This window comes from Camelus bactrianus, chromosome X (assembly GCF_048773025.1).
Source record: "Camelus bactrianus isolate YW-2024 breed Bactrian camel chromosome X, ASM4877302v1, whole genome shotgun sequence".
In the NCBI taxonomy this organism is placed as follows: Eukaryota; Metazoa; Chordata; class Mammalia; order Artiodactyla; family Camelidae; genus Camelus; species Camelus bactrianus.
This window is the reverse complement of record NC_133575.1, coordinates 30,153,832-30,442,189: the sequence shown is the minus strand read 5'-3', so window position 1 is coordinate 30,442,189 and position 288,358 is coordinate 30,153,832. Positions and strand designations below refer to the sequence as shown.

The following is a 288,358-nucleotide window of genomic DNA, read 5'->3' as shown; positions in this document are numbered from 1 at the left end:
TAGCTCCTAGAATTCCAGGACCTTCTTGCACCATCAGCATAGAAGCCATGATGAAAGTGTTCTTCCTTCACTCTCTTCTGTTTAAGTGTATCAATTTGGTTAGTTTCAATTCTGAAACTAGATTCAAAGTTTACAAATTATGGTACTAAATTAACATTGGGAGAGAAGATTTTCAGTATTTCATAGGTTCAAGTCCTAACCTGAGTCATATATGTCTATGGGTATATAAGTCACATCTTATTGTTTTATATATAACATCTATATATGTGTTTATATATATACAACCCATTTAATTGACACTACAATGTCGTAAATACAATATTATCTGATAGAAAAGGTCTATAGTTCCATGCCATAATTTACTCTTTTAACGCTGATAGTAATGGAAATTGGACTAAGACAAGATGCACTGGAGTTGAGAATCCAGCTACATTAGGTCTGGATAGAACATACAGGCTATTCTCATAATCATGAGCAAGAAGAAAAGAATAGTATGGCGAACTGAAGCAAAAAAAAAAAAATAGTATGCAAAAGATACAAGTCTGGAAGCGAGTACAACCCATAAACCCTTCCAGCTATAGAAGACCTTAGTGAGAATAGGAAAAACAATAAACTATTAGGGAGATTTTTAAAAAGGAAATTAAAGAGCAAAGGAAACAAAAGTTGAACACCCTCCCTCCTCCAAAAGTCCAAACCCCAAACACACAAACCCCTAGAGAGTTAATAAATGGGCTATAGACAAAACAGTCATGACAGAAAGTTTAATTGCTGGCACAGGGAGAAGGGTTCAGATAATCACAGAGAAGAGACACAAAGAGTTAAAGAAAATGGAGCAGAAATGTTGGAGATAGAAACAAAGGCAACATACTATAAACATAATTGATGTCACTGAATAAAGATCTCAACAAACGAAATTAAAAAAATTCAGATGTAATACAGAAAATTTTCCAAACATGTTCCTCTGCAGATTTCATAGGCACACTGTATACCAAGTAAAATTATTCAGAAAAGTTGACATTGAAAAACAAGCTAGTTATATTTTTCAACTTCAGGGAAGAAAAAAGTCTTCAAGTATCCAAGCAGCAATAGAAGTCATCAAAAAGATGGTGGTTCCAGGGGAGGGTAGGATCAAGCCGGCTTTACAGAAACATTCAATGACAGGAGACAGTAGAATAAGTCAGACTATGTGACTCAAAATAATTTATTACTCGGGTGAAAAACAATACTCAGACATTCTCAAATAGGAACTCAGAACTTTAAAAAAAAATACTCAGTGACAAAATTCTGCCAACAGAAAAAGGAATTAAAATAAAGAACTCAGGAATGCAGGAGCCCTGATGAAGAGGTCTGCAGTTGAGTTTGAATCCATTTAAATATAAGAATAAGTTTAAGCAGTGTAAGTTCTATGGTTGCAGAATGAAATATTTTCAACACTGACAATGTAAAAATGATGCAAACAACAAAATTGGTAGATGAGGGACTGAAGAGGAGCAGAGCGAATCAGCTTGCATTGTAGCAGGACAATGATGTCTAAAACCAAACTGTGCCATTTAAAGAATGAAGACACTAACCTCTTCATAATTCTCAAAATATTTTTTTCTTGACTTATAGGAACTAATATATTCTGTAGCAAAGAATTTCTTTTCTTAAGTCCAACATTTCTTTCAGTGTCACCCCCAGTACTCAAAATTCAAGTAATGAATTTTAACATTTCATTTAAAGTAGCACGCATAATAATGTTCTATTGCTTCATCTGAGTGCTAGGTGCTGGTAATTGAGGTGTGGTCACTTTGTGAAAATTTGTTAAGCTGACACATATATTTGGACATTTTTCTTCAAATATGTTATACTTGAATACATTTTTTGAAATTCCATTAATATAAAATTCTCTGGGAGAAAGAGGGAGGGAGAGAGAGAGACACACACAGAGAGAGGACAGTCTGATCTGGTGATCTGGTGATCTGGTTTGGAATTAAATGCTCTCAGTATTGTTTTGGTAAAAACATTTGTGAACCCAAATATTAAATGGAAGTAAAAAAGCAATAAGCCCTCTGAACTTTGGACCCTCAGGGTAGAAACTACTGTTCTTCCTCTCTGCTCCTGTCAACCTGCAGTTTAAGAAATCCAATGTTGGGTGTTTCCAGGCCTTGGTCTTAGAGAGATGATATTCTCTGAGCAGTTCCATTAAAACAGTATTTTTTCTATAAACCCCCTAAATACTGTTTCTAAAAGTACATTTGCACAGCACATTTACGAATGGGCATCTGCCTCTGTTATACTGTTCTCTGTTTTTCATCTATTACAGATGATTCAAAATATCTGGAAACCTGATATCTACTATTCTTTCTGTGAAGTCTGTATTTCTTTCACCCTAAAAAGAGAAAAATTCATGTTAGTGGAGTTCTAAGAGTCTTCTACCCACTCACCTACATCCTGAACCTGACCAGAAGGATATAATATTCACCTATAGTATATACAGTCATCCCTAGGTATCTGCGGGGATTGCTTCTAAGAGCCCCCGCATGTACCAAAATCCTCGGATGCTCAGGTCCCATAGCGGACCCTCGCTATCTCAGGTTCTTCATTCTTGGATTCAACCAACTGCACATTGTGTAGTACTGTGGTATTTACTATTGAAAACAATCCACGTATAAATGGACCTTTGCAGTTCAAAACCATGTTGCTCAAGGGTCAACTGTATACTGTTTACCATGCTGCTGTGCAGAGAGTATCCTTGCCAATTTGGCCTGCAAAGATTGGATTTTAGATCAGCTTTGGTCCTGGGCAGTCCAAAATCCAACTGGGGCATATAATCAATTTCCTTTTTTCCTAAATGTTTTCACAATTAGGAGAAATTTGGAAATAAATTCGTGTGTACATCATTAATAAGCAACTTTGTTATAATTATCGTTGTTGTAATTGTTATTTTGTTCCCGGAAGAGTATTAGGCAGGGAAACGTTTTCCATCTTTAAGGCGCAGAATGTCTTGTGTAATTTCATTTTGTGCCAAGTGAGTGATTACCTTGGCTGGAAGTAGAAAGTGTTGTTTTGTGGCCCAGAGTTCAGTCAACAATATTTATCAAAAATGTTTATTTTGGGCTACACGGTGTCTATAGAAACGACTTCCTTGGTTTCTATTGGAAAGACTCCGATATCATTCCAATCAGATTTAAACTCTAAGTCGGAAATATAAGTGGAAATGCTGAGGCGATTCACGTAGTAATTAGATTTGGAGTTTTAGAAAGAACAACCTTGATTTATTTAACAAAAAAATCTGTAAGAGAAAAAATGAGCAACATGGCTTTGTACTAAAACTTACCTCTCTCATTTAGTCTCCTTCACTAGCAGATTATCTAAATCATTGGGCTTTGGATTCAGAATCCAGAATATTCCAAATTGAAGATTCTCAGGAATCTATGAAATATTAAATTAAGAAATTTTAATGTGGATTTAGGGTTTGTTCATTTCATCCTATTTTTTCATTTAATTTCAAACACCGCGTCCCACTTTGTTAGATCCAGATTGAAGCAAATGGATGCTGTTAAGAATGGCCAGTTCAGCTGCTTTTATAAATGTCTTTCTTGACCTACTATAGGGACCAGGCCTTTTATACATTCACCCAACTGGTTCAAGTACTTCCTGTTTCTTTGTACCATTTGTATAATTCCTCCATGGCTGGAAAATTGAGTGCTTGGGTTATTAATACCTAATATCACGTTTACTCAAAATTCTATTTTTTTCTATTTATTCAAGCATAAGGTATTAATTTGCCTTCCTTCTAGAACACAACCCTTGACCTATCTTCCAGACAGAAACATTTCCTTGTCTTTCTCCTCTCCTGTCTCTCTCCCTACCACAAGGGCCAGAAATTGAAATGAGAGGAATGCTGACTAGGAGTATGATGCACTCTCAAGTCCCAAACTATTTTGGAATCCTTCTGTAATCCATTCAAAAAAGTGAGATGTGCAAGGAGGTCAAGTTCACCTACAAGATACTGTATAAGGTGGTCTAATAAATTAACAAAATAGAAAAAACTAAGCCCACCACTCATTGCCAAATAAGTGATTAATTCTAAAGTTACGATTGCATTCTTATTAAGGCCATAGAAATGCCCAAGTAAATTTGTATTGTAAAACCAAAATAAGGTAGAAAAAAGTTTTCTCTAACAAACATTCTATTTACTTGAGAGGGTGGGAGTGGCAGATCCCATAGTGTAATGAAAAGAGCTGAGTTTCTGGAGTCAGAACCTTCCCCATCTCCTACCTCCCAACTTCGGTGTAAATTACTCTCTGCCGCTTCCTAGTTTGTGGGCTCAGAGAGGACACATACCCTCTGTAAACCTCAGTTTCCTCACTTTGCAGAGTTAATGGAAGGATTAAAGATGAAGTACGCACCTTAGAGAATATCAAGCATATGGTAGGCAGTAATTAGGTCAGCTGGCTATGATATGTTTTCACTGTGTATTATGTTAGTCTGTATCATAATGCTGTTTTTTAGAGTTGTGAATGACAATAAGTACCTGTATTTTCTTGTAGCTCTTCTATCTTTTGTAATGTGAAGCATTGTTTGGGGCCTTGGACCTTTTCCACTTTCAAGTTTTGGGGATACATGATGTCATTTTTTTGTTTGTTTTTGTCTTTTCTCCTTCCTTCCTTCCTTCCTCCTTCCTTCCTTCCTTCCTTCCTTCTTTTCTTTCTTTCTTTCTTTCTTTCTTTCTTTCTTTCTTTCTTTCTTTCTTTCTTTCTTTTCTTTCTTTTCTTTTCTTTTCTTTTCTTTCTTTCTTTCTTTCTCTCTCTCTCTTTCTCTCTCTTTCTTTCTTGTAAACTCTCTCACTAGGCTTTCTCTCAGCACACATTCTTAAAACAATTCACAAATTCCTAATCATATATAATGTGAACCTTTACAACACTCATGGTTTAAATCTCTCAAACTTATTTAGCCGAGAAAGGTAGTATTTGAAGAACCAGTAATGGTTCTTAAAATAAAATTACTTAAACCAGTAATTTAAAGAGAACTCTTAAATGAAAGGAAGAGAGGAAATTACCCGTGCAGATAGCTGGGGAAAAGCAGGTCAGACAGGGGAAATAGCCAGTGCAAAGGCCTTGAGGCAGAGGCGTGCTTGAAATATTCAAGGAATGGCAAATAGGTCAGTGTGGCAGTAGCAGATAGAGTAAAGGAGTGTTAGATGATGAAATCACGAAGGCAATGGGGTCAGATCACGTAGGGATTTGTAAGCTATTTTAAAGACTTTAGCTCTTACTGGAGGAAGAAGTGTCATTGGAGTGTTTTGAGCAAAAGCCTGACGATTTGATTTACGTATGAAAGGAACCCTTTATAATCATGGGGGTTGAGAGTAGTCTCTAGAGGAGCAAGGGTGGAAGCTAGATGAGTAGTTGGAAGGCCATTGAAATAATCCCAGAGAGAGATGAAAGTGGCACAAAGGTGGCCGTGGCGAGAGGTGGTTGTGTTCTAGGTACATTTTAAAGGCTGAGCCAGTAAGATCTGCTGATGGGTTACATTTAGGTGTGAGAGAAAGAAGATAATCTAGAATGACAAGTTGTTGATCCAAGCAACCAAAAAGAGCTAACACTGAGATGGGAAAGACTGCTGGCATAGCATGTTTGAATGAGAAGATCAAGAATTCAATTTTAAAAATGTTAATCTTATGATATCTATTAGACATCAAGTAGGGACACTGCATAGGTGGTCAGATATAAGAGTTGAGTCATAGTATTTTTTAAGTGCTGTCCCAAATTCTAGTTTTCATGAGTGCAGTGAATATAAAGGTTTTGATTATAAAAAAAAATCCACCACCAACAGTAAATATCCCCAAGCCCTCACCAGCCACACCATCTCTCCAGTCCCCTTCAAAGATTACCTTCCCCAGAGTTGTCTAAGCATCTCTGTCACCTCCTGCTCACTCCTCAACCCACTCCACTCTGGCTTCCAGTACCATCACTCCACAGAAATTGCTTTTGCTGATGCTACTGTCACTTCCCATGTGCAAATCAACTTTTCAGTCTTCCTGATACTTGATGTTGTCAACACTTGACACTGCCCACCACATCCTCATTGGAATGTGCTCTTTCCTCAGCTTCCATGTTTTCTCCTTTCTCTCTTGCTCAGTCCCTATTGTTAGTTTATCCTTCTCTACCCAATCTTTAAATGTTGGGGTTCATAAGGACTTTCTTAGACCCTGTTCTTTTCTCACCTTATTCTTTTGCCGTGGGCAGTATCATCCATTCCTGGTGTCAAATATCATACATGGTTGACTCGAAAATATGTGTCTCTAGCTGAGACCCCTCTTCTTAGCCTCTGATCTGTCTATTTACCCCATTTCTCCATACTGATGCCTCCCAGGCATCTCAAACTCCACATGTCCAGAACCATACTTTCACCCCTGCCAAACCTGCTTTGCTTAGGTATCACCTTTCTCATGAAATGGCACCGTCATCCAGCCAGTTAGTTACATATGCTAGAAACTTGGAAGTCATCCTGAACATCTTTCTGTCCTTCATCCTTCACATCCAATTAGTCACACAGTCCTAAACATATCTCAGATCTGTCACCTTCAACTCCCTCAATTTGCGTTTGGCTGGCTCATTTTTGTCTTACAGATCTAGACTCAGAGGGGTCTTCTCTAGTCACCCTGAGACAAATCTCTCTCAGCTACTCCATACCCCAGCCCCGTGGAGCTGCACCTCTGAGCACTGGGACACCAGCAGCAACTGGCGGGACACCTCGACAGAGGTCTGAGCAGCAACTTCTAGGAGCCAGATTTCAGATATGTTTAGGACTTTGTCACTAATTGGATGTGAAGGATGAAGGAGAGAGAGATTTCAGATGACTTCTAAGTTTCTGGCTTATGTAACTGACTTGTTAGATTTGAGTAATGCCAACCTCTTCTTTCGTGTTCCCCCAACCCAGGGAGTGGTAGCTGCTTCTTGCAGCTGCTATCTCTGCATTTCCTCAGTTTTGCCTTTTTGTCCTTTCAGCCCTTCACCACCTATGTGATTAAATCCCCAAATTAAAACCTCTCTATTAAAATACCTAGGGTGGTTTCTATTTTCTCAGCTGGGCCTTTGCTGACACAACAACTTTGGTTATGAGTCCATTTAGGTTTTTAAAATCTTTCCTTAAGTTATTTTTAATAATCTTCCTGGAAAATTACCCATTTCCTCCACAGATTTGTACCAGGCATTTTCTTCTAGTTCTTTCAAGATCCTCTGTTTCTATAATAATCCTAGTCTCATTCATAGATTTTTGTATTTGTTCTCATAGTTGTCCTTTTTTTTCTCATTTAGGCTATGTGGTTTTTTATCCCCTTTCTGAAGAAACAACTGCTTTTGAATTTATTTATGAATTCTGTAATTTTTTGCTAATTTACTGTATTTTCATTTGTCTTATGAATTTCTTCCGACTTCCTTGGTTGTTTTTTCTGTTTTTTTAAAACTTATTAGGTTGACTATTTAATTCCTTTGTTTTCACCTTTCCTATTTAGTAATGAAACTGTTTAAGGGTGTGGATTTTTCTTTGATTGCTGCTTTAGTTCTTTTAATTATTCTTCTTTTGATAAACTCTATTTTTCACTTTGACATCTTTTTTGGTGCAAAAGTTGAGATTTTTAATTAATGAAAATTAAATTTATGGATTATTCCTTTAATCAATTATTAATTAAATTAATTTTAATTAGTTAAAAATAATTAGGTTAGTTTGTGTGCTTGTTAGTAACTTAAGTTTCATTATTTGGGGTCAACAAATACAATCTACATGATTTGTACTTTGGGGGATTTATTAAAGTTTTCTTTGCTTATGCCTTATTCCTTCCATGCTAATATATATTTTAATTTTATTGCCCTTTATATTGGTTCCTAAGACACATTTTAATGTCTATGAAATGAAGCATCTTATCAACAATTAATGGTATCTTGCAGTTATATAATTGGCAGCATTTTTACTTTCTTAGTGGAACATAAATTAATATTAGATTTTGCAGTCTGAAGACATTTTAAATTTGATGAATGTGTTTTGTTTAAATCACTCTAAAATTGTGACATACCTCAAAATTGCTATTAAAAGAAATTTGACAACTGTTAGGTTTTTTTCCCTATAGCTATTATGAAATCATTGGTGTATCTTATTGTTGATGAAATCTTAGAATTAAAGACCTAGTCATGCTAATAGTTCTATGGATACATGAGAAAAAGGAAATATTATCTGTTTTTAGGGTAGAAAGTTCAATATATATATTTATTCAATCAATGATCTTAATTATATTATTTAAATCCTCAATAAAACCTTAGATTTTGACGATGGTGGTAGGTAAAGAGTTGGTATACTTGATCTGTCTTACTGCATAGTAAGTCAAAGTCTACAACTTTTGAACATGTTATTGATTTCTCATTGTAGTTCCTTTAGGCTTTTAATATATGCATCTTGAATACGTATTATTCATTGCACAAATAAGTATTAGTTCATTATTTGAATTATATCTCTTATCATTGAAAAGTGATTCTCTTTGCCATTTTAATGTGTTTTTAAAAATTCAACCTTGCAGGATATTAATTTTGGTGACTAATTTTTCACTTTGTTTCGGTTGCCTGATGTTTTTGCCCATTGTTTTAATTTAAATCTCTATATATTGAACTGGTTTTGTGGTAATTGGATTTTATCGGCTTCCCCATTCCTTGGTTTTTTTATTTCAATTCATCTCTTGGTTGGCTGGATTTTGTCATCAGGTGATTTTTTTTTTTCCAAGTAGAGCTTGTGGGTACAATACTCTCTGAGTTTGTTTTTGTTTTTTATGTTTTAAAATATCTTTCTTTTTTTAATGTCCGGACAAAGTTAGACTGATGATAACATTGGGTCACACTCCCCGCCCCAGAACTCTGAATATGCTCTTCTATCTTCCATGGCTGAGTGTTGCTGTGGTGAAGTCTGAAGTCTCCCTGATTTATTCCAGCTTTTTTAAATGAATAGCCATAAGATTCGATGTATTTATTGAGGTTCAGTAATTTCACCTGTATATGTCTCACTATTTACTATAAATCACTTTTTCCATTGAATTTAGTATACACTCAGTTCACAGATTTGTGTCTTCTTTAATTTCAAGTAAGTTTCCTTTAATTTTATCATTGAATATTTTTTTCTCCCCTAGGTTTTCTATTCTTTTCTTCTGGAGTTTATTAGTATTCTTTTGTCTCCCTTTCATAACTGTCACTTTTTTCCTATTTAGTTTCATTGATTTCCCTTTTCCCAATTCATACTGAATAATTTTTTCAAGCCTGTCTCCATATTATTCTCTTCTGATATCAGTAATATCTATTCTACTTTTAGTCTTTCAAGTGTGGTGGAGTTTTTTTCCCCCCAGCAATCTGAAATACTTCATTTAAAAAAGATTTTTAAAAATTATGGTGAATATGCCACTATTTAGTAAAATTGGGTTGCTTATTAATGTCTGTATTTTTCTGTATGCTTGCTTTTTTTTTAAATGGACTTTTTAAAGAGCAGTTTTAGGTTCACAGCAAAATTGAGAGGAAAGTAGAGAGATTTCTCATATACCCCCTACCCCCACATACCCACAGCCTCCCCCACTATCAGCATCCTCCAGCAGAGTGGTACATTTGTTACAGTCAGTGAACCTACACTGATACATCATTATCACCCAAAGTCCATAGTTTACGTTACAAATGTAGTTGTTATTTCTGTAACTGTTTTGTTATTATCCATATTTCCTAAGTCCTGCCTGAACATTTTATATCTCTTACTCAGCATCTTGTCATCTCTTACTGTCTATTCCTTGAGCCCTTTTCCTCTTTAAAAACGTGTAACTTATTTATAATTGTACATTTCTTCTTAATTAAAAGCAGTTGCGTTTTTCCAGTTTTGTATTTTTTACTTCTTTACCTCTCTCCTAACTTCACATCGAACCCATCAATAAATCACACTGGCTCCAACTGCAAAATATCTCCAGGATATGATTGCATTTTATGCCCCCTTGCAGCTAGGAGAGGTCAGGTCTGGCCAATAACGTGAAATAGGGAATTTCTCAGTGGCTCTCAGGAAAAAACTTTTTAAAAAGAGGACAGACCGCACTGGCATGTGCCTTTTGCCTTTTTCTATTTGCCCTTCCTCCCTTCTTAGCGCTGGAAAGCAGCTTGGTTCCTCCAATGCAGTATCCATTTAGGAAGATAACCATATATCTCTATAATAAAGAATGAAATCTATAAGAAACTGGATGTGGTCAGTTTTACGGCACAGGCAGCTGAACACCATCCTGACTGATGAACACCATTGATACAGTATGTATTAGTTTCCTGTGGCTGCCATAACAAAGTACCACAAACTTGGTATTTTAAAACAGAAATGTATTCTTTCACTGTCCTTGAGGCCAGAAGTCCAAAATCAAGGTGTCAGCAGGGTTGCTTCCTTCTGGAGTCTCTGAGAGCGAATCTGTTCCGTGCTTCTCTCGTGGTGTCTACTGGCTGCCGGCAGTCTTTGGCTTGTCTGTGCATTACTCTAATCTCTGCTTCTGTCTTCACGTGGCCTTCCTGTCTGTTTCTATGACTTGTGCTTTGCTGTCTCTTGTAAGGACACCAGTCATTGGATTTAGGGTCCACCCTAATCCAGGGTGACATCATCTACAGATCCTTACCTTAATTAGACCTGCAAAGACCCTTATCCAAATAAAGCCACATCCTAAGATACTACAGAGTGGACAAAACTCTGGGGAGGGGCACTATCTAACCCACTACCCAGTACGTGTGTGTGTATAGATAAATGGAATAATATACATGTATTTTTGTGTTAGAGTAATCCTTTTATTTATGCATATATTTCTTTATATTTTACTTTTTGCTTGAGTCTTCTCTCTTCCTCTCTTTCGATATCAACCTACATCCTACTACTCCCATAATCCAGGTTAGCCTATTACAGATACTTTTATTTTATACACAGACATCTAATCCTATGCAGACAGAATGTATATACACAGATAAACGCACACACACGCACACACACACAGCATTGATTAGCTACTCTGTATAACGAACTACCCCAAAACTCAGTAATTTAATATGGCAATTACATAATATTATAGTTCATAAATCACGAGATTGGGATTTGGTCACTCTTGACTGGGTTTGCTCATACATCTCAGGATCAGCTAGGGGCTCTGCTCCAGATTGGGTTTATCTGGAGTAGCTTTTATCTTTGCTAGAGTTACTCAGTTTCAAGTATCCCTCATCCTCCTCCTGGGATCAGGAGGAGGCTCGCCCAAGAATATCCTTCCGTGGAGACAGTAGAAACACAGGCAGGCAAGTCTAATCACCCAAACACTTTTTCAAGTGTCTGCTTGTGTCACATCAGCTAACATCCCATTGGCTAAAGTCATAATCAATGGGCAGGGAAATCTATTTCATCTCTTGGGGAAGAAACTATGAGGTTACACGGAAAGTGCATGGGTACAGGAAGAAGCACAAAATTGGGCACAAAATAATGTGATCTATTTCATAGACAAGTATGATAAACAAGCATATGCCTTCATCTGGTGAGTATGTGCTTTACAAAACTTGGATCATATTACGAAATTTGTTTGCATCTTCCTTTATTCATTGACACCTTATGGAAATACCTCTAGCTCATCTTACTTATCTCTGATTCAGTTTTTAAATGCAGCATATTGTTCCATCTTGGAAATCTACTAAAGTTATTTATCCATTTCTCTCCTGATGAGTATTGTTTGTTTCCTTTTTTATTTATTTACTTTTTTTTTGTCACTCATTTTGAACAGTACAGAAAAAAATCTCTTTGGGATAGTTTCCCAGGAATGGATTTCCTGGGTCAAAAGATATTTATATTGTTAATTTTAATATAAATTTCCAGATTACTTTTTCAGTTAGGCTGCAGTGCTTCAACAATTTATGTCATTCTTCCCTATATTGCCACTAAGAAGTGGTGGCATTGTTCTTTATTAACCTTCGCCACTTTTTTGTGTATAAAGTGGCCATTGCTTCATTTTTCATTTCTTTAACTGCTCATGAATTTGAGCATTTTTTCATATGACTTTGTCATTTGAGTTGGCACTTCTGATACTAGTCTGTTTATACCCTTTCCTCAGTTTTCTATTGAGTTGTTTTTCATTTTATTGTCAATTTATAAGAGCTTTGTTTATTATAGAAAGTATGCCTTTGATTATCTTACATGTTACAATATCTTTCCAGGTCTTTGTTTATTCACTTTGTTTATGGTATCCTTTGTCATGCAAAAGTTTTGTTTGAGGCTGTTTTTACTGTTTAAATATTTATTGAATTAAATGGTTCTAGAGATACTGCTATGCTAGCTAAGCCCGTGTGATCATGAGGAAGCTGAGCGGGGAGGTGGATCATCTCTTGACACTGCCTGGAGCTTCCCCCAAACTCTCAGTGCATGCAAAAGAGAAATGAAATAGGGCATTTCAATTATACCTCTACAAAATTGAAAAAGGAGAGAGATAAATGAGAAGTCACAGGTAAAGGACATGTGACTGGAGCCCCAACAACTGTTATTTAATAGAAGAAAACCCACTTGAGTTAACTAGAACTGAAGGAGGGGCTCAGCTGGAGCACTGCATTCATTTCCTAGGGCTGCTGGAACAAGGTACCACAAACTTGATGGTTTCAAGCAACAGAAATTTACTAACAATTCTAAGCATCTGAAATCAAGGTATTAGCAAGGCTGTTTGTTTTTTTTTCTGGAGACTCTGAGGGAGAAGTGGTCTCCTGCCTCTCTCCTAGCTTCTGGTGGTCGCTGGCAATCCTTGGCTTTCCTCAGCTTGGAGACACATGACTTCAGTCTCTGCCTCCATCATCACCTGGCCTTCTTCCCTGTGTATCTTCCCATGGCCTTCTTTTAAGGACACCAGTCACTGGATTTAAGGCCCACTATAAATCCGTTATGATCTCATATTAACTTAACTAATTACATCTGCAAAGACCATATTTCTTCAGTAAAGTCGCATTCCGAGGTTCTGGGTGGACATGAATTTTTCAGGGACACTATTCAATCCAGTACAGTCTGCCCTCTGGCTGCACCTACCTCTCCCCAAAATCACATCAATCTCATGTGCAGATTACATCCCCCAAAGTCTTAACTCATTCCAGCATTGACTCTGAATCCAAAAATCTCATATAAATATCACCAACTCAAAAGTTCAAAGTCTCATCATGTAAATCATCAAAATCAGGTATGGGTGAGGATTTGGATATGATCCATCCCAGGTCTGACTTCTTCTACATCTGTGGACTGGTAAAACTAGAAAGTAAGTTATCTGCTTCTCAAAATACAGTGATGAGATGGACATAGGATAGACATTCCCATTCCAAAAGAGAGAGATGATCATGGAATCCAGTAGCCCCTCAGTGGAGAGCCTGATTCTGCAGTAACCCTCCTCAGGACACAAAAGAAACTAACCATTAAAAATTATAAACTGGGCTTCATCAAAAGTAAAAAGTTCTACTTGTCCAAAGTCAGTTAAGAAAATGAAAAGGCAAGCTTTGGTCTAGAAGAAAATATTCATAATGCAGATGTCTCACAAGGGGTTTATATCCAGAATTCAGAAAGAATGCCTTCAATAATAAAGTAATAAGCAGTCCAGTTTTAAAATGCATAAAATACTTGCAAAGACACTTTACCAAAGAAAATATATGAAGGCCAATAAGCATATGAAAAGGTATTCAATGTCTCAGTCATCAGAGAAATGCAAATTAAAACCACAATATGATACTTCACACTCACTAAAGTAGCTCAAATTTAGAAGTCTGATAACACTAAATTTTGGTGATGTGGAGTAACTGAAATTCAGCACTGCAGCTAGAGTACAAAATAGTACAACCACTTTGGAAAACTGTCCATTTCTTGTAATGTGAAGCATACGCCTGTACTATGACCATTAATTCTACTCCAGTTCATTCAAAGAAATAAAAACTTATGTTTATGTACAAAAAGACTTGTACAAGAATGTTTATAGCACTTTTATTCATAATAACCCCAAACTGGAAATCATACAAATATCTGTTAACAGAAGATTGGATAAATAAATGTGGTATAATTGTACAGTGGAATACTAGTCAGCAATAAAAAATAAATGACTTGCTTATACGTGGAACAATGTGGATGAATCTTAAAGGCATTATGTTAAACAAAAGAAGCTAAACACAAAGGAGTACATACTCTATGACTACACTGACAACGAAGTTCAACGATAGACAAAACTAATCTATGGTGATAGAAATCACAACAGTGATTGTTTATGGTCAGGGGAGGAGAGAAGAGGAGTTAGATTGACTGCAAGGGGGCACCAGAGCTTTCTTGGGTGATGGAAATGTTCTATTTTGTCCTTGATCAGGATGGTAATTACAGAGGTGTATACATTTGCCGGAACTCAGTGAATTGTGAACTTAAGATTTGTGCCTTTTATTGTAGGTAAATTTGACTTCCAACAAACAAACAGAAGGAACCCTGGTGAGGAAGATGATAGTATGCTGTGGCAGCCTGCAGCTGTAAATCAGGTATGATGGCTTAGAAAACTGCGTCCAAATCTGTATCTCTTCCGTGGGGTGACCTGTCTTCATCAGCCCTTCGCACACCCCTTCAGGGGAAGGTATTGTTTACTGGGGATATTAGTTGGTTTAACGTTTCAGCTCATTGCAGTTTTCTTCTTTCATGGACTTACATTTTTTGTCTTGCTTTGATTTGGTTTGGCTTGGGTTGGTTTGGCTTTTCTTTGCTGTCCAACTCTGGCTACCAGCTGCCTTCTGGCAAGCTAGCGTTATCCCTGCCTCATCTAGAGAAAGTCTATCTGTGCTGGGGAAAACAAAAATGGCATATCCACAGTGTCTTGTCTTCCCCTGTAGTTCTTCAGGGTGGAAATAAGTCTACACAGTGATGGTCTCCGTTCCGCCATGGTACACTAACTCCCACAGCCCATTCTCAACAGCACATCTAAAAGTTTGCCTGTCACGGCCTCAACACCCTCTCACCTATGTGCAGGGATGTTCACACCCTGCTGGAGATCTGGAGAGTTATTTGTTAGCTTCTCCCCGAATTGGCCCATAACTTTGCCCACGTTTCACTGTGCTTGGTAAACATCCTTCAGTGCTTGGGGCATAGTTGCCATTTCTTAGTTTCAGTGTGGATGGAATTTTATTTTGTTTTCCTTCATTCAGATCTGTGAACTTGGAGCAAAAGAGTGTAACAAATATACCTTTACACTTCACCATCTTTTGTTGGAAACTCTGAATCTAGTGTGAGCTGTTAGAAAGCCAGACTTGGCCCTACCCCTCCCATGGTTAGAGCCTTTGACTGGCCTCTCAACTGCCATTCAAAGGAAGAGTCTCAAAGCCCTGAGCTTACAAAGCCCTATGTCGCCTGCCTTCTACTTAGTTCTCCAGTGTCATCTCACTTCTGGCTCCCCAAATCTAGGATGCCTCAGTCATTCTCACCTCTTTTTTTTATCCTTTTAAGATAACATCTATTGTTCTTTTTCAAATTATTAAAGTAACTGCATTCAGTGGTAGAGAATTGGAAAATATAGAGAAGTATAAAAAAGAAAAGAAAAACACCTGTCATCATGCTTCCTAACAGGTACCACTGATAACATTTTGTCTTATTTTATTGCAGTATTATTTCTATGCATAATAGTGTAACATTATCTTTATATATTATATTACAGATATACTTCTGTAAGTATATATACATATATATGTAATTTTAAGGCAATTAGAGTCTTTTAGACTTCTTCTCCTCCTCCACATTTTCTTATAAGCATGTTCCCGTGCTATCAGTTCCCATCATCATTATATTTGATGTTATAGTGAATATTAATAAGCACTTACTATGTACCCAAGTTTCACTGTGCTTGGTAAACATCCTACTACTTGGCTAAGCACTTTACATGTATTTTCTCGTTTAATCCTCGCAACCATCTGAGAGGTACTGTGATATTCCCATTTCACAGATAAGGAAATCAAGGCTTTAGAGAGGTTAAGTAACTTGCTCAAAGTCACACAGTTGGTAAGTGTTGGAGCTGTGACCTGAATCCAGGGGAAGAAAACCTCAAAACTCTCCTGAGTTATCAATAGAATGTTCTTTTAAACGCTGATTGATAACAAGGTCCTACTATATAGCACAGGGGACTATATTCAATATCTTATAATAACATATAATGAAAAAGAATATGAAAAGGAATATATATGTATAACTGAATCACTATGCTGTACATTAGAAACTAACACAACATTGTAAATTGACTATACTTCAATAAAAAAGTGAAAAAATTGATTAAATATTGAATAGATACAAAGGAATAATTATAAGCTATATGTAAACTACAAAGAATCATGATACAATGAATAAAAATATTTCCCACCACCCAGTTTAAGGCAAATACACTTGATTTTGACAGTTCCTCAAAGTGGCCTCATTGAAATTACCGCAATTGGAATTAGCTAACATATGGGCCCCAAGATTAAAACTCCTCAGTGTAAAGAAGACAGGGCTCCCCCAGTCCCTCGGAGTCCAGCAGGCCCTTTGCCTCTGCAGATAGTCAAGATCAGTTGGTGGTTATAAACCCAGGTCTGGGGGATGCTTCTCAGGTGTTCCCTTCCCCAGCCTCAGGACACTTCTGCACTGAAAGAGGCTGGAGGCATCAGAACAAGACCACCTCAGTGGGGTCAACAGAGCAGCCTTGGGAGCAGTGGCATCAAAGTGGGTAGTGACCAGGGTCCATGCCAGTGGCAGGATCGGCTCATGATGAGTGCTCTAGGTGGACAAAACAAAGACCCAGCATGACCAGTGACAGCACCTGTGATGGCAGCAGGAAAACTTGAGCAGCTAAGGTGAGGGGATAACTTTCATTGCTACCTAATTGAGTGACTTGGAATCATTCTAGGAGAAGTGAAAGGCCATTGAGGTTTTAGGAAGCCTATGAAGTTCAGGGGGCTCAGCACAAAAGGTATCTTTGTCACCACGGTCATTTTACCCACACCCTCATCCGTCCACCTTCCTGGCTAGTGTGGGCTGAGCAAGTAAGGATTAATCAATATTACTAAGATGCAAATTTCACTTTCTAGACTACTTCCTACACGCAATGGTGGTGGCTCTCCCATCACTCTCTCTTGTCCCCAGGGGTAAACTCTAAAGTTGCATGAATTGTCCTCAATCAGACAGACACTTCCAATAGACATGGAGAAGCAGCATTCAGAGGTGATGCCTTTGCCACCACCAGTGTCTGTGCCTCTTCCCCACCTCCCGCCGCCCCCAGTGATGTAGCTCAGGACCCTCATCGTATCTTGACTGAATTCTTGCAATATCCTCTTAAGTGGCATCCGTGCTTCCAGACTCTGCTAAATTTGCTGCCAACTTGTCTCCTTTTTAAATTGTTTTTAATTATCTAAAAGATATCTCCATTTCCAAAGTCAAAATAATACAACAAGTTATGTTCAGAAAGTTTCACTTGAATTACGGTCTCCTCCACCCTGCTTCTTCCCTCTTCTTTATAGGTAAATACTTTTGCTAGCTTCTCATTTGTCTTTCCAATGATTTCTTTTTTGGCAAGTACAACAAAAATGTGTCTTTGTAGATGTGTTTAGTCATATTTTCTCCCTTTTTAAAATATAAGATAGCATGCTAAATATACTGCTTGATCTCTTTATTCCTTCATGACAAATTCTGGAGATGTATTATGTATAGAAATCGTCCTCATTCCTTTTTATGGTGTCTTAATATTCCATTGTGGGGATGAACTATCCTTTTTCCAATCATTCTCTGTATTGAACATTTGGGTTACTTCAATCGTTTTATTGACAACATATTTAATACAAATACATTTGGTAGTCATGTCACTCCCTGCTCAAAAACCTCTGTGGCTTTCCATTGCCTGCAAAATGCCCTAGGAGGTCTCCTAAAGCCCACCACTATCTACTTTTCCAAACTTATTTCCCCCCCATCCACCTTGTGCCCTGAGTAGCAGCCACAGTGGAACCTGCCCTTTCCGTTCCCCAGAGGTACCACACTGCATGATGTTCATGCAGTTCCCTCAACTGAAATTACTCTTCCCTCTTTGCCCTCCCCTTCCACCTCTTCCCTCCAAGTTGGTGGGAATTTTTCCTCAATCCCTAGAAGAAAAGCAATCTCTCCAGAACTCCTTTACTGATTCCTACCCCCATCCACACCTTCCCCCAAGTGAAATTAATCACTTCACCATGGTATTTCCAAAGCATTGTGCTTGTATTTCTATATTTCACTTTTGCAATTTATATCACGCAGTGTTTTCTGGTTATTTATGTATGTTTCTCCCCCTCTTCCCAGTAGACTATGGAAAAACCAATTCTTGCACAGAGCTTCTACATGGTTAAGTGCTCAATACATACTCATTGAATTGTTTGTTTTTATTAAATGTCTGTAAATATAAGGCACACATAATAACTAGGGCCAACATTGCTTATGGCTTTGAAAAGCAAATGAATATCACTCATCCTTTTACTTGCTTTTACTCCACTGGGTGGTGGGTGAGGGCCCAAAGCAATTCCTGAAGAAATAAGAATTCTCGGAACAAGTGAAGGTAGTTATTTTTGTTTGTACAGCATATTTATGTAGTTTTAAAATTGCCATGCTTTGACACGTCAAACTTTCTCTTAATAGCTTTTTGCCAACTACACTAAATTTCAAATTAAGTTAGTTAAGTTCTACCCAGAATGACTGCCAAGCGCTTGTAGAGTTCAAATGGTTTATTGATAGCTGAAAATCAAGGCTTCAATTTAAGGACATGAATTATCACTTCCCAGTGAAACTGATGTGGCAGATTCAAACCACTTATAGGGCCCCTTTAAAAGCTATACAGATCTGATCTCTTGAAATCCACTAGAAAATCCTTGGGAATATCTGATACTTCTTTCTGTTGTAAGAAAAAACCCCCACAAATTTCATTAAGCGCCATCAGTTATAATGAGCTCTTTCAAGGGAACTTTATCAAAATTAAGACAATACAGTACAAAGTTTCTGATTCTGGAGAGAAAAGTCTTTTCAGACTTTTTGGAAGACCTCAGATGTCACATCAACACTGAACGGGATTCTGTCAACTTCTGATTGACAGGAATATTCCTTGTGGGTTAACAGATTTTACTTGGGGTGTGTCACCTATTCAGTCCATGCAGAGAACATAAAGTCTATCCTTTAAAAGACTTACAGTCTCATTAGATACATAAAACGTCTCAATGGGAGAACTGGCAAGGAATGAGTGGCCATCTTTTATCCATCACAGACTTGGTCCAGGATAATGACTATGAAAATAAGTAGATCCCAGGCCCAGCTCTAACACAGAACCCCCATTTGTAGCATTGTTCCTGTCACTTAATACATATCTAGTGAATTAACTGATAGATATTAGAGATATTGTGCAGGAAAGAAAACAAAAAACTGGGCTTTGTAGTAAATCGTACATGGGAAGCAGAGGGGAGGAGGGAAACAAGGGGCTGAAGTTCTGAAGTGGGGAAGCTGATGGGCCCTTGGATGGTAATACTGATAAGAACTTCAAGAAAGGAATATTATCTCATTCATCGCTGTGATGGGTGAACTTTCAAAACCCACCAAGACCATCCCCAGAAATTGTAAATTTAAAATAATAAAAATAATCATGTTAGATCATGTCTTAAGGGTAGGGAGCATAGGGGAAATCATAGAATTCCAAGCAATGGTTAAAAATAAAACAAATTATTTCATTCATGGGAGAGATTGTAGCAGGAGCGATTTTAAACAGTCATTGAGCAGCGCTGTTAGTGAACACTATTACAAGAACATTTTTGTTGACCTTATTAGGGTTGTTCTCCCATTAGTGTTAGTAGGTGCTCCATAGAGATCGGTAGTAAAGATACCTCAATTCTGAGAAAGAGCCATTTTCATGCCAGAATTTCAGAGGCTTCCCCAGCTGTCTGTTAAATTTGTGATCAGGTGAAATATGGGCGACTCAGATTCTGTTCCATGTTTCACGTTTACATTTTTCCATGAATGTTGATCTGGCTGTCGCGAAGGCAGAGGAAGCAGAAACTTCTTGTGAGTTAGGGCTGATCTGGCTGAGGTTTATGGAGGGGCCCTTCCAGTCTGGCATTTAAATCCCTCCCTGCCTTCCTGTAGCTCAAGTTGTAAAGCGTTCTGTAACCCTGTGACCAGCAGAAATGAGAGGCTCAGCGGAGACTGTGATCTGGCTCTAAACAAGTCTCTGGCGAGGGCTGGTGAGTGGTGCTACATCACGCTGCTCTCTCCTCCAAAGGTGCCCGGTGTCACCTCCACAATGCTCCCTGCTCCGGCTGGAAGATAGGAGAGCTTCCAGGGAGCGTCAGACTGAGGTCTGCCCTGTGCAGCAGACACAGTGCATTAGCTGCTGAGCAAGAGACCTGGCCCACAGCCTAATTATTAACATTTGAAAGTCGGCTGCTGGGCAACTGCAGGAATAGCTTCTATGACATTTAAAAATATGGATTTTCTCCTCCTTTTTACTGGACAGGCCTATTGCATATTAGTTTCTGGATATACTGTCAGTGTGATTAAAGAAGCCATCTTCACCATGACTTCTGTGACTACTGATCCCAGCAAGGACCAGGGACAGTCTTCTAGGGTCAATAAACCCTAAACACATATTGGAAAATACATAAAGGAACTATCTATATTACTATCATTATTTAATACTAATATTATATTTGTTTAAGCATTGAGGCTCTAGGTTCTATAAAAAGCAAAACACTCCCCAAACCCTATCACTTTAGGTAGTATTCCTGCCCAAAGAACATCTTATTTTCTGTTTAGATAAGGCAGATGGATGTATTAGAGCCATACCTCACACATTCAATCAATACTCCATGATTCATAGAGAGAGAGAGAGAGTTCATTTAAAATTATGACCCCCCTAGACTCTGAAAAAGCCTTTGGAGTTCTAAGGATTTGCAAATATGCATTTAAGAGAGTATTTTAGGCTGGATATATCACTGAATGCTAGAGAATATGGGTTACCTTTCAGAAAAGGAATTTCCTCCACACCCTGTCCGATAAACGAACCTAGATTGAATGTGGCTCTGGGGAGAGACAAGGGGTGACTTCCACTAGATCTGACCTTCTCCTGCAGTCACTGACAGATTCTGAGATAAGTCACATTCTGAGTACGGTTAGCGCTGTTGTGTTGCTCCTTTCTCCAGGGAAGCCAAGGACCAGTGCATCCACTGAGCACTCGGCAGATGATGGGAAAGAAGCATCCGTTACACAGATGCGCCCAGTGAGATGGTTTGGAACCTCTCTCCTTAACCCTAGATCACCCTCTCATTAAGAATTGGTGCTTGCCTGATCTCCAGCTCATTGATCTGAGAGTCATTTTTCACTGTGGCTGCAAGGGGAAAAAAGACATGTTCAAAGTTATTCACTTCATTATCCTATGTCTCAGCTGTTTCATCTAAAAAGCTGAAAGAATAAGAGGAAGAATACCAAGCACAAAGTGGCCGTAAAAAAGTAACGAACACAAATAGTTCTTTAAAAAAGCACTTTTAAGTAAATAATAATAAAAATCATTTACATCTATAGAATAATTTATACTAGGTTATGATTTGTAAATCACCTTGGATACATTATATAGGACATTTAAATCTCAAAACCAACCTACGTAGTGTGCAGATAACTAATACCAAGAGCAACTTAGCTTAAAAATTAACTTTACAGAAATTAACTTTACAGATGACATTATTTTAAATGAATAGAAAATCATTCTTTTAGTAATTTAGCATTGGCACCGATACCCCAGAAAGATAGACGATTTGACCTTAGCTTTAAAGTTGTCTTCGTTGTTGATTTCCATAAAAACCTTAACATTTGTCTAATTATAGGGTTCTGCATTCATTGATCTCACTAATTCAACTGTTTTATCTGAGTGCCTCTCCTGAATTGATAAATCTAAATTGCACATTTTCTAAACTGCTAAGCTCAGGAGAAATCTTGAAGGTGGCCCCAAATGGCTGTTGGATCTTTTGCACCCATCTAGCACCATCTACTGTAACTTTGTAATACTGGATTTATCGTTCTTTTCTCAAAACGGTGATGTTCAGATTCCTTTACTCTGTCCTGGCATTCCTCAGTCCACCAGAGGTGTATATTCATGGTTAAACTGAAAACCAAGCAATTTGGTGGCAAAACATATAAAACAGAATTTAAACTTCATGGCATTGTTCAGTTGTATCATCAAGGAATAGGTTTCTCAGATCTGACTTATCTGTAAGTCTGTTGTGCCATAAGCTGTATTTCTGCTAGAAACCTTTCTAAAAGGAGTGAGTAGTTACATATGAAAAAAAAAATACTGCGGAGCCCTTGCAATTGCTTTGTCCTGAAAGAACGTGTGTTCACATGATTCACACAACTTATTGTTTTATCATTTATCTATCTCCCTGGAAATAGCAGGACATAAAGAGAAGGAAATCAATATTCTTTTCTACTTGCCTAGCACAAATGGACACTTACTTGGGGTCAATAGTTCTTTTTGAGACTTTTACGTAATGTTCAAAAATACCTCTACTCTAAGTAGGGAGAAGCCAAAGGATGGAATGATGGGGGAAACACAGAGTTAGCTGTCGTTATCACCAAGGTCTTGGCTTTTGTTTGGGGCTGTGGATTTGCAAGTGATTATTACATTTTTTCAAACTAACAAAATAAACAATAAAAAAATTAATTGAAGTAGACCATGAATGGACCAATAATAGAATCCTTTGTGGACCAAGGATTACAATAAATCCAATTTCTTGCTCCTACAATCCAATGTGAAAAGAAAAGAAAATATTCCTCCTTTGGCTTGAATATGGGAAACCAAAGACTTTCTGCCTGGTGAGTTTTTGACAAGGGAGACATCATCCCGAGTCAGATCCTCGAGACGAGTTAGGAGTTGCCTAACTAGTTTCCTGTTTTTCAAAGAAGTTTCCTTGTCACTAGTCTCTATGTGGGCTGTTTCATCTTTACGTGTTGTTGTGATGCTGCAAACATTATGAGATGGTATGTGCATCAAGAGACAGGTACAGGAAGGTTCCTAGTGGCACTATTCATGATAGCCCCAAACTAGAAACCTTCCAAATGTCAATCAACAGTAGGATGGATAAATATGACATATTCACACAAACGCGTACTCTAGAGTAATGAAAATGAATGAACCTCACAAACGCAACCCTGAATGTAAGAAGCCAGACACACAGAAGAATATATACTACATTATTGCGTTTATATCAGGTTCACAGAACAAGCAAAATTAAACTATGTTTAAGAAGTGCATGCCTAGGTGGTAAAATTATTTTAAAAAGCAGTGGTATTAGTATCATAAAAGCCAAATTAGTGGTTACCCTTAAGGGTGTGATATAGTGACTAGAAGGACACATGAGGCGAGGCCTCTGAGGCAACATTCTATTTCCTGACCTGGGTGATGGTTTGACAGGTGTTTGCCTTATAATAATTCCCTTAGCTATTCTGATGATTTATACACTTCTCTGAATTTGTTATATTTCACAATTTACAAAAAGAGTTTAAAGACAAATAATGAGAACCCTTCTACATGTCTCCATTGCCCACCCAATTCCCCATCTTATTAGTTAGAGCTCCCCAAATCTGCTCCCAGCTCCTGGTCTTGTCTGGTCCCCTCTTCTCGTCCCCTCTTCTCCTCACCATGTACATCCTGTTCCGATCATATTACACTCGTCAGTGACTTTGTGCCTTTTCCACTTCTGTGCCTAAATGCATCCCTTTTCCCAATCTCATTCCCACCCATTGAATTCACATCCATCTTTCAAGGCATAGCCAAACCAAGACTTCCTTTATGGAGTCATCCCTGAACTCCTTGGTCAAAGTAATATGTTCTGCCCCTGAGCTCTCATTTCCGTTTGAGCCTCTCTTATAGCAACTACTATACTCTTCTTGGTCTGATAGTGTGTATATGTGTGTGTGTGTGTCCTCTTTGTTCATAAGCAGAACAGTTTTGAGCATAGTAGGTGCTCAATAGATGTAGAATAAATTCATTCTTCAACAGATGAATGAGAATGATTAGACCTAAAATACCTTTGCAGAAGCTTAGCCACAGAAAAGGGGTCATTGTTATGGGCACACTGAAGAATAACTCAATCCATGCAGTAGAGTTTACTGGCTATTATGAGAGTTGGGTTTTGCCATTCTGGGAAGTAGCCTGTAGCCACCAACTAGGTTACATAGGTCATTCTATGCTGCTGGTCCTGGGGTAGTGACCCAAATCAGATTTGTGGAACACATCTGGAAGGCTCTAGAAGCTGCTGGGTAATTCATAATGCATATATCAAGACACCTTGTCTGCATGTGAGTGAACATTTATAGAGGTCACACACATAGCTACCACTTTGTGAGCACATGTATGAGTGCGTGTGTGTTGGGGGTGGGGGCATGGCATGTGTAATCACTTTGTAAATCCACAGCTTCCCAATGTGTATGTTACTTGATGGAGTTGAGAAAACCTCACACCTTCCTCCCCTCCCCAAAATCTGTGAATCAGTCTGAGGAGAGAATGAAACTGGGCAACAGAGAAGACTCTAAAGGCTGCTTACAAAGCAGTTGAGGCCATCCGTGGTTAGCTGTTTGTATGTATAGGAAGTTCATAAGTTAGGTATTTCTGAGTCAAGAAATACCTACAGCGTGAGTGTGTATGTTTATGTGTATGTGTTATGGCCTATATTTGGGAACCTGTTCATTAGCAAATCAGCATCTCTATAGTGGTTGCTTCACAGAATCATGCAAAAATAACATGTCACCAGATTCTGAAGGAGGGCTTATAGTAATACACATGTTGACGTCAGAAGAACTTAAAACTAAACAGAAAAAAACAAAACAATGAACCGTTTAGAGAAGATTCTGGAGGGCTTTGCTTGGGTGACTTTGAAAGGCATGAAAAGTATCTTTGGATAATGAGTCCTGTTAATCTGTGTAGCTCAAGTCAGAACCAATTGTTCAGATTTGGGTAGGAGGGAGGGTTGACTTTAGTGGTTACTGGGCAGGGCCCTTACTAGAGCTATAGGATCACAGATAAGCTAATTTTGCATATAGACTCTAAAATGCATTATACACATATGAAGTATTAGATGCAAAGTGTACTTAATGGCTAACAAATGTTTGAAATTCAAAGCTATTCCAGGAAAGGAGGAATGAAATGAGTCCATGTTATATTCATTAGGCAAATGGCCTCAAACATTGGTATGTTTCCCAAACATTCTGTGGATTGCTGGCTTTAACGTGTTGCAATTTTGTTGGTTAAAAAAATCAAGAAAATTCAGTAGATGTCATCGTAATGATACATCACACAATGATCTGTGAAGAAGTACGTTTAACTTAGAAATGGTAGAACACTCCCTGCACTTTTTCTCAGGTCCTAGATGAAATATAATTCAGGAAATGAAGTCATGTGATTAGAAAATATCGTAAACTTTCTTTGTTATTATGTCATAAAAATTTTTTTTTGTGGTTTGTATGGTTTCTTTACAAGTCCCTTACGCAAACTGTAAACCAAATAATTATTTCTGTTTTGGAACATTTTGCAACTGCCAGTGAATTGTATCTACTTGTCCATAAGGAAACACAGCAAAAAATGGGTGGCTGTTTGATTTTACCTTGAATTTGTTAGTTTAAAAGTATTTCAGCTGCATTTTTCATTGGGGTTCTCTAAAGAAATGGGGAATTTTGATTTTGAATTTCAAGGCTTTCTTTCTTTCTTTCTTTCTTATCATTGTCATTGGCTGTTTACAAGTGTTTTTCAGTTGTGGATGCTGGAGAAAATGAAATAAACCATAGTAAAAATAATTTTGTCCAGGTGGTACATAAATCAGTTGAGGAAATACAGTTCTTTGTGGCAAATAAAAAACATGTGTGTTACCTAGTGCACTGAAATGTTATTATTCATCATATGAACGTTATAGATGTGTTAGGATTTAGTGATGTAAGAAAGAAGAATATTAGGGTAGAACATAGCAATATCGCGTATTTTTGCCTAATGTGGTATAATTGGAAACAAATACATGAGGAATTTTACATAAATTTGGCAGAGCCGAAGTTCATTTCAGGGGTATATGGGGATTTCCCCATTAGGAAGATTATCTGTTATTTCCTCTTAATTTACGATTTGTTGAATATGGCTGAATTACTATCAAACTCCAACTAGAGAATTCAAAAATAGAAACTACAGAGGATACAGTGTTAGCTAGAAAAATACCTGATTATCAGTGTAATCTGGAAGCAACAGGAATGTCTAATTATATATGTGTGTGTGTGTGTGTGTGTGTGTGTGTGTGTGTGTGTGTGTGTATTTACAGTGTATGTATATATAATACATCCTTTTTTATTTGGCTAATTACTAGAGTTCGTGAATTCTTTTTTAACCTGAAATCAGATATTTCCGTCTATGTTCTTTCTGCATTTATGTATGCAGATTATACCACATTATTTTACATTTCCTTATTAATGTATTATTTCATAATTTTCTGATTGTTTTATGTGTATTATTTCCCAGTTTAATTACAACTTAGAAATGATTTGAAACTTCTTTTGTAACCCTCACCCTCCTTCAACTATTCCTATAAAGTGCTTAATATGCAAGACATGTAGGTACTTAAAACAGCTCTTAAATAAATGAATGAATTTATTTTTCTGCTATTATTTACCACTGAGTTATCTCAGTAGATTATATAGAGAGCTCAAGGAATTGATGCAGGAATATTTAAACAAAACTTTAGAATGTATTAATTTGTTAGCTTTAGTTATAGTAGTCATTTTCGTATTTTAATATTTTTCTTCCTTTTTTCTTACTTTTTATGCCAATTTTTCACAAAAGCTAGATGTTTCAGACTTCACTGAAAGTAAATAAAAATATAATTTTGCTCATTTTCCATGACATTTACTAAGCAGGGAGGTGCCATTTTAGTTTTAATTTTTAAGATAATTTTCATGCATCATCTTTGTACTCAAAATATTCCTTGATTTAACCAGAATCATTACTGTGTATCACAAAGTCCAGCATCTCATAGCAACTTCTTTTTTAATGGGAATTTTTTAGTTATTTTTCTCTTAAACCCAAATCTATAAATTATTTTGATGAATTTAATATTGATTAAATGAATACTACCCTCATGTACTTTTTTAATTAACTTGATATATTTATCACTTAAAACGGAGGTTTGACCTGTCATTTGTTGATTGAATGCACATTTGTTATTCACAAATCATTTCTTCTTTTTTTTGAGGGCTTAAGTAATCATTTCTTCTTTGATAATAAATTTCATCTCTTTAAATTTCACCCTCTTCCTCCTCCTCCTCTTCCTTCTTGACGTGCAAATCATAAAGGGGGCAGAAGTAATAGAAAGAAATTCTCAGAGGGTTATGACCATTTTGAAAAATAATATGAGTTAGAAAAGATCTGTGTGAACAAAGATCTAAAATAAAACCAGAATATTCTTTCTCCTGTAGGAATATTTTACACTGACATATGTTTATTCATCTCAGCACATAGGTCAGACTATGGCTAAAAAAATATTCCATGATTTAGTAAATCAATTAAGACAAGTTAAAATTATCACATGCACAAAATTATAGCATCAAAATTTTTGATGTAAACCTGTCATGATGTGACAGTTCAGATTTGAGGAACGCATGTCGTCCCTGTGGTTGTCCCTAAGTGTGTGGACATGTCACATGGTCAGATATCAAATGAGGACTTGATTGAGACGAATAGTCTCACTTGACTTCTCACATAGTCAAACTTCATGTAACACTGGGTTTAAAAGTGAAACCAACTGGTGATTAGGCTATGTTGGCAGGAGTACTGATCCTGATTCTATTTTTGTGCTTAGAACATGGTCAAATGTGCTAAATTAATGAACTAATGTTTGGATGAGGTGTGGATCATTTTTTAAAGAATTAAGATTGGCCTATTGTCCTTCACAATTCTGGGTCCTCATTTACAAGGAGAGGAGAGTATCAACTTTGGAAGGGCCCTAGGATGTTCACAGTTGCTGTGTATTGTGTCAGGTGTGTGGGAAGGGTAATCTGGACCTGGCACCTTCCCCACTCCATTCACTTTCAGGACCAGAAAAGGAACAGCAGGTGCTTCAAGGAACTTGGGAGATCAAAGAGCTGATAGCTTCTTGGTAGTTCAGGGCACTCAGATTTTATGACATTTTCAACGTCCTCTAGTTAACATAAGAAATGTCACAATATGTCAGATCAGTGGTCCACCAATCTTGTGTTCTCTATCTGAAGGTGATGCCTCTCCTTTGTAAGAATGTGGCAATTTGCATCCATGACATCAACCTCAAAGACCAAGGATGTAACTTGAACCTGCCTAATTTCCCCTTAGTGAACTGTTAAGCTTCTGTTATCCATGAATTGATCCAAATTCTCCTTGACCACGTTTACCTTCTCATACTGCTCAGTTTTGCAGATATGATGAGTTCCATGTGTTTACTTGTCACTGCACAAACAAATTCCTCATGTCTGTTCTAAAACCATGTTCCATAAGTTTTAGGGCACGTTGTACATTCTAGACTTTCACCAGTAAGCTCATGTTCATCCCAAGACACTTTTCTTGGTGTCTTACATGTTGATCCTATTCCCTCTATTTTAGGGGAGAATCATTGTACAAGGGAACTAAGATGTTCTAATACAGCCCTTCACAACTAAGCCCAAATAAAATACATCTTTGTTTTTAAAGCTCTGAAAAAATTCTGTCAGAATGAATGTTTTTCAGTGTTAGATTTTGGAAATTCCCAGTATGTGTACAATAGATTGGTTCTGTAACAAAGAAGAAGATTTGGTATGCAAACACTCCTAGCCAGAGCACATACAGACTTCCATAATTCACTCAGATATACCAGTCTAACCCTCAATATGTGATAAAAATTGATTATCCATTTAAAGTTGTTTCATGGTCCATGCATGTGTTTCCACTGGTGTTTTAAGTGGCTTTACACAGAGTGAAATAGCATTACTTAAACAGTAAAGTATAAACATAATATGGCTCGTTTATTAAGGTCCCAATGCTGCAGCTGGAAGGCATCCCAGGCAGTCCTGATGCATAGAAAATGTCAGCATCCTTGGCTTCATAGCTGCTGAGACAACTGACACACTTCGATATGGACTATGACCCTTCTCTCCTTCCTCCTCAGTAGTAGATGAGGCGCTGCTTTTATGTTTCCTTCTAACCCAAGCCATTTCTTGTCAGTCGTGCATTATTCACCTGAGTTGTTTGGTAATAAGTGTTTTCGTTAAAATTTCAGAGTGGATTGAAATCCATTTCAATGTAAAGGTTGGAGTTGTCATCTTTGTTGATGACTGTTGTCAAAGGATAGTGTGTGGTCAGCAAGATCATGGGGAAAAATGGTATAAACTATTGAGGTTTTACATCGAATCCTAGTGAGATCCAAATCTGGTCTCTTGTGAGCCTTGGCTATATCCAAAAAACCAGGATGCTTTTGCCACTGACACTGTTAGTGCCCACCTGTATACCCCGGCCAGTCACCATCCCTGTGCAAGGCAACCAAATGGCCTCCAGCTGATCACGTCTGCAACTCTTTGCCTTTGGGCTTTCTCTGGTTGCCAGAGCCCCCTTGGTTCACCTGTAAGTCAGGTTGGCAGTGCCAGGGAGTCAATGACAGATATTGACTAATACCCCAACTTATACCTACTTTGGGTGGAATATTTCTAAGATGTGATCTTTACTGTCCCCATGAGTTCCTTGTGGGATTGAGCTGTGGTTTCCCACAGTGGTAACCTGCTCAACAGCACATGCCTTGGACTTCTCCCCTTCCCTCACTTCCCTGTCATTACCTCCTGGAATTACCTCTCAGATAAACTCCTGGCTTTCACATTTTTGTCTCAAGGTCTGATTTTGAGAGAATCCAACCTGAGACAATTTTTTAAAACAATAAATGTTCTCTGGCTCAACCTCAGATCCACTGAATCAGTATCTCAGGGAAGTGAGTCCCAGGAAATCCGTATTTTTAACACATGTAAGTGATCCTCATGTGTAGTCCAGTTTGGGAAATGCTACATCCTTTCACTACAATCCCTGTCTTCCAGCAGATCTCAACAGTGAGAAGGGGAGCTAGGAGTGGCTTCCAGACCATGGCAGCCATCAGTGAAGTGGTACTCCCAGTGTTAAAATACGGCTTCCGCCACCTTCTTCCTGCTTAGGAATCCCACAACCCTAGGAAATCGTAGGTTAAGTTTGGATTAGGGCAAACTGCCCTCATATTTTTGGACTTTCAGGAGGTCATTGTTTGTTTTATTTCCGACCTGGATGCCATAGGATAAACAGAAGGTTCTGAGTTGCCTATAGACCAAAATCACTGGGATGTACTTAACACTGAACCACATAATTAGAATTTACTCTGGTTGCTCTCAAGAAAAGGATGGTCTTCTACTCTGCCTTTCAAGACAAAAGCCCTTACTGCTTAAACAATGAAGAGTAATGCTAACTGAATTTAGGGGCAAGAACCTCATGGTGCCTGTTAATATCTTTTAGTAACCAGAAGAAAATGCCATCTAAAGCCAACCCCGAGCCTGTGCCAACCCAGAAGTCATGGCGCATTGATGGTTCAGAACTCACTGAGGCCTTTTCTGGCTCACACTAAAGATTTTAGAACAATTTCGAGAAGACTAAACAAAATCGCTTTGAAACCTGAAGAATGAAAATACATTTTCTGAGGAAAAGAGTAGAAGGAATTATGTTTATTTAATCTGGAGCAGATACTACTGATGGGGGATGAGAATAGATTGTCGTCAGACCAGGTCTTGAAGGATCAGGAGGATTGTTTCAAGCATATATTTTAAATAGAGATTCATTCATTTAGTTCAACCTATGCCTTTGTGTTTCTAATATGGGCCACGTGCTATATTAGACCCAGGGTTATAGAGGTGAGTCAGGTATGACCCTGGGTTTTGATAAAGCCACTGTCTAGTAGACAAAGTGAAGGTTTTTTTGGGCATACGAACTGGTAAAATGTTTTGTTCCTGTAACGAACAGAGTGCTATATACCTACAGAGGAGAGAGTAGTTAATTAAGAGATTATGTAAGAAAAGGTATGTGTAATTGCGTTTAAGCTGTAGAGCACTCCATAAACGTTATTATTGAGAACAGCTGTGCCTAGGGACAGGCAACCAAGGAAGATTTCAGGGAGACAGTGACTTTTGTCCTGGGACTTGAAAAAGAGAAGGCTTCCAACAGGAAGGGAAGAAGCTGAGGAAATAGAGGCAGAGGGCCCCGTATGGACGAAGCTGGGAAGCTTGTGTCTAGGACCTCTTGCTGACCGCTGGTCAAATTGTGCATGTTCCAAACATTTTTCCATTCTCCCAAAGACCACCCACTCCTTTCTGCTTCCATTTTCCTCTCCCCAACATCACAGACATCTCTGTGAACTGGCTGACTTGTCTTTCTCACCACATCAACATCTCTGTATCTTTTTCCACCTTCTCCTCACCAACCTCAGAGATGACAGGCTCAGAAGACATCAGTTCAGCCCACCTGCTGACATCTTGGAGCCAAATCCTCTGCTCCCAGACCAGCCCCTTCCTCTGTGTCCACAATCTCATCTACCCTGCTCTTTGTGATTTTTGAGCACTCCTTCAACTCTCTCTGTCGTCTTAAATCTTTCCTATGACACTGATATTTTTTTTTTTTTTTTTTTTGCTTTTTCTTGAATTACACATTCAAGTTGCCCCTACCTTTTAAAACAAGATCCCCCGGCACACCCTTCCCTTTCCCTTCCTTCTCCTATGAAATGCTAGCCCATCTCCCTTTCTTGATTCCCCAGTCTTCTAGAAAGCTTAGTCTATACCTGCTGCCTTGGCTTCCGTACACATCCCTCTGTAATTTCCTGTAACTTAATTCCATTTCCTCATAACCAGTCTTTCCCTCATACCACCCAGCTTGCACATGCTGAAGGGCTTACCAGGCACCCTCCATGGGTTTGCAGTCCCCTCACCAATTGGCATTACATGCATCTCTCTGCTGTTCTCTGGTCTGTCTTTTCCCTCAGCTTTAAGGGGGTGGAATTCACTCATTTGTTCACTAAAAATCCTAGGTCTCCCCTAGTCAGCTTCTCTGCTGGGTGCCAGTTTGATACAGATGCAAATGAGGCCTATTTTTCCCTTAAGGTGCTCACCCTCAGACACTAACACTCATGTCAATGTGTTGGAATAAAAGTATGTGCCAAGGACTCCCGAAACTCTGAATAGGCTGCGATTAAATGAGTCTGGGGTTGAAGAAGCTTTGGGAAGGACCCCAAGGGCAGCTGTTGCCTAAATGGCAGCACAGTCACATCATTAACAGAAATCAAGAAGGTGGGCGTGGAAGCTCTAGTTTGTGGATGGTGAGTTCAGATTTGGCTGTGCTGAGTGTGAGATGGCAGCTGGACATCCAAGAAGTCGAGCCAGTCTGCCCAGCACAAGATAAAAGACTAAAAAGGTAGGTTTGCTCCTCACCTGCCAAGGCGGTGGCTAATACCTGGAGAGTGGGTGAGATCACCAGGAGACGAGGCTATAGAAAAAGCCAAAAGGGCTGGGGTGGAGCTGTGTGGTGAAGGCAGAAGAGAAGCTAAGGATGCTCTGAGGGTGCATCTCCCCTCCTTCTTCACCCTCCTCCATGCCGTCCTGAGAGTGATGGATTGGAAGCACAGATCTGTTCTGACCACATCCTTCCTTATGAACCCCCAGTGGCTCCCATATTGCCTACAAGATAAAACAAACGGAAAAAAGCAAACTCCTCAGCACAAGGCCCTTCAAGGTCTAACCCCTGTGTAGCTTCCCTTGTCTGTCAACCCTCCCTGGCAGGGGCCATAGCTTAACCCAGTGGCTCTGGACCTTACGCATGCATCATAATCACGTGGGGGGGCTTGTTAACACACAGACAGCTAGGCCCCACCCCCAAAGTTTCTCAGTAGATCTGGGGTGGAACCTGAGAATTTGCATTTCTAACAATTTCCTAGGGATGCTCAGGCTGCTGCCCAAAACCACACTTTTAAGGACCATTGCCTTAACCCCTGCGGGCTCCCCTGACTGAGACAGAGTTCTCTGCCTCTGAGTGGATAATCTTCTGTGCCTGTAATTCCACCTCCTCTTCACTGCCCATGGCATTGTTCTAGGAAACTTCCTGGACCAGTTCTCCTCAATGGCTGTACACCATGATTCCTCCCTCCCTCCTACTAATAGTTATTTGGCACTTACGATAAGGCAGGGACTCTGCTAAATTTGATTGGCCCATGCAAATCAGAGAGCAGTGCAAACTCAGCCCCAGCCCCTGCTGGATAGGGCTGATCTTGATATGCTGATGTACTGCTGCCCCGGTCAGGACCCTGGGTGGTCCGAAGGCTTGCAGGGTCGGGGGAGGAAGGGGGCACCAGCAGCCCTAACTATGAGGCTCCAGAGAAAGAATGATTCAGGGGCCGATGGTTGACAGTAGTGGTGCATTTGTCTTTTGTCCCCCTCTAGAGTACAGATTTCTTAAATGCCAGAATAGAATTCTCTTTGTATTCTGTGCTGCCTACAACTGCCTTGTACATAAGAGGTGCTTATTCTTGAATGAATGAAATGAGAAACAGCAGTGTGTCCAATTTGTTATTTGCTTCTATGTTTATTTAAACAGAAGAGGCCATGACAGATGACATCTGTGCCATATACATTTGTCACATTTATGTCACATTTATGTTAACATGCAGCTTTTGAAAGTACATTTCATACTATCTCCATTATCTTCTGTTATCCTCCTGTTTTTATCTGATCAATTAGGAGGTAGCTTTTGACCAGCTGGCCATTAGGCAAAGAGACATATATTTACCTACTTGATAGAGCCTAGGAGACTGAGACCATTCAAAATAGGGCATTTCTAAACAATGATTTTAAAAAATTAAGATATTAACTCCACATAGAACTTTATTTTCCAAAAATAAACTTTTTTTTTTTTTTTTTTAAAAGGACAATGCAGCGGATTTGGATTTTAGGGGAAGACTTTTCTACCAGGCTTTTTCCGGATACCAACACAGTAACATAGCACCATTTTGCCATCTAGTGTTGCAGGTCAGTATTACCTGTAACGGAAACACCACGCAGTTTTCTTCAGCCTTTATTAAAGCTCGCAAAGACATCTAAGTCTGTGGGAGTTAAATATATCTTAGACTCCCAAGGATCCTGATCTCCCAAAAGTCAGCCTTCTTTCTCATCCTTCTCTGCTCAAAGCCTTTGGTAAACAACCAAGCTGAGCTAACTTCAGACCAGACTGCAGCTGTGTCCTGAGAAATCCCCCACATGCAGCTGCTGGGAGATGGCCCGCTTGGTGGGAGTGCTGGTGGAGAGGCTAGTGCAAACGGAAGTGGGTCTAGTCGCTCAGCTGTAGCAGCCGTGGGAACTGAGCAGGGCTTTAGAAAGTCAACCTCGGTTGACAAGGAATCCCGGAGTTCAGGTTTACACAGTTTGCTTCTCTGCAGTACTACCAGAGTTCAAATCCTTGTTCTGCCATTTACTAGCTCTGGGACCTTGGGCAAGTCATTTGGCCTCTTTGCACTTCAATTCCCTCATCTGTCAAGTACCCACTCATATGGCTGTGCTTAGTATAAAGTGAGCTCATAAATTACTGTAAAGGATACATGCTGTCTGTCGACTGTACAATATTGTTTGAATCCTTGGTCTCTGACTTGCTGCTTTTGTGAATTTAAGCAAATTTCTTAACCTCTTTGAGCCTCAGTTTCCTTATTCGTGGGCAGGATACTTTTTGGTTATATGCACTAGCATACCTATCGTATTTGACATCCAGAGCAGATGAGTTTTAAAGCTCCCTTCTATATGACAAAATCTTTTTCAGTAATAGTCATCAAATAAAACAAATGATTATAACGGCCAACCAAGAAACACAGAGAGGGAAAATTTTTCTTTTATTGAATTTTCATGCTAGTTAAAATAGAAAATCAAATAAAAATAAACAATAAATATTTAAAATAAATGACTATACAAATAATATAAAAATAAATGAAAATAAATAGCTCCAAAGAGGAAAGAGAAATTGGATTAATATTTATTTATGTTAATGTATTTTTTAAGGAGGAGGCAACCACATGGAAAAACATGTCCAATAGAATGACCACCACATGGTTCACAGTCATCGCACCTAGAATGACAGATCAAAGAATCTCAAGTTCTGTTTCTTCGCCTTCACAGTTCCTGTGCTATCGTTGTGTGTCCGAATCTAATCATTCGTTTAAATGCAGGAATATATAGTACCACCAGGACTGAAGACACAAACTGCACCCAAAGTGAGCTCAAATGACTCTGAACCAATACGAACTTTGTCTAGAATCGAATGCATGTTGCTGACTGCTGTGTCTGTGGCCTTCTATATAACTGGGGTTCCCTGCATCATCTTCCATGCAGAAAACAATGTTTCTTTCCAGGTAAGTGATGGAAATATATTCATTTGAAGCTTACATATATATTATTTAAAACTCAGCAATTATAGAACTTAAACCAGTAAGGTATTTGGGCTGTGAAGGGAGGACCCTCACTGACATTGTTTAGAATTACTTGGACATGTTGCCAATAAAAGATAACAACTTTCAGTGGGTTTTATAATTGTTTTTAATTTCTCCCCAAAAAATGCATCATCTTACTCCTTGCACCCAGGGATGCCTGCATCTGGGGCTGACTGTGCCCGCAGCCCTGCCCTTGGTACCCATTGCCTGCAAGAGTTAAATGGGAAAAGCTGCCAGGACAGCACATCCAACACTAAATATTTAGCGTACCCAGTCTTCTTCCGTGAGTTATCTCCTTGTTTCCTTCCTCCTAGCCGCCCAAAGCCTGCTCTCCATCCTCCCGTATATATACATGCACGAATAAGTGATTTTGAGCCTTCAGGTGACCAGACAATAAATGACAAGCTAACCCACAAATCCAGTGTTCTATATTGTCTGATGATAAATAATCAACAGCTTAGATCTTCATATGGAAACATGCACACCTTCTATGGATTTCCTCTCAAGACAGCTCTCAAGGCCAAAAGGTCGAGTCTTTCCCAGTTGTTTTGGCACTAGGGTGTGGAGGTAGCCCTGCAGGATGGGGCCCACTAGCCTGTCATTTGCCTCTTTGCGCTCAGACCTCCTCCCAGCCCTTCTCTGTATCACAAAGCACTCCATTTACCAGGCTCCTGGGCGGGTTAGGGCAATAGGAGGCCCAGACAGAAGACTGGAGGGAGCAGGGAGGGGAGAAGCCTGGCGATTGCCTCATCCCCTCACTGCCTCAGGCTGTATCTCTGCAATACCTCTATCTCCTGCACAGAGACAGATTTTCTGAAGTTAATGAGGCCTAAGCTCCAGGGCCTCCCACTTGCACAGGCCCCTTCCAATGCCCTGTGTGTATATTTTTTAACAGCTTTATTGAAATATAATTTACAAACCATAAAAAAATCACCCATCGTAAGTATATGGTCCAATGGTTTTTAGTAAATTTATTGAGTTGTGCAACAATCACCACAATCCTCTTTTAGAACATTTCTATCACCCCAGATTTCCCTCATGTCTCTTCAGTCAATCCTGGCTCTCAAGCCCAGGCCCTGGTAACCACTAACCTACTTTCTATCTCTATGGATTTGCCTATTCTGGACATTTTCATCTAAATGGAATCATATAATATGTGATTTTCTGTGACTTGTTTCCTTCACTGAGCATCATGTTTTTGAGGTTCATCCATGTTGTAGCATGAATCAACTCTTCATTCCCTTTCATTGACAAGTAGTGTTCCATTGTGTGGCTCTTGCCCATTTTGTTTGCATATCCACTAGTTACTGGACCTGACTGTGAATTTATATTTGTAATTTTGCATGTCTTAAAAGGGTTCCCCAGATTGTATAAGCTCTGGGCCCCCAAACCTACAGCTGCCTCTGCCTCTGTGGCTACAGTCGTATGGCAGCAGCCTCTAAGATCCTGCCTCCTGCTATTCATGCCCTTCGTAATCCCTTCTTCTTGAGTGTGGGCTGTACCAAGGGACTCCCTTCTAACACATGGAACATGGCTAAAGTGTTGGGATGTCACGTCCAAGATTGGGTCACAAAAAGACTGGCTTCCATCTTGCTCTCCCTTTTCACGTGCGCTCTCTCTCTCTCTGAGCCTTTGCTTTATAGGAAGAAGGCCACCATATTGTGATTAGCCCTACAGAGAGGCCCACATGGCTAAGGACTGACGTCTTCAACCAACAGCCAGTGAAGACTTGAGGCCTGTCAATATCCATATGGGAAGGGGATCCTTCCCAGTTGAGCCTTGAGATAACTGTAGCCCCAAGCGACACCTTGATCACAGCCTCGTGAGAGATCTGATCCCAAACCACCCAGCTAAGCTGGTGGTTTCTGACCTGCAGAAACTGTAAGGTAATACATTTATTGTTTACAGCTGCTAAGTTTGGGGATCATTTGTTACACACCAATAGGCAAATACAAGCTCTCACCTGGTAGCCCCTCTTTCCATGGTCCCAGCACCTGCCTGACAGCCTTCACCATGTTCCTAGCTCCTGCCATATGACCCTAGCTTCTGGTCTTCTGGGGACCCCAGCTCTTCCTGTGTCCCCTCCAGTCATAAGGGAGTAGCACCGTTCTGCTGTGGGTAATCTCTGTGTTGCTTTAGGGACCCTTCTTTGGCTTCTGACTCTTCTCTGACCTATGTAACCAGCTGCTGGTATTAACCCCCCTCTGTTTGACATACCGAGGGTGGTTTCTGTTTCTAGCATTGCAGGAGAAAACATTTCATCTTCTGTGACATGTAGGCTCACTTGAGCCTTCACATGTCTGTTTAGAGAAAGAAAAAAATTAGTGTGGGACCAAGAGTCTCATAGATCCCAGAATCAGTCTTCGTGAATAAAATAGGTTAAGACAGAAAGCCACCCGCTGAGCCACCAGATAGCGCAGCAACAGTTCTGAAAGGTGATGACAGAGTGACTGAGCAGCCCTGCTCACCATTCCCATGTACTGCCGGCATTCCTGGGTGGGCGGGGAGAGAGGGTGTGTGAGCAAGAGTGTGTATTCCCCCGTGGCAGCGGCCATCCTTGGGACTCCTCTCTGCAGAGTCTCCCTGGAGCTGCAGCAAGGCGAGGGGAGGTCTAAGGCCTGCAGACATAATCATGATCACAGAGGGCTAAGCCCCCCCCCTTCCTCTGGGCCCGGGGTGGCTTCACTGAGGGCTCCATACTCTCTGTGTCATGGGCTGGCTGCTCTGGGAACGGAGTCAGCCGGCATCATGGGAAAGCAGTTTCTACAGACTGCTGGCGGGCTGGTGCACCCGCAGAGGCGATGCCGTCTTTACCCCTCCTGGACAAAGAGGCTACTACTCTTTCCTAGACCAACCTGGGAAAACAGAAAAGCCTTGGGCTTGCTTCCTCATCTCTCAGTCCCTGGCTTGGTCCAGAGCAGGGGCTCTTGGCTGGGGAACTGTTTTCCCGGAAAATTCTTTCTGCTTCCAGCCCCTAGCACTGTTATTGCCCCTTCTGGGTGGGGGCCCAAGAGTAAACGGAGCCACAGATACAGCCCCTGGCATCCTTTGGCCCCTTAGGGGCTTAGTGTCCTGCACAACCAGCTGTCATTCTCCCTCACAGCCTGTAGCCCGGGATTCTCTCTCCCTTGCCTCTGGAGGCTCCCCTCTCTCTCCTGTGTGTCATGGACCAGCACCTTCAGACCCACCCCCAGCTCTGACTTAGGAACTGGTAGTTTCTTCCCACACAAGCGGGCTCAGCCACTCTCCCAATCCGCAGAGGTGATGAATTGCCTTGGAGTCATCATGCCCCTCCCCTCGCGGCAGTGCAGACATCCAGCTGACAGAGGGACAGACAGAATGCTGGCAATAGGCAAGTCTAATGTCAGAAACCCTATGTGGGGTTTGTTTCTGAGTGCACAGTCTGAACAGAGAGAAAGGATGGACAAAGAGGGAAGTGAGGAATAAAATGGCTAGGAGGATTATAAGATTGATTTCACTCTAGCTGCAACTGTCAGCTGTTTGGGGAATCTGAGCCAAGGCCTCAGCTAGAGCTGGAGAGAAGTTAAAGAACAATGGCTCACAAGCAAGACAGTTCCCTGCCTCTACAGACCACTGCTGCTTTCTCTTGCTGGAATAGATTTCACCGAGCAATTCAGTATTGCCTCTAATCATTTACATCTTCATTAAATATTAATTTGATATGCTGTAATTGTTCATTACTTTTCAATCTGGGCTGGATTCTGTGAGGCACTGTGCTGATTTCTTCAGAATGTCATCACCAAAGGCTGTTGGGCATGGGGCTTGGATCCAATGCAGGATACGAGCTCAGAAGCAAGGGAGTCCCTCACTGCCCACCAGTGTGTTTGATGGTTATTACTCGTGTGATGATGGGGAGGAACGTACATTATGCAGCCTCTCAGGGCTCTGCCAGTGAATTACAGATCACTTTGTCCTTTCGCCTGTTAGCACGTCCATAAATTACAGCATAGCCTGGGCAGAGCTCATATGGAAAACTACCATTTAAGAAAATCTTTTCTAGGGCCTTTAATTTGGGGACCACAAATCAATTAGGTTACCAGTCATCATAAACACTTAATGAGTTGAGAAACAGGAACCATCTCCATTTTGTGGATGAAGAAGATTTGAGGACATGCAGTGGTGAATGTGTAAATGGATGGGGGTTTGGGAAGGACCCATTCCCTTCAGTGATAACTTAGGCACATTTTGTCAGACACATTAAAGGAAAATGAGGTTTAGGGGCTATTGAGATAGTTGAAAAGGAGAGAACACCTTCAGTGTATGAGTTATGGTTTTGGCTATGTAAAACCATATACTAAACTAAAATTTCTTCAACACTAGGTCACTTCTTATTTAATATACAAAAAACCCCAGAGGTGGGCGGGGTCAGGGTTGGTTCAGTGGCTCTACAATGGCACAAGGGACCCAGACTCCCTCCATCTTTCTGCTCTGCCCTCCTCAGGTTATTAGCTAGGTACCTACGCTTCTCCCTTCATGATTGCAAAGTGGCTGTCATGGTCCCGAGCATTAATGCAAATACAACAATGTCCAGCTGAAGAAAAGAGGCGTTTTTACTCATGAGGTATTTCTTATTAGGGAGGAAGCCTTCCCCAGAAGCCTGCTTCCTCAGTTATCATTGGCCAGAATTGAGTCCCATGTCAGTGCCTTTGCTGCGGGGAGGCTGGAAAGTGAGAAGCTGGCATTTTCAGTCTCCGGGATGGGAGGTTCTCTGCCATCAGAACGGAGGAGATGGCCTTTGTGCTCATAATCAGCAGGTCTTCCCTACTTAGATTCAACTTCTGAGCTCTTAGCACGTGCATGGCACGCTGTTAGGCACCTTCATGTGCATTACATTATTTAACTAATTAAGCTGTAATAGTCAGAATGGGCAATAAATTACCTGTTGAGGTCTTGGAAGCCACTTGTTCATCTGTTTGTCTCTGAAGCCCTAGAGCTGTTCATTGGCAAATAAGAATACTCCCCAGCTGACTCTGATAACCAAGTGAACGGAAAATCAGCATTAAAAAGCAAGACTGAAAAATTCCATCAGCATGGGTTCAATCTGGATTGTTGAGACCTAGATTTTCTTTATTTCTAGCAGAGAGTTAACCAAAGAAGGAGACTGAACAGGCCATTCCTAACATCCAGAGTAAAATTCGTAAGCTAAAAGATCTTAATTCTTACGCTTTCAAGTTGGGTAAGAACCAGAATTGGCCACAGATCTAGATCCACTACAAAGAATGGCTCCGAAATAAAGATCCTAAATACTGCTGTGTTCCAGTTTATTAGTTTAGGTCAACCCCATTGGCTGGGCTTATTCAATTGAGCCCAGTGAGAATATATTGCCGTTCACCTATGGTTTGCGTTGGAGTTTCTGTCAACAAGTAATCAAGTCTCTCCAGATGTTTCACTTGCTGTAACAAAGCTACTGTCACAAACAATAACGCACAGATGTTCCCTTTGAAAAGCAGATTAAAAATGTTTTTGTTAATGTTTTCAAATTGTCAAATGAATTGCAAAGGATATGGATGCAAAACTGGTTGCCAGACTATCTCCTTGAAACTGGATTTTTAAAAAATTAATTAGCTATAACCTCTTTGGGTAAGATTAATCAAATTTCAACAAATAAAGTAGAAAAATAAACCTAGTGTTTTTTTCTTAAGTGGGATTCAAGTGGTTAAAGATTATGAAATTTGCTTTTCACAGAAGGATTTTATTTCTGTTTCATTTTCTTTTCCTATCCCTATTTCCTTTACTGTGCTTCACATGGAGTCTATTCACTCTTGTGTTACTTTGTCTTTGTTCCTGAAATGTTTTTTTTTTCCCTTTATTTACGAATTCTCTGCCAAGTCCTTTTCAGACCTTCCTGTTGGTTAGCTATAGCATTTCAGAGCTTTGCCATTTCTGATTCGTGCTGTTTTTGTAGCCAAGTTGGAACCTATGGAGCCTTCCTAGGACAGACCCCTCCCGGTATCCTCTGCTGTAACTCCTCTCTCAAGTACCAGATAACAGTATCTGATACATATTCCCTGAGTTTTTCGGATGCTAAAACCACCACCAAGTGGAAGAAATTAACTACTTATGATCATGAGCACGAGTGTAGCCCCCAGACCTTCTGGTGCCTAAGGATTGATCACCATCAACCAATCAGAATTGTGCACCAGCTGATCACAGACCCTGGGACGCCCCTCCCTCACCTAGCCTTTAAAAAGGCTCAGCTGAAGCCCTTCCGGGAGTTTGAGGGTTTGTTTGTTTTTTTTTTTAAGCAGGAGCTATCTATTCGTCATCCTTGCTTGGCCCTGTGGTAAACCTTTCTTTGCCCCAAACTTAGATATTTCCATTTATTTGGCCTCACGGTGTGTCAGGCACATGAACTTGCATTTGGTAACAATTTTGGAGAAGCCAGTCTAGGAGTCTGCCCATGGCAGGTCCACCCTGGCCCGGGGCAGCCCCTTCCCCGGGTTCCCAGCAGCTGCCAGAGCTCACTTCGCCCTGAGGAACTAGGAGGGACTGTCTCTGACTGCTGTCGGCTGCCCTGGGTGCAATGCTCTTTGGACACATTCAGTGTCACCTAGGGGTGAGTGGCTCCAGCTTGTGCGGTTTGGGACTTATCTCCACTGCACCTGGGCTCATTTCCACTGGGAAGTGAGCTGCTCAGGGATCATTGTGAGCCGCTCTGAGTCTGTTCTCTTGAGAGCTGGACCCATCTGTTTGGAGGCCTCCGTCTGGGAGTGGGAGTGGAATTTTGAGACTACACCTCATCTGATTTTTCTGTCTGTGCGACTGTACCTTATTTGTTGTGTGTGTTTTTGTGTGTATGGTTTTGGGGTGTGCCACTCTGGCTTGCACAGGTTACAAAAACTACCTGCTTCATCTGGGCTCATTCCCTTTCAGAGAGTGAGCCATTCTGAGCTCATTGGGAGCCAGGCCCCTCTGGAAGACTCCATCTGGGAGTGGAAGTGGAATTTTTGGGCTACGCGTTGTTTGATCCTTTGCTTATGGGACTATGTTGTTTGTGTATCAGTACTTGCATTGGCCGGTTGAGACATCTTTGATGAGTAATGGGGCTCACGTGTGGCGATACCACGGTATCCTTCCCTATTGTGCAGGCTCCTGTGGCGGAGTGTTGGTTGGGATTTTCCCTTTTTAGCCTTGGTCTTTCATTCAGCTTCATCTCTGATGGGGTATTGGTTGGGGTTCTCCCTTTTTGGACTGACAGGGTGTTGATGGGGAGTCTCCCTTTCTGGGGCTGGGGAACTGTTGAGACAGGAAGGGGGCAGGGCACAGCCATTCAAGGAGTGGCACAGCCATTCAAGGAGTGCCACAGCAATTAACATCAAAATGGTGAAAGATTCAACCCCCAGTAGGCCTTGAGGCTCAAGATGATGAGAGATTTAACTTCTAGCAGATCTTGAACTTCATTATACGCCCATTGTAATATATTAACATGGTGAATAACACGCCCACAGGCACCAAGGCAGTCCCAAGGCTAGCCACAAAAGGACAAAGAGAGGGAAATGGCCAACTTCCTGGGAATCCCAGCCCCTTCCCCAGGCTACTTAGATTGGTCCTTCCACTTATTAACATATGAAGCCACCAAGCCCATAAAAACTAGCAACACGGCGCCTCGTGGCTGCTGCCCCTCTCTCTCCCTCTTCGGAGATGGCCTGTGTTCTGTCTATGGAATGTGTACCTACTTTTAATCTGAGCACCCAACCCCCACACCTCGTGGCCTTTCTTTTGCCTTTCAATATATCTCTGTGAGTAAGTCTACTTTTACTCAGCTGTGGCTCGCTCTTGAATTCTTTCCTGCGCGAAGTGAAGGACCCACACTTGGTGGGGCACATCCCAGGGGCTCAACCGAGGCCTGGGACACAGCCCTCCTCATGCCCATCTGTTTTCCTGCACCACTGTGGCACTAAGAGACTGTTTTTGTATTGTATCAGTCTGTTTGTTTGCTTGATATTTGATAATGCTGGCTGTGGATAATTAATTGTGGGTAATCAGAGCTCTGTTCCATCTTATAGTCCTTCTAGGGTGTATTTTGCAAAACTGGGAGATCTTCATCTATGCTCCCATAAATGAAAGAAAATGATATTTTTATTGAAACATTGTGTGGCCTCAGTAATCCCTAAGATCTAGAGAACAATGGCCCCTAAATGGCTCTGCTGTTGTATCAAAGTGGGCCTTTTTCAATTGCTTTGGCGTTTATTGTGTGTGCGTGTGTGTATGTATGTGTGTTTGTTTTGGTACCTGAGTTCAGATCTTTTTCTCTCTTCCTGGTTTTGCCGAAAATGAGGCATGTGACTATGAGCGAATCATATGTATTGTCTTTTACTGTTATTTAAACTGGAGTGGATATTTGGGAACTAGGGAAAAAAAGCTTGAAAATAACCAAAATGCTTGGGTTTTGTATAAGCAGAGGGGGAATTTGCGTTTCTCTTCCTGTGCTTTTGAGATATAAATGATCTATCTGGGCTCTCAAGGGAGGGGGAAAAAAAAAGGCATTTTCAAACCCCAGCAGAAAAACTGAGGTCTCTGGTTCTGTCTATGTAAAAGTTAACTTGAAATGAGCTCTAGTTAATTAAAAGTAAGCGCTTATGAATTCTTAGTATAAAAAGCTAGACAGAACAAATTTCAGGTTCATGTGATCTAGGAAATACTCTATTAAGTTAATATCTGATATTAAAGCCAGCTTAAGTTTGTTGGTATGAACAAAAAATACTGCAAACCATATCAGTAAACAAAGAATGCTGAAGCCATTGAGTCATCAGGGGCTGCCGCCACCCCCCAGGGAAGACAAACCTGCAGCCCAGCCTCTGCAGCCACTCACTGTGGTGCACCCTGAGGGGACTCAGAATAAGAAAGGCCAGGATACTGGCCCTAGATAGCTAGGTGCTTGTCAGAGGAATGAATTCAATGAGCCCAAATGTTTGCTCCCTCCCATACATAGAAAAGCACTAAATTCTTTAACTTGAGATGCCTGGTTTTCTTCAGTTAACAAGTAATCTTTCAATGTTCCAACAACCTGATCTTTGCTGTAAACTTTCTATATATCCTAGCCCCTCCCCTACCTCTTTGGAGCAGTCCCTCAGAGCCATCTGAGAGGCTGTCATCCCAGGTTCGGAGGGGTTCGAGTCCTCAGAAATGTCTGCCAAATAAAACATAACTCTCAACTTTTAGGCTGTGCATTTATTTCAGTTGACATTAGTATAATCAGAACAGATATGCCTCTTTTGTACCTAGGTTTACTGAAGGTCAATAAATTTGTTACTTCTTTTGCAGAGTCTGTCAGAAAAAAATTAACTTGGTATGATGAAAATTTTGTAAGTAAGTTAAATGCAAATGAGATAAGAGCTTTTGGGTGGATGCTTTAGAAATATGTTTTAGAAACGTCTACTTAAAAATGATCTCTCCAGGTATTTGGTAACTTGAAATTTTAGTTGTGCTAAATTAAGTTAAATGATGGAAGTTTATTGAATAGCTAGGCCATTCTCAAACAGAATCAGAAACATTAAGTACTGAACATTGGGCTTCCCTTTACAGAGAAACTAAAGATATTTAGGATTATTCATGAATGTTTTGTGCCACCCTGAGATAGTTTCTATAAAAAGTACGTGTTTTTAGAAGTTATTGATATTTGTTTGCCAATCTACAGAATACTAATGTAAAAGATATAGTTCATAATTGTTTATTTCTTGGTTTTCACTAGAAATTAAGGTTTTTAAGAGTTGAGGATTCTAATTTAAATACGTAATTAAAGCTACTAAGAATAATAAAGGAAACATTTCAGTACACAGTAGGAAAGTAGGACATGTTTTGAGTGAAAAAAAAAAAAGGTAGGAATGCAGTTACATTTTGTTAAGAGAAAAAAAATTTTGTCCTAAAGCTGGTTTTTTTCTAGATGAAAAAATAAGGGGCAAACTAATATGGATATAGAAAGTTGTGAAAGGTTTGTAGAAAGGGAGCCCTGAAAAAGTTTTGTGCATGGTTGGGCTGAGATTAAACTTAATTAGGTAAATGGATAAATGCTATTAATATAGATATTCTAGAAAGTATATAAAGTTTGTAAAATTTAGATGTGCCCTGGTATAATGTCATCAGTCATAATTCTAGTTATCTTAAAATGTACGTCACAGCAATTTGATTAAGCTTCTTTGTTAAAAAACATTGTAATCAGATCTTTAACCTTGCCTTTCTAAGTATTTTGTCATTCATAGACAGTTAAGCTGATGCTTTGCTAAACTGCTTCATCTTTAGACGATTCATTAAAAGGGCTTTTTGACAAGCACAGGTTTAAGTCATACCGCTGAATTGGGTAAGATATTTAAAAAGTCGAATGAAAACTCTGATTTCATAAAACTTAGTAAAAAGGATTGAGTTAAACTGAAGAATATGGGTATAATTTTTTGGCTTTGTCTGAAATATTACTGGCTTTTCATCTATTTTCTAACTGAGCTGCTTATTAAATGTTTGCCTCCCTATCAATACTGAACGTTATTGTTTGACTTCTAACCATACTGTTGCCCCTAATGTTTAGGATAGGAAGAGAATTCCCTAATGAAGTTGTCAGTATAACTACTCATGATGTATAAAAATGCTTGCTTTAAGTTTATTGCTAAAAATGCATGTACAGTGTTTGTGTAACAATTGGGTGTGAGTGATAAAATGTATGGTTTATAAAGTGTTTCCCCAGTAATATACTTCTGAACCTGTTGACATTATCTGATTACTTTTGCCCCAGCGTATAAAGGAGACTTAGCACCGAGGGACATGATCTGAACCTGGGGCAGGAGCCATCACCCCAGCATCGAGGGACAGGTATTTTGATCATCAGTGCTTTTTATCAAAAGATTTGCAATCCAAAGGGGAAATGATGGAAAAATCCTCACATGTTGAGGTATGGGGAAATCATACTGGCTTATACATGGTATAACTTAGACTTTACTGACAAAAGCAGCCTGTTTTATGGCCTTTTGGACATGCATCATACATCTGCTTTGGCCTTGAGGAGGGAAATGCATTTGAAAATCAAAATGGAGTAACTGTGGTTCAGATACCCAAGATAAAGCTAGTTGGCCATTGTGGACATGATTTAAATTGTTAAGAACTCTAGTATTCTGAGCTGTTTCATACTCGGTATGCCACCAGCCATTCTCAAAGCAGTGTCTGCTGGCAGATGGCAGCTGTACCCTTATGACCTCAAGGTCTCCTCTTGTAACTATTAAATTTTTAGATAATAAATTGCTTTGGATCAGCTCTTAGAAAAAAGGAGATGTGTGTAGTGGCCAACAGCTCCTATTATGTATATGTTAATACCACATCAGAACTTAAAAGCTATTTAGATAAAAGTAGACAACTGATGATCTGGCTACAAGTCTCCCCTAAAGTGTCAGGTCCATGTTACCAAATGCAAGTTTATGTGCCCAACACACAGATGAGGCACTGTGTGAAATGTCAGAGTTTGGAGCAGAAAAAGGTTTTTGGAGCAGAGAAAGGTTTATTTCAGGGCCGAGCAAGGAGAATGGGTGGGGGTGGTTCATGTTCAATAACCCCAAACTCAGAGGGTTTCAGCAAAGCATTTTTAAAAGCCAGGTGTGTGTGTGTGTGGGGGGGTGGGTTTGCAGGGTATGTGATCAGCTCATACACAGATCTGATTGGTTGATGGTGATCAAGCCTTAGGCACCAGAAGGTCTGGGGGCTTTGTGCTCGTGGTTGTCAAGTGAATTTCTTCCATTTTGGTGGTGATTTTAGCATCTGAAAAACTGAGGGCATATGCATCAGACACTAATACCTAGGTAGGTACTTGAGAGAGGAGCTACAGCAGAGGCTATGGGGAGGGATCTGTCCTGGGAAGGCCCCATAGGGTCCTGCACGGTTACAGTCCCCCCTTTTCTTTGATATGCCTCAATTTTGAGGAGAACAGGTATTGGACAAGAAAGGCAATAATGTTTTGGACAGAGAGATTAATCATAAACTCGGCAGAGGAACTAGGTTTTAGAGGGGCTCCAACTTGGTTTCAATCTCCAATCCTGTTTCATCCTTCCCCAAAGCCTCCAGGGAATGGGGTGATGACCACTCTGGCTACTTCCTGCTGAAATGGAGCAGAGTGCTGCCTCAACTTGGCGAATGAACACCAAGTGGAAATATTCCTGCGTTTCAAATCCTGGATAATTCAAATCTTGTATGATTAAGATCTCAGTCCCTTAATCTACCGTTTTGGTGCCAGCAGAACCAATTACAATTAGTTAGAGGAGTGACAACGGGGACTTCAATAGACAAGATAGATCTCATCCCCTGAGGAATTCAGGAAAATAAGCCTGAAAATCAGTCTGGATGTAACCTATCAGGGCCCTCTGGGGCCTTCCCAGGACAGACCCCTCTCCCATATTCTGCTGTAGCTCCTCTCTTAAGTACCAGATAACAGTATCTGATGCATATTCCCTGAGTTTCTCAGATGCTAAAACCACCACCAAGTGGAAGAAATTAACTACTTATGATCATGAGCACGAGTGTAGCCCCCAGACCTTCTGGCGCCTAAAGATTGGTCACTAGCAACCAATCAGAATTGGGCATGAGCTTTTCACGTATCCTGGGACACCCCTCCCTCACCTGGCCTTTAAATAGGCTCAGCTGAAGCCCTTCCAGGAGTTCGAGTTTTTTGAGTATGAGCCACTCATTTGTTCTCCTTGCTCGTCCCTGCAAGAAAGCTTTGTCTTCAAACTTGGACATTTCTTGGTTGGTTTGGGGTCACCTGTGTGCATGAGGCACACAAACTTGAGTTTGGTAACACTTTTTCATAGCATTATAATTTTCTTAGTTTCTTTCAACCTTATTTTGTGTTGCATAACAGGTTTTGCATCATAATTTTCTGCTGTGCCTTCATCTGTTGGTTTTTTACATGATTCATTCCTCTTTTTCCTTAGAATATCATTGTGATCATTGATCATAATCTGTTTCTACTGCTCATGTTTAAATGAGGTGAGTTTTCCTGTGCTTTTAGGAGAAGGCTCCTGAATGGGGAGGGGACACACCAGAGCTGCTGCTTTAGCTTCCCTGTTCCAGGCTGTTGCCAAAAGTTCGGCCCCCATCCCTGACAAGCCAAATAACTCAGAGACAGGGTCTTGGAGCTTAGAAGAAAAGAGGCAGCTTTATTGCTTTGCTGGGCAAAGGGGATGCACAACAGACTAGTGCCTTCAAAATTGTGAACCCATCTTGGGGATGGGGTAGGGTGGTTATGTAACCATAGCTCAGACAATAAACAATCAACAGAATCATTTTCTCATCATAAGACTTAGAGTGGCATCATGATGTCTCCAGGCGACCAATTCTATAGAGGCTAGCGGTTTTGAGCGTAAGCGCCCAACATGAGGTGGTCTTGGTATCTAGCCTATTTTGTAAGTTTTGTGACCTTCTCCCTGGAGAGCAACTCAGAAACCAAGTATGATTATTACTTTTAATTAGTGGAATAAAGCATAAATAGTAAAGTTAATAGTTTTATTTTAACAATGGGCCTGGAGCTGTGAGTAGCAACTGATCAGTCAGGTCAGTTGACCGCTTTAAGAGCAAGCATAAGAATAAGCAATCTGGTAGCCTAAGTGCAGCCATTTTATTAATTCTCCTTCAAGGGCTCCCTTCCTGCTTTGACTCACAAGGAGGGCTGGCTTCACGGGCATGTGGGCTGTGCATTTGCATAGGGTCCTGCTCTGGGTTTCATGGTCTGCTGTTACCATCTTGAAATTTTTGATCATTTGTAAGCAGGGGACTCTGGATTTCCATTTTGCACTGTGCTCTGCAGATAACATAACTGGTCCTGCCCAGGAGTATTAAAAAAAAAAAAAAGTCTCTCTGTAGCCACTTGCACAGTTCTGAACTTCTGGCCAATATGTCAAACTTCTGTCCCCACCAGTTCTGACTTCTCCTGCTTGGGTTTCACTCCCAGCAAGATTGTTTTTCAGGGATGGGAGATGTTATTGTGTACTTCTGAGGTTCTTGTGGGCTTAATTCACCTTAGTACCCTGTGACAGCCTGTTAGTGGATTCTCGTGGTCCTTTCTGGACTTACTTGCAAATGGAAATTCTGAGGATCTCTCTCAGGTTGTTCTTATATCTGCCTCCTGAGCATTCCACTCGAAGTGGAATTACTCTTTTGGAAATATTTGTTGGCAATTTCTATGTCCTGGGTCTCCTAAGATGATCAGAACACCCCCTTGATCCTCCCTCTCTTAACCTTGCACAGCTATTAAACCCACTGGGTCCTGCTGCTCTCAGGGTTTGGACCCACTCATCTATGTTCTGGAGTTTATGGGCATACCAGTCCCTTGCTTTTGTTGAAGATGTTGCCTATGGGCTGCTGCTTCTGCCGTCTTAGTTATGAAGGGATTTGGAGAGATTAAAAAACCATATTGCCATCATGATCTTGCCCCAACTAGAAGCTATTGTAAGAATATTTAGGTCTGATGCATTTATTACAGAATCCTTAACCATTAGCTAAGTACTCTACCAGATTTCCAAAGACTGCTTTCTAAGACATCTTTATCCAGGCATATATTATCTAAGAGGCGGAAGTATACAATAAATAGGAAAAGAAGTGTAAATGTCAGTGGCAGGGCACTTGTGCTCTCATTTAAGCACTGAACAGTAAAATACTTACTCAATTTGGTTTAAAAGTAAAAACCTTTACAAAAATGAGTAAAATTCTATTTACAAGTCTTGTTAGCTGGGAACATAAATATGTCCATTATGTTCTCCAAATCTGGCAAAGCAGTAAACCCTGGGATAACTAAAGCAGATGAGAGCTACCCAGTCAACACCTAGAAAATGATGCACCATTTTTTAAAAATCTATATCATAAATAAAATGAGGCAGTACAATATGTAATTTTCACCCAGGGTATGCAGCAGTATTTATTTTGGCAGAATAGGCACCTGTCAAGAGTATATAAAATCATACTACATCCCAACAGAGTCCTTCAACCAAAATTCACCTGCCATTCATTCATTCACCAGATACACGTGAAATCTACCATGTGTCAGAGATGCTTAGATGAGAAGACAGAGCCCCTGCTTATTGGAAACTAGGCCGGCAGCCTGGTAAGTTCTCAGGGACCAAAAGAGGGAAACCTGTGTCAGCTGAGCAGATCAGAGAGGGTTCCTGCTATTTTTTAAAGCCAAGCTGCCCTCCAAGCTGAACTAAATTACACTCTTCAAGTCTTCATGATTCTACTTATCAGTTAAGCCTTCCCTCAATACCATTTTTTAGTGACGTTTCCCTTTCTTTGAATTCTAAAGTGTGTCTCATATTTATCTATATACGATCATAGAACCAGTCTACAGTTTTGTTTTCAAGTGTCTATTTGTATATTGCTTTTCTCCAGCTGAGTTATAAGTTTTTACATGATAAAAGGCAATTGAAGGTGTAACTTCTATCTTCTCTAACATTGATGGGATACTGGGCACACAACAGACATCTAATAAATGTTAAAGAAAGGAACAAATAAGTGAGTAAATGAAGTTAGAGAGCTCAGCTGCTGCAAACTGAAATGTAAGATTTGTTTATGGTTGGTTACATTTGCTTTGCTACATGAAATTTGATAAATCTAGTTATGCATTCTTCAAAATGTGGGAAAATGGAGCTGCTTCTGAGACTTAAATGATACAACGATTGGCTTTCTTTTGCAAGGTAAATAAGGATTCTGGTACTGATACAAAACGTACCTTCAAGTGAATTAAATTCTTAGCTCAAAATATACAGCTTGTACAGCATAAAGCAGTATCATGTGGTGGGAAGAACATAAGCCTTGGAATAAGTCAAATGCTGAAATGTCACTCACCAGCTAGGTGGCCCTGGAGAAATTAATGAGCATCACCTAATCTGCCTCATGTCTGTATGTGTATTTTGTGTATAATTATTGGTCTGCATTCTTGATCTACTCTCAACTCAGCCCAGTATAATAGGTTTACAAGTCTCAACACTGCACACCAATTGATGCTATAAGCTTTGCACTGAGGTTCTAAAATTGTGTCAGTGCCCCCAAAGTTTCTATAGTTACGGGACAGATTTACGGAGTAAGTCTTTGGCTTCCTGACACATAGGTAAGATCTTCATCCCAAGCCCCAGTCATGTACCATTAGAATATTGTTTGGAAATTGTAACATCTGAAACTTTTTTAAAAAGCCAGTCCTAATTCTTAAACTTGTCATACATATAAGGCGGTAATTATAGGCTTCAGAACTACAGAAGTTTGTACTGAGCTTGATGTATAAAGGAACAAAAACAAAGACATCTTTCTACCATATCAGTGTGGCAGCTCATCCTGTGATAGAGAAAGAGGTCAGACTCAATTCATTATTTGTCATAATTCTGCCAATGCAGATTCTCTTATGCTGTCAAGCTAGCAGGCTTAAGATCAGGGAAATGTTTAATAAAGCAACAAGTCTCTCTCTATTTCAGCTATTTTCTTGTAAGATTACAGTGCTAATGAGAATGTTTAAATATGTTGACAAGAAAGAAAAAAATATTTTTAAGAACTCTTTGTCTTATTTTGTCTACCTCCATTTCATCCTTGCTACCAAAACTTTCAGTTGAGGTCAAACTGAGAGCTCACAAATTTTATTCATAGATATGTAGAACAAATGTTGCCAATACCACCCTTCAGCTGCACAGCTCAAAAACACAATGAAAATAGCAACACGTGGATGGTGAAATCATAGGGGATAGTATCTCAAGCAAACAGGAAAAAATAACCTTTATTTCTTAGAAAATTTCCACTCTCCATCTCTTCTCCAAAGATCTGTGTATTTGGTATGTGCACACACACACGTGTGAGCAAACACTAAGTCAAATGATAGATGATGGAAAGTAGTGTAATGATTTCTATATCATTTTTTTCCTGGTTGTAAGATGCTATTTGATAGTGAGGCTTTTTATAATTAAGTACGTAGTCAATTTTTGTAAGCCGTTTCAGGTGTTGAGAAAAATACCTATTCACAGGTTGTTGGCTTTAGTTGTGCACTTTTCATTAGATCACGCTTGTTGTGTTGTTTGACTCTTCTATACACTTAAGCTTACCTCTTGATCTATGTCCTGAATGAGATGTTTTAAAATTCCCCACTAATTGTAGAGTTTTAAAATTTTCTATACAATATTGTTGATTTTTTTGCTTTATATATTTGGAAGATCTGTTGTTGGATGCATTCCAATTCATGACTGCTATATGCCTGTTACACTTTTCCTTTTATTACATAATGAGTTACTTAATCTCAAATTAATGCCTTTTTGACTCAAAGATTATTTCATTTGGTATACATGTTGCTATGTCTGATTTCTTTTTGTTATTTGGTTGGCATATATATCTTCTTCATCCCTTTACTTTCAGCCCTTTTCTGTCATTGTGTTTGAGTTTTCCTGGATTAAAAAAAAACCTGAGGTGAGAAATAAGTGAGTTAAATTCATACATATTTTTGTGGTTGCTAATATATTTTTATTTCTAATGGCATCTTTTACATTTTCTTTGTACCATGCCTTCACTTGGTTTCTATTTTTCAGTTGATCTTTCTAAAAAAATTGCTTCCTCTTTTTTCATCTTCTCATTTGGAAGTTATCATTCCATTTCTGTTCTTCTAGTGGGAACCATTAAGTGCTTAACATGCATACTTGACCTAAAAAAGTTAGTATCTCCACCTTCCTGAACAAGATAACACCTGGGAACACAAACCCCAAGCATAATCCTCCCACCTTCCATGTTTTTGTTGTCTAGTATTTAGTTGCCCCTTATTTTTAACCTCCCATCACTCACTGCCATTGTTACTGTTTTTATAGTTAATATTTATTTAGATTTGGACTCCATGTTGAGCAATGACAACTTGCATTGCCTTTTACATCCCATTTTTTCCTTCTAGGTTCCATTTCCTTCTTATTGAAGTATATCCTTTAGAGTTTTTTTCAGCAAAGATATATGAGTGTCAATTCTCTCATTCTTTTTCTAAAAATGTCTTAGTTTTGACTCAATCTTGAATGAACTCAATCTAGCTGAGAATAGAATTGAGGTTAACAGTTGAAGATCTTCTGACTTTGTTGTTAAGTCTGTTTTCAGTCTAATTTTTGTCCTTTGGACTTTTTTCCCTGATTACAATTTTTTCTTTGTTTTTGGTATTTTGCAGCTTCACTGTTTTGATCTCTACCCCATTCTCTCTAGTCTCTACCTCTGGAACTCTTATTAGATGTATGTTGCACTTTCTTGTCCTTGCCTCCATGTTTCTTAATGTTTTGGTCATATTTTCCACCTCTTCATTTCTCTTGGTTGAATAAGTAATTTTCACGGGTTTGTTTTCAGCTGTGTCTAATAGACATTGGATTTTAATTTAAAGTCTCATTTATATAGCTTAAAAATCAAAACACATTCCTCCCTCAGTAACTTCATTTAGCAGTTTCCTATATATCTTCCCAGTGTTTCTTTGTATATTCAGAAATCCTTATATTTGTATATTCTGATTTTTCTCCCTTTATTACCATAAGGCAGCATCATACACTATATTAACAGTGGCTTGTTTTATTTTTTGCACATAAAAACATGACCGCATTCCTTCGCCATTACATAGCATTCCATTGTGTGGCTTTATCATGGTTTGTTTAACCAGTACCCTGCACTTGGATAGTTTCCAGCTTTTTATTCTTAAAAATAACATTATAGTGTCATGTCATTTTACAAGCACTGGGGTATACCTATGGGATAGAGTCACAGAATGGGATTGCTGGGTCAAACAGTAACTACATTTGTAATTTTGATATAATCCAATTGTTCTTCATAGAGGATAGAGGATTAGAACATTTTGTGCCCCACCAACAATGCATGAAAGTGCCTTATTCTCCACAATGTCACTAACAGACCATGTGTCAAACTTCTTTGTTTTGAACGTACCTCACATATAGTTTCTTTTAGATTATTACGTTGTTCCCAGTTCTCATTATCTTCCTGCATATTGTCTGTGGACTTCTCCTTCATTGGAGATCCTTTCTTCGCATATTCATAATTTGTGTTAGCATCTCTTTACCAGAGATTTTCTTCCCCTTATTTCTGGTTATCTCTTGCTACAAACAAATTACTCCAAACCATAGTGGTTTAAAATGACTGTGTTGCTCATGATTTTGTGGGTCAGAAATTCAGGAAGGGCTTGACTAGGTAGTTCTTGCTTGAGTTCTTTCATGTTGTTGCAGTCAGAGGCCAACTGGGCCTTGAGTCATCTGAAGGCTTTACTGGGGATGACATCCAAGATCGCTCACATACAGGGCTGGCAGTTGGTTTTGGCTGTTAGCCAACAGCTCAGCTGACATGTAGGTGGGAACACCTACATGTGATTGCTCCTGTACAGCAGCCGCAGGATGGTGATACTTCTTTACACAGAGGCTTAGGACTCCAACATGAATGATTCAGCAAAAAGGTGGTAGGCTCAAGACCTCTTAAAGTCTAGCTCAGAAATCATGTAGCATCTCTTCAGCTGTACTCTGTTGGTCAAAGTCACAAGCTTGCCTGGAATTAAGTGAAGGGACATAGCATGGACCCCACCTCTCAGTGGAATATCAGGAATATTTTGGCCAATATTTTTTAAACCACCACATTTCTGAAGTTCTGTGTGTCCTGGATTGTAGAGTGATCCCTACAGAATGTGTTTTCATTTCCCTTAGCCAGGTGACTCAGGTTTGTTCTAGAATCAGTTTTTATATTGATTTCTCAGCTTGGGGGTTCTCATACCATATAGGTAGTGAAAATTCATATTCCACATCGACTTACAGCAGAAACCTTTGGCTTCATTTTCTTTCTTTCTTTTTTTTTTTTTTTTTAACATTTTTTATTGATTTATAATCATTTTACAATGTTGTGTCAAATTCCAGTGTTCAGCACAATTTTTCAGTTATTCATGGACATATACACACTCATTGTCACATTTTTTTCTCTGTGAGTTATCATAACATTTTGTGTATATTTCCCTGTGCTATACAGTGTAGTCTATTCTACAATTTTGAAATCCCAGTCTATCCCTTCCCACCGTCCACCCCCCTGGTAACCACAAGTCTGTATTCTCTGTCTGGAGTCTATTTCTGTCCTTTATTTATGCTTTGTTTTTGTTTGTTTGTTTGTTTTTGTTTTTGTTTTTTAGATTCCACATATGAGCGATCTCATATGGTGTTTTTCTTTCTCTTTCTGGCTTACTTCACTTAGAATGACATTCTCCAGGAGCATCCATGTTGCTGCAAATGGCATTATGTTGTCGGTTTTTATGGCTGAGTAGTATTCCATTGCATAAATATACCACCACTTCTTTATCCAGTCACCTGTTGATGGACATTTAGACTGTTTCCATGTTTTGGCTATTGTAAATAGTGCTGCTATGAACATTGGGGTGCAGGTGTCATCCTGAAGTAGATTTCCTTCTGGATACAAGCCCAGGAGTGGGATTCCTGGGTCATAGGGTAAGTCGATTCCTAGTCTTTTGAGGAATCTCCACACTGTTTTCCATAGTGGCTGCACCAAACTGCATTCCCACCAGCAGTGTAGGAGGGTTTCCCTTTCTCCACAGCCTCTCCAGCATTTGTCATTTGTGGATTTTTGAATGACGGCCATTCTGACTGGTGTGAGGTGAAACCTCATTGTAGTTTTGATTTGCATTTCTCTGATAATTAGTGATATTGAGCATTTTTCATGTGCTTTTTGATCATTTGTATGTCTTCCTTGGAGAATTGCTTGTTTAGGTCTTCTGCCCATTTTTGGATTGGGTTGTTTATTTTTTTCTTACTGAGTCGTATGAGCTGCTTATATATTCTGGAGATCAAGCCTTTGTCGGTTTCACTTGCAAAAATTTTCTCCCATTCCGTAGGTTTTCTTCTTGTTTTATTTCTGGTTTCCTTTGCTGTGCAGAAGCTTGTAAGTTTCATTAGGTCCCATTTGTTTATTCTTGCTTTTATTTCTTCTAGGAGAAAATTTTTGAGATGTATGTCAGATAATGTTTTGCCTATGTTTTCTTCTAGGAGGTTTATTGTATCTTGTCTTATGTTTAAGTCTTTAATCCATTTTGAGTTGATTTTTGTATATGGTGTAAGGGAGTGTTCTAGCTTCATTGTTTTACATGCTGCTGTCCAGTTTTCCCAACACCATTTGCTGAAGAGACTGTCTTTATTCCATTGTATATTCTTGCCTCCTTTGTCGAAGATGAGTTGACCAAAAGTTTGTGGGTTCATTTCTGGGCTCTCTATTCTGTTCCATTGGTCTATATGTCTGTTTTGGTACCAATACCATGCTGTCTTGATGACTGTAGCTCTATAGTATTGTCTGAAGTCTGGGAGAGTTATTCCTCCAGCCTCTTTCTTTCTCTTCAGAAATGCTTTGGCAATTCTAGGTCTTTGATGGTTCCATATGAATTTTATTATGATTTTTTCTAGTTCTGTGAAATATGTCCTGGGCAATTGGATAGGGATTGCATTAAATCTGTAGATTGCCTTGGGCAGTGTGACCATTTTAACAATATTGATTCTTCCAATCCAAGAGCATGGAATATCTTTCCATTTTTTAAAGTCTTCTTTAATTTCCTTCATCAATGGTTTATAGTTTTCTGTGTATAATTCTTTCACCTCCTTGGTTAGATTTATTCCCAGATATTTTATTACTTTGGGTGTTATTTTAAAGGGGATTGTTTCTTTACTTTCTTCTTCTGTTGATTTATCGTTAGTGTAAAGAAATGCAACTGATTTTTGAACGTTAATTTTGTAACCTGCTACCTTGCTGAATTCTTCAATCAGCTCTAGTAGCTTTTGTGTGGACCTTTTAGGGTTTTCTATATATAGTAACATGTCATCAGCATATAATGACACTTTTACCTCTTCTTTTCCAATTTGGATTCCTTTTATTTCTTTCTCTTGCCTGACTGCTGTGGCTAGGACTTCCAGGACTATGTTGAATAGGAGTGGTGATAGTGGGCATCCTTGTCTTGTCCCAGATTTTAGTGGGAAGCTTTTGAGTTTTTCACCGTTGAGTACTATGCTGGCTGTAGGTTTGTCATATATAGCTTTTATTATGTTGAGATATGTTCCCTCTATACCCACTTTGGCGAGAGTTTTTATCATAAATGGGTGTTGAATTTTATCAAATGCTTTTTCTGCATCGATTGAGATGATCATGTGGTTTTTGTCCTTTCTCTTGTTGATGTGATGTATTACACTGATTTGCGTATGTTGAACCAGCCTTGTGTCCCTGGGATGAACCCCACTTGGTCATGATGTATAATCTTTTTTATGTGTTGTTGGATTCTATTTGCTAAAATTTTGGTGAGGATTTTGGCGTCTATGTTCATCAGTGATATTGGCCTATAATTCTCTTTTTTTGTAGTGTCTTTGCCTGGTTTTGGTATCAGGGTGATGGTGGCTTCATAGAATGAGTTTGGGAGTATTCCCTCCTTTTCAATCGTCTGGAAGAGTTTGAGAAGGACTGGTATGAGTTCTTCTTTGTATGTTTGGTAGAATTCCCCGGTGAAGCCGTCCGGTCCTGGACTTTTATTTGTAGGGAGGTTTTTAATTGCTATCTCTATTTCCTTTCTAGTGATCAGATTGTTCAAGTGTTCAGATTCTTCTTGATTCAGTCTTGGTGGACAGTATGTTTCCAGAAACTTGTCCATCTCCTCTAGGTTATCCAGTTTGGTTCCATATAGTTTTTCCTAATATTCTTGTATGATATTCTGTATTTCTATTTTGTTTGTTGTAATTTCTCCATTTTCCTTTCTTATTTTGCTAATTTGTGCTCTCTCTTTTTTCTTCTTTGTGAGTTTGGCCAGAGGTTTGTCGATTTTATTTACTTTTTCAAAAAACCAGCTTTTGGTTTGGTTGATTTTTTCTATGGTCTTGTTAATCTCTATTGTATTTAATTCCTCTCTGATCTTTATTATTTCCTTCCTTCTGCTGCTTTTTGGGGCTTTTTGTTCTTCTTTTTCTAATTCATTCAGGTGGTGGGTTAAATTGTTTATTTGAGATTGTTCTTCTTTTTTGAGGAAGGCCTGTATCGCTATAAACTTCCCTCTTAGCACTGCCTTTGCTGTGTCCCATAGGTTTTGAGTGATTGTGCTTTCATTATCATTTGTCTCAAGGTATTTTTTAATTTCAGCTTTGATTTCCTCATTGATCCATTGTTTTTTCAATAACATATTGTTTAATCTCCATGCTTTCCTTTTTTTCTCCTTTGTTTCTCTGTTGTTGATTTCCAGTTTCATGGCATTGTGGTCAGTAAAGATGCTTGAGATAATTTCTATCTTCTTAAAATTGTTGAGGTTTCTTTTGTGCCCAAGTACATGATCGATCCTGGAAAATGTTCCATGTGCACTTGAAAAGAATGTATATCCTATTTTTTGGGGGGTGTAATGCTCTGAAAATATCCACCAAATCTAGTTTTCTATTGTAGTATTTAATTTCTCTGTTGCCTTGTTTATTTTCTGTCTGGAAGATCTGTCTAGTGATGTTAATGCAGTGTTAAAATCTCCAACTATGATTGTATTCCCATCAATATCCCCCTTTATCTCTGTTAGTAATTCTTGTATGTACTTAGGTGCTCCTATATTCGGTGCATATATATTAACGAGTGTAATATCCTCATCTTGTATCACTCCTTTAATCATTATAAAATGTCCTTTATCTTTCTTTATGGCCTTTGTTTTAAAGTCTATTTTGTCTGAAATCAGTACTGCAACACCTGTTTTTTTGGCTTTTCCATTTGCATGGAATATCCTTTTCCATCCTTTCACTCTCAATCTATATGTGTCCTTCTCCCTAAAGTGGGTCTCTTGTATGCAGCATATTGAAGGTTCTTTATTATCCAGTCTGCCACTCTGTGTCTTTTGACTGGAGCATTTAGTCCATTAACATTTACAGTAATTAATGATAGATGTGTGTTTATTGCCATTTTGAACTTATCTTTGCAGTTGAATTGGTATATCCTCTTTGTTCCTTTCTTCTTCCTTTTGTGGTTTGGTAATTTTCCTTTGTATTATCATGGATTTTATTTAATTTTTGTGACTCCTTTGTAAATTTTTGGCTTGTGGTTACCTTTTTTTGTAAATCTATCAACCCATTACTATAACTGTTTTTATTAAACTGATAGTAACATGATCTCAAACCCATCCTACTGTTAAAAAAAATTTTAAAAAGAAAGAAAAAAATATTCTATATTTCCCTGCCTCCCTCTCCCACTCTCAGTGATTTGTATGTCTTCTTTTATAATTTCATGTTTACTTTATTTGTAATTCATGAGTTATCGCCTTTCCAGTTGTGTGTTTCTCATTTCTGTATCATCCTGCTGCTTTTCTATTTAGAATAGCCCTTTCAATATTTCTTTTAGCATGGGTTTAGTGTTGCTAAACTCCTGCAGCTTTTTTTTTTGTCTGTGAAACTCTTCATTTCTCCTTCTATCCTCAAGGATAGCCTTGCTGGATAAAGGATCCTAGGCTACATCTTTTTTTCATTCAGGGCTTTGAATATATCTTGCCACTCCCTTATGGCCTGTAGTGTTTGTGTAGAGAAATCAGCTGAGAGTCTTATGGGGGTTCCCTTGTAACTTACTCTTTGCTTTTCTCTTGCTGCCTTTAGAATCATTTCTTTATCCTTGACTCTGGCCATCTTGATTATGATATGTCTTGTTGTGGGTCTATTTGGGTTCTTTCTGTTTGGGACCTTCTGAGCTTCCTGTACTTGGATATCTGATTCCTTCTTTAAGTTTGGGAAGTTTTCAGTCATGATTTCTTCAAAAACCTTTTCAATCCCCTTTGATCTTTCTTCTCCTTCTGGGACCCCTATTATGCGAAGATTGGGACGCTTTATATTATCCCATAGGTCCCTTATGCTATTTTCATTATTTTTTATTTGCTTCTCTTGTAGTTCTTCTGAATGGGTGCTTTCTATTGCCCTGTCTTCTAGATCACTAATTCGTTCCTCTGCATTGTCTAGTCGGCTTTGCACAGCTATTAGATCATTCCTCATCTCTGTCAATGAGTTTACCCATTCCACTTGGCTCTTCTTTATAGCTTCAATTTCATTTTTGACATATTTTATATCTCTAAACACTATCTCTTTTAATTCCTTCAGCAATTCGATCACTCCTTTTTTGAAATCTTGATCTAGTAGGCTATCGATGTCTATTTCGTTGGTCTTTCTTTCAGGGGATTTCTCTTGTTCTTTTAATTGGGAAAGGTTTTTCTGCTTCTTCATCTTGCTCATACCTCTTTGGCACTTGGTTTATGGAGTATCAGTTGTTTATTTTGGTCCTTAAGGATTTTATCTATCTGATGCCTATTTAGGAATAGAACTTAGGAAAAAAAGAAAAAAAAAGTAAGAGAGAGAGAGAAAGAATTTTAAAAGAAGGGAGAAAGAGGGTTTGAAAACAGTGTATAATGAATAATAGAAGAGTGAGTTGAAGCAGAGTATTAATCGGGTTGAGACGTCCTTTTGAAACCTTTACAAAAAAGGGGGGGGGGAGATGAATAGATGTATTTGAAACGTGTGTCTAATCAATAGCAGGACATCAAAACCCAAGAGAAATAGAAATGAATTAAGAAGTAAAGATTAAGAGAGTAATAGAAAATAGAACAGGTAAAAACAGATTTAAAAAAAAGGGGGGGGGTGTTTGTCGGTGTTCTCCTGGAGTCTGTGTGCTTTTAATGTGAAGTCTTTCTGTCTTCGTCCTGTTTTGGAAGCTCAGCTTGCTGTTTTCAGAGGCCCTCCGTTGGCGCCCTCTTCTGTGCTGCTCCCAGCACCTGTCGGCAAGCAGATCGCGCCTCCTCCTAACACTGGGTCAGGTGCAGCTCTCTGCTGTGGGCGAGTGGGTCGCTGCCCCTCCAGATGCCGCAGTCAGATGTTGCAGACTGGCCAGGTAGGAGGGCGGGTCGTGCCCCCTCCCAGCACCTCGGTCAGGGGCTGTGTTCCTGCCCGAAAGGCTGCGGGGGGGTCTGCTCTCCCTCTACCTGCACCGCCGGTAGTTCCGCTCTCTGTGCGGCTGTGCGCTCCGCCCTGGTCGGCGCTCCGCAGGTGGGCTCGGGGAAGACTGAGGGACAGCCCTGTCCCTGCTCCGAGCCAAAAACCCAGCTCCTTGTTTGTCTTTGTGGAGCAAGTTCTCTGAGGGACCAGGATGGAAGGATCCTATCTGCCCCGGGCTGCAGGCCAGTCTCAGTCTGGCCTTTGAGGCTGCTAAGCCCTTCGGTGTGGATGGGGGTTTCGGTTTTGCCCTCGCCCCCGCCCCCACCTGAGTGCTCAGTGCGGAGGATATGGCGGCTGTGCCTGAGCCCCGCCTCTCTTCCCCCGAAAACTTTCCGCGGGTTTTCAGAGATGGGGGTGTGCACCCTTCCCCCGAGAGCACATCAACCTTGCTGTTTTATGGAGGGCCCAGGTTGTTCTGCCCTGTGCCCCCACAGCCACAGCGCGCAGCCCCTTGCGTTCCCCCGGGGCTGCCTCCAGTGCAGCCACTCCCGTCCTCCGCCCGGCTTGTGCAGCCTGGCCCTGCCCGCCGCTGCCGGCCAGCGTCTCAGGCTGGGTGTCGGGGGGATGCTCTGTGCCCGTTTAACTTAGTTCTGTTAGTGAAGGGCTGCTCTGTACAGATCTGAGCCTCGGAGGCTCCCCCGCCATCCCGCTGGCCTCTCAGTGGGAGAGGGGAGACCCAGCGAGCGAGCACCAGTCCTCTATTGCCGCTCCCTACCTGTGGGACCCGTCCCGCGCTGCTTTGCCTTTTGGTCTTTCTTTTTTCCTTTTCTCCTACCAGATTTTTGGCGTCTTTATCTTTTGAAGAGGGTGATGTTCTGTCGGAGTTCCACAGGTGCTCTGGTTGGCTGAGTGGGTCTGTAGATGTGGGTCTTGGTGTATTTGTGGGAGAGGGTGACCTGCGAGTGTCCTTCTACTCCGCCATCTTCTCCGTCTCTGGCTTCGTTTTCTTAAAAGAAACTTTTAATCCATTTAAAGTTGTGGGCAGAGACTACCTCCTTGTTAACTCCTTGGGCCAAGCAGGAGAGTTTTTCTAGTCTGCCTTCAATGAGGGGACAGCTCTTCTGGAAGTCTGGTTTTACAAAATGAAATACATCCCAACTCATTGTCTTGCATTGACCCAAGGCCACATTTTTCTACCCTGTAAAGCCATTAAATCCCAATACTTGGCCATGAGGACCTACATCTGGGCCTGATGCTCTACCCTATCCCCACCCCAAACGCATGGAGCCTTGCCTTTGATTCCCTCTTAGTTTTGCACTTGTAAGGATTTGCTTTCCTTTATTTTGAACTAAGCTATATATTTACAAGTTACTGTTAATATATTCTATCCAGCATCTCTGTGTTTGTAGTGAGAGGGTCATCTATAGTGACTTTGTCCAAGATGGTCCCGGAAGTCCTCAGTTCTCAAATTTTGAGGTTAAAAAAGGAGCATTATTGAATGACTATCCTTGAAGGTAAGTTTAAGAGGCCATCGTTAGTGGACAAGAATAAATGTTTTCCCTCTGCTGGCCTGCTTTTCTGTAAGGGCGTTTCTTTTTTATTTTCTGATCTAGATCAATGGGGCAGATGCTATTTTAGCCAGCCTCAAATGGCAGCCGGAGCATGTGGAGTCACTGCCTTTTTGCCATCCAGCACAGCTATTCTTCTTGTCGTAGATTTGGCAGGATAATCAATAGGACCCAAATGGCAATCAATTTTATGTGATTGCACTTGGTTTCCCATCGATTTCAATGCTGACTCTATGGCAGAGTAATGAGGGAAATCTGACGCCAATCATCGCGTGTGAATGCCACTGCACATCTTTCTAGGTGACTGAACAGCGTCAAAGAGATGGAGAGAGAGGGAGACGTGCTGGCAAAAAGACAGAGTGAGGACAGAGCAAGCCCCGATGCTGAAGGTGAAGAAAAAGATGTTAATAGAGACGTGAAAAGGAAAGCTTGAATTATGACGCTCCTCTGATCCAGAACACCATTGCAAAACCTGGGTTGGTACAGTGGAGGATAAAATCAGCCTCAGGGCCACATAGCCTGAGCAAGATTCCAAGGTATGTTTCCCTCACAATCATTATGTTTAATGGCTTACTCTTAGGAGATCTTGGTTGTAAGTTCACACTTGGAAATGATTGCTTTTTGGTCATCAAATGGCACTTTCTTGAAGCCAAGAATCACGTTTTTATTTACCCACACAGTACTCAACCATCCTCCATCGTATAGATTCTCAATGAATTATTGATGGAAATATGTTATACTTTTTTGGATCTCTATTTCTAATCTATGGACCTAATAATATTCTCCAGACTTACCCAGACAATATTGACATCCTAGTTTGACAAACGACAGAGCCATCACACCAAGCTAAGGATTGCCTAATAAGGAGGCAAAGTTAAAAATACAACAAAACACATTTAACTTAATTTTTTCCAAAGCACAAGCTCTGCTCCACCCTTGTATTATTTAGCTCTGACTTTGGCAAAAGTTTTCTGTAGAGGATGTTTTACAGTGTTATTTATAGTTTTGAAAAGGAAATGCATTCACAGTAGCCAAAAGTTAAAATAGTATGGAAAGACATATCCCTTCCACCACTGTCTCCATCCACTCCTTCCTCTGTCCCTTTTAGGTACTCAGTCATACTACTTAACTGTGTTCCTGTGCTTCCTTATGCAATTACAAGCAAATATGAGTAATTATTCTTAGAGTCTCCATTTCTTATACAAAAGGAAAAATACTATATGTGATGTTCTGACTCTTTCACAATATGACCTAGAGACTTTCCATATTGGTACATAAAGGAGGAATACCTTCATTGCATTTGAGCAACTGCATAGTATTCCATTGTGTGGATGTGACAAAGTGTATTTAACCAATACCCTACTAATGGCGATTGGGTTGTGTCCAGTCTTTTATAATTAGAAACAGGGCTGCAGTGAATAATTATGAACATATGTCATTTCTTACATGTGCAAGTGCATCTATGCAATAGGTCCAAAAAGGTAAACACGTTTGTAATTCTGAAAGTGTGTTTGCCCTCAATATGGGTTAGAACGTTTGCATTTCCACATGTAATGTGTGAGAATGCTGCTGCCCCACAAGTGTACCAATAGAATGTGTTGTTAAGCATTTTATATTTTTGCCAGTCTGAGAGGTGAGAAATAATACCTCAGTGTAATTTGCATTTCTATAATTATGACTGAGGCTGGGTATGTTTTTACATATTTTAGGGGTCGTTTATATTGGGATTTTTTTGTGTGTGAGCTGTCTGTGTATATTATTTGTCTGTTTATCCATGTTTCTTGAAATGCTTTTATGGTTTCTTCTTTTCTTGTTTCTTTTTTACATTTAAATCTCCAGTTCATTTGGAACTTGTTCTAGTGTCCAGCTGTACGGTTTGAGGTATAGATCCAACTTTGTATTTTTTTCTTCTTAGATTACAACCCGGTAGTCTAAAGACCTCATGAGTCTACCAGCTAGAAATGACATCTTTATCATATACTAACATCATGTACCTGGTTTAATTTCTGGACTTCATAATTCTCTTCCATTGGAATCATTCTTCATTCAAGCACTTTTTCAATTGCTGAGAAATCCCAGTGTATTTTAATGTCTGATAGGGTCAGTGTCCTTGTATTTTTCTTTTTTAGAATTTCACTGGCTACTCTTGCTTGTTATGTAGTGAATGTTTCTTATAGTTTTGAGATCATTTAACCTTGGGTGTGAGGACATGAAGGATGAAGCAGACTTCTGCATATGTCATAGGAACATCTTTTTATAGATTATTTTTCTCTCCTTGTTTAGAAAAATAAACTGAGGCTGAATGTTTTGATGGAGAGTATTCTTAGGAATCTAAGGTTAACTTTGCATTGGCCAGCATAACCCAAGGGAAGCTTGCTCTGAAGAATTAACTTATCAGGTAAAATAAAGTAGGTGAGCCCACAGTAGTTAGAGCCCCATCTTCCTGGTCCCAGGAAGAACTAAGCCAATAAGACACAAGCCCCTGGCTTCTGGTCTAACAGCTTTAAGGGAAAGGGTCCAGGAAGCAGTTATTTGTCTCTGATGAGTGAAAGCTGGGAGAATGTGCCTTGACATGTAGGAGTGAACTCTGGACCCAGACTGGAGCAGGTGTTGCATGCATCCTATACCCTACTTTAAGCCATCCCTTCCTCAGATTGGAAAATGGTAACCCATGCAGCTGGGCATGGCCCAGGAGGAGCCGCTCATAGTACATGAGCTGAATCACGGGCATTCATCCCAGGGAAAGCACATCTGGGCATTCCTGCCTGGGGAGGTCAGAAAAGACATCAAATAGGAAGGTGCACTTAAACTAGATCTTGAAGGATGAGAGGGAGTTTTCTGATACATGGATTTGAAAAGGGCATTCCAGAGAGATGAAACAACACAAAAGCACAGCAGTTCAGGGATGCATAGCGCATCCTGGGAGTGGCAAATGGTTTGGTGGGGCCATAATGAGGCACACAGGGGCATGGGTGATGCCTGTGTGCACAGATAGATCCTTCAGGGTTCTCTGACTCCTGACTCGAATCTGTGGGAAATCACTGAAGGAGTCTTTCTTTTGCCTGTTTTTTATTAAAAAATCTTACATGGCTATTTAAATTTTTACTCTGTGAAAATAAGTCTTTGTTGTGCCCACCCCCTCCCAAAGACCACTGCTGTGATTTCTTGTCTACACTTTCAGAATTTTCTCTCCGGAAACATGGAGGTATTATGGGTATGTGTCCTTTTAAAAGCAGGCTGTACCGTGTTCTGCAGCTTGCTTGTTTTCTTCTTCACTGAATTACTAATCTTTTCCATAACTGCTCTTGAAAAGCCACGCCATTTTGGGAGACAGTACCGTTTTCAAATCAGTATAATGACTTTTCCTCCACAAAACATGCTAAAATAAATGCACTATGATGAGAATTGACACTATGGTTTCAGATAAAGACACACTCGCCACTTTACTTGAATAACAACTGTTTCTAGTTGGAGATTATTGTATTGAACTGATTTGAACTGTGCATCATGTTGGATGAAGCCAAAACATTGTGTTTTATGTATGCAGACCAAGCAAGAGGGGCGAAGACCAGGCTCCTCCCACACGTCTTCGGTCTGTAGTTCATGTGTCTCTTTCCACGTGATCAAAACACCCTGTGTTTAGCCTTTACTTTGCGTCTGCAATGTTTTTCTACACTCCAACTTTAAGAACCATCTCAGGGCAAGATAACTATGAGCCACAGAAAAGTGAAGAAAATGGCGCAGAAAGCAGAATTCACCTTCCAAGGAAAGGCTCCCTTGCGCCCCACTCCACCGCCCACTATGGACTATTAAGTCTCGTCCCCCTATGGGTAAGAACAATGGACCTTTATTATGTGCAGACTTACAAACTGATGTTTACTGCTTACACAGACGTGTTTTCATAGTTCAATTGATTTATTTTTCTATCTGCAAAGCATTTTTTGGGTATTTGAGGTTGGATTAGAGTACAACACGATTTACCCAGTAAGATTAATATAGGTACTTTTTCATGAAACAGCCCTTTGCTTAGTGCCCAGGTTTCCAGGACCAAATCAGTCTATGAGGGAGGATGTAGTGGGTCTCCAAGGGTATAGATCATGGCCAAGGCCACAACAGCACACCCTGATCTATACCATTTGGTTTATGACTTTACAGTGTCCAGCATCTGCAGATAGCACAGTGACTCTAACCACTCCCCTCTTACTAGATGATCTAGATTTTATTTTAGAAAATACAAAGAAAAAACTCAACAAAAAATGCTGCAGTGGAGATCCTTTTACACAGAAAAAGAAAACTCGAACAACAAAAAATGCTACAGTGGAGATTGTTTTACACACATCTTGAAACTCTTGAGCAAGAATATCTGTAGGAGACGTTTAGGAGTAGAATGGCTGGGTCGGGGACTGTACGCATTTATAATGTGAAAGCAAATGCCAAGTTGTCCTTCTGGGAAGATGCACCAATTTACACTGCCATTAACACTGGACAAGAATCCTTACACCCTCACCAATGGAGGATGGTAGCAAATATTTTCAGGTGTGAAAAGTGGTGATGGGTCTGTTCTTATATGCATTTCTTTAAATGTTAGTGAAGTATATGAGTGAATGGGAAACATTTTTCACATACTTATGGCTATTTGCAGTTCTTTGAACTGACTTTTCATGCCCCTCGTCCATTTTTCCATTTACTGGTTAACCTTTCTTTTAATGAGTTGTAAGACTTAAGGATCTTAAATCAGGGCAAAATATAATCGTTTCAGAAAGTTCATTTGCTATCTAGCACCATGTTGGTATCACAGTTTATCATTCACTTGACTAATGTACCCATATTTAGTGCTTTCTGAAGAATTGGGGCAGATTTCTGAGGCTCTCAGAAGGAGGAAAAACTATCAAAGTATAAAGGATAGAATCTCATAGACTAACTCTCACTGGAAGTAGAATTTTATTTTTTTGAAGTTTGAGGGCTACACAGAAAATAACAGTAACCAAGAAACTTGACGACCAAAAGAGCAGAGGAATTATACATTCTGAAAATAAAAAAAAATTTGATTTATCAGAATGTTTCAAAAGTAGAAACTAAAAGCTATGCCAGTATTGTACAAATTTCTCTAACACACTGCTTTCATTTCTCTCTGAAGGTTGGAAACATTTCTTCTCTTTGGAGAGTACACACTGGGTAACTGCTTGTTAAGGAAGGCAATCCTTCTCCTGCACTGAACTGTCCACTTCCCCTTAGACACAACCCAGACTTCGCAGGCGGGCATTTGCTTCCCTTCAGTCCTGGCTTTGAGCTATCTTTCCGGTAGGATCTGTTTCTGTTCTTGAACGTGAAGTGGCTGCTGGATCCCCAGTGGACATTACATTGTCCTCCTCTTGGGCTTTGTTGTCGTGTTCCCTTTCTTAGGTGCGAATCCTCCACCCATGGCCCACCCAGCCCCCAGGTCAGCCAGGTCCTGCTTCTCTTTGAAATCTTGGTTCCCTCACTACCCTAGAGCCCTCTAGGCCTTGCCCTCCCCAGCTGTTTGGCTCTTCCTTGGGCTTTCATTTAACTTAACCTCTTATGAGTGAGTTTTGTTTCCCTAACTAGGTGATAAGGCTCTTGTGGTCAAGGGCCCTGCGGTCGATTTCAGCGGCCCCTCCCACGCGGCGTCCAGCACAGTGCTACACATTCAGGTATTTACTAACTGCATGTTACGAGTAAGACCTTGGATGCTTCTGACCCGTAACCTGAGGGCCTTGTCAGAACTTTCTACCCCAGGATGCTTGTTTCTGACCATTCCTTCTCTGCTCCAGCCTGGGGACCCACGTCCTCCGCGTATCCCTTCAACCTTGGGGTTCCCCGAACTGCTTGGGTCTTGCTCTTCTGCTCTCCTCATCCCCTGGAGAAATTTCATCCACTCCATATTTTCTTCCACCAGTGACAAGAGTGAAGCCTAACCATCCTCTGGAGTTAAACTTCCTCTCCTTGGCTGGTACTCACATGTCAGTCAGTCACCCGTACTTGGATATCTCTGAGGTACGTCCAGCTCAGCCTGTCGAAAGCCAGAACCATTGCTGTTCCTCAACCCTGCTCCCGTTCCTGTGTTCTCTCTCTGCTGGTAGCCCCACTGCCCTCCTAGTTGTCCAAGCTGGAAACCCAAGAGCCATCCTTGATTCCTCCTCAGATACCAAACCCTGCCAACTTGAATCCCCAAATGTAACCCTTTTCCATTCCAACTATCAGTGCTTTAGCCAAGGCCTGCTGATATCATCTCTGGATATTATAGTCTCTTCTTAGCCAGTCTGACTTTAATCTCATGCTTCTCAATTTCTCCCGGAATGATCAGTTTCCCCTGTTCAAAACAGTTCCCCAGCTCTTTGTTGCCTACACTGCGAAGTCCCCAGTTCTCAACCTGTTGTATAAGGCCCACAGGGCTCTGTTCCTGGCTGCTATTCCTCCTGCTTTGTCTCGAACAACTGCCACTGAACACAGCATCAACATGGAACTGTTTACAGTACCTGCCCACCCACCCGCCACTACACCCATCTTATTACCTTGTCTCTTTCTCCAAATATCTGCCTTGGCTCCACTGCTATTCCACTTTCTCTTGAGCTGGCCAGCTCTGCTCATCCTTTACAATTGGACTCAGGGTGCCCTTCTCCAGGAAGCGAAACATTTGTTTGTATCTGATCCCTCCCATTTCAGTCCCCTACTCCAACCTAAGCAATACCCCATCCAAATCATTGATTTCATATAGAACACAGTATTCTATTTATTTATGCTACTTTTCCTTTTCTGTATCTGGCTTCCCACTTGATTGTGAGCTCCATGAGGACAGGGTTCATATTTTATGTATCTTCAGTCTGACACATACTAAGCACCCAGTTTGCTGAATGAAAAAAACAAATGTTTATTTCTCCTCAGCATATAAACAATTGCAGTGACAGACAGAGGAAACTTCTTCAGGTACCAGCTTTTACAGCTGTGTAGAACGTGTGTGGGTTTATGTGGGATAAAGGTATCAGAATTGGTGTCAATGCTGTGATTGATTATGTATATTTGGTACTTGTTTCTTTGTTCCCTTTGCAACTTTTCCTGGCTAAGCTTCAATACAGCATCACAGTGGGAGACGTGAACTCTGCCTGTTATGAAATGACTGTGTTATAGGTTAAGTGTGTGTGGCAATGGGCTGCTTATATAATCAGATTTGCCTGGATATTGCTTCTGGGCTGAGGCCACAAGTTGCCAAGTAATGAGGGGTTAACCACAAGCATAAGCCAGAATAAACCGAGTGCTGTCAGGATAAAGAGGACTGTAAAACTGGAGTTGGAGAGGAACAGAAAATAAAACAGTATTGCCTTGTATTCGTAGAGCTGTTGTCATGGCTTCTGGGGCAGTATTTGATGACTCAAGTATCAGGCCATTTTATCTTGGTTTTTGGTGGTTAGTAAGGAAAAATGATAAAGCTTCAAATTCAACTTAAATAGGAGGCAATTATCTGCAGTCTCTCAATCACTCCAAGTGTGAAAGGTAATCTGTTGGTCAGCTCTGTCGGCTTCTGCCCCCTACTGATTCACTTGGAGTTGCTAAAACTCTTAACCTTGAACAGTTTTTGGTCTCTGTAAGAAAAGGGAAGATGATTTGCCTAGAAATTAAGAAAAGTGTATCTTTGTGTATAGACACTTGCATTTTTGAAATTAGAATTCGAGTATATTTTACTTTTTTGGTTACTATCCAGTCATTACCCACTCCTGAAAGCCTAATTTAACCTGGAGAGAACTGTATTAACTCTTACTTTATGTAAGCCTGGCCATGCCCTCGATAAATATTGTGGCTTCTTGATTCTGGTAGAATGGTTGACACATTGATTTTATAACTTCATCCTGCCTAGAATTATTAATAGTTCATTTTTCTGCTTGATCTTTCTTCCCTGTTAATCTTTGTGAGATTTGTGGTTTGTAATTGTTTTGTAGCCAGCATTCTCAAATAATGTAGTTTTCATTTTACGTTAATCAGAAGTGGAATGTTATTGGGTAAAATACTCCTTAGGAGCATAATGAAAAGGACCCATTAATTTTCAGGGCAAGAGGGCTAATTACTCCCCACCCCCTTCATTCTGTATTAATTGCTAATAACTTTTTATAGAATTGAGTACATGAAGCTAATTTTGATTACTTCTTTTCAATGTATGACATATCTGAAACGCTTGGTCAGAACAAGAAAAGAAGCTTTAGAAGGTCGAGTGCTTAATAAATATGCTTTATGATATTAAAGTAAATGAGTCAAAATTGAAAGAAATTTGAGACTCCAAGAGGGAATACTCACGTTTTTAATTAAGAGGGTCTGTAATTGGGAGACCTGAACATTTTACGAGCACACACGTGGGCAAAACTTCCTAAGAGATACTTTACAGTATCATTATAGAAAATACTAACTAATAAATATAAAATAAACAACTAATTTATACTGTGTAGCACAGGGAACTGTATTCAATATCTTGTAACTTATGGTGTAAAAGAATACGAAAACGAATATATGTATGTTCATGTATAACTGAAGCATTATGTTGCACACCAGAAATTGGCACAACATTGTAAACTGACTATATATCAATAAAAAAAAAATATATATATATATATATACACCAAAAAAAAAAAAAAAAAAAAGAGGCAGCATAGTATGGTGGTTAAGCATGGGGCACTGGTGCCAGTCTGATTCAGTGAGAATCCCAACTCCACTGCTGTGTACTCAGGAAAGTTGCTTAACCTTATTGCTCAGTTTATTAATCTGTAAAATGGGGTCAATGAGAGTGCTTCCTAATTCATATTATTGTTGTGAAAATTAAATGGGATAAAGCCTTTAGAATAGTTCCTGATATTAATATTATCAATGTTAGATATTTTTAGTATTAAAAAGCATTCTCATATTTGCAACCCAAATGTCCATCAGCTGAATGGATAGACAAAATATGGTCTGTCCATACAATGGAATATTATTAGCCTTAAAAAGGGAAGGAAATCCAGTCACATGCTACAACATGGATGAACCTTGAGGACATTATGCTAAGTGAAATAAGACAGTCACAAAAAGAAAAATACTGTATGATTCCAGTTATATGAAGTATCTAAACTAATCAAATTTATAGCAACAGAAAGTAGAGTGGTGGTTATCAGGGGATAGGGGAAGTGAGAAATGGAGAGTTGTTTAATGGGTATAGCATTTCGGATTTGCAAGATGAAAAATTTCTGGAGATTAATTAATTGCACTACAGTGTGAACATACTTAGCACTACTGAACTGTGCACTTAATAGTTAAGACGATAATTTTTATGTTTGGTGGTTTTTTTTTTTTTTTACCACAGTCAAAAAAAAAATTCTCTTTTGAACACAAGAGCATTTCTGGGAAGCTGGGAATGTTCTATATCTTGATCTTGGTGCTAGTGATACGAGTGTGTTTAGCTTGTGAAAATTCGTGAAATACATGATTATGAGTAATTTCTGTTTGCCTCTTACACATCAAAAGTTTAAAAACAAAGATACTCCCTTCCTTGAATGACATAAGCTTGCAATCTCATAGCCAGGAAAAGCATACGATTGTCTATGGAAACAAAATTTTAAAATATTAACATACACAGAAATGAGTATTCAGTCAAATAGAAATTACTATTTAGCAAGCAGATGTGCTAAGAATTCAAGAAATTCAAACACCCTTTGTATAATGTTACAACCTGAATTAACTTAAGAAAATGACACAATGCAATGCAGACGGAATTGCTAACCTGCACAAGGATTCCATTTTTTCAATCAACCACACTGAGAGGAAAACTCAGAAGAATTCAGTGACACAAACCATACCTTTTAAAAATAATAAACAATAATTGACAAACTTTTGTAACAGCTTTATTTAGATTTAATTCACTTAGCATATAATTCACCTATTTTAAGTGTAAAATTCAGTGATTTTAGTACATCCAGAGGTGTGTAACCATCACCATAATCAACTGTAGAACATTTTCATTGTCTCAGAAAGAAACCCTGGATCCTTTAACACTCCCCATTTCTCCCCATCATCCATGCCCCTACCTGTCTACCCATAGGCAACCACTAATCTACTTTGTCTCTATAAATATGCTTATTATTTATATTCATATAAATAGAAGCATACAATATGATCTCTGACTGGTTTCTTTCACTCAGCATAATGACTGAGAGTCCTCCATGTTGTAGATGCATTTTATTTCTTGTGTGATTATCCTGGCTAGAACTTTCAGATCAGAGTAGAAGAGAAGGGACAATTCTTGTGATAAACCCTCTGTATTAAAACATTATTGTTTTTATATATTGTTGGATTTGATTTGTTGCAATTTTGTTTAGAATTTTTTTAATCCATGTTCATTGGGGTATTGGTCTGTAGTTTTCTTTAATGTCTTTTTCAGGTTTTGGTATAAGAATAATGCTGTCCTTATAGAATGATTTGAGAATTTTCCCCCACCCCTTTTTCTTCAGTTTTCAGAAATACTTCATCTCACATAACTGAAACTTTTAATCCTTTGACTAATACTTCCCTATTTCCTCCTCCCCCAGCCCCTGGCAACCACCGTTCTACAATATGCTTCTGTGAATTTGACTATTTTAAATTCATAATATCAGTGGTATCATGTAGTATTTGTCTATCTGTGTCTGGCTTATTTCACTTAGCATAATGTTAATATTGATTCTAGGTTCATCCATGTTGTTGCAAAAGGCAGGATTTCCTTTTTTTTTTTTAAATTGAAGTATAGTTGATAAACAATGTTCTCTTAATTTCAGGTGTACAGTATAGTGATTATATATATATATATATATATATATACACACATACATACACACACACACACACATTTTCCATTATACATTATTACAAGATAATGAATATAGTTCCCTGTGCTATACAGTAGGTCCTTGTTGTTTATTTTATATGTAGTGTGTTTCTGTTAATCCCAAACTGTTAATTATGCCTCCCCATCACTCTCTTCTCCTTTAGTAACCATAGTTTGTTTTCTATGTGAGTCTATTTCTGGTTTGTAGATAAGTTCATTTGTATCCTTTTTTTTTTAGATTCCACAATAAGTGATATCATATGGTATTTGTCTTTCTCTGTCTGACTGACTTCACTTCGTATGATAATCTAGACCCATCCATGTTGCTGCAAATGGCACTATCTCATTCTTTTTTATGGCTAAGTAGTATTCCATTGTATATGTATATCACAACTTCTTTATCCATTCATCTGTCAGTGGACATTTAGGTTGCTTCCAAGTCTTGGCTGTTGTACATAGCCAAGCAGCCATAGTGCTGCTTTGAACATTGGGGTGCATGGATCTTTTTGGGTTAGAGTTTCTCTGGATATATGCCCGGAACTGGGATTGTTGGATCATATTGTTAAGTCTATTCCTAGTTTTTAAGGAACCTCTATACTGTTTTCCATAATGGCTGCACCAATTTACATTCACATGAACAGTGTAGCAGGGTTCCCTTTTCTCCATACCCTCTCCAACATTATTTGTAGACTTTTTAATGATGGCCATTCTGACTGGTGTGAGGTGATACCTCACTGAAGTTTTCATTGGCATTTCTCTAACAATTAGTGATATTGAGCATCTTTTCATGTGTTTGTTGGTTGTATGCCTTCTTTGGAGCAATGTCTGTTTAGGTCTTCTGCCCATTTTTTGATTGTTTTTTGATATTAAGCTGTATGAGCTGTTTTTATATTTGGGAAATTAATCTATCAGTTACATCATTTGTAAATATTTTCTCCCATTCTGTAGGTTGTCTCTTCATTTTGTTTATGGTTTCCTTTGCTGTGCAAAAGCTTTTAAGTTTAATTAGGTCCCATTTGCTTATTTTTGCTTTTATTTCCATTACTCTAGGAGACAAATGAAAAATATTGCTGCAGTTTATGTTAAAGAGTGTTCTGCCTATGTTTCCTCTAGGAGTTTTAGAGTATCTGGTCTTACTTTTAGGTCTTTAATCCATTTTGAGTCTATTTTTGAATATAGTGTTAGAGAATGTTTTAATTTCATTCTTTTACATGTAACTGTCCAGTTTTCCCAACACTGCTTATTGAAGAGACTATCTTTTCTCCATTGTATATTCTTATCTCCTTTGTTATAGATTAATTGACCATAAGTGCATATGTTTATTTCTGGGCTTTCTGTCCTGTTCCATTGATCTATGTGGCTGTTTTTCATGCCAGTACCATACTGTTTTGATTACTGTAGCTTTGTAATATAGTCTGAAATCACGGGGTGTGATTCCTGTAGCTCCAATCTTCTTTCTCAGGATTGTTTTGGCTATTCAGGGTCTTTTGTGTTTCCACACAAATTTTAAAATTTCTGTTCCAGTTCTGTGGAAAATGCAGTTGGTAATTTAGTAGGGATTGCATTGAATCAGTATAATGCCTTGGCTAGTATGGCCATTTTAACAATATTGATTCTTCCAATTCAAGAACACAGTATATTTTTCCATCTGTTTGTGTCATCTTGAATTTTCTTCATCAGCATCTTACAGTTTTCAAAGTATAGCTCTTTTGCCACCTTAGGTAGGTTTAATTCATAGGTATTTTATTCTTTTTGATGTGATGGTAAATGGGATTGTTAATTTTTTTCCTGATATTATGTTGTTAGTGTATAGAAATGCAACAGATTTCTCTATACTAATTTTGTATCCTGCAACTTTAGTAAAATTGATGAGCTCTAGTAGTTTTCTGGTAGCATCTTTAGGATTTTCTATGCACAGTACCATGTCATCTGCAAACAGTGATTCTTCTTTTCCAATTTGAATTCCTTTTCTTTATTTTTCTCCTCTGGTTGCTGTGGCTAGGACTTTCAAAACTATGTTGAATGAAAGTGATGAGAATGGATATCCTTGTCTTGTTCCTGATCTTAGAGGAAATGCTTTCAGCTTTTCACCACTGAGTATGATGTTAGCTGTGGGTTTGTCATATATGGCCTTTATTTTATTGAGGTATGTTCCCTCTATGCCCATTTTATGAAGAGTTTTTATCATAAATGATTTTTATGAATTGAATTGAATTTTATCGAAAGCTTTTTCTGCATCTATTGAGATGATATATGGTTTTTATTCTTCAGTTTGTTAATGTGGTGTCTCACATTGATTGACTAGCCAATATTGAAAAATCCTTGCATCTCTGGAATAAATTCCACTTGATCATGATGTATGATCCTTTTAATGTATTGTTGGAGTCTGTTTGCTAGTATTTTGTTGAGGATTTTTGCATCTGTGCTCATCAGTTATTTTTTATTTTTTTGTGACATCTTTGTCTGGTTTTGATATTGGGGTGATGCTAGCCTCATAGAATGAGTTTGGAAGTGTTCCTTCCTCTGGAATTTTTTGGAATAGTTTAAGGAGAATAGGCGTTAACTCTTCTCTAAATGTTTGGTAGAATTCACCTGTGAAGCCATCTGGTCCTGGACTTTGGTTTGTTGAGAGTTTTTAAATTACTGACTCAATTTCGGTTCTGGTAATTGGTCTATTCATATTTTCTATTTCTTCCTGATTCAGTCTTGGGAGATTGTACTTTTCTAAGAATCTGTCCATTTCTTCTAGGTTGTCCATTTTATTGGTGTATTATTGCTTGTAGTAGCCTCTTATGATTCTTTTTATTTCTATGGTGCCAACTGTAACTCCTCCACTGTGATTTCTGATTTTATTGATTTGGGCCCTCTCCCTTTTCTTCTTGATGAGTCTGACTAAAGGTTTATCAATTTCGTTTATCTTTTCAAAGAACCATCTTTTAGTTTCATTGATCTTTTCTGTTTGGGTTTTTTTTGTTTCTTTCATTTATTTCTGCTCTGATCTTTATGATTTCTTTCCTTCTGCTAACTTTGGGTTTTGTTTTTTCTCTAGTTGCTTTAGGTGTAAGGTTAGGTTGTTTATTTGAAATTTTTCTTGTTTCCTGAGGTTAGCTTCTATCACTGTAAACTTCCCTCTTAGAACTGCTTTTGCTTCATCCCATTGTCATGTTTTCATTTTGATTTGTCTCTAGGTTTTTTTTTTGGTGGGGGGAGGTTAATTAGGTTTATTTGTTTATATACTTTTTTAAATGGAGGTACTGGGGATTGAACCCAGGACCTCGTGCATGCTTAGCATGCACTCTCTCAGAGCTATACCCTCCTCCCTAGGTATTTTTAATTTTTTAAAATGTTCTTCCATGATCCATTGGTTTAGTAGCATATTGCATAACCTCCACGTGTTTGTGTTTTATTGCAGTTTTTTTCTTGTTGATTTCTCATCTCATAGTGTTGTGGCTGGGAAAGATGCTTGATGTGATTTCAGTTTTCTTAAATTTACCCAGGCATGCTCTGTGGACCAGCATATATCTATCCTGGAGAATGTTCCATGTGCACTTGGAAAGAATGTATATTCTGCTGCTTTTGGATGGAATGCTCTATAAATATCGATTACATCTATCTGGTCTACTGTGTCATTTAAGGCCTGTGTTGATTTTCTGTCTGGGTGATCTCTCCATTGATGTGAGTGGGGTGTTAAAGTCCCGCACTATTACTGTCGATTTCTCCTTTTATTTCTGTTAACGTTTACCTTATATATTGAGGTGCTCCTATATTAGGTGCATATATAGTTACAATTATATCTTCTTGGATTGATCCCTTGATTATTAGGTAGTGTCCTTCTTTGTCTCTTGTAGCAATCTTTATTTCAAAGTCTGTTTTGTCTAATGTAAGTATTGCTGTGGCATTCTTTTAATTTTCATTTGCATAGAATACCTTTTTCCATCCCCTCACTTTGTATGTGTGTCTATCTGAAGTGAGTCTCTTGTAGACAGCAAATATATGGATTTTGTTTTTGTATCCATTCCACCAGCCTATGTCTTTTGGTTGGAGCATTTAGTCCTTTCACATTTAATTATCGAAATATATGCTTTTATTGCCATCTTGTTAATTATTTTGGATTTGTTTTTGTAGGTCTTTTTTTTTTTCCATTTCATCTTTTGTTCTCTTGTGATTTGGTCACTGTCTTTAGTATTATGTTTAGATTCATTTTTCTTTTTTGTATTTATATCTATTACTGATTTTTGGTTTATGGTTACCATGAGGTTTCAGTATAACAGTCTATATATCTATATACACATACACACACACATATATAAAATTGCTTCAAGTCACTGATATTTTAATTTCAAATGTATTTTAAATACCCTGAATTTGAGCTCTCCTCCCCTCACAATTACTGTTTTTGACATCATATTATACATGTAATTGTTCTGTGTGTCCCTTAACTGCTTATTGTGGATACAGATGACTTTACTACTTTTGTCTTTTAACCTTCCTACTAGTTTGTAGATGACTTCCTGACTTTGCTGTATGTTTGCCTTTACTGGTGAGCTTTTCCATTTCATAATTTTCTTGTTTCTAGTTGTGGCCTTTTTCACCTAGAGAAATTCCTTTAGCATTTGTTGTAAAGCTAGTTTGGTGGTGCTGAATTCTTTAGCATTGTTTGTAAAGCTTTTGGTTCCTCCATCAAATTTGATGTATGAGAGCTTTGCTGGGCAGAATATTCTCGGTTGTAGGTTTTCCCCTTTCATCACTTTAAATATATTGTGCCGCTCCTTTCTGGCCTGAAGTTTCTGCTGAAAAAGCAGCTGATAGTCTTATGGTAGTTCCCTTGTATGTTATTTGTTGCTTTCCCCTTGTTACTTTTAATATTCTCTCTATCTTTAATTTTTCATTTTAATTACAATATGTCTAGGTGTGTTCCTCTTAGGGTTAATCTTGTATAGAACTCTCTGTGCTTCCCAGACTTGGGTGACTGTTGTTTCCTTTCCCAGATTAGGGAAGTTTTCAGCTATTATCTGTTGAAATATTTTCTCAGACCCTTTCTCTCTTCTCCTTCTGGGACCCTTATAATGAGAATATTAGTACACTTGATGTTGTCCCAGAGGTCTCTTAAATTGTCCTCATTTCTTTTCATTCTTTGTTCTGCAGTAGTAGTTTTCACTACTCTGTCTTCTAGCTCAGTGATCCATTCTTCTGCTTCATTTAGCCTATTATTGGTTCCTTCTAGTGTATTTTTCATTTCAGTTATTGTGTTCTTCATCTGTTTGGTTTTTCTTTATATTTTCTCTTTAAAAACTTCTAACTTATCGCTCTGTGCATCCATTGTCCTCCTGAGTTCTGTGATCATCTTTACAATCATTACTCTGAATTCTTTCGCAGGTAGATTGCCTGTCTCCACATCACTTAGTCCTTCTTCTAGGATTTTATCTTGTTCCTTTGTCTGAAACATTCCCCTACCGCCTCATTTTGTCTAAATTGCTATTTGTATTTTTATGTATGGGGTAGATTAGTTACATTTCTCAACCTTGGAGAAGTGGCCCTTTGTAGGAGACTTTCTATGCATTCTAGCAGTGCACTCCCCTCTTGTTACCCAAGGGCCAGGGGCCAGCTGCTCCCAGGGTAGTCTGGCCTGAGTTTGGGAACTTGTTCCATAGGCTGTGGGATCATAGTTTTCTTGCTTCTGGTGTCTGCCACCTGGTGGGTGAGGCTGGTCTAGAGCCTAGTGCAGGTTTCCTGGTGGGAGGGGCCACTGCCTGCCTGCTGGTGGATGGAGGTGGGTCTTGGCACTCTGGTGGGCAGGGCCGTTTCTAGGGGCATGTCTAGAGGTGTTTGTGGCTCAGGAGGTCTTTAGGTTGTTTCCATATCTTGGCTATTGTGAATAATGCTGCAGTGAACATGAGAGTGCAGATATCTCTTTGATATCCTGAGTTCAATTCCTTTGGACATATACCCAGAAGTAGGATTGCTGGATCATATGGTAGTTCTATTTTTATATTTTTTAGGAACCTTTGTACTTTTTTCCATAGTGGCTGCATCACTCTACATTGATTCCAAGAGTGTATGAGAGTTCACTTCTCTCCATACCCCTACCAAAACTTTTTATAATAGCCATACTAACAGCTGTGAGATGATATCATTGTGCTTTTGATTTGCATTTCTCTGGTGATTAGTGATGTTGAGCACCTTTTCATATACCTGTTGGCCATGTGTATGTCTTCATTGGAAAAATGTCTATTTCTTTGTCAATTTTTAAATCAGGTTATTTGATTTTTTTTTTTTTTTTTTTTTTTTTTTTTTGCTTTTGAGTTGTAGGTGTTCGTTATGTATTTTGGATATTAACCCTTTATCAGATATATGGTTTGCAAATATCTTCTCCCATTTCATAGATTGCCTTTTCATTTTGTTGACTGTTTCCTTTGCTGTGCAGAAGCTTTTTAGCTCAATGCAATCCCGATTGTCTATTTCTGCTTTTGTTGCCTGTGCTATTGGTATCATATCCAGGAAATCACTGCCTAGGCCAGTGTCAAGAAGCTTTTTTCCATATGTTTTCTTCTAGGAGTTTTATAGTTTCAGGTCTTATGTGTAAGTCTTTAATCCATTTTTAATTTGATTTTTAAGTAAAGTTTAAGATAGGAATCCACTTATTAAAGAGACTATCATTTCCCCAATGTGTATTCTTGGCATCTCTGTCAAATATTAGTTGATCTTAAGGATGTGAGTTTATTTCTTGGCTCTCAATTTTGTTCCATTGGTCTGTGTCTCTTTTTAGGTCAGTATCATACTGTTTTGATTACTGTAGCTTTGTAATATATTTTGAAATCAGGAAGTTTGATGCCTCCAGCTTTGTCTTTCTTGCTCAAAATTGCTTTGGCTATTTGGGGTCTTTTGTGCTTCCATATGAATTTTAGGATAGTTATTTCTTTCTCTAAAGAATGTCATTGGTGTTGATAGAGATTGCATTAAATCTGCATATCACTTTGGGTAGTATGGGTATTTCAAGAATATTCATCCTTCCAATCCAAGAACATGGATATTTTTCCATTTATCTGTGTCTGCTTTAATTTATTTCATCAGCATTTTATAGTTTTCAGTGTACAAGTCTTTCGTATCTTTGGTTAAGTTTATTCCTAGATTTTTTTTTGTGTTATTGTAAATGGGATTTTTTTAAATTTCCTTTTTGGACAGTTCATTGTTAGTGTATAGAAACAACTGTTTTGTATGTTGGTTTTGTATCCTGCAACTTTGCTGAATTTTTTATTAATTATAATAGGTTTTTTTTTTTTTTTTGCAAAGTCTTTAGGGTTTTCTTACATATAAGATCATGTCATCTGCAAACAGAGCTACTTTTACTTTTTTCTTTCTGATTTGGATACCTTTTATTTCTCTTTCTTGCCTAATTACTCTGGCTAGGACTTCTAGTTCTATGCTGAATAGTAGTGGCAAGAGTGGGCATCCTTGCCTTGCTCCAGGTCTCAGAGGAAAAGCTTTCAGTTTTCCACCATTGAGTATGATGTTAGCTGTGGGCTTTTCTCACAGGGCCTTTACTGTGGTGAGGTATGTTCCTTCTATACCTAATTTGTTGAGAGTCTTTGTGGGGGAATATTTTAAACTATTATTTTAATGTCTGTAATAGATAGAAGGGCTATTCCTGTTAAACTTATCTTCTTGAGTGAAGTTTGGTATTTTCTGCCTTTCAAGAAATTTTTAGCCATCTGAATTTTCAGGTGTAATTATATAAAATAGTTCATAATATACTATTACCCCTTTAATATCTGAAGACTTTGTATTAGTGTCACTCCACTCATTTCTGATAATGGTGATTTGTGTTTATCCTTTCCCTGATAATTCTCACTGTAGGTTTATCAATTATATCGATCTTTTCAAAGAACCAGCTATTGGTTTAAATGATTTTGTCTATTGTTATTTTGTTTTCTTTTTCATTGATTTCCACTGTTTTTTATTATGTCCTTTCTTCTGCTTATTCTGGGTTTAATTTCTTCTTTCTCTAGTTTCTTCAGGTGGAAGTTGTAGTCATTCATTTAACATTGAAATGTGATTATTTTCTAATTTTTAGTGCTTTAAATGTCCTACTAAATACTGCTTTTGCAGTTTTCCATAAATTTTAATGTGATGACTTTATTTTCTTTATGTTCAAAACACTTTTTTCTTTGAACCACAGATTATTTAGAACTATGTATAGTTTTAAAATATTTGAGGAATTTCCAGAGGTCTTTTTGTTATTGATTCCTATTTAAACTCCACTATGGTCAGAAAATATATTTTTTTAAAAAAATTAAAGTACAGTCAGTTACAATGTGTCAGTTTCTGGTGTACAGCACAATGCCCCAGTCATGCATATACATACATATATTTTAATATTCTTAGAAAATATACTTTTTATAAGTTTTAATCTTTAAATTTATGGAAACTTATTTTATGGCCCATAATATGTTCTATCTTGGTAAATATTCTGTATAAAGTTGGTTGATTTTGTTCAAGTCTACTATATCCTTTATGATTTATTTTTTGCTTTTAAAAACATTATTGTTGAGAAAGGGGCATTGAAATCTCCAACTATAATTGTAGATTAGATTTGTTTATTTCTTTGTAGTTATATCATGTTTGCATGATTTATTAGGTGCTTAAATTTTCACAATTGTTATTTCTGATGATCCCTTTATCATTAATTACCTTCTTTACACTGGTCGTATTCTTTACTCTATAATCTAATTTGTTTAACAGTGATATAGTCACTCCAGCTTTCTGTCAATTAGTGTTAGCATAGCATATCTTTTTCCATCTCTTTACTTTTTAACTTACTTACGTCTTTATAGTTATAAAGTGTGTTCTCATAGGTTCCATATAGTTGGGTCTTGCTTTTTTAATACAATCTGACAGTCTCTACCTTTTAATTGGGGCCTTTAGTCCACTTACATTTAATATGATTATTGATATAGTTAGGTTTAAACTTTTATCTTGCTACATGTTTTTTGTCATACCTGTGCTTTGTTCTTTTTTCCTATCTCCTTTTAAATTGAATACTTTTAAAATCCTATTTTATTCCACTGGTTGACTTCTTAATTATGACTTTTAGGTTTATTGGTTGCTTTAGGATTTATAGTATATATCTTTAATCACAATCTAACCTTCAAGTGATGCTATGCTACTTCACATATATTGAAAGAGCCTTACAATAGCATTCTTCCATTTTTCCCCTCCCGAGCTTTGTGCTATTATATTTTGTTTTTACATGTACAACTCATGCCACAATGCTATTATTCTTGTTTAAACAGTCAATTATCTTTTAAATAAAAGTAAAAGAAAAAAGTCATATATTTACTCAAGTAGTTACTGTTTCTGATGCTCTTTATTGTGTAGATACGTATTTCCAGCTAGTATCATTTTTCTTCTGCCTAAAGGACCTCTTTTAACATTTTTTATAGCATGGGTCTATTGGTGGTGAATTCTTTCAGATTTTTTTATGTCTGTAAAGTCGTTATTTCCTTGTGGCTTGAAAGATAACTTCTGCTGAGTAAAAAATTCTAGGTTAATTGTTTTTTTTTTGTTTCCTTTCAGTTTTTAAAAGATGCTATTCAATTGTTGGCTTAGTCTGCTCCAGCTGCTATAATAAAAATATCATATACTGGGTGGCTTAAACAACAAACACTTAATTTCTTACAATTCTGGAGGCCAGGATGTCCAAGATGAAGGTACCATCTGATTTGGTGTCTGGTGAGGTATCTGGCCCACTTCCTGGTTCGTAGACAGCCATGCTTTCACTGCAACTTCACATGGTTAAAGGGACTAGGGAGCTCTCTGGGGTCTTTTTTTTTTTTTTTATAAGGGCACAATGCCATTCATGAGGGCTTCATCCTTATGATCTAATCACCTCCTAAAGACCCCCCACCTCCTAATACCATCACCTTGGGGAACAGGATTTCAACATAAGAATTTTGCAGAGATCTAAACATTTGATCATTTGCAACTGTCATCTTTCTTACATTTTTCTTTCCCAACAGAAGTTTATTATCATCCTTACCTTTGTTTCTCTGGACGTCACCTCTTTTTACTCTGGTGAATTAAAAGTTTTTCCTTTTATCACTGATTTTGTACAATTTGCTTATGATACGTGCCTTAAAGTAGTTCTCTTCGTCTTTTTGTATTCAGGCTTTGTTAAGCTTCTTGGATATCTGGGTTTATAGGTTTCAACAAGTTTGGGGAATTTACTTACAGGAATACAAAAATATCCAGTACTTGCCTCAGCAGTGGGGAATAATTAGCCTTAGGATAAACGTGGCTCTGGTTCCCCTAACAAATATTTTTTTAAAAAGGCTTGAAGGTATTAAATGGTTTTGAAGTAATTGAACTATGTTTTAGACCCTTTTGAATACTCTGCCCAATGCCCTGGGAATTGTTTTTCTGGACTTGCTGATGAGGATAGGAACTATCCCTGCACCTGTGTGAGCCTCAAGCACTGTTTCATCCACCAGTCTGGGGTAGTTTTCCCACACACGAGCACAAATCCCTATTCTCCCGAATACTTAAGGGTGCTCCTCTGTGACCTCTGGAGTTCTCTCTCTGTGCAGCTCTGTCCTCTCCAGCACTCTGTCCTGCGAACTCTAGCTGCTTTGGTCTCCCTGGACTCTCTGCTTTCTATGTTCAACTCAGGGATGGTGCCTCAGGAGGTTTCCTCTCCCTCCATCACAAGTCAGTGAGCTGAGGGAATCAGACTGCTCACTTCCTCTTTGTTTCCGTCTCTTGGGGATTACTATTCTTCTGTGTCTGATTTCAGTGTCTTCACATCTGTCGTTTCATACATTTTGCCTAGGTGTTGGTTGTTTCAGGCAGGAGGGTAAATCTGGCCCCTTGTACTCCAATTTTGCTAAAATTGATAGTTCCTTATCTGAACCTATTTTAAAACCAAAATAACTTCCCTGTTAATTCTTCTCTGGTAGAGGACTTTTTTTTAATATTGTATTTTATTTATTTCTGTTATTCCTAATTCTACAGATTTATAAGTCACATAGTCTTCATTTTGATTCATGCATTTAAAATTGCATGAGTTTCTCCCTTAGGCAGTAACTCCTGTAAAAAGGTAAAAATATTGAAATCTAAGAGTAGAAATGTGATCTTCCACAAATCTTGCCCACAACGGTGTGTATGTGTGGCATCGCATAGACACTGTGTGGATGTTGGTGGTGGCTGGAGGGGCTGGAGGCTGGCTCTCCATTGGTGGAACTGCCCTTTGGTTGGCGAGGTCTGGCTTAATTCCCAATTGTCTTAGTTACAAAGAATCCTCAAAGGACTAGGGTGGTCACTGGACCGACCAGTCTTTGAGCTATAAGATATCAAAGGGATCTTGAGAGTCTTTGGAAACATCTAGTCCCATCCTGATTTTGTAGATGAGGAAAATGAAGTGGTAGGCATCTAAGAGACTTATACAAGTCTCCTAGGAAATTCTGAGGCCTAAGCTGGTAAGTCTCTGGACTCCCATCCTGTCAGTGCTTCTACACGGCACTGCTCACTAGCTATGGCTCTGCTTGCAAAATACGTCTGTGTAGTGCAGTGGTAACGCTAGCATTCATCGGACATTTCTGAGACACCATTATTCTTGATTGGCATTTAATTTACCCTATTTTCTAATATCATCCTACTTCTTGCTTATGAGCAATTTACACTTCAGGGACTGGGACAGGTATGTCCAATCTGAAAGTGGAAGAATGAGGCACTTTCTGATGCCAAAGCAGAGTAGTTTCAAACTAGTAATTGGTGAAAAATGAGTTAGAAATATTCCATAGGCATTTAATTTGGGAACTAGAAGCTCTCAGGGTAGGTTTTCTTTTTACCTTTCCTTTTAAAAGTTCTATTGAGATTTAAAGTACACCAGTAAAGTGTAAAAAAATTTAAGGCAATTTGAATTTTTACTATTTATATATCTTTTGAAATGAAACGCTATTATCCCAAATGAACTGGGTAGATAGAGAATCACCTGTAATAATTTATCTCCAGGTGGATCCCGCTACTCCACATTTACCCATTGATCATGTGCGCACTGGTAGACGGGCAATGGGTATTTGCACGATGGATTTATGTGAAATGGTACTTATATCTGGAGTAGAAATTCTAGCTTTGCAATGTAAGCATATCCTGGCATTTCAGCTGTTACGGATACTGGGTTTGGAAGATATGACTCTTGGGAGTTTTACTACCTTCAGCTGTTAAGTGAAAAGAATGCCAAGCTTCTGCAGGTACCGGCTTAGATTTCTTGCTTGTTATCACGGACAGGCCTGCATGTCCTACAACAGAAAGCTCAGTGTAGGCCGCTCCTTGAGCAAGAAAAACAGAACTTCCCACTTCAACTAACTCAGCTCCACTCGTTCTGTTAAGGCAACTTTGGGGCCACAGAGAATTTAATATATTGGAATTTTAAAAATAGAGTCTGTGCTTGCCCAGTTCCATGGATCCGTCTTCCTTTTTAAAAAATCAGAAATACCTAGTGCAGATTGAATTTGTCAAACTATATTTCTGAGGGGCAGAGCGGGTAAAAGAAGGAAGCAGTCCCCCCAAAGCTGTCCTCTTCTGAGTGTTCAGGCACCGGCTCCCCTCTTAACGAATGCATAAGCTTTCCATTTACTGCTTTCAGTGGTTTTGAGTGATCCATGTGGCTTCCTGCCCTGGAGGAATTTCACAGCTAAATTGTTGCATACAATTACATAAAATAAATTTAAACTGGGTAGGGTGAGTAGCAGGCTGGCTAGTCTGAGTGTTTCTACTGAGTTATTAATCCTTGGTAAAGCGGGAGAAATCACTGCATAAAAATGAGGTCTTGCTGCTTTCTAAACCAGCTGATAAATGATACCATCTGCTGGAAAGGAATTCTCATTGCCCTCACCACTCCCCCCACCCACTTACAAGAATAGGCATTCTCCATTTATTACGTACTGGCTTCCATGTGCAAGAAGGGCGGTGGGCTGCGGGGCTGTCACCTCCCCCCAGTGGCAGAGGATTCTAGCTGACTGGCCACCTGGAGAACCAGGCTTATAGTGTAAGCCAAACAGCCTGCAGTTTTAGGACACCGATCATTCTTTGGGCTCAGTGACCTAAATCGGTGTTCTCAAACCTGACTGCACCTCCAAGTCCTCTAGGGAGCCTTCACTCCCAGGTGATTCCAAAGAACAGTCAAGATTGGAAACCAGCGGCCTTTGTCAGTACTTCTCAAATGTTTGTGTCTATGAATCTCCTGGAGATCTTGTTACAGTGCAGATTCCGATTCGGATTTTGGGTAGGGCCTGAGATTCTGCATGTGTAACAAGCTCCCCAGCAAAGCCCACATTTTGTGTAGCTCTGATTTCTCTCAGTAGCGTCATAATCCAGTGGTACTCAAACTTTTTTTCTTAAAGCTATGAAACCCTTTCTTCAAACCTGTCACAGGAAAGCCCCATATACATCACGTAGAACTGGTGCGGCCTGATGGTGCAGGGACGGAGCTGGTGTACGAAGCTCATGAACCGTGAGGACAGTGTGCACATTCCGTGTTAATGGATGCACTGTGAACACCATTATGCCCTTCTGCATGGCGTTAACTCTTCTTTGCAAGGAAATAGCTATAATTAGAGAGGAACTGAATTTCTGGAAGCGTCTTCAGGATCCTTATTTGGGGGAGGTCTTTAGCCTTGTTGACTAAACCACATATGGCTGGTTTCCATAATAAATACGCACACCTGTGGCCACAGTGCCCAACCCAAAGCTTCAGGTCGATGTTTGCCCACCTTTTAAATTAAGTTGAGATGATGTCAGCCTGTCTGCCTGGGCTCAGAAAAGAATTCAACCATGTAGTGAAAGTTGGACTGTTTTCATTTTCTTTCTGAAACATCTAATTTTACTCATTCATACGTTTGTCATCTGTCTGCTTCCATAAAATCGTAAGTTCCATGAGGGAAAGGGTCTGCTCTGTCTTGTCACAACTGCAGCCCCACTTTCAGAGCAGTGTCTAGCACATAGTAGGTGTTTAATAAATATCAATGGAATGACTGTATTGAGCTCTTAAAAACTCAATATTTGGGTCCTTTTCTTCTTGATGAGCCTAGCTAGGGGATTGTTGATTTTATTTACCCTTTCAAAGAACCAGCTCTTGGTTTTACCGATTTTTTTTTCTATTAATTTTTGGATTTTGGGGGGGCGGGGGGTAATAGGTTTATTTATTTTAATGGAGGGACTGGGGATTGAACCCAGGACCTCGTGCATGCTGAGCACACACTCTATCACTGAACTCTACCTTTTTCTATTGATTTTTAATCTCTATTTCCTCTCTGATCTTTGTTTCCTTCCTCCTTCTGACTTTAGGTTTTATTTGTCCTTTTAAAAATTCTTTTCGGTGGGAGGTTAGGTTATTTGATGTTTTTCTTGTTTTCTGAGGAAGGCCTGTGAAATTCGAAGAACTGCTCTGGCTGCAGCCCATAGATTTTGTATGCTTTCCCGTCATTCCCATTTGCATGCAGTCTTTTTCCATCCTCTCACTTTCTATGTGTGTCCTTCACCCTAAGGTGGGTCTCCTGGAGGCAGCATATTGTAGACTCTTGTTTTTTATCTAGTCTGCCACTCTTGTCTTCTGATTGGAGCATTTAGTCCCTTGTCATTTAAGGTAATTATTGACAAGGTTTAAAATGGTAACAGATGCATTGTTTTCCAGTTGATTTTGTATTTCTTTTTGGCTTTTGTTTCTTTGGTTTCCTTTTGTATTATGCTTGTGTTCTCTTTTTGGTTTTTGTGAATCTTTTGTACTCCCCTGAACACAAACCTGCACAACCAGACTATCAGAAATTCCTTCAATCGTGCTTTCTAGACACTTACTGTTCTGGAGAGGACTTTAGACATATTCATTTATCAGTTTATCAGTATCCTCTTAGAGAATCCTAGAAGATTACAGTTTTATCTGCAGTTTTTCTTATTGCTGAATTTCCCTTAACCCAGTAATTATTCCTTTTTTTTTTCTTTTTTTTAAATTGAAATGTGGTCGGTTTACAGTGTTGTGTCGATTTCTGGTGTACAGCATAATATTAAAGTTGACCTAAGAATATCTGAAATATGGGGGGGAAAGATATTTGAATTGTTCATGCTTATTTGAAGCTAATACGCAACATTCATTCGAAAAAACAATGTAATCTTTTTGCTCCCAAATTACAAATAACTCCACTGCTCTATTTTTTAAATTGCAGCAACCATCATTTCACATAATTAATCCTCATGAAGTAAAGGTAGTGGAGGAAAGGGTAACAGTTGAATACCAAGTTATTAATTTTAAATGATTTCTTTTCAGTGTTTTTCTACCAAGAGGTGTGTAGTAGTACAGAAATGACATAATTACTAGATTTTTTCAAGAGAGTAGACATACAGGATTTAGAAACTCTTCCAAGATAATGAAAAAATAGCTGATATATTTGAAAACTTGCAGCATTTGATTTTTGCTGACCATCAGGAATTCTAACTCCTAAAGAGAAATGTTTGAGGAGGTGGGGCCAAAAAAAGCCTTGGCTTAGTCATGAAAGCAATGGGAACCCCGAGATCAGTGAGCGCAGAGGACAGACCGACTTGTAAAGCAGTGCTCTTCCTGAGTTTGGTTGCTTAGCTGAGTTAACCTTGTGTGAGTCATTCAGTGCATCCCCGAGGGAAGCAAATCCCATGTAGCTGTGGCAGGCAGTGTCCAGGACGCCCCGAACAGTCCAGCCTCCTGGCTGCACAGCTTTGCATGACCCCCCACCTCTGCATGACAGGACTTACTCACTGACTTCAGTGTGTTGGAAGTGATGGCATGTCACTTCTGAGGTTAGATTATCAAAAAGTGGCTTCTGTCTTGAACATTCTTTCTTTCCCTCTCTCCCTCTGTATTTCAATAAAAATATAGAATCACTTTTTTTTTTAGATTTTTAAAATATATCTACCCAGTTCTTTTGAGATAAGGGTTTCGTTTGAAAAGACATATAAACTGCCTTAATTTTTTACACTTTACTGTATGTGTATTTTAAATCTCAATAGAACTTTTAAAATGAAAGGTAAAAAGCAAACCTACCTTGAGAACTTCTAGTTCCCAAATTAAATGCCTATGGAATATTCTTTCTCTCCCCCTCTCCCCCTCACTCCTCTCTCCCCCTCCCTCCTTCTCTACTCCACCCCCTCTCTACCCACCCATCTCTCCCCTCCCCCTCCTCTCCCCCTCCCCCATCCAGCCCCCTTAGCCCCCCTCCCCCCACTTCTCTCACTCTCCTCTCTCCCTCCACCCCCTTTCTCCCTGTCTCTCCCATTCTCTCTCCTCTCTCCATCTCTCTCCCCCTCCTCTTTCTCTCTACCCCCTTTCTCTCTCCTCTTCTCTCTCCCTCTCCACCCCCCTCTCTACCCCTCCCTCTCTCCCCCATCTCTCTCATTCTCCCTCCCCCCTGTCTCTCCCCATCTCTCCCACTCTCTACCTCTCCCCCCCCCCACCTCAGCAAGTCATCTGCCAAGCACCCCTGTGGCGGCATAGGGTAGCAATATAGAGAGGCCTCTGTGACGAGGGACCAAGGCCTGTCAACAGTCACCTGAATGAGCCCAGAAGCTGATTTCCATCCCCCACGTTGAACCCTTAGAGATCACAGCCCACCACAGTTGGTTAATTTCAACTTCCTGAGAGACCTTGAGAGCCAGAAGCTCCCAGCTAACTCACAACTGGATTCCCGATCCACAGAAACTGTGATAATAAATGTTCATTTTAAACTGGTAAGTAAGTGATGGAGCAATTTGTTATAAAACTACAGATAACTAATATAGCTGTATTTATAGAATATACTGTATTGGCCTTTTTACAATTAACTGTACAAACCTGAATTATTCTAGTAGGAAGATGAGTAGCTTGCACAGTCTGCTATATACATAGACATTAATCAGCACTGCTTGAAGACAGACATCATCATCTTCTTCACATGCCCCAAGATATAAATCCAGTAGGTTTTCAGTTAATTCTTTGAATTAGATTACTCCATGGAAAATCACACAATAGGTCAAGAGGATCCAAGAATAGATAAATTAACTCCCCTACCCTGGGAGCTCTCCCACAAACCTCTGTGGGCATGCAGTGCCCACTGCTGTTTGTTGCAGAGAGTTGCTGGGTCTAGAAGTTTATTTGTTCTTGGATCCTTCTGGTGTTTGTTTGCCTATTTGTATAAGTTATATTGGAGGTTCTGTTAGGAAACAGAAGTCACCACTTTTCCTCCTCAAAGAAACAAAAATCTGGGGCTTTTGTCCATAGGTCTAAAACGAGAATACAAGCTGGATCATTGAAGTACTCCTCAAGGTAGGTAGAGTTAGTTATTTTGAGGACAGTGGGAGATACTGTGATATATCCATTAGATAAAAATAGTGATACAGTAAGTGGAAAACAAGATGTGAAGCAAAAATAGAATGCCACAGAATTCTAGAGATAAAACAACTAGGATTTGTGGAACAACTCAAATAAACTAAGAAAATATATATACATGAGATCAGTTAAGCTTCTGGCACATAGCTGAAAGATCTGGAGTTCATTCATTACTCATAGGAGAACCTAAAACATTCTTAGGTTATGCCAGTCACTGTGAGGGTATAAAGGCAGTACTGACAGTGTCCTTGCCCTCAAGAACACTATTAAAAGAGCCTAACCAATTATGAGTAAAGTGACTTACACAGGGAACAATTAGAGAACAAGAAAGCAACATGTAATGCACTGCAAATCACAGAATCCAGGTCCTGCAACATGGCAGACAGACAAACAAGCAAGCAAGCAAACAGCCACACCTACTAGGCAGAACCCCAGATACCGGATAAAAATGTTTAAGAATTAAATATACATCTAAAAACAGATGAATCTCCAAGAGAACAGAAACGAATTTAAAACTAGAAGAAAAGGCTCATGAGTTATGTTCCATCAATGACCAGGGTACAGGGTGTGGTAGAACATTGGACTGAATGTACTCCTCAATGCCTTGAGGGTTTAATGCCCACAAGGGGTCAAGAGACATATTCCTGAGCTCACACTGAATGATCTGTATCTTCATGACCCTGCATAAATCCAGTGAAACCCTACAGAAATAACAAGGTTTTCAGCTGTGGAGTCTAAATTAATACTCCCTATGTTGTATGATTCCTCAAGCTGAGAAGCTAAAAATCTGGTTCTGGTTCTGGATCAGCTAAAACTCCTTGGGTGCCTGTCTGAAGAAATGCCAAACTTCTCTGGGGGGACATGGTACTACCACAGAAAAACCAATCCACTCGCTCAACGTAATATCCTGGATTGGATCCTGGAACAGAAAAAATGGAGGAAAACCTGGTGAAATTGGAATAAAGTCCAAAGTTTAGTTAATAGTAATGTATTGGTGTTGGTTTGTTAGTTTTGACAAATGAACAAGACTTATGTAATGTGTTAATATTAGGGAGACAGACAGGAAATCTTTGCAACTTTTTGATAAATCTAAAATTATTCCAAAATAAAAAGTTTCTTTAAAAGAATCCTTACTGAAGAGAAGTTTACTTATAAAATTTAAAAATACAAGAAAACAATATACCACGAGTGACAGCAAACACACATCCAGGAGGATTAGCATTCAGAAAATTTAGATATTAGAGTATCTTAGGGAAGGATAAAAAATAGTTGAGGACTGTTAGAGACGGGCCACTATATAAAAGGAACAGAAGATTTAAAAATAATTTACTATTAAAAATAGACAAATTTGAGAAGAAAACTAGAAGACATAACTGAGGAAATTATCCAGGATGATCTGCAAGAAATAAAGATGTGGAAAAAATGAGACTCTAAGAGACATAGAAAATTAGTCCGTCATAAATGGAAGAGGGGCATCATAGACAGAGAGAAAGTCTTAAAGGCAACTAGGGAGAAATGATGTTATTAGGAAGAAATGATAGGTTACCCAGAAATGAATAATTAGTCTTATTATTAATAGTAAAAGGCCAGAAATACTTTCAACTACCAATCTAGAATTTTATCCCCATTTAAACTTAAATTCAAGAGTGAGGATGACATGAACGTTTTTCAAGACTGAGATAATTTAACATGTACAGACCCCTTGAAAACAAAACATTGCACAGCTGACTCTTGAACAACACAGGTTTGAACTATACAGGTCCACTTATATGCGGATTTATTCCAGTAAATACCACAGTACTACATGATCTGTGCAGTTGGTTGAATCCACAGATGTGGAACTGTGGACACAGAGGGCTAATTATAAAGTTGTGCAGATTTTCAACTGCACGGAGGGTCAGTGCCCCTAACTTCAATAAAAACAAACGAGCCCAGAAGAATTGAGACACAAGATGCAATAGTCAAAACAAAGCAAAAAAAAAAAACTGGTACACATGTAATTAAGTCTAAATAAGCTCTAAAAACTATAATAGTTATGATTCACTTGAGGACATGGTAGAATCAAAACATCAGGCAACAAAAACGTGGAAGTGAGAGATGACAGAATTAAAATACTCCAAGGTCTCTTATTTTGAAGGAAGATGGAGATTCTGATTAACTTTACATTTCAAGTATGCACATTAAGAAATTAAGATTAACCACTGAAAGAATAAACACATACTGTATAATTTCAAAAATATATAAAAATAATTCAAGAGAAGACAGGAAGAAAACACAAATGAATACTAGACAAAAAATATGGTAGAAATAAAACCAAATATATCAGTAATACATAACTGGATTAAGCTTTTCAGTTGACTTTCTCAGGTGAGCTAAAAGAGAAAGCAAAATGCAGTTATATGCTGTTTAAGAAGATACATCTAAAATATTACACAGAAAGGCTGAAAACAGGGCTATAGAATAATACCTTTAGCAATGTTCATCAGAAGAAATTATAAAAACTATTATCAGACAAAATGAATTTTAAATGAAAAATCAATTAGAAATACAGAGGGTCAGTCCACAGTGATAATTTTTCAATGAGACATAATATGGAACTTGCATGTCCTTAAAGACATAGCTTTTAAACACAAAGGAAAAAGTGACAGGTCACACAGGGGATTTTAATGTATCATTCTCAGAACCGGATATGTCAGAGAAAACATTCATAAGAACAAAGACATGTTGAATAATCACAAAATTTACTATTTGGATAGATTTACAAGCGTGTTACCCCACACCCCATAATTAGAGAAGACAGACATTTTAAGCAGAGACAGAGCAAACACTGGCCACATAGGTGGGTACAAAGTAGGTCTTAACAACTAGCCTTTATCTTACAAACCAATTTCTTTTAAACAAAAGTCAGTCCGAAGCTCTACACATTTGGAAACTTTAAAAAAACAATTCCAAATTTATTATTCAATGAATAAATCTTAATGGAACTGGCAAATGTCTAGAACTGAAAAACAAAAATTGCAAATGAAAACAAATGTGGCTAAAGTAGCACTTAGAATTTACAGTCTTCTATAAACATGTTAGAAAAGATCACTTAAAATATTAATGAGCTAAGAACGCAACACAAAAAGAAAAAACATGGAAACCCAAAGAATGTAGAAGGCAGAAGGCAGCAGAAATTAATGAAATCAAAAACAACAGAGAGGATCAAACCAAAAGACTAGTTCCTTAGAAAGACATAAAATAGACAAATTTCTGGCATGACTGAAAAACAAACATTAGGAATAAAGGTAACAAATCTAGAGGCCATTAAGAGAAAGACAAATATCATATGATATCACTTCTGTGTGGAATCTGAAAAAAAAAATGACACATATGAACTTACTAACAAAATAAACTTATGGTTACCAAAGGGGAAAGGGGTGGGGAGGGAAATATTAGGAGTTTGGGATTATCAGATACACACTACTATATATAAAACAGATAAACAACAAGGTCCTACTATATAGCACAAGGGACTATATTCACTATCTTGTAATAATGTATAATGAAAAAATATGAAATGCATATATATATGTGTAACCTAATCACTATGCTGTACACCAGAAACTAACACAACATTGTAAATCAACTATAATTTTTAGAAAGATATCAAAAATAAGACAGTACTAGCACAGGGAGCTATAGTCAATATCTTGTAATAACCTTTAATGAAAAAGAATATGAAAATGAAACATATATGTATATGCATGACTGGGGCATTGTGCTGTACACCAGAAACTGACACACTGTAACTGATGGTACTTCAGTAAAATTTAAAAATATTAAAAAATACAAGAATTGGAGACATCAGTAAAAAAATTTTTTTAATTAAAAAAACACTGAAAAAAAGACATTACTATAACTTCATAAATTTGAAAGAAGAAATGGACAATGTTCTAGAAAATAATTGATCTAAAATGTGAGGCACAGAGAGAAATTGTTGTAGTCAATTAGGATTGGAGTTATCAGGAAGTATATCACAGAAGAGATGGTCTTTGAAGATGGGTGGCCTTGGGAGAGGGCATGCCACACAGGGAAAATGAGAGGAAAAGCAGGGGCTGGGAGCAAGTATGTGTTAAGCAGAGTAAGATAATCTCAAGTAAACAGGATAGAAGGGGCATAAGGTGAAAACGGTAAGCTAGAGTCAGCTTCTAGTACAGTGGTACCCTATCCTGGCTGCACACTGAATTCACCTGAGGAGACTTCAAAAAAAAAAAATCTCAATAGCCAGGCCAGACCCTAAGAAATCAATCCCTGGGGTGGTCTCTGACTACAATCTCAAATATCTATTCAACCTAAGCTTTGTCCAGAGGCTTTTAAAAAATATATATATTTTAAGAATATATATATGTTTACATATATATATATTCTTTTTCATTATAGGTTATTACAAAATATTGAGTATCATTCTCTGTGCTATACAGTGTGTACAGAGGCTTTTAATACTGATAAATGTGTGCAAACAATAAGGATAAAATTTTTGTTTTGTGTATTTTCTATTACTTTAATCCTACTAAATTCCTTAGACTGTTCCAACATTTTTAAATGACATGATTCAATTATTTCCTCCTCCCAGCCTCAACTCTTTATATATTTAGGAAATGTAAACTAATTGTATTAGAATGAGTACAACACAAATAAAAAGCAAAGCTCTTTCTAAAATCAATCCACAAATAATGGAGGGACTGTGGAATCAAACTTGCTCTTGCTAAGAAAGGACTTCTGATATTTCAGATTATCTGTGTCACTGCTTTCATCTCTTCCCACAAATGTGCTTAATCAGGAACTGACTGGATCAGAAGAATTACTGTTGTTAAAATGTCCATACTACACAAAGCCATCTATAGATTCAACTGGCAGAACCCACAGTCACAGTGGAGGATTCAGTCCCACTAGGAACAGCAACCCCTATCAAAATTCCAATGACCTTTTTCACAGAACTACAAAAAGCAATCCTAAAATTCCTATGGAACCACAAGACTCAAAACAGCCAAAGAAATGCTGAGAAAGAACAACAAAGCTGAAGACACCACACTTCCTGATTTCAAATTATATTACAAAGCTATTTTAATCAAAACAGTGTGGTTTCAGCATAAAAACAGATGCAGAGATCATGGAATAGAATCAACCAATATTTGACAAAGAAGCCAAGAATACTCAATGAGGAAAGGACAGTCTCTTCAATAAATGGTGTTGGGAAAAGTGGATAACCACATGTAGAAGAATGGAATTGGACGTCTATTACACCACTCACAAAATCTGACTTAAAATGGATTAAAGACTTAACTATAAGACCTGAAACCATAAAACTCCTAGAAGAAAACAGGAAAAGTTCCTTCACATTGGTTTTAGCAATGAATTTTTGGATATGAAACCAAAAGCACAAAAAACAAAAGCAAAAATAAACAAGTGGGACTACATTAAAATAAAAAGCTTCTGCACACCAACAAATACAGTCATGAAAATGAAAAGGCAACCTACAAGTGGGAGAAGATATGTGCAAACTGCATATAAGAAGTTAATATCCAAAATACATAAGGAACTCCTACAACTCAATAGCAAAAAAAATCCAATTGAAAAATGGGCAGAGGATCTGAATAGACATTTCTGCATTTTGCAATGAAGATGTACAAATGGCTAACAGGTACTTGAAAAAGTGTTCACTGTCACTATCAAAGAAATGCATATCCCACAATGAATTATCACCTCGCACTTGTTACAATAGCTATCATCAAAAAATGAGAGAGAACACATGCTGAAAAGGATGTGGAGTTTGAATAAGGGAACTCCTGTGCACTGTTGGTGGGAATGTGAATTGGTGCAGCTGCCATAGAAAACAGTATGGCGGTTCCTCAAAAAATTAAAAATAGAACAACCATATGATACAGCAATTTCACTCCTGGGTATATATCCCCCCCAAAACAAAAACACTAATTCAAAAAGATACATGCACTCCAATGTTCACAGCAGCATTACTTACAATTGCCAAGATATGGAAGCAACCTAAGTGTCCATCAACAGATGAATGGATAAAGATGTATATATATGTGTGTGTATATACACACACACACACACACACACACACACACACACACACACACAAATGGAATATTCTTCAGCCATGAGAAAAAAGGAAATCCTGCCATTTGTAATGACATGGATAGATCTGAGGGCATTATGCTATGTAAAATAAGTCAGAGAAAGACAAATACTATATTATCTCAACATACATGGAATAGAAAAAAAGCTGAACTCAGAGAAAGAGTAGAATGATTGGTTACCAGTGGCTGGGAGGTGGCAGAAATGGGGAGATATCAGTCAAAGGGTACAAACTTGTAGTTAAAAGATGCACAAGTTGGGGAGGGGTATAGCTGAGTGGTGGAGTGCATGCTTAGCATGCATAAGGTCCTTGGTTCAATCCCCAGTACCTGAAAGCAACCTGTCTTAATAAACAAACAAACCTAATTACATCCCCTGAAAAGGACAAAAAAAATTGTAAAAGATGCACAAGTTCTAAGGATCAGAACTATAGCACAGCATGACAACTATAGTTAACAATACTGTATTATATGCTTGCAAGTTGCTAAGAGTAGATTTTAAATGCTCTTACCACAGAAAAGAAATGGTAATTGTTAATTAATCCTACCATGGTAATCATTTTGCAATGTATCAGTGGATCAAATTATCACCTTGTACACCTCAAGGCTACACAACATTATATCAATTATATCTCAATAAAGCTGGGAAAAAATAATTGACTATATTGTGAAAAGTTAAATGACAGGCTGAGAGAAAATAAATACATCCAAACAAGGATTTGCATCCAGAATACATAAAGAATTCCTACAAATCAATTTATGATAACTGAATTTTTAAAAACACAAAGACTTGAACACCTCATAAAAAAGGATATCAAAGTTCAATGACAAACTGAGTATTCAATATCACTAATCATAATGTGAAGACAAACTGAGATACTGCCACACACAGAATGGCTAAAACCTAAGTCTGAGAATAGCAAGTGTTGATGAGGATGTGGAACAACTAGAACTTTGCTACACTGGTGCGAGTGTGAATTAGTATAATGACTTTGGAATAATGTTAAGCAATACCTTCTAAAGCTAAATATCTTATTTCTGAGCAATTCCACTGATGTTTACATCCACCAAAAAGCATATACCATAAAGCTCATTGTGGTTGTATTCACAGTAGCCCAAACCTGAAAGCAACCCAAATGTGTGCAGCAGAATGGATCAGTTGTGCTATATTCATACAGTGGACTCTTACACAACAATGAAGACAAAACTATGTTTATATGTACCACATAACTCTTGCAGACAACGCTGAGTGAAAGAAGGTATGTGAAACAGTCTGTACTGTATGATTTCATTTACATGAAGTCCAAGAACAGACAAAACTAATCTATGGTAATGGACTTCAGAGTAGCGGTTACTCTTGCGGGGATGGGGGCAGTGGTTACTGACTGAGAAGGGGCAGGAGGGAACCTTCGGGGGTTCTAAAAAAAATTCTGTATCTTACCTGGGTGATTGTTATACTGGTTTATATATGTAAAAATTCAAGCTGTCCACTTACATTTTGTGCAGTTTACCACACGTAAATGTTATACCTCAGGAAAAAAAAAAAAGAAAAAAGGTATTTCAACTTGTGTCTTTTTCATTTCATTTGAAGGAGGAATGTGCATTATACACAAGTCCTTCGAGGTTGAAAACATGAATGCTTTACAGTTTTAAAGTCAAATCAACCTTAGTCCAAATGTTTCACGTTGAAATTATGTAACGATGAGCTCTGACTTTAATTTAGAAATGTAGAGCTTTCTTGCTTACCAAAGCAGAACGATGTTAGTGTTAGCATACCAGTAAACGCATAGTTTGCAAAAGGTGAACCACGGGTGGTTCTATTTAGGATTTTACAGAGAAGTCTCATTTCCGTATGTAATAAAATGGAAATTTAAATGAAACTTTAAAGTTCTGTGATACATATGGTTCCACAGAAGAGATCTTAATTCTCTAAAAATGCTGGCCTTTGGAAGAGAGACTATCTGAAGGTATGGGTCAGTACCCTTTGTAAGCCTTTTAGGATTTACCTGATGCAGAGTTTGGGCTAATAAATGCATCCAGTTAAAACACTATCTCCCATCCTAATTACAGAGAAGAGGGAGCTTTTTAGATCCACTTATTTGGAAACAGATCAATAAATGCTTTTACTAGTTCTTAAAGATGATTCATTAAGAAGGAAAAAATAGATCACAGATAATATACACTGCACATATTGCTAAAATGCTCTTTAAAACATCAACTGTAAGGACTCCATACTTGAGTGCAAACCAGGCCACTGGGACAACTGAATGGTATGATGTCATCTCTTTTTTAGACAGTTACTCAGAGAAGAAGGGAGGAAGGGAAGAATACATGCTCATTAGAAACAATAAAGGGAAAAACAGATGCATATTTCCTTTTTTAAAAAATGACATCCAGACTTTAAAAAAAAAAAAACACTCACATCTTTCTGCCTCCAGCCTGAAATAACATGAAGATTCTGTTTTCGCAGCCAACAGTATCTCCTGCTCGTGATAAATGAAATGATTCAAATTTCTGGAATGTCCATAAAAAATCTAACCCTTCGATTTTTCCACTGCCTGATGGTATTTTGGTGGAGTGGGAGCTGCTGGTGTAGGGGGATGTGCCAGTGTGTAAGGTGGTCCACTTCCAATTCTCTGTGGAACAAGATGGACTAGAAATGTGTTTAAAAACTTAACCAACCAAAGAACAAAACCAGAACACAGCAATTTGTAATGACTCTATTTATTAATACGTGTATCACAAATGTTCACAATATCAATGCATTCTTGTTGGCATGCGAGACAGAGGCATTATTTTTTAAGATCTTTTAAAAATATTTTGACTTTTGTTCCCCCTTCACACTCATTTTTAAATTGATTTGATGAGGTCCTCAATGTCTGTAATGTCAATGCAAAGAAAAAAGTAGAGAGAAAGTAAAATAACACAATAGCGGTTAATTGGGGAAAAACAGAAGTCATATTATTTCCTTCACGGGAAGCAACAATACAGCTTTGTAAGAGGATTATACAGGTTTCAACTGAGAGGCCTAGCTGCACTACACTGCACGTTCCCAGGCATGTAACAAGGAGCAAGGATGCCACCCAGAGCGCAACAATTTCCTTCGTGCCTGTTTCTCCTCACGGACAATTACCAATGTCTCTCTTTGCATGTCCTAAGCAGCCTGAAGAAGGTAGGAAAGAGCCTTAGTAAAAGGGAAAACCCAACCAAAGGAGATGAAGCCAAAAGAACAGATAGCTATCTGCTTGTCTACATCTGGGGGAGGGGGGGGCATTTATCAGTCAAGATCAAGGGCTAACAGGAGCCTCCCACACTACATGCAGGGCCCAGCAGGGCCAGTGATGGTGCGGATAACCAGTCACCTACGATGAGCTGCAGCTGGACCAGGTACAGATGGAGGAGCCGGCACGCACATGGCCTCGGGTGGGGTCCCCTAGGACTAGATGCAGGGAACCTGGCTACACTCTGGCACGATGGGGCTTCACAAAATGGAACGCTACACATGATGCAGGCTGAAAGGTGGAGCAGAGGCTGTGTGGGAGTGTCAGTTGCACGCAGGGTGGGGGGTTAGGGGAGGTGTGTTATGTACTGTGCTCTAACATTCTTTGGAAGTCTTTCAAAGATTGCTGCCATTCCTTTTGAAAACAGGTCTCTTATTCCGTCGTTCTTGAAAGACTAAGAGAGAAACGAAAACATGTGAGTGGCTCACCATTAACAAGGACTTCAAATAAGGTGACAAGCTGAAGAGAGCATGTATATGTTTTCCACAACAGCAGTGATCACAGCTATGAGGCTTTGGCACGTGGACAAGTGCCACCAAGATCAAAGAATGAAGTGGCCAGGCAGCACCCTTGTCCCTTTGAAGGGTTGTATGTGCCCCAAAGGGAGCACCCTGCAATTCACACTCCCCACCGCCACTCACCTCCTTACACCATCTCATACTGGTTGGCCGTGATGAACCGGGACAGACAGCAGGCCAGCAGCATGCCAATCAGCTGTTGGCAGAAGAAAAGTGAGAAGGAGGATCTCAAGTCACTGAGCTGAACAATTCTTTGACCCCCCACCCCAATGTAATTTTTAACAGTGGAGGGCTTTCGTATGTGAATGGAGGGAAGCGCACGAGGGAAAACGATCAAACCTGATTTTGGCTGTAGGGAGTCTAAGTGCTGGTGGAAGACAGCTCGAGGTTCTCGAACTGGCCATTGAAAAGCAGCTTTTGACATGTAAGTAGTATTGAAATGTGTTCACGTGTTCTCAGAGTAATGAAAAACTGAAGCACCACAGAATTAGCAAGGTATTAACAAAAATGCCAAAATCAAATTCAAAACCAGCTAAGTGCATGCATTGGGGAAGCTATCTCAACACAGGATGATACTCCAGCCATACCCAGCTGACAGAATGACAGTTCTTTCCTTGAGATGATGAGATGCTGTACTTGGTGAGTTTGCCAGTGAAGTAAGAAAAGTCATGGCTTGGGGGGGCCAGGGGTTGGGGAGGGGAGTGGGACTTTAATTTCTTTTTGTCTCTAAACCTTGTAGATATTTTAGGCCTAAATGGGCCCATCTACACCCAAGGTCTACTGGTTTTTCAGGGGCCCCAGGACAACTGCTATCAGGGTACCTCTACCTCCTCAGAAGACCTCACTCTTCTACCCATCTTTGGGCCTTGACTTAACTATAGCACAGTGGAGCTGATAAAAGCTGTTGTAACACTATTGAGATATCTTTAAACACATCTTGCACATTCTGCTCGTTGGAAACCAAAATTCTCATTCCTGACTCTAGAGGATCAGCACTCTTCAGACAGGAGCGTGACTGCACCCGTGTCTAGAGGCCTGCAGTATCTCTTGGCTAAACGGAGTCCCTTCTCCTTGCCTTAAGCAATGGGCCATGTTTGCTTGGCTCAGAGGTGGCAATGACCTTTTGACCTCATCTAGTACAGTGTCAAGTGTGGCCCCTGGACCAGGAGAATTAGCATCACCCGGGACCTTGTTAGACACACATTCTCAGGGCCCACCCGAGACCTGCTGAATCAGACACTCTTGCGGATGGGGCCCAGCAACTGGTGTTTTAACAAGTCTTACAGGCGAGAGAACCACTCATCCAGTCCATCTGGTCACCCCTCTCTTACAGGTGACACACCTACAGTCACACTGGGTCCCAGTGTTGGTCAAGGCAACACCTGAACTCTATTCTGCTAGCTCTCTGCCCAACTCCGCAGGTTCCAGTCCACCTGCCTCCCTTTTTTGGTGCCATCCCAGATTCTTATCTTTCTTTTTAAAATTGCAATTGTGCTGTGAAATATGCAAACTATAACTTCTATCGGGTAAGGAAGATCGCCACCTTACTGGACTTCCCTTATCTCCTACTAAGTCTCTGGCCAACATCATTTTTTGCCACAAAATCCATAGTATCATGCACCTACCACCAAGTGGCCAAAGGCGCCATGGCTGTAACCTCCAGAATACTGTGCCAAATGAGAAACTAAAATCCCTCACATGAGTGCAAGGACTTTGAACCTTATAGCTTGTCCCTGTTCATTAGAACTGCCATTTTTCAGGACCAACACACACCAGGATCACACATGATACTGTCAAAAATCAGATGCCAGCCAAACCCCAAATAAGCATTAGAGGCACATAGCACATTCAGAGATATCAAGCTATTTAACCCTTACGACATCCCTGTGCAGTATTACCGTCCCAATTTTCCAGGTAAGATAATGGGTTCAGGGAGGTTCAATAATTTCCCCCAAACCATCTAGGTAACCCACACAAAGTTTAAGGTTCCGCTCTTTTCTTCTAGCCAAGAATAGCCCCTTTGCCCCTTTTCCAGCCTCCACCCCCACCCTGGGGACCAGACCCCCGTCCTCTCCGGAGTCAGCCCTCCGCCTCACACCCCCAGGGGCTCCTTCCTGCCTCACACTGCACACGTCAGGGAGAGGGCTCGCAGTGGGCATCTCTTTATTTCAAGTTCCTAGACGCTCCTTTCTTTTTAAAGCTTAGTATTTCAGGTTCTTCTCGTTGACCTCATGTGTTTAAGCACATCCAGTGGTCACCCTTTCACTTCACAGTTGGCAGTGCTCCTGGCCCCCGCCAGCAATTCATAAGCCACACAGCCAGACAACCCTTCAGTATGCTTTCATAGTTCTTTTATCTAAAACGCCTGCTTTCAAGGGAATATAGCTTGTCTGTCCACCTTTTTTTGTTCCCCAAACAGAAACAGCATCATTGCTAAGCACTGGACATACTAACTCTCTCACAGAAACCATAACTTTAAAAAATACAGGTAGAAAGAAAAGCTGTTTGCTTTTAAAATAATTATATTTTGTATTTCTGGGGCAAGAACATACCTTCTTCGGTTTGCCCATGGCAGAAGACACATTTGTTTTTAAATCACTTTTTTAACATCCACTAAGATATTTTTTTCCAAAAAAAAAAAAAAAAAGGTCTCAAGCTGAGGTACGTATGAGCCTTGTGGAAACAGCAGTTTACACGTATTGGCTTTTAGTTACTTCTAGTGCAAGAGAATCCAGGCTTCGGGATATGGTAGGTGTTCTGAATTATTCACGGGGTTACTGATTTCAAATCTGCTATCGTGTTTCATCATGTTTGGGAGAAAACTTTGCTCTCTCATTTCCATAAGTACAAGTCAAGGGAAGGTGGGGAACGGGGAAGCATCCTGTACTTAATGCCAATTATTACTGGGTTATTTCCAGGTACATAACTGAAAGCCTGTTAACGGTAAAGACACAGCCTCTTTCACAGTCTGAGCCAGGACAAAAGGCCCGCTTGCCACTAGACCCAATTAATCTGTAGGTAGAGAAATCCATCCTTATTTAGATGAAACCCTTTTTTACGTTAAGTATGTATAAAAAGGGCCTCAAAGAACAGAGGTCGACTCTGTGGGAGTCCGGGCTGCTGATATGTATTAAGGCTGGAGTCTGTGGGCAGAACAAACTTCGCTTTAATCCCGGAGGGAGACAGAAGGAGCGCCTGCCTCGGATGCCGAAAAGCCCTTGTGACGGAGACCCCAGGACCAGCCCTCACTCCCCCCGTGCCTGGGGAAATGCCAATCCCGTACAGCCTAGGCAGTTTGAGATCACATTATTTATATTTGGTTGACTAAGGCTTTGTAATTAGCCTTTGTCCAATTTGTGGAAGCCACGTTTTATTTTTACCACCATCGGCCTTGTCGATACGTTCTGCGTTCTTTTGGGTCACAAAACCCTCTGGGAGGCCCTGCTGCTTCACGAACGGAGAAGCCAGAGAGGGAGGAAGAGAAGAAAGGCTCTCTACTTACAAAAGGCCGACTCTAGGCTTTCTCGAAGCGCCTCCTCCCCAGAGAGCTTGGAGAGGGCTGGGCATCACTGGGGCTCTGTGAGTCACAGCACCGGGGCAGACTCCAAGAGGTGGGAGACAGGGGATGAGAGAGAGGTGGGGTCCAGGTCGGCAAAGATAAGGGATGTAAAAGGCGATGGGGCCAGGGTGTCTTCCCCTGCGATCCCCACGGGAGCCCACCGTGGCCCCATCTCTGGTACTGAGGGGCAGAGAGAGGCCAGCAAACACAGCTGTAAAAGCAGCTTTCTTAACAAGAAAGTGGCAAGCAGTAGGTCAAAAATTCAGATCCTTCTAACGCCTATGGAGATCTTATGTTGGTGACTTAACTGGGAAAGTAAATAAAACTTCCACGCCTTTGGGAACGTGCCAAGGAATCTGGTATGAATAAAACTGTATAAATGCTTTTAGGGACCGTTCCAGGGCCTGAAAATACTAGGAGAATAAGTTAAATGTTCCGTTAGCCTTATGCGGCCATGCCTCATGGAGGCTACTGACATCTGTATCCTGCCCTCCATACGGAAAAGGTAAACAGGTCCCAGAAAAGAACCCTTGGCCCATGATGCATCACCCCAGCAGCCCCTGGGCCCGGGGGAGGCCCTGCAGGGGTGAGGGTCAGGGGATGGATGGGTAGGAAAAGGATCTGTAGCTTCCTTTTTCCTTACAATTTCACAGACTCAAACCCTCTCTGTATAAAGGCACAAAATAAGTTCCATTTAGGTGCTATGTGGGGCAATGCTGAGGGGTGTCTTTGGCCTCAGTGTCTATAGAGCAGAGCAGGCGAGATTGTCACCTGGCATCTACAGTGGCCGCCTAACCTCAAGCACATCGCTCAGCTCTCCCCTCTTGTAGAAGAGCTCTAGCGTCCCTACCCAGGGATGTCACATTCTGTGCTGTGGGGGATTCATCCAGCCTAACAGCTTCCAAGTCTAGCGAAGCTATTTACGTTGGGTACAAAGTGCTAAATATGGAGACCCACAGCAGGAGGCCAAGCAAGGCGGGAGGCAGTGCCACAAACTGAGCGATGCGAGTGTCCGGACTTGGACTCTTGGCTTCCAGGTCACTTTAGGGATGAGGAAGGCGATGATCTTTGTGTGTGTGTGTGTGTGTGTGTGTGTGTGTGTGTGTGTGTGTGTGTGTCCCCTCCCCCAAGCCCTCTCAAATAAAAGAGTAGCTGCCAAAGCTGTCAAAACACACTCAACCACCTGCTATAAAATTATAGGGGAGCCTGCCCATCAAGTCCAGACAAATGGGCTTTTCCTTGAGACAGCAAAGGCAACAGGACTTGGTGGAGAGAAGTGTTAAACGCCTGCCCAGACCCTTCCATCCAAAAACAGAACTCAAGAGCTTTAAGTTACTAAGTTGGGTAACGGGACAAAGTTCTTGCACAGGTGGTTGAAAGGCTAGGCTCAGCCTAGTTCTCCTTGTACCTCATACCACCTTTACTTTCTAAGACAACGGATGAGCAAGCCCAGTTTTTTCCAACAGAGGAGCGCGTGGACATCACAGAGCAGGAGAGGAAAAGGGAAGAGAGAAGGTGGGGGGCAGGTGAGGAGGGGGGAGAGTGAGCTCTGTTCTTTCCTACCCACTTTGGCCTCCCTGTGGCCTCTGCTCAGCAGAGGCTGCTTTATTATAAGAAGGCCGAGACACAGGCCAACATGATGGATTTCTCAATATCAGGCAACCGTTGCTGTGTTTTGCTATGATACTTGTCCAAAGGTGTTTGAACACACGTGGCTAAAGCTTGGGTTCCTGGTCCAGCGGGGCTGGTTCTTCTTGAACAGGCATCTGGTAAGTGGCCACCATGGTCCCGGAGAGGCCCTGGATCTACTGGCTTCTGGAAGCCAGCTTCAGCTTCCAGGTCCTCGGAGGTCGCCGGCACTAGGAACTGCTACTAACAGCCAGCCGTGGCCCTTCCTCTCCCTGCCCCAAGCCAAGCACGCCAGAACTCAAGTCCCTGCCCCACGGCACTGGACTGGCCACGGGGGTGAATGGGACTGACTCTGCAATGCTGTTGAGCTTTGGGTTTTGTTTTTTTATCCCGACAACTGCTTCACCTTGGTGAGACATAAACTCTGCAGAGAGGGTCTGTCTGGGGCTTCCCTGAGTAGGGGGATCAAAGCCCCTCTCACTGCCCCAGAGGGCCATGGAGCAAATGCAGCAAGCCCCGCTTTCTTCAAGGGACTTCTTCAAGGCAGCACAGAGATGAACACCCATTGGGCCAGATAACCATCGGTCTACCCCAAAGTCCCTTTGTAGGGATGCGAGAGAGAAGTGGGAGAGGTATTAATGAGATTCTTGACGACTTGGTTCATCCCATTCATGAGAGTAGGACTGTCTTCTCAAGCCCTCGCGGCCACATGGAAATATTCTTGGATGATAACATGTTTCATCTATGAGATTCTAGGCTCTTTGAGGCTCTCTTCTCCCCAGGGAGAGTAGAGCAGCAGGTCCCTTTATGGTTCCCAGGCAGCTATTAGGGGAGACTTCGGCGATAGTCCCTCCTCCAAGAAGACAGTCGTCCTCAAACACCAAGCGCAAGCCTGGCTGCACATAAATGTGTAAACTCAACTCTGTGTGCAGCCACCAAGTGCCTCCTGCACAGGTCCAGAATCCTCTAGAATGTCCCCTGGCCACTGCAGATACGTCACTGAAGTGCTATTACTGAGATATGATAGCAACCGGGAGAACATGCAGGGCTGCAACTTCTTTTGACAGGTCTTGGAGACTGAGTTAATTGGCACTATTTGTGGTACCTACTCTGGTTTGTGGAAGGGTGGGGTTTTATTCACTTCATGAGCTACAAAAAACAAAGCATGGTAAAAGGACTTGGAAATTGCCACAGGAAATACACCCTCGTGCTGCCTGAGTCCACATGGCCTTGTGAGATGAACCGTCACACAGGTTTTTGTAACTGCTTGGGAAGAAAAGTTTTTCGACTTATCTAAGGCCAAGCCTTCTGTTTGCAAAAACTACCAGGCTAACGTGCTCTTCCTTGATCTCAGAGATGGTTAGGACACAGGTATGTTCGTTTTGTGTATAATTTAATAAGTATACATACAATGCATGCCCTTTTCTGTATATGCATTATTTCAATAAAAACGTTTCAGGAACAAACCTGAATTAAATTCAACTGCATCTGCAGTGCTCGGTAAGAAGGAAAGAGGCACAGAATAGGGGACGACGGGGGAGTCATTATAGTCTGGGAGGGCCAGTACACACTTCAGGCAGGTAAAATCAGAGCCACTGAAACATTACAGGGATAATGGTAATTGGGCTTTGCTGGAAAAGTAATCTTTTGGTCTGAAAAAAAATCTGAGTTAGAGACAAATCAGGTTTTTATTTGGTTGGTCAATATCTATGCAGATCCTTCTACCCACAGCAATATTACAGCAAGGCCGCATCGTTTGGCTGGGAGGTCAGAAGCCTGTGGGGCGATACATGGCCTGGTGGAGGGGGGCAAATTTTTAGCTTTAGCTTTATCATGTTCCACCCTAGAGTATGTGTGGCTTGCTTAGTTTGCATAATTACTTCTTCCATTCTTTTTTAGAGGCTGGGTGGAGATAAAGGGATAGAAAGTCTGATATGTACAAATTCAGTTTCCTCTTAAGAAACAATAATTAAACCTAGAGGCTAAAATAATGATCATAAGATGAAATTTGCTAAATTTAGGCTTTCTTTAAAGGGAGCGATCTCATGCATAATCCACAGGAACTAAGAACACAAAAAGGGACAGATCAACCAGGAAAAATGCCTCCCCGCGCCCCACAAATCCAAATCAGCCATTTGATGCGTGGCATTGTTTATGCTCCAATTAAGGCAGCACTCTGAGCAGCTAACCTCCATTTGACCTACAGAAGAAGCAAGTTGTTTTTCTGGAGCTAGTCATTAGTTGAACTGTAACCGATATTCCCTTGATGGCAAAACTTCATTTAAGTTGAAAAAGGAAAATCAATAAACAGATGACCTGAGGACTAATGAGCAAGGAGTTCTGACCCCATCTATCAGCCTTTCCCTGGGGCCTCCAGGGACTCTGGAGACCAGGGAGAGAAATGAGAGCAAGAGACAGAGGAAAGGCTGGACCCGGTCGCAAACTTACCTGGGAGAATGCGATTCCAAAAGCCACTCCAGCGATGATTCCCATGTTGGTCTCCATGAAACTGGTCACCAGATCATAACAACCCTGAAAACAGAGAGAGATGGTCTCAGAGACATGTTTTGCCCAAGCCAGATGGGGCTGTGTTACCCTGTAACACTCCCACACACACCCCAGCCTTCATTCCACGAGTAGAATGAAAAATCTCAAAGATACAAAAGGTGTAGAGAGTAGTACAATGAACCCCCAACTGACCCTTCCTCTAACATCACAATTAACATGTGGCCAATCTTGTTTTGTCGAAATCTCTTCAACACTCACCCCCCCAGGCTGGATTATTTTAAAGCAAGTCTCAGATATACACTTTCATCCGCAAATGTTTCCATAGTGGGATTAAATTTAGCAAGAAGTCTGTAAGATCTATGCAGCGAACACAGTAGGGATACAGAAGTAGACTTGGACAGATGAAAAGGCATTCCACATCCTCGAACAGGAAAACCCAGCATCATAAACACAGCTACTAGCCTTTTGACAACAAACTACAAAATCTTAGATAAATAAAGTGAAATCATCTGGTTAGAAAGAGGTGTTTGAATACCTGCCAACTTTATGGCATTTTAGGCTTCTTCCTATGGAGACCATCAAGTTTTTTGTGTTTTTGCTTTTTTTTTTTTAAGCAGGGAAAAAACCTATGTTCTGGAGTCATCTTTTCCACAAACTTACTATATGACCTTGAACAAGTCACTTCCTCTCTCTCTAGATGTCAATAACCTCATTCATAAAAAGAAGTGAGTTTCCCTTTAACATACTATGAAACTCCAAATGTTGTGACTAAAACCAATACCAATTTTACCAATTTCAATATTAGTTTAAAATTGATATAGCTCAGTGGTAGAGCACATGCTTAGCATGCACAAGATCCTGAGTTCAATCCCCAGTACCTCCATTAAAAAAAAAAAAAAGGTCCCTATGGATACTGGTAAAAGTTAATTTATGTACCAGGACTCATAAAACAGAGGCCACCCTAGTGGCTTGGCCCACATCACAAATCCTCGACACCCATCAAAGAATCCCAAGATATGTCAACTACAATCTTCTAACTCAGCTGGAACTAGCTTACCTTACGCTAGAGTTCGGTTTCTTTAAAATAAATGGTCTGGTTGGAGTTCAGCAATGCTGCCAAGTAAGTTTTGTTGTTGTTACTCTGGATTACATGTTGTCAACCTGGCCCAGGTAGGACACCAAATGTCGTACGTTACTCATAACACAAAGGCAAAAGCCGACACTTCCTTGTCTGACAGCTCAAACAGTGGGAATTAGTGAGTGTGTATGTGTGCGTGTGCGCTCGCACACATGCGTGAGGGTTTTATAGTATACTTATTTGGAACTGGGCCAAATCAACCTACACTTCTGAAGTGTCATATTCAGCCTTGAAAGACGTAGTTTTTTTCCAGTTTTCTGGAAAAGGGCTTCAGCTCGAATGTATAAAGTCTGTGAAAAATCAAGACGTTGACTGCATTAACAGGGTAAAGGAAATTGTTGTTTATCAAGAAAGGCCCACTAAATTGTAATAACATCTGAAGAATGAGAACAAAGAACATCTTCCATTTTTAAATTCAAACTTTAACAATTTAACATGTCTCATAGAGCTTCTGAAAATGCTGCCAATGCTTTTAATAAGCGATGTTTTATGCATTCAGTCTGTTGGCAAATTAAAAGAGATGCATTAACTTAGCAGCAGTGCTTTGACACATGTTTTCAATGCAATGGACAGACTATGCTCCTTGGTTATGTGACGCAAATGTGAAGGCCAGGGCAGGGGTGGGAAAGGAAATACGTTATTGCTCATGGGAAGTTTTGAAATTCGATTCTCTCTTTTAGGAGAAGCTGGCAAGCTGACTTCATTTTAATAGTGAAACTATATATCACACGATTTTCCAAAAGGTAGTAGAAAGGAGGTCAGTTTGGGTTAGGAAGAAGTCAAAGCAAGAAGAGAGGTGGACATTCCAGCACTTTCCCAAATGGTAGTGGCTAAGATAGCTTCTCTCTGTGCTGGTCATCTTTCATTGGGGTGTCTCCTCCCTGCAGTGACAACTGGGCAGGGGAATGCAGTTGAGATCACCAGCGGTGTTAGGTCCGCTCAAAATATGGAAACACAAACCCAGTAATAAAAACCCAAGAGAAGTGAAGTGGGCTGTTCTCTTCCTCTGCGAAATAGTTTGCAATAGGTGTTTTTGTTTGTTTGTTTCTGCTGTGAACTTTAATTCTACCCATAAAGTAAGTATGTTTTTCTAAGGTATGACTTCCACTCCACTGTGGGAGATTTCAGAGTCAGTCACATTATTTTTGATCAGCCCACTCCAACCAGGAAGGGGAATCAGTAAAATGAAGTAAGGGCCTGGCATGAGTACAACTGTGGCCAAACCATTCTCTCTACACCTTGTTCTTCAAAGCGGGTGGTTTTGTTGTTGTTGTTTTTGTTGTTTGTTTGTTTTTAATGAGCAGAAATAGCATCACGGGGGATTTGGTTAGCAATGCAGAATCTGAGGCCTCACTCCAGACCCACCGCATCAGAATCTGCCAAATTCTGGGGTTATTCATTTTTAATGAGTTTTAATGAACGTTAACAATAGCTCGAGAAGCTTCATGTGTGCGTTAAAGTCTGAGAAGCACACTCCTGGATAACAACAGTTCCCCCACTATTTTTCACTGTAAACAGAAAGCAAATTAATGAATTGCATCAGTCAGAGAGTTACTTAAGATGAGAAGATGAACTGATTTCACTTCGTGGTTGTTCCAACGATCGAAGACCAAGGTTGAAATAAACATCTTCCATCTCTAGCCTTTTCTCTGTTATTCACTCCAGGGGCCCACAAGCCCATTTTCCAGGTCTCAGCCTGGCTCCGCAGACTACCAGAACTACTTTGATCCTACAAACCCAGTCCATGTTTGCATTCCACCCGAAATTCTCCCTGAAACCACAATCTTATCTGCCCGCAACAATCTCTTTTAATTTCCTAAAATGAAAGCCTGGTTGTCAGGTGTGAGATAAATCTACAGAGAGAACTGCTAAGTGTCCTAGGAAACACCCAGAAACAGAACAGGTAATTTGCTCGCCCTCTCAGCAAGTCTAAATCAACACAGCCTCCAATGGAAAACACCTGGAAGTGGCAGACTTGCGATAGCAGGAGCAGACGGCTAGTCCCAGACAGGTTCTGGGAAGAGGTAGCTCAGGATCTGCCAAGTAGAATAACTCCCTCTCTTCCTCTTGCCCTTGATCTTAAAAAAAAAAAAAAAAGTCAAGGAATTCCTAGGGAGTACGGGCTCAGCTATGAGTTAACTGAACCTGCAGGCATTTCAGCATCCTGCTTAGCAAAACCAAAATCAGAGGTGTCCCCCAAACAGCAAATATCCTGCTTAACCGTTCTCGCCTCCTTCCTCTTTTCTCCCAGTTATCTGTACAAGGTAGGTTTCTCAGGCTGCCAGGTAAGAGCCAAGAGTCCCCTTTCTGTGAACCCTATGGTGTTCAAGACACCAAGAGATCTACAGAGATTTAGAATCTACTTATTCTATGTAACAGGATCCCGCGTAACTAGAATGAGGCAGTCGTTAAGCCCCCTGGGGGAGGCTAACCTTCACGAGCACCTGCTATTACAACGTCCACCCCATCCGCATCTCCTACCTTTTAAAGATGAGAGGTGTGTCTGAGACTCAGGCCTGGGAAGTGATTCGTCTGAGAAGTTCAGGTGGGCATTAACTGAGAATACCTAATGAAACTTAGTAGACAGATTTGTTTTCATTCACTTTTTCTCCACTGAGGGAGCCAGGGTGGAGTGTCTAAGGGAAGTGAGAGAGAAGTTACGTACCTCTTTGAGGTATATGAGGTACCCAGGAAGATATAAAGTAGGATTCGGTGGTGGGGGGTATGTGTGTGGGGAGGGAGACCAGTTTGTAGGTTACTAGTGAGATGAAAAAATGCTACCCTATCTTTCTTTCTGGAAATCACTGTAAGGATGATAGAAATGAAAACAAAGAAAAGATCCTCCCTACAAGGACCTGCTGCATCATTTCTAACAAAAGACTGAGTGTGGGGCAGTGGGAGACAGTTACACTACAGCTAACATTGAACATCATAGTTAACATGCATCTTGTCCCTACTCTGTGCTGTGCCCTGTGCTTTAGATATTTTATCTCATTCAATCCTCGTATCTATCCTAAGGGGCAAGATTATTACCTCTATTTTACAGATGAGAAACACAAGGCTGAGAAAGGTTAAGTAACTTGATCACACAACCAGCAAGTGGCTGAGCCAAAATTTAAACTGGAGTCTGTGGTCCTGACTTCTAGGCCCTCAAATTTCACAAAAGAAGAGGAAGTCTGGGTGAAATTAAAAAAAAAGAAAAAAGTATCCAGGTTCATGATTGCTGCTTCTACAAAGGACCTCCGGAGGCTGAGCTGTGCCCATATCTCACTGCTGTAAAGCACGCCTTGCCTTCTATACATCAGAGCATCCACCGAGTGCTACGTCTGCTCAGCACTTCATCAAGTGGCGGCAGAATGACACGCATGGGTGCTCAGCAGGGAGGCCCATGAAGAAACCAGAAGTCACCTTACTGATGAGAAGCGAAGGAGGCCTCGCACTTTGAGTTCACAGGAAAATGCCAGTCGGAACAGATGGCCTCTTAGCTAAGAAGCTGTCAGCACTGAACATCCTGTCTTACCACGCCCATAGCCAACTAACACGCCCCAAAGTGACAAAACGAGCTCCTAGACTGGTGACAGTGCCTCGCAGCAGTTCTGCCACCGACACCAAAATTAAATGGGTAAAATATAGAAACTATCTCTTAACATTCTAATCTTGAAAAGATGTTATCTTCTCTGAATTAGTCAGTTGTTGGCTGAGATCCTATAGGATTTTAAAGACCTTAGAAAACTAGAACTTTACCTTAGTGAGAAAGTAAAATTAATCTGATGGCTGCATAACCACGGGTAAACTCAACAGTAGGCTTTTCCCTGTTCCTTTTGTTTCACCAAAACATATTTTCTACCTGGCATTTCTCTACGTGTCTAAGAGCATAGATAGCCTTTGTGCACAGCTGGGCCATGTCTTCACCATGTTCTCTGCAGAGCAGATTACAGAATTGATTTTCCTTTTCTCTGACTACTTAAATTTCATTTCCCACATGTCTACCATGTACTAACTTTCCAATTTCTTTTAGCCAGTTTTTTTTTTCCCCTCTAATTTCTCTGGGAGTCAGGATGTTCACAGTGTGTTGAGCTGAAGTTGTTGATTTTCTTTTCCTACAGCACTGAACTCTCCAAGATAAAGACCACCCTCTTCGCAGGAGCAGATGCCGCCTGCCAACTCAACTCCCTCTTCCCGCTGAGGACTGGCACCCAGCTGGGAACAATTTCATGTTTCAAAGGTATATTAAGCGGAAGAAGGACGTCCAGAAAGAAGAACGGCACCATTCCCTGACATCAGCATCAGAGCTAACAGGAACCACTTGCTAAACCTTCCGAACTATGCCTCGTAGGGTCTGGCTGAGGGAGAGGGACGCGAGGCCGAGCTGAGTCACGGCTCTCTCTTCCAGGCGTGCGCGGCCTTGAGCGCCTCTGCTCGGCAATCAAGAACCACAAAGGAAGATTCTTGACTCTCTCCAAGGCTCCCATTTCTAACCTATTCGTCATAATTTCACAGAGGCCAAAAAGCCCTCCCCAAACATTCACTACTGATCCCATCAGGGCTGGGGGGGGGGGGGAAGCAAGTACCTTCTGGTTAACTTTAGTGGCGGCCACGGTCAGGTTGTGCAGATCCTGGGGGTTACAGTCGGTGTCGTTCATGCAGCAGCTTGGGGGGATGCCGTGTTCCAGGAAGTAGGGGCTGGTGCTCCAGTTGGTGTAGTTCTGCACGCCACAGCAGCTCAGCTGTTAGCAAGGAAAGGAAAAGACTCAAGTGCGGCAGAGCGGAGGCATGGTGCTCTGCCCACTCACCGCCCAGCGACTTCTAAAAGGAAAGCACGGACCAAGCCCCTAAGCCAACAGGCGCAGCCCTGGTGCGTCAAGATGAGCTGAAGCTCCACTAACAGTTCTGCGCGCTGGAAAGCCCGCTTGAACTCAGCGGAGGAAGTGAGTTCTAGATTACAACGCTCATTGGTTCCCTTCCCACCGCCGCAAAGCAAAGCAGGTGTGCTTGGCCCGGCTACGCAGCAAAATCACCTGTGTGATTGGATGCCGTTAAAGAGGCAGGTGCAGCTCAACCAAACCGGGGCTGTCGATGGGGAACCGAGGCAAAATGGTTTTAAAAAGCTCACTATGGAATCTATCCTAATTCGTACATAAATGGTTTAGGGGGGAACAAAAGGCGCATACGGAGTAAGAGAGCTGGGGCTGGTAAGCTAGCTGATCTTGTAAATCAAGTTTCATAGGGACACAGCCATGCCTATGCGTTCCGTGTCACCTAGGGTGGCTTTTGTGCCACAACAGCAGAGCTGGGTAGCTGGGACAGAGAATGCCTGGCCTTCACAGCCTAAAAGAGCTGCTGTTTGACCCTTTACAGCAAAGATGTGCCAACTGCTGACATAGAGGGTGTTAAAGCCAATGAGGCAAAACATAATTATTTGGCAAATCTGGGTAAAAGGTGTACAGCTCCTTGGACTCTTGCAATTTTTCTGTGTAAGTTGGAAATTTTATCAACATAAGTTACAAAAAAAACCCTCATAAAAATCAGAATACTGCTTCTGAAGTAAAACCAAAACCAAAACCAAAACTAAAACCATATAAGACAGCCCTCAACCCAAAACCTCTCTAGTTGATCCTGATGGGCCGCTGGGCTCGAGTACCTCCAGGCAGGAAACATCGACTTTCCTCATACCCTCTGCGAAGCACGAGGCAGCCCAGCCATTCACATACCTGAAACATCCTCAGTCGCTCCTAGATCCGCTCTTCACGCCCACTGCCCTGCCCAAGCCCGTGGAAGCAGCTCAGCTGGGCTCTCCACCCAGCCTAAAGACACCATCTCCAGAATGCCGGCCTTAGGGAGCCAACTCAAAGTAGGGTTGTCCTACACTCACTGCCTACCTCCTTGTCAAGGTTTTGGATTTTAAGGGCAAACTAGCTCTCCCTGGGATGCTCACATCCTTACCAAGGAAAAGCAAACCAGAGGGAGTTGTCCTCTTTGACATTAATTACCTGGATCATTAGACCCTGAATAAGTACTGGATGTCTACTCTTGGTAAGGGATCTGGATCAAGAGGTGGAGAATGGGGATCAAGAGCTAATGCTGCTGGTCCAATGTCACGGGCAGCCCACAAGTCCAAGGCCAGACCCCGTGGGCAGCCGGCAGCCCCATCTCCTTCCCCGGGACTTACGCTGCGCTGCACGTGGTCCACCGCCCGGCTCCTCTCGTCGTTGCCCTTGTAATTCTGCATGGCGTCCGTGTAGGTCCTCAGGAAGGTGTCCTTGATCTAGGGAAGACAAGGAGGAACGTGGCTCTGGTCCACTGTGGCCCAGATGGACTCAGATTCATCCCAACTTCCGCCCCAAAATAGCCTCTCCTGAAAGTCTCTGAATAAATGTAGGCCAGGGAGGAAATGCCCTGTTTCTGGAGACAAAAGAGCTCAGGAAATTAACCAAGGGATTTATCAGCTCAGGAGCTTAAAAGAATTCTTTCCCCCTACCCCCAATCCAGAGGAACCCTGCCTAATGACCCACAGAGTGGCTGGTCATTTTCAGAAGGGGCCGTCATGGTAGAATGCTCACCCTCAGGCCTGGGTTTTCTAGTTATTTGCTTTCAATTGGTTAACCGGGGATAACCCAAACATGGGGCCCAGTCCCAGCAGCACACACAGGGGGAAGGTGGGAGCGAGCCGGGCTGGGCCTGGGCTTCACACAGGCACTGAGGGCACCTCTAGGGCTGTCGAGGCCATGGCTTCATCAGGTGTCACCTCAGCTGAGAATCAGAATTGGGGGGTCTACTTGCAGATGCAGAGCTCACATCAAATGGGTTCTAGAAGTCAGCCTTGGCATGTGAGGGGCCATGTCTGGTAAAGCGGAAAAGCAGGGTGATGGGGAGAGGGGGGAAGGAAGCACAGAAGGCAGGCTCACTGGGAACTTCAGCCGGCCAAGCACAAAAGCAGAGCCCAAGTACAGGTGAGGCCAGACTTTCCAGGGCCGCACAGACACTCAACCTCACCATCCTTCCCACCTCCATCTCCTGATTCTTCCCATTCCAACACCCATGTAGCTGCTTCGATCTTTACTGTTATTTACAGGGAATAATAATGAATTTTGGAGGGGGAAGGGGAGTTAAAACCAGAACTTTATTGTAGCATATACACCTTCTGACCTATCATCAATGTGCACATCTGAAAAGTGATACCGCAGCGGCTACAGGCGGCCCAGGAATGTCTCAGCTCCGTGCTAGCATCTATATGTTGTCTAAATAGATCAGCCTGGGGTACCATACATGGAAGGATGGCCACACAGGACAGCAGTGGTGTCCCTGAAACTAGCAGGAGCACAAAAGATTCAAAACTATTTTCCCCCAGCTGTAGAAATCTATAAAATGTTACATGTCAGATGAAAACAAAGCGCAGCTGTAGGGGTTTTAGATTGTGAAGTCTTCTCTCCTTTTCCCTCCCCACCAAGCAAAGCAGCTGGGCTCCTGACCACTGGGGTGTGGATCTTACCCCAGGCGGCAGGGGGCGCCCGGCAGGGCTCTGGGGAGGAGAGCACAGGCTGCTTTGGGGAAATTGAGCACTTTGCCTTTGGCGAACGACTAGTTGGGCTTGCCCTTGCCGTCTGAGAAACCCTGTTATATGGACACACACTCGTGCCTTGCAGAAGCAGCTGTTTTAAAAGTATTTCATCTATATGGAAGGTCACTTTTAAAACAAGGTGGAGAACCCTTTTATGCCACAGCTATGTAAAGAAATAGAGATAACGATTAACAAGCAAGTTTTCAGGTTTGGCGAAATTCGTGCGTTTAGAATTGTATTGGAATTTCCGCTCCCAGTACATGGCATCTGGAAACTAGCGACACTACTGGAGATGTCAGCGAGCCTCTACGCACCCCTTACACATTCCCTGAGGTTTCCAAAATCCATCTCCCAAAGACCCTTAATTGAGTTCTCCACTTGGCTGATACTCACCTCATGACGAAACACAAACCCTGAAATGCCAGCAACGAGCTCAGCCAGGAACACGAGGGACAGGAACATGGCATACTGCAAAGTCAAGTGCACGGGGACAGAGTCAGATACGGCGGCAGGAAGACGCGTGCTGGCGCCGTGCCTGTCAGCCCGGCTCCACGGGGACAAACCTGGGCGGGCTCTTTACAACCAAGTATCCCCTCTTCTGAACGTTAGGCTCCCTAAGCTAGAAAGGACTCTGTGTCATGGGACACAGCTCCACCCCGTCTGGGGGTCCTTCGGACCCTCTTCCTCACAAGGGTCACCTGGCGTCTGCAAGCCGAGTCCCCTCCCTCCACCCACCCACCCCTGGCAGCTCATTCAGTTTTTAAACTGTTCCCACAGCTAGAAGGGCCTCCTTCCCCTTGGCCACAGTCTGCCCACTTATAACTTCCACTTGCTGGTGTGGGATCGGCTTCTGGGAGACCCCAGGACCAGCCCGACCTCTCTTCCGTGCCACGGCCCTTCCTCGGTGCCAACACAGTCGTCGTGTGAATCTGCTGCTTCTCTTCCTCGGGGCCACCCTCCCGTTTCCTTAAGCACATCTCCTAGGAAATGGCTTCCAACCCCCTTCCTTTGGAGCCGTATCCCCCCCCCCCTCCGTCCCTCCCATCCTAACAGAACAGCCGGGGGGTGCAAAGGCCTGCCTCACCGTCTCCCTCACAGTGGCCTGAATGCGGCACCCGCGGTGGTGCCCTGGGACCCCTTACCTCTCGTACTCTGCACACAGTGTAGTGTTAATGGCCTTTTGAAAAGCAAATAGGCTACCCTACTGCTGAACAATGTTTGCAGGCACCTAAAAGTGCTTACTCAGCTCACGCTTCCTGTGCTTTCCGAGCTGATTGTGTGTGTGCGCACACATGCCTCAGTTCAGGGCGATTACACGGTACTTATGAGACATTAAGGGTTTCCATTTTTGTGACTTTGAAAAGCAGATAAAAGGAAAGAGAATTGATTCCTTTCCTACAAGGCATATGTCTTACAATCTGCCTCTTCTCAGCTCAAAATGAAATAACGACAGTCCTGAGTGTTCGGAATGGCCCTCGATGATGCCCTGGAATGTGCGTACACTGCACATGGCTGCGTTACTTACTTGTAAAGCATACATATGTGCGTAGGGTCATAAATTATTTTTTCTTAGCTAGGGGCACATATATTAAATAGAGGAAATGCCAGTTTCATTCAAAATATTAATAAAAGTTTCTACACACACTTAAAGCACAGGCACTAAAATATCAAGCACACAGTTACTAACAGAACGCTCCATGTTCGTGACTTCTCTCTCTCAACTTGGTACAAAATGCAACGAGAAGCACATTTTACCGGAGGGAGTCTTGCCCCAGGCCTAGACGCCACCAGAAAGTCCTGTGAGATGGTAAACCGTCAACAGGCAGGTGGGAGAAATAACACTGGCTTTCGGTCCTAGCCTTGTTGTGGAATATCTCTTAGGAAAGAGGTCGCCTCTCTGGGCCTCCATAAAGTGAAAACAGTTATTTCCAGTTGTTTTGCAATGAATGAGGTTAAATGAGGGCCGTACAATTCTAGACAGACAGTTAATCAAGTGACTTCTGCTCTCTTCAGCTACATCAGCAGTTTCCTGTCTCTGGGAAGTTCTCTGCTTCCAGGAGCTTCCAGGGGAGAACTGCCGCGCCTTCAGAAGGCCTTGGCCAAGAGCCTACTGGGAAGAGCTCGTGCTAAACCCAGGTGGGAGGGTTCGAGTTTTCTCCAAATGAGAATACTGTAGTACAGGCAGTGCTGGCTTTGGAAAGAAACATATCTTGGTTCCAATCCCGGCTCTCTGCACGTTAGCTGTGTGAACCTGGACAAGTTATTTCACCTCCAGGTCTTTATCACCTAACAGGAGCATCCAACGTGCACTTCACGGAGGTGGTGAGGAATAAACAGAACACGGTCTGCACCCAGGACAACATCGAGCAGGCGAAAGGAACAAAATGATAGTTTCTAAAAGACCAAAAACAAACCCAAAATGAAACCCCTAAAACTTCTCTACTCCCCAAAAGGCTCACTTGCTGGCGAGCTCACAAGTGTCAGGAGAAAATGGCCACGTGGTGTGAAGCCACTTTCACAAGAGGCCAGGGGTCACCGCTGCAGCCTTGCATGACCTCTTCAGCCCGCCGCAGTCATGGTGTTTGGGCTGGAAGAAAACTTGGTGATTTAGTCCAATACTGTTCTTTCATAAATGGGGACAAGGGCCCAAAGAGGTTACATCCTTGCCCCTGAGACTTAAGCCAGCAAGCGTCAGGGTCAGGCAGGTCTCCAGACCAAGTCCCTTCCCTTCTTGTTTGGACAGATGGATTTTTTGCAATCTTCCTTTTCTATGCCTCTGGAGTTAATTCTCCCCTTGTTACTCACTGTACTAAAGAAGGGGTTCTCAGCACTGGCTGTGCAATAGAACCCCCCAAAGAGCTTTTGGAAAAATGTGAGGCCAGAGCCTCACCACCACAGATTCTGGTTCCATTGGCTGGAGATGGGGCCCTGGCAAAGGTGCTCTTCAAAAGCTGCCCGCGTGACTTAGGCATGCATCAAAGCTGAGGACCACAGCACTAGACCGAAGCAGACCCTAGGCTTGTAAGAAGGACTAGAAGGTAGACACAGGGCGCTGGTGGAGGTGACAGCAGCAGAAGTGCCTCATTATGGCCTCACTACAGCTTCTCCACCAACCTGAAAGGATCAGGGGCGGCCAGGGTATCCACCTCCCGCATGGGCTGCAGGACAGAAAGTGGCCAAATCACGCACAGCCTCCGTGGGGTTGCCAACAAAGAGACTGAGGGGTGCCCGCTTGGAAGGTGGTTCTTTGCAGTGACTCGCACCCATATCCATCACTGGCTGGTATCAAGGGTAACAACAATCTAGGGCTAAACAAGAAAGTCCAGGCAAGCCCGCACTGATGGAACCTCTACTCCCCTCTTTCACAGATCAAGACATCCGAACGAAATCCTCTTAAACAAAATTTTCTTTTGAGGAGAGGCCCTTGCTACCTTTTACCAAGAAAAAAACTTCCATATTAACTCTTTTAATAAAAAGCATGGATGAATGACTGGAGAATCAGGCAACTCGTCTACCAACAAGTTCCAAAGCCTGCCCCTACCCTTTGGGAAGCATGGGTGCTGTGTGTGTTCTATTAAAGGCTACCTAGCACTGGTCCTGGTAGCCGATACCTGGCACTGCATCAACCCTCTGCTGGGTGGGGAAGCCCTGGCTTAGCTCAGCTCCCACCGCCTCGCACCAGGGTGTGCGGGTGTAGAGAAGACAGTGCCCGTGCGTCTGAGCCCTGCCAAGGTCAAGGACGAAGAACGCCTTTCTCCAAAGGCAACTTGGACACGAAAGGCTGCTTATGGTCGGGACGCTGCCTTGTCCACCCAGGCTGCACATCACCTGCCTGAAGAGATTTTTTAAGACAGAATTCAAAACTGGAACAGGGCATCTTGCCATGAGGATACAAATGGCTTATTGGAACCGCTGGCCACTGCCTTGTCATCATCTACCTCAAGGGACCAGGACTAGTTTTGCGATGGGCGGTGTTTGGGCTGTTTCTCCCTCTAGGGGATTAAAGGGTGGATTAGGTAAGAGCCTGAACTAAAATTAGAGTCAGCGAATATTAAGGTCTCGTCTGTGGCTTTAAGAAGGGCCACTTCACTTTCATGTGATTTCTATTTTTACAGAGCGGAGTTGCAAAGCAGAATTATATTGTGCCACACTCACCAGTTTCAGCATCCATGGGCTACCACGGCATGTAGCAAAGCATCCGAACAGGCCAAAGACGACGATAGTGGTGCCAGTTCCGATGAGCACGTAGGGAGCATTTGTGGAGTTCTCGGCGATAAGGGAGATATAGGTGCCCAGAGTGAGCTTGCCCCAGACTCCGACGGCCAGCAGGATCACCCCGGTGATCTGAAAAGGGGGAGGAGGGAGACGGGAGCATGAAACTCCTGCTGGAAAAGGTGAGGATCAACACAGAGCAACGTGGCCGGAGTGTGAAGACTCGAGTTTCCATGGGCAAGACGGCACTTGCTGTGGGATTCCCTGAAGTGGTGGGAAATGTCAGAGACCATTAACTAAAGCCATCATGGAATAAAGACCCTTTGATTTTGGACAAGTAAATCTGTTCCTTACACAATCCCATATGCAGGTACTATGTTCATCGGAAGTCAAGCCAACAATCAAGAACTTTAAAAAAAAAATCTGCATAAAAATGTACATCCTAAAAAAAAAAGTACATTCTAATACAGGTCTGAGCACTTTCTCAGGTCTGGTCTGAGAGCTGCTGCCCAACACTGAGCTGGGTGCGACGAGTGAGGACGTCAGCCTCCCTCTTCAATGGCATGTGTGTATATAGCATGTTTTAAGGATATCCTATGTGATGTTTTAAAGAACACAGTGGTTTTCTTTGACAGCAATCACAAACATCTCTACAAAAGCAAAATACTCAACAAAATACTTTTGAATCCCTACTGACGCGCTGCCATATTTACAATACTCTATTCACTATAAAACAACAGAAGAATCTGAACAGTTCCTGGAATTAGACTGTAATACGATTTGTCTAATTCTGCTGATCTGTCGGAAGGAAATCCCCATGGCATGTCTAAACCGTAGAACCCTGCATGGGTCAGGCCCTTCGTTCGGGGGATGGACCTGGGGCCGCACACCAAGCCGTACACTTCATCCCCTGCAGGCCACACACCCACCAGCTTCAGCTGCTGAAGCCAGTGGTTGACTTTGTGTCTCTTATCTCCCCGGTCTGTCCCTCCTTCAGTTTACCAATAGCTCAGCAACTCACCTGAACTGACACCCCTCCAATGGCCACCACTTCTGACATCTTAAGAGGCTTGAGAGAAGCCAGGGTGTCCAAGGAAGCCCTTTCCCAGTTTTGTCCCACCCTGTCACCCAACGTCCCATACCAAATGCCTCCGCTCCCTGTCCAGCCTGCCCATTCAAGTGAGGAGGCAAGATGAGAAACTGGAGAACACCTGTATGACACAAATCAACGCCCACCTCTCCAAGGTTTCCCCTGTCAATCAACACACTGGTCCGTCATGTCTATAAGTGAACACCACCAAATAGATGCTACACGAGGAAACATCTGGCCGGGCCAGCAAAGATGCCTAGGACTTTCTCTTTTTACACTTCCTTCTGCAGTTTGGAGCCATCAAGCTCCACCATCAGATAGTTCCTCTGCGCAGAAAAAAGAACAGACCCTCCTCCAACTTCCCCCACATCAGCTGAGAGTGGGCTCCACCTGTCTGGGGGATGGGATCAGTGGAAACAAGAGTTTGGTGAAACTTTTCTACCCCCACCCCGACAGCCTCTGTACGTTGTAGAACCATCACCGTGAAAAACAGAAGTAAAAGCTTTAAATCGATGGAGGAACTTGTGCTACTTTTATAAGGCAAAGGTGAAGGAATGAGATGCAATCTTGAGGAGAAAGCATTTGACATTAATATTTGGGAGAAAGTAGCTCGGTGGAGGTCTACCGTCTTTGAAAAGTCAAAATGGGGATGGCCTTCGTGACTAAAAAACCAAGAACTCATTTGTTGCCAAGAGTTCCAAGTCCTCTACTGACACCTGGTGGTCGCTATAGAAAGTACCTCCCTTGAACACCTTTTCTGGCATACTCTTCCAAATGGAAACAAAATACTTTTCACCCACTAGAATAAAAATTTAAGATTCAACTCTCCACTTGTTTGGGGTAAGAATGCGGCGAACATAAGTTAGGTAGAAAGGACAGCGCCTGAGCTATCTTTTACTACTTGACGCTTAGCGCGGTGCCACGCACAGAGTAAATGCTTAATATTCATTTCATTTCATTTCTCTGGGTCTTAGAACCTCTATTTAATAAAACAGTCTTTCAAATGCCAAATACTCAGAAAACTTCTCCATCAGGTAAATGCTGAGAGGTCACTTAAAATGAAACCAAAGAGAATCTTTCTCCCCTATGTCCCTCTCTGGCATTATCTGCCTAGAACTGTAAGTATTACAATGTAAGTGTAGTGAACAAAACCCCAAAAATCAGTTAAACTAGTCATTGTTTAGGGTGAATATAAGTCTCATCCAGACACCTGGGGTTTCATGCGATTGCCTCCAAAGATTCAGTAACCCTCCGGACATTCACCGAGTAGCGGCATTCTATACACCAGTATTGCCAATCATTTTTGGAATGCGATTGCTTTAATGAAAGTGTATGCTGCTCACCAAGTATAAGAGTCTGATATTATATTTCTGTGGCCAATGATTTCATGAAGTTCACTTACTACCTTAACAAATATTACATGCAGTATGTCAAAGTTGACACAAATCAGGATTAAGGCAAATAGTATTAGCATTTTTATTCCTTTTCTTTCAAAAAAATCATTTCTCCAAATTGAGCTATTGGTTTGAGTTTGAAACTTCTCCTCATAAAGCACAGAGCCTATACTATAAACTTGTTAAAATTTTCATATCATGTAAATTACACTTTTTTTTTTTTTTTTTTTTTTTTTTTGCAGAAAGACAATTTTTACAGACCTCAAGGATGCCTCTTAAAGATTGCCAATGGGCGCAAACCAGGACAACACCGTGGGCACCATATTGCATGGGAGAAAAGCCATCCAACATTTTGACCTTGACCACGTCAGTCATCCTCTAAGGAACTCCACCTCTGAAATGAGGTGGAAACTGGGATAGACAGGCCCCTTCCAGCACCTGTGTTCTAGGAATATAAAAACCACTCAGAGAGGAACGCCCTTCTCCAGCGTTGCTTCTCTCGTACTTGAACATTCCTGATGGACCAGCTGTGTGTTTGGAAGCCCGAACCCCACATGTGCAGGTTCTCCTGCGCACACCAAACCCACCCCTTCAGCCTCATCCCCCTCACTAGTCTTCGTGGACTCTATGGACTTCCAGGAGAACCGAGCTGCTCTTTGGGAGCTTCCCATACTTTCCTGCTTCTCCACCTTTGCTCATGATGGTCCTCTTACCCAGAATTCTTACCCTTCCTATCCCTACCCGTCTATACCCTAAATACTCCGGGTATACTGTATGCGCTCCCCCCAGCCTCCTTCAACAGAACTTGCTCCGCAGGGTGCCACCATCGTGCACCCTATCCCCCGCCCATGCGCATCCAGGACTGTGATCCCCTTGAGGGCAGGAGCTGGGGGCCTTGCATACAGTCAATGTGCAGTACCTGTCTGCCGAGTGAACAAATCAGCATCTGGCTGCGGAGTTAAGGGGGAAGGTGTTTCCTGTTAGCCATCCGCCTGCTCTACCGTCTGAACATCTCTGAGCAACTATTAGAAATGGTGGAATGCCAGTGTGAGCACGCGTTGTCATCTGGGGAAATAACAATGTTAAGGAGAAAGAGGAAATGAATAAATAGACAAAGAGGAAAAGGTTGGGCTGTGGAGCAGCCTGAAGCGAGTAAAACTGCAAACCGTATTTGGTGATGGTAGTGGTGGTGGACTTGCGGTGAGTCTTGGAAGAAACTGCCAGGCAGTTGAAGGAAAAAGCTCTAAGCAAAGGGCTAAAGATCATAAAACACAATAAACTAGTGCTCACTCACATTTTTCCTACTATAATAATGCTTCTTATTAAGGGTAAGAAACATACAAAGGCGAGCCAAAGACAAAAGTCGTGGTCTATAGGACTTTTTTCCTTGGTTTCCCCCCCCTTTTTTTGAAAGAATTTTATGTTTTTAGAGCAGTTAGGTTTATAACAAAATTGAAAAGGAGGTACAGAGATTTCCCAACATTTCCTGCCCCTCCACACATATAGCCTCCCCATTATCAACATCACTCCTCAGAATGGCACATTTTTTATCTTGGTTCCTGTTTACACGCACAGAAACACTCACCCATCCACGTGCCTTTACCAGCACCCACAAAGTGAAAAGCAAAAGACGAGTTCTCTTGACATCTGCCTTCTGCTCTGGGGTGCGGTGAGTGGGTTCAGAGCTCACCAAAATAATTTTGTGTCTGAGCTCTTCAGCGACCTCAAATTCCGAAATCAATCAGTGTGTCACTGATTTGGCTTTCTCATGCAAGTTTTGCTTCTTTCTCAGAAGAATCAATTAGCCAGCAGCCAAGAGCGTGGCTGAGGAGGGGACAGATCGGAGAATATAGATAAACCATGTGAGGTGGCCCGGTGAAGGCCCCACCACCTTACTGCCCCCATATCAACCACAGGCCAGGAGGGCAGGCTCGGTGCCCACCAGCACTAACCAGGCTGAGGCTCTCAGTCTCTCTTTGCTCCCAGCATCTCATGATGGCTCGACATTTTCTGCACGCTTACAGCGCAGCTCACAGTGTGTGTGGGGGGGGGCGCGGGGGGCACATTACCTCCAGCTACTACTAATTTAGACTTGGTGAGGAGGCTGAAGAAATGATAACGGTTGCATCAGAAAAGGCAGATCAGAACTAAAAAAGCTTTAGTGTGATAGCTCACATTACTTGAAAATTGCACTAAAAGAAAACTACAGGTAGGTTTGCCACTGTACCAAGGGGTGTCTGAGGTGCTATGGAAGAGACTGACCGAGGTTTACATTCATCCTGAAGTGGATGCTGGGGGAGCAGGTGGCAGAGATAAACGAGTCCCCTGCTCCTGCCAGGTCAGCGCCGCTAATGCTGGGAAGTCGCCCTACTGTCCCTACAGCGTCCTGATCCTCAGAGAAGGGGGGTGTATAGCATTTCCATCTTTCTCACACACCCAGAGACATTTCCTTGAGCCACTCCCTTTTCTGCACACAGACCATACCCCCTCAGATTAAACTGCAGCAGCTCCTCTGGGGCCCATGACAGGCTGTGCCAGGTTTGGGTCTGATAGAGTACAGTACACATACTCTTTTTTTTTTTTCCCCTTTAACTGCGTCATACACTAAATAGGAACTTGTGGCATCATTAGAATAACGTGCAGACATTCATGTAGAAAGTGGGGCTCATGAGCCATGTGTTATGCAATTAAGGGAAAAAAGATAACAGAAAATGGAATTATAGAAGCACAAGCTATTGAGAAGATGTCCCCTTCTCTAAGAAGCCATCTGAGAGAGAAAGCACAGGCTCTAAAACCAGCTGAAAGGAACACGCAGAAGAGACTGGAGGCAGAAATCACAGTTAGATAGCCATTTTAGGTGGAAGCCGCAATTCAATTATCCCAGAGGTCTACAGGTTAATTCACTCTCAGCCACTACACAGAGATAGTGGGAAATATCCTTCCCCCATTCCAGATGGCTCTATAACTCAGAAAAAAATGCCTGCCACAGAAACTCCATACACATCATCAATAATTAAAACACAGGTCCTTAGAAGTTCGATTTTAAGAGAAAAGGCAGTCAACAAGCTATGCTTTCAGCTCGTCCGTACGGGGAGCGTGTATTTGGAGGGGACGGCAAGGGAGGGTATGTCTGTGCACAGTGCTCTGACCTGATTTTATAAAGACGGATAAAGCAACCAGAAAGGCATAGAAACCAGCAGCTTCCAGAATCTCATGGTCTTCTCTTTAAACTTGAAGAAGTAACAGTGTGAATCTGTCATATTTACAACTTAAGATTTTATTACGAATTATTTGTGTAAATAGTTAATGCTTTAAAATAGACTAAGAACCTTCAGTTGCAGTTTTGTCGCTAGTAAGCTGTGTGACTTTGGGAAGATCGCCTAACCTTTCTGGGCCTCGGTTCCCCCTTCAGTAAGATCAGGAGGTGGGAAATCCTGACTTCCAGCGCTTCCTGCAGTAACAGCGTTTTGATACAACAAATCTTAATTTCAAACTTGACCTCCGTATTCCCTCTGAAATACTTATAGACGTACCAAAGTTTATTCGGTCCTCCCTGTGACTGACAAACTGTCACCAGCGGGAACAGGAAAGTCGGCTCATTTTGGGACTTGAAGCCAGCTTTCCAAGGTGACAAGTGGTTGCTGGGGAAGAGAAAGGGGGTCACGTGCTGTAGTTTTACACAGACATCCAAAAATGCATAAGTTCGCTGGCACAACAGCAAGCTTTACTTTCTCTATGAAGATGACACTGTCATCTTAAGAGCAACAAGACATATGCTTTGCACTGTTTCTTTCTAGGCAAGTATGTTAGCCAGTTTGATCCTTTTGCCCTGTCACTCTTCTGTCTATGTGTGTGGGTATGTGTGTATGTGCGTGGAAGGGGACACATATTACACAGCATGGTGGGGAGGCTAGCGGTATCAGTAAGAAAGAGGTGGGGAAGTTGAGAAGAGGAAGAGAATTGAGATGCTCTTAAAAGCTGACTTGTTAAAATGGAGTTGGAGAACCGACAGGAAACCCAGAGGCCATCTGGTCCAGGCCCTGTTTTCTTCTGGGCTGGGGCTGACCAAACACCCCAGAGGCAGCACGTTCAGAAGGCAGTTGTGGAGGTGGGACTGGAGTTCCGGAGCGAGTCAGAGCTGCAGGTGAGGACTGAGGCCAGAGGTGACAGCGAGGGAGGAACGTGTCTCAGGAAGCAGAAGCAGGAACAGCGGGAAGGACAAGGGCTAAGGCTTGAGGAAGACAGTCACTCCGATGCGGGAGGACAATGCTAGGAGACGAGGAGCAGCGAGGAGACGCAGAGCAGAGTGGACACGTCTGTGAAGGTAGCCGCCCAGAGAAGAAGTAGGAAACACGGAAGAAAGACACATTTTTCTCCTCTAAAGACTCATGGGAAACAAAATCCCAGCACAGTTCACTGACCCCAGGTGCGCCCATGAGCAGACAGGACAGTCTTTATATATACACCCAGTAAAGCCCACTGAGATTATATTTTGTATTTAAATATTATTTCATCCTGTAGCCAATTCATGGAATTTCAATTCCAGGAGCGAGGTCATGAGCCTAGAGTGATGGGGCACAAACTCGAGGTTCTATTTGGATTTCATCAGTGACCATACAGCTAGGGTCAGAAGTGCAGATTGTCTATCGGATCATAGATGCTTTTGAAATATGAAAAGGGCTTTGAACAGCACCGTGAGAAGTCCGGAATTCCAGCTCTGGCTGTGGACCCCTCACAGGCGCTCCTTCACTTGTGTGGTGAAGCAGCTGATCACTTCATAGGAAACGGCTGCAGGGATGTTTTCAGTCCAGCAAACAATGCTTCCTTCTCCCAGATGGCTTATATTTGCATCCACCCTCTCGGACCAGTCAAGTCGTATATCTGCGCTTTAGTTCTTCATCTGCGAAATGACAGGACGGACCCCGGTGATGTCTACAGGAGTCCTTCCCAGCTAAAGTTGTATGTGTTACTTTGAATTGCCCAGAGGTCCTCAGAGGGGCCAAGATCAAGCCCAACTGTTAGCTAGGATGCAGACCACACTGGTCAATGGCTTTTACCAAGGGCCGGTGCTGGCTGGATTCCATGCTCAGCCTGGGGGAGTCCAGCTGGGCTTGGCCGGAGACTGAATAATCTCTAATGTCCTAGGGGCCCAGGAAGTGGTAGAAACTGATCAATATGGCGACAGCACTTTTCTGAATCAAAAACTGGGTCTGAAAATAGTAGAGACGTTTGAAAGAGGCCTATTGCAGAAAATCAGGGCTGTGCAGCTGCTAAAGTCATAATAAAGACCACTTTATCAAAATAGCCTTTTACTACTTGAATAATGAAACCGCTTCGAATGCGGCCCAAGCAGTTCCACCTTATACTTAATTCCATTATTCAACAAAGGGTCACAGGAAATTTCCAAACATGTTATTAGGGACTCTGTGAATCCCATCAGGAAATGAGAAAGAATGGGCAGCCCTGAATTGGTTTCACATTTCCTGTGTATTATTCTAAAAGATTCTGGACTTTAGGTCTCCTCCCTCTTAAACAAATCCCTAAAGTAAGGCCCCAGAATTAAAAAAAAATTCACTCCATGTTTATTAGCACATTGAGAAATGTTCCATTATATCAGGGAGAAATTTTAAGACGGCAGCTTTTTCTGAGCCTGTTGGCATTACTTGTTATTTCTAAGTATTGTTGAGTTCTCCTTGAAAATGTTTAAAACAGGACTTAGTTTTTGATTTACACTAAAAGGGAAAAGTGAGCACACCGGAGGGGCTAAGACTGTCTCGATGTAGTTCACACCTCTGGTTTCACCAATGACCCAGATATATAAATAGATGGCATATAGACGAATGCCTGTTAGGAATTGGGGCCAGCAAAGCCACTTATGAGGAGATTTATGTACTTAGAAATCAGGACCAGCTGCAGTGGCTAAAGTGACAGAAGCTTAATGTTTGGGGGAGTCCCTGTATGCCACACCTCCTCTGTGGAAGCCCCAAGTTGATCTCACTCGTATTTAAAATCCGTCGGCCCAGTTAACACACACAAAGGCGGGTGAGTGGCAGGAGCACCAAGCCTTAGCACCCTCAGCAGGGGCCAAACGACTGAAGGCAGAGCTGTGGGGAGAAACCACTTCCCTTCCTTCCATTCCTCACGTGACGGAGGACTGGATCCGCACTCTGAAAAGATGAATCCAATTCCACGCTAATAAGAAAAGATATTTTTAAAGAAGTTTGTGTCTGGGTCAGCTTATAAACAAGAGCTCCAAGTCTATTACTGATGCGTGTTGACAGACAGTTTGTGCCGACCACACATTTCTCCTGCCCTGTATTGTTAACTGTGTGTATCAAGATTTGAAGAGCCTTGTGGGAGGAAAAAAGGTCTTTAACCTCCTTTGTCTCCACCAGAGCCTCACCCACATCCTGTGCCTGATTTTCCCAGACAACATGTCATTCAGACGTTCTGTCCTGATACCCATGTAAGCAGAATCACTGCTTGTCTGGCTATGAATCTCAATATTTAACTGGAAAGCCAGTCACTGTGCCTGTAATGAACACACAGGGGAGCTCAGTAAATGCAGAACGGACCTTAGTGGTGCTCTCTTCTCCAAATTCAGCTCCCTTACAGTGGCCGTGTCCTTGGGAATCACTGGACGGGAGTGAGTGTGGATAAACTAGTCCTAACAATGACTCCACAAATGGGACCCGGAACGCCCGTCTGTGACTGAGCCATACACGTCTCGCTTGGGATTATGCTGTTGAACAGATTTAGCTCTCTAGGAGTTCCATTCTTTTCAAAAGGGAAAATGTTCTTTGCCTAATGCCTACATAGGATTATCATCTTCAAAATACGAAAACCAAAACCCTAGTTCTCCATATATACCTATATATACCTTATACACACATGTGTAAAGTAAACAAGGAGCTAGAACTCAGACGGTGAAGAAATCCCTGAAGGCCTGTGCTCTGTCTGGCTGTGTGTTGATCAGGGTGAGGAGGTAGGGTGTCTGGGGGAACTTACGCTTCTCTGCAGGTGAAACTGGGGCTGGTAAGACATAATGAGAGAGAGGATCTATTAATGAGTAAAAAAAAAAAATGAGTAAAAAAATGAGTAAAATGAGTGAAAAAATTAAATGAGTAAAATGAGTTTAAATGAGTGGAAAAAAATTATTAAATTAGTAAAAAAAAAAATCTGTGGCAGAAACATGCCCTCAATATTCAATGAGATTCTTACATGAACAGTGAGGCGGTGCTCTCCCTTCAGTGGTCATAACTTTCTCCTGAGATGATTTACGGGAGGGAAAAAACAACATTTCTATTAGGGATGGAATTAGCATTCCTCTCAACCTTCAGATATCCACACTGCACACATGTGTGATAGTGCCACCCAAAAAGACGCACAGAGAAAAGTCAGAAGTCTAATACTATCAGGGTGTTGTGGAGGGGGGAGTGACTTTAGGTAACACAAGTTCTTGACAAAAAAAAAAAATCAGCTATTACAGAAAAGCACTGTGAAGACACTTCCACCATCACCTGGGCAAAGCAGCCATCTCTGCCTTCTCTCCCTGCCTCCATCTTTGCTCATTACAGATCTCAGTTTTTCAACATATTCCACATGTCAGTTTTAGAAAACAAACCGAAATACACCCCAGTGAGTAGCATTACTTTTAACCCAGGCAGGGTGATCCTTTCAAACCTAAGTCCAACAACATGACTCCTTTGCTCAAGTGTCTTCCACACATTCCCACTCTCAGAGTGAAAGCCAATGTTCTCACCCTGGCCGGCAAGGCTCTACTTGACCTGCACTGCTCAAGAGTTCTCTGATGTGACCTCCCCTGGCTCCACCCCCCCCCCCCCCCCCCCCCGTGCTTACTAGGCTCCAGGAGCATGCAAAAGGAAGAAGTGAGCACGCCGGAGGGGTTAAGACTGTCTCGATGTAGTTCACACCTCCGGTTTCACTGATGACCTAGTCTTTGGCCAATTCACTTCTTATCCAGCATATTGCTTCATAAATATCTCCTTCTGACCACAATGGGGACTAAATGAGAATGTGTGGAATAGTTCCGTCTAATCCATCACCACTAATGGAAACATAATTCAAAGCTCTAACATCCTGTAACTCCATGAGGTCTCTAATTGATGGTTAGGAGTCAAGAATGAGCAGTGCTTATACCAGCAAGATTTCTCTTTTAAAAAATGTACTACGGCAGGGGGCCGGAGGGGGGCAGCACTTACTATGTGCTGGGCACTGGGCTAAGTGCTTTAATGCTTTATCTAGCTCAATCCTCCTAATAACCCTACGAAACTTGCTCGAGGTCATCACCACTAAGTGGCAGAGTAGGTACTCAAAGCCCCAGTCCTCAACCACTGCCTTCCTCTCGCATCCTCTTAAGTAACCAGCCCTGGAGAAGGTTCTTTCTCTCCAACCCTCTACTCCTAATTCTTCTACAAGAAAGCTCAGAAGCCAGTGTCATCCATCCTGGCACCAATGCCAGGTGGATTCTCAACCCTGAGAATCTGGATGCCACAACTAAAAAATAAAATCTGCAGGCGTGGTCACCGATTTATTTATTTTAAAATGCTATCCATTATTTCTCCCCTTTCAAGCAGGAAAATCTACAGAAACGGAAACATGTTCTGCTCTAAGCTACAGCTTAATACTTTAAAAACCAGGGATGGAGAATAAATATCCTAATGTATATATTGTGATGAATTAGAAAGGTTAAATATCACAAATCCCAGACACAAATCTAACACAAGGACCAATCTCAAGAATGAGTAAAGCTTGACATACAAACAGGAAATTGTAGCATGTTCTAGGGAAAGTTTAGAGGTACTCTGGGTTTGGTCTTGAGAAGAGAAACAAGAAGGCGTGGCTGAAATATATATGAGGAGAACCCACTCTGAAGCTGTGGAATGATCGGACTTTCAAAGTAGCTCTGACCCAAAGCGCTGGGCTGAGTCACCAGCTAAAGGCAGCGGCATCCTGCCTGCCTGCCCCGCAGCCCGGAAAGGGGATGCGATCGATCAGTCCTTCACGAACTCCGGGCGCAGACCGGCAACACAGTTAACTGTGTGTGTATGTGCCTATGATAAACGGCATTTATTGAGCAGTACTGGGCTCTCTTTATGCTTCGTCACATTTCTTCTTCATCTCTTTTGCAGATGAAAAACAGGCTTTGAAAACTGAGGTTTTTGAAAGGTCAGGCAACGTGCTCAAAGTCACAAAGCTAGTAAGTGGTACAGCCCAGGGTTAAATTCATCTCCATCTGCCTCCAAGGCAGTTTCCCCAGCCATCGTGATCTCTGCCTCCTGTGGCAGTGTGAGCCAAGCGGGCCAGCTTCCAGGGCCGTGGTCCCCTTGGCCCAAAATTATCCAGTCCCTGGCCCTCCCCTCCAGGTGGCTGAGTGATGGGATGAGAAGCCTGGTTTTTCTTATACCACCTCAGTGCTTGTTAAGAGTGAGTTATGAGAAAATCAGCCCTCTGAACCAATTTCCACGAGTTTTTAAGGCAGTTTCTAGTGTTCAACATGCAGGAAACATGTGTGGAACTCAGAATGCATTTTCTTTCAGAAACAGTGTTAGATACGATGCCTGTGTTCCTAGGCCAGTCCTCAAAGGTCTATATTTAAGCCACTAACGGGGAAAGTTACAGGAAAACAGATTCTTGTCTCAGTCCAAGGAAGAACCTTCTAATAGTACGCATTGCCTCAGATGGAGTGGGTTGCCTTAGGACGTGTGACAACAGAAGGTAAACAGCTTTCTGGGTATTTCCACAGGGTCTCCAGAGGCCACCATGAGACAGAAGTGCCAAGGAAGGGGAGCCAGCAGGAAAGGCAGAATTGCCAGAAAAAAGTCATTCTGATCCTGACTGTTGCCCTGGAAGCCGTGTGCTTTTCCGGCCAATCATCTCCCTGGATTTTCACACATGAATCAATAGGACCTTCAGCAACGCAGGAACCAGGCAAACCGTTTTTCCTAGACTCCAAGCAACGTTTCCTTTGACCTCCAAGAGGAACTGGTAGGCCACATAATTTTGTCACATGAAGAGCAATAGAAATACCTGCTCAGTGAAATGACGTCGCAACTAAAATGAGCTGTGTTCTTTAAGCGGGGAGATGGCACCTGGAGGAACGTCTTGCTCTGTCATTATAATCCCTGCCCCTTCCCCAGGCAAATACGTCCCCTCTCCGCCATGTCACGCCGGAGTCAGAAATCCTGGCTGACTTTCAGAATCAAAGAAGCTGGTTAAAGATAAATTTACAAAAGCTATAGAGGCAACCTGCATGCTTTTCACATATAGACAAAGATTCTTTCAAAAAACCTGACATATATTGGAGGTAAAAAAAAAGAGTCTAATAAGGTCCTATTAGTAACAGTATACTGCGCCAGAAATCGCTTCTCTGTAAAACAATTACTGAGCTCCTCAGAAGGGCTGTGCAATTAGCACTTGGTCATGGCTATGGGGACAGCTACAGCTCCACTTTTTACCACTGAGGTGAAGTAGCCGCCATGGCCAAGCTCCCTCCCGTGTGGAGCGCACTGCTTGTGTCTGCTCGACCCTCCGGCCCCATCGCTGCCCAGCCAGGTCCCACGGGCCCTTCAAAGCACAACTACAATGCCCTCTCCACCAAGAGGCCTTTCCTGACACTCCAAGACAGTCACCATTTCATCTTCCTCTTAACGTGCATAGGATTTGTCAGATCTCTCTTATGAACAGCACTATGCCTCGCGTCCTAAGCCTTTGTGAACACCTTACTGCATCCCCTGTGATCCCCTCCCACCGGAGGAGAGGGACTGCCGGCAGTCTACCTGGTCAGCTTCATTCTCAACACTCTGTGACTGTGCAGCACCAGAAAATTTTTCTGGCAGAGCAAGTCACTGCCTCTTGAAGGAGCCCCGTATCCAGCACAACCACAGGTGAGACTGTGTTCTTAACCATACATACCCTGTGGCATCAAGCGCTTGTTTCTGATAACTAAACGTGATCATAGAGGGTGCCTGGATAGCAAATGTCTCATCTAGGGCACACTGATGGACACTCAACTTTGGCCCCAGAGGATGCTGGGAGGGCACGGCATGGGCAAAGTGGGTTGGGGGGACCTGACAAGTAAGAAGAACCGGAGACGCACCGACAGTCGGGCGTGGCACCAGCATTAAGGGTTGTTGCGTTGCTTCCACACTGTCCTTAGAAACAAATGTGACTGCTGTGGTCTTTGGCAAATCGGAAGTTCAGAAAAATACAAGTTGGTCATCAGGCGTCCCCAACTCAGAGACCACTAATATAAGTCCCTTCCTTTCCTGATAGTCACCATCAACAACTTATTTTAAAAAACAGGCTTCCCAGCAAAAAGCAGAAATCCTTCCCCACTGACAGGCAGTATTGGCTAAAAGTGACTGAAAGGGGCACATAAGGGGCTAGAACAGCAGAGCTCCCCTGTATTCCACACAAGCTAATGTGACCAAGGACACTCTTTCCTGGGCACAGGGGAAGCTACCAGACCTTACCATTTGTTCATACTAAAAGTCCAGAGCCATCTGAAGTCCCGGCACACACTGTGAGTGACTGGCTGGCAGGGTGGTCCAGCCAGCACCACGGGTATATTCTGAACTCTGAAATCAGTGGCTATTCTTAGTTTTGCTAAACTGCTCTTCCAACTCATTTGGCCTTGTGTTGTTCGACCAGAAAGTATTGCAACTGTGGACTGTGTGGCTGCAGAGAAAAGCCATACAGGCCACCTTGAGCAAAAGCGGGGGAGTTTCCTAAGGGCAACTCCAGGACAGGTGCCCGGCGAGGTGCCCTTTCCCTCCCCTACAGCGAGGGCCCTGGGATGGTCTTCTCCCGCAAATCTGCCACATTCTTCTCCATTTGTGAGGACTGGGTCTCTCTACATGATGACAAAAGCCTCCCACGAGGGCACCTTCCAATTCAAACATCCAACAGAGCCTGACGGACAGCCTTGGACACTGATTTCAAACTCATGGAGGAGAGAGTCTGAGGGGCCCATCTCAGGTCAGGGGACCTCTCTGACACAACCGGCTGTGATGGGGGCAGGACCATGTCCCCCGCCTCATCTTATCAGCAAGAGCTCGGAGAACAGCTCTGAAAAAGTCGTAAGCAGAGCAAACCGCTGGTTACCGTCCCTGCCACTGAGAGACTTGGCCAGTCCTTTCCTCTTGGAACCGAGGAGAGGGGTTGTGAGGCAGTCTACCTGCTCGGCCTCACTTTAAACACTCTGTATTCTGTGCAGCACCAGAAAAGTCTCGGGGAAGACCAAGTCACTACCTCTTGAGCAAATGCCATCACCAGCCCAAGTCTTTGCCCAGAAGAGGCCCTGGGAGAACCCCACGTGGGTATCCAGAACCAGCTCACACGAGCGCAAGTCCTGGCCTCCTGACTGGGCTGACTGGGGGGAGGGGGCAGTGCTGACAACTTCCGGGAGGCCAGACTCTTCCCTCAGCTCCTCCCCAAAACGAGACAGATTCGGTGGCAAGTGCCCTCAAATAAATAAAGACACTACCCTAACGGTGGGTATAGCTCAATGGTAGAGCGCATGCTCAGCATGCACAAGGTCCTGGGTTCAATCCCCAGTACCTCCATTAAAAATAAGTAAGTAAATAAACCTAATTACCTCCCCTACTAAGAAAAACAACAACCCCCCCCCACCGAAAAGAAATTACAAAAAAAATAAAGACATTACCCTAAGGTGACCTGTACATTGCAGAATACACTCCGCTCTACAGCTCATTCAAAGTAGTTCTCTCTTAAATCACCCAATGGGGTTGGCGGGATCCTTTGACCACCCTCACGCCCACTCGGCGCCTTTTGCCACATCGGGTTAAATGCCACCACCCCTCTCCTGACTCGCCAGCTCAGCCGACAGTGGCTTCCACTACTGCAGCAGGGACTCCACCGACACAAGAACCAGGGCTTGGCTGTTGGGAGAGAGATGGGTAAATATGGACGATACAGTATAGGAAGAGGCGGCCCCCTGTGTCACAATGTGTTAATACAATCACTTGGGGAGAGGCAAGAGCCTGCGGCTCAAGTACATATGAAACAAACACCTTCCAAAATGCCAGAGGGTGTTAATTTTTTTTTTAATTTAAGTAAATGATATAGTAAAAAAAAAAAAAAAAAGCAAGCAAGTTTGAGATGGCACCAGGGGCCCTCATTACACCACGGGAATAACATAATACTGTTGATTCTTAAGTCATTTAAATTGCAAGAGCCTAAACTAATATGCAGTGACAGAAATCAGAAGAGTGACTATCCCTGGAGGGGATGACAGGCGGGGCACAAGGGGTAATGGAGATGATCTTTATCTTGACTGAGGTGTGTTTTGAGGGATGACCGCAAAACACAAGCAGAAAAAGGATGAGTGAAGACATATTATTATATAATCATTAGAGACTGCAGGAGGAAGAAAATGGCTTGTGGATTTTATGTAACAAGTAACATTAACATCTTGTCTCACGTCTGTAATGTGCTTTACAGTTTGTAAAGTATTTTCATTCAGAAAATTCCATTTGATGCTCATCATAACCCCATGAGGCCCACATAATCAACATGCCCATCTGCAATATGAAGAAGCAGGTTCAGAGACAATTAAGCGTTAACCGAAGTCCTGCGTTCTGTAAGTGACCAAGACAGAACTAAAACCCGATGCCCTGCCTCACAGGCCAAGTCCTTTTGATTATACCACATCAGGGACTTTGAAAAACTAGCTTTCTTGATACATAGTTTAATTCATTTTTTCTTGTGTATCCGATTTGTGCCTGACCTGGTTCTCCAAACTTTAAGTTCCCTTGAAAAACAAGTTTATTTAAACAACATCATCCTAACGTAAAGGAATCAGGGTTGACAATCTGCTACCAACCCCAGGACTCCATCTGTGCAGAATACCCTCCAGCTCTTCAGTTATCAACCCCTGAGAATAAAGGCTCAAAAGCAAAAGGTTAAAATAAAACCTATGCAATGAACACTGCTACAATTATGTCAAGTGGCAGATTGTAGTTTTGATCTGTCTTGAAACTTTTTAAGTGTCCAGCTTGCCGTCTGAATAGCACACACACAGTTGAGGTTAGGGACTGAGCCATCGTGCTTTATATTTCCAGTAGTAACCAGTAGGGTGCCCTACTTCGAGCACCGGCTCAGGAAATGCTTCTTTTCTCTATTGGTGCAGCCACTATGGAGGACACATGGAAGTTCCTTAAAAAGCTGAAAATAGACTTACCATGTGATCTAGCAATCCCACTCCTGGGCATATATCCAGAGAAAAACAAAATTCAAATAGACACATGCAACCCAATGTTCACAGCAGCACTATTTACGATAGCTAAGAAATGGAAGCAACCTAAATGTCCATCAACAGATGACTGGATAAAGAAGATGTGGTACATATATACAGTGGAACACTACTCAGCCATAAAAAAGAATAAAATAATGCCATTTGCAGCAATATAGATGGGCCTGAAGATTGTCATTCTAAGTGAAGTGGGCCGGAAAGAGAAAGAAAAATGTCTTATGACAGCATTTATATGAGGAATCTAAAAAATAATAACAATAATAATAAGGACACAAATGAACTAATTATTATTTTGATTTCTTGAATATGTGTAAGCACATTTGACTGTCCTTTATGATTGGATTACTGCATTCTGTTGATTCTTATTTTGTAGTTGGCTTTATTCCTTTGATAACTATGTAAGTTTAAAAAGCTAAAGACCTAATCTGTTCTTAGAAACAATAATCAGTACATATATATAAACTAAAAAAAGTGCAGTCTACTGTATATATGTATTTATATGCAATATAATGTGTGTGTGCAGTCGAACTGTAATAATTCTACCTAATAAAACTGAAAAAGGGAAAAGAAAAAGAAACGCTTCTTTTCTCAATAGATTTGGTATCTTCTGGGAATTAATAGGGTTAAAAACAGAATCCCGTGACACAAAATTCTGTATTACAAAAATGCGCTTCAGGAAAACTCAGGACAAATTTACTGTGATGGTTTGTGTATTAACTGCACGCGCTCTCTCCCTTTAATCCAAGCGGGAGAATCATTTACAGAGCGTAACCAAAGGACTCGAGCTAGCAAAACCAACCTGGAGAAACTTCTGCGTTAGAACAGCAGTGAGGATAATTTTTTTTTTAATGTCTGTATTTCCAGCTGAGTGTAATGAGAAGAAAATCTCTAGTCAGGACAGCCCTTTCCAAACTTCGATGCCTGCCTTCTCGCCCAGAGCACCTGTAACTCTCCCCGAAGGTCAGATGGCTTTCAGGTTGAGTTATCTTTAAGATGCACAACAGTTCTTTCTAAGTGGAGCACAGGGGACTGTAAGTGCTGACCTCCACCAAGGACGATGAGCTGGGACAACCTGCTCTCTCATGACAACCTGAAGATACGAATATCCCCGAAGTAAAGATGAAAGCAATGGTGACTGTGAACTCAGTTTCTCCAGCTACACCGGTCTCTCCCATCTGGTTGCTGACATCTCATGTTAAGAACCCCCATTTTACACGCACCCGTCCCTCCTAATCCTTCTACTGTATTCCACGGCCACCTCAGGGAAAGAGTACAAACAAATGCCATCTTCACAAAATCCCACAGCTCTACATGGTAATTTGTATGAGCTGAACGGCCAAATAAAATTGACTGATGAAAGCCACAGCCACAGCCCATTGGCCACACAATCCTGCAGTTTTTTTTTTCTTTTTTTTTTTTGCAGAAAGACTTTTCCCCAAGTGGTAATAACTTTCCAGGCTTCATTCAAAAATGCACCAACCCTTGCCAGATTGAAAACCAAAGTGTTAAGACTGTTTGACCAATAAAAGTCTGGAACTTGTCAGGCTGGTAACCGGCTGGCAGATGATGGACCAGTAAGCACTCTGACTTAAGTGTAAACTAGGCAGACACCAAAAAAATCAACCCTCCACTTCCGAGTTCTTCCCGTATAAAATGACTTTACTTCATTATTTCATAGGGTTAATGAGTGGTTTTAATAGATAATATGTCTAATGTACTCAGCAGCCAGTCAGGCTTGATAAGCAGGAAATGTTACACAAAAATTGTGGGGATCCATTGTTACTTTATTGGTAATATTGATACTACTCAGCTCGTCCAGATTATTTCCACAGCCACGATGCTACCAAGAAGCTGCACTGCCTAGAATCCTTTTATGTCCTGAATCGCTTCTTGGAGGAGTCTTTCATTCTGAGACACATCTAGACAGGAATCCAGAGGTCTGCTCCGGCTTTTAGGAAGAATAAACCATATTGTTTTGCAGCTAGACAACACCCTTCTCCTTACTTTGCACAGCTATTTCCGCCTTCTCAAGAAAAAGCTTGCTTTCATTCATTTTCAAATTTGTGCTAACAAGTTGTTTTGAATTGAGCTCTTGGAAGAGGCAGGGAGTCTGTCAGCTCCTTCACCTGTAGGTCGGCCTTGGGATGACTCTGTGGGGACCCTGGTCAAGGAGGTGAGACCCAGCCAGGCAACAATGGGCTTGTCAGACTAAAAGCCATCCGAGCAGGTTCAACCTGGTATTATCAGAGTCTGAGTGCAGATTAAGTTGGAGGGGGGCTTCACTAGAAACACTGACTGGATACCACATTAGAAGTCACCTACTGTCAGCAGGGAAAGAGTGAGAGGCAGGAGGCAGCAGTGGCCATGTGAACAGGCTTGCAGCAATCTACCTGGGTTAGAATAATCTTGTCTATATCACTTACCATCTGAGAGATCTTCTGCAAGTTACCCATGTGTGTGGCAAGTTACCAAGTTACCTGTAGGGTCAGGAATGATAGTACCTCCTTGACAGGGCTGATGGGAGTAGTGAGTGAGTTAAGATGGATAAAGTACTTGGACTATGACCTGGTGCATCAGGAGCGTTCAATCGATGTTAGCCATTATCTTCATCAACATCATCACTTAGTCCAACCCCCACAATTTTACAAATGAGAAGACTGAGGCCCAGAGAAGCAAAATATTTGCCCAAGACCTAAAAGAGTTTCTGGGGAAGGTGGGTAGATTTATCAGGACTATTTATAGTGATAATATTTAATTTATTCTGAAATGCAAAAATCATTAAGAAAATACAAATGACCAAAAAGGACACTTGTTAAATTATTGAAAAACCAAGCTCCGGCATACTGTATGGTTTACTTTGATGTTGGTGTGATTTCTCCCCATTCCTAATCACTGTCATGCAGCCACAAAAGGTTGGAAAAAAAGAGACGAAATATCACAGAACGCCACCAGAACAATAGTGCTGCTGCTTCTTAAATTCAAGGTCAGAAGCATCAGCACTTCCCAGCAAAACGACCCCCAAAACAGGTGACTCAGAATAATTTTAACCTATACATCACCTTGTAGAATCAAAATCTCTCTCCTGGGCATAGTTTACTGAGGTCAGTGCAGTTTGGGAAGAAGTGGGGGAATTCGGGCTCCACTAATTTTATCACACTCACTGGAGCCATCCATCCTAGACTGAGAGCAAAATTCATCCCATTGGAGTGAGAGGAGCACAGAGCATTCACGGGGTGCTATGAACTCTGGCCAGTTACCTTGTTGGTCTTTTACAGCAAAGATACCAGCCTTTCTGCCCTAACTTCTAATCTTTCACTCATTACCAACAAAGCAAAACTGGTTTAACTTCTCAATTTTCCCTCCTTAATCTATGCTTTGTCCCCTTGTCACCAAGTTCTTTCCTCTCACACCCAGCTTCCATCCCGACACATTTGCCTTCCTTAGTAAAACTGGGGAAACTCTAGTTTATTATAGGCTAAACCTTGATTCCATGTTTTGGTATGAAGTCCTTTCTCCTAAGTCTTAGCAATCTACCACATTGCTGGAAATATCCCCTCTTGTGACCTTTTTTGCATATTCTTTTATATTCGTCTGAATAAACAGCCTTGATTCTCTACCTTTGCTCATACGTTCTCTCCAACCTGAAAAGCACTCCTTCCCACTGATCAGTATTCTCTTCATCCTTAAGAGCCCAACTTGGGCCACATTTTCTCCTTGGATTTAAATCCCCTACATTTAAATCTGATGCTTAAATAATATCCAACCAACTGCAGCTCCCTGCAACCCATCAGACCATTTTGTGTCTTTGCTCATTTTCTGCCTAGACATCCCCGGACATTTTAAAGACCCTGTGGTAAGGATCCACTGTACATCTTTCCCTGACCTCCACTCTACCATTTTCTAGCAGAGGTCCCTTCCCCTTCTGTACTGCTCTTCACCATCACTTACACAGCATCGCCACATACCAGGAACTCTTATAAGAGTGTGTGTATCAACTTAGTCCTTATAACAATCCCACCTCCCATGAGGTAGATACTATTACTACTCCCCATTTTACAGATGAGGAAATGGAGGCACAGAGTGGTTAAATAAGCCACCCAAGATCACATAGCCAGTAAGTGGCAGAGTTAGGATTTGAACCCAAGCAGTAATAGTCCAGACTAAGCTTTCATCACTATCCCCCAGCTGCCTACTCGTGTATCTTTCCATCACATGATTAGCCTACATTTTAATCATTTACATGTGCACCTTCTCAGTAGGGGGAGTCTTCCTCAGGTTAAAGGTGCCATATTATTGAACCATTTATACTTTCAATGTCACAGCACTGAAGCCAACACCCTAGATTACAAAGCCACCCTATTTGCACTCATAGTGAGACGCTTCTTCCTCTGTTTCGTGTTTTAGGCCTTAGCTCTCCAAATAGATGATAGCTGGAAAATACAGACAACCTCCCAGCCATTTCTGAGTCTACCACAGTACTCAACACAGTGATGAGCAAAGGGTAATTATCCTGTAAATATCCACAGAGACTGGGTGGCTGTTTCCCCCCATGATGGTATTGTCCACTTGCCCTTACTCAGCAGCATTCTGCTGACTTCTTCAATGAGTCACCCTGAATCCTCAGTCTAGCCTTGAGACATCCTTGCCACAGCTGCCCAATTTAATGGTACCTAAACCTTGAGATGCATTCCCTTTAATCCCCAGGCATCACTGTAGACAAGGCTGAAGACAAGTTACAGATTCACTCTTGCAAAACAAATGCACACACCAGAGCATGTCAGAGACACAACAAAAGAAACTGCTAATGGCTTTGAGGGGAAAAAAAAATGTGACAAATATCGACTATAATAGGAGGAGGGCTCTTCATACCTAATAGAAATCAGTATTTTACACCTTGCAAGGAAAATTAAGGGACAGGAGCAGGATGAGGTGGCAGCTAGTTGAGAAAGACCTCACAAATCCCAAGATAAAATGCTAAGAGGGAGAAGGCATTTTTTCTGTTCTGTTCCCTTTTTAACCTCTCCTTCTACATCCCACCTCTGCCATTTTTGGTCTAAGCCGCAACCTCCAGTGTATAAAATGGAAATAATTTCCGCTCCACAGGGACACAATGGGAAATGCTCTGAAACAAAATGGGAAAGCACTGTGGACAGTACACCAAGGAAACGGCATCCCAGAGACATCCCTGCTGTGGGGCAGTGCTGGCCAGAGGATGGCTGCCTCCTTCAGAAAGGGTTTTTGGACTCCTTTCCTCATAATTAACTCTGTCAACATCACCCTGAAGGTAAAAATAAGCCAGAACTTAGGTTCAGCAAGTTAAGAAGGAAGTACACGCTTTCATGAGGGCAGTTGCCTTATTAGGTTCTTAGACTTTTCTTTCTTCTTCAGCTCCAAACAAACATCTGGAAGGAACAAACCTTCACCTGAGAAAGTCCAAAGCCTCTCTTTAGAATTGCAGACAGAAGAAGTCCTTGGAGAGGGCGCTGCACTCTGAGCATCAATTGTGCTGTGAACATATCTGAGACCTCTCGCTGGGAGGGCGTGCACTAGTCTCCAAGGCTGAGAATTGGTGCGCAAATCCTGGAGCATGAAGACTGAGCGAAGGCTTTGCCTTGTATCTGGCCAGACACAAAGCCCAGCTCCCATGACTAGCTAACGTGTGACCTTGGGCAAAGCCTCCCTCATCTCCTGTGTCAAATGGGGATCACACACTTCTCTCATGGACGCCTAGTTAGGAGTCCGTGAAATACAGCTCAAGTGCTTAGGGCCGCGCCTAAAACCTAGAAAGGGCTCAATAAATGTCCTGCTCACTGCTGTAACTTAACTTCCAAAGCAGAATCAGCCTCAACTCACGGGCAGGTGTCTCCTACTTAATGTAATTCAAGAAGCGTGAGGTGGGCTTCTGCTCTCATTGCTCCTTCCCATATAAAGGTCAACAGTTCCTGAAATGTCACTTTAAAAGGCATATTTCATAGTTAAAATTTTAGCAGGAGGAGAGAAAAATACCCTTAACCGGCAATAAAATAGCAATTCATCTCAAAGTGTAAGTGCTTTAATCAAGTCAGCCTTGGCAAAGGGGTGGGGAGAGCCTGTTCAGGAAGACACTAACTGAAAGCCTCTCTCTTATCCTACAAGGAAAATTCCAGGGCTTCTCCCTGAACAGCAAATGCTGTGGACAAAGAGCTTTGGGGTAAGGTGGGCCTGAGTTCAATTCCAGCAGCTTCGTCAGATAGGGATCGTTGTCACCTTGAGCACCACCTTGCTAAGCCCGTTTCCATATCTATAAAAGCAGAGATAAGATGCAATCTTGGGAATTGCCCATTTGTTCCCAGAGTTTGCTGTTATGCTATTTATGAGTTTTCAGAGGGGGTAGGGAGGAAGCCAGGAAGAGTAGAAACATGTTGAATGTGGAACCTGGCACAATCCAGGGGCTCAAGAAATGTTAGTTTCCCTTCCCCTACAAGGGAAGCTGTCTAGACATCCAATTCTGGTAAATCAAGTTTCAATTATCCTGTAAAATGCAAAGAAAATCCAATTTTGATACTAGCCCATTTTGGAGGGGGTAGGTAATTAGGTTTATTTATTTTAATGGAGCTGCCGGGGATTGAACCCAGGACCTTGTGCATGCTAAGAACATACTCTACCACTGAGCCTCCCCTCTGATACTAGCCCATTTTAAACCTACTTCTCTTTTTCCTGGCTTCCTCCTCATCCCCTTTCAAAACTCATGAGGGCATCTAACAGCAAAAAAAAAAAAAAAAAAAGGAACAGATCTGTTGTAGCTTAAAACTGTGCGTACACTTTCAAAAAGCCTATCCCATTGTGGCTGAAGTTCTGAAAAGAATCGCTCTGACAAATACAGTCACAATCAGAAAACAAATGACTGTCATATAAAATTACCTCATAATGATTACTGTGCAGGTGAAGGAAAATATTCTCATCCCTCAATAACAAGAATCATTGCTCAGAGACGAAGGAAAGGCGGGGCCTGAACTTGAAATTGCCAAAGCAGACCCCACCGATGAAGACAGTGGGTACTTCCTCACCAAATCCAAAGCAGCAGCAATACAACCATCCACTGAGAACTGCAATCTAAGGACAGATAATACTCACATCTGACAACAATAAGCCAATACGCAGCAGAATGTGACATGTCACAAGAGGGACAACCATGTGCCACGTGGGTACAGCAAACAGGAAATCACTTCGTGAAACTTAACATTCAGACTAGAGCCAGCCAGATGGAAGAGATCCTGCCGGCTGGGGATGGCCAGGGGAGAACATTCCAGGCAGAAGGGAGCATACCCTCAGCATAAAGAGGCCACCCCCTCCCCATGCTGGGTTCTGGGTACACATGCTGGACTCACTGGTATCCCTTGTCTTCCACTTAGGTATACAACCTTGGGTAAGTTCTTTTAATTTCCCAGAGACCCAGTTTTCCTTCTCCTCAAAGGGGATGATGATAGCCACCCGCGAGAGGGCTGGTAAGTGGATCAGATGAGCTGATGTAAACTAAACCACTTAGGCCCAGGCCTAACCATCAATGCCCAATAAACTGTGGCTGCTGCTCTCCTCATTCTTCTAAAGACTAAATAAATGTCTTTGCAGATGCTTTCTCGATGTGGCTCAGAGGAGCCTGCGAGAACAATTCCTTACCTATGCGGTGGGTCAGAGGCAAAGAGTGTTGTACAGATAGCTGAGTGCATTCTCCACTCACACTAGGAAGGCCCCACCTATTACAGCACGAAAACCAAAGGTACCAAAGCCCGCCCTTTCCCCAGAGAAGGTCCCCGCCTGCTGCCCGCTTTAACCTCCTGCATTCTAGGGAGAGGTGCCAATTAACCAGAGTGTACAGTGTCAGTCATACTAGGGTTCAGTGAGTTTTCTTATTAACTGAGAATTAATAGAAAGCCAATTTGTTTTAACTCTTAAAAATATCTTAAATCCGTGAGTCTATCCTTTGCCTCAGAGAGTGCATTGTGGCCATAATTTAATCTGTCTTTGATGATTTAAGACCTAGCAGGGCCCCAGGTCCATATAATTAAGGATGGTTCCACCCAACGGAGGCTTTGCAGAGCAGAAGCTGGGCCGACTGCAAAAGCAAGTTGATGGGAGTCGGAGACAATTTGAGACTAGTGTCAAAGTCAAGGGTTTCAGACTTGACCATGATCAATCTACATAAGAATTAAGATTTATACTGAAACCCTGTATACACAACTTAAATGAGGGTTTCTTAGAGCAGTACTCACCTGCACTCCCAGCATGCATTCTGATATTTTCTACTCTATTGAAAAATCATTCTCTAGGTAGCACTCAGGTTGTGCCCTAGACGGCCTCTTGCTCTGTGTTTTTGGACAGACGCCACATAGAGATAAGGAGATAAGTCAATACGATTTCAATTAAAAAAACAGAAGGGATAAATTGGGAGTTCGAGATTTGCAGATACTACTAACTACTATATATAAAATAGATAAACAACAAGTTTCTACTGTACAGCACAGGGGACTATAGTCAATACCTTGTAGTAACCTATAATGAGAAAGAATATGAAAAGGAATATATGTAGTACATGTATGAATGAAACATTATGCTGTACGCCAGAAATTGACACAACATTGTAAACTGACTATACTTCAATAAAAATAATTTCAAAGACAAAAAAACCCTCAGAAGATCAAAGGCTGCAGCATTTTGCTGGAGCTGGGGACTTAGAGGGGAGGGAGGTATAGCTCCCTAATGTGTAGTCCTAAGGAGCTGCCCTATCTTTGCTCTCGCAAAGTCAGCTAGGGCCTGTGCCATGCCCTACAATGTCATAGTACGTGGTGGGGAATCCTTAATACTTCAACAGGTCAATGGAGAGTGGGGGTGGTTCCTGGCTTGGGGGGGGGAGCGCCAGGTCTGATGTAACAGCCACCTGGTCCACCTGGGGCCAGGGCAAGCCATTACCTCTGGAGGGGCCACAGCACACCTGCATCTTAACACATCCTCCGCTTCACAGTAAGCTCCGAATCACTGCAACATGAAAACTTTTTTTTTTTTTTTTTGCATCGCTCAGCTGTCACAAATGTCTGTGGGAATCCCAAGCACACCAGAGGCACTTCTCCACAAAGAAGCTTCTATCAATGAAGAGCCTACTGTGCCGCGGGCCACCTGTGTGGCCCAGCATGGCCATCCAGGAAAATAAACTCCTTGCAGCTAGAGAAAACCACTGGCAGCCATCCACGCTGGCAAACTGCCGTGTGCGTGCGTGCACGGAAAGATTTCCTATCAGCAGGGGCTTGCTCTCCTGCAAGGAAAGATGGCTGTGTTTCAAGAGGCAACTGGGAAGGAAAAACTGAGTTCAGCATCCCCAGCGATAACTTAGCAGCACAGGAAGGAAAACAAACTCGACTGAACCGGGCCACCCTAGGGACCCAGTATGGAACCGAAGCAATGACTGCCATGACATTTCTAAGTCTAGGACCAAAGACACAAGATTATATATCTCTTAGATATGGACATGGCCTTGAGCATGTAAGCGGAAACCAATGGGGGAAGGAGTCTTAGAGGAAGCAAATTAAAGCAACAGCAGAATAACTGTATTCATGGGGACTCATCCGTCATATGAATTAAAAACACCACTTTTGGATTTTGTTTTAATTGACATGTAATTGACTTTCAAGCACTTTTGGAATTTTACAGGAAGGAAATCTGCCAGTTAAGAATACCCAAAGGCCAATTTGCAGGATACCAAAAGCAGCAGTAAGCTGAAATCCTAACCAAGACACAGGAACTTCCAATGTGGCCAGCTAAGGAAAAACTTCCCAGAAAGTTAGTATGCAACAATGAACTTGAATTACGAAGGGGTAATTTCTTACAACCACATGCTTTGTGACATCTTGGCAATTTGCCCTGTGATGTTTCTTCAATAGGACCACAGTCTTATTAGAAAAGGTATGGAAAAAAAAAATCTTGCCTGGCCCTCATACTGACTTAAGTCACCAGGCCCACAGGCCTGCGGGTGCCTGGCCTGGCCCCTCCCAGCAGGTGCCTCAACTGTTAGTGTCATCTTTCACTTCTGCTCAACACGATGGCCTTGGGGCTGGAGTTGCACCTTTTTCCATGATGTTCTACTCTTTGTGTTAATTCTCATCCAAAAATTACCTTGGAGATTTGCTTGGTGGCCTCCCTGTTCCTGAGTGTAAGACATTTGATTGTGAACAGAGACAGCTATTTGGAACAGAGAGTAATCTGCAACTTTAAATGTTTCTCTATGAGGAAAGGGTGAATACCATTTACTCAAAGTCTGAGGAATGGTTATGAAATGATTGGAGCAAGGGAAAAGAAAATCGCAGAAGAAACAGCTTCTGTCTTGCTGCTCAGTGGTTTGACTTATGAATGAGTGAAGAGGGCAGACACACTTAGCTATGCTTATCATCAACACCAGGAGGGCTTGGCACTATTTGACTCAAATGTGGCTTGTCTGAGGCTGGAGTACAACCCATGCAAGTTTTGCAAAAGAAATCCTCCCTCATTAGCAAGTACATATACATTAGTGGGGCTGCCAGTAAGGAATTTAAAAAATTTTGTCTGAAAAACGAGTAATTGAATCCTTTGACAGAAATGGGAAGCTTGCAATGAGTTTTGTGGGGTATTAGTCACAAACTAAGGCCTGCACGCCCCCCCCCCCGGAGTTGGCCATGGGGTAGCCACGCAGCCCCACAGCCCCCCTCACCTGCAAGGGCTCACACAGGTAGTAGAACAGTGGTTTGGAAAATGGCTTAGAGTCCCACTCTGTAATTTACTGCTGTGGGACTTTGGGCAACTTACTTATCTTCTCCCTCAGTTTCCTTAACTGTTAAATGAAGACAATTTTACTACCTAAAAAGATAGTACACAAATAAAATAAAAGAAAAAGATAATATAACACAAGGTTGTACTAAGGACTAAATGAGGTGCCACAATATGGGGCATATAGTAAGTGTTCAGTAAACATTAGCTATCAGCATCACGTTTTTAGATTTTTCCAAAGCTTGCTTTATTTTTCTTCTCTTTCTGACAGTGACATTTCTAAAAGTGAACTATCATTCATCCTCATCAACAAAAGAAGGGAAATGGTGTCTATTTCATAAGCAATTTAACCAGAGAGACTTACATCATCTTCTTTAGGAAACGGAAATAGTTTTGAAGCAAGATCCTTTTATGACATTGCCTCTGCCCCCAAACACCTTGCCAAAATGGAACAGAAGAGACATCCCATAATGGTTTTCTTCCTTCAGAGGCATCTCCATCTCTGTGAGAAAACTCCTCCGTTCAAGTTAAAGGACAAAATTCAAACTAGGTCTTGGGGTCTGTTTCCTTTAAAACTAATTTAAACTTGATTTCATTGGCTGGATTAATTAGCTCTTTTCTCCTCCAACCTTCAGAGTTCAGGATAAAGATGTCATTTATTTTTGCAGTGGGAAGTCACAAGTCACGGACGTACCACCAAAGATACATCTGTGTCAGGCTGCTCTCAGGCAAGGAGAGGAAGGAGAGTCTGAGATGGCAGTAACAGAGGGTGCATAGAATCCACTCAGCCAATACCAAAGTTCCAGGACCAGGCAGGGTTCACTGCCTGGAAGTTCACCGTGGAGTCAGATCCAGGGCTACGGCCCTGCCTGCTGGGCCATATCCTGCTTCTCTCATGGCCTTCGGCCTAGATAAGCATCCTTCACATTTGTTCATGGTGGAAGGGCTCACATCCCAGACCCCTCCTGCCCACGGCTTCTTATCGGCCCATGCAGACAGGGACAGAGGTTGAGTGATATCAGACAGCTGAGGTTCAAGTGCTACTTCTTGCACCTCTGAGTCACAAATTTTTCATGTCTCTGGCCTATCTCACAAAGCACTGAGAGGCTGGAAAGAAGTTTTACGAGGACCCTCAGGATGCTGCCAAGAGCTGTGTCAATAAATGTGAGGTTCCTCATGAAGGAAAGAGGACAGGAAGGAAAATAATCTGGATGATGAGACTAAAGTCCTTAAGCAGACAGAGGAATTGGGAATGCTGCTACCATGGTGACTCTCTCCTGCCCACTTCTAAAACCCAGCCAGAGAGAGATGGGGTACAGCCGGGGGCCAGATCAGATTCACCTGCCAGGTAAAACACAGACCACCGGAGTCACAGCCCTAACAGCGGAACAAGGCAAGTGCCAAGTCCCAGAAACGTTAGTTCCATTTTAAATCATCTTTAAAATGATCTGGACAAAACTTTGACCAAACCCTACAATTATTCACATACAAATATGAGTTGTGGAATGACAGAGGAGCGTTTGATGGGGTTTATTTTCTAAAGCCTTATGCAGGTCTGTCGGAGATTTTAGGTGCTAAGAACACAAGCCAGTTTGCCTTTTCTCTCCCTTAAATCTTCAGATACCCAAGTAGCCTTGGCTATCAGCTACCTGATTCAAGGACCTTTCTGTCACTTCTTTGCATAAGAACATCTATATACATATTTAATAGGCAAATCAATCTGAAATAAAAGTGAGAATGACTGATCTAAATATTTTGATTTGTACACTTTTAAGTATTAACCACTACAAACTAGGATAATAGTGCTATCTGTTATCAACCTTTTACTAATATAAATGAACTAGTTCTGACGTAGGCATCTAGCAGTCATCTCAAATATAACCAAAGTTGAGGGCTGGAGTTAGTTAACAACATTTTAAAGAAAATGAAATTAGCAAAGTGGTGGATATCACTGAAAACCCTAGTATAAAAGATCATTGCAATGATAAACATTTTTAAAAGAGAACAGCAATACAATCTATAGGTATTGAAAATACTAGTCTTTCTATGGTCCACTTTATTCAAATTGAGAAAGAATTTGGAAATGTAAAAGGAAAATAAAAACTAAGAGACCAAAAGGCACGAACCTATAAATAAGAAATGCTCAGTTGGCTGATAACCCAATAATTAGCTCACATTGACATGAAAACATCAAAGTTTTAAATTCTGTAACAAATGGATAAAAAGAGACAGTAAAACAAAGTCAGAGAAAGTACTTTCTTTATGAATGTGGATGTTAAAGAAAATTCTCATGATTAATCTAACCAGTTAGATTTACTTGGAGAAGTAGCTGTCTCTACCTCAGTCAACACTAAATACTAATCAGTTAACACAGTTTCCTGATGTAAGTTATTTTGCCAAAAAAAAAAAACCAAAAAAACAGAAGTACCTTTAAATTTTAAATTTATTACCATCTATAAGAGTACTGGTTTTGTGGTCCCCTTTGTAACTATCATTTGTGTACATAGCTTCTATCATTTGACTATTTCTCTTAAGGCTAAATTCAGGCAGTACCTAACTTTGGATAAGTAAAGCCTTATCCAAAGTATGTACACAATAGCTATCTGATGGTTGAATGAATGAGGGGGGACTGGCTTCTTAGAAAAACTAAAATAAATCTTTTCTCTGATGAACAGTTTAAATGGGGTTGACTTCAGCAACAGGAAAGCATTAAGGAGATTTTTAAAAGTCTTAAGGTTTATCACGTGCAAGTACAAGTGGACTTAGCCTGCTTTGCTCCACAAAGTAAACCCAAGACCAAAAGGATAGATGTTTTAAGAAGGCATAGTTAAGAAAACATCTTTGTACATAAACATATACCACATGCTCTTAGACTACTTGGTGGGGTTGTATGTGCTCCATCTCTGGAAGCTGGATATTCCTTGATCCAGGAACCAGAAGAAGACACTTCTGCAGTTAAAAAGCAAATCTAGACCACATGACCGCTAGGCTTCTCTCCTTGGATGGCTGCATATCACCCTAAGGTTTACCCTCCTACAGATGATCTTTCTTCTTCTTTATTGATTAATGATCTGGTTTATATTCTTAAATAGTAGAGCAAAATTCTTCTCATTAACAGTGATGGCAAAAATGAAATCATCACTCAACATTCAAGTCTTTAAAGTGTTCCTTCCTTGATAAGAGCCATTTTGGAGATATTCACATGTATAACTCTTGGTAGAGATACCTTCCTGACAAGTGTAACACTGACAAACAACAGCCAACAAATATTACAGCATTAAGTCATGAAATCAAACTGGACTTCAGCTTTTTCCAAGACTAATTAAATGCCACAAGGCCAACCATTTCAAACCTTTCTTTCTGGCAGCCAGCGGGCCAATGGAAGTGAACTCTTGAAAGTACAGTAGTTTAACAGTTAGTAGCTGAAATTAACTCTGGTTCTGCTTGTTAACACAATTTTATTTTGTCCCCAGCTCAAACTTAGTATTTTAAAGATTCAATGTTTTAGATTATCTCACAACCGGGTTGCTCGGAAATAAAATGGCCTAAAAAGGGTTAATAGCCACCAATTTGGAAGCTGTTGGGTATAGAAGGAGAGTTTTATGCAAACCAAACAAATAAATGCTAACTTGGAGACCTACAACTCCGTGCAGTGGAATTTTACCAATTAGCATCGTCACTGCTACAGGAACAAAATGAAGATCAACAGTCTGGGGCGACTTCAGAATGCCAGACTGTTGAAAGCTTAATGGCATTAGCACAATTAGAAGGCGAGCAGTTTACACCAATTAAGGCAGGTGTAATTTTAGAGCCAATTCACTGGAGAACGTTCTCTAAATGATTGTCTTCTCCATAGTTTAACACAGTCATAAGACCTCCAGATATAACTGCATAGGATATATCAAAGATGTACCGGAGCTGAAAAAGCCTTTGGAAGCCTTACACCTATTAAAAGCATTGTCCTGGTGAAGTCATGACACAACATGAAAGGTAAGTATTCAACCAAGACACAGCAGATCGTAAAGGCAAGAAGCAACTGCTCGCTCTTCAATCCACATCTCCCAAATTAGGGCAGCAACAGAGGAAATGTCTTAAACTAGAGCAATTTCTCCGTTTCAAACCTGGGATTCAGGAAAAACAACAAAACAAAGAGTGAGGCAAGGCTTATTCAAATGGTCTCTTTGCAAATAGGTGGGGGACATGAAATTCCCAAATGGACTGAGGCAATTCAAAGACACATCCATGCTGATCCTTACCAGTTCTCTTTTAAGTTGTCCCCAAACTTCCTGCCATAAAATGCACTGAGAACAGCACCATTAGGATGCCAGAATAAAAAATAAATTCAAAACAAATGTTTAAAGATTCCAGTGGAAGATATTTACTTTCAAGGTTGGTGGATTTAAAAAACAAAAAGAAAATTTAAAGCAGTTCCTGTTCAAAAAATTACTATACCTATGAATACTGACGAATTCCAGCAAACTGATCACTTATTCTCTAATTTACAGGGGAAAAAAATCTTAAAATTCAGAAGCAAAAAAAAAAAAAAAAAAAAAAAAAAAAAGAGGCGGGTGGAACCTACCCGTCCCACTTTGCCCCAAAGGAACATGTTAACTGGGCAGCAGCACAGGCTAAGAGGCCAGTACTCCAGGCTTATTCAGTCCTTGGTACTCTCCCTCGGCTCTTGCCCTGCGCGGATGTGGACAGGAGCGGCGCTCACTTCTCTTCACAGATGGAGGAGCATTTCTGCGTGACTGCGGGGCCACGTTGCAGGGGTCTTCGCCAGATGATTTGGGAATAAAAAGAGATCATCTGAACTATCCTAGACCACACCAAAAAGAAAACTATAGAAGTAGAAGGGAAGAATAAGAGGGATTACAAAGGACAGAAATGCTGGACCCCTAAATGGCCTCAAGGTATATAATAAACATAACATAATCGTTACAGCAGAATAGTCAAGAGATGTACAAAAATTGCCCTACATATACTGGGTCCCCACTTGGAGTCATGCTTGGACCATTTTTTTTCCATTTAAAATATATCTTTTTTAAAGAATTAAAGTCTAGTTGATTTACAATGTTGTGTTAGTTTCTGGTGTACAGCACAGTGATTCAGTTATATATATATATTCCTTTTCATATTCTTTTTCATTATATGTGGATTTTAAATCATGGTATACTAAGGATATTGCTATATCCATAAACAGTCTTTACCTGGGTATACCACTGGGGCATAATCCTCACCAGTGGGCCCAACTCTGAGTCTAGATGGGCGTAAATCTAGTCCTACTACAGGAAAGGAAACAAACTAAAACAAACAAAAAGCCTCAAACCCATGTAGAATAACATTTGTTAGGTGAGGCCTGTGTATTTACCACCCTTTAAACCCATGGTTTGTTGATTTTCAAAAATCATGAATACAAAGACAGCTACAGACCAGAGAGGTACACCCATTCCCTATTTTCTCTTAGAAACAAGTACGCGTTTGCAACAAATCAAAATCACAGACGTAACAGTGCACGGCAGCACCTTCCCCACTGCATGAAGAACACAAGCATGTTCTAAACTGACGTGGACATTTTGCATTGTAAGTAGGCATAAAATAAATTAAAATGATCACTTTTTGTTCTTTTCTCCTCTGTATTCCAAATTTTGAAAATGCCTCACTCTCCTCCTCAAGCACCACCAAAAGGATCCTAAACCTTCTACAGCACAAAATACAGACTCATTCGGCCATAACTCGATGATCAGGCCAATTCCAGAGTCCCTTTGCCCCTTCCCTGTGCAAAGAAAAAAAAAAAAAGCCAATGCCATTTAGATGAGAATGGCCTGGTTCCCAGCTATTAAGGCGCTCTATCCTTGTGAACCACAAATAGTAAATTGAGCTGAGACCTAAAGATGAAACAAGGCTGGGGGAATAAAGACCATGAGAAGGCCAGATTTCTAAAAGTCCTACCTACACATGTGATGCTAACTTCAGGGCATTGCAGGCCCCCAGGTCAGAGCAGCGTTAAGCTGCAACAAGCTCTAATGCTCTTAGATATTTTTGTGTTGAGTATCACACCTCCAGTCCAGTTTCCTAAGAAGAGTGACTGTGGCCCTGAGTCTTTAATCATGTGTCTGCAGCCACAGGAACACTGTCCTGCAGCACAGTCAGGCTGAATCACTTCCACTCAGCTTTGCCATTCCAAGGCTCTTTCTGCAACATCAGTAGTTCTCCACAAGGTCTCCTCCAAGCCTACTCAAAAAGCAACAAGGAGCTGGAGGTTAATCAAGTGAATGGTGTGATAATTCTGGATGCAGTTTAGGTACTTCAAATGCACTGCCCCAAGTTTAATCAAAATGATGCTGCCAACAACTACAAAAAAATGTGAGAACTGGGGTGAAAAATTCTCGACACCACATCACATCACCGTCTTAAGGCTGTAAGTTTTGTGCTGTCCATTCTAGTAACCATTAGCCACAAAGGCCGCTGGGCACTTGAAATGTGGCTGGTGCAAACTGAGATGTGCTGTAAGTGTAAACCACACACCCGATTTCAAGGACTGAGCCTGAAAAATCAAGCACGAAAAATATGTCATGCATTTTTACCTAGTCCTTTTTACTTTTTAATGTGGGCACTAGAAAATTTTAAATTACGTCCAAGGCTCACGCTCTATTTCTTTTGAACAAAACTGTTGCAAACTTTCTTTAATAAGAAAAGAATATCAAAGAGCAAAGGCACTTGAAATACATGGCATAGTTCTTATCTCTATTTATGCTCCTTGGCCCAAGCCAAAGACTATCTCAGACCTAAAACTCATTCATTGGCCATTAAAAATAGCTATTAAAATGCAAAACATCCTGCATTTCACAAATTTCCTTAGGTCAGAGGTTTTCGTGTTTTACTCAACAACATGCCAGAGGTGCTCCAGATCCCTCTCATTAGAGCTATTATAACTCCCCTCTCCCTGCAGCTAGCTCTGTCTCCCAAGAAGGCCACTTAGGCAAGTGGTCTAGAAAGGCAGGCAGGGGCAACGATGGGGTGCATGATGTAGGAAGAAAAAAACTTGGGCCCAAGTCAGGAGGGGACAGAGGCATCAATCTCAGCAGAGGATGGTGGCGGAGGGAGAGACAAGGACTGACTCCACATTTCGAGCTATAAAAGCCCCAACCAGAGGAGCCATGGACAAGGCTTCAGTGTCTCACCAGAGCTGTGACCATTGTCCCCAAGCCCTTGGAGCACTGGAATGACAGTCTCCACCCGGATTCTGATCAATCCTGCTCCAGGCACCAATGCTCAGTGGCAGAGGCATTTCCTTAAGCAGGCAGAGAACAGGCTGGTTATAATTTTTGAGCTTCGAAAAGTGTGCTGTGTGCCCAGTTTTCGTACTAGATCTGTGCTCAAGTAAATTTGTAAACAAGTTGGCCTCTGGTCAGAATTTAAAATCTCATGGTAAGAATCCACATTGTCAACCCTGGGCCAATACTAAGCTACATTACTGACTTCTAAAATCAATGGGCAGTCATTTCCCATTACAGATCTCGGGTTTTCGACATATCCCACTCGTCAGTTTTAGGAAACAAACCTAAATACACCCCAGTGAGTGGCGTTACTTTTCTTGATGATGTCATCAAATACAAAGACCAAAAACCAAGTACTCAGTACTTGTGAAATGAGAATCAAGTCAATAAACTGATAAATACAAATGCTTGGAACAGCCCAGCTGTCCAAATTCACCAAGGAATGGTCAAGAGAGCAGAGGGGTTAAAAACAAGAATACTTAGCTGACAGCTGAATATAAAACAAGAAGCTTTGACATTCAGCTCTAGTACTGGATGAAACAGAGAGTAATCAGACAGATTATGAAACCGTGCATGCAGAGATTTTTATTGTGCTACTTAAATCAAGATGTGTGACATTCATCTGGAAGCCTCCACAGATGAGCACTACGTACCTGGCCACACCACACACACATAAGGGCTGTTTCCCTGTTCAGTAAAAGAGGACTACAGATTTTTTTAAAAATGCCATTGCAAGTGCTCCCAGGATGAAAAGGACAAGTCTGATGCGGTCCCTTCTGGAGCCATGTTCAGAGTCACAAATGGGCCCTCGCAGATGTGATCTAATCACTTCAGGAGTCATTTGCATACCTGGCTTAGGACCCACGGGTCACTCCTGAGAGTCCATTTACCCACCAGGCAAAAGTACTTGGGATTAATGCCAGTGGACCTCTGTTTCTGGACACCACCCAAGAGAAGGCAATAGGGTCTAGACCCCTGCATCTGAGAAGTCTTCCCTAATAAGTAGGGAACCCCACCTTTAACCAAGGGAGGTCAGAGAGCCAGCCTGGAGGAAGCCAGTCTGGGAGTCAAGCAGGTTTGTTTCCCAGATTCCAGGCTGGAGGGCTCTGAGCAGTTTCTCTCAAAGAGCTATAAACTGCTACTGTGGCCACCAGAGGACTTAGCAGGGGCGGGGTAGAGAACACTGCCCTCTAGAGGAGCCATGCATTATTACTGATAGAGGGCCTATATTCTTCTGATAACTGAGTCAACCATGCCATCCACCCAGGGGGCAAAAGTTACTCAGCTTGATAGTCTTCTAATGATAAAAGAAAAAGACTTTTTTTTTTCAGGAGACATGAAGTTGGAATCACTGAAGCACTGGTAGGGGTTTCAGACCTCTATACAGACGTTATATGATAATCTGGCCCTGACATTCCTCAGTATGTCTCTGATGATCTTGGCTGGGTTTACTCAGATGCAGGGGTTTAGCTAGCAGTTGGCTGATCTATGCACATCTATTCTCATATGTTAAGTTCATCATTCACAAGATGTTTTCAACTGTATCACCTCATTGTGATTTTAACAATCTGAAAAATGTCATCTCCATTTATACATGAGAAAACTAAGGCCAAGAGGGTAAGTGGATCATATTTTTCCTAGGAGGGCTCAGACTGCCCACCCCTCATCCATCAGAGGTCTACTGGAACTAATGCTTCTCGCAGCCATACACCACACCTGCTTCTCCTGCAAGTCATCTTTGCTTACCCCTAGACATAAACCCTTCTAGTCATGACCTCTTCAATTCCTCTCCTTACCCACTTTCCCAACGTGTGGCAGATTGCAAAAATGGCCCCCAATTTTTTTAATCCCTCCTTACATCCATACCCTTTGCCATATAATTTTATGGCTTACTCTGAGCTCAGCTATGTGACTTTTTTGGACCAACAGGATGTTAGGAAATATGACCCAAGTAGAGACTTGAGAAGTCTCTTTGATGAGGCCATGCCCAGGATGGTCTACTGGTCGCAGGAAGAAGATGAGAGATACATGGGACAGCCAAGTTACCCCAGCATAGGTCAGCTGGCAGATAGCTAACCTCCAGACATAAACCCAACCAAGATCATTAGAGCCACTTAGGCGACCCCCATCTGACTCTAGAAACATGTGCAGAAAGTACTTGTTATATGCCCCCCAAGGTTTTGTTGTTGATTATTAAGCAGCATTAACATGGCAAAGATAACTGAAACACATGGCAAAGTCCTTCCAAAGCCTTTCCATCAAAACTCAGTTACTTTGCTGAGGAATAAGCTCCTCTCTTTGGAATGTCCCTTGCAACTCCTGGCCCTCTGCAGAATCCATCTCTCCTCTCAGCATACCACATCTTCTGTGGCCTTTTCTCCTATACCCAAGACACTCATAACCATGAACCTTGTTAGAATTTTTCTTATGACCCAATGCCACTTCCAGACCACTGCCCTTCCACTCGTCAACAGCTATCCCTTCTCCACTGATGCTCAGAACATCTGGCTATACCATATACCACATTCTACCCCTTCCTAGGAAAGTACGATTCCCTTATATTTTTAAAGATTGACAGATGGTTGATGGTTTTACCCTCTATTCTACACCCTATCATCCAGGGTGATTTCTGGCATCTGTTGCCATCTACTCCCATGGCCACAACACGGTATCTGTCAGGACCTGGAACACTCTACCTCCAGAAGAGTAAATTCAAATCTCACTCTGTGCCCACACCCTCTTTCCAGCTTTGTCACTTCTTTAGTGTTACTCTATTTATTCTTCAATAAGTCAACCATTTATTCAAAACCTGCCATGCCCCAGGCACAATGCTTAGCACTGAAAAAAAAATAGCAGAGAACAAGAAATAAAGTCTTTGAAGTGACAAATTCATATGATTTCCATCCTTCATAAATTCCTGACACTGACTGCTACCATCTTCCTGGTATCTTGCCCACTCTCCACAAGGGCTTTTTCAAACATTATCCTCTCAAACCACCTACCTTGCCTCATGAAGGTCCCATAGGTTATTTCTTAACACATCACAAAGAAAATGGAAACCATCAGAAAAAAACTCACCTTAACTTGCTGCCCTACCTCTGTACCTGTATCCACACATGCTTCTTCCTCCCTAGTTGTTGAAATCAAAGATGTGTCCTTTGACCTGTTCAAGACTAATACTTCCACCTGTGCTCTGGACCCTACGTCCAAGGATCTCTACTCCATTATTTTCCCCTCCCCACTTAATATTCAGCCTTTCACTTTCCACTGAGTTATTACTGCAGAGTAATCTTCAGGCAGGCCTAGCTGCTCAAACAGGTAACATCCCAAATCTCTCCTTTAATATTATTTTTCTTGTTCATATAGAACTATACTGTAGGGATTTGGCAGGTGGCATCCAAAGATGGTCCTCCCTGTAGCCAGGAGATAGGAAAAGAATGGAGGATGATGTGGGATCAGGGTTCAAATCTTAGGCCTGCAACTTACTGGCTAGGTGATGGTGAGCTGGTCTCACGGTTTAGACACATTAAGGGAGACACTTACAGAATCTCCTACACTGAATGGGGCGGGAAATGTATCTGCACCTTGTCCTGGTAACAGGCTATGGACATGTAGCTAGTGTTCCCGATTCTGTAAAAGTATAATGTTTCTAGGCAAAGGGGAACTGTTTTTCATTTTCCTATCTCCCACAAATAAATACAAGATATGGAAAATTCCCAGGAGGTTCTTGTCTCTTCCAGAAAACAAAAAATTAGGACAGATGCCTGTGAAGTATTTTCAAGGCCCTATTACGAGAATTCTCAGCCCTTGGTTGCACATTAGAACCACGTGGGGAGACTTCAAAAATGCTGACGACTGGGCCCCACCCAAAACCAGTTGAATTAGACTCTCTGGGGGGTGGGGGGGGGTGGTAGAACGTAGGCATCAGTGTTCCTTAAGCACCTAGGTGACACCAATGTACAGTCAAGATTGAGAACCACTGCCTTTGAAGAATGAACACTCAATACTATATTTTTGCTTTTTAATTAGAGTGAGCAAGATATAGAAAGATTAAATATACTACTTATAATCAAGTAAGATAATTCTGCCTTGGTCATTTGTTTCTTCTTGCCTTAATCTTTTAGGCTCTAGGAACTATTTCTAGGCGATGTTTCTTAGTTTCAAGACCATTAATACTCAAACCGATTTCTAAGGACCTGTGAGCTTACTCAGCCCTATTAAGACCCTACTAAGAGAAGTCGACATTTATTAGCCAAAAAGCAGAGAAGCTCCTCCACGGCTAGCATAAATAATTTAGTAACCGGAACATAGATACAATAATTTGCCGTGCCAAAGCACCTTTCATCATGAATCTGGTTTTAAGGGTCTCAAGAGATGTGCATGGTCAGAAACAATCTGGCAGCAACATTTCCTCTAGCTGGTAGGCTTGATACAGCTTTATGAGTCAAAGTTTTAAATAACAGCACTCTTGAGGGCTGAGGGTTGTGGCTTACTGAGTAGAAAACAGAGATGCTGAATGGAAAAGTATGGCTAATATATTATTTGGTTGTACCTCTTGCCTGGAGCCAGCCTGAGCTATTCCAACTTTATAAGCGAGTCCACTGGATGGCTCTGAAGAAACCACCCAAAAGCACACACAGCTGTTTGCCAAGAAAACAAGAATCCATGAAACCTGGCTGGGGGGACCCGGGGCCTGTGTCCTCAGCCTTAAAATAAATGGATGACAGTGTGCTTCAGTTCAAACACTGCAATACTTATCTCCCCTTCGTGTGATTCTACCTCAGGCACTGGTGAGGAGGGGGAAGAGCACGGAGAAGGCTAGAATATAATTTGGGAAGAGAAAGAAGTGGGGGCTTAAGGAAAGGTGCAGCTGCAGTTAGAACTGGGGTGTGTGTGTGTGTTTGCGGAAAGAAGATCAGTTCAGACTGGGGACACCCTGAGTTGGAAATATCAAAGTAGAGAAGGCTGCGGGATATGGGTTTGGGATCAGGGGAAAGACTGGGAGTGTTCAGGATTTAGTTGGCATTTAAAAAGTCGTGACATGGAATGAGGGCACGGAGGGAGCTGGTATAGAGAAAAGACGCCCAGACTGAGACCTGGGGCCCGCCTACATTAAGAGATTGAGAAGACCAAGTAAAGGTGGCTCAGAAAGCCGGTGAGTTATAAGCAAAACCAAGAGAGTGGGGTGCTTTGGAAGCCTAGTGAAGAGTGTAGTGGTGAGACGGTGGTGAGGCAAAGAAAAATCAGCACATTTCTTCCACCCATGCTTAATTTCGGTTTCAGTAACTCATTCAGTTCACACTTGGATCTTTTCTTTCTTTCCCTGATGATGACCATGTGATGGAGTGATCCACAAAACAGTATGCATGTCTGGTGAGCTTTAATATTCCCAGCGATTGAAGTTCAATCCTCTTCTCGCCTAATTGGAGGAACGGAAGCCGAGCTCCAGGAAGGCCTCTGATCTGACCTACCTCGGGGCATTAGCCTCAGTAGCTTGTCTCCTCATTCCAATGAAAGCCAAGCTTCTCGGAAATCACAGGGTCTTCCGGTCACACTTACGAAGGGGAATAAACACAACTGCCTGACTCTACAGCCTCCTGTGACACGAGGAGGGGTTGTCCCCAGATGTGCAGATTGAAATAAAAAAAAAAAAACCTGTAACTCAATTGAGACTTCTTCAAAGCCAGCCATCTAAGATGGCTCTTTGCAAATTTGGCTCTTCTGACCTCAGATCTTTAATTCCATCTCCCACACCACATTGCTTGTTATGTAAACGAGGGAAAAACAAGCTGCTTCTTATCCTCAGCAGGCCCAGCGATCCCCAACATGGAGAAATAAGTGCACAACTAACATTTGCATAGTGTTTTGTGGATCACATTTTCACACGGTCATCATCAGGGAAAGAAAGAAAAGAATCAAATCTGAACTGAATGAGTGACTGAAACCAAAATTAAACACGGATGGAAGAAATGCGCTGAGTTTTCTTTGCCTCACCACCATCTCACCACTACACTCTACTGAAGGTGAATTGCCAACATGATGATCAATTCCTCACTCTTCCAAGTAGGACTCAATTCTGATCTAATGCAAGGTATCACATGCCCGTGAGAGTCTTAACCAAAGTTACAGCTATTTATTTAGTGCCAAAGAAATTCACTTACCTTGGAGCCTTTCAGTCCCAGGCAAATCAAAGAAAGCTTAGATCGTAGAACCAAGCATGAAAATTTTTTAATTCTTTTAAAGAACTGATTTCAAGACCAATAATCAATATACTGTGGTCTGGCCAAGGTCTGGTAGCCTGAAAACTTTTGGACTCTCTTCAGGGATCCAGAAGTAGAGGACTACATTAAAATCTGTTCTTTTTGGTTTTATAAATTAGATGTTTATGGACTATTGGCTATAAAAAGCCAAATGGTTGATTATAAATGCTGAAGTCACTCATCTGTACAGCATATCCTGGATTAAAATTCTGCACCTGCATTTATTTGTAAAATAAGCCTAGCTGGAAAGGAATTACATCAGCAAAATCAAGAGGGATGGGTCAAAACAGTCCCCAACAGAGTTTGGGATGCTATGTTTCTGAAAGATGAGTGACAAAGCACTTGCTCCCTCTTTCTCATCAGGAAGCTGTGTTTTTGTTTTTAACTGATTAATTTCAGAATGATATAAATGAATGTAATAAAAAATTTAAAAGACACAAAGGAATTCAATGGTGAAGAGAATCTTCTTTCCACCTGGAACACCTAACTTCCCAGTTCCCTTTCCTGGAGTCAACCACCATCACCAGTTTGTGTTCAGGGGACTGTTTAAAATCTTTTGATGAGAATTCCTCCATTCTTCTACTCTTTTCCTTACAGGCTTAGATCTTATTACTTTACTTTTTGTCCTTTGGCTGCCTGGGGTTTTGTTGTGCTGTTCATTTAAGATGTGTCATGCAAAAAACACCACGAAAAGCCAGGTTCTACCAACTCTTCTTATATAGTGACAATGGCAGACAATATCTTATTCAGAGGCTCAGGTTTGGTTCACTAGAATTATTTCCTAAAAGTTAAAAAGACTGCCAGTGACAGAATAACCAGGTATACTGGCCCAGGACTTTTTAAACTACTGTGTCAAATGGAGGATGAAAAAAAAAGTACTGACTTGAAAATAAAATAAAATAAAATTCAATACGACAGGCTGATCTTGCTTTAAAACCAGTGAAGTCGTATGTTCTAAAGGTTAAATTAAAATATTGAAATGTCTTTCCCACCTATGCTCTCCTTGCTGATATCTAGTCTTAAGCCTTCTCACATCTGATTTGTCTTAGAATATAGACAGTAGTTGTTTGGTAATTAACTGCCACATTGTCCAACACCCTCGGTTGCCTGTATCATGCCTCCTGGATCCATAGACTGTCCCACTCTATCCAGAAGGGAGAGCATCTCTCACTCTGGCAGGTTCTAAGTTCACATCTCCTGGGCTTCTAGGTGCCAGGCATCATGCTAAATGCCAGGAATAGAGCAAAGAAAAAAATCCCACATGCCTTGCCCTCCGCGAGGGAGCAATTTCAGGACACCAAGGGCAGAGGCCAGTCACAGATTTTCCCCCAACTCTACTTCTGACTAAAGGTCATGCCAAGACATGCTCAGACCCCACCTGCCCTACGTCTAGTGCTCTGCCAGGCGGTGGTTCTCTTCAATGCCCTGAGAGGTTGTGGATTCCCAAGCTGGGGTTGGCCCCTGGAAGGCTGACAGTGAACACCAAGAGGAACGGTCCACAACTCACAGCCAAATCTCTACAGGCCAGACCAGGCCCCTGCTGGAGCTGGGGAGGGAGGCTTCTGACTGCTTTCATGAATTTTCTCGAGAAAGACACTGTAGGTCCATAGTGACAACTCCTTTGCTTCCCTTGGGACACAGAATTAAGAAAAATCTGGCTGTCAATCTCAAACAGAAAAGGTAAGCGATTTCCAAACCAAGGACAGGAAGGGGAATTTCAATTGCCACAAGTTCTCCTGTGTGCAGATTCAGGGCCTGTCTCCCAGGAAAGGAGTCAAAGATCAAGGCAGGGCCTTGCTTGACAACCAGAGGCAAGGGTTAGGTCTGGCCATCCATCTGCTTCCATGAGAAAGGGACTTCTGTACTTGGTGGCAGTCAGGATACTGAGACCTAGGAAGGGGATTTTCCTGATGGCCTGTCATCACTGACGGGTTAGAGCTGCCACTGGAAGGCAAGGTGCATGCCGGAACTGTGTTCTTGCAGAAGTCAGCCTACCCTTCTCACGGCTCCCTCTCTACCTGCTTTTCCTCCATGTCTCATCATTTCTGTCCTAAAACACAGCCTCCACCTTGCTACACAGGCAGACAAGTTCATCCACCCTCACCACGGCCCCCAGAACTTCCAAATGGGTCTGCATAACAGTAAATACATCACACTCCTATCCCTGACCCAGAAGACACTCTTGTCTTACAGAAAAGTATGGGAAGATACATTATTGTTAAATTAGGAAAATCTGAGTAGCTTCATTTTTGGTTGGGATAGCCCACTGCTTCAGTTCTTTTTCTTCTTCATTTTATCTCCCAATGTAGGTTTTTTTTAAGCCTCTGTATTTATGGCTATCTACAACCCCCAAATAAAAAGATGATGTGTACAATGCACGAAAGCCCCAAATAATCCTAAAATTCCATTCTTCAACTATATCAAATTTTGCAGTTTTGTCTCAGTATGCCATGCTGGCCATCCATGAATACAAAACAAAGAATGCCAATATGGCAGAAGTCACAGAGCTGCTCAGAGCTCCTGTGTAAATTAGGAACTAAAGGTTATGAACCTCAAATGACCGTATGTCCTGCCTGAAAACAGGCTCCTGCCTTTCACACAGCTCTTAGCTCCCTTAAGGCTTCTGTGGTTAACTCTAAAATTAAGCAGCAAAGGATTATTTCAGAAACAGCACAAAGACCCTTTGGGGAGCTCTCCGAAAGGGACTTAAGGCTGAGGCCATGCCTTACTTAGCTACTTCCCACTGATAACCTTCCCCATTCCAGGTGCCCTTTGGAGTGTAAACAAGGTGAGGGCAGGAAGAATATCTCCTTCAAAAAGAGGACAGCCCACTTGCTGTGTTCTTTCAGGAGGCACTGAGTACTCTGAGCAGAGCGAACAGAGCAGGGGCTGGATGGCAGCCTGAGGTGCACACTTGGGCATCCCCGATCCCAGCAGGGCAGGAGCTGGGGCTGTGCTCCTGGTAAAAGTGGGGCCCAAACAGCTGCCATGGCTGCTGTCACCTCTGTTTCCTGCTCAAGCAGGAGGCCTGGGATATCCCATGGGCAGCAGCGCCTACCACCTGGGCCATTCTTATCACTTAGGCAGACTTCAGAATGAGTGGAGACTTGACATTGCCAGCAAAACAAGCAGGGTCTGAGATATCCTCTCAAGCAAAAGATAAGAGAGGGATGGAATCCTTGGTAAGATGCAGGTGTCAAAGGAGTACAACACTCTCCAGCCAGCATTTCAATGCCAGAAAGCAAAGCCATCGAGCTTTCAGTATAGCCAACTACCCGCCCATCATCTGTGCCACCAGGCATGCCTCCCACCTCCCACCACCCACTCCTGACTCCACACAGCCATTCTCCCTTGTTGTCTCCTTGTGTCCCTGTGTCCATTTTCCCTTAAAGCATCTTAAATGGCATCAGAGACCTAGGTGACAAAAAAGACGCCTGGCCTTTAAACTGCTGCACTCACTGAGCTAGGGAATTCACATGAAGGCTCTCCCACTAGCATGAAATGGTACCGTTTTCAAGGCAGCTCTGCGAGCAGGGGTATAGTCTGAGATGCTGGAACTGTTTGAGTCAAAGGCTTGTGGGGGACTGAACTCTCCTCACTCTCCCACCCTCACTCTCAGACACAAAGGACTGCTCCCACTGGAAAGCAAATCAGAGGGAAATTATGTCTCAACTACCCTGACTTGCAGATAATTTCCAGATACCCTGTATCAAGGACACCCACCCATCCGTCCCTTTTTCAGACAGGAAATCTAGTAAAAAGGAAGTCAGCTTGCTGACAGTCTGGGGTTTTTCTGAACTTCCCCATCCTCTAGAAACGCACAAGACAGGTTTGCTGTTCTGCCCAAGGAGCAACAGCATTTGATGGACCAGGACAGAGGCTACCAGTTAAAGATGTGCAGGAAAGTAAATGTATAATGGGCTGCCAACTTAATGAGTTTTGAGTCCCCCAATGTGCTTATTGAAGTCTCTGTACTCCTGATTGTTTAAAATTCATGCTTCCTGCTTTCCCAGTCCTTGTCCCCTCTACAGTCCCTCCCAGTGCTGGCCTAATTCTCCCAGTCTCCCCTCCTCCACCTTCTTACAAGTGCACCAAGAGCTTTCAAGGTTCACATGACCTTTCTTGAAAACATCCTTTTCTTAGTGCCCTAAATTATTTTTATCATCAACTCGTGTTAAGTCTCTGCTCCATCCATTTGGTCCTTCTCCCTGACATGAGCAAACAAATAGTAAAGACATTAGAGGAGGATGAGTTCTTCCTAATATCCAGTCTTCCCCTGTCCCCACCATACCCTACAGCAAAGATACTATTTGTCCCCTCATCTGGTCAAATGTATGGGTGAATGTCACAAGATGAGGGTTGATTTCCCTAAATCAGAGGAGAGGAGCACTCCAGGAAAAGGGAGGGCAGACAGACAATGGTCCTTCACACGGTGTTCCTTGAAGTGTGGTATGAAGCCTTTCTGCTGGACCAAAGCTTTGCAGATCTGTTCAAAATGCAGATTTCTGAGTATAACATCAGACCTCTGGTTCCAGTCTCTCAGGGGTGTATAAAGTAAGTGTTTCGAAGGAAAGCTCTGCATTGTCTACATATAGCACATCCCCCCAGGCTGCAAGCTTTCATTGCCTTTGAGCTCTTTTGTCAGTCTTTATAGGTGACTGGTAGACATCACAACTGTCATTGTCCAGTTTTCATTGACTTCCCTTCCCCCACTGCAGGAAAAAAATGGCTCTGCCTCCATTTGCAATTCAATCCCTTCGCTCAGTATACATTTATGCTTTTTGACTTTTTCCCTTTGAACTGCTTATAGCATCTGCTGGGTTTTCTGAGTAAAATAGGATCATTAATAAGTGTTCATTTTTATAACTGCATGAAAGAAGTCAATTTACTTTTTCTGAATATTTCCATTACCAGGGGTAGCACCCAGGAAAACTGGCACTGTGCAGCAGGGTTGACAAAAGACAGATCTCCTGCCAAACGTGGCCAGCCAGCTTCTTTCTGCAGAGTTTTCTTGGAACACAGCCACACCTATCCATTTATTTATTGTCTGCAGCTGCTTTAAAGCCATGATGGAGAAGTGGCGACAGAGACCCTTCAGCTTGCAAAGTTTAAAATATTTACTATCTGGCCCTTTATAGAAACACTGGGCCAACTCCTGCTCTAGGGGAATAGCTTTCAAAGATCTGTATTTACCAAGCAAAGCTTTCCGAGTCACTCCGAGGCAATTTGGGCCAGGTTGGCTATGAGGATCAGCCAGGCTATTGAAAGCTCAGAAGCAATACTAACATAGGGTGTGGCACCAGCCCTCTAAGGTGAATGGAGGCGCACCGGGGCTCAGGGCAACCGAGTAGGGTGGCTCTGAAGAAGAACAGGCTTTGTGGAGGACGAGCGGCCCTCCACAAAAACTTCCCATCTCAGTAAGTGATGGATATCCCTTCACATACTCATTCAAAGCACTTATGGAGCACCTATTACTACACATAGCATGCACCGCGGGCCGTGCAGGTGAAAGGCAGGAACGCTACCCTACAGATGGCCACAATCCAACACAGCACTATCGGCCACCACTGTGCAGTAGTAAGACATCGCGGTTAAGATGAAAGCCCTGGAGTCAGACTGTCTGGGTTTAAAGTCTGGCTCTACCACTTATTAGCTATATAACCCAGAGCACACTAACCTCTCAGTGCCTCAGTTTTCTCATCTGTAAAGTGGGGATATTAATATAGTACCTACCTTAAAAGGTTCTCATGAGGCTTCAATGAGTTACACATAAAACCCTTAGAACAGAGGCTAAGAGGCAGCAAACGCTGGCAATTAGAGCTATATTACGATTAGTCCCCCCAGTTACACACCAGTTACTATAGTAGACTCCCCCAACCATGTGCATCCTCTCTAACCCTTACAATAACCATGTAGGTTGGGAATCAGTCCCATTTCATTGCTGTAGAAACAAGCCCAGAGAGGTCAAGTGACTTTTCCCAGAATGCAAGTTGTGGACAGAACTGGAGCCTGCATCCAATTTCAAAGTCTCGGCTTTTTCCAGTTTAAACCCCCATGTGCAAGTTCTAAAGGGATGGTGACCTCAGGACTGCAGATTTGTGCTGACAAGGTCTTACAAATTTCTCTGATTCAAAATCTGGCTTTGGTACAGCAGATTTTTCTGATATGAGACACCTATATATTTACATTTGGGATAATAAGAATGGAAGAGATGATAGTCCCATGATGAAAAATGTTTAAAAAATAAAATATAAGGTAAACTATTTAATTACTCCCAAATAAAATACTCAAGGCATATGTTATCCATCGTTTTCTCTCCTAGGTAAAGATCTACTTAAATTTGAAAGCCAATACTGTAAAGCAGTTTACAGAGTGCCCTTATAATGTTCTTTTCTTCAAAACTTGAGGGAACATAAAAGGCCCCAAATGTGCATTTTAAAGCAGCTGAAATTGGTCCAGCACTCTTCTAATCCCTCTAAATGAAAAGGGTTCTCTCCATAGAGAATAAAAATAATTTGGCCCAAAACACTGTACTAAAATGGAACCCCAGCTAATTTCAAGGGTTCATAAGCAGAGGCAGGTTAATATTACTCTGTAATTTAAAAAAAAACACCTTATTTCCAACTATTTGTAAGTGTTTTATACTATATTCTTCTAGGCAAAGGACTAGCTATACTTATGGGAAAGCATGCCAACGGAATCTTATTCTTAACAAGCAAGCAGCCATGCTTAGAAAGCTCACTGAAGCTGAAACTTGTTATAAGAATGATAATATTCTCTCAGCATTCGGAAAAAAAGGTCTCATTGTTTACCAATATTTCTAATACTCAAACCTATCTAGTCTACACTTAAAGCTATAGGCAGTATTTTAACTCTGAAATATCTATATAGATATATACAGATATGTAATTTGGCCTGAAAATTTTGGTTGAAAAAAGGTTTGCAGAAAACCATAATAAATAATTAAATCTGTAAACACTCTAAAGCTCCCATTTCTGGCTGTATTTATTTTGCAAATCAATGGCTTCGTACTGTTGCAGAGCAGAAGCAAAACTGTCAAGAGGGAAATAAGATGGCACTCGTGACACCGCATGGGTGATGAGTTACCTAACCTTGTGGCCATACAGAAAATAAGCCCTTCATTACAGCACAGTCTCACCCGCAGGACACACATTCTACTGGGTGGGCCAGGAAACCGTGCATGCTTTGTTCTACAGACAGACGGCACAACAGTGCGGATGAATGACCTTCAGCCACACATCAAGCTAGCGGGGAGGCGCGAGGCGCGGCAGCTGGGGCAAGCAGGTGCTTCTCACGCTTTGTGGATGCCCCATTCACTTTTCAAAAGCCCAGGCAAGGTTACTCAACCCAATACATGTCAGAATATTTTTCTCCTTCAGAGTCCAATTAACTCAGAGAGCCTCATACGCTTCATAGGCAACAGTTCAAATCAGCTCCCGGGATAAGGAAAGCACTGGGTTTGTTTAAAAAAAACAAAACAAAACTTCCACAGGGTTTCAAAACGCAGATCTTGGACTGGATTCAGATCCCAGCACTGCCACTTTTTAGGAGTGACCTTGGGTGCACTGCTTAATTTGAGTGTCAATTTTGTCTTTTGTAAATTAAGGATGACGACCGTTCCTACCTGCATGTCTACAGATGGCAAGGTGTTCGATACATGAACAGAAATGTTGCGAATGGACTTGGCTTTTGGCTTCAAACAGTAAAATGTGTTCTGGATCCAAAGATGTAAAAAAGAAAACAAATTCCAGCTTCCAGGTTAAGTCAGTAGGTTGGTAATCTCATGCATCTAATTTCACATTCTTATAAGCCCACTAAGACCACATAAAGGAACTGGTTTTTTAAAAGACAAACCGAGGAGCAAAGAAGAGGGGGCAATAGCAACCAAGTTTTGGAAGCTGCAAAGCAGACAGATGAGTGGTAACCAATTCAGCAGGCAAGGGAAAAAAATGATCTCAAACCATCAGGGAGGAAAGCTAAAAACTGGCACCAGGCTCCTCTGGAACTGGGGATACAGAGGATGGCAAAAGTGCAAAAGGATGGAAAGAAAGCTGTTTCACAAGATATTACTTCTAGCTTCTCACTCCATTCCACTGAGTGACTGACTGCCCTTTCCCCAACCCGGCAAATGTCCAGAGGATTATTTCTTGAAGAGGGTAAAATACAGGGCATCTGGCCTGGGAGGCATCATTGGGCCATCAGTACTCTGGTGAAAACGGGGGCATTAAGTGACCAGACAGATGAACGCTGAACCCTGAATACAGAGACAGCCTCCACCCCAGGCTTCTTCCCCTGGGAGCTGCCAGGCTGAACTCCAGACCCACCCCTCCCATCAGGAGACTGGAAGGCTTCTCTAGGACATCTAAACAACCCAAGGGAAAAGACCTAAAGATACCAAGTTTGGGGTTTTGCATCAAATATCCAATCTGGATCACCCTATGGTAAAATGAATTTGACAAGATTCCTCGACCTGATCAAAACTTCACAGCAGCTTTCTAGTCTCCAAGCAACCAAGGATTACTAGACACCTGTGAATAGCCTCTTCAAAGATAACAGAGATCACAACAAGCAACCGAAAGAGAGCAACCGAAAGGAGGGAACAGAGACTACTGAGCTTGGAGAAAACTTCAGCAAATATATGTCAATCATACCCTTGGAGAGATAAGACATTATATCCATGAAATACAAAAAAAAAAAAAAAAAGATCAACAACAAAACTCAGAAAATTAAGAAGCCCAAACATTCGCAGAATTAAAAAACATTATGAGAAATTCAAAAATAGAAGTGTTAGAAGATATCTTCCCAAAATTCAAATATGAAGAAGTTAAAAATAGGAGAAAATGAAAAATCAAGTAACTTCTATGGAGAGTCCAGCTCCTGAATGTTAGCTGCAGAATGAAAAAAGAAAAATGAAGAACCAAAAGAATGTTCAAGAAAAATTTCCAAAACTGAAGGAATGGAAGTGTCAGAGTGGAATGGCACATGGTATGTTACAGACCATCTAGCACAGTGGGTGAAAGCAAATCCAGGCCGTGGCCCATTCATGTGACATTTCAGATCCTTGGGGACAAAAAGACGTGATAAGCTTCCAAAGAGAAAAAAAATCAGGTCACAAGTAGCCTATCAGGAATCAGAATGGCTTCACACTTCGCAACAGCAACAGTAGAAAGAGAGGACAATGGGCCAACGTGCCAAGTTCCCTTCACAACTTTGGTTTCTAACTTGGAATTCTAGTTCCAAACTGCCAAGCAGGTGTGATGGAAGAATAGACATTTTCAGACAAGCCAAGGCTTCGACAAATTTACTTCCCACGTACCTTTCCTCACAAAGTTACTGGAGGACATGCATTAGCAAAACAAGCAATGAGGAAGACAAGATGGGAGGAAAAGCAGTTCTAACACAGGAGAGGTCAAGGGAAGCCCGGCTGAGAGTGAAGGAGGGCCCCAGGATGACAGCTGGGCACCAAAAAAGAGGGCAACCAGTGCGGATGGGAGCAAGGTGACTCCGGAGATGGGCACATTGAGGACTGTCATGACAGGACATTTGCTGCCATTAAACCTGAGGACAGAATGACCAGGTGGCCAGGGCCTGGATCCTTCTCGTGTTGCTTTTCCTGACCGCGGGCTGACAGCAGCTCTGCCACCCACATCGGCAGAGGACTCTCATCTCGCTGCCTGGCCACCGCATTCTGCTTTGTCCTACTCCTGAGCACTGCGGGCAGGCCCCGGTGAGCTAAGAAGAGGGAAATGCCGGGCATGCTGTATCTGGCTCTACACTACAGCACCATCAGATGTCTTGATGGGGGGAGCCCTGTTTTTCCTTCGATTCGCTTGTGGCCTTGCCCATCAACTTCCCCAGAATAACTTTATGGAACGTGAAGCCAGATTTCTCCCAGAGACGTAGTGCAATTGATCTTCCCTTGGGACTTTCATCCTTTTCCTTACACAGCTAGGTTTGTGCTTGCCACTTGCTTTTCAAAACCAAAGAATATAGTGTGTAGGAATATGTACATACAAGGGGGCACTGAAAAGAGTGAGAAAATGAGGAACACAAAGCAGGGCAGTGGTTATATCTGGAGGCAAGGAGTATCGTGCAGCTAGGGGAGGGCAGTGGGGAAAGGTCTTTAGGGAGCTGCTACTGTCCCATTTCTTAAACTGGGGATGGGCACATGGGTGGTTGTAATTCTCTACACTCTATTGTAGCTACTCAACTTTCTTCTGTATTTAGGATACACTTTGCTATTTATTTTTTAATTAAAATTTTTTAAAAATTTTTTGGGGGGGATTATGCTTATTTATTTATTTAAATGAAGTTACTGGGGATTGAACCCAGGACCTTGTGCATGCTAAGTGCACACTCTACCAGTGAGCTATACCCTCTCCCCCACATTTTGCCATTTAAAAAATGATTTGGATCACAGATTATATTGCAAATCCCACAGAAATCTTTACCGTTTGTCTCTGGTGTCCCCCTGAACAGCAGTAGACAGAGTCTGTTCCAGTCATCACAGTCCCTTTTATGCGCCCCAAGACAGCAGTCACAGAAATGCAATTCTAGAAGACACTTTACAACAGGAACAAACAGAAACAGGACCCTCCGTAATTAGCTTTCATGTACAGCCATAATGAGAAATGCCCTCATGCTCCCCTCACAGTGGGATTCCCGCGAGCCCGACAGGCTTCTGAGACAAATTCAAGTGCCAAGCAGAAGTGACTGTGCTCACGGTCTCCCCGACATGTATTAGTCTTGTTTGAACAGGCTGGCAATTCCAAAATAAATACCCCAACAACAGGTTCACTTTCCCAGCGTGATTCAGATGCAACAGCAGAAACGTTTACCATTAACCACTGACCCAGGTTTGGTAGACTTCCTTAAGTGCTACGGATGCTGCACTCACACCACCATGACCAAAAGTCATTATCCTTTAAAGGCATTTTGCTGTTCAATTTCACAATGCAACTCCATCAGAAAAACTGCTTCCAAATTCTCACATTCCCTTCTATGTCCAGTCAGAGAGGAAAAGAAAGAGACAGAGTACTCCAGCTCAAAGAGGACTGAAGATGCCACAGTCCAGGCCTCTCGCTGTGCGGCCAGCTGGCCGAGATGTGGCCTTCCTTCTCTACTGCCGCTCATCTTGTTCCTCCTTGTGAGATTCACCCAGAGGTACAGATGTAGAGGATCAAAACCAACTGGGCTCTGATTTGAGTAAGGGCATCGATTCCATGGGCCAAAGTAATAAAGCGAAAACAGCTGGCTAAATCATAGGACTATAGGAGTCACACTTCCAACATTTCCAAAATATTGTCAGAACCAGTCTTCAGAAGCAATCATTTTTCCCCCCACATTGAAACCGCCTCTGCTTGAAACAAGACTGCTCCTTTCTGTATAAGCTCACCTCTGAAGTGAAGCAAGTCATGGCCACAGTGCTCCTTTTCATCAGATGTTTCCAGTAAAGTCATGGCCATCAGTAATCTCTCTTCTAGATCCGAGCTTCTGAACCTTGGCTGCACACTGGAGTCGCCTAAGGAGCTTTAAAAACTACTGGGCCTGGGTCTTGCTGATTTACCAGGTCTGGAGAGTGGCCATGGCTACTTGACTTTGACAAGCTCCCCAGGTGATTGTAACTTGCAGCCAAGGGTGAGAACCACTGGTCTACTGGAGAATAATGGTGACTAGTTTCTTCCCGTCAAAAATATAAGCTACCATTTCCTAAAATCCATCACTGCTGTAATAAAGTGTGTCTGCTTTTACCTGCCAGGCAGCACAGCTAAGTGACTAGGAGTCAGACTGCCTGGGTTTGACTACTGGCTTTGTCACTCACTAGCTGAGAATTCCTGAGCAATTTACATAACTGCCGCTGCCTCAGTTTTCTCATTTGAGAAATGGGCTGATATGAGCATCCATACCTCCCAGGATAGCGGGTATTAAACTAGTGCTATTTATAGAATGCTTACACCAATGGCTATGACACAGAACATGCCTTAGAAATGTTTGTTAAATAAAATATCCAGCCAGTTTCTGTCCAGCCCCAAAGAGAAACTAAAAAAGAAATTGGCAATTGTGTTAACCGAAATAATTCGGAATCAGATAAAACTTTCCTCGGGATGCCAAGTGCACATTTTGGGGACAAAAATCCCTCAAATTTTCTGCACTATCTCCTACTTTTATAATGGAACTTTATCCAACTCTGGTGAAAGGGGCGTTTTTGAGGTCCAAGAGGGAATTTTAACATAACATAGCAACATTCTTTCTTACTGTGTCCACCCTTCATCATTTCAGACACCCATGTCTTTGTTAACAAACTGGTGTGAAATCTGAGCGCTGTGTTTGTAGGAATTGCCAAGAACGGCTTTAGAATTCCAAGTTTTTCTTTTCAAAGGACTACGTCCCTGCCTCACTCAGAAGATAAAGGAATATTTTTTCAAAGGGTTTTCTGCACTGTTGTAGGAAACAGAGGTCCCTGAATTGTTCCAACTTTATTTAAAAAAAAAAAAAAGCTGTATGCCAAGCACCATGCACAGAAATCCATTAATTCTAAAAGATATTTAAAACAGAAGATCAAAACTGAATATAGTCTTGAAACGTATGTGTGAACAGATATTTGGCTGCGTGAGCTTTTCGACTACAAGAATAAATATAAAATAGTATTTGAGGAGAGATATTTTCATACATGCAGCTCCTCAATACAGAGGAAGCCTGATGGTAAACATTTCAGAGTCTCACCCACTGTCTTCCACTAATAATAGGACTGGTTCATCAAGGCAGCACACACACACACACACACAAAAAGCTACAGAAAGGCTGTGTGAAGAGAAAGCTCTAAATAATATTCACCAGCAACACTTCAAACACGTTCAGCTCGCTAATGCTTGCATTCAAGAACCAACACTTAAGTTCTCTAATGCTGTGAAGTAGCTTCTTAAAAATAATAAAAACTCATTTTGAAACATGCAGATTACTAATTAGACACCACTGAGGGAATGTGTAAACAGGGCCAACATTTCTACAGGGTAATTTGGCGCCGAGAAGCAAAAGCATTCACAGGGTGTATGTTCTTTGACTCAGGATTCAACTTCTAAGGATTTATCCTTGGGAATTAACTGGACACACATGTAAAAATGCACATGCAAAGAGAGGTTATCACATTGCTTAATTGCAAAAAAGGGAGTAAAAGTATCGCAGAGCGTTGGTTATCTAGAGGATGCTAAGTTCATACAATGGGGTCCTAGGGCAGAGAAGTGTTTGAGCTAAATGCAAAAATATCTGCAATAAAGTTAGCAAGAACAAAAGGTGGTTAAATTATTTGAGTAGCAGGACTCCGTTTTTGTAGAAAATAAGGAAACAGATCATAGGAAATAAGTATGAAAGGCTATACACCAAAATGTTAAAGGAAGTTACCTCTAATGGGATTGTGGGAATTTTTCTTTGGGGGAGTCATTCCTAATTATTTCATTATGTATGGCTGGTACAATTAAATAAATAAATAACACATGAAAAACATTGAAAATAACATGTAATAAAGATATACTGAATAAAATATATAGAATAAAGAAGAGAGCAGACCGCTCTTTAACCTTCTTCCCATTTCACAAGAGCTCTATGTGACAAGTTTCAGGAATAACACCTAGGAAAGGAAGATACCACGTGGCTCTTATCCACTAAGAAATATTCAGAAAAAAAAGGCGGTTGGATTGAACATTTAAAACCAAACACTATCTTCTAAAGTGAGGACTGCCCACATTGGGTTCTACTATTGCGGTGGTCAGCAATCAAGTTTTTCCGGAATTTTAGGGTCTCAAGATCCTAACAGTGGTAAATGCTAACAGTTCAGTTCCCCTCACTTTGTTCTCTTTAAATGGCATCTCAAGAACTCTTCTGGGAGTGTGAATTGCCTATAAGAAACAAATGTTTTAAGGAACTAAAAGCTTAGTGTCCTCAACTTACTTTGACTTGTTTCTTACAACTCTCTGCCCTCTTGATCTCTTCCCCCCGCCCCTTGCTTTGTTTTATTTCTCCAGTTGGCCCATATTTTCTTAAAGGCTGGGGTCCTTCCTCCCCAGGGACCAGGCTAAGGTCAGGGAAGATTTAGGTGATGCCAGATTTTGAGGATGCCCGGGAAGCAGAAAGTAGAGCTTTGAAGCCATTCAAACCTCATGTGGTAATCCTAATTCCAAGTCAGAACTGGCTTCTCCTCTTTCTCTTTTTCTCTCAAGGCTAAAATTAGACCGGAAACCAGTCTGTCTTTAGACACTAAGCATGGCCATGATTTGGTTCCTGCAGGGTCAGCAGGCGAGTCCTAAAGATCGTTGAGCAACTCAGTGATCAGCGCTCTGGCTCGTCCCAAGCACATGGCTCAAATGTCAGAACACGAACTCACAGAACTGTAGACCACTAGAGTTAAACGTGGCCTTCTAAATTTGATAGCTGGGATGCTACTGAAAGTGTGATTGCTCAGCAGCATTGCTTGAGTAAAAATTCTCGGGCCCCATCATGGACCTTCTGAACCAGAAGCTTTGGGGTGGGGTCCAGGTATCCTCATGTTTACAAACTCTCCACGTGCTTAAGGCTAACCTAAGTGAAAACTACTATTATAGAGCAGGAAACTGAAGCACAGTGAGGGTATAATTGTCTTCACAAAACTGGAGGTGAAAAAAAGCTGTTGTTCTAAGTGAGACATCTAAATAAAGCTACTTTTCCTTGTTTCAAGATCTATAATATTGTACCTACAGGTCTCTGGATTATCTTTCATTTCTAGATATCTTTTCCTTTGTACATCACTACACTTGGAGAAACGGTGGCAACCAATACAGAGCCGCCCAATGCTGTCTCTGGAGCATGAAGAAGCATTTAATTCAAACTCTTTTTACAAATCACTGGATTAATGAAATTCACCATACACAGGAGTTCGAGGATGTCGACTGCATGCAAATCACGTTGAACAAGCTAAAGAGCCGACTTCGACAGGAGCTCCCAGAACATCGGAGCAGCAAACACCAGAATAGGAATTTGACTATGCAAGAATCTACGACAAGAACTGCCGCTTCTTATCTTACTTTCTCAGGCTGTCCTCCTCTATGTCCACACCAAGACTCAGACAGGAGCTCTAAACTGTAGATGGTTCTATCTCACAAAAAAAGCTGGGTTCCCAAAAGATCATTTCTAAATCATTTATTTGAAACCTGGACACATTTCCTCATACAATGTTATAAATGGTCTTAGATGTCTCATAACAATAGATTTTCAATAAAACTGATACTGTAAAAAAAAATCTAATCATTTAAAAATGCCTCCACTAGGGAAAAAAAAAATGTTCCAAGCTCCAATTTTGATTCATCTTCACAAAGAGAGCTGCTCTGGTGACAGTGGCTCCCCTGGGTGTGCGTTGGTGGTGGGGGTCATAGCAGTAGCTTCTGGTAATGCAGAAATGTTGGGGGGCAGGTATCTTTTACTGCATTCATCACCTCTAGGTTACAGACTACTAATATTATGAACTTCTGATTCAGAATCCGAGGACCAAAATATCTCGCTTAACACATTAGCCTCCATACTAGAAAACTCTGAATTAATACCCTGAAAGGAGGCTGTAGCTCTGGCTCTGTAGGTACCAAGACCAATGTCAACTGCTGCTTTCTCTCACCCATTTTTCTACTATCCCTCCTCCTCCTCCTCAGTTGGGCTAGGTGCTGCCTCTTTGTAATTAAATTTTCCATTTATCACCAATTTGTCTAAATCATTTCTACCTTTCCTTTTTAATAAGATTAATTAAACACATAAGATATTGGTATTTTTAAAGTAACATTACAGAAACCCCAGACCCCTTAGCTGTTGCTCCCAAGTCCCCACATTCCCTCCAACTCTAAGCAAATGCGAACCTACTTTCTGTCTTTATAGATTTGCTTATTCTGGACATTTTATATCAGCGGAATAATACAACATATGGTCCTTTATTACTGGCTTCTTCAGCTTAGCATAATGTTTTCAAGGTTCATCCATGCTGTAGCTTAAATCAGTACTTTATTCCTTCTAATTGCCAAATAATATTAAACTGTGCATGTGTGAGTATATATATATATATTTTGTATATATGTATTATGTATAAAATATTTTATTTTTGCATCCATCACTTGATGGACATTTGGGTTGTTTCCACTCTTTGGCTATTATGAATAATGCTGCTATGAACATTTGTGTACAAGCTTTTGTGTGGAAGTACATTTCCCTTACTCTTGGGTCTAGGTATATGAGTGAAATTGCCTGAAAGCATGGCAGCTCTATGTTTAGGTGTTTAAGGAACTGCCAGACTGTTCTCTAAAGCGGCTGTATCATTTTACATTCCCACCAGCAATGTATAAGGGTTCCAATTTTTCCACATCCTTGCCAACACTTAGTATTTTTTTTATTATAGACATTCTAGTGGGTGTTAAGTGGTATCTCAGTTTAATTTTGATTTGCATTTCCCTAATGATTAATGACATCAAGCCCTTTCCATGTACTTACTGGCCTATTTGATATCTGCTTTGGAGAAATGTCTATTCAGACCCTTTGCCCATTTTAAAAACCATATTATTTGCCTTTTTAAATATTAACTTGTAAGAGTTATTCATATATTCTTTTTTTTATTTTTTACTTTTATTTATTTTGGGGGGAGGTCATTAGGTTTATTTGTTTATTTATTTTAATGCAGGTACTGGGGATAGAGCCCAGGACCTTGTGTACGCTAGGCACTGAGCTGTACCCTCCCCCTATTCATATATTCTTGATGCAAGTCCCTTTTCAGATATATGATTGGCAAAAATTTCTCCCATTCGGTGGGCTCTGACATCTGCTTTGTTACTGACCACACTGACTGTGTCTGCTCACAGCATTAGATACATATATCAACCTATTCTCAACACACTCCAGCTGGCTTTCCCGTTGCTGGATCCTGACTCAGCACCTTACCATTGCTCTTACCTCGGCCTGAAATGCTTCCTGAGCACACGGCCTGTGCCGCCACTTCACTCAGGCCTCTGCTCCAATGTCTGCACCTCAGAGAGGCCTTTCCTAAAACGGCAACTCCCCCACCCACCTCTCCATTCCCTTACCCCTCTTTTATGTAAGTGCTATGAAAATACATCAGGAATTGATATTTGTTTGTCAGAAATTTGTATTTGTTTGCCTTTCTTTGATTACTGGTAAACACGAATATTTCTTAAATATTTATTGGCAGCCATGTGTGTATTTATATTTCTTCTTTTGTAAACATCCTATTCATGACTTTTGCTGATTTTTCTATTGACAGATTTGTCTTTCTTTTTAATTTTTAGGAGTATTACCCCTTTGTCTATTATCTATAATTTTCCCAGCTGTATTTTCCTTATTTATTCAGTGTTTGCCAGATAAGAGCTCTTCATTTTTATCTAGACAGTCTGCCAGTCTTCACATTTATTTACTGCCTTTGGTGCTTTATTTCTCAGGAATAAGCAAAAGTTAGTGGGTTTTATACTTAAGATACTTTTCTTATAAATCCCTTTGCCAGACTGTCCTATCATTTCTCATTCAGAAAGCACATTCATCACACCACCGAAGAAACTTGGTTTTCCTCCATCCTCAGCTCTTATCCCTCATCCCAGCAACCAGAAGATCTGCTTTCATTTCACTGAAAGCATTTGGCTCAAAATGCTTTCAAAAGTCCGCTGTGGGAGACAATTACATTCACACCCCCAACAAGTCACACCTCCTCGTATCCAAGCCCTTGTGTAGTGTCACCTTCCACAGTGACTCTGGGCTTGGGGAGGTGATTTGCTTTGGCTAGTGGGACTCTGGCAGACTTTACTTAGAGGCATGAACTCTTCCGCTAAGATGCGAAAAAGCTCAGGCTGGCCTCTAAGAGGATGAGACAGAAATACGGAGATAATGCTTATGGTTAGCAGAAAGAACACAAGGCAGCTTTTCTGCTAATTACAAGCAAGGAACATCCCTTTTAGTTAGAAATTACCCAAGCTCAATCAGGCGATAAGTCTGACACTTGCTAGCTGCAGAGACAAGAGAAATGGGGCTTAGAAAACACACGAACATTGCTAAATTATACTCTTTCAGGCCTCTTATTTATAGGTCGTCAAATAGTAAGATTCCACTCTTAGCTGGGCTGGACAGACACGACAGAAACAGCATAATATCTCTGGAAGTGACAAACAGCTGGCAGAGCTTAAGAGCTTCCCTTGCAGAGGGAAGGAACAGAACAAAGAGCCAAAGAAGAGAATGGCAGCCAGTAAGCCTTAAATGAGGTGCTTTCCACAAGTGGGACTTCCATTTGTGTGTTTTACACACAAAAAAAAAAAAAAGAAGAAGAAGAAGAAGAAAAAAGAAAGCAGGAGGTTGGGGAGAAAAACAAGATCAAGGGAAACTTAAGACCCTTTGTCTGCTTAGGCTTCCCAGCTGGGTACACAGCTCACCCAAATATCTAGCCTCTCCTGCTGTTACTAAAAATACATAGAATAGCTCTTCCAGGAGGAAAATGGTCACGTATCACCAAGGAGACGGGAAGACACTCATGATATAGTTTTTAAAATGACTTCGGAATCCAAACAACGCTCAATTCCTCTCTCTGGACTCTGCCAAGCGGGTAATGAAAGCTCCTGCCGAAAGAGAGAATTCAGATAGAATTTTGTCTGTTCGCATCCGATACTGGGAATCAGCTGAAATCTAAAGTGCCTTAAAACGGGCTCATTGTGCAGGCAGACATTCTGGCATGAAAACTGGAAAAGGCTGCCACCGAAAGAAATGCACATTGTCTTGCACCAACTGCTACTAGAAAGAGATTTCAAGGATTCTAGCAGAAAAGGGAGTGTAGGATTGACAAGAAATTGAGCATGACAGCGAGTGCTGGTGGGAGAAATGTACAACCAAATCATTCTCAAATGCAGGGTATTTCTCATAAAACCGGGAGACAAGGCTCTTTGTCTGTGGTATGCAGCACGGAAAAGATAGGATGCGTGTTTTTCTTACAACCTCACACAGTTGCTTTTCTTTGAACAGTGCCCTTTGCTTGCTTCCTGCTGCCAAGAAAATGTAGGACAAGCTAATACGAGCACCACAAAATGACGGACACCATTAAAGCTAATTGCAATTCGTCTCCACATCTCCAGTACTTGATTGACTCATATAAGACAGGCTATTGGTGCCTTGTTCTCATTATTTTCTCATTTTCATAATGCTTATTGTCTTCAAATTCACCATTAATATTATACTTTATATTTGGTCCTTTTATTTACTTTCTTCTCCATATGCAATACTTAAAATTCTTACATATGTGCTTGATTCCCCTTCAAGTCAAAGTGGAGGTTCCCCTAACATTTCCAAACAGAGATTTTTTTTTTTCAGTGTAAAACTCAGGTAAAGAGAATTGGGTAAGTCATATTAATCAAAATCCTCAGTCCATGACCACTCATCATGGCCTTCTTGTTCATTTGTGTTTATTATATTCACACACACACACACACACACACACACAAACTCACTATTTAACACAGAAACTAGAACATGGACAATAACTTATATCTTTCTATGTGGTCATCCCTGTCCCCTCCCTGTGCCTTCCTCCTCCCAAGGTAACCACTATCTGGAATCTCATGTTGGACGTCGATATATTCTTATCATGCAATCTTGAAGGACTTACTTTCATTTATTATATTAATAAGATTCATCCATAGTGTTCTATGTTGCAACAGTTCATTCATTTTGACTGCTGTATGTTACTCACTGTGTCAATTAGGGAAAGGAAGAATTAAAATCCTTGATTGATACTGATAGGGTATCAGTGTTTTGTTGCATTAAATCACTCTATGTTCTTTACTTGAACAAACGCTACACTAACATCACATGTTTTAAAACAACTGACTAAATAAAAACAAGTTGCTACTGTTTTAATTGGACTGCACAGTTAATGTCTTCACCCTCATTTTTTTGTTTTATTTTCCAGGATTGAATGCTCATTATATATTTATTCTACCCTGGGTTTCCTTGAAGATCAGGGCTATCAGAACTGGTGCAGATCAGGGCTGTTGATACAAAGATACTCTTATAAAAGGGAGAGTGACACCAAGTTGAAGACTCCTTTCGTTCAGGGATCAACAGGGGAAATTTTTTGTTTAATTAATCCCAATACGAGAGGTACTTTTCAGCATCTTAGACCTGGAGGTGACTGCCTGGTAGATGAAGAAAAAAGGGAAGCAGAGGGACAGACCATACAAAGGCACAGAGGAGGGAGAGTATCAAGTGGTCAGGGAGCTTCAAGCGTGGTGACAAGGAAGTCAGAGGTCAAATTTCACGTAATTTTGAAACTTATCCCAAGGTAACTGGGAGCCACTGAGAGATTTCACACAGAGGAAGGATGGGATCAGATTTACCAGAGTAGAAAGTGGGCTGCACTGGAGAGTGGGCTCTAGATAAGAGCACTGGGAAATTTGTCTAGGATCCAGGCAATCAATGTTGTGGACCTGGACTGAGGCAGCAACATAGATCATGGATGCAGAAGGGGAAGACACAAATTTTGAGAAGGACAACACAGACCCAAAAGAAAATGAGCTTAACACACAAATTGGCAGTCCAAAAGCAACTGTAGTGCAATTGTTTCACATGCCATGCCTAAAAGAATGCAATCACATTCATAGCAAGACAAAAGCCTCCTTACCATATTGCTTCGATCCCAAGAAAGCCTCCAAGTATTGGTGAAGTGTGTTTTTGTAAATTACCAGCTATCTTCATTGGGAATTGTGCTTACAGAATACAACTAAAAATTTCTTACAAGTTAGTCTTGCCACCACCCATAAAAGAGAAAATGGTGCCCAGTTGGAATCCTAGCCTAAATGATTTGTAAATATACAGTTGATTCTCATTATTTGCAGCAGTTATGTTCTGTTAAGTTGCCACAAATACTAAATTAAACAAATAGTGACCTGTTGCTCCTAGTGGAAATACAGAGTTAGGTTCCTGAGAACTTTGGGTCATAACAATTTTGATAACCAAAAAGACACATAATTTTGTTTTATGTGTTTCTGTTTAACCTATTTAATATGTATTGTTGGTTCATTAACATTAAGTCACAAACAAAATCACGGTAGCTCTTGCGTGAAGGAAGCCTATTTAACACACACACTTTCTCTGTAAGGCACATCACAGCCTTCTTATACTTAGCAACACTAGTCAGCCTTTCAGCACTACACTTTGGGGACATTTTTAAACAGTAAAATCACCAACAAAAAGCACAAAATTGGGGGCAACGTGGCAATAAACAGACTATGAAAAGGACCCTTGTTTATAATATGAGAGCTGAAACAGGCAGAGCATTGCCTACTTCAGCCTCCAGTGGGAATGTGTGTGTCAGGTGACTCAAATTTTTGCAACTCTGTGCATGTCTGTGAATAACTAACTGCAGAAGCTGTGTGAGTACTGATTTGGGGGTTACAAATGGATTTTGAGCAAGCAGGCAAATTCGAAAATACAGAATCCATGAAAAATGAGGACTGACTGTATCTCCAAGAAATCAATCTCTGCCTTAAAGCATCAACAGGTGCTTTAGTAGGTAGGCAGAAGGAGTCAGTGACAATGCCAAATCCTTCGTTATGTGCTTTCCCCCAGTAAGTTCCAGAGTGTCTCCTTAGACATCATATCAAAATGACCCCTGTGTGCATCTCCTATGAGCCTGGAAAACCCAGTTATAAATCAGTCTTTAAATGTTAGACAATCAAAGCTTTGAAGAATTGAGAAAGATGTTGTTTTAGAAAAAGAAAAATGGAAAGAACCAAGAATAAATTCTAGATGCCCAGATTCCTCAACAAATTGTACATCTTCTGTGTTAGTGCTTCTCAAACTTTAATGTGCTCAAGAATCCCCTGGGAATTTTGTGACTAAGGCAAATTTTGATTCAGGAGGTCTGAATTCTTCATTTCCCCCAACTCCCAGACGTTGCTGCACATCATTGAGCAGCAAAATTTCTTTCTACTCAAAAAATTCATCAGCCCCAACGTGGACCTACATCCAATAGATGACAATTATTTAGATAAAAAAAAAAAACCAAGCAGTTCAGTTAAAGACTATGTATTAGACCCTAAAAAGTAACTAAACTTTCAGAATATCAGCAGTTCCACATGTAAAATGGTCTAAACAATGCCATTCAATTTCCTCCCAAAGTCTATCAGTGTTGCATTCTTTACTGATCTTTCCAGGCCACTGATTCCAACTGGAAAGGTTGTTTTTTTAACAATTTAAAAATTCAGTTCCATTTGAGACCAAGCATAGGGTTCTCTACCACTTAAGCAAATCTTTATTAGAGTATGCTATGACCTCAATATTGCTTTCTAAATAAAACCTCAGATTTAGTGGTATTTTTCTTTTCTTCCAATGGACCACTGACAGCATCAAGGAAGTAAAGGAACAATCATCTGAAAGGTGCAGAATGCTTCATCTGCTGGCAGCTGACATACAAGTGGGCAAAGCATCATTTTAACATGCAGAGAAACACTAGGATTATTAGGATGCTGTTATCTGCAGATAAAGGCATTTGCTTCTCGTTGCCTTTGTGCTTTTACCCCCAGATACACAGTATAAATCAAAGATGGCTTTATGAAATAAAGGGCAGTACAAGTGTGTATCCGGTGACCTGTCATCGTGGAAGGAAATCTGGCACCAAAGAGCCTGAGAGGAGAGCAGTTTGATGCAAAACCCCCAACAGAAATTTGGCTTCCAAGATATAATTCAGAGGAACATTAGTCTCCCACAAAGACTTGCAGAGCTACAAAAGTAACAACAAAGCAGATAAAAAGAAGAGTGTGTTCCCTGGTGCTTCAGAGGGGCAGACATTTGTGGAAGGCAGAGAGTAAGAAATGCCTCTGGGATGCTCAAGACTGATCTTTCCAGGCCACTGATTCCAACTTGAAAGTTTGTTTTTTAACAATTTAAAAATTCAAAGTTCCATTTGAGACCAAGCATAGGGTTCTCCACCACTTAAGCAAGTCTGATTTCCCATGCCACTTGAAAACTGTCCAGTTGTCTATTTTCTTTAAACCAGGTTTCTTTCAGCACACATGGTACTAGTTGCAGCTAAGAAGAAAAAATTACTGTCTTCCACATGAATGGCCAATAGGCACATGAGAAAATGCTAAATATCCCTAATTATCAGAGAAATGCAAATCAAAACTACAGTGAAGTATCACCTCACACCAATCAGAATGGCCACCATTAAAAAGTCCGCAAATGATAAATGCTGGAGAGGGTGTGGAGAAAAGGGAACCCTCCCACGCTATTGGAGGGAATGTAGTTTGGTGCAGCCATTATGGAAAACAGTATGGAGATTCCTCAAAAAACTAAAAATAGACTTACCATATGATCCAGCAATCCTACTTCTGGATACATATCCTGAGGGAACTCTAATTTGAAAAGATACATGCACCCCAATGTTCATAGCAGCACTATTTACAATAGCCAAGACATGGAAACAACCTAAATGTCCACTGATAGATGACTGGATAAAGAAGCTGTGGTGTATATATATACAGTGGACTACTACTCAGCCATAAAAAAGAATGAAATAATGCCATTTGCAGCAACATGGGTGGACCTGGAGATTGTAAGCCAGAAAGAGAAAGAAAAATACCATATGATATCACTTACATGTGGACTCTAAAAAAAAGAAAAAGACACAAATGAACTTATTTACAAAACAGAAACAGACTCACAGGTATAGAAAACAAACTTATGGTTACTGGGGGGAAAGGAGGTGGGAAGGGATAAATTGGGAGTTTGAGATTTGCAGATACTAATTACTATATACAAAATAGATAAACAACAAGGTTCTACTGTACAGCACAGGGAACTATATTCAATACCTTGTAGTAACCTATAATGAGAAAGAATATGAAAAGGAATATATGTATGTACATGTATGACTGAAACATTATACTGTATACCAGAAATTGACACAACATTGTAAACTGACTATACTTCAATAAAAAAATGGAAAAAATTACTGTCTTCAACTGACTATGTATCACTAATATGACATCGATTTTGTGGTATTTTTAAATTTGACAGGACAAAGATAAAATGCAGATGATTTTATTTCAATGAGCAAATCTCAGCTCAAGCTACAAATTAAGGACATTTCAGAACATTCATAAGAGAGTTCTATGAAAAATGATAGTTAAAGAAAGGGGGGAATAACTATAGGAATCTAATGTTCAAGGGATGAAGATTAGGTATTAGGAGGAGTGTATTTGGAATACCAGACACATCAGAAAAAGTCCTCACTTACATTGCTATACAAATTTATCTTTGCCCCACTCAAAACCATAGGAGGAAGGAAATGCAAAGAAAGGCTACCATTTTCTGATATAAATCAGAAATTCTTCAAGCAAACAGAGGGACAAAAAGGAATCCCACTTCTAGGAATCTACACTAAGGAACACCTCCCATACAAAAATACTTATGCACAAGATTATTTACTGCAAAATTGTTTGCAATTACAAAATATTGGAAACAGACTAAATATCAATATACAGGTGAGTAGTTAAATAAACTATGATACGGCTACACAGCAGAGAATTATGCTACCATAAAAAAGAACAAGGAAGAGCTCTATGAATTGATATGGAATGGTTCGCAGGATAAATTACTAAGTGAAAAAGGCAAAATGCAAAAAATGTATCTATAGTATGCTACTCTTCACGTAAGAAAAAGAGGAGATATAAGAAAACATTCATGTAGCTTCTCATTTGTGCAAAAGAAATGCAGTAAGGGTAAACAGAAACTAAAGAAACTGGTTACCTAATGGGGTGGATGATAAGGGATTGAAAAGGGGGCAATGGGAAGGGACAGTTGGGATGAGGAGGGAGTGACACTTGTGAGTGCACCCTTTTGTATAGCCCTGACTTTGAGAACCATGGTAATGTTTAACATACCAAAAATATAGAGAATTAAAATCAACCAGGATGTGTGTGTTTTAGGGGAAGAGAGCAAAATGGAATACAAACACTAACAATAGAATCCAATGGTATCACAAGTGAATAATATAACCACACTGAAGAGGATGAGGAAAAAAAAAAAGAATTAGCCTTAGTAACCGGAAAACAGTATTCTAACTTGAAACTGCAAATTAAGACAAAAAAGAACTGTACCTAGAATTGTACTCTAGCTAGTAAACGTGTTTCCCACAAAGGTCTGGGTTAGAAATTCTCAAACTACTTTTGTGTATACTAGGATTAAGGAAGTCAGTAAATATATTTACATATATTATAGACAATGAGAGCCAGGCTTCTCATCAACAGAGAAAGAAGGCTAGAATGAAACATGGATTAGAATCAGAGGTGTCAAGGAATCAGTATGAGTCCATGATTTTGATTGATTGATAGATAGAACAGATAGAAAAAAGTGAAGGAAGACTGATAGAGACACATGTGTTTGCATGGTTAGTATATTTATAAATATCTTCTAACTCCTGGGAGGGCTGAGAAGCAATAAAATTCCAGTACCAAATCAGTACACCTAGGGCCCAGGCCCTAGCTCGTAAATACTATTCTGTAATAAAAGTTAACAAGAAAGGGTGGGGACAGAAAAAAGACTTACAGAAATATTGGCCAGAATTTCCCAAATTTTGTGCCAACAATAAGCCTACATATTCAATAACTTCAACAAACTCCGAGCAAACCGTGAAGAAAAGTACACCAAGGCATAGATCATCATCAAATTGCTAAAAACTAACAATAAAGAAAATAATCTTAAAAGCTGCCAGAGAAAACAGAAATATTACATACAGAGGAACAAAGATAAGAGTGACGTGTTTCTCATTAGAAATAATACAAGCAGGACAACAGATAAACAACATCTTTAAAATACAGAAATTTTAAAACTATCAACATAGAATTCTATACCAGTGAAGATATCTTTCAAAAACAAAGGTTAAATGCATAATTTTTCAGACATACAAAAGCTGAAAGAATTAATCACCAGCAAATCTGTACCATGAAAAACATTGGAATAAGTACTTCAGAAAGAAAGAAAATGATACCAGATGGAAACATGGATCTACATTAAGGAATGAAAGGTAATAGAAATAAACACTTAGGTAATGATTAGATTTTCTCTTCTTATTTAAATATCTTTAAAAGAAGACTATTTAAACAAAAATAATAATGTAGAATAGTGTTTAAAACATACATAAAATAAAATGTATAATATAACAGAAGACAGGCTAGGAATGTTGAAATGGAAGTATTGTATACTATTGCAAAGTTCTTGTAAGTGAGGTGGTATACTGTCACTTGATGTCACCTTGATAAGTTAAGGATGTATACTATAGTCCTAAAGCAACCAATAAAATCATAAAACTAATAAGCCAATAGATGAATAAAATAGAATCATAAGAAATAATCAAAAATAAGGCAGAAGAGGAAAATAAAGAAGAGGTAGGACAAATAGGAAACACTGCAATATAGTAGATTTAAACCTAACCATATGAATAATCGTATTAAATTTAAGTGGTCTAAACACCCCAATAAAAAGGCAGAGATTGTCAATTTGGATAAAAAAGACCGATACACACTTTACATATAAAGGCACAACTAGGTTAAAAGTAAAAGGATAGAAAAAGATATTTTAACACTAGTCAAAAGAAAACTGGAGTAGCTATATTAATATTAGACAAAGCATATTTCAGAGCAAAGAGTATTACTAGAGATATAAAAGTCCATTTCATAATGAAAAAGGCTTAATTTATCACAAGGACACTTAAGAACAGAGCTTCAAAATACATGAAGCAAAACTGACAGAATTTCAAGGAGAATTAGACAAATCCAGGAATATAGTTGGAGATTTCAAAAAGAATATTTCAATCGACACAACAAGTATTGAGAAAACTAGTTAAGGATAAATTTGACCATTAACAATGTTGACATACATAGAACAGTCCACAAACAAGAGAAAAATACATAATATTTTCTAGTACACATGGAACACTTGCCAAAACCACATTCTGACCTATTAAACAAGTCTCAGTAGATTTAAAATGGAATGGATTCAAGTCATACCAAATATGTTCTTCCCACAAAGAAATTAATTTAGAAATTAATAAGAGAAAGATCTCTGGAAAATCCCCACCTATTTGGAAATAAAATACACTTCTAAATCACCCGTGAGTTAAAGAAAAAATCAAAAGAGAAGTTAGAAAGAATTTTGAACCAAATGAAGATGAAAAGACAACATATTAAAAATTTGGGAATGCAGCTACAACAGTATTCAGAGGACAAGTAAAAGCATTCATTAGAAGGGAAGAACAATCTCAGATCCATGACTTCATCTTCTACTTTAAGAAACTGGAGGAAAAATGAAACCCAAAGTCAGCAGAAGAAAAGATACAAGATCAGGGCCAAAATCAATAAAATAAGGAAATTCTAAAAAGCAATAGAGAAAAATCAGTAAAACTCAAAACTTGCTCTTTGAGAAGATCAATAAAGTTGATAAACCTCTAGCAGACTGATCTAGAAAAAGAGAGAAGACACAAATTACAAAATGGAGATTGGAAAAGGAAATATCATTATACATTCTACAAATATTGAAAGCATGATCAGGGAATATTATTAAAAACTTTATGCTAATAAATTGGATAACCTAGATGAAATGGACTAATTCCTTGAAAGATACAAACCACCAGTCACTCAAGAAAAATTAGATAACCTGAATAGATCTCTACCTATTAAAGAAATTGAATTTATAGCTAAAATCTTCCCATAAAGAAAACTCCAGGCCTAGAAGGCTTCGCTAGTGAAATCAAATATTTAAGGAGGAACTAATACCAATTCTATACAATCACTTCCATAAAAATGGAATACAAAGGAAGAAAACTAGAAGGACTAACACTGATTAATTTCAAGAATTAAATTAAATCAGAATTTACGAAGATCAAAGACTTAAGTTCTTGCAAAGACAGTGTTAAGAGAATGAAAAGCAAGCCACAGACTGGGAGAAAATATTTGTAATTCACATTATCTAATAAAGGACTTGTATCCAAAAAATATAAAGAACTCTCAATACTCAACTGTAAGAAAATAACCCTCTAAAAAATAATGGGACAAATATTTGAACAGACACTTCACCAAAGAGTATATACATAGATGCAAATAAGCACATGAAAAATGTTCATCATCACTAATCATTAGGAAAATACAAATTAAAACTGCAATGAGATACCACTACACATCTATTAAAATACATAAAAATTTTAAAACTTACCATGCCTAGTGTTGATGAGGATATAGAGAGACTGGAACTGTAGGTGTGAATGTAAAACAGTACAACCATTTTGTAGGCCAGTTTGGCAGTTTCTAGAAAAATTAAACAAATACCTACCATATGATCCAGCCATTTCACTCCTAGGTATTTACCCAAGAAAAATGAAGGCATATGTCCACAGAAACACTTGAACACAAATATACATAACAGCTTTATTGCTAACAGCCAGAAATTGGAAACAACACAAATGTCCATCAACAAACAAATGGGTAAACAAACCGAGATATAACCATTTAATGAAAAACAACTCAGGAATAAAACTGAATAAATTTGAAATGAAATATGAAGTGAAATTGAAATAAAAAATGTAATGAAATAAATACACATTACAACATGGATGAATCGCCAAATAATTTTGCTGAGTGAAAAAAGCCAGACAGAAAAATACACACTGTATGATTCCAAGTACATAAAACGCTGGAAAATGCAAATTATAGTAATGGAAAGCAGACCAGCAATTGCCTGGGAAAGAGGAATGGGAAGTGGCCTGATAAGTATGCTCACTTTCTTCATTGTGGTGATAGTTTCTCAGGTATATACACGTGTCAAAATTTAAATTGTACACTTTAAATATGTTCAGTTAATTGTATGTCAATTATACCTCAGTAAAATTGTTAAAAACAATCAATCAAGCAAACAAAAGCCTACCTTTTATTTCCATGTATATTTCATGCCACCTACCATTGGAATATAAACTCCTTTAAAAGCAAGGAGTATGTTAGGGCATTCATGCCCAGGCTAACAGATATGAACCATTCCCAATGCCCATGACATTGAAAAACTAAAGAGAAATTTTCTTAGAAATTAGAAGACAGTATTTATTAGGAAACTTTGATCAACGACTAAAGTAGCAAAGACTAACAATTTTATGCAATTAGCAGTCATGACTTTAACACAATAAAGGAATATTTTATTCCAGCTCACAAACCGAAAGTTCTCAGCCACAATGCCTTAGGACTATGACCACTTGGGTCATGGAAAAGTAAGTGGACATTTATGCCAACATACACTATAGCATTATAGCTATACACGAATTTTTCATTTTATCAAATTCATAATTTATATGGTCCTACCTCATAAATTGTAGAGGAATGACAAATTAGGTAATCTGCAACAACAACAAAAAATGGATCGATAGCTTTAGTCTATAAACACTCTTATAAAAAAATAAAACACCACTGACAGAAAAATGGCCAGATTAAAGAACAGATAATTCATAAAATACAAATAGATTTTTACAGTTTTACCTTACATATATATAATTTACCAATTTTTAAAAATTTATAAATTTTCAGTTTTTAGAAATCTTTATCAATGGCAAGAGTGTGCTATAACTGACACTTTCTTACACAATTAGCAGGGGGATGTTGGCAAACATCCTTTCTGAAAGCTCTTCTAGCAAAATTTTTTAATATTTGAAAACATTCATATTTAATTCTACCATAAAGACAGATTAAGCAAGTAATAACATGTAAAGCCAAAGATTTAAATGCAAAACTACTAATCACCATCTTCTATTAGTGAAAAACTAGAAACAGCATATAAACCCAATAGCAGGGAAACTGCTAAACAAATAAATCACAGGATGGAAAAATGCATGGCCATTTAATGTTATTTTTAAAGAATTTTTTAAAACATGGGAAAATTCTGAATCAATGAATGAAAAATATCAGGACACAAATCTGTTTAGTACAGCATGATTCCAAATCTGTCTTACGCCTCTAGATTTTGAAAGTTTTGCACTATTGTATAAGTACTTTCACCAAATTGTGATCTCTTAGTGGCTCATTGCTAATCATACGGCTAACCAACTAAAGGCTTGAGCATTATCAAACAAAAATTCTGAACTCAGAAAACCCAATCCATCCTTCCAGTGCTAACCTGGCATCAGCCTAGGGGTTAAATAACCACAAACCCATTAGCAAAACACTTTCAGTGTCAAGAGGGACGGTAAAAATATTGAAGAAAAGAGAAAAGTAGGGGCAAATGGGGAATTTAAAGGCCTGAGATTTTTGCCCACACTGTAGTCCATCAAGAATAATCTGGGATCATTCTATTATGCCTTCTTTCAAACAACGATAAAGCCATTCCAAAATATCACTTCTTTTGGACAAGACACTCTTGGAACTCAATTGCCAGTGGTAAGATGGCACCCCGGGCTAAGAGGCCAAGGAAGAAGGGACTAAGGACAAACATTCCCACAGAAAAAGCTTCTTTTCTTAGCATTTGAAATGTCGTTCCTAAAGAGTCCCGATTTTCTAAAGTTGGAAGACAGTTTTCATCATGAGAGTTCTGAAATACCAAGGTTACCATAAGGGATGACAAATGATCCCAAGATTACATGGTGGAATTGGCAGAATTATTCAACATGACTTCTTTCTCCAGCAATTCTTGATTGGCACGTAAGACCAAGAAAGGAAAACCAGCAAGCACAGCATTTTCAATTTGTGGGTACATTTTTTTTTCCTTTTCACAGAGTATCATTTCAGTACTGTTGATAGTTTGCCTAAAACAAACCCACAAATAAAACCAGCAAGAGTCCTATGGTTTTTCTGAGCCATAGCCTATAGTATTAAAATGTAGTTACAAATACCCCCTAAATGTTACAATGCTCTAATCCTTACCTCATTTTTTTGCTATTATACAAGAACTGTTATAGTCTCATTACAGCACAATTGTATGAATATAAATCAAGAGTAACTGATCACCACCTTTCCACGGCTCTGAGACACATGAACAAACTCCCCATGAAACCTGGAATGTGAATACCACCTTGACTGGAAAGGGAACTAAAGAGGAAAAGAGAAAACACCAGCCAAGCACTCAGACTCACTTATCACTCCAAGTCGCATCTCAAATCATCTCCCAAACTCCAATTACAGCAATTAGTGGTCAAGGCAGAGCTCCCCCTCTAAGAATGTGGTTCAGCAAAGTAAGCAAGGGTTTCCATTCACTTTACCACAGACAACAGCTACTACTTACTGAGGTTAAATTCAACCACCAAAGTAGCCAACATTCTGGAAATTATCCTTTAAGAGAGAACTATATATTCTTTGTCTGCTTTCAAACAGCTAGTTTTATTTATTTATTTTTAAATAATCAAACATCTAGTTTTATTTTAACGTGGATGAACAACAAAAAAAAAAAAACCCTAGAAAATGCAAAGGGAATCCAGAAATTTATAGACAATAAAGCTCAGTACTTTATGATAGAGGCTAATACAAGTTTCCTATTTTACAACACAGGAACTATCCTCTAAGTCAGTCTTTCAGAGGTCTACACGGACCCTCCAAGTAAAAATAAAGCACTCACTAGATTCATATTAAAACAGGGTAAAATTGAGACCTCAGTCCAAGGGCATTATCCTTTATGAATGACCATATACATTCCACCTACTAGTCACAAGCTACTCATTAGTACTTGAGTTAAGTGTCCTTCTGCCGTGGAATATATCATCATTTAATAAATGTATATTTGAAGCTACATATTAAACATGATTATAGTGGTGGTTGTACACTGTACATATTTGTCAAAATTCACCAAATCTTACACTTAACATTGGTGAATTTTATTGCATGTGTGTGTATATATAAAATATGTGTATATAAAATATAAACTATGCATATATTTTATAAATGTATTTTATATGTAATGTATATATGTATGTATTTAATTTATAAAAGATATGTATATAAAATATATATGTGTATGTGTGTGTGTATGTGTATCTATCTATCTATATAAAATCTCTCCAACTAAGCTGATTAAACAATATCAATCTTATTAGAGCCCCATGGAACATGAATGTGAACTGATAATTCACTCCTAAAACACGGAAATAACAGTGACTAGGGAGGAAAAAGAGGGAAAGAAAAAAAAGCTCATTTATACTACAGCAGGGTTTCTCAGCCTTGGCACTACTGACATTTTGGGCCAGATGCTTCTTTGCTGTGGGGGACTATCTCGGGCATGTTGTAGGATGTTTAGCAGGACTGCTGGCCTCCACCCATCAGATGCCAGTCACATCTTCCTCCTTCGGCTGTGACGATGGGAAATGTTTCCAGACATTGCCAAATGTACCCTGCAGGCAAAACCACCCCGCAGTTGAGAATCTCTGCATTAGATCCTTATAACAAGATCTATTATGCAAATTCAGCTAAAGCTAGTGGTGAAAGATAACAATCCCAGAGAAAGAAAAAAAATGAGAATGTTGATGACTTAACAGGACACTTTCAAATACAGGAAATCAATACAATCAACGCCTTCCTCCACAGCTAATGAGCATAAGAAAATCTGGAAACATTGCAAGTACATTCTTCCAGGAGTTGTCATTAAACTTATGTGATAGGTTTCATAGCTATAAATAATCACTATTGACCAACTCTCTTTTAATAACTTCATAAATTGGTCATTTGTTTTAGTGCAACATAAAGGAATTAAAGAACTGATCATATACTCTTTGGAGAGAATGCAAATATGTCCCAGAGTTTCAATAAACTGACTTTTTAAAGCTCAAGTCCCTAAATCCAATATTTAGTCAAACTAAAAGAAAAATTGATACCACTTCTGCCTACAAATTAAACTAACAAAAGACATTAAATAAGGCCATATGTGAGACAGAGTGTGAGTAAATGGTTTGATCTGTTCATCTCCTAACATAAGATACCAGGTTAAAAGAAATAAACTGTTTAATAATTTCACGTTTGGAAATATATTCCAAGGAAATAACCCCCAAAAGAAATTAGATGCAAAATATTCAAAGCATTTCTGATATTAATTAGTGCACAACTCCCAATTCTGCAAACTAAGGCAAAGTAACAAACATAATGCTTTGTCAGACACATAGATGATGGTTGAAAGAAACCTGAGTTTCTAGTCCGATGCCCGGTCTCCAAATCACCGAGGGGACCCGAAGGTAATAAAGAGGGCTCACTGAGCATTCTCAGAAACTTTTTTTTTTTTTAAGTGCCTAGGTCAAGGCTCTAGGTAGTTCAGAAAAACAAAGAAACAAGCACAGTCAGATGGATAAATGACCTGGTTAACAGTTACATATTTTTGTGTTGTATACAAATTATTCATATGCAAATACTATATACAAATATACTGTATATAAACACAAGCAATTACATTTATAAAAAATTCTTAAAAGTATAATTTATTAGTCAAAAACTCTCTCAGACCACAGGATTTAGGGGGAAAATATGATGCCTTTTGTGGGGAAATGAAATATGATCCCAGAATTTATATGAGTGGGCAACAAATGAAAATATACACTCCCTCATTATTAACCAGGGGAACACAAATTAAAAGCATGGTGATACTATTAAACATGCACCAGATTGGAAAAATACTGAGAAGTTTAACAAGGTCAGGTGCTGGAGAAGATGCAAAATAATTAGAATTCTCACCAACTTACAACTACTTTTCAAAACAGTTTATTTTGCTAGGTTTGATTTATTTTTTAATATACTCCATATATGAGTGAAAACCAGAGGGGAAGGGGGGTGGTAGGAGGGTGAAATGGGAGAGGGTCAACTGTATGGTAACAGATGGACACTAAGCTTTTAGTGGTAAGTACACTGTAGTACATTCAGAAGTCAAAATATAAGTTTATATACATGAACCTTATATAATGTTATAAACCAATATTACCTCAATTTTTAACAAGTTAGCCGTATCTTTTAAGTTAAAGATGCACCTGCATCTTCACAAATGTTCAACAGGAAGCAAAAGAATGTTCATAGTAGCATTATTCATAAAAGCAAAGTGGGGACCACCCAAATGTCCAATAAGAGAATGGAGAGTTTGTGGTACAATCATACAGTAAAATACTATACAGCAATGAAAAAGAGCAAATACAATCGCAAGCAGCAACGTGGATGGGTCTCATACAACATTAAGTGAAAGAAGTCACAGAATACACTATTATTCAATTTATATAATGGTCAAAAATAGGCAAAAACAAAAGAGAGAGAAGATAGGTGGTACAACTATTAAGAAAAGCAAGGGGGTGGTAAATATGTCTGTAGATGTTTTCCCTACAGAGGGGAGGGGGCGGAGGAAGACATAATAAAGAGGGTCACTCAGAAGGCTTCTGGGGGTGCTGCCAATATTCTATTTCTTAACCTGGGAGGTTAACTACAATAAGCATTTGCTTTTTAATTACTCTTTAAACTGTACAAAAGTATTTTCATAGTCCTTTATGTTTCTTTCACAACGCAAAGGCTTAATTTTTCAAATACAAAGCAATATACACAACAATTTTGACATTTGCAAGTCCAAATCTGAGTAACATTAACTGGAAAAAGCAGAACTCAGTGTGTTTAAGATGATTACAAGTACATAGATATAAAGATACAATAACAAAGACCACAGGCTAATTGGAAGTGATATGATAAAGTCATGCTCATCGGGGCTTTTCTGGGAGGAGTGCTTAGGTTCATAATTTCAAACCTATCTGATATCACACAACAGATTAAATCTAGAGCTGATGGTGTCAAAAAATCAATATGCAAAAAGAGGGTCAATTGACAATGGGTTTAGAATAACCACAAGTCTCTGAACTGATGTTTAATAGGCACTATCAGAAGGCAAACACACAAGGTGGATTTGAGAGACTTAAGATTGTATACTCAAGACTAGATGTCAGCTGATTCTACAACTGATATTTATCAGCCACAGAAAATTTTTTGGTTGACAATTATATTTCATGGCAAAAATTTTTATTGTCATTATAAAGCAGAGTACTGTATTTTTTAAATTAGTGGTGATATAATCATAAAAGTAAAAATAGTGATTATATGTGTGAATAAGCCATGAAGCCACATCAGTTTGGATAAAGCAAATGAGTGGAGAAATTTTCAAGGTTAGGTGTAAGGAAAATGAGAGAGAAATAAAGGATCATGCAAATTTCAGGAAATGGCGGAATGGCCCACCCTAATTTCATTTGCTCATTCCAATCACAATTATATTTAACACCAGAGTGCTTTATATCATGGCCATCTCTTATTCACTCATGTGTAAACTAACCAAGACAGTCCTTTTCCATTTCTATTGCACGGTTTATATATCTCCCTTAAAAATAAATTTTTAAAAAATCAGGTTCATGTTTTTTTCATGCTAAAAGAATAATAAGGAAGGCAAATCTGAAACAGTCGATTGGCTTCTAAGTTATCTACTTCAACACAGATAACTGGAATGATCAGATTAACAATGGTCAGCAAACAGCAAAAAACACACTGAATTCTGCATCATCCAAATTCAAAATTATGGATCCTCCTTATTCTTCAGGTCTCAGCTCAAGTGTCACCTGCTCAGGGAGGTTTTCTGGGATCACTCTAACAAGTAAGCCCCCACACCACCATCCCATGAACTCTTTCTTGTAGAGAACTTATCACAATTTGAAAGTGTCATATTTGTTTTCTTTTTATTGTCTATTTTCCTCCCTAACCGAGCAGCTTGTTCATTCTGTTCGCTGCTAAATCCCAGAAACTGACACAGAACAGGCACTCAGTATTCCTAGAAAATTCCTTGAGCAAATGCAATGAATAAATATGGAAAGCTGACAGGTAAGCAGGTAAGTGATTATTATGTGAGTCCGATCAGCACACACCCACAAATTTAACTTAGTTTTGTAGGTGACATGAAAGAACTACCAGTTTTTATCAGATTGTTTTGTTTTAGAACAATTACTTCTACGGAATAGATAGGATGAAATGAGGAGGCTGGAGGTAGGGGACATAGGAAAACAGTGTAATGGTAAGAGAGGTGAGAGAGAAGACAGAGTCAGTGAGATGGGCAGAAGAAAAGTGATGTGTGAGCTACTTGAGAATTAGAATCAACGGAGCGTAGTGATTCATAGGATAAGAGTGAAGGTAAGGCCAAGAGAAAGTCCAGCACTTATAACTTAGGAAAGTGGATATAACAGATACATATATAAAGAAAGGAGATTTGGAGGAGGTAGAAATGAGAGGGGAAAAAAAGACAAACTCCATTCATTAGCTGCTGGAGAGGGGATATTGAGGGGGGCTGCCTTAACATACAAAAGACAATGTAACTTGGCACTTTCTGTTCAACTGAGACTTAACCTGAATGCAGCTTTTTTTCTCTCTCTGACCAGTGGCCCCATCTACAAATAGAGTCTTTAAAAAAAAACAAATCCTCCAAAATCCTTATTAGTTAAACTTTACAATTGTAGGGACCTGATGCAGAGGGCACTCAGCAGCCCCAGAAAAATATTGCCATGGTTACACAGGAACACTAGGTTTAGACAGGTCTGTTGAAGCTAGGCCCCGAGTCAACAGGCCCCAAGGTTCAAAGCACTTCCTTCTGCCACCTGACTGATCTGGGACAGGACAGTATCCCAGTTTGAATGATGGTACAACTAGAACACATGTGTATTAACTAATATAGTTTAAGGAATACTTTATGTTAATGATCTCTGTATTTGTAATGTATGATTTATTATTATCACTGCTGTTTGTGTATGATTGGTCCAAGGAGGCTCATCTATAGGATGGGATTTTAGCAGCCTGGGAGGGCATTCCTTTTTATAACTAGACCTTCTCCAGTGCCCTCCAATGTCTTAAATTCTTAACATCATCGCTAAGATAGTTAATTACCCTGATACAAACAAGAATTCCTTTTGCCATTCATAGGGAGTATGAATGACTGGTCAGATTATTGCCTGCAAACAAGTACAAGGGAGGAAGCAAGATCACTCCAGCTGACACTTTTACTTGGCAATTGTGCCAGTGAGCTTTATCTGTGTGTCCATTTGTGGATTAGATAACTATTTAAGCTAGTGTCAGCTCCATAGGAAAATGCCTGATGATTCCCGCTGCTTTCAGCTTTGTTTCTTTAAAGCAAAGAAAAAACTGCATCCCCAGCAGTTTTTAATGCCTTGGTTTCTGTCTTGTTCTAAGTGGTTGGGAACTTATAGCCATAAGAGACGAGTTCGTATCCTGACCATATTTAACAGCAGCTGGAGAAATAATACCCATGCAGTTTGGGGCAGTAATTTGCAGACTTTTAGGCATATGATTTTTTTTTTTTAATGAGAGTGGAAAGACTCGGGATTCTGATGTCTTGCCCACACCAGCCACAAACTGTAAAGGGAAAAAAGACACTTACAGATTCAGACCTTTGGAAGTGAATGGGCAGTTGCCCAGATGTTCAGGACGAACCCTAAGCCTGACATTAGGATCCTTTAGATAGTCTTCAGTGTCCACTATCTGTGAAGCACTGTAACTCTCACTTGAGAAACTGGAGTTTTGAGGTGGGAGGACAGGAAAAAATGTGAAAAGATGGCCCTGGCCTCAGTTTTCTACAAAAGAGCCATGTGGGATAACTATTCCCACTGAAGTTGTCAACTTTGACCTTTCTGGAAAAACAAGAATTCTCTGTGTATGAAGCCTTGACCAGCTTATAGAAGCCAAGGCTGGAACCAATAAGAACTTGTGCTTCAGGGCAGTGTGAATTCTCAAAGAGTACCCTCTAGCCCATCTACAAAGGTCTACCATGGAGAACTGTGCCCCTGACACTGAGCACTGGGCCAGCGCAGGTGGAGAGGTCCATTTTGAAGCCTCACTTACACATGACCTTGGACTAAATTCTGGATCTCAGCTGCCTCTTCTCAAAATGAGGAGCAGTAATTACTACCTCAACAGGTCGTTATGAAGATGAAACAAGATAATGCATGTGAAGTGTTTAATACTATCCTTGTCCTTTAGTAAATGCTCAATAATCATGTAGCAGCTATTAATAGTAAGAAGACAACAACATCACCATGACCTAAATACAGTGAGCTGCATACAGTCGGTACTCCCTTGTTGCTGCCAGGATCATTTGTAAGTCTTACTTTGCTCCATGTGGATCACTCAGCACTTTTCTCTCTTCTAGCAATAAAAATCCACTTTGAGAAAAACCATTTAAATCAAGAATAAAAATATCTTCTCTAACTCAGACCACTAAATAACACACCTATCAGCTATCAAAGCCTTGTCTGCCTTAGGTTTTTTTATTTTTTGACTAAGTATGAAAAACACACCAAAATATATTAAAAGCTTAACTGTTTCATGATCAGTGCTACACTAGAAACCCTCTCAACTCACATGATCAGGAAATACATATATATATATACACACACCAATGTTCACCAAAGCATCACTTCTTACAAATAAACAGGAAATGAGTGTCCATGGGTAGGAAAATGGATAAATAATGATATATGCATTCAAAAAATGGACTAGATGAGAGGTCAGCAAACTTTCTTTGTAAAGGGCCAGACAGTAATTATTGCTTTGCAAGCCGTACAGTCTCTCTCACAACTACTCAATTCTGCTGCTTATTTACAAAAAGAGGTGGCTGGCGAGATTTGGCCCATGGGCCATCGTTCGTTTACCCCTGAACCCTTGATCCACAGCTATTAACATCGAAACATGTCAAACGTCAGAACAATATGCACAACATGATTCATTTACACAACGTTTAAAAATCTTAAGGCAATACTTTATAGTAATTGTGGATGTGTACATATTAGTAAATGTGTAAAAATAGGCTCAACTGATAAACTCTGAACTCATGACAGAAGATGTACGAGAATCAACCATAATTTTTTGTATATTTCCTTAAAATCCAAATATCCAAGCCCAAAACAACTGAGGCTTAATGCCAAGACCTGATAAAGCTGGGTGGCAGACACGTGGATAATTATCATATTATTCCCTTAGTATTTTATTTGAAATGCAGCCCCCAAATTTCTTTTTAAATATTCAATAGGAACAGGCATTTCCCTTTATTTTGAGGAGACAAGACTTAAAAATCAAGTTGAATGTGTTTTTGCTCTGCATTAATTTAATCCAATTGCTAAAATAGACCGGGCTGAGGAGCTGCCATGTTATAAATGAGACGAGGTGGTAAATACAGGCATCCCGTCTTTGACAAACCAAAGAGAACTATATAAACATGCCCAGGAAAAAAAATTGTTTTTGAAACAGTATTCACTGTTTTCTTAATTAGGAAAGTAATTCATGCTATGTGTAAGGGGAGAAGAAAAACCCTGAAAAATAATGGCAAGCACAAAGGAAAATGTAAACCGTGAATCACCTACCGCCCAACCATGACTATTAACATTCTGATGTGGGTCCCCATCTAGGACTTGTTATGTGCATTTTTTAACTTAGAAAAAAATGGTATACCGTATATACATATTGTTTTGTAGACAGTTTATTTGAACAGATTTTATTAGAATATTCATTTATGCATCTTTTTCCTGTATTTTTACCTCAAAATGGTTCGCACGCTTCACACAAAGAGTTCACTATTGATATCTTAGCTCAAAAGACTTCGATCCCAGTTGCCAACCACGTGGAGAAGTGCATTTCACCTCCATTTGTCGTCTAGACCAAATCAAAGCCCCCCAAAGCCCTCATTGAGCCACGACTCAGAGCTGCCTGTTCTAAGTTGTTTGTAAAAATTGTCTGGCTAGCTACCACCTCTGTAGACCAGGACCATTTGATGAAAAATACAACATACAAAGCAGTTACCTGTTTGTCCTCAAAACATCTCTGAAGGATATAAACTAAAACAACTGCCAACCTTACTTTGTAAACAGAGCAGCTGCTGTTAAGGAGATTAATAAGTAACTTGCTCCTACCCTATAGCAGAACCTTCATCCCTTAAACAAGACTTACTGGAAACTCAGGCTTCCATCAGTGCTGCGGGCTGAGTGCTTTGCTACACCTGTTACACCTATTATCAGCAAGCAATTTAGCATCAACTGCATTTATAACTTTGGGCTTCCTGTGCAGCTGAAAAGAATACTGTTTACAAATTCATGCCACTTACATGAACAAATTGGGCTTTTCTCAACTTTGCATCTTCACATCAACCTCCTCTTTTAACGCCAAATCTGCCTTTCTGATAACTTCATCCACCTAATCACCCTTCTTGGTTAGCCATGGAGCTTTACTATTAGGAAGGAGGAGGAAACAAGGAGAAAAGGAATCATGCCCCTGTGGTCATAGCTCACCGGAACCATGAAAAGTCACTCTTCCAGGCCAGAAGGGAAAAACAAGCATGGGCTGCTGTAGATCTGTCCAGGAACCTACATAGTCTAGTGGCCAGGAGTTCACTGGTCCCACTCAGCTCTCCACCACTCCCATTGACTTAGATTTCCCCTTTCCCTGCCATTTCTCCCCATGTTTCTTTCTCCTGTCCCTACACCAGCTGTCTCTCTTACATCTCAAGTTCAAATGCCTAAAAAAGAACTGCTCCATTCAGATCTTACAAGCCTGATCATCTCAAGTTCTACTGACCAGCCAACAAGCAAATATCCAAGGGTCAGATCCTTTCCCCTGATCAATTAACTGTGACCATGGTGGATGGAGGGATGGGCCAGGAAGTATAGAGATGGCCAAAACTAAAGAATTGCCCAGGACCACTTCTGCCAGCAGAAGACTAAAATGAACCAGCTTCTGAGAGCTGGCCTGGCTTTTAAATCTACTGGTGTCTCAAACTAAACACATCATATTAGTCTCAAACCAACTTCTTCTAAAGTCTGCAATTCCATGAGGGCATCACCATTATCCAGGTTCTTCAAGCAAATAACACTGAGGTTCTCACTCATTCACAATTGTCCTTCCCACATTACAAAGTAGCTTACCACTGTCCTCTACTCTTCATTCCCGTTGTCACCCTGTATTATATCTTTGTTCTTTCCTAGTTGACCTGGTTTCACCACTTGTTGCCTTCCTTATTCCAACTCAGTCAACTTCAGAGTTGTCCACACTGCTTTCACAGGACAATGGCAGAGTCGAGTAGATGCAACAGAGACCACATGGCCCACAAAGCCTAAAATATTTACTATCTGGCCCCTTACAGAAACAGCGTACTGGCTCCTTCCCCAGAGCAGTAGTTCACAAAGTGTGGTCAGTAGGACAGAGCTGGTCAGCAAACTGTTATCAATCTAAAATGAAAAGGAGCTTGCATCAGAATATAAATAGATTTTTTTTTCTAACAAGATTTTCTTAATGAAGAAAGCAGTATGTTAGTTAACAGTCTGGTACTGGCTCTGCACCTCACCATAACTGTTTACTTGACTTTATTGTACTTATGCCATATAATTGTAAACATTTTATAAGCAAATACATTGATTTTTTAATTTAATTGCTTCTGAGTCCCCAGCTTGGTTAAAGTCTCTCTGAATCCCTATATTGTACACACAATCTCTATACTTTCTTACAGAATTTGGTTTTGTGTTTATATCTAAGCATTTAAACCAACTAGAAGTTTTAATATAATTCAAGTAAGGGCTCCATTTTTTTCCCACGTGTGCAGTAGCACCAGCATCATTTAAACGTGGCTTTCTGTCACTAAAATCAATATCCCTTTTCATATATTAAATCATATATACTAGAATTTATTTCTGGATTTGTTATCATTTCATGGTCCTATTTGTCTCTCTGTAAGTCAACGTCATATTGAATCAATTAGTGACTTAATAGTTGTATTAGTTACGCATAGCTACACGATACTATTACCATAAATTTAGAGACCTAAAACATCACACAATTATTATCTCAGAGTTTATGTAGGGTCAGGAGTCTGGGTACCGCTCAACTATGTCTTCTGTTTCAGGGTCTTCCAAAGCTTCAATTAAGGTGTTAGGTGGCTACGGTCTCATCTGAAGCTTAAATGGGGACAGATCTGCTTCCAAGATCACTTGATTGTTGATATCATTTTGCAGGCTGCCAAACTGAAGGCCTCAGTTGCTTTCGGTCAGCAGGAGACTGCCCTCAGTTCCTTGCCATGTGGTCCTCTCCACAGGGTAGATCACAGCATAGAAGCTTGCTTCTTCAAAGCCAGCCAGGGACAGAGTCTCTCAGGAAGATAGACACCACAATCTTATCTAATATGATCATGTACATACATTCAAACACCTTTGCTGTATTCTATTGGTCAGAAACACAGGTCCTGCCCACACCCAAGTGAAGGACGTTATACAAGAATATCATAAATGGGATCATGGTGGCCATTTTATATAAAATAGCATATTCTGATAACACTGGTAAGGCACACACTTCCTTTTCCCCTCATATTTCTCTTGATTTCAGAGGCATTCACTCTTCTACCTAAATATTATTTTATCAAATGCCACCCCCCCTAAAAAATCCTTTTGGGACTCTACTTGGAATTGCTTTGAACACATTTTTTTTAAACTGATGTTTTTATAATATTAAATCTCCCCAATCAAGAACACAATGTCCTTTAATCTGTTCGGATCTTATGACCCTCAGTAAGATTTTAGTTTTCTTCATACAAGAGCTTTGTCTTTCTTGTTAACTTTATTATGAAATAGTTATGATTTCTGTTGCTACCGAGACTGAAATTTTCCCTCCTCTCCTTTTCTAAGGCTTATGATAAAATGAAATGCAATTAATTTTTAAATTTTTATTTTGCTCCTAGTCACTTCACCAAATTCTCATAGTAGTTTTTTATCTTTAAACTAGACTCTATTAGGTTTCTTAGAATACAACAATTGAATCTGTGAAGAGGTAATTTTATCTCTTCTTTTTCCAACACTGAATTATTTTTTGTCTTACTACATTTGTAGATAAACCAAAATCACAAATAATAATGGTAACCAAGAATCTCCGTCTAGTTCCCAACTGATTCAAATGTTTCTAGTATTACACTACTTGAACAAATATTTACTGTTGGTTTTAACAACTGTTGAATGGAAATCATCTCAACTAATAAAAAAAAATAATAGTGGATACTCCACCCTCAAGGAAGTAGAGCATAACTCCCCACTCCTTAAGTGTGAGCTAGGCATTGTGGTTTTCTTCCAAAGGGTACAGTGTGGCAAGGGGGAAAAAGAGTAACTTTACAGTGAGAAATCTGACAAACTATCTCAGCCAGGTAACCAAGGTCAATATCAACAGTGATAAGTCATGCTGATAGCATGTACTGTTCAGACGATGGGAGGAAAATGTCACTTAACCCCTTTGATCTTCCTCCCCAAACACATAACCCTTGTCTAATCATGAGAAAAATATCATACAAATCACAGTTGAGGGACATTTGTACAAAGTACATGACTCTTCAAAACTGTCAAAGTCATCAAAACAAGGGAAGTCTGAGGAACGGTCATAGCCAAATGAAGTCTAAGGAGAAATGACTACCAAACATAATACGGTAGCCTGAATGGGATATTAGGTACAAACTCAGAAAATCTGAATGAAGTATGGACTTCAATTAATAGTGAATCAATCTTGGTTCATTAACTGCAACATATAAATGTACCATACTGTTGTAGGATGTGAATAATAGGACAAACTGTGTGGTATATGGGAACTCTATGTACTATCTCCATAATTTGTCTGTTCTAAAATTAAGTTTATTTTAAAAAAGAATAAGGAGTCATCAATTTCTCATTTGATTTTTTAGCTGAAATATAGCTGATGTACAATATTATATAAGTTACAGTTGTACAGCATAGTGAGTCACAATTTTTAAAGGTCATACTCCATTTATAGTTATTATAAAATATTGGCTATATTCTCTATGTTGTACAATATATCCTTGCAGCTTATTTATTTTATACATTTTATACAAGTTTATATTCATTTACTCTAAATAGGACTACCCTTATCCCAGTGACAGGGCTAAATTCAGCGACCTAAACTCATTATGTTTTTGGTTTCAACTCAAACCCTTCTGGAATCCCAGCTCTCTTTGGTAGCAAACTATAAAACCTGAAAAGTTAATCACCCTTAATTTCCAGGATAGGGAGTGTTCTGATCAATTTATTCATTTAACAAATATTAACACAATACCTCCCATATGCATATGCAAGAAATTAAGAAGCAACACTCTACACTATAAGAAATAATGCTGCCAAAATATATGTGTCACACTACAAAGCACTTGAATGTCATTTAACCTTCACTACTTGACTGAGGCAGATATCTTCTATTCTGAAGAGGAAACTGAGGCCCAGAGAGAGCATGTGACTTGCCTAAGTTCACACAGCAAATGTCCAAGCCAAGACTACACACAGGACTAGTTTTAAATCCCCTGCAATAGAAGGCAATAGCTAAAAGAACACCAAGAGAGTGATACAGTTTAGAATATGAAGCAGAAATTGGAAGAAGAAAGAAATCTTGAAAAGCTCCATCAGAAATAGAAATTGAACACAAGTAGAGATGAGGATGTGGAAGGGATGTTTAGGAACATTTACCACCCAGCTGCATTATCAAGCTTTGGGTTCCTTTTCAACCTAAGGTCTTTGAGAAGTCCTAACACATTCCCTAGAAATCATAAACTCTCAAATACTGTCTGTGGAACGGTGAGAACAAGGAACTGACCCAGGAATTCTATACATCATTATGATTATGTTTGAAGAATGGGAATTGAGGTGCAGAGGCAATGTCAATTCACTAAGAAACAAGCATTGGTAGTCTGAGGCAAAAATAAAAGTCCCTACATTGGTGGGGGAAGAAGATTGATTACTCAATAGTCATGGTAACTAGTAACCACCGCCACCCACTTCTTAACCTATTTAATCAGTGGCAATTCACCTCTAATCATCAACAACTCAACTAGTTTCAGGAAACATACTTCTGGCTAATTACAATGACAGCCTCACACAATTCAAGGTCAACCAATCAGCAGCAGATGCACTGCGGTGACTGCTTCTCAGAGGCAAACAAGTCTCACCCAAATAGCCATGGTTCTAGGGCCAGGGTCAGCCACTCCTGCCTCTGTAACCAAAGCAACCATCAAACACCACCACACTTGCCCAAAAGATCAGAAATTCACTCATAAACCGTGCTTGGCTAGTACAGTTCTCCCTGTGGTAAGTAAAGAATTCCAGATTTTTGTTTTACATATTGGATGACGGTCTAATCTTTTGACAGAGGGCAAACCAAGCCTCTTCCCCACTTTTCAGTACAACCATAAACAAATACATTCCCCCTAAAGAATGGAAACGACTGTAAACTCTAAGAATTCAATTGCAGACACTTGGCAGAGACTAGTTCATTGGGTGATAAAAATACTGGATTGCCTATATATTGCTTGTAGAACCTTCTCCTCAAACTAGCTTTATGGTACTACAGATCACTACAGGAAAGCATATGGTAAGTATTTATAACAAACTGCATCGCAGGCCAGAGTCACATCCGAGGAATGAGAATCATCTTGGGAATGGTTTAAAAAAATACATACCCAGGCCCCTCTCCAGATCAATTAAAATTGAAACTTCATGAGCTAGGACCAAACATTTGTGTTTTTAAAAGCCCCTTAGTGATTCTAACGAGCACTCCTCTAGTTAATGACTAGCAAGTTCTCCTAGGAATGACAAGGCCGTTTTGGTTCACTAAGAGACCCTGGAGACCTAGCCTCAGACTTTTCAGCAAAGCAGATGCAATCAATAGGCCAATGCTAGATTACTCAATGGCTAGATATTCCCTAGCTATCTCCAGATCCAAGAGACACAAGATGGACCGGGCCTGCTCCTGCTGTCGTATACTGAGTTCTCTGAATCAGTGGTTCGCAATCCTACCTGCACAGCTGAATCACCTGGGAGATTATTCTAAAACTATGAATGCTGGCACCCTCCTCCAGGCCAACTGAATCAGAATCTCTCTCAGAGTGCCTTAGCACTCCTTAGGCAATCCTGATGGGCAAACAGGGTGGAGAATCATGGATCTAGATTTTTCACCTAGTACCTGCAACTGACCCACTCCATCCTCTAGTACAAGGCAACTGCAAGCTCTCCTAAAATAAATGATGATGAAAAAGCCTATCATACCTTAAAAAGAAAGCACAAAGAAAATCTTCCACAGTAGAATTGTGATCCTTAATTCTCACCGAATTATTTCACAGGCTTACATGTTCACGTGATCGAGAAACCAAAGGGAAAACAAGACAAAGAAAAACCCTCTGTCTCCCCTCGCCCCTGTGTCTTTTTCTTGATGAATATGGGGGCTCTATATAAAAGGGGACAAAAGTGTTCAGCCAAGAATGAAAAGCATTCTGTCAAGGCAAGTGGGATAACAGCCAAAAAAAGACATTTAAAAGCAGCAATCCACTGATCTGCTTGTCATGAGGAGATAACCCAAATTGGAAGCTGCTAAAATGGGTCCAAAGGAGAAAAAGACATAAGAACATATTTTTAAAGTGCACTTCAAATTGCTTTAGCAGTGCATTAGTCACCTATGTCAAAGGTTTTACATGTTTAAACAAAGAAACACTGTCACCTTCTGAGGTGCTTGCTTAAAACTACGTAACGCTGAACAGTCAATGAATCATAAGTAATGTAGCTCACGGTAGGGTCAAATCAAGAACTCTAGCTATAATTAAAATTGAGAAAAGTATTTCATTCTATCTGGGTAAAAATTCAGCTAGTTTCTAAGCAACTATTGAGTGGAAAAGACTTAATGTTCCCCAAATGCTATAAAAGGTAGTGCACATATCCTAATTGCATATTGCACAGAAGAAGTAAAGTTGATTAAATAAGGAAAAACTCTTCAGGTTATAATGCACAAGTCCGTAATAAACATGAAGGGTTATCATCGTAGTAACAGAACACAGCAGAGCAATGACCCATTTAACATCAAGCGCCCTACACCCCACCATACTTTGATCTCTGCTGCTTCCACGTGAAATTAATCCAGCAAGGTCTGCACCAGATTAGAAGACACACGGGCCTTCACACCTGGTGGGAAGAAATTAGATGAGCAGAAAAAACAGCAGCAACCTTCAGAGCTTCGTTCCCATTTGTCCAACTTCAGTCCCTGATGACCAGATGAACTTAAAAGAGGATGTGCTTCAGTAAGCCTGTTCCAACCAGGAACACTCCCCTCAACATTCAAAAGCTTTTTAAAAATTGAAAAGTAGATACCAATATCTATTAGAATAACCCAACTATTGCCATTTTAGATGCTCTATTGAATCACTCACAATCAACTACCTATTTAATTAGTACCATGCAATGTAGAGATACAGATATAAAGGACTTCCAGTTAAAGATGATGAATTGAACACATCCATTTACCTTGGCTATCTCCCAAAACTCCACTGAAATGACACTAAAAGGATTTTTTTTTAATCCACAATAACAAAGAGAATGGAAGAGGAGACAACCGCAATGACATTTTGGAAGCTGAGAAAAAGCCAAATCCTATGGCAGCTGTGAGAAAAGCCAAGAATAAAATATTTGCACACAAACACCCCCCAGAAGGCAGCTCCATGCACTCCTGGGACTAGGGATGAAAGGGGGTAAAATAAGGAGAATCTGGTAAAAAGCTTTATGAAAAGCAATTAGATCCCTTCCAACTTCTAGTCTCTGCCTTCTCCCCCATTCCAGCATGGGTTCATTTTCTAGGGAGGGTGAAGTGAACTGGGGGACAAAAGCACAGTGAACATTGGATTCTACACTTGAAACAGGAGCTTAAACAAGGGTTTATATATTACATGCAGAGATACCCATATCCCTAACCTTTTTCATCCAGAGAGAAGATTGGGAGATTCTTCTATAGGAAATCTCATTAGACCAAAGGAAAAGACCTAAAGAGACGGACTTTGGTCTCAAAACTCAACTTACAATCAACAAACTCCTACTTCATGCTAAGAGCTTCCAATCAGCATTTTCAGTGCTCTACTCTTAAACATATACAGAACAGAGAGCAAATGGTTACCAGAAATTTGAGGTAAATCTGTAACATGCCAGAAAACAGAAAAGCTTGGAGGAAACTATGCAGAAAGAAGCAAACGTTAAAAAAAAATCATTAATATTGTCAGAGGGGTTTTAAAATGATACCACATTTATGAAACAAGAGCAGGGTGCTAGAAAAACAAACAGACTCCAACAGAGAGCTCCTAGAAATCAACGTATAAAACAGATTGAAAAACGTAGTAGCAGGCAAGATAAAGTGAGAGATCTCCCAGAAAGTAGAACAAAAAGACAAAGAGAATTAGAAAATAGAAGGGGAATAATTAGATGATCTAAGAGGTCCAACAGCGAAAGAGAACAGAGAAAATGAAGGGAAATAAATTTAAAACAAAATAAACAAACAAACAAGAAAACAGTTCAAGAAAACTTCCCCATACAGAAGGACCTGAGTTTGCAGATTGAAAGGGTGCAAAGGAAAGAGATAAAAACAGACATATAGCAATTGTGAAATTTCAGAGCACTAAGAACAAGAAAGAGATTCCAGAAGCTTTCAGAGAAGAGAAGCAGAATTTAAGAAGAATCAAAATAACATGTGATTTCTCAACAGCAACAAGAATAAGAAAACCTGGGAGAGAAGAAGAAGAGACAGAAAAATTCTTGATGCTACTAGTCTACCAACCATTTTAAGCTCAAATGTCTTCTGGTCCTAAATCTAAACCAAGGTAAGAGAAGAGAAATAGTACTATTAAAATGATTCACAGAGAACCTGAGGAAAAAATTCTGCCTAATCTTTCCTCCATCTTCCAGTTAAAAGCACACTAAGATCATCCTTTCTGTTAGTTACCTGACATAACTTCAGAGGTTATGACAAGTATGTGAGTACCTACTATGTGCCAGACAGTTTTAGGTGCTAGAGAAAGATAAATTTATCAACTGCATTTACTGAATTGGTAAATGACTCTTATAGACAGTATTTTCTTCATGATCTTGCATTTGGCAAAGAATTCTTAGCTATGACACCAAAAGCACAAGCAACAAAAGAAACAGCTAATTTGGATTTTATCAAAATAAAAAACTGTTGTATTTCAAAGGACACCATCAAGAAAGTGAAAAAACAACCCACCAAATAGGAGAAAATATTTGCAAATGCTATATCTGATAAGAGACTTGAATTAATATATAAAGGGCACATACTACTCAATAATAAAAAAGAGTAACCCCAATTTTTAAAAGGGCAAAGGCTATGAATAGACATTTCTTCAAGGAAGATACACAAATGACCAAAAAACACATTAAAAAGATGCTCGACATCATTACTCATCAGGGAAATTCAAATCAAAACCATAAGGAGATACCTACTAGAATGGCTAGAATCAAAAAGTCAGGTAATAACAAATGCTAGGGAGGATGTGGAGAAATTAAAATCTTCATATGCTGCTGGAAGAAATGTAAAATGGTGCCATCTGTATGGCAGTTCTTCAAATGATTAATCACAGAGTTACCACGTGACCTAGCAATTCCAATCCTAGGTATCCTAGGTATCTACCCAAGAGAAATGGAAACTTATGTTCACACAAAAACTTGTACATAAATGTTTATAGCACTGCTATTCATAACAGTCAAAAGATAGGAACAACCCAAACGTCTATCAGTGGACAAATGAGTGAACAAAATGTGATATAATGCTCCATACGATGGAGCATTATTTGGCCAGAAAAAGGACTAAACATGGATGAATTTTGAAAACGTTTTGCTAAGTAAAAGCAGCCATTCATGAAAGACGACATACTATATGATTTCATTTAAATGAAATGTCCAGAAAAGGGAAATCTTCAGAGACAGAAAGTAATTAGTGATTGCTTAGGGTGGTGGGGGTTGTTGGAGGGGAAAGGGGAATGATAGCTAAAGGGTATGGGGTTTCTTCTTCAGGTAATGAAAATGTTCTAAAATTGACTGGGGTGATGGTTGCACATATCTGCAAATACACTAAAAACCACTGAATTGTACACTTTAAAAAGGGTGAATTATATGTTAGTGAATTATATCTCAATAAAGCTGTTTTTAAAAGAAAAAAAAGCATTTAAGGTACAATGGAAAACACAGCATGTGGACCATGGCTTATTAATGAAAATGTCTTACTTAAAATACCCTTGCATCTGAAGACATCTCATTCTTTGGTTGTGAAGTATGAAATGATTACTGAATGCTATTTGACTGAAATGACTGAAAAATGCTTCATTTTGTTTAGCACGCTATAATTTTATTTAAAACTAGACAAATCTTAAAAGTAGGAAAAACGTAAAATGCAGGCACCAAGGGAACTTCAGAGGACATAAAATTCAGTGGTTAAGATGTATTAGGGGGCATTAAGTAATTAGATGCATGGGGTGTTTGTGTTGGCGGGGGAGGTTAAAGAGCTCATATGAAAAGGCTTGATCCAGAAGACTCCCTTTTTTACCAGCCTGCAGTGATGCTGAAAGATTTTTCAGAAAACTAAATATAATTACCCATATATGATTTACTCCAGTAACAAATAGGAAGTCTAGTAAATACTAAAAGGCCAAACACAAAGAGATTTAAGGAAACAAATAAAAAACAAAACCAGTTCCCAGGAATGGCTACTGGGACGTTTCAGCAACCAGGATGCATTATTGTTTTCGCTAAGAAGAACATAATATATGATCTGTACAGAGCTCACAATTCCACTGCTGAGATTTTTCAACCTGCGTCGTTTTCAATCCAAATAAAGTCCATTTCTGGTTTGCCCTGTGTGATATACCAGTTAATTTATCTTATCTCATTGCAGAGTTCTTGGTATGCCTGGTCCCCAGAGTCCAGTTTCCCGACCTGAAGAATCACCAGAGCCCGTGACAAGGAATGTTCGCGGAGGCGGGGGAGGGGGCATTAGGGATTTTTTTTTCCATCCTTAATAAACCTCAGTTCCTGACTTGGTCATTACAAACAGCCTGGTTCACCATTAAGCCGAGTCTGGGTACCTCATAAAGCACTGTGCCTCAGTTTCAAGCCAAAATTAGGGCTAATGGGGAGGGGGGAACAACCAAAGACGGGATTGGTTTTTTTCTGCAGAGCCTCAGGTTTCAAAATGACTGCCTTAAAAGCTGAAAACCCAGATTATTTGGGGGGTGAGGGGGTGATGACACACATTCATTCTTCTGCGGGGTAGCTGTGGCTTGGTGTGGGAAAGGGGGACTTGGGAGAAGGAAGTCGTCTAGATGGAAAGAGAAATAACGGGGAATGGTCTTTAGGTACCACCCACTTCAAGTGAATCACTGCAGTGTCAGCCCTGCACTGATTCCACGAATTGCCAAACACGATGAGGTAAGGTACAAGCCTGGAGCGCCCCCCTCCTCCTCCCGCGCGCAGAAGGGCGCATCGCTCCGCGAGGTGCACCATGCAGCCCCTCGAGGCTTCAGCTTAGGGGCTGACGTCACCCTTCTGCATTGAGCTTCAAGGACCCGTAGCAGCACCAGTTAGATGGGGAGTAGAGTTGGGGCGCTATTGCCATCACCAAGTGGCGGGGGTCCTCCCGCAGGGCTCTGCGGACTGGGTTCACGCAATGAGAAAAAGACCAGATGAGTGTAAGGGTGGAGGGGAGTGGGAAAAGGGTCGTTAAGCACCATCTCCTGGGTCGCCAAGAAAGCTCGAAGATGCCCCTGGTTTATGTAAGACCCTTTCCCCTCCGTGCGTCTCCGCCCGCCCCCCCATCCGTGTGCTTCGGGGCCTTTGGTCGCCCTTGCCCAGCCAGGCAGTACAGGGCTCCTGGCGCCTGCCTCCCGCAGCCCCAAGGGGTCAGGAATAACTGGGAATCTGGAATCAAACCCTGCGCTCTCGCGCCTGCTCCCAGCCGGCCACAGGTTATCTCCAAGAGGCATGGAGAACAGGCTGGTAAGGGAAGATGGGGAGAGGTGTCCAGAGAGGAAAACAGACGAATAAATTCGCAACTTTCCCAAGAGGCTGACCCTAACTCGCGAGCTTAAAAAAATAAATCAATGTATTAAAAATATTTTAGAAAGGTCGACAACCTGCAGTCACCGCCACCACGCAGCCCCCTGCACCCTGAGCCGCGCAGGGTCCAGAGTCCAAGCAGCCCCAAGCCTGCAACCCGCCATCGTGCAGCCCTGGCCCAGCACCCTGCGCCTGTCTTCTTCAGGAGGGGACCGAGATTTGATTTTTGGTTTGGGTTTTTTCCCTCCCCCTTCCCTTCCAGGAGCATCACTACATGGACTGACGGACGGCGCCCCGGCCACCGATCCGGCGTGGCCACTCACCCAGAAGACGAAGGAGTAGATGATGAGAAGGGTTTTGAGACAGGTTATCACAGGTTTGGTCTCCATTCTCCTCGATGCCATACTACAGAGCTCCGGCGGCGGCGGCGGGCGGCGGGCGAGCGCGCGGGAGGGGGGAAGAGGCGGGGCGGGGCGGGGCGGGGGCTCGTGCCGCGGGAGGCCCCGTGCGCGCGCAGGCGAGACGTTGCGCGTGCGTGAGCGCGCCCTCGCGGAGCGCCCGCTTTAGGAACCGGCCAGCAGCGACTGCGCATGCTGAGAAGGCCGCTCGCCCGGCGAGCCCGCGTAGGCTCAGCCCTCCAGACGAGGAGCGGGCCGGGCATCCGCGAGGGAGTGGGAGAACCTGGAGGCCGGGTCGAAGGTCAGGGCCTCTTCCAGGCCGCCACAGCACGTAAGTTTCTGCTTTGTACATAGTAGGCTTTACATTTGCAGGCTTGTCTGCACCTGGCTTACTGGTATCCCCGAAAAGCAATCAGATTTCTGCATTTGGACGCCCCACCAGGCCTTCTGAGATGGAAGTGGCCCAGTAGTCATGTCCTTGGAATAAGCGGGCCTTGTCTGTGCCAGTAACAGACTGTGACAGGTGGCCAGAGATACAGCTGGAAGGCTGGTCAGGAAACCGAGAGCTCAGACACCCCAAATCCTTGCCACCACGGGAGCTCCATGTTTTAGATTTCCTCACATTTTGAAATCATGCAGCTGAATGACAGGAAGTTTCTATATGAAGGTACCATTCTTTCTGTACATAAAATGTATAACAGATAACAGAAAAAAAAAAGTTTTAAGTCCCTGCAGATCATTTTTCCCACCCTCACAAGTACAGACCACCTCACACTCAGGAAAGAGAACTGTATCAAGGTCAAAAAATAATGTTCAAAAACAATTCAGAAGTTCCTCAAAAAGCTAAACATAGAGTTACCATATGACCCAGTGATTCCACTCCTAGGTACAGACCCAAGAGAAGTAAAAACATTATGTTCACACAAAAGCCTTTCCATGAATGTTCATAGCAGCACCATTTACCATAGCCAAAAAGCAGAAACAACCCCAACGTCCATCAATTATAAATGGGTGAACATGATGTAATGCATTCATTCAATGGAAAATTCTTTGGCCACAAAAAGGAATGAAGTACTGATACACGCTATAACATGTATGAACCCTGAAAATATGCTACGTGAAGGAAGCCAGATACAAAAGACCACACAGTGAATGTTCTATCCAGAATAGACAGATCCCTAGAGACAGGTTAGTGGTTGCAGGGGGCAGCAGGAATGAGGAGTGACTGTTAATGAGTGGGGGGTTTCTTTTAGGAGTGACAAAAATGTTCTGGAATTAGATTGTGGTGATGGTTGCCCAATTTTGTGACTATACAAAAAACCACTGAGTTGGACGCTTTAAAAGGGTGAATTTTATGGCACGTGAATTATATTCCAATAAAAAAAAGTACACTCCACCCAGATTTCCTGTGGCTGGTTTGTAGAGGAACACACAGCACAGATTCTTTGGGAGATTTAGCCTGATTCTTGAGAGGCTCCGCAGTCAAAACAGCAACACTATCCCCGGCCAACTCAACTGTGGATGATATTAAAGATAGCTTTTGTGAAAGCGTGAAAAACAGAGTCAATAAAGCTTGAGGAAAGCCTGCCAAGGTCACTTGCAGGAGTAATTATTACCGCCAATGGGTTGTACATGGTCCCAGGTCAGTAAGGCCATTGTATAAACAGGACACAAATATGAGGAAGAGGAGGACTTGCTTAAGGTAATGATCAACCATAACAAAGAGGTATGTGGTCATAGAGGGGAGTGGAGAGAAATATGGGTGCAGGTGGAAAAAGATTAGGAACAGATTGGCAAGGTTTCCCTTAGAAAGGAAGGCCTTGTGCAATGATTCTGTACTCTGGTTGCTCATTTGCATCACCTGGAGCACTTAAAACCACACAAAGCTATGACTGCCTGTGCCCAATCTCAGGTAGCCTGAGTCAATTGGTTTGGGGTTGAGGGCTCAGCAGGTTTTAAAGTTCTTCAGGTGATCCTAATAGGAATCAAGAGTTGAGGAACACTGTCCCGAGTGCAATGAGCTTAAACTCAACTTCAGAAAGGAGCTTTCTTCACTTTTATAGTCCCTGGGCAGCAGCGAGAAAAGGTTACTGAAAACTTCAAACCCAGTGGGTACTCTTAGCTGCAAAAAGTCTTGCCCATGCATAATTATTCTGTAAAGGGGTCAGAAATCTGTTTTTCAACCCAACAGGGACACCACTGAGCATCATAGATAATTCCATGAGTTAATATATGATATTCACAGATGGCACCCATCAGCTCAACTAACTCACCATTTCACAGTTTGTCCGGAGCCTTTAGGGGAAAATTTGGGCTGTTCTAGCGAAAATAAGTTATTTAAATGTAAAAATAAATATGAATATTTGGTAATGTAATTAATGGGTAAATTAACATAGCCATAGCTAGATCCTTGCTAGGGTGACCAACCATGCCAGTTTTCCCAGGACTGAATGATTTCCTTTAACTCTGGATTTTTATTGCTAAAACTGAAACAAGTCAGCCACACTGTCAGTGAACTAGCAGCCCTGGCATCCTCTGGGAGAGCTTATTGAAAATGCAGAGCCTCGGGCCTCACCCCAAGCCTATGTTAACAAGATCCCCAGGGGGTTCAGATGCACAACAATGTCCGGCATTTTGTCATGGATTGAATTGTGTCCCCTCAAACGACATGTTAAAGCCCTAACCCCATTACCTCCGAATGTGACCTCATTTGGAAATAGTGTTGTTGCAGATGTAATTATTTAAGAGGAGGTCATACTGGAGTAGGGTGAGCCCCTCATCCAGTATGACTGGTGTCCTTAAAAGAAGAAAAGACCCGGAGAGAGGGCTATGTGAAGACACAGAGACACACAGGGGAGAAGCTGTGTGACTGATGGAAATATTGTAACTGTAAGCCAAAGAGAGCCAGGGATTGACTGTCACCACTGGAAGCTAAGAAGAGGCAATGAAGGATTGCGCCCAGTCTCAGAGGGAGCATGGCCCTGCTGACACTTTGATTTCAGACTTTTGGCCTCCAGAACTGTGAGAAAATACATTTTAAGAATTATTTTAAGCCACACATTTTGGGGTACTTTGTTACAGCTGCCATGGGAAACTAATAAATGTCTAAGATTCACTGATCTCCAGTCCCTCAACATATAACCACAGCTACCATATCACCCAGCAGTTCCACTGCTAGGTATATGCCCAAAAGAATTGAAAGCAGGTGTTCTAACAAAAACACATACATGAGTGTTCATAGCAGCACTAGTCACAGTAGCTGAAAGGTGGAAACAACCTAAACAAATGTCTGTCAACTAAGGAATGGATAAACAAGATGTGGTAAATCCACACAATGGAATATTGCTTGGTCATAAAAAGGAATGATATACTGACAATATGGATGAATCTTGGAAACTTTATACTGAGTGAAAGAAGTTGGACACAAATACCACATATTGTATGATTCCATTTGTATGAACTATCCAGAACAGGCAAATCCATAGAGACGGAAAGCAGATTAATGGTCTGGTTGCCTGGGGATGGAGGAGGAGGGGATCGAAAGTGACTGCTTAATAGGTACAGTGTTTCTTCTTGAGGTGATGAAAAAGTTCTGGAGCTAGATAGTGATGATGATTGTACAACATTGTGAATGTACTTATTGCCACTGAATTGTATACTTTTAAATGGTTAAAGTAGTAAATTTTATGTTATGTGTATTTTGTGATACATGCAGATAACATATAACCACAGCAAGTTCAAATGCCCTGTGGCCTGAAGGAATGGTACACTTGGGGAGCTGACAGAAGTTCAGCAAGGCTCAACAGTAGGGGCAAAAGTAGTGTACAGGAGGCTGGAGAGAGGTCAACCCATCCAGATCCTATTAGATGATAATAAATCAGAGTTGGAATATTTTGCTTAAAAACAAGGGGAGCTTTTGGGTTTTATTTGCCTTAAATTGAACAAGTACTTCAAGGAGAACTAGACTGCCAGCAAAGCACCTACCTGGTCCCTGTTCCTACTGTCACCGCCTCAATCTATTGTTCACACAGCAACCAGAGTGATCTTGTTCAAACACAAACCATATCATGTCACTCTCTTGCTTAAACCCCTCCAGTGATTTCCCATCATTGCACAAAGAATCAAATTTGGACTATCCCAAATTTATCCCTTCCTACCCCCTCTGCCTGGTAACCATAAAATTTGTTTACTGTGTCTGCAAGTCTGTTTCTGTTTTGTAGATGAGTTCATAATGTCCCTTTTTTTCTTTTTTCTTTTTTTTTTAGATTCCACATAGGAATGATATCATATGGTATTTTTCTTTCTCTTTCTGGCTTACTTCACTTAGAATGATGATCACTAGGTCCACCCATGTTACTGCAAATGGCATTATTTTATTCTTTTATGGATGAGTAATATTCCATTGTATAAATATACTACAACTTCTTTATCTAGTCATCTGTCCATGGACATTTAGGTTGTTTCCATGTCTTGGTTATTGCATATAGCGCTGCTATGAACATTGGCGTGCATGTATCTTTTCAAATTACAGTTCCCTCCAATATAGCCCAGGAGTGGGATTGCAGCATCATAGGGTAAGTCTATTTTTATTTTTTTGAGGAATCTCCATACTGTCCTCCATAGTGGCTGCACAAAACTACACTCCCACCAACAGTGCAGGAGGGTTCTCTTTTCATGATTGATGGCCATTCTAACTGGTGTGAAGTGATACCTCATTATAGTTTGATTTGCATTTCTCTGATAATTAGCTATATTGAGCATTTTTCATGTGCCTATTGGCCATTTGTATGTCTTCATTGGAGAATTACTTGTTTAGGTCTTCTGCCCATTTTTGGACTGGGTTTTTTTTTGTTTTGCTTTGTTTTTTGTTACTAAGTTGTATGAGCTGTTATATATATTCTGGAAATTAAGCCTTTGTCAGTCGCATCATTTGCAAATATTTTCTCCCATTCCATATGTTATCGTGTTGTTTTGCTCATGGTTTCTTTTGCTGTGCAAAAGCTTGTAAGTTTAATTAGGTCACATTTGTTTATTTTTGCTCTTATCAAATTTCAACTCTTTACCTTGACTTAGGAAGCATACATGAGCTGGCTCCGCCTTCCTCTCCCATGACTCTCCCTTTACCCCGGTGCTTCAGCTGCTCTGGCCTTCTTTCTGTTCTTCAATCAGACTTCATTTCGCCTGAAAGCCTTCACACTGGTTGGTCCTATCTTTAGATGCTTTGCCCCTTAAACTCTGAATGGTTGGTCCCTTCCTTTCTATCATTTGAATCTCACTATAGATATCACCTCCTCAGAAAGGCCACTTCAGATGAAAATAGCCACCCTGTCGAAAATAGCCACCTAGTCACTCTATGTTCTAATTCTCTGCATTGCTCTTATCTAACATTTTCTTATTCGTTGTGCTTGTTTTGTTGTCCACCTTTCCCACTAATCTCCACACAGACCAGTTGTTTTGTTCACTGTTGTATCCCCAGTACCTCGATATAGTAGCAACGCAAAAATTATTGAACAGACGGATGGTATATAGTAGTCACTTGGTAGATGATTGTTGACTGATTGAAGAAAAATGTGGTATTTGAAATGGACTTTGAAATATGAATAAGATAATAGTGGTCTTTGAGCAATGGATGAGCTCATTACAGGCTAAGAAACAACATGAACAAAAGCTGAAAGCTAACTCAGATGAGTGGTGAGGTGTACTAGAAGCCACAGAGTAGGAAAGGATGCAGAAGTGTAGGTTGGAGGAGGACCTTGCTCAGGCCAAGTTTGACTCTGGTTTAGGCAGTAGGGAGCAGTGAGGGGTCTCTCAGTAGGGGGGTGACATGATCTGACTCATGTTCTAGCTACATAATTTGGGAAGCAGTATGCAGGATTAGAGCTGGCAGAAGAGAGAGACTAGAAACAGGAAAAGGGTTAGGAGGTAATTGCAATAACCTAGTTGGGAGTTGATGAGAGGGCTGGGCTGTGGGAAGTGGCAGTGGGGCTGGAGGAGGGGCGGGGACAATGCATCTCAACTCCGGCTACGTTGAAATCCATCGGGGAGCTTTTAGACTTGTGGATTCCTGGGCTTCATCTCCCAGAGGTTCTGATTAACTCAGTCTGTGGTGGGGTCCCAGCAATCAGTATTTTTAAAAGCTCACCAGACACTCTAGCTGGGATTGAAACCCCTCGGACAGACAGAAGAAATTGTTCAGAAGTAGAACAGACAGCCCTCAGGACTAAGTGGGTTTGGGTCATGAAGGAAAAGGAGGAATTGATTATGACTTACTGCTAGTCTGACTAAATTTGAGGGACAGCTTTTAAAATGCATAATCCCAATATATGGTACATCTGAGCAAGGGACTAGTTTATGGTTATTAGTATGTATTAGTATTAAAGTAGGTATATGAAGAACTTTTTTAGTCACAAAGATAAATTTTTGTTATAATACTAAGAAATGTAAGAATATATAGAAAAGAAATTGGAAGAAAATTTTCACACTGGTAGCTGTAGAGGGGTGGGGTTATAGGTGATTTTATTTCCTATTTTTTATGTTTACTCTATTTCCCCAAATTTCTAAATGATTATATATAACATTTATAATAAAGAAAAATATTTTACAAAGGAAGCCCTCTGTACAAAAGATTAAAATATTAAAGTTTTTTGGAATCAAGGAGGGGAAGCCTTGAACTATTTTGAAAATTTGCTTAAATGAACTTTGAGCATATATCCATCCATCTAAATTTCTATATTTATTAATATATCTTTGTGTTTCCAGGGGTCCCTACCTGAGCACCCAAAATGACTTTTACGCTGGGATTCAGAAATGTCTACAGGACTGAGACAGGACCTGCTAAAGGTATGTTTGCAAAAGCCACTCAGGAAAGCACTCAACCAAAGAGAGGAAAGACCTAAGTTTTGCCGATTTGGTCTAAGGAGCCTTGGTGTAAACATCAGACGGTTAGGATTGTTCTGAGAACAGCTCGATATATTATACGTGGAATGAATGATGCAGGCCCTCGTCTTTCCTCAGTAGACATTTACCCCTGAGCCTTGGGGGAAAACAAATTTTAAAAAACACTAGATTAGAAAAGAATTTCGTAAAGATGTTGGGAGCATAAAGTTTTGCGGCCAGTATAGCCTGCTTAACCAAAAATTGCAGGGACAAAGGGTACTGTTCTCATTTCAACAGAATGACAGTCGAATTGTCTCAGAACATGGGGTGGAAACATAAGAGGCTCAGACAACTTCCTCAAACAGCACAAGCTAAAAGGAAGGAAAAGGCCAGCGCCACCTTGTAACAGGACTGCATTTGTGAGACTACAGTGGTAGCACTAAAGGAAGGCCACACTTGTAAATACAAGTGCCACCTCCCTTCACACTGCAGACTTCCTGAACATGTTGGGAGGAATTTGAGAAGGATTGAAGTTCTTCCATTTTTTTTTGACCCAGCAATTCCTCTATCAGTTTTCCCTACAAAAATAAATGTACAGCATATATTTATAAGGTTGCTAATTGTGAAAATCACTATTGGAATAGTGAAAATAGAAATAATACAAATATTCATCAATAGTATTTTGCCGCTTAGTCATTCTACAAAATTTTAAACATCTGCTATTTGCCAGGTACTTGTCTAAGCCCTGGAAATATAGTTGTGACCAGACCAAACCAGGACCCTGTTCTCAGGGAGCTTGCACTCTACTGGAGAAGACGAACAATAAAATAAATTTTAGCATCTCCATACTACAGAACACTATGATATAGTTTTTATATATTAGGTATATTTAACTGTATTAAAACAAAAGGTCCATCAAGATATAATACATAATATGTAATTTTTACTTATGAAAACAAATTCCAGAAGAGAATCATAATATTCTGTGAATATAATGATATAATGTGTTAGAGTGTTCATAGGAAAAAATCAGGATGAAACATACATGATAATCTTTGAATGGTATTAGGATGGAATTTCACCTCTGAAAATGCTCATTTGATTTTTTTTTTACAAGCAGTATGACATTTATAATAAAAATTATTAAAAAGAAACACTGTGTATAGAGGCTAAACCCTAGAAATGCTTTTTGAAAAATTGTTATTGGGATTTTATATTTGTCCTGTGGCTGTTGGACATAGGGAAATGCTGGTAACACTTTTGTATATTTGGGGAAACAAAAAATTTTAATTATGACTTCAGAATAATCCCTTCAGATCTCAACCAAATGGGAATGCACTATGTGTTATAGGTCCACATGGACAGAACCCCAGTGTTCTTCCTTTCATTATGACACAAATCTACTCGTGGAGGGACAGGGCAGAGCTACTTAGAGCCACTGTTTTACGTATCATTTGTTGCTGAGCTCAAGGAGGACACATCCCGTCTTATATACCTTTCTTAGAGATTAAATATCATTGTTCATTGGGTTCAAAAACTATCCCATTGATGGCTTTGCTTTCCACATTTTGTATTTCCAAAGAAATAATCTAAATACCCAGCAGTGGGGGATTAGTTAAATTAATGTTGTTACTGTGCAGTCATTTTCCACTTGATTCTCAGCTGTGCTTTCAGTGTTCTCTGGATCACAGGGGTTTAGAAACCAGCACACTACATTTTTCATATTCCCTTTCAGCTTGCGTCCTGTTAGGTTTGCTACTGGGAGGCACTGGTGGAGAGACGATAAGGTGGAGAAGAGAGTAGCCTTTCTGTCTGTCTCTAGGGGTCCTTCCAATTGCAATAGGGGCAGCAACAATGACAACAGGCAACTATTTGTTCCCAAAACATCTGTGGCAGTTTTAACAGCATCAGTAAGGGTATGGACTCCTGGGCTTCTACTCAGTGGTAGCAGTAGCCCCAAAAGAGGCAGTAACAGTACCTCTTACAGATCAGCAGCAAGTACAGGCTTGTGGGCTCCAGCCCAAGAGTGGTGGCAGCTTTCAGTTCATTTATGTATATAAATCTTTGATTACTCATAACCTTTTATTAAAATAGTGTTATGCTTTTATTCTGACTCCACTACCTGTGTCATAATAAATACCTGTATCTATCCTGTGACATAAAAGATATTATTGATGGAAACTTGGCTCAAATGAATTCAGCCAAAAAGATAATAGTTCCAGGTATCCAGGTTCTGTGCAATTTTTTAACCATTTTTAGTCATTTATATCATAATGTTTGTTGACCCTATTTTTGAAATCCAAAGAATGGTTAGTGTTCATTGACTTCAGTAGAAATATTCTCTACATAATGATGACTAATATATCTTAATTAGATTCATTTATTAAGAAGTATCTTTGCACTTCATTAACACAATATATAAAAATGAGTATGTTGAAATTCCTTCCTTCTAGTTACAGTGAAGTGTACTTTAGCTATTCAAGCATGCAGATGTTACATAACCCAGGCCAGAACCCCATCTTACTTAAATGGGTTAAGTGGCTGAATTTAAGGTGAAGACTGGGCCAGCATGACTAAAGCAGAGCAGAACATTGAGTTGATTATCAACAAGTTAACCTTTGAATTCAGGTGATGTACATGACCCTGACCATAAACTTCCTTTTGTAAGAATTATTCCTATCAGTGAGCTGATGGCTGTCAATAATTGAGTTATATCATGATTATAGTTAGAAACATTTATTGATTGACTGTTGGCCTCAGGATTTGAACCCAAACAGACTGATGCAGGAGCCTGCCCTCTTGACAACAGGTTTTGGAGTCAGACTGCCTGGGTTTCCTCCTGACCTCTGCCACTTAACAGTCTTCACATCTGTAAAATGGGGTTATTAATAGTTGTCACCTTATTGTCTTCACAAGGTGATGTATGTGAAGTGTTTGGAATTGTTCTGGCATAGTGGGTGTTCAATGAATGTTGGCTGTTGTTGTAATAACACTGTGCCTTGATAAATCACTTGCACTCAAATCCTTATCTCAACGTCTGCTTCTGGGAAACCCAACCTAGGGCAAGGGGTGCGTGTGTGTACTAGGTCAGTATAAAACATTTCTTACTGGACATCATGATCAAAAATACTGAATTAAAAAAAAACCTCTGATCTATATCCATCCCTTCATTTTACAACTGAGTGAACTGCAGCCCAGACAAGTAAAGAGATTAACCCAATATTACCCAACCCTTAATAGTTTGATGAGCCCTTGGTTTTATTTTGACTTCCTGTGCTTAGCCTGTGGTTATAAAATCACTTCCGCTGGACTGAACTTCAACTCTGCCACTTAATAATTATGTAACTTAAGTCAGTTCAGTCCTTCTGGGCTTTAGTCCCCTGATCTGTAACATGGGGATAATAACTACCCTGAGTAGAAAGAAAAAGTTGGACTGAAATGAAATCAAATTCCAGCTTCACCATCCACTGGCTTTCTCCTCCCGTTTTTTTTTTATTGTGATAAAATGCACAGAACAGAAAATGTAGCACCTTAACCATTTTAAGTACAGTTCAGTGGATTAGGCACATTCATATTGCTGTCCAGCTTTCACCACCATCCATCTCCAGAACTCTTTTCATCTTGAAAAACTAAAACTCTACCCCCATTAAACCATAATTCCCCATTCCCCTCTCCCCGTGTCTCCTGGCAACCACCATTCTACTTCTTGTCTCTGTGATTTACCATTCAGTGGCTTTCCGACCTTAAGCAAATAATGCATTTTCATTTCCCTCATCTTGGATGAAAAGAGACTAATACTTTCTAGTGTGTAGTTATCAAAATACCTGGTTTATATAACTAACAGCAGCTGGAATTGCTATCACGTACACGGAAGTGCTTTGTAAACTATCAAACACCATAAAATGTGAGTTATTGTGGTTATTGTTGTAACACCATGCATTAATAGGACCCCAAATTTTGCTTATCCATGTAGGGTTATATATCAAAGCATTATAAATTTTTGATCAACCTCATGTCATTATTTTAAACTAAGCTATGTTAATAGTACCGCCAAGCTTGTTTTTGTGTTTTTCTCTGAATAAAACCAAATCAATTTTTCTTTATGGGAAAATCATCTGAAAAGTCTTTTTCTAAATGAATGATTTTATATTTTAAGTAATTTTTAGTTATGTGGAAAAGCGTAAAAAAGATAAATTATAAATGTGTGAGGGGGTTTTAGTTCTTTGTATCTCAAAACCTGGTAATGTGTCTGACAGTAAGGGAGAAGAAAGCTCCAGGGACCTTTCTTCTTTGAGTAAAGAGGTGGAATGATTTCATAGTGTATATTAATGTGAGCCTGTCTCTCCGTTTGGAGCTACCACCATTCTGTCCTGATGGATCAAATATTTCAAATTTTTAAGGAGAAATAGTTAAAAGGAAATGTATCATGTAAACAGAAATTTTTGCAGAAACCAGAAGAAAAGAATTTTTTAAATGTAATAACTTGAGGCCTATATTTAGATAAGAGCCTATTTGCACTTGGGTTAGCCAGTCTGCAAATTGGGAGAATGAACTCGCCTATGCAGGGGAAAAAATAAAGCCTGATTCTCACTGAGGGACTGTGAAACTAATTTCTCGTTTTGGGGATTTATTTTGTTGTTGCTAAAAAATAACTGAGTTCATTGAAAACTTTGACCCTCTCTGTAATGAAACAAGCACCCACATACGTTTCTGGTGGAAAATAGTATATCTCTTATGAAAGGTAATTTGGCAGTATTCATCAAAATTACACATGCAGTTTGGACCCAGGAATTCTACTTCTGGACATGTACATGTGTGCATATACATTTCGCTTATTCTGTCAAGTATTTCTTTTGTAGCCGAATTTATATAGATAATACAGTGTCCCTAAGCAGACCTAAGGAGACTTGGAGACTTTTTACAGGCATCAAGATGTACCTTTATCTACCACATGTGCACACACACATATATAACAAAATGTATATGCAAGGTTTTTCATTATGGTTTTTTTAAATTTTGGTAATAGTTAAAAGTTTGGAAGCCACTAAATGTCCATCAATTTAGGATTGGTTTAAGAAACATCCTCACAATAAAATGCTATGCAAATATGAAAAGATTGAGGATGCTTTTTATGTGCTGATATGCTACAAATTCTAAAATATGTTATTAAATAAAAATGTCAAGATGCAGTACACTGCATATGCTAACTTTTATGTAAAAATGGAGGAAATATTAATATTTATGTTCAAGCACTGGTGGGATAAACAAGCAAACAAAATACCCACTTTCTCAAAACTGGAGGTAAAATAATAAAATTCACATGTTCAGTCCTCTCCTTTGTATAAGGAAATGTACTAATAATTGAAAAAAATGTTTCCCAACCTTAGGACTTGTTTCTGAGAGGGTCAGACATCAGTCTCCCAAGCCCAAAGGCAGGTGTGACCCTGAATGGGCCCCTTGAAGCCAATTTTGTGTCTTCAAGAAAGATGATGTGCTAAGGATTGAAAAATGTTACTTTTGTTCCATCCTTTTTCTAAGTCCTTGGGAACATAAATGTATTTGGAATTTACTGAGTTTTCGCATCCTTTGGGGACCCAGTGAAAAGTGAGTTATTCTTATATCCTCTTGTACAATTTTACTCTTCACTAACAGAATACAGACCTGAGCTTATCGGTAGTAACTCATAAAATTGTCCTGCACATCTCACCACTTAGGTTATCTGTTACCTTGTTTAGTAAGCCACAATTGAGCAGTTATTCTTGTCCTTATATTCCCTGCCACATCTAGCAAAGGCCTCATTTAACAGATGCTCAATAAATGTTTGCCAAATTGAGCCACTTGCTTTATTTTACATCGATAAAATCATCCAGATGCAGATAAAATGTTAAAATTATTTACATTTCAGTTGTGAAATCGAAGTCCAGAACTCTGACCTTCCTTTTGAAATACGAAACACTTATCTCAGAAAACCCTTGGTTTATCATTTTGGAAAATATGCTTTTACATTTTGATGTTCAATCCCTAGACAATCAAGGCAAAACAATTTTCAGTGCTGCTGGAATTTAAACCAGTGGGAGAGACATGTACTAAATATATTGATTTGTTTTTTTCGAGATGTATTTAGTCATCTTGTATATGATTTCTTTATTTTTTTGCCTGATGCAAGTTGGTGGTCAAGATATAATTAACAGGCTTTCCAAAGTTACTACATTATTGCCAGCTATCAGACAACTGCAATAGCCTTTTCAATTTCAAACCTTAGAAACAGAGCTCTACCAAAGCACATCTTCTCATTAATTCAGTCTTCTTCAAATTTGGTGCATTCCATGAACAAAATCAAATAATTGGTGATAATTATACTATTGAAACCATAAAATCTAGGTCCCCGACTGGGAGAAAGATTATAGAGTAGAAGAAAATGTTTGCAAATTATATATCTGAAAAGTCTTATATCCAGAATATATAAAGAACTCTTACAACTCAATAACCAGGCAAATAATAAAATTAAAAACAAGAAAATTTAAATAGATGTTTCACCAAAGAAGACATACAACTGGCTAAGAAGTACATGAAAAGATGCTGAATATCATTAGTCATTAGGCAAATGCAAATAAAAACCAAAATGAGATACCACCTTACACCCCCAAGAATGGCTGCAATCAGAAGGACAGACATTAGACAGTGTTAGGGAAGATATGGAGAAATGGGAACTTAATACACTTGTGGAAGATATGTAAGATGATTCAGCAACTTTGGGAAAAGTTTGGCAGTCTCTTAAAAAGGTAAACGTGCATTTATCATATGACCCGGCCATTCTACTCCTGGGTATCTACCCAAGAAAAATGAAAACAGCATTCACACAAAGACTTATATGTGGATGTTCATAGCAGCATTATTTATAATAGTCAAAAACTGAAACAGTCCAAATACTCATCAACTGGAGAGTAAATAAACAAATTGTGGCATATCTATACAAAGGAATTTTACTTAGCAATAAAAAGGAATAAAGGATTGATACATGCTACACGAACACTGTGCTAAGGGAAAGAAGCCAGATACAAAAGACTACATATTATATGAGAACTGGCAAATCTATAAAGACAGAAATTAGATAATGTTTTCATAGGCTGGAAGTGAGAATGGAGATGGACTAAAAGTGGGTTGGAGGGATCTTTCTGGGGTGGTAAAAATGTCCTAAAATTGAATTTTGGTCATGGTTACAAACTATAAATTTACTAAAAAGTATTTAATTGTACAGTTAAACCAAATGAATTTTATAATATAAAATTATATCTCAATAAATCTGTTGAAATTAAAAAAAAAATAGGTTACAAGATATTCTGTTTGACATTTTATCCTGAATTTTTTTCCTACTTTATTATCGAACTTAGATTTGAGGATGTGTTTGCATATCTTCTTTTAAATTAAGGAATATGTGTTCATTGAAGAAAGTTCAGAAAATATACAAGTAAAATCCTTCTATAATTCTACTGCTTAAGCTCAACACTGTCAGTATTTTGGTGTATACCTTCTGTAGAGGGCATTCATCATAGTCCTCATACTCATGGTTGCCCATCAGCTTTTGGATAGTCTTTCTACAGTTGGAGAATGTGTTGGTTTTAAAATCTGTTGGAAAATCTTTGATTCCTCCCATCAAAAGATGGAGCCTAGTATCCTTTTTCTTGACACTGGATGAGCATTTGTAGTTACCTCAGTGACTAGAATGTGGCAGAAATGATGCTGTGTGACTTTAGACCCTAGATTATAGAAGGCTGTATCACTTCTACATAGCTCTCTCTTTGGGGATGCTCACCCTTGAAACCTAATCATCATGTTGTAAAGAAGCCCCACCACGGTATCAAATACCGGCTTCCCAGATATTGCCAGAACAACACATTGATAAGACAAAGCTGAGTATATTGCTTAAACCACTACCTCATGGAATCTGAAAGAGTCTCAGAGAGGGAAGACAGTATATCTGGTAATATATTGAGAGTTGGGAGGTTGATTTAAAGTGGGTCTATCAAATTGGGGCTTGATTCAGTTTGGGTAACGATCTTAGGATTGGTGGCCATGAGGTGAATATTTTGAGGTTGGAGGCTCAAAGAATCTTGGTATGTAAACTCTTCTATTGAAGAGTGATAGGTCTTTCAGGAAGTTCCTATAAAGAGCAATAATTTTACTTGCAACTTTTATCTTCCTGGGCAACAGTCTACTGGAATACTAAATTTATGCTAACAAATACAGTTGAATGTAGAAAGTAAACTGAGTAGGGGTAAGTAGTATGGTTTTTTATGGAGAGGACACATAGGTCCCAGGTAAAGTCACAACCCGAAAGCCATCATCAATCACTAGACATGTAAGTGAGTGAGCTGTCAGATGATTTTAGCCCGCAGTGACACTGAGTCAGACAGATGCACTGTCCCCTCCAAATCTTGCCCAAATTGCAGATTCGTGAGCAAAGTGAATGTTGTTGCTTTAAGCTGCTAAGTTTTTTGGGTGGCTTGTTACACACCAGTACATAACCAAAATGAGGGAATTTCCATATCTGAGTCCACTTTTCCCAACATAAGAGTAAAAACTCAAATTCACAGCCCTATTTGTGTCCAGTGTGTAGGGACGTGACCTTGACCCTGTCAAACAGATGCATTCATGTGAGACACTGCTTTAGAAGTGAGCAATCTGTGATGCTGCTGTTTCCTCTGGAGATGTGTCTAGTCTCTAGTGGTGGCAATGACAGTAGTTTCTTGATGGTTGCAAAACTGAGTTCCTGCCTGGCATCAGGATGGCAGCAATGTGGGCTTCCCCTGTTGATCAGTGACAGTAGCTTATCAAGTCTATTTTGAGGTGTGGTTTCAAGTTCTGTTCCTGGAAGTTAAGCTTCCAGCCCAGTTCTGCAGCCCTCTGAGCAATTATGAGAACTATGAATGAGTGACTTTTCTGCTTAATAATCAACTTGATCAAGAAAATGGCACCAGAAATGGTTGCAGGCAGCAGATCCTCAGGAAGGTGGGGGGAAATCTCAGATTGATTATCTCTTAATCGTTGTTGATGTCTCTGAAAACCTGACTGGCACTGAGTCAGTCCAAGACATGCATCAATCAAATAGCTAATTGAAGTATTATCTGTGCTCACTAGGAACAACAGGCTTATTTTGGGTAAAGTTCTAAGGGATGTAAAGGCAGTTGTAATAGAATAATATGAAAGGCTTAAGAAATTCCAAATATGCGGTATAAGCTAGTTGCTTCTAGCTGAACTTCACAGTTTAAAGAAGGAGGAGAGCTTGTATCAAGGCAAAAGCAGAAATTCGTGGAATTTCTATGATTTTATTCAAAGCATCTCTTATCCCTTGCAGCCACTGGGCTGAGAGAACTAAAACAAAAGTCAAATTTTGATTCTTAGGCTGTTGTATAAAAACATTGGTTTACCAGAGATTTTACATAAAAGTTATATTTGGATTGGGAGAGAATGAATACCAGGAATTGGAATGGAAACATGTAGGACTCAGATAACTCAGTTCTCCAAACCACATAGAGCTTCCCTTCCTCTCCTGGTTGATGAGGCTGTTCATTCCTTGAACAAGGACGTTTCAAATGGAAAATCTGTTAATCTCAGTCATGGTTTAATTTTATTTTTACCTAATTCATGAAATCAAAGTAAAGTTTTTAGAAGTTCATTCTGTCAAAGGGAAAAATATGGCATTATTACTAATTCAATTGAAAATTCAGTTTAAAAGTTCAACATTGAAGATACAGTTCTCTCTTTTGTGATACAATGTGAAAATAATACTTTGTGAAGCTCAGTGTTATGTTGAAAAGGTCTTGACTAAGTGAAGATGCCTATGGAGCAGACTTGTACTTGGAATTAGCTGACATGCGCAAATGATTTAAAACTGAGTCTAAAAAGCTATGATATAACAATCAAAATTTAGGAGGCAGTTGTCAAAATTCGCACAGACTATACACACACACATTAACTGATCTAAAAAACTTTTACAATGAAGTTCATATTGAATACCAAAAATATTTTAGCATAGCAGTATGTGGTTTCTCTCAAGCTGGGGAAAACTCATATAGGAAAGACTGGGACATTTTTTAATTAAAATAAACTTCAGAAGTATTATAATTTTCAAATTCATATTTTGGCCTCCTTATTCCCTAGAAGGCCACAGTGGGCAACACCAAAGTTATATTTCTATGAAAGTAAAACATTTATTCTGGCACCATGTATGTTGGAAATTAAATTTCTCTGTGTTCTGTCTTCTGATGACCATGGTGTATATCTTGCTAGTACAATTGTGTTCCTATGATCTGTGCAAGTCACCCTAATCTTTTAACTTTTGTATGTGTAAAGTACATACCACAAAATGATGCTCTTCAATATTTGTTCTAAGCTTCTTGCTAACCTCCACAGAAAGTACTTGGACTCTTAAAAAATACAATGAGATACAGAACAGGTCACTTATAAGAAGATAAACTGATGGTCCCTCTATGCTACTCAGAGCTGTTGTTGAGATGCATTTAATAATGGGATCACTGAAAAGATTATTAAGCTCCAAATACAGTCAATTAAGAACCTGCCAAGAAGGGGAAAGGGACCTTTTCTGCCCTCCACTACTCTGCCCTGTGTTCTCTCTGGTAGACCTTTGTTGTTTTCAGCTGCCCAGCATCCACTGCCACTTTCCAAGAGTTCCTTACTTTTCTTTTGTGGACTATCTCTTCCTCATTAGGGTGGTCTTGGTGTAACATAATTCCAGGTTCCTGCCTCACCCTTTGGAAGCCAAAGGCATTCAGTCCTTCCTTGCCTTGCCCACCTCAAGAGCCAGGATGGAGACACTGACCTGAGCTTGGCTGATATGATGCTCTCTCCTAAGACTGAATCCTGAGCAAATGATAAACAAAAACAATTGAAGGTCACACACTAATTAGTCTCTTCTTGCTTTGAGTTGCTGGCTCTGGAAAGTATATGACACCATACTTGAGCAACTACACAGACAATATGAATACTGTATACATGTCAGAAAGCATAACCACCAACTCAGTGACATTCAATATTTACCCAAAGCTGAACTTTGATAAAGAGAAAGGTCATATTTATAAGGATTGTCTTGCATTAGATGTCCCTGCCTATTTTTCAAGGCCAGAGGTTTTTAACTGACAGTAGTAGGTCAACTCTGGACTGCAGATGTGTTTGTTCAGCCAGTATTTTAACTGACATCGTTGCTGATATATTATCAGGAGATAATTCCTACAAATCTGACTTTATAGCCTCTCTTAAGAGTTGGAAAATCTGGATACACTGGGCTTACTTTACCCTCTTGGCAATATCAGCAAGAGCTGAGGTGGCTGCGCCCTTAGACTGTGCGTGGGCTTCTCCAGTTTAACACAGCCCCAGCACCATCCTCCCTTATCATCGTAGTCTCAATTTGCTTCACTCATTTACATTACCTGTGTGGCCTCTGTAAACTTGGGAGAATGTTCACTCTGGTCTCAGAACCAGGCTGGCCTTTTCTGAGCTACCAGTTTATCAATTCTTTATGAGTGTTGTGAACTAGGTAACTTAGTACATCTCCCTCTTAACTCTATAAATGCACAAATTTGTGACTCAGTTGCAGGAGACCTTATGCGCTTTATATATTTAACCTTATTCCAGATTTAATCTTTTCCCAAGCTTATCTTAATCTTTAATTCCTCATTTACTTAAAATACCTTGTAGAAAATTTATTTAAATCTTTTTTTGGAACAATGCAGTGAATTCTGCCTCTGCATATCTATTAGGGATGATTTATAAGAAAATTAAGCCAGCCATTAGCTACAGACCCCAAGTAACTCACTGTCTTCTCCATTTTGAAGAGGATGATCAAGGGGAAAGAAGTAGTAGTGAAAAAAAGAGCCTCCCCCCCACCATACAAATGAGTATAAACAAGAAGGTACTGGAGTTTGTGCACATCTGATCAAATCATATCACAAAATATGTTATTATATCACACCTATCAGAATGTCTAAAATTCAAAATAGTGATAACACCAAATGTTAGTGAGGATGCAAAGGAACTGGATCACTCATACATTGCTGGTGGGAATGTATGGTAGAGCCACTCTAGAAAAGAGTATGACAGCTTCTTACAAAACTAAACATATGCTTACTGTACAACCCACCAGTTTCACTCTTGTACGTTCATTCCAGGGAAATGAAAATTTACATTCACAAAAAAACTGTACATGAATGTTCATAGAGCTTTATTCATAATATCCCCAAATAGGAAACAACCCAATTGTTTTTTTTTTTTTTGAAGTATAGTCGATTGACAATATGGTTTTAGTTTCTGGTGTATAGCAAAGTGATTCAGTTATATATATATATATATATATATATATATATATATATATATATATATATATATATATTTTAATGATTGATTGCTTAAAGAACTATGGGACATCCATACCATGAAATACAACTCAGCTACAATAAGGAACAAGCTAATGATATGCATAACAGCTTGGATGGATTTCCAGGGAATTATACTGAGTGAAAAACGATAATCTCAAAAGTTTACATGCTATATGATTTCATGTATATCACATTCTTGAAATGACAAGATCATAGAAATGGAGAACAGATTAATGGTTGCCAGGGATTGGGAGTAGTTGCGATAGTGGGAGAGAGGTTGCTGTTGCTATAAAGGGTGCATAAGAGATCCTTGTGTTGGAATTGTTCTGTATCTTGACTATTGACTATAATGATTGTGACATGAAACTATACATGTGATAAAATTGCATAGAGCTAAATAGACACACACACAAATGATTTTATATAAAACTGATGAAACACCTATATAAAATCAGTTAATTGCATCAATCTCAATTTTCTGGTTGTGATATTGTACTCTAGTTAGGCAAGATGTTACCACTATGGGGGGAAACTAGGTGAAGAGTATATGTGATCTCTCTGTATTATTTCTTAAAATTGCATGCAAATATACAATTACTTGAAGATAAAAAGTTAAAAACATACCATTATTTGTACAAAAGTACTGATTAAAAACTTAGCTTCAAGACAATGGATCCAACATTACAGCAAAAGGATTTAGGTAATTATGTATGATTCCATATAATAACACGTGTATGTCATTATGCCCCGTCAGTCTAGCAAAGAGCCTGTTTCAGTTATTACGACTGTGCAACAAATTACCCCTAAACTTGGGTGGCTTGAAATAATAACAACATTTATTTTGCTCTCAAATCTGTAATTTGAGCAAGACTCATCTGTCTGCTGCATTTTGGCATCAATTTTGGGGGGTGATACTTGAAGACTGAGGGCAGGAATCATTTGAAAACTCATTCACATACTTAGTGATTGATGCTAGGTGGTTGGTGCAGAGATCTTAGCTGGAAATGTCAACTGGAACATGTACAGGTGACCTCTCCGTGAGAATTTAGCTTCTTTATAACATGGGGACTAAGTCAGTGATGAGAGTCTCCAGAAATTCATAACCTTTATGACTTAGCCTCAGAAGTCATGTAGTGTCACTTCAGCCAGAGTCACAGTCCTGCCCAGAATTAAAGGGAGTGAACGGAGATCACATCTCTTGATATAGAAGTTTCAAGATCACAGTGCAAGGTGAACATACTGGAAAGGAATATATTAGTGTGGCTGTCTGAAAAAATATAATTGAAATAGGGCCTGACACACTGTAAATGCTCAGTACACATTTGTAATGAATGAAAGGAGGGAGGGCAGCTGTATACCTTCTTCCCTCCTTGAGCACCCTTGCCCTCTTCTCTGCCCTACTGGGCAAAGACCTTCAGTCCCATTTTTCTGACACTCAGAAATCTGTTCTCAGAAATCTGTTAACACTCCTCTCCTTTCCCTAAATACAGTGACTAGTATGGTGACTTTGTAATGTGTTACCTTGACTAGGCTGGGCTTCATATTCCACAAATCCCTTTCCTACATGTTTCTGATTATAATGGGCCACAAGAGAGAATCTTTTATGAGATTTAGAGAGAAAAAGAGAAGAGCAGCCATTTTGTAGCTCACACACATTGTCAACAATCTGCTAGCTTCCCTCGTGGAAGTGAGACAGCAGCTGGGTTTTCATCTGCTCCATCTTCCCCTGGCTCCTCCTTCAGCTGCTTCTACCGCAGGGCCAGGTGTGTGGGTTCAGCTCAGTGATGAAGGGTCCGCAGCTTCTACAGGACAGCCATTCTACAAAGGTCAGAGGCAACAAGAACTGACACAGGTTTCAGCCCAGCCTTGTGGTCTTCAGCTGGCCCTCGTGGGTTCCAACTCATTCTTGCTTTCCCTCATTTCATATCCATCTTCCCTTCCCCCACTGCCTGCTCTGTGGCCTTTTAAGCTCCAGCATCAGAGGCAAAGACAACAACCTTACAGAGACTGCTTAACTAGCTCCCGCAATTGTGCAAGGTCAAATCCCTGTAACAAATCCCTTTTGTGCATGCAGTGGTTTTGCTTCTCTGATTGAACCCTATATGATACGGAATTTGACATCAGAAGTTCCCAGTCCCAGGAAATATGCAAGTTCCTATGAACTGATCTTTTAAACAGTATATTGAGGTATAATTGACACACATATTGATTAATTTTTCACTCATCCAGCATTCAACAGATACTCTGTTGAGCTGCTTCTATACCTCTATTCATCTAATCTTTTTATTTTCAATAAAGACTATTTCTTTAAAAGTATGACTAAGTGTAATTTAACTGCTGACATTTTTGAAAGACCTATTAAATAAATAGATGAGAAAATCATTTTGTTTTGTGAGAACCCAGATTCCATTTTTTTTTTTTTTTTTTTTGTGGGAGAAAGGGTTACCAGAGACAGAAGTATTTATGGCTCATCAGGAATAATTTGGTGCATTTGGGGACTCTTAAAGGGAGAATGGAATGTTGGGATTTCAAGCTGTGGGAGAGATGTTTTGGTCTTAGGTAGGGGCGGGGGAGGAACATTTCTGTACATTCTATTGTTTGGCTTGCACGTATGCTGTGTCTCATGCAGCACCTCCTGAGGAGCTGGAGGGAGGCAAACAGAATAAGAGAACAAAGAGCCTCTTCACACAGGCCCCCCACCCCCCACCCGTTCCTGGGGTTGCGTCTTCCTTACTCTTCTGATCTGAGGAAGGGGAATTGAGTTGATTGGGTAATTTGTACAAAGTGGTCTCCATCAAGCAACCTCGCGATAGTCTTACTGACAAGGGATACTTAGCTGCTTTTAAACCTCATAAATCACAATTTAAAATCTGTTGCACAGAGGGAAACATTACTGTGACTCATTTTTCCTTGAAGACGGATAAGCATCAGCTCATGCATTTTCAGGGAGCTCTCATTTCTGTGTAGATGTATCTATTTTGCAATTTAAATATCTCACTTTTACGATTGATATTAAAGGGCTGCAGTACTGTAATGCGACTGGATGTGTGAGACCCCTAGAATTTGGTTAATTATGTATAATGTTCAGAGTAGCTGGGAGTCATTTTCCTGATGCCTAAATTGTAAAAGATTTAAAGCCTATCACTTTGCCAGAGACTCCTTCTGAGTCTTCACACATCAAAGCATTCAAATAAAGAAAAAATATATATATATATACATTTTATCTAAATTAGACCAAAGGACCATATAGACACAAGTGCTACACAGCTTGGACACACTGCGATGACTGTCCCAATTGTTGACATATTGGAAAAACTTCCATATTGTATGGTGAAGAGATGCTGCTAGCTCCACAAGGCCCCCTTCCTGCCACCCCAGTCACCTCTGTCCATCCCCTGAAACTCCACACACCACTCTTTGACCCAGCAAATAAAGAGTTATTGTCCACCACAGCAGGGTGCCTTCAGGACCCACCCCAACACTCGGGTGGGTCTTCAGTCTGATGCCTCAGTTATATACAGCTATTAAATATTTTTAATGTCTCTCCTGCACACAGATGAAATGGAGAAGGGGCCGGCATGGAAGTTGGGAGGTTTAAGTTGGAGTCCTTGCTTAACCTCTCTGGGCCTCAGTTGCTGCCATTTATTAAATGGGAGATTTGCTCAAGATTATGGCTAATAACCTTTTGAGTTCTATTCTGGTATTCTATGATTTAGAAACATCTGAATGTTTCCCTTTTTCATCTTAGAGGTCTGGTGTCTTGCAGAGGGAGAAGAATGGCTAAAAGGAGTTGGATAGCTTGTTCCAAAAGGCTGGCCAAGCAGTGGGACTTATCAAGAAAAAAGGCACGGGAAACAAAACAGGGAACACAGTATAAAATCCCTGCACAACCATGCTGAGAAAACCATTTGCAATTCTGATTCTGAAACCTCTCAAAAAACTCATATTGGAGCTGGAAGGTGCCCAGAAAAGGGCAGCTAAAATGACTAGAAAAACAGGAGGTTTCTCTATATGAAGGCAGATGGAAAGATTTCTTAGTCTTCTGCCTGGAAAGGCAAGGTTAAATAGGAGATAGGGTCACAAACTATACATTTTTGTAAGACATGGAGGGATTTACACCAACTTATTCATCACACCTTATAAGCAGCTCTTGAAGATTGAAAGGACTAAATTTAGAGGCCTCTCCCCTCTGCACCCCTGATAGGAATGTGAAGTGGGAGTGATGAGCTAACAAAACTTGTTACTCCTGAGCAGTGCTATGAGCAATTGACACTGATTCAAATAAGATAGATATTATTTCATGGTGACGAATCTATAACCTCTGTAGGAACACTGCTACTCAGGACACATCAGGGAAGGCAATTCTGACCTCTTCTAAGCCAGTATGGCCACTGTCAAAGAGAGACTGGAGGCCCAAGTGACACCCAAGTATGCTTCCAGGAGGACAATTCACTTTGATCTTTTTTTCTTTTATTTTTATTTATTTTGTTGTTATTATTTTATAGAAGTAACGAATGGTCACTACTAGAAAGGAAATTGAAACAGTTCAGAAGACTATGAAATGTAGAGTAAAATTTTCTCATGCCAACATCCTTCTCCTCAGAGGTAACTACATGAATAGGTGCCTTCCATTTCTCCTTGTAAAAAAAATAAACACACACACACACACACACACATATATATAATATGTATGTATATATAATATATATATGATAGTATGCATACAGTTTACTTAATAAAATATCTTGGGTACCTTTCTATATCATTACATATAAACTTAATTTTTTCAGTGGCTACATAATATTCCATTGTGTGAACAGGCCATAATTTATTTAATCTACTAACAGACATTTAGGATATTTCCAGCATTTGCCATATTTGCAACGTTACATGAATATCTTTTGTTCTCACATGTATTTTATATCTTGGTTCACGTCTTTGTTAGGGTGCTTTTATACAATAACTTCCTGGAAATACCGCTACATTAAATTATATCACATGTGATACAGCTTATAAAAATGGTCAAATTTGTCCTCCAAGTTATGCTCTAAGCAACTGTTTATGAGTGTTCCGCATTCCCTACGTGATCCCAATGTGACAGTGCTTACATTTCCACGTTTTTATTGCTGCTTCTCCCAGCTACACAGAGAAGTATTCAGTGAAGTGTATTCCTACTCTCCTAAGAGCACAGATGTTATGAGGATAGCAAAGTGATATAAATAAGCTTGGGGACTTGGAGAAATGCCATATAATGATATCTCTACTGGCCAAATGGATAAAATCATGAAGAGTTTTCTGATGAATTTCATTTCTAGGTTCCCAAACAGGATATTTAATCTGAATCTTATTTTTTAAATTTATTTACTATATATTTCATTCATAGAAGAGTGTATGCCTTAGAAAATATAAAAAATGAACAGCTGTGTGGAATCTTCTTTCTTTATGGCAATGAGAGGTTGGGTTGAATAGAATAATGGCAGTTTTCATTTCCATTGACCTGATCATTGTGGAGATCACACAGTCTCCCCTTTTTGTGTCCTTCTTTGCTTAATTCTCTCCCTACATGTATTCAGTAATGTATAAGTGATTGATAGCCCTTATTCATTTTAATTTTGTGACTATTTGAAAGTAATTAATTTCAGTGAACACTGTGGGTTTATTTAAATTCTAAAGCTAAGGGGTTAAGGTGTTATATACGTCCCAGAATTATATGCATATTACTAAGAAACAAGGACTTACATCCAAGGAATAGATCCCCAGTTGTGAACTTTTCAGTACTAAAAAGCAGATGGGAATGTCTATCATAGAGTGGGCCTAGAGGGAAAGCTATATGAGGGTATGTGTGTGTTGGGGAAGTGAGGCAGTGGTCCATATGCTTCTGAAATATACCTGCTATTCCTGGCTATGCAAACTGATGAAAAACTGCCAGAGCTGGGAAGCTGGTTGATGATAAGAAATAGCTCCTTTCTCTCCTCTGCCTCAGCCTGCAGCATATGGACCCCGAGGCTCTTACAGACAGGAGGATAAACTGGATGTCCCATACACAAGCCAGTTCTCTCCCTATGCTACCTAGCTGCATCCTACTATGTCACAGAAACACAGGCCTTCGTGAGTCTGATCAAGAAGAAGGTGTTTTTTAAAGCAGTTCCCCAATGAAGGCATATAGATGGCCAATAGGCACATGAAAAGAATGTTAAATATCCCTAATTATCAGAGAAATGCAAATCAAAACTACAGTGAAGTATCACCTCACACCAATCAGAATGGCCACCATTAAAAAGTCCGCAAATGATAAATGCTGGAGAGGGTGTGGAGAAAAGGGAACCCTCCCACACTGTTGGTGCGAATGTAGTTTGGTGCAGCCATTATGGAAAACAGTATGGAGATTCCTCAAAAAACTAAAAATAGACTTACCATATGATCCAGCAATCCTACTCCTGGGTACATATCCTGAGGGAACTCTAATTTGAAAAGATACATGCACCCCAATGTTCACAGCAGCACTATTTACAATAGCCAAGACATGGAAACAACCTAAATGTCCACTGATAGATGACTGGATAAAGAAGCAGTGGTGTATATATATACAGTGGACTACTACTCAGCCATAGAAAAGGAATGAAATAATGCCATTTGCAGCAACATAGGTGGACCTGGAGATTGTCATTCTAAGTGAAGTAGGCCAGAAAGAAAAAGAAAAATACCCTGTGATATCACTTATATGTGGACTCTAAAATAAAAGACACAAATGAACTTACTTACAAAACAGAAACAGACTCAGACATAGAAAACAAACTCATGGTTACCAGGAAGAAAGGGGGTGGGAAGGGGTAAAATGGGAGTTCGAGATTTGCAGGTACTAACTACTATATATAAAACAGATAAACAGGTTTCTTCTGTATAACACAGGCAACTATATTCAATATCTTGTAGTAACCTATAGTGAAAAAGAATATGAAAAGGAGTATGTATGTGTATATGTTTGACTGAAACATTATGCTGTACACCAGAAATTGACACATTGTAAACTGACTACACTTCAGAAAAAGAAAAAAGATGTTTTTCAAGCAGGAATGTGGAGAGTCTAGGGTAGAAATTTCAGCCGGCTTATAGATCTGGGCATTGGTTTGCTACTCCTTGGCACTTTGGTTCTTATTACTATGGCTACACTTCCCACTCCCTGTGACCATGGGCATTCATGGAGTTCATGTTGCTTTTTCATTTGAACACCATAGAGCATGTTTTAAGCCCCAGCAGTCAGAGGCATTTGTTTGCAGAACTTAATTCCCATACAAAGTAAATAAATAAATACATTTTTAAAAATCACTTCCTCTTTTGTGAGACTGCCAATTTGTCTTCTTCAAGGGGGGCAATTTTGTCACTGTCAAAACCACAGTGATAAATAATCTCCCTGTATTTGAATTTTAAAATGAAGCCCTCCAGAGGGTTTGGCTCAGAGAGAACCCGGGATAGCTTACTTTGCTGGACTCAAGCTCAATTTAAAATTCACATGTTTATAAAGAGAACTTCTTCCTTTCTATTTTGGACTGAAAGAGGGAAAATAATGAGGAAAGGAAGTTAAGGCTTACCTTAGTAATTAAGGAGTCCCAACGGATTGACTTGCTAATAGAGACCCAATTAAAACACATTTTTGAAGGATTTTGTTAGAACTTGTAAACACCCCAGAGCTTGTTCTAGAATGTCAGCTTTTTTTCCTTTTAAGTTTACAATTATATTTTTGTTGTATGTTGCATACCCAGTAGGACTAGGGGAAATCAATGTCTATTAATCAATTTTCAGACAATGCACAAGCCCCTAGCACTTCAGAGCCAGATATGGCTTCATAATTTCCTTGTAGTCCACATGTCATGGCCTACCCTTTTATTAGAGAAGCCTGTCATTAATAAAAGAAAGCACTTTGCTTCATTTGTGTCTGAAGGTCAGAAATTGCTGTACTTAGTAAGTTCACAGCCTCACTGCCAACAGACAGGCACCTGCCAGGTTGAGAGGGTACAGCCATCTGGAACAGCGTAGAACAGGGTGAGGAAGGCTTTTTCAGTTTGCCAAGAAAGAAATTACTACATTAAATGAGCGACATGGGACCCAAAAAAATGAATGCCCCATGTATCCACCTGCTGTTCTTGATCTAGAAGTCATTCAGTCCTTTGGTAATTGTCGGGGAACTTTGGGTAGGAAACCCATTTCATAAATCCACATGGCTACAGAGATTGCTGCAATGGTTGTCATCATACTCAATGCCTCTGGGTTCCTGTGGGCTGTTACATGGCTTGGTTGACTCTGACCCCCCGACATGTACTTCTGTGAAGCATCTTGATGTCCTCGCTGCTAATACCCCCGGCATGAGAATTTGAGAGTGATCTGAGATGAAATCGCTGCCTTGAGGTCATTGCAGGTGTTAACACTCTCAGTTTTACCTCGGGTGCAAGTGAATGGTAAAGTTTACACATTTAACCCACTGCATTGTTGGTCTGAGAATATAATGAAAAGAGCCCTTTTATTGAATCTACTCTTGGGATCCCAGGAGCCTTTCTGGAGGATCTTCATGGTGTCAAAGCAACGAATGTTCAGTTCAGTGATTAATCAGCCAAGCTAGTTGTCTTAGTTTTGCTTCCCCGAGAAGCAGACCTCAAGACAAGTATCTAAGTACAAGTAGCTTATTTGGACGTGATTCCTGGGAACACTCTTAAATGAATGGAGAAGTGAGACAGGGAAGATAAAGTAATAAAGGGTGAATTTTCCAGCAGGATACCACTGTAGAATCTCCAAGGGACGCTTTAAGAGCTAATGTAGAACAGGCATTAACACATTACAACCCGTGGGCCAAATCAAGCCTGGTTTTATACAGCCCATGAGCTACGAGTGGTTTTTATATTTTTTGATGGTTACGAACATCAAAAGAAGACTAATAATTCGTGACACATAAAAATTATGTGAAATTCAAATTTCAGTGTCTATAAATAAAGTTTTAGTGGAACATAGCCATGCTCATTCATTTACGAATTGTTAATGACTGCTTTCACCCTAGAACAGCAGAGTTGAAGAGCTGCAATAGAAACCATGTGGTGACAAAGTCTAAAATATCTACTCTGGCCTTTTACAGAAATGTTTTGCTACCCATGATGATACCTCAGAGGTATCCCACCTGAGAGGCTTGAGAGCCGGTGGCCTTATCTGCTAAGTCCCATCCGTCAGTGCACAAGGGCTGTTCCTGGAGGGCTTTAATTTCCCAGCACTTATAGCCATCCCTGGAGAATAGCCAGGTTTTCTGAATTTTGTGAAAATTCATTCTCAACTCCAGGCGACATAATTTCCTATTTTTCCCAATTTTATAAGTTCCTAGTTTTCTATATCCCAAAGAAAACTCAGTTCCATTCTGAGCCCAAGAGCACAAAATGAATTAAATGTTTCTGCCTATGTTCTCATCATGGATTGAATTAAGCAATCTATATCATCTAAATTACATAGAAGAGCATTAGGTTCAAAATATGTTGCCTCTGTGGAGCAGAGCTGGTGGTAATGAAGTATGTTTTCTCAGTTGGCAACAACCCATAATAATGGGTAAGCTGGAGGTGAGAATGTCTTTCTCTTCTATACATCTTCACCAAGTAGATAGTTATTTCAGTAAGAATCTCCTAAATGGAGATTAAGTTACATACTGAATTCCACAATTAATGTTTTGCTTGTAAATAACTAAAATCGATGAAACATAAAAGGCAGGAGCATTGTCCAAGTAATTGTAAACAAAACTGGCACTTGCCACGGCAAAACTTGTTCTGGTACTGGATTCTAGGTACATTTTTTCCCCCAAGACTGTATGTCCTCTGCAAAAGTGCTTTTTAAATGAAGACTAAGCATAGCCAATTTCATATAGCCTTATGCACTAATTTTCTTAGATGGTCAAACATCACCAAACTCTCTCTTTAAAGCTGACAATACAAGCACAGCTTAAAATCCAAAATGAACAATCCACAAAAGATTAAATTGAAAACAAAAATCATTTTTTTATTCAGAAACTATTTCAGGTTCATCTCTGGTCACTAAAACTAAGCACGTTGTTTCCTCCAGTAGAGTTGTTAAAGGCTCCAGAGTTTTACATGTTGTTTATCTCCCAACATACCAGTATATTATTAAAGAGGAAAAAGTCTATTTGTCCACCCCCAGACTTGAAGTTAGAACAAACTGTACATTTTAATGATTTTGTGCATGACCCCCTTACTTCATATTGTACATGCTACAGAACTCCCAGATTAAGTGCTGCCAAATTTCGTCGTGCCTGCATAAACTTCCCCCTGCTAATTGGCAGGTTAACCTCCAGCCTTGGGATTTGCCCTCTGAAAGATAAGCCTTCTGTGCAAAGCTATCCCAGTTTTCCTGTCTTAGGAGGAGGATGTTTGGTGATAGCAGGATAAGAAAGCATTCATCTTGTATACAGTGGCCTGCTTCTATCTTTCTGGCTTGCCATATTTGTTTTTCCAAGGCCAGAAGACACTTTTCCTCCCACTGTTTAAGGTGGTCCCCAAAATTCCACTCATTCATTCAACTATTTATTCATTTGATAAATCTTTGTGTTCCAACAATATGTCAGGCAGTATCCTCTTAAATCCCCCTGCCACATCACCCCCAACTACCACACACATACCCCTTTGACTCATCTCAGGTAAAGCTGATAGGAGGTTGGAGGAATGTATGCACTGTGCTGGGGTGGACATTACCCCCGCCACCAGACCGCAGGACAGATCTCCCAGTCTTTAGATGGTAGAGTGAGGATTGATGCCAGGCTTGTGAAATTCTGGGTTGAATCCCTTGAAAGAGCTCTTCAGGAAACCCAAGTGATCTTACCAGGAAGATTTACCTTCTGGACCCTAAAGGCTTTTAGGCAGCTGAGTAGGTTTGGCTATCAAAAGAAATAAAAGTTATTAAGCATGGCGAGGGATCAGAGTTCCAGCTAAAATTTAGGCAGTATAGCTTTGTGGTTAACAAGACGGCTCTGGAAATGGATGACAATTGCAGTTCAGCTCTCTGCCTATAAAATTGGTTTTGTAACCCATAGTAGAATATTTTCTGTGTCCTTCATTAGGCCAATCAGCATGGTATATGGTCATAACAATGTAAGTTCTGTTTCCTCTCGCCTTGAAATCACACCTAAATATTTACCTTGGGGTTGAACTTAAGGCTAGTGGATTTGTAAAAATATTTGTCTATTCTTAGTGTGCCAGTATTATGTCTTTTTCTCTTCTGCCAGATCTTTTTCTTTTGAGCAATAACTAGTCCCTTATTTCCATATTCGTAGGAGTCCATTATGTCATGCACCATGTTTCATTGATAACTGCGAGATCATGTATGCCTCAGAATATTAAAATATTAGACTACCTTTGTATTGCTTTTAATTGTGAATATTCCTTGGGTTGTTATGTAGCAGGAGTAACAAACACCTGGTAAGCATGCTCTAATCCCTCCTTCCTGCACAAGGCAGGCATTGCTAATCAGACATAGCCCTCTGAATGCAGCTTCAGAATATTTCTCAACACAAAGTTCAGGAAGCCTCTATCAAGATGAAGTCTATTTGCCATGCTTGGTATATTAAGCTATGAATCCTGTTCTTAGGGGTTAATGTCAAGAAAATTACTTTTGAGATAGGTTTGAGCCGGTTTTAATTTGGAAGGGATGAAAAGAAAGAAAGAGAAGAGCAAATAGAACATTGCTCATATAAAGCAATGTTTTTCCGAGGAGAATGCTTATCGGATTTAATTTCCATTCTGGCAGATGGATTCTAACGTTTAAACAGAATCTCTTGGGTTTGAAGAGACCTCTTGTGGGTCATTTAGCTCATATCTCAGCACTACCAGAAGATAGTTCTCATTATTTTTCTTAAATCCTGTCTTAAAAATAAATGGGTGTCTAATGAGTCTTTAAATAGTGGTTTTACTACCTCCCCTGGATGCATGTGCCATAACTTCTGTATTCTAATAGCTTCTTAGCTTCTGTATTTTAATAGCTACCAGTTCTTCTCTAATATTTATTTAAAATTTCCCCATAGCATCACAAGTCCATTGCTGCGTCCTTCATACTCACCCTGCCTTTAACCTTTAACTAATCCAGTGGACAGGCACAGCTGGCAGCCACCAAATAAGAAACATGAGCCATGGACGTTATGGATGGACTGGCCACCATAATCCCCTTGGACTTAACAGTCGTTCCTGACCAGTTCCCATTTTGAACCCCACGTCCCCTAACTCCAAAAGCTTGGAGGATAATTGGCAATCATGCATCTGGCCCTTTGGATTTAATACTGTTACTTCGAGTCTTGGCTTGTTTCGCTTGCTTGCTCCTCCATTTCTTTGCACCCACGGCTCCTTCACGAATCCCTGCAGTGCTTCTCCCTATTATTCAACCCTGACACTCACATAGGGGTAATTCAGACAAAATTCTTCTAGAGCCTCATTTAGAATGTTGACATTAAAGCATGATTATGTCTAGACTGTGCATGCCCTGGTCTATTAAGGAGGGTTCTTATCACCCGTTGATGGAGTGAGACATTATCTTCATAGTATGATTTGAGTGGATAGCCTCTATAATTAAAACTATCTTCCCTACTCAGGAGAAGTGCTGGAAATTCAATCACTGGAGAGTTTTTCTCTTGATTAGTCATAAGGCAATCTGAGATTCTCTTTTAAAATAATGATGGCCTAAGGATTAACCCATTAGGTCAAAACCTCTTTAGTATGAATTGGATATATTTTAGCACACTTTCTTCCCAAACAAGTGATTGAGCCTAAGTAGTATAATGGAGTCTTTGGAGGAAGTGATGCTGAAAGGCAGAAAAGTCATGCTAGGAAAGCACCAAAGGAAAATTCTGCCTATTTCACCATGTAGTTGTGAGCGAACCTGAAGTCAACTCTCACACCCATACAAGTAAGACTTTCTCATTGTGTTTCCTTAAGGCTAAGTTCCAAATCAGTATCTCTCCTACTTATCAAGTGTTCTTTATTCATTAATCCTACCTTTGGCTGCCTGCGACTTCAAAGATTATCTGCATGCTATCTTATTACCAGACCCTGGGAGGCCTTTCTTCTTTTTCACATCAAATCTCAGCTTCCCCTCAAAGCCAAGATCATTACATACCCTCCATAAAGCCTTCTCTGGAACTTCAAAGCTGACATGCTATCTTCTTACTCTCGATTTTTTTAGCAAAAATAACTCTAGGGAATTAAAATGAAGAGGAAACAAACTATACTATCACTGAGTATCCACTATGTGCCAGACACTATGCTAAACACATCTAAGGTATCTTAATATTCACAACAACCACATCACATAGGTGTTATTGTCTCCATTATATAATGGAGAGCTGAAATCATAAAGGATCTGTAACTTTCCAAAATTCAGGAAACCAGGTCCCAAATCCCTGTCATTTCTCTGCCTATCATTCCCATGAGAAGTTAGCGTACTTAGTTTTGTAACGGATAATTTTTTATGTGTGAAGAAGCCCCTGTATATAATGTTCTCTTTTACTTTAAAATTTTTGGAAGTGTTTAAAAAGAGAAAGGGATTAAGTACAATTAAGCAGAGATTACAGAAACTCAGAAGGGAAACTCACAGCGATTGCTTTAACACAAACTTCCATTTTATGCTAAAATAGTTCCCATCCTTCTGACTGTAGCTTTCCACAAATGGTTTCAGGTGTGGCAATGTATTGGTTCCCTACGGCCTTCAGGGTGGCTCAGTGCAGCATAGAGGAACTAAAACCCCTCTGGCCAAATGCCTCTGGCCATAAGCACTCTCCTTTACTTATCCCAAAATGTCTTACAAATATTATCACTTTCTATGTGAGCTGTGATATATAAAAGGTAGAAAATTATCCTTCTAAAGAACTATTCTTATAAAGAAGAGTTCCAGAGTAGTATCTCCTTACTTGTGGTGACCACACATAATTAACTTAACTGACAAATGAGACTCAAGACAAGTGACGTTAGTTATATGGACACCTTGTTTTCTTACAGTTTTGAAGCATAAGGCTTTGTACTCCTGAGGAGGTAAAATGAAAATGGAAAAAGAAAACAGATCTCTTGTTGAAGGAAACACACCTACCTGGAAAATTGCTCTGCACTTAATGTGGAAAGTTAAGGAGAAAGGTGTTATGTATTATGTTCTTAAGGTAAATCATTAGATTAGAGCAGTCTATAAGATTCTAATTCCAAACCCATGAACATTCACGAAAGCTGCCCAGCTGGTGCTGGATAGCTTTTGATATCTGGATGCCTGGAAGGTCTGTGGGTAAGATGGAGTAAAACTTTCCTGCTTGAGAAAAGAATGTAAGTAATTTATCAAGGGATTATTGGTGCCAAGTAGCTTAGATTCAGCATTGTGCCACTTTGCCATAGTGTCTTTTTTTTTTTTTTTTTTTTGCTACAGTCACTCTAGCTTTCCTTTTAGTAGCATTTGCATACAACAATATTTTTTCTTTTAATATACCTACATCATTGTATTTGAAGTGAATCTCTTGTAAACAGCATATAGTCGGGTCTTGTTTTTTTGAAATCTATTCTGACAATGTGACTTTTACATTAACACTTAATATAATTATTGATGTTTGGATTTAAGCCTATTATTTGTTTTGTTATTTGTTCCGTCTGTTTTTCATTTGTTTCCCTTTTTCTGCCTCCTTTTGGATTATTTGAACATAATTTAATATTCTATTTTCATTTTTCTATTGTGTTTTTTGCTATTTCTTTATATACTATTTTTAGTGTTGGTTATAAGGATAGTATACATATTCAATTTTTCACAGTCCACTCAGAATCAGTAATTTACTACTTCAAGTGGAAAAATATTACCGCCCTATAGGTCCATATACCCTCCCCGCCTTTATATTATAGTTTTTTTATATAGTATATCTACATACATCAAAAACTTCATCAGAAAATGTGATAAATTTTGCTCTTAGTAATCAAATTTATTTTTTAAAACTCAAGAGGAGTGAATATTCTATTTACCCAGATATTTACCATTTTGTTGCTCTTCTTCCATTTCCTAATATTCCAGGTTTTCTCCTGGTAACATATCCCGTCTGTCTGAGGAATTTCCTTTAACAATTCTTTCAGCAAAGGTTTGCTGGTGAGGAACTTCTGGTTTCCAGTTCTGCACATAGGAGCTTGGAAGCTGCCACTCTGTTTTAACAAGTAAAAAGCTGAGAAGACTGAAAAATCAATAATTTTTCTTGGATCCATAAGAGAGAGAAAATTATAGAGCAAACCACTGCTCCCAAGATGGGAGGGACAGAAAGGCAAATAAAGGGATTTGTAGCTTACTAGAGCAGAGACTCACTAGCAGAAACCACTGCAGGAACCAGCGCTGGGGTAGGGAAATCTGCATTGTAATTGATGATGTACAACATAGCTACAGCTAACATCATACTTAATGATGAGAAACCCGAAGCTTTCCAACTAAGATCAGGTACAAGGCAAAGATGTCCCCCCCTTACCACTCCTTTTCAACATCATACTGGAAGTTCTAGCCAATGCATTAAGAATGTGAAATAAAAGGTATGTAGATTGAGAAGGAAAAGTAAAACTGTCTTTGTTCACAGATGACATGATCATCTATGTAGAAAATTCAAAAGAATCAACAAGAAACTCCTGGAACTAATAAGTAATTATAGCAAGGTTGCAGGATACAAGGTTAATATGAAAAACTCAATCACTTTCTTATATACCAGCAATGAACGAGTAGAATTTGAGACACAATACCATTTACGTTAGCACCCCCCAAAATGACATATGTATAAATCTAACAAATATGTATAAGATCTATATGAGGAAAACTACAAATCTCTGATGAACAAAATCAAAGAACTAAATAAATGGACAGCTATTCCATGGTCATGGATAGGAAAACTCAATATTGTCACTATGTCCATTCTTCCCAACTTGATCTCTAGAGTCAATATATTTCCAATCAATATCCCAGCAAGTTATTACATGGATATTGACAAATTGATTCTAAAGTTTATATGGAGAGACAAAAGACCCAGAATAGCCAACATAATATTAAAGGAAAACAAAGTTAGAGGACTGATGCTATGTGACTTCAAGAATTATAGAGCTACAGTAATTAAGGCAGGGTGATATTGGTGAAAGAACAGACAGATACATCAATGGAGCAAAATAGAGAGCTCAGAAATAGATCCTCATAAATATAGTCAACTGATCTTTGACAAAGGAACAGAGGCAATACAATGGAGCAAAGATAATCTATTTAACAAATGGTACTGGAAAACTAGACATGCACATGCGAAAATAAGGATAATGATAATATATAGACACAGACCTTACACTCATCACAACGATCAACTCAAAATGGATCACAGACCTATATGTAAAACACAAAACTATAAATATCCTAGAAGATAACATAGGAGAAAACCTAGATGATCTTGGGTATAGTGATGCTTTTTTAGATACAACATTGAAGACATGATCCATGAAAGAAATAATCGATAAGCTGGAGTTCATTAAAAACAAAAACTTATGTTCTGTCAGAGACAATATCAAGAGACTTAAAAAACAAGCCACAGACTGGGAGAAAATATTTTCAAAAGACACATGTAATAAAGGACTATCATCCAAAATATAGAAAGAACTCTTTAAACTTTAAGAAGAAGATCTACAGATGGCAAATAAGCATATGGAAAGATGCTCCACATATGTCATCAGGAAAATGCAAATTAAAACAATGAGATACATTACATACCTATTAGAATGGCCAAAATCTGGAACACTCACAACATCAAATATGGTAAGGATCTTGAACAACAGGAACTCTCGTACATTGCGGTGGGAATGTGAAATGGTACAGCCACTTTGGAAGACAGTTTGGCAGTGTCTAAGAAAACTAAGCATACTCTTACCATATGATCCAACAATTGTGCTCCTTGGCATTTATCCGAAGATGAAAACTTGATCACACAAAAATCTGCATGTGGATATTTATAGAAGCTTTATTCATAATTTCCAAAACCTGGAAGCAGCCAAGATGTCCTTCAATAGGTTAATGGATAAATAAAATGCGATACATCCAAACATGGAATGTTATGGAGCACTAAAAAGAAATGACCCATCAAGCCATGAAAAGACATAGAGGTACTTTAAATGCATGTTACTGAGTGAAAGAAGCCAATCTGAAAAGGATGCATACTGTATGATTCCAACTTATGACATTATGGAAAAGGCAAAACTACAGAGGCAGTAAAAAGATCAGTAGTTGCTGTTGGGGGTGGGGAGATGAATAGAGGCACACAAGATTTTTAGGACAGTGAAAATATTCTGTATGATATTATAATGATGGATTTATGTCATTATACATTTATCCAAACCCACTGAATATATAACATTAAGAGTGAACCCTTAGGTACTAACTATGGACTTTGGATGATTATGATGTATTAATATGGGTTCATCCCTGGTAAAAAAAAAAATATACCGTTCTGGTGAGTGAGATTGATAGTGGGGGAGGCTATGCATGTGTGGGGCAGAGGGCATATGGGAAATCATACCTTCCTCTCAATTTTATTATAAACCTAAAACTGCTCTAATAAGGTCTTTAAAAGAAAGTCTTCTGGAAATAAATTTTGTTAGTTTTCCTTTATCTAATAATGCCTTTATTTTATCCTCATTACTAAAGGATTGAGTTAACAGTTTTTTTCTCCCAGCGCTTTGAAAAAATGCACTTCCACTTCCTTCCAGCTTCCACAGTTTCTGAAGAGAATTTGCTGATGTCCAAACTGTTAGTCTCCTATAAGTAATGTGACTTTTTCTCTGGCTATTCTTAAGATTTCTCTTTGTATTTAGTTTTTAGTAATTTGTGATGTGTCTGGGCATGGAATTCTTTGGTTTTATACTATTTGAGATCCACTGAGCTTCTTAAATCTGTACGTTTATGTCTTTTGCCAAATTTGGGGTGTTTTTAGCCATTGTTTCCTCAAATATTTTTTCTACGGCATGCTCTTTCTTATCTCCTTCTGGGACTCGATGACACAAATGTTAAACGTTTAGTATTTTCCTACAACTTCCTAAGGCTATGTTTATTATTTTTTCAATATTTTTCTCCCTGTTGTTTGGATTGGATAATTTACCAATAAATTCACTATTTACTCTACTATTTTCATTTTCCTTTTGAGCCCATCTTGTGACTTTTTAATTTTGGTTATTGGATTTTTCAGTTCAAAATTTCTATATGATTCCTCTTTACATATTCTGTTTCTCTGCTGAGACTTTCTATATTTCCATTCATTTCAAAAGCACTCTCCTTTACTTCTTGGAACATTTTAATAATAATTGCTTTAAAGTCTTTGATATCCCAACATGTGTCACCACGGCATTGGTGTCTGTTGGTTGTCTTTTCCCATGTGAGATTAGGTTTTTCCTGGTTTTCTGTTTGCTGAGTAATTTTAGATTTTATCTTGAATGTTTTGGGAGATTCTGGGTTATGAGATTCTGGGTCTTGTTTAAGTCCTATAGGGAATGTAGATTTTTTTTTAACAGGCAACCAACTTGTTTAGGTTCGGGCTGCACATTCCAAACAGCCTTCTGTGGGTTGTACCTCCGGTGGCAGTTCGGTTTCAAAGCCTCTGCATTACTATTCAGATCTGTCTTATATGTGTGCTACTCAGTGGCCAGTCTGGGACCTGGACAGTCTTCCATCCCATAATTCAGTTGTCAAAATCTTTGCGATATTGTTTAGGGTCAGATGCACATATGTTTAGCTAGGCAGTGAGCCTAGAAGTTCATAAACAATCTTATGGGGTCATTTTCCCAAGCTGTACTCTCCAAAATTTCCCCATGACTTTTTCTTCTCTGGAGCTCACCTTTTTAGTCTCTGACCCCAGAAAGATGGGGCTTTAGCTACTATGCTGTGCTGTGCGCTTTCCACAGCTGTACTCATGTCTAGGACCAAGCAGCAGGAGAGAAGAAAGAGAAAAAAGCAACGGGATGTCACCACATCCCCAAGGGACACAGCTCTTCTGATCAGACATAACGGTTCCCCCCTTTAGTTTTAGGCATCTATAGGCCCCCACTGCTGTTTGCTGTCTCTGCTGCTGCTGCCACTGCAGGACTTCCTGGAGTGCAAGAGAACAGAGCAAAGGGGAAAAAAACCTGAAAGATTTCCCCTACTCTCTCTGAGCATCAGGAGATCTCGTCCCTGCCCTTCCAGTCAGAACTAGAGGACTTCTGGAGCCCTCTCTGTCCCTGCTCAGTATCCACTTCTAAGTTTAGGGACGCCTTGATTCTAGGCCAGGGATAGCAGGAGAAAAAAAATGATAAAATCACCACCAGTTTGGTAATCCGTTGGATTCTGGTATGTCTTCTTTCCCAATCTGCATGCTACTGTTTACTTTTCAGGGTCCTCAAATGGCTGCCCCATGCCTTCTGTCCAGGTTTTATAGCTTCATTGAGTGAGACAAACAGGGTATATTACCCCACTTTTCTTGGAACCAAGAACCCCCTATTTCTTTTGTATCTTGCTACAAATGTCTCTGTATTTATTCACAGAATCTTTATTATTTTTACAACTTTTTTCTTTGGAAAAGTCTCCCCAACTGCTGAATAACAATATTGTCTTAGGCAATGTAGAAGCAGACAAGGAGACGAGGATTCTTACTGAGGGAGTGTTCTCAGGAGAAACCTCTAAGGAAGTGAAAGAAGCAGGAAAAGCAGAAGAAGCTAAGTAAGCAAAGAAGTGCTTTCAGCAGAGATCTAACCTCAGCCTTGATTCCACAGAGAGCTCTAGGGCAAGATGGCGCCACGGAGTTTTCTCCCATGAGGCAAAGGGGCTAGTCTTTTGCTCCTTAATACCAGTCAGTCACTGGCCCTGTTGGCGGGTATATAACCTCTTACGCATCTCCGGGTGAAGTGGGTTCTGTCAGTTAAGAACAAGTCTCCAAAGTAGAGTGCAGCTGTGAACTATTAGCAGCCAACACTAACAGCTTCTAAATATAAAATAAATAGAGCTCATCTTGGTTCTTGGTAAGATGGAGTCAGGAGCTGGGGGATGGGTGCACTAGACTGGTAAAGGAGCTCTGGGTGGGGCATCAGCACCATCATTACGATGATTAAGCATACATTTCAGTGGTGATAGTCACTGAATGCCCCATTTCCTTCCAAAACACAGAGGACCACTAACTAGTGGTGGCATTGCAGGAACCATGCCCAGGCTGAAATCATCAGCCTCTAGGGCAATGGTTGTCAACATTTAGTGTGCACGAGAATCCCTTGGGGAGCTTGTTAAAGATGCAGATTCCAACACCAATGAAGAGATTTGTATTCAGTAGACCTGTGAGAACTGCACTTTAACAAGGAACTCCGTGATTCACTGTGAGATTATGTGAGTAGTCATACAACCCAACGTATTTCAACGATGGCAAACATTGCTCTGTCTTAATTTTGTCTCCCACAATAAATCTGAAGCTTCTAAGGGCAGATGTTGAACTTCAGTAGTTTTTCCTATAATGATGTTCACAACCATAATTTTTTCATACTGAACATTTTTTAAAAGCCCTTATCAGTTCACCATTCCAATGATCCAAGTAACCACTTTATGGGAGCTGGAACTGAAGTGGTTATAAATATCTGGGGCACAGAAATAAAATCTCAGAGCATGAGCCATAGAAGTTACCGGATTCTAGAAGGCAATAGAGGCAGCTAGTCTCATCAGCAGTGAATCATAACTTTTTAAAAATAATCTTCAGACAGTCCAGGAGTATCAGAAGCTGACTGACACAAAATGCCCATCTCTGCCAAGTGCCCAGCACCAGGAATCAAAACATATGTCTGGGGTGGGCCTGGGAGATGAGCATCTGTTTTTACAGCTGTAATTGTCCGTACAGATTGGGGTCAGCATCAGTCATACCATTTTTCACACAAAGGACAGAATATTGATCAGTACCTAAGCCTGCCTCACAATGCAAGCTCTATGTTGGATATCTGGACAGACTCTAAGATCAAAAATGAAACAGTATTTCCAGAGTGACACAATAAAACAAAAACTAGTATGAGAAACCAATAGACTATCAAGTATTTCTTTAATTCCTTTGTAAGAATTAGGCTGCATGCTGTGAGAGCAAAGGATTTACTTAGGAAGCTCTGCTTAATAAGATAAAGAATCTTCCCACAGAAAATCTTAAAAAATAAGCAGTTTTACCCTACTGCATTTTTATCCTTTCTGATTTTATTAGCCTATCAAACACACACTTAAATAGGGAAGGTATTTTATCTATTCTTGAAGACCAAATAGAAGTTTCATCCAGTTGTAGTTTGGGAAATCAGACATGTAAGGAAGCATATTAAGGTTTTATGGACCATTAAAAGTACAGATATTTTACTGATTAGTCAGATCAAAATGTCATTTCTGGTCATAACAAATAAGTGGTTTGGGATTTGTTATTCCCAAAGGAGGTATCATTGAGACTGAGCCTTGCCCAAGGGCATGTTTATAAATATATCAGTTTTACAAAACAGATGAAGCACCTGGTTGTTTATATTCCCTTAATGACTGACTCTGTCTGCTTCTAATGTACAGTCAAATGAGCTTGTTGCTTGCTGATAAATCCTCCTAGGACTCAATAGGTCAAAGTAAAGAGCTAGTGTTGTGTGGCAACCTGTGATCATCTGTCTCACTTCCTCGAGGAAAGAGAAGCTCTGAGCCAAGGCAATGTATCGTAGGCAAAAAACAATTGATTAACAAGCATCAGGAAAGATCATTTTTCTGACTTCATTTATGTGCTTGTGTAAGCAGGCAAGCTAGACTAATCATGCCTCTGAGAAAAAGTAAAAAATGATTGGGGATGAGTTGGGGAATTGGCCGGGGAGCTGTAATTCTGGGAGACCATTTTGTCTCTTGGGATTAATAGTTCCTGTAGGAATCCAGAGACCATGACAACGTGTGTGAGTGAATTGGACCAGACCTTATATTGTAGGTTGGGCTTTTTGGGAAGCTGACTCAGACTGAGCATAGGAGGCAGGATGCTTATTAGGGTGTGCCCTGGGGAAAGGAGTGGAGGGAAGAAGGAGTGGGCAGAAGGAGTGTGATGCAGGCCCAACAACAGCTTTGGCCGACCCACAGGGAGCTCTGGAGCTAGAATGGCCCTTGAGAGTTGTCCTCAGTTGGGCCCAAATGGCTGGGAGTTTATACTCCTGCACTGAGCTATCACTGGATATGGGCAGCCTCAGAAAGTCATCAGGGAAACTGCCTTTTGGTCAAGGTGGCTCTCTGTAGCTGAGACAGTTCTTGAAGAGACTGAGAGCTGAGGGTTGTCTACCAGCAGCACTCCTAGCAGCTGGGACAACAAGGACTTCATTGAAGAAGGAACTGGGCAGTGTATGCAAGTGGCCACCACACCTGGTCAGATTTGGGCTCTGGCTTATCTGAGTGATTGATTATACCAGGCAATGGGAACCCAAAAGAACTGCAAGGCTAGTTGTCAAAGACAAGTCATGCTGCCTGAATTTTGTTGCTTCTGCCTCTAAGAATCATTTTATTTTGAGATTTGACAGGGAAGGGCAGAAGTGGACCTGGCCCTAGGTCTGTCTACAGGGGTGAGGCAGGCTAGGGTGAAGTCAAGGGTGAAGGTGACATGCTGGGGCTGTCCACAGAGCATCAGAATGGTGAGTGGGTGTATCGTCCAAGGCCTTCAGCAAGGATCAAGCAGTCAATATTAGGGCATCCAACATGAAACAAAAGTCAGGAGTGGGTAATACTTGGAAGGCTGTGCAGCCTGTTGAGATGTAAGGGAAGGCAAGGTACTGGGACAAAAAATGATAACAACTACCCTTTAGTAAGTGCTTATGTGGATCAGGGACCGTGCTAAGCACTTTATACACATCACCTCATTTCATGCTTACAAGTCTGTGTAGTAGGCATAATTTTCTCCATTTTTATGGGCAAAGAAACCAATTCAGAGAGGAACTTATTCAAAATTATATGGCTCGTAAGAGGCAGATATTCTGGAGACAGACTGCCTGGGTTTGAATTCTGGCTCCTACTAGCTGTGTGACCTGGGGCAAATTACTTAACCTCTCTGTTGCTCAGTAGCTTCATCTTTAAAATGGGAATAATAATAGTACTTACCTTTTAGAGTTGTTATGGGCATAAAATGCATTAATATCAATAAAGTACCAAAAGCAATGCCTGACACAGCTTAAGAGCTATGTAATTGTGTGTGAACTAAGTGAATGAGTCAACCTAACTCCAAAGCCTGTGTTCTTGACTATTATGCTGGCAGGACTCTGACTCTCAGGATGTGGAGGGAGAAAGCTAGGCAGCCTAAGTACTAGGAAGTAGCTAAGATAGTAGGCAACTAATCATTCACTCATTCATTCATTCATTCATTCATTCATTTGCTTATTCACAAATATTCACTGAGCACCTCTATACATGTGCTAGGCCTTTTTTCTAGGTACTGGATATAAAGCTATGACCAAAACAGCTAAAGTCCCAGCTATCATAGAGTTTACATCCTAGTGAGGAGACAGGCAATAAACTAAATGATAGACAAGTATCTAAATAATGTCAGGTAGAGGTAAGAGTTATGAAGAAACTGAAAGCAGGAGAAGGGCTCAGGAAGCTGTGGAGGTGGGGCTGTGGGGACAGGCTAAGTTTGTGTTCCTTTAGAAAAGAGATCAGGAAAAGCCTTTGTGACGAGGTGACATTTGAGCAGAGACCCAAAGAAGTCAGGGAAGGAGTCAGGCAGTAATCTGGAAGACAAGCCCAGGCAGAGAAAATAGTGAGAAAAGCCTGCCGCTCAGCGCCGTCCTGAGCTGGGGTGTGGGCTGACCTTAGAAGGAGAGGAGATGGTGGGCAAGGCGGCTTTCTTCAGCGGAGCCAACCTCCAAAGTGGGCCGACAGCTGCAGGCCGCCTTCCAGCAGCATTCCCAGCAGCTGGGGGAATAAGTGTTTCATTCCTTAAGGGCCATCTGGGTGGCACAGCCCAGTTCCATCACCCTCCTCATGCTTTAGTTGCTGCTTCTACAATTTGGCTTACTCCTGGAAACACAGAGCTTTGTCACCAAAGAATATACACTAAACATTTTGAAAACTTCATCAGAGTTCTTGTGCAAAAGTACAAAAGTTGAAGTGTTCCTTTGGCTATAAGTAGCTAGAAGGACATTGTAAATATTGGAACCCTGATTCCTGAATAACACAGGGGGAAAAGAGCAAATGTCTGAATCTGAAAGTTCTTTGGAAGGGAGTACTTTAGCAGATGGGTGATTTAAAAATGTGATACCGTGGATTCTTCTGCAACTCGATAACACACTAGCACTGCCCACATGCTCTAGAAACCATGTGAATGAAGAAGGCTGTCATTAGAGCTGGAGTTTGCTTTGTGATTTTGGCAATGGTTCGCTCTTAGGCCAGGTTCAGATTTCCCAGTTTCTGAATTCTAACCAGTAATTGCTGTTATAGTGTGTTGGGGAGATGGTTGCTGGAGATTGTGGCAAGAAGATAGAATTCTCTGCCTTTTAAGGCATCTTAATCACGATTTTGGCAGCATAGGGGCCTTCTGCTTAGGAAACTGAGCAGCCATTTCCATAGCAGAGAAATCAGCTACTGTTTGACCCAGAGAGGGAGCTTTCGGCTGTTGTTTGTTGACCTGAGCCAAGGGAAACAAGATGACAGATTGGACAAGCAGCACACCATGCAATTTATGCCCTTCACGGACTGTCAAACATTAATTTAATTTAATTTTAATCATTCCCATCTGGTGCTTATATAGAGCATCAGGCCCAGATAGATATTTCCTTATCTTGAACTGGGGAACAGTGCTGTGTTTTGGCCTGCAGCCATGTCCATGCACCCCGAGGAGGGGGCATGGGGACCATGGGAGGGGAGATTTGTACTGATGCCAGACACGCAATCATCACCAGCCCCTGAAGCTGTAAATGGGACCTGTGGTTGGTGCTGGCTCCACCATGGGTCAGTAGCCTCTTCTGCCCCAAGTCATAGAGACATAAATGCTGAGTCATGTCTTTGGATTCCTGGACATTGGCAAAGGGGACTGGCTGGGGATGGTGTTTGGGTGAGTTGGGGCATCTGATTCTGTGGCTCAAACCTCTTGAGCAGCTAAAGTGACCAGTAGCCACATTTAACCTGTTCATGAAGTAATTATTAAGCACTGACAATGGGGATAAGGGTGGGGATCAAGTGACCTTTGAGTTTTCATCACCCTTGAGAATCTGTGACTCTTTGTGTCAATCACGGTGCCAGGCCCAGCAGGGAATAAGGACGAAGTCTAAGGCAGCACTGGTGCCCTACTAGTCACCTCAGTCCAGCAGGGGTTCTCCTTTCTTCCCCATCCCAGACTGAAGGTCGGGTTATTGGTGGCTAGTAGAGGTAGAAGGAGTGTCAACAAAGTCCCAAGAGAGTATGAGAGGGAGCATGTAAAGAGATGCCCTTCATTTTCCTGAATTTTAATTTCTCAAATGCAAAGTAGCTTGGTGCCCAGAAGGCTGGAGGATGCCATTCATCAAGCCAGCTCTGGCTTCAGGAGACAAACACTGAGCCCTGTTCATTGCTTTGTGGACCAAGATCACATGACCTACTTGAAAGAGGAGAACAAGTTTTCCACTTTTCTTTGAAAATAGAAACAGGTCTTTTTTTCTTGAGTTTTCTGTGGTAATTTTAAGTACATGCTCATTCCCTAAATAATTCAGATAATATAGAAAAGTAGAAAGTAACAAATTTGTTATAGACAGATACAGACCACTGTTAACATTCTGATATATGTCTTTACATCTTCACTCACACACTCTCACACACACACACACACACACACGGTCATGTTATAGATAATGAAAAGCAAAGCCTCTTGCTGGGTGAGTCTCTTCTCCAGCCAGATGTCAGCATGACCAGAAGGAACATTCAGGGGCTTCAAGCAGGGGAAGGGAGAGTGGCACTGCAAAAGTTGCCACTTCAAATTTCAAGGCTGGATGTTCTTTCCAGCTCAAGCTGTGTCTGTCCAACCCACCTCTTGGCAACCACCAAGGACCGACTTGCCAGCCCTTCTGAAATATGAGGCCACCTCTACTCAGAATCTTGTTTCTTTCTATGAGACATTACATTTCTCCTTTTAAAAAGTAACAGAAAGCACTAGGGCTAAGACACAAGTGCAAATTGGAAGAAACATTTGTAAGAGTCACAGTGGAGCACAGTAAGGAAAGAAAAATCATTTTGTGCCTCTTTTTCCCAATTAGACAGATTTGTTTTCTTCATGTTACAAGAGAACACTATTCTACATAGAACCCATTTCCCCATTTTGATACGCATACATCAAAATTAAAAGGATGTGATCTCCAAGTGTATGTTGTCCCAGGGAAGGATGTGGTTGAATTTGTCTCCCTTCTGGAGAGTGACTGGAGAATAGAGGCCCACAGAGCCAGGTGTGAGCAGCGGTGGGGAAGGGAAGTCATACCAGTGGGAAGGTGGGCTGGGCTTATTTTATATTCTTCCGGAAGTTAGAACCAGAATAAAAGGATCAAACTTACTGTGAGGCAGGGAGCTGACACATGAGATTTGAGAGGATGGAGAAGGGAAAGGAGTGAAGGCAGCTAATATTTATTTAGCACCTACTATGTGTCAGAAGTTGTGCTAAATTCCTTGTATTATCTTATTTAACCTTCACAGTAATCTTAAGAGATAGATAATATTACTACTGGTATTTTATAGCTAAAGAGAGTAAGATTCAGAAAGGTTAAGTAACTTGCCCAAAGTTACAAAGTGAGTCAGGTTTAAATTCAGGTCACCTTGGCTCCCAAGTGGCTCTGTTTTCCCACATCACACTCACTGAAAATGGAATAGGTATCCCTCACGAGCTAATGTGTTCTGGGTAACCTGGGTGTATTTAAGCAAAGACTAGGTGATCATTTATCAGAGACATTCTTAAGGGGATTCATGCATTAGTAACAGAACGTGGTTTCTAAGAATCCCTCCAACTGCATATTCTAACAAGGTCTCTCTAGGCAATGGACAGAAATATAAAAGTCCAGTTCCTTTGGCCCATGTTGAAACAAACTTTAGGTGTAATTTAGACTACAAAGCTACACACCGGGATGATTATGAAACTGAGACTTCCTAAAATTGCAGCCTTGCTTCCTGGCTTTCATTGTTTCTCTGTCCTACACACTCTTTTGGTCTCTCCGGGACACTTTTCCAACAAACCACTTGCATAGGAATCCTCATCTCAAGGTCTGCTTCTGGGGAATCTGACCCAAGACATAAACATTCCAAAGTCTACATTTGAGAAGGAGAAGAGGTGAATTCTACTATTCATATGGGATGTTCTGTAATCTTACCCTCTACTATAAGGTCATTAGATATTTCTTGCTTTAGTGGATGATGATCTTGGGCTGGAGAACTGGGAAAAGAAATAGACCTCTGCCACTTACGCACTGCTTCCCTCCCTCCACAGCCGGCAGGGTCACAAAGGACCTCAGGAAGTGGTGTTGAATCTCACTTAGCCAAAGGAAGTAAGAGAAGCTGACTTTGCTTATGCTTTAAATGAATTAGACCTTGGACACCCAAAGCTTTGCCTCTGTGCTTTTCCATACTTGAAATGACATTGCCACAGAAGATTGTGATTCAGCAAAACAGGTCTGCAGTGAGGAAACATAAATCAAACACATACTGGTATATGCTTCTGATATTACTTAATAGAATTTGACAGGGTCTCCACAATTTTATTGCAAAACTGATTGATAATACAGCACTATTTTTTTTAGTGCTTTCTACTTGTTTGGCAGCATTTTCTCATGCATTATATCATTGAATCCTTGTGGTATGCTTGTAAGATATTAACATTGCCATTTTACAGGCAAGATAGCTGAGGCTCAGAGAGGTTATGCTGTCCGCCTAAGGTTACGCTTGTAACTAGTGATACAGCTAGGATTTGAGCCCCTGTTCGTCCCATTCCAACGACTATGTGCTTAACCACCCACCAGAGTACAGCTCCCACACTGGCTTTCTTCTCTCTAAAGTGATGAGGGAAAGATTTATCAACATTTACACAAGGCAGGAAACTATCTCATCTGCGAAGGTTTATATAGACATTTTTCTTTTCCAAGAATAAGTAAATGTATAGGAAATTGAAATATATTAAATGAGCCTGACATGCCGCAATACAGAAAGTATGTTATATGGTGAAGTTTTCTCTAAGCTTAGCATTTTCTTGTTACAAGGTCAATATAATGATTAATGGTTTATGCACAAGGTAGAAAATGGTCGTTATCTTTGCAGTCATTTGGAGGGTATTGCATGCAGTATAAATTCTCTCCTATTTGGGTACGTGCTCAGATTGTTCTTGGATTTGAATTTTTGTTTTTCCCCCTCTTCTCCATCCCTAACCTCTTTGTGGCCCTGGAAGGAAGGCCAGAAAGGCTGCAGGACTACTCATGTTTTACCCAATTAATTCCTTCCAGGATTGAAAAATGTGCTATTCCTGAATTCTAACAGTTTTTGCAAACCTCAAATGCAATATGAGAATGCTTTGGGACGACAGCCCTCCATGAAAAAAAAAATGGAGAATATATCCTGTATTTAGATACAGGATATGTGTTCATATTTTAGCTTCATCAGTGAAGGGAGACTGCAGCTGTCTTTTTGAAATTTTAAGATGTCAGTTTTCAACAACATAGAAAGTAAAATTTAAAAGTAGTTGCAAAAGAATGGATTTTTATTTTCATTTAGAACTAGATCCAAAGTTTAGAGCAAAATTCTCCTCTCTGAGGTTCAAATATTATTTACCCTGAATAGAATATGCCTTCTTGTTTGATAGAAAACACATGAAAGTGTTATAATTGTGAAACAGCCCCAGGCAAGTGGTATTTAGGAAAATAAAATGCTAAGTGTGGAATCACAAAGCTGGAAAAGCCCCTATGAGAACGTCTAGTTCTGCCCTCATCTTCCAACTGAGAATGGCTAACGCATCCTGTATGGGTTATTTTCTATTTTGGTAGGATTTACAAACCTACATTTTCATCTTTAGAGCCCATTCACATGATGTGTTTCAGTTAATAGTGGAATATGTGGGTAACCACAGGAAGCCACCAGTACCTAACAAAACACCTGGCACATAAACAGTATTTGAAACTTTTAGTAGAAGGAATAAATGCATCAACAAATGAAAAAAATGAGGGCTGAATAGTAGAACATTTATGATGGGATTCTTACTGATATGATTAATTAATAAAACGGAAGGGAATTATGCCCAAGCTCAACGTCTTACAAACTCTATCCATTTCACATTCCATAGGGTGGATTTGGTCCTTCTCAGTGTATTCGAAACAAAGACCCTTTTGAGTGTGAAAGGGGGTGCTATTTTTTAATTCATTAATTAATTTAGGGGGCACTATTAATAATTACACCAGGACAACAAGACTGCTCTGGGCAGACTGGAACTAATAGTCACCTTGTTGGTGAGGGATTAGGAGCAGGGGAAAATATATTTACACAGGCTCTAAAATAAGAAACAAGGAAGTTTTAAATCACAAATGAAGATTGGAGGGGTTTCACTATCAATACTTCTAACCTTTTTACCTCAGACATTCTTACTTTACCATGGAATTATGGTAAAAAATGGGGCAAAATGATGAAGACTCCCTTCCAATAATTAGGAAAGAATTAACTTCTTGCCAAAAGTTAGACTGAGGAACTGAGCCCAGCAGACCCCCAGATCTGTCTAGCTTCACCAGCACTTGGATGGAACAAACTGGGTCCTCGCACCCCAGGCGACCCTCCCCCATCCCAGCCCCCCTCCCCATTCCCTTGCCTGCCTCACTACCCTCTAGCCCCGCCTCTCACTATCATCTGGCCCCGCCCCTCACTATCCTCTAGCCCCGCCCCTCACTATCCTCTAGCCGCCCCCCCCCCCTTCACTCACAACTTCCAGCACCATCTTGGCGGCTTTATACCCTGCTTCCAGGATCAGCCTCACACCATACTTCATGGAGAAGTCCTCCTCAGTGTTGACAACCATGAGCTCCCAGCCCCAGCAGAATTATGCCACCGAGGTGAAGGCCGCCGTCAGCCGTCTGATCAACCTGCACCTGCGGGCCTCGTCCACCTACCTCTCCCTGGGCTTATACTTCGAAGGCGATAAGGTAGCTCTGGAGGGTGTGGGCCGCTTCTTCCGTGAGTTGGCTGAGAAAAAGCGCGAGGGCGCCCAGCGTCTCTTGAAGATGCAGAAGCTGTGCGGCTGCTGCGCCCTGGTACAGGACGTGCAGAAGCTGTCCCCAGATGAGTGGCGTGCTAGCGTGGACGCCATGGAAGCCGCCGTGGCCCTGGAGAAGAGCCTGAACCAGGCCCTTCTGGATCTGCATGCCCTGGGTTCTACGAATGCAGACACTCCCCTCTGCAAATTCCTAGAGATCCGCTTCCTAGAGGAGGAGATGAAGCTCATCAAGAAGATGGGTGACCACCTGACCGACCTCCACAGTCTGGCCGGCCCCGAGGCCGAGCTAGGCGAGTATCTCTTCGAAGGGGTCACCTGCAAGCACGACTAGGAGCCCCGGGAGCCCGGCGGCCTCTGGCAGAGCCCTCTGCCTCCGCACCCCTGCATCATTTTTGCCCGAGCCTCTTTCTCCAGCCAGGAGGCAACTTTCTCACCACCTTGAAACCTTCACCCAAGCCGTGGCACCAGATGGAAACAAAAAAGGTGTTTTTTTGTTTTTTGTTTTTGTTTTTGCAGAGGGGAAAAAGAAGCTAGGCTGTGAGGGAATAAATAAAAATATCTGAATTGAATGGTTTGTAGTCTGTTTAATTCTCTGGATTTTCTAAATAAAGAAATTGTTCCTAACTTTGTGTATCACCTGGTTATGTTGAGTATCTGATAAGCTATGTTTTTCCTGTCAAGAAGGATAAACACACCATCCATAAAACGTTGCATACAGTTTTAGAGGTTTCATGACTTCTCTGAAGTCATTCTGGGTACCGGATTGAAAACTCTGTTGCTCTAAAATGTGTCTTTGGTTTTGGCGAGCAGAGCGTTGAGTACCTTGACCATATTGTATTGTGTTCCCCCCTCAACCCCCAAACTCCTGATAAAATTGCTTTTCCTGATTTTTAAGTTGGTGTCATGCCATCTGCCTTTATTGAAAAAAGAAACCTGTGAAATTCATCTTTGTGTCTCCCATTAGGTTGCTACTGAGAACACTGATTGTTACATCATACACTGACTTCTTTATGAAGCCTCTCAAGAGAACTGTCTTTCTGGTCTTAATATTAGGAATAACAGTGCTTTGCTTGGGTAATTGGCTTGTTTTTGTTTTATGGACACTGTAAATGATGTAACTAATTAAGTTTCCTTTTCTGACTGCCTGCTAAAAAGCTTAGAGCCAAATTTGTGGCCCACCCAGAGTAAATAAGTAGGGTTGTATAAGCATTTTTTATACACTTCATTCCGGATTCTTCCATTACTGATTCCTTGGTGTATTTTCTAGATTCTTTTAAGCCACCTTAAACCCTTTCGGGAACAAGGTTGTGTATAAACAGATAAATAAAGTGAACTTTAAAATGCAGATTTAAAAATGGCTCTGCAGTTCATTTTGGAGAAAAGAGAAGATAAGCACTAAGAGAGCCAAAATGATTAGAATGGAGGTGGGTCAGAGGGAAGTTAAATTCCGGAAGTCGAGAGCAGGAGAAGCTGTAAAATGTAGCCTTCTTTTAAAAATGTGTTTCATTTTTGTGTGTGAGTTGTTTTCTACTAAATCCATACATTTGTATCCCACAAATAGCAACCTAATAATTGTGTATTATTTTCTTTGCATTTTAAAAAGGCGAAGTTATAACTTGTTCTCAAAACACAGAAATGGAAAAAAAATCAATTCTTTTCCTACAACAACTCTCCTTCCCAGTGCAGGAAGACCAAAGGCATACTATCATTTGTTTTACCTTACAAGAGTCAGAGGCATAGGAAGAATATTTTACAGAGATTGGGACAACTGTTTCGTTCAGTTAAGGAGAAACCTTACCTTCCTGTTTTCATACGAAGTCTTGCTAATAAAAAAGAATATACTGGAAAAGTTATTCTTACAGAAAAGAGTTTTGCCCATTTGCTAGTAGTGGGCAATAAGAGATACAAGGAAGCAGTTAACAATTTTTAGCTTTGGATTAAAACTCGGATCTCTATATTTAAAATTATTTTCAAATTAGCACTCAAATCTAAGCACATAAATCTGAATGAGAACAAAACCACCTAATAACTATGAGGCCAATTGAAAGTCTAATTTGGTAGGTTATTTGGGAAGGATACAACCATTTGTTTCCAAATAATGGCATTGTATTTGTCAAACCATTACTTATTAGTGTCTTTTAATGTCAAGAATGGGGCTGTAAGAGAAAGCTTTATTGAAGTCCCCCAAATAGGCTGAAATATTTTTTGGCAATCAAATAATTCTTGAAAAACAGCAAGTAGCTGAGCAGACAATAAATGATTCAAAGACATATGGCTAAAATATTAGTTTAGCTTTAAAAATTACTTAAGCTTCTTGGCAAATTTATTTGTGGAAAATGGGGATTTGATGACATTAAAATTCTAGAGCTTAACTTGGAAACAGATCCTGCAGTGATTTTCTCTATGGCTGACCACTGTGTGTGTATGTGAGTGTGTGTGTTGGCGCAGTTGCACAGAGAGTTAAAATAACTGATTCCTGTAGGCTGTGACTAAGTTCTTATACCAGCCTTCAAGGCTCTCCCTGGTCTACCATGTATACTCTACTTTTTAAATCAAAACTTCTACTACTTCCCTATTGTTGAAAGTTTGGGGAATACTAATTGCTCATCTTTACTTTCATCCAAGTTCACATCAATTAGAACAGACACAAGAAGAGAGATGGAAATCAAGACAGCTTTATGGGTGCTAAAACCAAACTGGAGAAGGTGTTAGGGCTTCCTACTGCCACACCCTAAATTAAAATTCAACCACCCGGTTTCAGAGCAGAAACCAGGCTGGACTGGCCAGAGGCAAGCTCAGCCTTTTCCGCTAATACTGTGAAGAGTGGAACCCAGGGCAATGCTGGTGACCCAAGGGAAGTGGGGAGGACATGGCAGGCCCTATTGCGTTGTCATTACAAGTGACCCTGTACTCTGGCTAATGTGTACCAAAAAACACCAGGCTCTCCACATTCACTCCAATAATCCCCTATTAGGGACCAGAGTAGAAGTTTCCTCTCTTTTTATAGAAGTATGAGGCCTAGGAATGCTGCAAACGACTGCAGGAGCTCTCTGCTGTAGCCAAAGTGCTCCATTTGCTGTTCCAGTACCTGCAGTTATCATGTGTTCCCCTCACCTGGAAAGCCCTTCATACTCCTCTTCACTAAATCAAACTCAGTCTACTTTTCAGCCTAGTTCCAGTCTGCCTTCTGTGAAATCTCCCTTGACCAACCCAAACAAGTCATCTGGCATCCATTCTTCTTCTCTTAGTCGTCTTATGGTGCCCACTAGACTGTAGGCAAGTTGCAGTCTGAAAGGCAGAAAGCATAGTGGTTGAGCAATGGGTGCTGGGTCTGACTGTTCAGATCTTGCTGCTAACTCATCTTGGTCTAGTCTCTTCACCTTTCTTGGTCCCAGCTTCCTCCTCTGAAAAATTGGACATGATCATAATAAAGATGATACTATCCAATGCAAAGATTTTAGGGAGGATTAAATGAAACAAGCCATATAAGATCCCTAAGTCATGGCCCAGCACTTGCTAAATGCACAATACTGGTTAGCTGTTTTTATCAACTGATTTTATATCCCAGCAGAGCTTAGTAAAGAACTGTGATAGTAACATCTCAAGCTTGCTTCTCAGTTTCAGGAAAATAGATAACTTTAGATTCTACAAGATTCTTTAATGATCATTTCTCCCTCTAAATAGGCCCTATGTATGGAAGTGAATGAAATGTGGGGATTTGCTCATTTCTTGGTTGTGACATTCAGTATGTAGGAAGGGGAAAAAAGAAAATGAAGGAGGACCACTTTCTCTTTAGCCGAATAAGGGGAGCCACCTTATTTAGGACCTGGGATTAATTGTTTTGATGACCCACTGCTAAAAGTAGGCATGATAGCATTTTAACCTCTCTGGAAGGACAAGCCACACAAAAGGGTCGTTTCAGAGCTGAAACTAATTAGCTGCTGGCTGCTACTCTTTGCATAGTTTCCAGTTCTTCTCTGCCCACTCTTTTTGCCCACACATCCTCCTCCTTAACACTTCTTGGTAGCCTTGGGTATGTCAGCATGAGGGAGCAGGAACTGAAAAGGCACAGTCAAAACTCCAGGCATCACTGAGGCCTTGAACTTCTTTACTATATGGCCTGTTTAAGGCTCTTACTTTTGGAATCTATGTGGTTGACTCTCTCCAGAAAGATGTACAGTCTTAGAGGGTTAGGTTAAAAATACTACTTATTTAGAAAAGGACATTTTTACTGCATTCATGTCATGTTATTTATCTCCATAATCCATTTATCCACCTTGATGAATAATTTATTCTTTGCAATAATAATGAAACAGGCAGTAATCCATAGGGGTGGGAAAGGGCACACATTAGGAAAGAGTTTTGAATTAATACAAGGTTTCAGCTGATTATAAACTCCCCAAAAAGCAGACATCCCCAGGATTTTAGCAGTTCTGTTGGCTAAGTTAGGGATTAATAGGAAGCAGAAAAAAGTCTGGATTTTACCAGGAGACCTCGAAGGGCCCTCAACTGCATGAGGCGTCAGGTCAAAGTGTGGGGGATGTAGGAGGAGGCAGCTATTCTGGGATTTTAAATCAAGTACATATTCCTGCAAAAAATTCATTCCCTGAATCTAATACTGAGAAAACATCAGATTCAAGTTGAGCGGCATTCTACAAAATATCTAGCCTGTACTTCTCAAAAGTATGAAGGTCAAGAAAAGCAGAGAAAGACTAAGAAATTGTTCCAGGTTAGAGACATGACAGCTACATGCGTGATCTTGGACCAGTGTAGGGGGAAAACTATAAAGGACATTGGGACAATTTATAAACTTTTTAATATGGACTATGAATTGGATAATGATATTGTATCAATGTTAAATCTCCTGATTTGGATAATTGTGTGGTAGTTACGTAGGAGAATGTCCTTGCTTTTAGAAAATATACACCAAAGTATTTAGGGGTAGGCTGGGCACAGTTTCTCTAACTTGCTCAAAAATGGTTAGGAAAAACAATTGGTGAATCGGTAGGAAGGGTAAACTATTGTTGCAACTTTTCTGAAAGTTTGGATTTATATCTAAATAAAAAATGTCCCCTAAAAGTCAATCACAGATCTTTTAGACCTATAACTACTGCATCTAGCATAGTGCCTAACTTATACCAAGTACTCAAAAATAATTTGTTGGATGAATATTATAATATTGACCCTGTGGACTCAGATTTCTAGTCACAGGGCTTCAAAAACAATTTAAATACAAGAAAATTACAAATTTTTTTTCCTTCCCCGACATAAATTATATACTTTCAGATTTCTCATCTAACCCTCATCCCCAAAAAAGGATGTCAACAATATTTTTTTTAAAAGAGAGTAGTCAGAACAGGGAGGCAAGGAAAAGGAAATCCTATTATTTTATCACTGAGCAAGTGATATTGCTGCTGGATTAAGCATTTTAATTTTCTAGACCTTATGATTTTATATCTTCAAAGAAGAATGTATGCTACTTGCTTTTCTGGTGAAAAAAAAGTTTCTTTCAGTCAAGATATGCCTTTAGTACTATGCAGAGCTTCAGGATTTAAAACTCCTGTCAACTTGAAAAATCATAGAGCAGGATTTTTCACTTTTATTCCCTTCTTTTCAGCTCTTATTCCACACCTGTGAATGCTATCAGTATGTAGACATACTATAACCTTTCTTTGGGGCCTTTCTCTTTGATCATCATCTCAAAAAATGCATTCCCTGATGTTCAAAACTTATCTGACATTCACAACTAGACCCCAGTATTATTGCAAGCCAGTCAAACGTTCACAGCCAGGCCATTTTGTTCTGTTGGACATGAACAATTTCAAAGAAGACCAAACTTAAAGTTACTCTGAGACCATGATAAAATGAAACAAAACGAAGTCACTTCATAATTTTGTCTAAGCACAGGCAAAACCAGAGTCACTGTGACTTTCACAAAATACCCAATCTTTGCATTCCCTCACTTTCTGATGACATCTAATCTAGAGCAAATCTCTGCTTCCTTGGTCCCAAATCATCTATCCAAAGCCCAAATCCTACAATAGTTTCTTTCTACATATTCTTACTGAGACAACCCACAGTCCCTCATGATGTGTGTTCTTTCTCTTCAATGAGTAGAATTCCAACGTATTTAACTACAAGTGTGTTCTTGGTTGTCTTTGGCTGAAGGGCGATGACATGCAATTCTAGGGGATATTCTCCATTCAATCTACAAATATTTGATAGTTTTTATTAGAGGTGCCCAAAGCAGGTATGTCCAGCCTCTTGTTTCATCTAATTTGTAAGTATTTACTGGTTATGTTCATTTATTCATTCAAAAATATTTATTAAGCATTTACTCTGTACCAGGCTCTAAGTGCTGCAGATGAAGAAATATTTCAGACAGTTTACTTTCTCAATGAGATCACACTCTGGTAGGCAAGACAAACACATAAAAACATAAACTTCAGTACAGTATGTAAATTGTATAGTAGAAGTAAGAGCCAAGTAGTGGTTTGCAAAGAAGGGTGGATTGCTCTACTTGGGTGGAACATGGAATACTTTTATGAAAGAAGAATTACTTAACTGATCTTGAAAGATGATCAGTGTTGCCCAGTTGGACAAGGGAAGAAAAGGTCTAGACAGAGAGGAGGCACTTGAGGCAAACTGAATGACTGGAGTGCTTGGAATGAGAGAGCGAAGAGAAGTCTGGAGAGAAAGTCTGGGCAAGGCCCTGGTCATGGTGGGTTTAGTGGATTTAATCTAACAGTAGCAAGGAGATCACCAGAATTTATGGAGGAAGCAATACAAATACTTTAAGATGTGGGCCATGCATTCAGAGAGTTTACATTCCTGTTGGTAAAATGAAACTCACAAATAAAAAACAACCAGAGAGGAACACAAGCAATATAGAATTACAGCACCTACATCCTCTTCATCTACCCTGGAAATTGCTTGCAAATAGTTCTCATACAGCTCTTTGCCAGAGGGTACTTTCTGGCCACAGGAGCATGCTTGGTCTGCATATGGGAGAGTTCAGACGTGTAAAAACTTTTGCCCCTTCCCTCATAATGACCTTGAACTGATAAGGGATGGAAATTAGTGTATAAATATCTCAGTGTCCTCAGCTGTCAGCAGGACAATTCTGAAACATGTTTTACACAGTATCTCAGAAAATGCCAAGTAAGACTGAGCCCCGGGTTTCCCGCAGCAGTAATAATCCTTTCATTTACACACATTTTATCAATTTTCCTACCTTCCTTCACCATGCTTCTGGAGATCATACCTCCTCTCCCAGTAAACTAGTCATGCCCAAATCCTTGCTGAGGGTCTGCTTTTCCAGAACCCCAAACTAAGACAAAGATTAATTAATAAATTATGTGTTACAGCCTCTATTGGCTCTAGGAACTTCCAGAAGAACCCATTCTTTTCTCCTTTTATCCTTCAAGCAGTGTGCCTCACCCTTTGACCCCCACATCCTTGCTCCATGTATTGCTCATTATCTAGCCCCGAGGTAGGTAACAGTCTATCCCCATAGTGTTGATTGTCTCAGGGGAGACTCCACCTGTAAAGCGCACACTCCCATGCGAAACTGTTACTCTTTTCTGGTATCAGCTAGGTGAGTGAGTTGGCTGCCTTTCAACTTTCAAATAAAATCATCACACTTTGGGAGCACTGAGACCATTGCCAGTCACTGTAGCTTCCTAAATATTTATTAAGTATAACAGCTGGGGCTTGGTAAACACATTTTTCCAGACAGTGGTCATTTGGAATTCTCTGAGTAATGACAACTCTAGTACTGAGATCAGCTATAAATTTATTCATCTGAACACCCAGGTCATTGGACCCACTGAGACTCAAGAAGAACATTTGAGCCTATTTCTCTGAAGCAAATATTAATGAGCCGGATATCTATTCTTGAGTCAGCTCACATTCCAATTATTATTAGCTGTTTGCATCAGTAAACTTGCATTTAGCATGACACCTGTTGCAAAGAGAATCATGTTTCTTTATGCCTGTAACAACAATTTACATCTCTAGGAGCAGTCAGACTTTGACATTGACTCTATTCCTATAACAGCATTGACTGGAAAATCTTTTTGGCATGATGGGATAGAGTGAGAAGTAAAACCAAAAAAAGAAATTGGAATGTGATCCTTTTTCAAATGATTAGCCAAAAGCTAGTAAGAATTGTGAAAGTATGTATTAAAGATAGAATTTAGTAAATAAACGGTTTATAAAATCAACATATACATATATAAATCAATAACAAGGATGGTGGTTAAGTGGGTATATACTTTTATTAAAACTCATTGAACCGTACACTTAAAATCTGTGTGTATTGTTGTATGTAAATTATACCTTCATAAAGTTGATTAAAATTAATAAGCTTTGTATATATAAAAAATAACAGGTTAGAAAAAATAATGGAAGAGAAGACCCCATTTAAAACAGCAAATAATTAACCAAAATAAATCAAATATAATACTCAGGTGGAAACTTATTTTCAAAAACTCCAAAACCTATATGAGAAAAACTATAACACGTTTCTGATAGGCACAAGACTACACATGAACAAATGAAAAGACATACCATATTCTGGTTAGGAAAATTTATTATCACTGAGATGTCAAGTCACCTTAAGCTAATTTCTTAGTTTGCATACTAATTGAATATTTAATAGTATTGAAGAATTATTGTCAATTTTTAGATGTGATAATGGTATTTCAATTATATTTAAAAGAATTCTTACCTTTTAGAAATATACTTTGAAATATTTATCAGTAAAATAATATGATTATCTGGATTTTGCTTCACAAAACTCCAGCGGTGGGGAGAGGGGAGAAGTGGTTGAAGGTATAGATGAAACAAGAGGGCCATTTGTTGATAGCTGTTGAAACTAGCCGGTGATGGTTTAAGGGGGTTCACTGTACTACTCCCCTTACTTTCCTATATGGTTTTAATTTTCATATCAAATAGTTAGATAAAGAAAGTGTAGTCTGTCTTTAGATAAATAAAATTTCATTTACAGATATCATTCTGATTTTCTTTTTTCCCCCTTATAATGGTTGATCAAACAAATAAAACCTCAGAGTATAAATCAGTATTTCCCAAAACCAAAAGGAAGGAAAGAGGGAAGGGGAAGGGGAAGGATGGAAGAGTAAAAGAAGGAAAGTAGGTTGAAGGGAAGGAGAGAGGGAAGAAAAAACATATGATCAAGAAGTTTGGCATATATTGCAGATATTTTCTTGCTCTTACAGATTCATAGTGTGCAGTAGCCTGTGATTTTTTTTTTTAATTTTATTTTTTGAAGTGTAGTTGATTTACAGTGTTAGTTTCAGGTGTACAACAAATCGATTCAGTTATACGTACATACATATGTTCATTTTCATAGTCTTTTCCATTATAGCTTATTATAAGAAATTGAATATAGTTCCCTGTGCTATACATTAGGTCTTTGTTGTTTATCTATTTTATATATAGTAGTGTGTGTCTGTTCATCTCCAGCCCCTAATTTATTCCTCCCAGCCCTTTCCCTTTTGGTAACCATAGTTTGTTTTCTAGGTCCGTGAGTCTATTTCTGGTAAATAAACTTTGTATCTTTTTTTTTTTTAGATTCCACATATAAATGATATCATATGATATTTGTCTTCCTCTGTCTGACTTACTTTACTTAATATGATCATCTCTAGTTTCATCCATGTTAGCCAGTGATTCTTTACCAGGTGAATATCGGAACCATCCACAGAGTGATATTTTTTCTCTTATTCCCTGGATCTGAGGGGAGCCCAGTCACCTGCAGTTTCTAAGAGTTCCCCAGGTGATTCAAATGTACATTTTTGAGTGAGTCACTGTGGGCATATAAAATGCCTGCAGTCAAGAAACTTGTTTGATATTGCTTACCTTGATATTTCCCAAACTTATGTGACCAAGGAACCCTTTTATCATATAAACCTATTAAGATCTCCCCAAACCAGTGGTCTGCAACAGGCAGCAAAAGGCAAGCTTAAGCTTCCTTGAATGCCATCTAAACAGTAGGAGCTTAGATTAGATTACCTCCAAGGTATCTTCTAGCTATAAAATTTGAAAACTGTAAGGCCCACATCTCTAGGGGTGAAAAGTAACTACCAGCTTAATTAATTTGTGCCTTTATATTCAGCCAAATGATTGCATCAGTCAATAATATCCTGATGAATTTTTTTATTGAAGTATAATCGATTTAACTTAAATGTGCTTTTGGTCCTTATTTTTGACAGCTTTCTGTCTTCCAATCTTACTTCTGTATCTCATCCCCTACTTGTTATCTTAAATATATCATCTGAGTAAGATTAGTAAAATCTTACCAATGTCTTTTTCACTTTTTAGTGAAAGAAACAGAATTTATGGCACTACCTTAAAAAATAAGCTCTGCCAATAGAAAATTTATAGCTTTCAAAAAGAAAAGTTTAAGAAAATGGCTTTTTACTGACCCCTCCAATTAAGAAGTAGACATCAATGGGAGCAGAGCCCTTTGGAAATTTAATGGTTGTTGCTAGGGTGACCAGCCATTCTGGTTTGCCAGGGACTGAGCTGTTTCCCAGGACACAGGACTTTCAGTGCTAAAACGAGAACAATCTCAGATAAATCAGGGCAGTTGTTGCCAACCGCTGTTTGAAATGGATGGAGAAGGTGTGTGTTTCTCCCTGTGGGTCATTATGCAATTGCTTTTATCTTCTGGACTTTTTCTACTCCTGCCATCATTGTGGCTGACTACGGCTCACTGTCATTTGTTCCATTATTACCTTTTCTTGCTGTGGGCGTTGAAGGGCTGCATGTTTTTCAATTTTACTTCTATCTTCTCTGAGTTTTAATCTGTCATTGCATGGCAACAAGAGGAATAGAGAGCTGGAGAAAGCATCCTTGGCTGATGTCCATTTACATGGCAACTGTGCTATACGTGGGTGGCGATGCAGGGGCAGGGAGAGGCACATGTTGGAAAACATGATGTTGACTCAGAGGCACTGAACATAACTTAACTTATAATTGCACAAAAAGCCAGCTGGTAACCAATTTGCATTGTGGCTTATTGATTGATTAATTGAAACAAGCACAAAGGCATGAGCTCATTTGGCTGCATTAAAAAAATTCTTTACCCAATCCTCACACACACAAATAATTTATTTGTTGTTTACTTTGTTGTTCTAAGGGCACTAAGTACCAATCACACTGGAAAGTTAATGCTTTTCTAGCTGTTTATTGCCACCATTCTAGCTAAATTTATTGAATTGTAAAATTACCGGAGGTGATAGATTATCAGTTAGAATTTTTATTGGTAAGCCACTGAGCCAGAAGTTGCAAGTGTTAACACAGAATAACAAGCTTGACTCCTTCTCTGCTTTCCAGGCAGCAGTTGTTTTTTACTGTTGTTGTTGCTTTCGTTTGGTTTGGTTTTTGGTTTTGGTTTTTAATACCGCACACTTATTATCTCCCAGTTTCTATGAGTCAGGAATTCAGGCACAGCTTAACTGAACCCTCTGGCTCAGGCTCTCTCATAGGCTGCAGTCACGGTGTGGACTGTGGCTATAATCTCACTGGGAAAGGATTCACTTCTAAGCTCACTCACGTGGTTATTGGCAAGATTCAGTTTCTTGCAAATGTTCAGACTGAGGGCCTCAATTGTTTGCCAACTCTTGACTGGAGGCCACCCTGAATTCCTTGCTACATAGTCCTCCCCAGCATGGCAACTTTGCTTCATCAAAGCCAGCAAGAGGGTCTGCTGGCAAGAGGGAATTTACAATCTTGTGTGACTATCATGGAAGTGTCATCTCATCACCATATTGTATTTGTTAGAGGCAAATCACTAGGTTCAGTTCACACTCAAGGGGAGGGGACTACATACGGGTGTGAAAACCAAAAGCCAGGAATCATGGGGGACCCTCTAAGATGTCTGCTTTCCATTTAGCAGTTTTGGAAGCAGCCTAGCCAAATGGTTGGCTGAACTGCCTCTGAAGCCTTGCTTGGATTCCCAGCACTGCCACCTAGTAGCTACATAGCCTTGAAAAAGTTATTTAACCTCTCTAAACTTCAATTTCTCCATCCATTAATTCAGAATAATAATAGTACTTAGCTCTCGGGGTTGTTGTGAGGGTTAAATTTACATGAAATTACATATGTGCACTTTTAGCATGGTGCCTGGCATGTGGTAGGTACCCAGAACTATTTCTTGTCTTGGCCATGGTTGCCTAGCAGCACCCTGAGAGACAGGCAGATGGGTTAGGGAGCAGAGAAGAGGAAGTCAAGCCAGGGTGATATCTCAGCAAAAATCCTGCAAGGGTTAACTTCAGCCTGATCCTGCAGAGGGACTCTCAGTGTGAGGCAGCCCTCCAAGTTGTATCATCTTGAGGTCAGGCAGCTGTGCTTTCATACTCCCATTCGGGCTCAAAATCCCCTGGTCAGCAACCACCCTCCTCAAGGTAGAGTGGGGGGATGGGAGCTCCCAGCACTAGCCCTCTGACCTTGTGGGCAAAGCAGCTCCAGTAGCCTGAGGGCAGCTCTGAAGAAGAGCTGCCAGGCACTGGCCTGGCAATTCAGAGAACACTGATGTTGCTGGAGGGAGGGCACATAATAGTAAAGTGGCAAAAAGGGATATCTGGGTGGAGCACTGATACTGTCCAATATGTTACCCAATTTAAAAATGCAGGTTCCAGTCTGAGTAGGGGGATAAAACAAGTTCACAGAAAACTGTAATTAGATGCAAAATGTAATAATTGCTGTAACTGAAGTTTCAGATGGGGTCTTGGCAGAAGTTTCACCCAGATTTTTACAAGAGAAGACAGAACAGAAGACATCCAAAATGATATTGAATATTGGTCAAAATTTTCACAAGCTGAGATGAGGGAAGTGGTATGAACAGAGGCATGGAGATAGGGAATATGGAGACAGATTTAGGGAACAAGTAAGTCAGTTTTCTTGTAGGATATAGTAGGAGTAGATGGGAAAAAGCCAAGCATAGATGGGTTGGGGATGGATCACAAAGCAGCTTGAATGTGGGGATGAAAACTTTGCATTTAACTGAAAAGGAACGGAGGAGCTATTAAAGGTTTTTGAACAAGTGAACTATTATTGCGCTACTTTAGGAAATTAATTTGACTACACTGAATTTGATTGACTGGAACAAGAAAGGAAAGGTAGGGGAAGAGAAATCAGAAGCTTATTACAAAAGCAAAATGAGTGATTGTGAGGATTGCGAGTAGGGTAGTGAGAATGGAATACAGGAGGCAGATGCAGATGTTGCAAAGGCAGAGTGCTTACAGATTTGGCAACTGATTGGATAAAGTGATGGACAAAGAACAGGCTTCCAGCCTTTGGGAAAGGGGATAATTTGTGGAAGAACATGATGAATTTACCTTTGGGCTTTCTGAGTTTGAGATGTTGGATTATGCAGGGAGTAATGTCCACTAGGAAGTTGTGAACGTGGGAATAGAGCTTGAGAAAATAATTGCACTGAGATATAAGTGGCAGATGAAACCACGGACATTGGTGAACTCAGCAAGATTCAAAAATGAGGAAAAAGATAACCAATGAGAAAGTCTTGGGAAGGATTTAGGAGCAAGAGGAGGAAGAAAAATCAGTGCAGAAGACAGAGAAGGAGCATATAGAAGCAGAACAAAGAGGCTTTGGTGTTAAAATCAGGAGAAGACAGAGGCTCAAAGAGAACAACATGAAAAAAAATGGAGAGAGATGGAGAGGAATAGGGAGAAGGAAAAAACAATGGGATTGACAATTAGCAGTTCATCTGTGACCTTGGTGAGTGGTTTCAGTGGGGCAGCAAAAATGGAATACACAGTTCAGAGGGATAAGCAGTGAGCAGGTTATGAGAATTTTTTAAAAATTTAATTGCAGTGAGTTTGGCAGCCTGTGGGAGGTAGGGATACAATTATTTTTAATACAGGATAAACCTAAAAATGTGAGCAAGGGGAAGGGACAGTAAAACAGTAATTAAAATATAGGTTGATGGAGCCAGACCTAAAGTGTCACTAGAAGAGACTGAGGTGGAGAGAATATATGTATTTTTCCTGTCCTTGCAAGCACTGGTCAGGTCAATAACTCATTCATTTCAGCTTCCTGTGGTTGATTTAGTTATCAGCCCTCCATGGTATTCCCTTTAAACTTCAACTCTTTCAAACTGTTACTCAAATAGTGTCTCTAGTAAAGTGTCTACTTTCAGATGAAGCTTCCCATTTGAGAGAGTAATTTGCAAAAGATGACTACATCAGGGTGAGGAATAGCAGATGTGTGACTAGCAGTGAAAGCTCACAAATCCACCCACCACACTCGTCATTATGGAGGAGAGCAATTACCCTAGAACAAAATGCAATTTCCACATGTAGTTTTTGGTTTCTGTGTTAACTAAAGGTTACACTAGCACACAGATAAAATATCCTTCAGTTGAACTTCATGTGCCTAGTTGCTTGAGATAACTCTAAAGGTAAGGATTTGGGGGCAGGTTTATTAGTCAAAGGCTCTAAATAGAACAAGAAATGAAAGAATCTTAAAATTAGTCACTATATTATTTTTATCTTCAATATATTTTTGTTGTTTGGGTTTCTTTCCTCAGATACTAGGAGGGATTTGGGGTTCTAAAGTGGACCTGAGAATAAAAAAAAAAAGTTAAGCTATGTCTGTGACATTATTACTATTTTCCCAAAGTATCATCCTGAATTACAAACATGAAATTAAGCTTCTTAGATCCAGCAAGACTGCCCTGTGCAGACAGTGACAGTGGCAGCTGTTCCCTTGTTAAAGGCTTAGTGGTGGTGGTGACCTCTGAAAGCCATGCAGAGCCATGCTGCTTTGTGTGGTCACTTCCCTGCTGCTAGATTTATATGTGTTGTAGTTAACAAACTTGGAATTAATTTAGCCATATTGTATGTGTGTCTTTTCACCACTTTTTTCTTTCTTTCAACATTTTTTATTGATTTATAAACATTTTACAATGTTGTGTCAAATTCCAGTGTAGAGCATAATTTTTCAGTTATACATGAACATATATATATTCATTGTCACATTTTTTTCTCTGTGAGCTACCGTAAGATCTTGTATATATTTCCCTGTGCTATACACTATAATCATGTTTATCTATTCTACATTTTGAAATCCCGTCTATCCCTTCCCACCCCCTGCCCCCTTGGCAACCACAAGTTTGTTTTCTATGTCTGTGAGTCTATTTCTGTTTTGTATTTATGCTTTGTTTTTTTTGTTTGTTTGTTTTTGTTTTTGTTTTTTAGATTCCACATATGAGCGATCTCATATGGTATTTTTCTTTCTCTTTCTGGCTTACTTCACTTAGAATGGCATTCTCCAGGAGCATCCATGTTGCTGCAAATGGCATTATGTTGTCGGTTTTTATGGCTGAGTAGTATTCCATTGTATAAATATACCACCACTTCTTTATCCAGTCACCTGTTGATGGACATTTAGGCTGTTTCCATGTCTTGGCTATTGTAAATAGTGCTGCTATGAACATTGGGGTGCAGGTGTCTTTTTGAAGTAGGGTTCCTTCACGATACATACTCAGGAGCGGGATTCCTGGGTCATATGGTAAGTCTATTCCTAGTCTTTTGAGGAATCTCCATACTGTTTTCCACAGTGGCTGCACCAAACTGCATTCCCACCAGCAGTGAAGGAGGGTTCCCTTTTCTCCACAGCCTCTCCAGCATTTGTCATTTGTGGATACACTTTTTTCTTTCCTTTCACCACAGGGAAAAAAAAAACCTAAGGACCAAACAATACAACAGAAAAAAAAAATCACAGGTATAAATCAAGAAAACATTGCTGAAATGAAAAAAGCCTTTGAATATACAGATGGGAATGGCATGATGTATCCTAGGAAAATTTGATACTGAATGAGCATGCCAATTATTAACCTCTCAGCTCCAAACATACTCTTCTTCTATATTCCACTTGGTGATGCTGGGGCTGAGACTCTGAAAATTACATTTTTCATTTGCCAGCTGGTTTCTTGTTAGGCTCTACCAATATTGGAAGACAGGAGAAGGGAACATCCTTCCTTCTCTTCATATGATACTCCCCATCAGCATAGACCCAGCAGTAATACTTTATTGGTTCCTGTCTCCAGCTTCTTTTGGTATTTGCATAACTGACTGAACTTGCCCCTTTGAGATAACAGCAGCAGCGGGAAGTGTATACTCTTCAGAGGTCTGAGGTTCAACTCTGCAGGGTCTTCTCCAAGCTTCTAGGTTCTGATCATCTCCCCTCTTTATTTTCCCAGTCTTGGAAGTGATATTTCCTGCAGATATTACCTCTGGGCTCCCCCAGTCAGTGTTCTCCTTTTGTTCTTTCAGCCCTCTTACACCCATGTAAATTCCCTATATTAAATCCCCTCTGTTGAAATACCTAGCATGATGTCTGTTTTAATGACTGAACCTTGACTGACAGAATGAGCAAAAATGAAACATATCCTAGTAAATTTTCTAGACTTCAGAAACAAAGTGTCCTGTGGGCAGTAAAACATAAAGATTATATCACCTACAAGGGAAAAAAACAAAGTTGATAATATTCAACCCTAGAAGAGGGTAAATACAACAATGCCTATAAACTTCTAAGGGAAAAAAGAGTCCTAAGAACATTATAACCATCTAAAATGTTCAAGTATAGAGCCAACAGATAAATATTTTCAGATTTACAAGAATTCAGGAAAAATATTCCTTTGAAATATTTTTGATGAAACTAAAATAAACATTTTCTCAAACAAAAGATGGATACTCTGTGACAAATGAACTGGCAATAGGCATTACCTTCTCTTAAATATATGCCAAATACTAAAGTAGACGGGAGATTGCAAATGTTGTGAAATATGGCAATGAGCCAAAAACTTACTAACAAAACTCAAGAAGTAGAGGAGACACATTTTCTAACAGATTGTTGACTGTTTGTAGAAATGCAGTAGACTTTTATCCATTTGGGGGGAAGATTTGAATATGACAATCAGTAACCTTGGTCCAGTGGACTGGACATTCATGGGACACTGCATGCCCAAACTAGAGAAAGCACATTTTTTCAAGCATATAGGGAACACTTATAAAAACGTATTATATGGTAGACCATAAGATAAGCAGAGGAAGAGGGGATGCACCTCAGCTCACTGGTGAGGCTACCACAACCTTGATTCCAAACACAAATCAAGGATAGTACAAGAAAGGAAAATCACAGGCTGTTCTCAATGATGAATATAGACATAGGAACCCAAAGCACTACATTAACAAACTAAATTTAGCAAGTTTTAAAAAGATTACTATGTTTAGTTTATTCCAGAAATGTAACATTAATTTCATATTAGAAAATTGATCAATGTAATTTACCACATTGATAATTTAAAAGTGAAAAACCACATGGATATAGAAAATCAATCTGATAATAAAGTCAAGTACAGACTCATAATCATAACAGTCAGCAAACTAGAAATAAAAGGACCTTCTCTTACCTGATAAAAGACATCTATCAATATTGACAGCAATTATTGCACTTAATGGTGACAAAATGAAAGAATTATCTTTAAGATCAGATAAAAAGAAAACCCAAAGCAGCCTTCTATCACAACTTCTGTTCAGCTGTACCGGACGTGCTAGCCAGTGCAATAAAACAAGAAGAAAATTTAATGTATGAGAATTGAAAAAAGGGAAAGCTGCCATTATAGCAGATGATGTGATTATCTATGTAGAAAGTCTGAAAGAATTAATAATTCATGAGTTAAAAGTTTAGCAGTTTCCCTGAATTTCCTTTCCTCCATGTCATTTAATTTTTCTTTTATAGTTTTTAAAATCCTGTCTCTGGGCTACATTCTAGGTAGTTCCTTTAGATCTTCCAGCTGTTGCTGCCACAACATATTCTTCTGATGGCTAAGCCTGTTTCCTCCCATGCTGCCGTGGTGCAGCAGAACTGGACCTCCCAGTTGCATCTTCTCTCTCTTCATGTGGTATTCATCTTCTGTCCCTCTCAGGAAACGTGAACTTAATTGGAGTTTGTTCCTGGAATCCTCTCTGGTAGTCCCTCACCTTGCCATCTCCTGCCAATTTTCATTTCCCTCCTCCAATAGTACAGGGACAGTCCAGCAAGTCTCTGGCTATGGAGATATCTGATGAGAGATTGAAATTCCAGCCTCCTTTTCTAGTATGCATCCATCACTTTATGAGTAATTCTCTTGAAACTCCCATCTTGGTTTTGAACAAAGAGAGCATCCTCCCTCAGCCCAGTCAGAGAAAGGATATATGGTAATGGTGAAGGTTTAAAACTGCTCACTTTATAGATACTAAAGAGCCATGGGCTTTCCCCCAGTTCTCACTTTGTATTAACTAGGAGAGAGATGGGGTAGGGTGGGTGGTGGGAGTGTCTGTTATTTTGCTCTCCAGTTCATACGCCTTTCAGGGGGGTGGCTAGTCCCAACTCTAAATGGCTTGATGAACTTAGATTTAGAGTAATTAGTCTTTTGTTATCCACTTTGGGCCTTAACTGTAACTCCAGGGCAACAGGAAAATCCCACGCAATATCTGATTATCCATTGAAGCATTATTTTTGAGAAAGGTCAGTCAGTCATTGAGCTACTCAACTGTTACTGTCAGTTGTATTCCCAACTGTACTTCTTAATTTACTCTGCTTCACTCAAATAACTAAATGAATATGTGTTTAGAAGAATTGCAATCTTTCTGAGCTCTTAGTTCTGATATATCCATTTATCTTGTAATTTCTAAAATTACTTCTGCTATGAGAAAGAGTTGGTCAAATATTTTAGAATGTATGAAGTTTACACAATTCAGTACACTGTAGCCTCATCATGGGTATTCCCCAAAACAATAGCAAACAAAAAAACCCATCAACTTCTGGTTAGCTTTACAGATCAGAGTATGTACAAGCACAATCTATTGATTGTCTGAGATGAACACACACTGGCATCACCCATTAACAACTCTAATTAGGGGAGCCATCAATTAAAGTAAAGTAGGCCTTGGGCTGAGACTAAACGTGACAGAAAACAGTCATGATCTGCTAATTGTCTAATCACTAATGGACATTATTAGTGAATTGAAGGACATTATGACTCCCATAAAAACAGTAAAATTTTAAAATAAAAGGACATGTGTTTATTGTAAAACAAGTTAAACAAGACAGAAAAGTATGAAAAAGAACATAAAAATCTCCACAAATCCCCTGACTTGGAGATAAATGCTATTAATATTTTGGTAGATATCTTTATAGACATATAGATACTGTTCTTTTGAGAGAATCACATTTTGTTACTGTTTTGGGTATCTGTAACATACATTACCATTTCAGATGCTTCTCAATATTCTCCATAACCTCTTGACGTTCTTTCCTTTTCTAGGAGTAAGATAAATGTTTAACCAGTGTCCATTTATAGACTACTAGCCTGAAAAGAAGTGATAGGAGCAATCTCCAGAAGCCTGGAATGTGAAGAAGCTATGGAGAATTTTGAGAAACATCCAAAACTTCAAGAGTTGCCCACAATTTTAGGGAAATTCCCCAACTTTGATAAGGAAGACTATATTTGAAGACATGACGTTAGCAAGTTAGTTCTGCCCATGCTCTCATGCTGGTGTTAAATTGGTGGTAACTTCTTTTTAGTTTCCTTCTGTGTGGATCTTCTTTATAATTGTCTTTCTGGTGTCTCCTTTAATTGCCTAAGCAGGACTGCCACCTAGCTTCGGTTGCTAAGCTTTCAGAATGTCAGAGCTTCCATCAAATAATCAGTGGCCAACTTGAAGGTCCCTTCAAATGCCTTTTTCACTTATCACTTCAAGTGCCTTTATCCCAGGACAAAGGAGCTCTTTATTTGGACTATTATAGTTCAATCTTTGTTATATTATCACTGCAGGCATTGAAGTTTTCAGAGGAAAAAGTAGAATGATTTATCCTTGTGTGAACAGAGGATAACAAGAATGAACAGGACCTTTGGCCACCCAGAGGATGCAGCAAAAGGGATAATGCCTTGATTAAGGGTGGTGGGCAGGGACATCCTTCTTCCCCAAGGAGATGTTAAGTTTCATAGATCACTCAGAATATCAGGTGCCTTATAATAGAAATAATTACTTGATTACTGTCAGAATCAGTGGTTCTCAACCCTGGCTGCACATGAGCATTATCCCGGAGGCTTTGAGACAGTATTGATGACTAGGCCTTACCTCTGAAGACACTGATTTAATTGTTCCAAAGTGTTTCTCAGGCATCAGTATTTTTCATCTTTTCAGTGATTCCAGTGAACACACAGGGTTGCAAATCACTGGTCAAAATGAATAGAAGAGAGTGGAAGTCTCATATCTATAATTTAGATTGTGCATGATGTCAGTTTGAACATCTGTGGGTGAAGGAGAAATGGAAAAAAGGTAGGAAATGTTCCCATTTCAGTCATTTGTGCTTTAGTGTTGTTTCCTTATAGCTTGGATAACCATATAATTTATTGTCCAAATCAGGACGCTTGTGAAAGCTAAAGAGGGAGCTACTAACAATTATGCCAGGATAACAGTTGTTAACTGTAACTGTCCAGGCGAACTGGGGCCAATTGTCACTCATAGCTGTGGCCTGCCTCTCCTCTTGGTCTCAGTAACGGCCCAAAATTAAGCTATGCTTTTGTTGATGTTTTAATATCTGCCCATCAGAAGATTTTTAACTCATTTTTTCAAAATGTGCTTTTATCATGTGAAATTTTGGCAATTCATTTTTGGAAAGATTTTTTGAGGGTTTCAAAAGTCTACTTTTTCAAGATTCTTACTTCACTTTTTCACCATGGCTCTCCTGCAGGAGAGACAGGAAATAAAACCCACATACATTATGGGGGTTTCTCCTCCACTGTGGATACTTTTTAGGACCTCCAGCCAAAGTTTAAAGAGAAAGACATTAGAAACCACTTGTTCTAATTAAGTTTTTAGTTTGTATGTAGATTTTGTACATACATACTGGGTCCATTTCCCGTTAACAGAGAAAATTAAATGTTAACTGAACTTAACACATTTGTGAATGCGGAGTCTTAATTAATTGCCTTTATTGATTAAGTTTGTTCTTCTTGCCAAATGAAATGTCTATGAAAGCTCTATAAAGAAGTAGAAGTGTCATATAAGTGGAAGGCATTATTATATCACTGAAAGTTTGTATTTTAAAACAAAGAAAATCCTCAATTTCCTGGGGCTTTGATTCAATGGGTTTTCAATATATTTTTTTTAACCTGAGAACAATTTTAGCAAATAAAATCTTACATGGAAATTCTATAGATAAAACAAGCTAAAGATCAGCTTCTTGGATTGAAGTGAGAAGAGTTGATTGGTGTGGGAATAGGGGAAGGGGGCTATTCAGCCCACATGCCTCACCTCCACCCTTTCTGGATAGGGGCACAGGAAGAGAGTAGAGGAGTAACTTTGGGGATGGGAAATCTATAGTGTGTTCCTAATTTCAGTCCCAGATTTCTGCTATAACTCAATATATTAGTTAACTTCTAGAAGTTTCCTTTTCATTTGAGGGAGGATAATTGATTCTACCATCTGCTTGCCACTCAGGGATGGTATGTGAGCCAAAGGTGATAAATATGACATGCTTTGATTTCTGCCAAAGATAATTTATATAAATCTAAAGTATTTTATATTTGTGTAATAAAATTATTATTAATTATTTAGAAAGCAACAGTCCAGAGAGAAAAGGAGGCAGAGGTTTAGTTGTTGATGTAAAGAGTATTTCCTTAAGAATACTACACTTTTTTGTTTTGCTTTTGTAATTTCTTTTTTTTTAATTGAAGTATAGTCAGTTTACAATGTGTCAATTTCTCATGTACAGCATAATGTTTCAGGCATACACATACATACATATATTCTTTTTCATATTCTTCTCCATCGTAGGTTACAGCAAGATATTGAATATAGTTCCCTGTGCTGTACAGAAGAAACTTGTAGATCTGTTTTATATATAGTAGTTAGTATCTGCAAATCTCCAACTCCCAATTTATCCCTTCCCATCTCCTTTACCCCTGGTAATCATAACTTTGTTTTCTATGCCTGTGAGTCTTTTTCTGTTTTGTAAATAAGTTCATTTATGTCTTTTTTTAAGATTCCACATATAAGTGATATCATATGGTATTTTTCTTTATATCTTCTGTTATTCATAAAGCCAAGGTAACAGGTCTACAGTTATGTTTCTTTCAAATTTCCCTCTTTTTTATGAAGTATAGTTGATTTACAATGTTGTGTTAGTTTCACATGTACAGCAAAGTGATTCAGTTATATATATGTGTGTGTGTGTGTCTGTGTGTCTGTGTGTGTGTATATACTCTTTTTCAGACTCTTTTCCATTTTAGGTTATTACAAGATATTGGATATAGTTCCCTGTGCTATACAGCAAGTCCTTGTTGTTTATTGATTTTATGTATAGTAATGTGTATCTGTTAATCCCAAGCTCCTGATTTATCCCTCCTCCATTTTCCTCTTTGGTAACCATAAGTTTGTTTTCTATGTCTGTGAGTCTGTTTCTGTTTTGTAAATAAGTTCATTTGTATCATTTTTTTAGATTTCACATATAATTGATATCATATGGTATTTGTCTTTGTCTGACTTACTTCAGTTAGTATGATAATCTCTAGGTCCATCCATGTGGCTACAAATGTCATTATTTCATTTTTTATGGCTGAGTAATATTCCACTGTGTGTGTATGTATGTATATATATATCTCATATCTTCTGTCAGTGGTCATTTAGGTTGCTTCTATGTCTTGGCAATTGTAAATAGTGCTGATATGAACATTGGGGTGCATGTATCTTTTCGAATTAGAGTTTTCTCTAGATATATGCTTAGGAGTGGGATTGCAGGATCATATGGTAACTCTATTTTTAGTTTTTAAGGAACCTCAAAACTGTTCTCCATAGTGCCTGCACCAATTGACATTCCCACCAACAGTGTAGGAGGGTTCCCTTTTCTCTACACCCTCTCCACCATTTATTATTCATAGACTTTAATGATGGCCATTCTGACTGGTGTGAGGTGATACCTCATTGTAGTTTCAATTTGCATTTCTCTGATAATTAGTGATATTGTGCATCTTTCATGTGCCTGTTGACCATCTGTATGTCTTCTTTAGAGAAATATCTATTTAGATCTTCTGCCCATTTTTTGATTGGATTGTGTTTTTTTTTAATATTGAGCCATATGAGCTGTTTTTATATTTTGGAAGTTAATCTCTTTTCAGTCACATTGTTTGCAAATATATTCTCCTGTTCTGTAGGTTGTCTTTTCATTTTGTTAATGACTTCCTTTACTATGAAAAAACCTTTAAGTTTAATTAGGTCCCATTTGTTTATTTTTGCTTTTATTTCTTTTGCCTTGGGAGACTGACCTAAGAAAACATTGCTATAGTTTATGTCAGAGAATGTTCTCCTATGTTCTCTTTCAGGAGGTTTATGGTGTCATGTCTTTATTTAGGTCTTTAAAGCATTTTGAGTTCATTTTTGTGTATGGTGTGAGGGAGTATTCTAACTTCATTGACTTACATGTGGCTGTCTAGCTATCCCA

The 288,358-nt window shown here is 40.3% G+C and overlaps 1 protein-coding gene, 1 long non-coding RNA gene and 1 pseudogene across 2 annotated transcripts; 1 reads left to right on the top strand and 2 right to left on the bottom strand.

Moving 5' to 3' along the window:
- Nucleotides 1–100,146: 100,146 nt before the first annotated feature.
- On the bottom strand, nt 100,147–215,402 carry TSPAN7 (tetraspanin 7). The gene is made up of 8 exons (XM_010949525.3): nt 215,243–215,402; nt 121,785–121,973; nt 118,023–118,097; nt 116,241–116,336; nt 114,643–114,798; nt 108,874–108,957; nt 101,361–101,433; nt 100,147–101,113 (listed from the first exon to the last, which is right to left on the bottom strand). The coding sequence occupies exons 1-7, from the start codon at nt 215,321–215,323 to the stop codon at nt 101,365–101,367; spliced, it is 750 nt and encodes a 249-aa protein (XP_010947827.1). The 5' UTR covers nt 215,324–215,402; the 3' UTR covers nt 100,147–101,113; nt 101,361–101,364.
- An 8-nt stretch (nt 215,403–215,410) lies between these two features.
- Nucleotides 215,411–266,127, top strand: LOC123615182 (ferritin light chain pseudogene; annotated as a pseudogene).
- Nucleotides 235,029–251,476, bottom strand: LOC141576422 (uncharacterized). The gene is made up of 3 exons (XR_012504808.1): nt 251,356–251,476; nt 249,612–249,773; nt 235,029–236,403 (listed from the first exon to the last, which is right to left on the bottom strand). It is a non-coding gene; the product is annotated as an uncharacterized LOC141576422 (long non-coding RNA).
- Nucleotides 266,128–288,358: the final 22,231 nt, after the last annotated feature.

Coding starts and splice junctions, on each gene's coding strand:
- TSPAN7 (XM_010949525.3), bottom strand. CDS start 215,323: ATGGCATCGAGGAGAATGGAGACCAAACCTGTGATAACCTGTCTCAAA. Junction 121,974..215,242: donor TCTACTCCTTCGTCTTCTGG/GTGAGTGGCCAC, acceptor CCCCCTTTTCAG/ATCACCGGGGTGATCCTGCT. Junction 118,098..121,784: donor GCCCATGGATGCTGAAACTG/GTGAGTGTGGCA, acceptor TTGACTTTGCAG/TATGCCATGTTCCTGTCCCT.